Source organism: Pezoporus wallicus, unplaced genomic scaffold (genome assembly GCF_028554395.1).
Source record: "Pezoporus wallicus isolate ANWC-B61680 ecotype Strahan unplaced genomic scaffold, APGP_CSIRO_Pwel_v1 contig_420, whole genome shotgun sequence".
NCBI classification, from domain to species: domain Eukaryota; kingdom Metazoa; phylum Chordata; class Aves; order Psittaciformes; family Psittacidae; genus Pezoporus; species Pezoporus wallicus.
The window spans coordinates 583,681-872,038 of NW_026636658.1; the positions used below are offsets into that span (position 1 = coordinate 583,681).

General features: G+C 40.5%; 1 protein-coding gene and 1 long non-coding RNA gene across 2 annotated transcripts; one reads left to right on the plus strand and one right to left on the minus strand.

Moving 5' to 3' along the window:
* Positions 1-205,033: 205,033 nt before the first annotated feature.
* On the minus strand, positions 205,034-209,121 carry LOC130594904 (uncharacterized). Its single transcript, XR_008971189.1, has 3 exons — positions 208,969-209,121; positions 206,078-206,161; positions 205,034-205,940 (listed from the first exon to the last, which is right to left on the minus strand). It is a non-coding gene; the product is annotated as an uncharacterized LOC130594904 (long non-coding RNA).
* A 470-nt stretch (positions 209,122-209,591) lies between these two features.
* Positions 209,592-221,804, plus strand: MAF (MAF bZIP transcription factor). Its single transcript, XM_057401166.1, has 2 exons — positions 209,592-211,562; positions 221,736-221,804. Exons 1-2 carry the CDS (start codon positions 210,490-210,492, stop codon positions 221,767-221,769), a joined length of 1,107 nt encoding a protein of 368 aa, XP_057257149.1. The 5' UTR covers positions 209,592-210,489; the 3' UTR covers positions 221,770-221,804.
* The last annotated feature ends 66,554 nt before the right edge of the window (positions 221,805-288,358 follow it).

The window sequence follows — 288,358 nt, forward strand, 5'->3', positions numbered from 1 at the left end:
TTTGTGTTTGCAGCAGGAGGGCTGGTTGCCAATGTGCCGTTCTAAAGTCACATTTTCACTTGCATTCTGGGCAATACCTCCCACGTTTTGGACTCTGCAGTACTCAGTGTAAATGGTTCCTTAGAGCTACTTTGGCAGCCAGAAAGAGCAATATTGTATTAAATTTCTGGCACTGCCACTTGCTGAATTGTCGACACAGCTGTAGCAGACCTCCAGGTCTGGATGTGTCTGGCTAAGGCAGAAGATCACTGCATTTCCTGATTGGACCCCATGTAATCCATGTCACTCAAGATCTGATCTGGGGCAGCCAAGCAGAAATGTAGTTCCTTTCTGCCAAAGGCATTTCGGCAATAAAGTCAACATTGCTCTGGAGGAAAGGGGGGACAGAGGTGAGTTTCTGGAGAAATTAGTCTTTGTAAGGCATGAGGTCTTCTTCCAGTAGGGTCTACCAGGAAGAGCTGCTGTGTTAAAGCCAAAGCTGTATTTTTTTACACCACCATCTGCAGCTCTTGAGATACAAAACCATCCCTGCCCCAAGCAACACATTTCTGCTCCCCCCCTTGAGGCAGACACTAGTATTCACGTGCTGGGTAGTGTGATATATCAGGGGACTGATGTGGTTGAGATCTAATTTTGGAGTTTTTAATAATTTTTTTTTTTTAACAGAGCACAGAGGTAGTGGTGTGAACATGTTGGAGGCCTGGGAACCACTTGTTTCAGCAGCAGTAACCTTTACTCACCTTGACTTGGATCATATCCCTACCACAACATTAATAACCTAGCACACTCATAGAAAGAAAGAAAGTAATATGGAAAAGTACAAGGCATGTTTGCTGTCAAGCTTTGATTTTTGTTTTCCTGTTTGCCACTATGGTAGTAGGTCTGATTTGTGTCTGTAATGAGCATTTGAGAATTCATCTTCCAAGCAAAAAAGGCCACAGCTTTCAAGAGCATTTTCTGTCCCTAGAAGCCATCCAGGATAATTTATGCTGTTCCTCAGTAAATTCAGCCAGACAAAAGAAATCCCTTGAACACTGGTATCTCCAGGAAGAATGTCTCCCTTGCCTTAGCTTGGCATGGATGGTGGCAGGCGCTGTAATATACTGATGCTGACACTGACAAAAGTTCCTTAGAAGTCTGCTTTAAACTACAGTGCAGCACATGCAAGGGAATTGTTGCTAGTTTAAAAAGTACTTCACTATTGGCAGTGGAAAAATGTGTCCAAATGAGCTAAACTCCATCGTCTTGCTATGACAAAGGAAGAAGATGGACCTCCATTCCATGCTGACCACATCCAAATGCCTCTAATTTCCCAGAGTGAAGTCTCTGGCAGGGTAAAGTATGAATCATGGTCAAGCCAAGCTATCATGGGAAGGTGTTGGTCAGGTGGCAATTGCAGAGGCCACCATAGCATGGTGATTTGGGAAGACAATGCTACTGGAGCTGAAGTATGATCTGCATAGGGCCATCTATCTGACATCGAAGAGGAAGAAGCTGGTTGAAAGATTTCAGCATGCCAGCTTGCAGTTACTGGAGGTTATTTTTCCCTTTGGACCAAACTGCAGTGTATTAATGTTTCTCTTTACTGTTCAAGAAGTGACAACGACACTGGCTGTAAATTGCACTGCAGAACACCCTTGGCCTCATGAATCATCTGCTGTAATGCTTCAGGAATGGACAAGTGAGAGAGGTACTGCAAGATACGGGCATTTCTTGTGTTGTTCCCATACATCCCAGCATACTCTGCCATGTGAATCTGCCCTCCCTAAATCCATAAAACCCACAAGCAGGCTCTCAAACATTTAATTTTGAAAGATCTCTGTTTAAATCGTTTTTGGCTTGTGCCAGGGCAAGCCTGTCCTCCAGTTAATTATGTTCTAAGCACACAAAGAGGGCTAGTGAAAACAGTCACTTCATAACCATTTTCTTTTTGTAAACTCAGAGTACTTAGATCTGCATCATTTAATCATAATAGAGCCATATGCATGCAGCTTAACTTTTCTGGAAACCAAAATTAGCTAGAAGACATTTTGGCCTATTTCTGAAATGCTTGTGTATGGGGAAAAGTGCTTTGAGCACTCCAAATGGGGAAGAGCTCCCAGACCTTGTAGGAGTGGAGAGAAGTTCATGTCAGGAATGCTCACCACCTCTGCACTGGCTGCACTGCAACATATACAACTTCAATGCAATTTTAAAACACAATTGACTGCCTAGTGGCATTGTTGGCGAGCATAAAGAAGCAAAAAGAGGGACTGAACAGCTGGATGTAGGGCAAAGATTAATCTCGTCTGGGGGTAGTTTTTGGGGTGTGAATACCTGGTCTACAGAAAGTTATTTTAGTTGTTTCGACGGGACTCTAAAATAGAGGAGAGGAATGTTTCTTTTTATTATTCACATGTTTTGAAGATATTTTAAAGAAAAAAACATAATAATGAAATTCAAACCTGTTTGCCTGACTAGGCAGTGCTTTAATTTGCTTTTTGGTTTAGCTATATCTCTGTGTACCTTGAAAACTCTGGATAAGGCACATGCTCGACTCATTACCTTAGGAATGATTACTGAACAGCCACAGAAATTATTACATTCATAGGAAATCTCTGTAGCACACCCAGCAGAAGCTCTAGAGCTTGGTGCTGAGCTTGCAGTTGTGCTTTGCCAACAGGACTTTGCAGCAGTCACAGCAGCTTTATTCCAGTGGGAGCAGTATCTGAGTCAATCCAGCATCTTCTGGTGCTCTTTGATACCCAGCTGTGCTTCTCTTCCAAAACCCCAGATGATGCAGAGAGAGGATGGTGAAACCATGAGGCATTCCAAAAAATAGCTGAAAAGCTTTGGATAAGCTTCAGGAAACAGTGCCAGGTTGTATAGAGTCTTGGGCAACATGGTCTACTGTGAGGAATCCCTGCCCATGGCAGGGGGGTTGAAAACAGATGATCTTAAGGTCCTTTCCAATCCTAACTATTCTATGATTCTATGATAATAATCTCTTGATATGTATCTTGCTACTACCCCACTTTCCTGTATTAAAGCTGTCAAAATCTGCTGGGAAAAATTCCATGAGAATTGACCAATATGGCTTTAGTTTCCAAATACTCATTACTAAAAGGGCAAATACATGGATGAAACTATTAATTAAAGGTCATTTACAGAACTCTCTGTGGCACGGAATTGCAACACAATTTTGCAGAGGAAATAAGCATTAAAGGCTTCAGCCCATCTTGCAGCCAGCTACTGGCTACCAGCTGAATAAAATCCTGTGTAGGAATCATGTGGAACATACCTTGGTAAGATTGAAAAGCATATTTTCTGGATCCTCTCATTTGGGTGGGATTCTACTAATTTTTGCAGTAATTCTTTGTCCAGCTCTCGGCTCAAGAGACTTAATAAATATTCCTTCAGCCACAGTGTCTTTTTGTAATCCAAAAAGACTGCAGCTGCTAGGGTGATCTGGTACTGCCAGAAGCAAGGATTCCTGTATGGTGCCGGTCACGCACAGCTCTGGCACATGGGATCTGTGACAACCGAGGCTCCTTTAAATGAAGAAAGGAAAAGAAGTGAGGGGAGGACAGGAGAATGATGAGGGAGAAGGTGAGAGAGTAAAGAGCAGTAATGCTGGACAAGTGAAGTTGATTGCAAATGCATTTATCCCTTCTCAGGAAGTTCATTCTAGGAGCAGCCCCAGAAGGTAGTGATGGTAACTGATGCTACCTGGTCTAGGTCTAACTTGCTGTCATGCTGACACGTATCAGGAAATTAAACCCGCTTTCTCTTGCCAGTGCTCCTGAATATTGATTCCTAATTCCACAACCTGGCCATTATTTGAAACTAAAGCTTGCCTCAGAGGAGAGTGTTAAAACACAGGTCAAGGACAAACTTGTCCTCCATGCCTGCAGCAACTTACCAAGTGCTTTGTGAAAGCCATTTTGCCATGAATGGATGAGGGCGGAGGGGGAATAAAGCATATTCAGCATGAATAAAACATGACAGTGATGTGCTAGCAAACTGTGATCTATTTTGACTGTGATAACAGGGGAAACCTCAATGGGTGAGGACAAGATCACAGTGCACTGAAACCATGAAGTCAGCTTAACGTGACCACGGTCCACTCCAACTCCTCTGTCACTCCTGCCAGTTCCCTGCAATGTGCTGTGACTGTGATATGCATCCAGTGAGAATGAAGTGACACATGAGCATGGCGTGACAGCAATGCCAGAACAGATTTGGTGCTTTCTGTTTGTGGCGAGTTAGCCATGTGAATGCAAAATGTATGGGGCAGCTTGTAAAGAGCTGGTAGTAATCATTTGTGTGAATGGTTCTGGCTGAAGAGCATTTGGGTTTGAATGCATGATACAGATTCCTCCTGATCCCCCATGCTCCTCCTGAGCAGGCCTCAATAAACATTCAGTTGCCACAGATGTTGGCTGGAAGATTCACCTTATTTAAAGTTCTTTGTGATATTTGATGCTGTTCTTTTTTGTCTTTGCTTAATATGATGCAGCCGTGACAAATTATTAACTGAGATACATATGAAGATCAATATAATGTGAAGATGAACATGTCCTTGAGTTTAGTGCACATAATTTTATAGGGAAGTGTTTTTTCCCCTCTCCATTTGGCTTGATTATTCAAGAGTTCTTTAACCACTACAACAGAATGCTTTTCAGAAGAAGAGCATTTTTCTTTCACCCTAGTTGCTATGAGAACATGAATCATCTCTTTAGCACAATAGCAACAACTGTAGTGCTTAAGTGCATCCACTGATTTTTTACTGTTTGTTCTTTGCTCTCAACAAGATAAGCTGTTGTTATTTCTTTCTTCTTGAACAAGCATAACATGATTGCTGAAGTAGTAGGAATAATTGGACCAAATAGTGAGGCGGTTAATGTAAACAGAAAGAATTTATCTCTTTCAAGTACAGTAAATTGTCCTCCAAAAATATGGAAATCTTGTCTATTTCTTGTTGTGCCCTAGAGCAAATTTTGTTGAGTTTGTTGTCACATCATTATTTTCGGACTCTGTGAAATTGCAAATGAGGAACAGGCTGCTTTCATTGGAATAGCTGTATGTGTTTAAGGCTGTGATGAGATGCATGTAGACCAGGGCTAAATCACTGGCAAAGGAAAGGTTAATCTTCTGCTTGAATTAAACATCTACCCCAGGTGTCAGTTACCACCAAAACTGTTGCCAGGGAGTGTGGTTGTGGGAGGATGGTGCTGGCTTCAGCTGCAGTGAACTGAGAAAGGGTATAAACCATGTAATGTGGAGTGTGACTTTCCTTTTGGTAGCTGCGATGGGAGTGAGTTCTGCAGTGGAGGAAGATGATATCAAGAACTATTTTGCTTGATCATTGAGACGCTGAGCTGTTGCTCTAGATGACCTGCTTTTGGGAATTGTAAGCATGTTTTTGAATTTCTTAAATAGTCAGTAAAATTAAGTGTTCTCTCTGAGCAAGGAAGGTGTTTTGGGTGTGTTTTGTATATTCATTTTTCAGGCTACTCTTTGTTTGTTCTGTACCCACTGTTAAAGGAGTAAAATGGCTTCTCTGGAGAAGGTTCCTTGAAAATCAAAGGCTGGTGGACTTATTTTGACAGTCTCTAGTGTTTTCTAACTAGTGCCTACTTTCTTAAAGCCTTCCTTCAAACCTTAAGTCCAAAGATATTTGTGGAAATCGATGTTTGTAAATGAGAAAGATGGGTATCTATCTGTGTCAAGTGGAAATGAAATGTGTTCTAGATGGGATGAGACAAGAGCCTGTGAGAAGTTTGTGAAAGCACTTAAATGATTTGAGGCTAGTGGCTCTTGCTAGGACTTATGTGCCTGAGTTAAGAAAGACGCTTCCATTCCATCCTTGTTTGACACCTGTGGTTCATATAATCTATGGCCCCTTTTTAAGATGGGAATAAATGCTATGCAAATATGTCTAGACAGGTGAGATATGGCTGATGATCAGTTGAGGCAATTTTCCTAACAGCCCTCTTAGGTTTTAATTATTTATAGATCTGTAAGTACATGCTATGCGCTTCTGAAGCACAGGTGAATTAGAATGGAAGGGGGGGGAAAAAAAAAAAGCAAGTTTATTTTCTACCAGTGTTTTCAATAATATCAAATTACTATGCCAATAAAACATGATCTCTTCAAGATCAAACAGGCATTTGATGTGCTGATTCTGTTTTGGAGAAAAAGCTCGAGTGATTGTTATCTGACATTGTAGCTTTGAAAAGATAAAAGCAATAGCCCAGACCTTGGCTAAAGTAAATTAATACAACTCCATTGACTTCAGGGAAGCAATGTGGATTTATACCAAGTGATGGATCTGTTCTTACTGCTTGATAAAAATCCAGAGGTTAGGCTTCATCAATTTTTGTCTAAGAACTAGAGAAGGGAAAGAGAATGGGGCAAGTAAGGGTATGATTCAGTATTATACTGATCTTAAACTTCCAACCTCAGGGGAAAGAAGTCTAAATACTTGGCATGGATCAACCATAAGTTTGATAAACTGCTTTACCATTGTATTTAATTGTTTGCAGCTAGTATTATACTGAACTAAGCTAAGATCTTATGCAATTAAGCAAAATAAGAGTATTGCATTGACTGTTGTTTAGAGTGTCTCATTAATTTGTATTAGGTTGTTAATGTAGGGAAATCAACCAACGTTATTTAAGTATAAAAATACTTAGGTAACCTGGCAGACCACACTAAGCTTCTAGTTACTCATTCTGGATACTTCCTGAGAATAACTAGGGCCTGGTTATGCTACTTTTATGCCATGTTTTTCTATCAGAAAAAAAAGAAAAATAATCTTGAGGATCCTATTGCCTCAAAAGCAAGAAGAGAGCAGAAGCTCCAATGCAGAGGCAAGCAGTGATATTAATAGAAATAAAACCTTGAAGATATATACAAAGAAATAATCCATGTGTTGTAGTAAAACCGATTTCTTCGTTTTAACTACATTCACAAATTCATAATTTGTGAAAATTGACCTCAAATAAGTATGAAATTATAATGAAATTTATCAATAATCTGGTGAAATCTGATTCTGTTACTCTGGTATGATTATGAATCATAATTTGTCAGTTACGTGTTTTTTTTCTTGGATTTAATGAAAACTAAGTTTTGGGAACCAAGTATATTGATTTGTATGTGGGCCTTGACATGTTCTTATCAAACTGAACAGTAGAACTCCAGCTAGTTTCCAAAGAAGTGGGAGTGATTTGGATTGTCCTCTTTGCAGGCAAATTCCTAGCGGCCGGTCTCATTTTTTGCAGTTATATTGAAATGCATATTGGTAACTTGTAGCCAAAGGTTGTTTCACAAAGTGACCTTTCCTTACAGCAAATGAAGATCTGTTATTGACTGCTAAAAAACATTTTAGGAAAATTGTGATATCCTGCAACCAATTTGTTTTATAAATACATAGTGTCTCCCATAATTTAACATCTATTTCAAAAAAAAAAGAAAAAAAGACCCAAGCCCACCACTATTTAAATTAGCCATTAAAAATGTCATTTCAGGTTTAAACCTTATCTGAGTGCATATTAACCTCCAATGATGACCAACATTTCAAGCATTATGTTTTAAATTATGGACATATGACATCTCTAATGTGTATTTTATATATATATATATATATATATATATATATATATATATATATATATGTGGATCATTAGTAAAATGAGTATCTTTATGCTTGTTTGGAATACTACATGAAATCAAAAAATACTGTTATTTAAGCTGCTTTTCTGTTAATATTATCTCCTTATATTTGAATGCTATTACCCATTATTATTACTCTTCATCAGGGACTGTAAAGATAGGATAAGGGGTAATGGGTTCAGACTTAAAGAGGGGAAGTCCAGGTTAGCTATAAGGAAAAAGTTCTTCACTGTGAGGGTGGTGAGGCCCTGGCAGAGGCTGCCCAAAGAAGTGGTAAATGCTTCATCCTGGGCAGTGTTCAAGGCCAGGTTGAACAGAGCCTTGTTTGATATGGTCTAGTGTGAGGTACCACTGCCCATGGCAGGGTCCTCTAAGGTCCTTTCTAACCCTAACCATTCTATGATTCTGTGGTTAGATTGTTCCTGAAGTCTGAAAAGGCCTTCAATTTGAGGAGTCACTTCAACAGTAGTAGGTCTTGGACTGAAACATGGTTATTTCTAGGTCCTTGCTATCTCCTGTGCAAATTGATGCGAAATGCACCACTGTCACAGGTAGCAGGGCTGTTGAAGGCCTTCAGGACATAGGTTGAAGCTCCAGGATACGTGGTTTGAACCTGATTTTTGTTGAGAGGCTGACTTGTTTTTTTTAAATACTTTGCATGAGAGCAAAAGGGGGGGAATGGTATCTCTTCACTTCCTGACTCTGCAGTGCTCTTCCCAGTGGGTGCAACTGCTTGACTCCCAGAGCACAGCACTCCAGCAGCTTGAGATTGCAGAGGCATCTTCTCCAGATTCCTACTCCCATTGGGTTCATTGCACACGGTGCTTATGTGGTATCACTAAGCCAGAGAGATATAAACTGTCTTAAAGTCTCCAACTGTTACAAAAATAAATCTTGCTGATTCTGATTCAAGTGAAACATAAACATTAACATAAATTCGCTATCAGCAGGATCTTAATTTGATTTTTCTTTTTTTTTTTTTTTTTCCTTCAAATCTTTTAAAGATATGCTCATCCTTAAAATCCCCACATAATAGAGAACTGGTTTTCCCACCCCTTGTACACAGCATCATCAAGACATAAAGTATGTTTCTGGCCATCTGAGTATAATAATGACGCAGCTGTACAGCTCACTTTGGTTGTTTATACCTATTTGGGCTCAGACCTGTTGCAGTGTCCTCTGGATGAACCTTTCTCATCTCAGACCCTGCAATTTGATGTCTGCTCCAAGCATTGGTTAAAGACCAAGTTTCAGCAGTTCATTTACTCTGTGTGAAATTTAGTGGATTTAAATCATCACCTTTCTGGTGAAATGTGCCAGTTTGAGGCTTGGAGATCTTGTGGCTTTGTTTTATATAATGTCTGGGGCTGGGCTTCAGCCTTTAGCTCTGAAACATGTCAGTATGTTGCATAGACCTGCAAAGTAAATCAGTTCAATTTATGTTTCCATAAACCACTGCACATGGGATTTTTTGAAAGAACTGAGAATTCCATATGTATATATATATATATATACATAGTGTATGTATATACATGCAAGCACAATGAGATGAAGCCTCTCTAATTGTTTAAATTGTTTGGTACTAGCTTATTTAAATGGCTTTCATGAATACATCAGCTAGTTGTTTTATTTTAGTTTAGCTGTCAGTACTTCCATTTCCAGAACACGGAAGGGGATTTTGTCCTGCTCCAGATCTCATGCTGGTGTGTTTCTGAGTCTGCATCCTGTGCAATAACTTCAACTGTAATGAATTAATGGATGTTCATGTAGCTATTTTTATTTATTTTTTTTTTTTCTGTGAAACTGATCCCTACTGAACTGTCTTTAAATCTTATGTGAGGCTCCTTTTCCTCTTAAAACTGAAAGTCACCTTCATCCAGCATGGAAACTGGTCTAGGCACTCAGCCCTTTTGTCTTTTCTCTTTTCCAGTGTTTCTGTTTTGAGACGGTCAGATTTGCCCCTCTCTTGGATTGCTGTCAGCCCCCGCGACAATCAGGGAGTCCTGCTGGAGAAACATTTTGAGGTGTGTGAAACTACTATCAGAGGCTTGTCCCATGGCAGTGACAGTGACCATGTCAGTTTGTATGCAACATAACCAGCAAAAGTATGATGAAATAACAGAACTTACAGGATGCTATCCTGGGATAACTACGGCTTTACTGTGATACAATCTGGCTTGTAAATTTTTATCCTGCATACAAGCCCCCATATACATGCATAACCCATAACTCAATCCATGTTATCACTACTACACAAGCTAGTGCTGTGAAAATGCAACCGAAGCTAAATTTAAATACATGTGTAAGTGCAAAGCACTCAGCTTCTGTAACAAAGGTAAAATTGGGTTCCTGTGATAGATATATGTCCTTAATTTAGCCTGAGAAATCACCAAGCTCATTGTGTTGATGGTATGACCTAAACTAATCTTCTGTCCAGATTTTTGAAGGTGAAAAAAATGCAGAAAACTAATCTAGTGCAATACTGATAGCATATGATGGTTGAGAGGTTGTAACATTATTTTAAAATATTATAATGTAGCTGATGTGGGATTTTTTGTAATGCAACATCAGTCGTCTGTTATTTGCTTCAGACTAAATTTACATGGGAGAATAAGACTCAAAAAAAGCACCTCAGCGGGTCTGTAAATACTCAAGGTACAGGTTATCATAAATGCCGGTAATGTTTTTCTATTCCTGGTGTTGTTTTTTTTTTCCTGTTATTACAGGGTTTTATGAAATATATAAGATATGTGCAACATGAAACATAATGTAACCTGTTTTTTTTCTTTTCTGATGCTGCTTTTCATTTCTCTAAATCAAATGGGAATGCTACAAGGTGTCCAGGTGTCTTTAATACTCTGTTATACATAGTAGTCTACATAAATAAACGCTGGTGTACACCATACTTTCCATCTACACAAGGTAGTGATTTTACTCATAAAGCAAATTAGACACAAAAAAAATCTGGATCAAGAACACTGGGATGGAATCCTGTTATGGTGGTAAAGATGCTGTGCTTGGTTTAAATTGGTTAAAATCTCTGTTCACTGGTTCTAAAAGCATTCATTTTTTTTATGGAGGGTTTTTGTGTCTGAAGCCCTTCCTATGCTCAAGAGCTGCTTCTGCTTGTCTCATGGCTGAGGAAGGCATTTGCTACTGAGGAACAGTCTGAGAAACTTTTGGCTGGAGGGGCTGAAACCATCCTGCCTTGATGCTGGAAAAACTTTGATGTATTGACAATATGGACAAGAAGGTTTTTTTTACTTGAGTATAATTTTTCTTTCTTTGGGAAACCTAGACTGACTCCTCTTTTCAAAAGATTTTAAAGACTGTTTTTTGTGTAGAGGACTTTTGGTTTATTATAAGTATCTGCCTAGTAACTCTGGCCAAATATTTACAGCTCCCCGTGAATGTGCTGTATACAGAAGTGGCAAAGACAGTTGTTTCAGCCCTGGGAATCTTATGATACAGATATAACAAGATAACGAGCCAGATAAGTGTGGTGGTAGGAGAATGAGAGAATAAAATGGCAGTAGAAGTCATACACAACTGGAGTGAAAACACAGATTTCTTTCTCAGTCCCTGCCTATAGGATATCTTGGACAGATTTCCAGTACTGAAGTCTCTACTATCATCCAAAACCTGGCCACAATTGGTTGCTGTAGCTTCCAAACTCATCCTGCATCCATCATGAGAAACCAAACTACAAAGTTACTTTAAAATAATAGTATAGCATTTGCAAGATTCTTAATTTTGCCAAATAGCATCTTGGTTGAACCGCAAGAGATGCTTCTTACAGGACCACAGTCTGCTCCAGCAAACCTGGAGAAACTCCACTGACTTAAATGGAAAATTCAAAGGATCCAGAAACTTTGAATCTTTTCTCACTTTTAAACGTATGGACTGCTTTATTAAAATGGTAAAGGATTAGAAAAATATTTCTAGTTAGTGTGTAGTTTGAGAATATGTTAGAGAGATGGAAGACTGAAAACCAAGTCATACCCTGTTTTGCAAGCAGAGTATTTAGTAGCAGATACTTAAGCTGTACAAAAAAGCAGTCATTCAGCAATGGTTACCACAGTATCAACAATTAAAGTACCACAGCTGGTATAGGAAATATAATAACTAGTTGTCACAAGAGATTCAGGGTAGGAAATAAGTGTGCTATCTCCAAGGATGGTCTTTTAAATGCCTTTATTTATAGGCAAGGTTCATCTTTGTACTGTTACTAACTCCAGATGTTGCTCCCAGCAGGCCATAGCAAAGCAGAATTCAATGGGGAAAGAAGGGAGATGAATTATAATATAGAGCACTTTTCAAACTGATTTATTCTGGAACAAGATAAGCATAAGATGGAGTCTGTTATTGCAGTCCTTAACTCAAGCTTGGATATCTTTAAAAATAGTTGTGTTCCCATATTTTCAGGCTGTAATCTTCCTAATTCAATATTCTTAATGATCTTTCAGACCTCGGATCGTTACCCCCTCCTGGTTGGGTGGGTTTTGTGTTGACTGTGTATCATACAAAAGTTCCTTAATAAATCTGTATGTAGGAGCTTGATCTAGTCATGTTTGTAATGACTCTACATGCTCAGTGAATTAAGTCTCAGTCCAACAGAACAGTGAAGTTATCTGACAATGTTCTCCATCTTTGTATCAATTTAACATACTCCTTGTGATAAATGCTTACTTGCCTTTTCACAGATCAAATTAGTAGAATTATTCCAAACAGAAGGAAGTTAATTTAACTTCCTTTCTCTTGTCACCAACTTTTACTCCCAGTAACTAAAAACCCAACAACAAAAAACAATCAAAAGAACCCCCAAACCCCACCACCACTAGTTTGAGACTGTTGATTTTGGATCTTCAAAACAGCTGGAATAAGGGTACTCTACACACACTATTATGACAGTGGAGTAGAAAAGTAGCATTTTCAGAAAGCCTGCCCAAATTGAGAAGAAAAGATTTCTATTCTGTGCTGAGTTTCAAGGATCCTTTTTATTTAGATCCTTTGTAGTTTTGTTTCCTTCTGAGAAGGAAGAAGTACAATTGCTTGTTCCCCCAACTTTGTTCCAAGATACTGGCAAGCCGAAAGACTTTAATATAACAAATGGACCACTGCAGCTAGGATTTAACCACCTATGTTACACCGTAACAAAATCTAATACAAACCAATTGTTGTCTAGTGTCTAATTTCCACGGCTGTAAAGATTCAAAGGGGTGACACCTGGATTGCACCAATGAGAGGTCAAAATCCCCTTCTCAGGGCTGCTACAATAATTAGATCCAGTCTTTTTTCCTGTGGTTGAAAGGAGGCTTCAGTCTTTCTAGCTTCATGTTCTGTTGTAAGGCTTCTAACAAATTTTTACCCTAAAAGTATGTTCGATGTTAAAATTCTCAACAATACTCACAAAATATGGCTCCTATGCTGAGCTTAATTGAATCTGGTTATTTATTATGCAACATAAAACATTTATTATATTGGATGTGTTCAAGAACGTCTCCATTTACCATATGTTTTCAAAAGTGCTTTACACAGTGCAAATGGAAAAGATAAATCTGAGGAGTGAAACCACCAAGGGTCAAGTAGTCCAACCTGAATCTTCAGAGCCAACCATGGACTAATCCCTCCTGAGATGCCTTGGATGCCTACAGCTTACATTGGGCTGTTGTTTTTCTTTCTCCAGAATTGTTTGTGTCCCTTCTGCATTTTTTGTTTATCTGGTTTTCAGAGTTTGTCAAGTAAAACCACCCAGATTCTGTTCAGTTGCACGTAGTTTTCCATTTTTTCTCTCTCCTTTTTTCTTAGTTCTCTATTATGAAATGTTATGGTCAATGCTGTCCTGGCATAGCCCAACTGTGTAGAAGGCACTATCCAATCACTGTCCATTTATTTTGTTGACAGCATGTGAACAGCAGGAGAACTTGTGTGTGGCATACTGTTGGCTGAAACTAGTGTCTAGGAAGCACAGGAAAATGGTTTTACTGTTGTTTCAGATTCTGCAAAGCTATTTACTGTTCTGTGTAATTTTGCAATTCCTGGCAAGTCACCATAAATGTATGGTCTCACTCAGTTATGAATCCGAGACCATAAGTATTAACATTTCTTTAAATACTTGTTTTTCTTGCTTTTCCTTTATCTTTCTTAACACTAGCTGGGATGAATTTTTGAGTGAAGGGGAAGGAGGTGGTAATTGTGTTTTGCTCTTTTGCAAGAAGCTGTGCTTATAAAATCATACCAGTTAGATCGTAGAGCTTCTTTTAAATGTCTGGCCTTTATATTGTCCTATGATGGATCACAGAATTCAAACTTCTCAGAGCCATTCTCTTTTAAGGACATTCTAAACTTTTTCTGACGTATTTGCTCTTAGATGTAAATCAGAAACTCTTCCATATTTATTTAGCAAATCTTTTCTTGTAAACACAAATAATCTGTCTTGTTAATTATATCTGGGCTCATATAAATGAACACATGACCTACTTATTTCAACAGTGCTAGAAAGGACACTGGGTGGACAGGGGAGGAAATATTATTCAAGGTTTGTTTTCCTTCACAGATTAAGGCTGGTCAGCTCCTACCGAAGTAAATAAGAATGGGAAGATGCATATCCCTGAGCAGAATGTAACACTACAGATGACAGAACCCTTCGCAGACATTGGCACATCTGTTTAGATTAGCATAGTTAAATTTGAGGACTACACCTCGCTGAAATTTTTCTAGTAAATTTTTATTTATGCCTGTACCAGAGTCATTTGGGTTAAAAGATGTTTGCTACACTGGTATAGAGCTAAAAAAAAAAAAAATCTTTGAATTTCTGAGATAAATCCTGATGGAAATAAATTCAGGTGACTTTTGTAACTGAAAATGATCTGTTTCTCTGACCTGAAGAATCTTTTAGCTGTAGTAGCTACTTCTGGTAAGTTCGATTAATAATGGCTATTAAATCATGGGGAGCTTGTGCTTCTTAAAGACCAAAATGTTGGTTCCTGAAGGTTGATTCTCATGTTTCCTAGGGTAATATTAATGGAATGACTGCTCACTACAACTTCAGTTGGGCTGCTGACCTCATACAGTTATCAGATGAACTTCAGATGGTGAAATCCATGTTTAATTTGTCCTGTTTATTTCCCAGCCGCATGGCAACATTTCATTGACACGGTGATAGTAGTTAACTCACAGCTACCATGGTGGGGTTCTGGCCTCTGCATACTGTGATGAGCCTCTTCCAGTTTTTGCTCAGAAAATAATTGTGCATCAAGGTAAAAAGGTCAGTTTTGGCTCTATGACCCAAATGGGAGAGGCATATGGCTCTGTGCCATGCTGTACTGCTAAGCAGACATTTAGTCAGCTTTGCCATGAGGTTTCTAATATCAGGAGAGTAGCTCACTGTAGAAAACGTTCACATGTTCAATTTATAGAAAATTTATAGGAAACTTAAAAACTGTATTCAGTAATGTACTTGTTCCATAAAACTTACATTGAATCAAGCCAAAACTAAAATATACTGCTGTTTAAAGAGAAACAGGAATAAGTATCCCACACTAGGTTAATTTAATATTACATTCAGATGTTCTGGAATTGAGCGATGGAGCAGATGGGACAGTGATGACCAAATCCTAATAAAATAAAAAGACAGATGATACATTTTAGCTTATTTATTCTTAAGAGGAATGGCTATGGATAATAGAAAAAGTCCATTTTTCCTCTGATTCTTCTAAGAGTTGGGATTATACTTGTTCATATGTCATCCCCTCCTCCCTGTAATAACATCTCTGCTTACAGTACTCAAGTATCCACATTAATTTAACTCACTGCTAATAAAAGTAATACTCTGCATTTTCTGATAGGTTTAAGGGAGTAGCATAGCTCTAGTCTATAGTAAGATTCTGTGGACTGTGCTTTTTCGGTACCCAGAGGACAAACTTGTTTGGCAACAGGGCAAGACATATATAAAGGCTGCATCAGCTATTAGGAAAGCTTGGTAAATACACCAGTATTTATTGATCAAATACGTTATTTAAAATGTCTGTAATTGTTGAAGATGGAATTACCCATACCCCAGGTGTCCCTCACCTTTGCACTTCTCAGTTTTATCACTGTGTAGTCTGTAGGTGACCAAACATTCTCTTTGTTTCTTAGATTTCCCAGGCTAACAAACTATTGTGGTGCAGCCATGTCTGCAGTCCTATTTAATCATGGAATTGATGGTGAGAATATCAGAGGCAAATCAACAAAAAGCCATCATTAGGAAAGCCACTGGTGGTCAACCATGGTTGAAATAAGCCTGGTTTTTAGGCATATGCTGGTATTTCAGCATCACCATGCCAATGACTAGCTCTCTTGCTGAAGGCTACCTTTAAATGGAAAAGCATGGAGACACTTTGTAATGCAAACCAGAATAATAATGATTTAACAGAAGACAAAACAGCACCCGGGAAAGTTGGATTACAAGAAAAAAATTCCCTACCTGGAAGGAAGGGAAACAAAACAGAAGCTTTTCCATGTAAAGTGACAATGGAGAATAAAGATCAGAAAATAAAGATAAATCTGGTTTAATGTTCCTCTGGGGAAAGGATGGAAAAGCAAGCAAAATGATGTTGACATGAATAATGCCTTAAACACTGGAGTAGCCGATGAATGCTTAATTTCTGTGAACTTGAACAGAATGAAATTGTTAAGTATGTGTCTTTCCTAACCTAAACCCAAGATGTCAAAGGAGGAATAGATGTTCATAGTGCACAGCATTGGTGTGGGGGCTTGGGAACTGTAAATATGGTCTCATATTTACAAAGCCATTTTTGACATGAAGTTTCTTAGTAAAGAGCTTTAGCTAGAGACCAAGTGTGTCAGTGAAGAAACCTTCAGCACGTTTCCACCAGGGAAGGTTGGTAATCAGATAGCTGGTTTTTCACTGTGCTCTTAGTTCACTAATGGACTGTGGGACCAGGAACAACCTTATCTGAATAGTGCTGACAAACTGCAAAAATACAAGTGTTATGCCATTTTGTGTCTGCTCCCTGCTAGGTTAGGGACTGTCAGCAGATAAATCTGTGAATCAAGAAGTAGTATTACTTGGATCATGTCTGGTTGACAGGCTGAAGTACCACTGATTGTTGTGCAATCTGAAAATCTTTGTGTTGCTAATACATTAAAGTAAAGGTTAAAATATCAGAACATTTCTGAAGGATTGACATTTCAAGAAGGTTAGTTTTGGGTATCTAATATAGATATGTATGTAACTGTTGACGTTTTTCTATGCCAGATGTTCTCTGCCTAGGCAAGCAGAGGCATATGAACTGTAACCAGACACTTAAACACTTCAATTAGGTAGTGAAAATATGCACCTGGGACATGGTTTTGTGTTTGAATGTCTGTACAGTAGAATAAAGTGACCATCTGTGATGATTTTGAGTTGTTTTTTTAAATGGAAAATTCATTTATGCTGAGTATAGACCAATTAAAGCTGAAAAGAGGCAAGATACTCAGGCACTGGGTAGCCTGTGAAGGTTTCTAGCCATCCCATAAGACTGCAATACATGGTTAACCTAAACTGTAATTTCAGTTTTGGTGATAGACCACCTCTCATTCATGTATTTTATCTGCATGAAGTTGTTCAGAGAAAGGATGGAGTAACTTACATGGGCCAATAGAGAGGAGCAGAGGAGAGCTGCAAAGGCTGGTGAAAAGTAAATACTTGTGCTGGAAGGGTTGCTACTTTAAGCACCTTTGTTAACAGCTCTCTTAAAAGACAGGTAGCTATGGAGACACTACATTGCCTTGTGTTGTTACCCCATAGAGACAGAACAGAATTGTATTTGAGTCTTTATTTTGAAGGATATATGTGTATTCTGCTTGAAACAGTTCCTAATTTGAAAGAAATGAGAGTTATGTAGTTCTTCAATAACCCAAATTCTCTTCAAAAAAATAGATTCCTTTTCCTCTTGCTTCTATCCTCATAACTAAATGAAAAGCTAAGTCATTAGTACACTCTGCTGGTCTTCAATACTTTTTCTACAAAGTTATGGGGAAAGTAATCAATAAACATTTTTGTTTCTTTTAGTCTGTTGGCTGTAGTGTGATTGCAGTGAAACTGAGAGCAGGGATATGTCTTTAAGGGAGCTTTTCTTCCCAATAGAGCTTATGAGCCAATGCACATTGTTTACTCAAGGGGCCATATGCAGCTAATATTTATGGAAATAAAGGATGAAAATATTCATATCTGGTAACATTTAGCTAAACTTGTTTTGCCTATCTAAGTAGGGCAGGTAAACACATCCCTGATACACAGAAAATTACTTGTTTGAAGGATTTGATTATTTTCCCTATTTTTTTCTGCATGTCTTGAACTAAAAAAAAATAAATCCATAAAAAGAATACATTAACCTAATATAGGTGCATTGAATATCTGCTGCTACTTTCTGCACTGTATAATTCTCATCTGATTTACTTCAAAACATTGTGATCCCAGCTGTAGAACAGCAACAAATGCAAGCTAAAAATACTTAGAATTACTGAGTAAAAAAGCTGTCTCTTTTTAATAGCTTAAAATCGGCTGGGACCAGAAGGTGTAGCAGGAGAGGAATTGATAGTTTCTAAATTCACCTTTTCAAAACTGATTCTGCAAAGGCCAGAGATATAGGTAAGATTGAAGAGTTCAGGCAAGCAAGGACCAGTAAAGCTCAGTCACCACACAGAGCAGTAAATAATGTGTGACTTTGGGGTATGGAATCCTATATAGTTCCTCCTGCCATGAGCACCATCCAAAAAGGAAAAGGTGAATATGTTCTAGTGCTAGGGGACTTCCTGCATGTGAGCTAAAAAAATAAGTGCTATTTCTGGAAGGAATGACCAAATATTTATTTGCAGATTCAATGGTGACACTTTTTCAGGCTTGGTGTCAATAAATAGTAGGGATGTTCTGAAGGAACTACTTTATAATAAAAAAGTTTGGACTAGATGATCACAAAGATTTACTTGAATTTAAAAGGAAAAATGTGTAAGGGAAAGTCTCTAAAGTACTAGATTTCCAGTGGACAGGCACTGGTACATTAATGAAAACAATGAAGTCTGTTGGAGCTGAAAGTGGAGAAAACAGAAAAAATTTGTTACAAAATCTGTCCGGACCTTGTGTCCCAAAATCATATGAAGGTGGGCTGAGCTCTCCCTGGAGCTATGACCTGCTTTAGACTTTCCTGCTTAGTGACTTTCCATGCTCTCTTCACTCTAATGTGCTTTTTGTAGGTAAGGCAAATACTTTTTAAAAGCCTGAATAGAGCAAGCCAAATGTCTGCAAGGAAAATTCAGGGTAAAGCAGAAAAAGCCCCAAAGCAAATGGCTGAAAAGACAACTGTGACTTAGAGGTAAAGTTACAAACAAACCAGGAGAAGGTGAGCTTCACCTTCTTCACAGAGGACCTCTAGAAAAGCCCTTCTTTGCCTCTTTGCTGCTTCATTGTGCTTTTTAGACAACACAGCTGCCCAGTAGGATGCCTTTCTTTCCCTCCTGCTGCTCTCCTTTGTGCCTGGGTGCATGCTCCAATCACCTCTCCCAGGCCAGCAACAGCATGGATTGATCTGGTTAGCCCATCAGTAATAGTAAGGATTAGTTTGCAGCTGAATTCTTTCTCTACCATTGCTCACCCTGAAGCCATCAAATGCCCATGGGGATGAGGAGAGGAAACCTGGGCCCAAATGAAGGGGTGGCTCTTCAAAAGGAGCCATGTGCTAATGATGGTGGAAAGTGTTCATTGACCCATCCCTTAGGGTTTTTCAACTGCTCTGTAGGTGTTTGCTCTGAAAGGGTGGCAAGAAAATAACTTCTCTGCCAAGCTAACTGGGGAGATGACAAGTTTGAGATGTGCAGCTCCACTTGTTCTACCCTGGCACAATTATTCCACATCTGATCCAGGCTCTTCAGAGTGAAGTTATTCACTTGCAAATGACTGTACTAACAGAAAGGAACAAAATTAAGTTTAGCTGAGTAATGAGAAGGGTGGAGAGAATCCTGCCTGTGACTCCATGGAAGACGGTCTTTTTTGCCTTTATCAGATGGATGACTGAAATGCATGCTAATCTATCAGAAGGGTAGGAAATAGGTAAATGGTTTTAAGACCTCATTTGGTTAATGAATTAAAATACAGGGGAAAAAAATAATCCATGTAGATATACCCACTTGGTCATTTTTCATTGCAAGCACTCCTAACAACTATGCCAAAAAGGCTTCAGGTTATTCACTAATAGCCATAGGCAAATGAAATTAGCATACTGGTGAATAAATTAATCCTAGTCCAGGAGGAAACTTATGTATCCATATGAAGGGCTGAAGTACAGTGCAGAAGTATTATGTTGATATTTTTTCCCCCCCCCAGGGTGTGAGTAACACACCAGAAGTAAAATGACTGTAAAGAACAAGTAGAATGTTAGGTGACACCTTAGGCTAAGAAATGGGAACCTGGCAGGGGGATATTGGGTTGGAAGATGCTCAACAACATTCCTTTTACTGTGCTCAGCAAATGTTTGGATCTAACACATAAGAAAAGTACATAACAGTAGCAAAAAATCCCCCCTCAAACCCAACACAAAAATGCATTTCACCTTAGATGTAGAAACCAGGGAATGGAGAATTCCAGAAGATGCCTGTTTCTTCATGTCTTTCTTGCTGGTAGCATTTGAGACCTGGTTTTCAGCTGTAGATAAAAAGTTACTTCCGATGTTTGAGAGGGATTGTGGGCAAGGAACGACTCTGTTAAAGTTGGTTTTACTGGGATTTCTGAGAAGCAGTCTCAAAAGTCTTAGCAATCCCAGGCACAGCTACAGGTTGGGCAGAGAAGAGATTCAGAGCAGCCCTGCGGAGAAGGACTTGGGGGTGTTGGTTGATGAGAAAATGAACATGAGCCGGCTTCAGTGTGCGCTCGCAGCCCAGAAAGCAACCGTATCCTGGGCTGCATCAAAAGGAGCGTGACCAGCAGGTCGAAGGAGGTGATCCTGCCCCTCGGCTCTGCTCTTGTGAGACCTCACCTGGAGCATTGTGTGCAGTTCTGGTGTCCTCAACATAAAAAGGACATGGAACTGTTGGAACAAGTCCAGAGGAGGCCACGAGGATGATCAGGGGACTGGAGCACCTCCCGTATGAAGACAGGCTGAGAAAGTTGGGTCTGTTCAGCCTGGAGAAGAGAAGGCTGCGTGGAGACCTCATAGCGGCCTTCCAGTATCTGAAGGGGACCTGTAGGGATGCTGTGGAGGGACTCTTCGTTAGGGACTGTAGTGATAGGATAAGGGGTAATGGGTTAAAACTTAAACAGGGGAAGTTTAGATTGGATATAAGGAGGAAATTCCTTCCTGTTAGGGTGGTGAGGCACTGGAATGGGTTGCCCAGGGAGGCTGTGAATGCTCCATCCCTGGCAGTGTTCAAGGCCAGGCTGGACGAGGCCTTGGGTGATATGATTTAGCGTAAGGTGTCCCTGCCCATGGCAGGGGGGTTGGAACTTGATGATCTTAAGGTCCTTTCCAACCCTAATGATTATGATTCTATGATTCTAAGAAAGAGTATGTTGAGTATGTTGTGTAATATCACTATAGTTTCCTATTATAATGCCCGAATTGTAATGAGGGTAAAAAAGATGGTGACATGCCTCACTGACAGGTCTGATGTAACACTGTGTCTAATGAGTAAAAGATGAGGAAGAGAGGAAGAAGAGGGATAGCAATGAGATGATGCAGTTAGCCTTTGAAAATACCTCTCTAAGACAGTATTATTCAGAAATTATTCTCCTGTTATGAACATTTGTTGACTTAATTATTTATTATTTTCTTTTTAGGGAAAAAAGATGACCACAGCCTGTCTGTTGGGAAGCTTTAGATGTTTGTTTGCTATCAAGTGAGGTGAAATAAGGTAACGTATGACAGCTGTAATTCTTCAAATAGTCACGGTGGCATTAGTCTGCCCACGCGTGGTATTCCCTTGACTTCAAAGACACTTCTTGTTACTCATTAGCACCAGTCCTTGCCTTGCTGGCACATACGTTGCAGGGAAAAAGACTAAAAGGAATAGATGTAAGGGATAGGTATCCTCTTTTTACTAGATACTGATCCAAGAGAATGGATAAAGCCTGTCTAATGAGCTTCTTGTTTCCTTCTTAATTGGCAGAACTATGCATTTGACTGTTAATTTTTTCATTTACTAATTAAAAGATAGAGGAATACCAGCCAAAGACTATTAGATTGGATCACTATGGTACAATTTTATATACAACATTTTTTTGTCTAGTGTCTTGGCTTGTTGAGGCTACCAGATATCCATAAATATACTGCTATGTTCACTTAATATACCATGAAAAATTGCTTTGCTATTACAGTAAAGATCTCAGTACCAAAAGGGGCTGGTGTAGCACTTGTGGTGTGGGGGAAATTGCCTGCAGTGTATGGGGCCCTGAGAAAATTTGACCTAGCATTTCTATATGAAAACTGAGATAATAGAACATTGGCGCTTACTTTAGCCCCACAGTGTATTTTTACTGGTCTTCCTCCCTCCCCATCACCCCCTGAAATCACTTCTAATTGGGGATATCTTGAATTTTCATTTTGCTGGGCCTGTGGTGACAGCTCAGCTGGAAAAAATAAACATTCCCTGTGCAGCATAGTCCATCACTGTAAGCCACTCAGCACTGTTGTTGCAGTGATATAAATGGATCTCCATGCAATGAGATAGTGATTAATAGCAGGTAGACCACAGTGCGCAAAGACATGGTACTGTATTCTTCACCCCCCCAGCAGTTGTCATTTAATGTACTCGTATCAGGAGCAGTTTTATATAATGGACGTGGGAGGATCCATAAAAGTAACATCTGAGACTGCAGTAGGGCAAGTATTGATTTATTTGTTACAATAAAATTTTTGTCATTACTATGCAATTGCTCTATCTCTGGGAGAATTGATATATGTTGTTGGAAGCTACAACCCACTGTGCAAAACTTCTCTCTTTTTTCCCTCTTCCATAATTCCCTGTAACTCTTCTAAAGAATCATTATTCCTTATTACATAGGCCTGGCATGCCACCTATTTAGATAAATGCCTGAACAAGTATGCAGTAAATATTCACAGCAGCTCATGTTTCAACTATATATGCCACTAATTAGATAATTTAGTGGCTCACATAAATAAACACAAAAATAGAAGCAGACCTTAAAAAACAGTGGAGTAAAATGTATTGTCACCATCATTCTGTGGACCGGGATACCAACTTTTAGTCTGTATCAAGCAGTTCTAATATACATTAGATATGAGAAAGAAGGAAAAATCATGAAAGTAGAAAGAAAACCCTAGCTTACACTCAATTCCCCAGGTACAATAACAAATGATCAGGGTATAGTCAAAATATTGACTCCCCTACATCAGATTTATTTATCCATATGTTTTTAGCACCTTTCTTGCCAAAAGCTCAGGGATTGTGTCAAGTTGAGTGTACCCAGGATTTCAGTATCTGGAGTCCTTTGTCTATAGATCTCAAAGTGCTTGTCAAGGCAAAGAAACATCATTGTCTGTCATTTGACAGAGGAAAAATAGCATGCGGCTCACCCAAGGTCATGGCAGAAAGCTCCCATGCAAAGAAGCTGCTAGGTTTTTCTGTATGTATTTGAGTTTTGAGGTAGATAATGCAGTACTTAAAAATGCTGTCAGGAGTCATGGCCTCACTGTGATAGGGACTCACACATGCTAACTCGAATGATGTAGAATTGGTGTAAGAAACACAGCAAATGCTTTTTCCACATCAGAGACCTTTTATGTGGAACCCTGACCTATTGACAGGTTTACAGTTTTCATTATGATTTCCGTGCAATTTCATTTATCAGCCCTGGGGAATCTTTAGATTAGATTCTCCTTAGATTAAGCCCATAGATCCTGAAACTTAAGCCATTGAATTAAGCAGGATGGAGACAACAGATGGAAGTTTTGGCTGGAATACCAGCAGGAATGATCAGGTCAACAGTGACAGTACCTGTGTTGAAGGCACCTGAGACTCTCAGGTTGTCCCAGTTCAGTCTTGTTCCTTATTTGATTGCTGTCTGATGTGGAAAATGTATTATTATTCATATACTACCTGTCGTTTCATTGCTATTCCTGATCCTTGTAAGGTCCATTTTTGCTCTTACAAATTTTTGGAAGTGAGTGTTGGGCAGGAAGGAATGGTGGATTTTACAAACTGTTTTATTTTTAATTTCCCTTACCTCAGTAATTGGCAGCAAACATCCTAATTTGCTGTTTTCTTCTTGATTGTAGTTTTTGACAAAAATAGCTAGCAATTCCGTTGGTCCTAGAGTGCCTTCTGGCTAGACTAGATTTCCTTGTTTTCTTTCCTCAAAACTTACCCAGCACTCTAAAAAGAGTGTATGATGTTTTTTCCCAAAGACCTCACTTCAAAAGTTAGGTGTGTGGTTGGCATCTGGGCCAGTGGCTGCAACATTCAGTGACGGATAGATCATCTGATTAATAGTGATGCAGTACACTCCCTGTTAACAGTTAGGACAAAAATCGTCTATTCTAACATATTTTACAAATCTCCAAGCTTCTCTTTCAGGTAACCCCATTATTCAGTGCAGAGAGTTCAGGTGCTGCGCTATCCGTCTGATACTCACTGAATATTTTGATGGTAAAAGCAGTATTCAGCCTTCAAATATCTGAAGGGGGCCTACAAGGACACTTGAGAGGGACTTTTCATCAGAGACTGCAGTGAAAGGAAAAGGGGTGATGGGTTCAAACTAAATGGGAAGTTCAGGTTAGATATAAGGAAGAAGTTCTTTACTGTGAGGGTGGTAAGGCATTGGAAGAGGTTGCCCAAAGAACTGGTAAATGCTCCATCCATGGGAGTGTTCAAGGCTGGGTTGGACAGAACCTTGTGTGACATGGTCTAGTATGAGGCATCCCTGCCCATGGCAGGAGGGCTGGAACTGGGTGATCTTAAGGTCCTTTCTAACCCAAACCGTTCTGTGATTCTATGATTCACAGAGCTCAGTTTAAGCACTGGGATGAGGAGGACATTTACTCTGTGGTCAGCGGATGAGCTTGCCTAGGGGTTGGCTGAGAGCATGGGAGTTAAACTGGAAGAAGCCTGGGTGGAGAGTGCCTATAATATACCTGGTAAGGGATGCAGAGTTGGCTGTGATGCTGTGCGAGCAGATCTTGCCATGTGATGTTCTCTGCTAAGACAGTTGCTGTTCTTGGAAGATCCTTGCATCGAGCTAGTAAAAATGGGGTACTTTAAGGACAGTGTTCCAGGCTTGACTCTGGATTTTATCATCTTAAGGGTTTTAAGGTGGTTTCAACATTGATTTTCATGTCTGAGTTTTTCCATGCTGGATTTTCATTATTGCTCAGATAACACAAACTACAAATATTTGTGGTTACCAATCAGCTGATGGAAATATATGGATTGTGTAACTTGGTAGTCAGTTCTATCTGAGGCTATTTGGTATCAGCTAAGGTTAGTATAAAACAGCAGCCAAATGAATGTTCAATGGAGGTCAATATACTGCAAACGTGATCTCTTCTAGATTATTGTTTTTCTAACATCAAGCTGTTTGAAATGAACTTTTCCTCACATCTTACACAAAAAGGCTTGCTACCTCTTCATTGTCAACTGATCAAAACTGAATCACTTAATAGTCTATAATGTTCATTCTTGTGCTGCTTGACATAAAACCACAAAAATATGTGATAAATAAAAGATACTATTTTGGCTTTAATTCTCAGCATCTAAGGAATATGCTGCTTTTCAGTAGTGAGATAATTTCCAGCTATTCAGAGCTAAGCAGAAATATCATACCACATCACTAAACATCCGTGGTTTATATAAAAATATAGATTTCCTTTAAGTGCTTTACTTAAGTCTTTGGTAAGTCGTATTTATGTTATTATTGTTTATGTTCCGAGAAGTCAGTAGAAGGACAGCATTGTTGCAGTTTATGTGGTTTCATGATTCACACTTGGTGAGGTTACTATGAAATGAGTGAAGAGAAACCACTGACAAGTTTATAGCCATGCTGTACTGTAGGACACATGGCAAGAACACAATAGTGCTGGCAAGTCACTGTGGTTTCAGAATCAGTATTTTATTACCCAAACATGTTTTTGTTTTGATCTGCTAAGGTCGGCCCACCCAGAAAGGCATCATTCGTACCTGAAGCTTGATTTTGCCATGCCTTGAATATCTTCATCTGGTTGAACATCACCACATTGCAGCTAGTAACACTTGGGATTTTCAAGATTCAGAGTTTTGAGAGACTTCAGTTGAATCCTCAGCAGAGTTCAACCAGTCCTAAATTACAGTGCAAATGGAAGGGGACCATAACAAGTAATGATGGTGAATGGCGGAAGAGGCGAGTGTTTGATTCTGGTGATGATGTAATTGGGCAGATCCAGATTTCCAAGGCTTTGACTCTGACCTTCCTGATGTAGATTTTTTTAGGTGGAGGTTTGTCCAAATTTCAAGAAAGTACTTAGGAATCTCAAAGGGGGACAAATAAAAGCAATGCAGTGGATACAGACAAAATAGGCAGATGACACTGACAGCAGCAATCCTTATGTGCAACAATTTCTTTTGGATTAAAATTGTTTTTGTCAATTTGAAATACTTTTATTTATGGTACCTGTCTGTTAAAGGTAATTTGACTACAGAAAAGGACGGTTACCCTGTTTAAGGCACCAGTTTGGATATCTGGGTCCTATTTTGGGGTTTATGTTGACCTGTGTGTCAATGTTAAGATAAGAGTTGTGTGTTTGTTTCTCTGTCTGCCGAAGGTTAATATGAACCAACTGTGCTGGTGGATGAAGGATGTAGTAGATGATGATTTTCATGGGTATGGCTGCAGTAGATTTCTTGTGGTGAATCTTTCATTTACCTTGTTGTTAAGCATAATCTGATGATGTTTCTCACCCTTTTTTGATGTCTTGATTTGGAAGTGCTGGGCTAGAGAGGAAACTTGTGGCATGTCCGGTTGTATGTGGATGCTCCACGGAATATTTGCTGGTTTGTATCATTTCACAAACTCACTTGTGAGATTTTTTTAGCCTTTGAAGGGGTCTCTGGCACTCAAATCTTATGCTGGAAAACTCGATTCAGATTAAGCTGTAAATTCTTATTCAGATACAAGTACTGTTCTGAGTGTCTCTGGGGAGGATGGGGATAGTTTCTTAAAAATTCTTCTAAAAATGTATGTAGGTGTTTTTGTGACATTTCACAAGGCTGATAACCAAAGCAAAGGTACCAGGAACTTTTATTCACATAAAACCCAAAGTGCTCTGAAGGTTTTCTACCAGCTTTACTGAGGTTTGGATCAAACTACATTAGAAATCCTCAGCAGCTCAGAGAAAAGCATGCAGAACTGCTGATAGATGGAGCTGCGGCTTGTTTCTGAACCAGTAAACAATCAGGAAAGTCCATTGCAGAAAGAATATCCCTTTGTCCTTGCTTCCATGAACTAGAAAAGACAAGAAATTAGTATTGGGATGACCTAAGAAAATTAGGGCTCGATCATGCAGTGCTCCACTTTTGTCTGTCCAGCTCTAGGCTTTTAGATAACACACACCAACAGGGGAGACAGGGTGGTTATGAAATGCTAGCCAGAGGTTAGGCTTACACTGAGCTGTGGGAGGGGGAAGAAGAGCATTTGCTTGTCTGGCTTACGTTGTAACGTTTGAGACAGACAGGCAGGGTCATTCCGCCCTCTTTTGCTAGACCAAAAATTGAACGGATATGAAAGCAAGCCAGTTCTTGAAAACATCTTCCTTTTGGCTTTTTCCAACAAGATTCTTCAATGTGTTTATTATTGTTGGGATGCTTTGGGATCACTGGGTATGGAGTTTTATCTTAGTTTGAGTTCACAGGGCTTGGACTTTGCTCTTCGAAGCTGGTGTCAGAAGCACTGTGCAGAGCTGAAGTAAGCCATGATCATTTCAATATCCTCCAGCTTTCCTATTTGATATCTCCCTTGTTTTCAAGTGTTTTTTTTTTCTTCACTCCATATAGAGAAAAACTTAAATACATATTTTTGTAAGAGATCACTGTCTAAATTTTCCTTAAGTTAAACCATATGTTTTGTTGGAAACTTCAGATGTTTATCTGTTTTTCTGAGTTTTTTCTTTCCCTTTTATACTTTTACCCTCTCCCTAGGGAGCAACAAAGCAAAACACCAATGTCTCTTCCAGACAATGTTAGAAGGAGCAGAGATAAAGCAGGGTTATATTTGCTCTTCAGAAAAGTTTAAGGCTCCTGCATGCAAAGCACTTGGTGTGGTTGAAGAGCACATCAGCTCCATGGGAACCCCTGCAGTGAAGCTCCTCTTTCTTGCCCTTCTAGGGAATGTGGACAAACACTATGTAGACAGAAGCAGAAGTATTTTCTATCTGTAAAAGGATTAGAGCTCTTAAAATCTGCTTTACCAAATGCTTGCTTTTCTGCCACTGAAAATAAAGGGCCCTATTCATGTTCTTGGTAGCTGCGAACTTGGCACTTTCCAAGAGTACTATGTAACTTCTATTTTTAATATCCGTGTGCATTATTAGAACAAAGAGGAATATATAGTATGAAACAGACCAAAGATAGAGAAACAGATGATATTTTCAGATTTAATTTCCCATTTCCAGGCACAAAATATCTGGGAGTTGCCATGAGCATAATCTGCATAGCTGGAGGAAAGTGCCAGGTCTCTACTAGGGGAGAGCATCTCTCCTACCCGAAGCGTATTTATGAATTGGAAACGAAATCCACTCTGTGTCAGGAGGAAGTCAGCAATTGTAAACCACTCCTGTCTCAGCCTGTTTCCTGTCATCTCAAGTTTCTTATACTCTAAAAGCATCACTGCAGTCCTATGAATTCTTTTTTTTTATCCTAAGACTCGTCCATGAATCCTAAATCATTGTAGGTGATAAACGTAAAAAAAAGTCTGCATAATTGAGTGACTGTTTAATTTTTCTTCTCATACTTCAAGATTAAACAGCCCTCCTTCTCCACCAAGACAAGCACTATATTCTTGGCTTCTGAGAAAAATGTTACTTCATGAAAACTCATTTTTTTTCACCTGTGTATCCACTCAGCCAGTGGGTAAGCTCTATCTGCGCAGCTCTCATAAGAAGGTACCTGTGGATTTCCAGAACAAAACAGCCAGAATACGGCAGTGACAATATCATGACAATACAGAACAAGACCTAAATTTAGACCCCGGTTAAACAAGTGATACTCATCTTAATAGCACAGTTTGTGTTGCGTTGGAATATTAAAAGTTCACATATGAGAAACATGTAGCTTGCTAGTGGTATAGCTTAGGGGATTGTTAGGGAGCATATTAATTTAAGTAGCTCAGGACTTAATCCAGGGAGGTAACTTAAAAGGGGTTGGGAACAGAGCAAGCAGGAGCCTAGCACTGCAGGAGAAAATGAAGAAATAGCTGGAGAACAGGGTCAGCCTCATATTTATTGTGCACAGTGGAGAATGGCATCAGGAATAAGTCAGGCAATAGTCTTATGTTCAGCCTGTGGGATGTATTTCCTACTCCTGAAACCTGTGTTGTGATTGTCACTGAAAGGGTGGTTCTTGTACAACTAATAATCCCATGGTTTGAGTGGCAGAGACTCATTCTTCTTTGGAACATAGAAACAGAGTGAAACTGAACTTTACTGCAAAAAATAAAGGACTTAGGGAGGGAGAGGGGATAAATTAGTCTCACTTGAGTGAAGCAAGATATGCTACAGAGCTTTACACTATCTGAGGCATGGGCTTGTTTAGGGATAAAATCATGGGAGTATTATCATTCTGCCTTAAACTGCTGTAAAAGGAAGATTTTGTTTGTTGGAGATCTATGGTGGCAAAGAGGAGTGTTTATATGAACAACAGAAAGCAAAAACGCATTTTGTAATGTCCTGACCATGTGTGCGTGCTAGGCTTAGCTTAATTTACCTGTGCTGAATTTTAATTTCAGTCTATTCCCCCTCCAAATATCTGTCTTATTGTTCCTCATTTCTGCTTGTTGCTGTGTTAAAAATGTTGTGATGAATTGTGAGCAATGCCTTTTTAACTTGTCTGTCTGCAAAGGACCATGTCCAAAAGAGCAGTGCAAGTGGTGTGTAGAGCATAAAAAACACTGTGAAGACTGATGAACTGTATATACACCAATGCAGACAGGCACATGTATTAAGATGAAAAAGAAAGTAGTGCAGACAGTTTTGAACTTTGGTCAGTGATGAGAACTGACCCATTATGCTTTTTGAAGCTCTTTGTATCTGTATCTTTGATTTGGTGTAATGAGTCATGCACTTTTAACAGGTTATTTCATCTCCCAGTGGACAGTCTGACCTTTCTCACCTCTTCTTATCATAGATGTAAGTAGCCATAGGGGAAGCAAATTATGTTTTCCCCTTCCTCAAACAGCGTATGTAGGGATGGAGCTTAACAGACTGCAAGAAGTCCTGCAAAGCTAATTCACTGTCAAGGGTTTAATCTCAGTTGCATGGCTGTGGATGCTGCACCTTGCATGAGCTGGGAAGAGAAGGGTGGCTGGAGGCTTCACCAGTCCCCGCAGGGTGAAGCATGGCAGTGTTACCTAACTTTTAATGTACTAGATTAAACTTGACCCATAGGTACTTTACTGAAATGTATACACATTTATTACTAAATCTTATGTATAGTTTATGCCTCTTTTCCCCTTCATTTAAATGTCTTGATGAATATTTATTACATCCAATTAAATTTCAGTAACATATTTGATTGTCTGAAATAAAATCTTTATTATTTACATATTCTTTGTGATTTACATATTGTTATTTACATATGCAGCTTTATTATTAATGCACACATGCAACTTTTAAAGTAATGACAAACTTTGACTAGAAGGGTGCATAAATGCAAGTGTTTATGCTGCTAATATCTGCTAGAGAAAGTATAGAAGAGAAGCTTATGTCTATAAACTGGCATGTTCAGGAAAATAGATATTTCTAATGTCCTACTGCTATTCTTTTTTCCTCATGATGGTTTTAAAATATAGAAGGTTGGCATGTGGAAAAAAAAAAAGTGAATTTATGCATCTGATCTGGATCTATGTGATGAATATCTAAGAAGCAAGCAATTTGTCAGGAGTTTTCTGACTAAAGTTCCTATGGCACATGGCTTATAAGGAACAGTGATTTACAATTCCCTGTGAAAGCTTTTCTGGGCTGAAAAGCTAATAGTTGATGTTGCTATTTAAGTGCTAAGAGAATGTTTTCAGCCCTCAAAGGTTAGGATCAAATAGAAAGTTGTGTTCTCTGGGACACATGAGAGAGGTTATATCCTGAAATGATGTATCACTGTTATTTATCTGTTTGAATTCATTGAAAAGTAAATGTTTTCACCAGGGAAATATTTTATTTTAGTATGAAGAGCCATTGAACACATACGTCTGCCTTGGAACCAAATTAGCTGTGATATTAAACTCATGTTCAAAGCTGTATTGGCAAACGTTCATGTGGAGTCCAAAAACACTCATTACTCTTATTTGATTCTACAAAGCTGACATAGGTTTTCCACATTAATGCCCACACAACTACCTGGTCAATGAGAGATGGATTTAATATCTTAGAGGTGTGACAATTCCTTGAGGACTTTTGGACCTTGTCTTTATATGGGGGTCTTAAACACAGTTTATGAATTCTGGTGGAAGTTATGAAGTTGTTATGAAAAAAGGTAGCATTTGGATTGCTGCAGATAGTGAATTCATTTGCTCTCAAGGTCTGTAATGTACTCCAGTATGACCACAGAGAGCCACTCATCTTAATGACTGGGTTCTGAATGACGACAAGTCAGGAGAATGGATTTTCTCCTGTAACATCCGGAGGGAGAAATATTGTGTCCAAATATGTGGACAAAATATTGTGTCCAAATATGTCCAAAAAAATTATGTCCAGTTCTTGGACAGAAGCAAGGGGATGAAACATTAGTTGAAAAAGAAGTCATGGAGGAAAAAGAAACATGGAAATAGCCCTGGGGAAGGAAAAGATCTTCTTTTAAGAGAAAACCCCAACCTGATGGCAGGACACAGAATATGCAAGGGATAGTTGGCAAGTTGGGCTGAAAAACTATTTCTGAAAAGAAGCCATGAAACAGCAGAAAAAAATCCTCATCAGCTAATAAGCTCAGATTCCTGTCCAAGGAATTCTCCAAAGTGCTGAGGAACCCAAGAGAAGGAAATATAATCATTGTTATTTTGTTTATGTATCTGTTGACTTCATGATAAGTGACAGGGATATTTTGTACTTGGACACACATGCAGATATATGAAGGATCCTTATGTTTACAGTTTGCAACTTCTAATAGTAAAATCCTCTGGCTGGAGAGGATCTTCCTGATTTATAACCACCTGTAGATGACACTTTACTTGCTCTCCCAGCAGCAAGTTTTTGTTCTTTTTTTTTTCACTGTTAAAGATGACCACTTTTTGCCTGTGTTTTTTGCTTCTGCTCAGTCAGTTCCCACTTTGCTCCTTAGCCTTGTGGTCCAGATGGTAATGTTCAGACTGAATTTATATTCTCTAAGGTAATAAACGGCAGGCCCTCCATTCCTGCATAGGCATATAAGTAAAATCTTTTTATACCAGCATAGGGTGTAAAACACAATTCCTGCCACTTCATTTCTTTTCAGCAGCAGTATAATGGAAAGCAGAGCTGAACACACAATGCAGAGTCACTTCTTCCTGTCTCTGCAAGATACCACTTTAAAATTAGGTGAGATGTATTGATTTGAGAAAGCCAGGAGCTTGTGGCAAAGAAGGTAGAAGAGGAGATGCTACTTGCTCTCTTACAGAGCTATTTACTGACCAGCTATTTTCATCTTTTGTATTACTGAGAAATTCATATGTTGTATTTGCCTTCTGTATACAGCCCTCAACAAGTATCTCTTTGTCAGCCTTACAAAGGGCAATAAACTGTGTTGCAAATAAGCCTCAGTAACTGCTGGACATTATGACTAATTGTAATGCAGCATATATCCTTGAGGACTATAAACCTATATTAAAAGACAATGGTTGAGAGAAAAGCTATTGAATTCAGATAGTACTCATGTAACCCCATGGGGGCTCAACAGACAACAAGGAGGCCATTGATACAAGCTTTAATACAAAAAGCCACATAGACAGAGAGTCATCCAAACCAGTATGGTGTGTGGATGACCACATAGTTCAGTTTAATGCTGCTTTTGTTTTGTTCTCACTTAGAGGCAGACAACACACACTAGAACATCAGAATTAGTTCTGTTTAGATTGCTGCAGAGGGAACAAACGGGAAAATTAATGGAGCAGTGCCCCCCTCACCTTCTCTTCTTGTGTACTAACGCGTCTGAAATCTGTCCCAGTCCCGGGGTGAATTCTGTAATGCAAGTGAAAGAAAGCAGATTGACTCTATTTTTTGTTTTCTTAAAAGACTGAGCAATGTTGAAGGTTCTTTTGCTATTTCTTTCCCTGTCTCTTTGGGGTTTTTCCTCAAGTCTTAAATGAGTTCAGGTCTGATAGTATAACTGATCTTCTGGATCCACCAGCTGAGTTTTCAGCTAGGGTGCTAAAATATAAGCAGTCAATATTTAAAATGCATTCCCACTGAAGGCAGAATAGGGATCAATTTTGGGTTGAGAAACCCTAGTCTTGAGTGGTTATATCTTTGTATCCCAATATAGTGTTAGTTGCTGAATGAGTTGCACTAAAAATTGCTTCCATCTCTGGAGTTACATATTATTTTTTTCTCTCTGTATGCCTATAATTGAGTTGTTACCTGTGTGTTTGTATGCACAAAACCAGTTTTTCCACAGACATAAAGCTGATTTTTAGTTGTATTTATCTCTGCCTCTGCTCCAATATAAAGAATAAAGCACGTTCCTGTTAACTTTAAATGACCAAACCTCTTGTTACAACCTACTTGATATAGTAATTAATGATAAACTCTACACAGCAGAATCACAATCTATTGCTTTGCTAGCTTTTTCAGGAAAGCCACGGAAAGACTCGTGAACATCTGACCTTATGCAGGAAAAGAGCAAAGAACTACTTTCCTTTCGTCTTCCATTTTTGTAATTGCAAATATTGCGTTTGCTAAATATTTAGTTTATTTTGTTTTCCTAGGTCTCATCTCTGAATCACTCAGAAACCCTTTTAAATTCCATGTAATCTTCCCTTTTCCAAGGCCACCACCTGAGCCTGTCCTTGGGATGTATGTTTTCTCTCTTCATGTACTATATGTACTTTTCCCGACCTCAATAGCTGATGAAGTTTGGTTGCATGCATGGCTGGAGATCTGTGCTTTGTTTAAATATTTACGACTTCTCCAGTAAGTCTCCTATCTCTGAACTCTGTTTATGGATATACGTGTCAGTGGCATCTTCTATAGCTTCATTTAGAAATAGAGAATTAGCTGCACTGAGAATGAAATACCACTTTTGCTAAATGGGACCCATTAAAATCAATAAGGCTGGGTCTACAGTAGTACATGAAGCATGCTGAAACTAGTGGTACCTGTTTTTAAAACATCCTGTGTGCAGAACCCACGGCACTGAAAGCCATTTTCAAAAGTTTAATTTTCATTTGATTTCAGACATGGGATGGGGATTGTTCTCATTGTTGGTGACTTACACCTAGCTACTATCTGTTAATGCATTTCAAGCAGGTGAGTTACAGATGTGCTCCTTTACCTTGGTAGTACTGCTACATTGGATTTTGCCCCCAAAAGGGAGCTCACAGTGAGGAACTGACTGTGATAGAAATGAAACACTGCAAGTGTCATTTACAAATACACCAGTAACTGGTTTTCAGCATGTCACGCACTCGTGCTCTGGAGTATTGGGTGGAACAGAGGAGAATTCAGCAGCTTGTAGTGCTTGTTCAGGAACATTTCCTCCCATGGCCTGTGTGCAAAAGAAAACAACCACCTTTTAGTGCTTGTTTCTGAGAACAGACAGTTTCGCTCAAAGCTTGATAATGGGATTCAAGAGGTTTTGAGCAGGGTGCATGGCAGGGCTGTATACTTGTTCTCTGGGCAGACCATTTCCACTCAGCCGTGTCCAAAATGCTGCTCAGTGTAGCAGGTCAGACAGAGCTGCAGCCCTGTGGCATGGGCTCTGCTGCCTGCCTATCTCCCCTCTGGCCCGGGCAAGGCAGCCATGCATGTCCAGCTTTCCTTCTTTCCTCCTCCTCTCCTCCTGTCTGTTCCTGGCTGTGATGGGGTATAGGGCCAGCTGGCACGATGGAGATCAGTGAGATCCAGTGCTTGAACCCATTTCCTGGCCCAGAGTTGGAGGTGGCTGTGGCCTACCCTCAGTTTGTAACATGGGCAAGGTCATAGTTCTTTTTCCTCACTTTTTGTTGTCTTGCCTATTTAGATTTAGAATTTCAGAGCCATTATAAGTACAGCTGTCATCACAATGGGTGGCTACCCACTGCCCCAGGACGGAAAAATACACTTTTTCAAATAGGCTTCCTCAAGTCTCATGGACCCTGTTTTCCTCACTCTTTTGTACCTTTCTTCTATCTCCAGATGCCTCTTGGACTTTTCTGCACTGTTCTTTTTAACTTCCCCAAATGTGATTTCATCTTTCTTTCATATGATGATTTTACCTTGATCTCTGTTTCTCAACAGTGTTTGCCTGGCACCCAAATCTGTCCTGTGGAGGAGTCAGCTCCAAAGAAACACCCTACGTGGGAGTTATACTTTTATTGGAGCCAATATTTTACCCAGTGAATTAGTCCCTGTTGAATGAATGAGACTATTTGCATGCTTAACATACACACGCCGAAGTCCTTCACTAAATCAGGTCTAATGTGTGCACTGAACTTCTCCTGACTTAGTAGAAATTCTGCAGTCCAATAAACCTGCAATTTAGAGTCAGCATGCAAAAAACATGGGTTTGTGGTGGTCAGAGCCAAAGCTGTCTGCAATGTCCATGGAACTAGGATGTCACCTCAGCTGTAAAGACCTCAGACAAATAGCCCAGGAACACAAAACCTGCAGTCAGAAGTCTTCCAGCGAATGAGCCGTCTTGTGTCAAAGAATTTGTCATCGTAAGAGTTAACCTAAAACTTTAAACGCAATAATTCTGTAATAATCTCACTGCATACTTTTCTGTTTGAATAAATTTGTTCCTTTTTAAACTGACTTCAAGAAAAAGTAAAAAAAAATCCTCCTGTTTGTTAAATTAGCCTAAAGCAAACAAACTAAAACTTCTCGATGTCGTCCATTATAATTCATTATGCTGGTGCAGTACTCGTTTTCTTTTCTTTTTTTTTTTTTTTTCATCCTTTCCATTGCCTGAATAATGTTCTTTGAAGACTACATCATCAATAAACCACTCTGGTGAGGTTTAGAGGGCCTAGAATAATGAATAACAATTAGGGGCATTTAAAAGGTAATATTTTTTCCTGCAATTTGGGAATTGATTTATGAAGTTGGGGGTCCTCCAATTTCATCAAATAAATGGTTTCTTAAACCAATTCTTCTTACCGTCATGGTAACACCTTTAGATCTGGCACAGTTATCAGGCTTTCTTGCCAACTTATTGCTTTTGATGCAAATGAGGCATCTCTCAACTTGTACAATTAACACAATTCTTGTCTAAAAATGTTGTAAGTTTTCTACCATCCAGTTAAACTAGTGCAATATCAACTTTACAGTGGGAGCCAGTCAGTTGAGTTTCATCTCTGTGATGTTACATTTATTTTTAAGATCAAAGCCATGGATATTCTTCTTCATAATGCTTCTCAGAAATGTGTTGGAATTCAGAGGCCTGATGAACCCACCTCATGAACGGAGCTGTGTCATTAGCTTAGATAAGTGAGTAAAAGGTCAAAGTCCTGCTTAGCAGCTTAAAGGAACAGATCCTAATGCCAAAACCAGTCAGTGAACTCAATAAGATGTGTAAAACTCATGGAACAAACTAGAGTATTTGGTGTAAGGGGTAGGATTTTCATAATCACCCCAGTGACGAAGTGTCCATATCCTTAAAAATATCTGTTGTGAAGCCCAACCTGTATGGTCACCAAATCTCATCTCATGATGTTTAACTGACCTCTATCTCCAGCTCAGTGCCAGCAAGCTTTCTGACTCACCTCTAAACAACCAGCCCCTGGGACATTTCCAGTATCTTGTTGGTGGGACTCTTAATGGAATTAAACTATAATACCTTGCACTTTGCTAGGGATGAACGTATGGATAAAAAGATGCTGAGGCAATAGGCTTTTTCACAGATTCTTAACCCTCTTTAGAAATAGAAGCCAGAGTAGTAACTTTCTGGAGGCTCTACATAGAGCAATAGCCCAAGGCAGACTGTAAAATTTGAAAAGTATAAAACAATATCCTGGTCACCTTCAAAAAGGGTGAACAATACAACTTATAGCAAAAAAAGAAAAACACATTTAATTTAGCCAAAAATATTGCTAACAGTACATTACCAATAATATTTGAAAAATGGGAATTAACTAGCAAATAAGATCTATTCCTTCTACAGGCTTCCCCCTCTTGTGTTGGGTGATATATTGAACAGAAACACTTGTATTTAACATCACACCTCTAATGTTCTTCCAGAGGTGATTTCTAAACCTAGGTATGGTATCTGTAGTGCAGAGGAGTGAGGAAGAGGAAAGGTGATCCTGGTATTTCTCTGAATTCAAGAGCAAGGGCAGCATCTCCCAAAATCCTTTTAGCAAACACAAGCTCAGGGTTCACCTCGTGTGGTGTTGGTCCAACCCTTGGGGTAATGACTGCCTGCTCCTTCTATCTAATGTAGAAGAGCATGAAAAGCATCATGTCTAAATGTCTGCAGGGCTCTGAGTGGGGATGTCTATGTCTTTTCTCTATAAAGCAGACTCATGCAAAGATTTATAAGACTACTTGTGCTTCCTTTCTTGGTTTTTTTGTTTGTTTGTTTGCTTTATTTTGTATGCTTTTTTTGTTTGATTTATTTTTGCTTTGTTTTTTGATTAGAAGAAAATGTCGGCTTAAAGTTAGGTATTCAAAGTTAAGTATTTAAATTTTGTTTTGATGTGCCCTAACTCCACCCCAATCTTTCTTTAGGTTCATGAAAACATGGGGAAGTAAGTTCTGGGGTTTTGTGATCATTTCTGGACCCTTTGGAATGTTTCAACTCCTACACGCTACAGCTCATTTTAAGATACCAATTGCGGTATCTGCAGCAGGTTAAGGAAGCCAGCACTAATTCATTTTGCAGGCTGTATTTGGTGGCAATTTGATAGACACTGCAAGAATCCTTTGAATCATCCCAGTTGTGGGTGTAGAGTAGATAGCTGGTCAGACATAGGCAGGGGTTCTGCCTTACCTTTTTGAGGATTTCAGTACACCTAGGGCAGGCTGAACTGAAGGGGGTGGCCCCCAGGTTTCTGCTCCCAGAAATTTGATGGTGAGCGCAAAAGGAATAGAAAATAGAAGTAGTTTGTACTCAGTCAGGACTCGGTGTGTCTTGGAGAAAGCCAGGCAAAAATTTTGGAGGCGCCCAGTAGGAAGAGACACGCAGAACTGTTACATCAAATTTTTCAGTGTGGCACTAGATAGGTAGTCTGGAGAGTAACTTTACACTGATTCAGACTGTTTTCACACGTTCAAGCATGTGTTTTCAGAAAGAGGTGACAAACTAGCTTAAAACAGTTCCTTCAATTTAGGAGGTATTTCCAAATGCTGTCACATGCAGAAATGGTATAGGTATCACGTATTTAATGAATCAACAGCTTTCATGGAGCTTAAACATGAAAAGCAATTTATTTTTGCTACTTCTACAGCGTACAGTTTGAAAAGCAAAAAGTTTGTTTTCCTCACTGCAATTCTATAGACTGAATATCTGTCACTCCTTTCATGTGATCAGCCTGGAGCTACTAAAGCCTAATTCCCTCAACACACAGCAGCCACAGTGCCAGGGAGGGATTGCCTGGGCTGGGGCTTCCAGAAACATGTGAATCACCCCAGCACTGTGCAGCTTTTTGTGCTTCTCTTGCAATTTCAGCAGGAAAATAAAAGTAATTAGAAATAGAAAGCTCCATTTGGCACCAATGCTGCACCAAGTCTGAAAGTGACCTACCAAGCTGCAAGCCATTCCTCTCCCCCCCCTCCTCGCCTCTCCCTTCTTCTCCACGCCACTCGCAATCTAAATCTGAAATCTGGTCATCTCTAACATTGTGCTGTTTGGAACTAAGCTGCTGCAGTTCGTGCACATTCCTGTTATGTTTAGAAACTGTTGATAAAAGATCTTGAAATATTTATGTTGGACATCTCTATGTGTGTCAATACTACCATGTCCTCACTGTTGCCAAATTCTGTCTCTTTTTATTATTTTGATATATGGTGGGTTATTGTAGAGCACTTGCTTCTGTACTCCTTCAAATGCTTGAGTTATTCCATAGTTCCTCTCTGAAAGTCATTTACTGCAGCTGTGACATTACTCATGGTCATCCCTTAACCTAATTAGTTTGGTTTATTTACTCTGGGAGAAGGAAGCCCAGGATGGAGAATGTACTGTGATACAGCCCACACTGCAAGCTCTGCAGCAGAGGTGGGCCAGAAGAGTGTTCATGAATCTGATTTTAGAGGTCTTTGCTGTTAGGAGGGGCAGTGTTTTAGTTGCTGCCCTTTAGAGGGTTGTCCAACATCTAGTTGATATAAATAGAGCCACTGGGAGAGTCAGAAAAAGATGAAATAGCTGACTCAATGTTTGACTGATTGGCCAACATAATGAAAGTTTTGCAATCCTTTGTAAGCAAGAGTAATACAATAGCAAAGGAACACTAGGGGATCCATTAGATTTGCATACTAATAATCCATCATAGTGATGAAATTAATTCAGTTGCATCTTACTGCATACTCTGTATGATACAAGTGGTAAAAAATTAATCTAAAATATGGATTCCTCAACGTTTTTGAAGAAATTATATGTAGCAGGTCTCCAAAACAGTGAAATATAGAACTGATTGTTTAAACAGTAAAAATTGGAATGACGCCTTTCCTAAATGCAGTTATAGTTTGATTTAATGCTGTCTGTTCAAAACAACAGATTTTAAACATAAAGATTGGAAGTCATCTAAATATCCATTTAGAGGACCTACATATTGATTTAGATATCCAAATGTACCCAGCTCCTCCAGTCAAACTTTGGTTGATGAGAATGATGTAAATTTTTTCCAGCTATAATTACAATATTTGTTTATTTTGAGGTAGATTTAATGTGCCATATAATTAACTGGTGCAGAGAATTAAGCTATAAAGCATACTATTATCTCTCAGGCTTTTTTCAGGGCTATATGAGATTGTCACATATGGCACTGGTTGTTGATAACTAACCTAATGAAATGATACCATCACACAGGCTGTTTCTCAGTATCCGTTCCTACTGATAAGAAGTTATCTGTCTGGATATTGATTTGACATCTATCTGCTCCGTATGTGACTTTGGAAACTAATGACTGAGGTTGTACTGAATATTCAGAGATAAATTTTCAGATGAACAGAGGGCCAGCCTTCCTATTTCTCAGAAGCCTTTTTTCCTTCCTGACTGCTAATGAACCGTGGGTGCAGGCATTAGCTCTGAGACAGCTTTTTATGATTGAAGATCAGATCAGCTAAGGGCTAATATTTGTGCCTGTAATGCATTGCATGGGGGAAAAGCAAGAGTGTAAGTATTGATGGTATTCTGGCAAGACGAAGGGCAACTTTCTCACAGTGTCAGACTCAAAGTACTACTCCTTTCCTTAAATTACAGCTTAATTTCAGCTGAGCTGAAAATTATGAGAGAAGTGTATTGCTGTCATTGGCTACCCCATTAGGGATTTGGAGCATTTGGAAAGGAAAGAACCGGTCTGATTTTGCAGGGCTAGCATGTATGTGTACATGCCAAAACAGCAGCGGAAGGAAACAGAACGTCTAGGTCCATGTTTGGTTGTGAATGGGACTGGTATAGGGGAAAATGTCATTTGGTGGACTTGATGTCCTTGCCATTTTTGCTAGCATGATGATACCTGCTGTAGAAGTAGGGACAGGGGAACTATGCTGGGGCACAGCAGTATGCCTGACCTGCCTCTCCCTGCTGGCTGTGCTCTGGCCAAGGGACAATGGTGTGGGGATTTCTGTTGTGAATTCATTGCACAGAGAAGAATTCATTTTTTATGATAGCCCTGTGGGCTGGGTAGGAATTTGGTTGCGTTATTTCCCCTGCGTTTGCCCAAAGTGGCTTCAGGGAGCATCAGGGGGTGACAGCTGATACTTTTGCTCCTTACATGCAGTTATATCTGTCAAACAGTCCAGGACATCTTTGATTCGGGGCTGGCATGTGTCAGGACTGTGGGTTCTCCCATAAGCCAAAGCTTTAAGAAAAACAGCAGTAATGTGAAACCCCCTAAGTCAGTCAACATGATTTTATCACACTTATTTATGCTGCCTAACAGCAGGCACTGAAAGAGAATGAGAGTGGAAAAAAAACCTACCGAGGGCAGAACAGAGTGACCAGCATTCCTATTTAGGTGAATTGTCCTTTTCAGAAGCCTAAATAAAAGCCCTGGTAGAGCAGCTTCCAGCCTGGGGTACTTACAGGAGTATGTCCGTGCCAGCAAGGGTACTTGGTGAGGTAGGAGCAAAACACTTTGTGCTAAGTACCCGCTGTCCACAGGGCTAATTAGTGAGGATTTCAGTTTGTATTGCCACTAATCTGAGCCCAAGAGCTCGTTAGTGATTGTAACACTTCAGGTGCATCCCTGGAGTATGTCCTCTGGTTTCTAAAGGGGTTTGTATTGCTCCAAGACCTCCCACATGAGCCAAAGCATGGTAGGTGAGGACAATTGGGAGAAGGACTTCAAAAGTTCTCCCCTGATGCAAGCTAAACTACTAATGAGGGCATGTTGTTCAGTGCTGGACAATGGGGATGGGAGTACTTTCCTTCGGGTTCAGATGCAGTGTCAATGGAATCCCGAGGGGTGAATAGGTGACGAATGTTTGCAACAGATTCCGTGGAGCTGGTGCCACATTAGAAAGCTCTGTTCTTCAGTGCTCTTGTTAGCTATTTAACCTTTCTGAACTGCTTGTGCCCAGCCTGCTGCATGCTGCATTCTTTTCTCAGTCCATTGCATTTTGTTTCTGTATTACACCATTTTTTAGTGTTTCCATATTTATGAATTCATCCATCTACAATAACAATTACAGTTGGAATGTTTACTTTTCCTGATAACATTTACAGTTCATCTACTGGGCAAATACTTGTTATTCTTTGCTTATTTTTTTTTTTAATATATATTATTAGAAGAGCTTTTGTAAAATTTGATTCATTCCTCCCAAATATGTTTCATTTCACACAATTGACAGGAACAGAAAAACAAATCAGAGCAAAACAAAGCAGCCCCATTTTCCCAAATAAAAAAACTAAATAAAAAGTAGTTGAGAAAGCACATTGAAAAGATAAAACCAAGGTTTAGCATTTAATTTTAAGGATTTTTTTCCTGGTAGTTTTACAGCATAGGATGTGATTATGCGTGACTTAAGACCCCATTTTGGTTTATGTGAAAAAGCACAGGTTCCCCCAAGTGCTAAATCAAGAGCTTCATGCTCATGGGTTCTTCAGCAATAATGTTCCTGATCCCTGATGTGAATTACAGCAGTTTCAGAGAGGCTTTTCTATAATGACATGTAGGTGTTTGGACAGCTAGGCTCAGTGAAGCCAACAGCTACTGCTGGTCCCATGCTGGAAGAGGAGAGGGGTGGGCACTTACTGCTGGTGCCCATGGAGGTGTCCCATCTTCAGCCACTGCAGTAAATGTTGCTGGGATTCCTCAGAGCTGTACAATGGCTTCTCCAACACCTGCCCATCTGTGGTTAACCCAACCCATACAGTGCTATCTCCCAAAGGGCCGAACAAAGACCACGCTGTTGCAGAGCAGAGTACAGGCATTTCAGTGACTGTGGAGGGACAGGACGTATGGAGGACTTCTCCAGCAGCAGACCAGCTCCACAGAGCAGGGCATGCCTTCCCTGTCCACCTGTGTGCGTTAAAGTGGTTAATGCTCTATGCAGTGGATGGAAGTTAATTCAGAGCAGATAGCTGAGAGACTTGGTTTTAATGTGCACTGGAAGGATGTTGGCACACATTTTTGGACTGCATGTTGCTTTCTGCCTTGACGAACTAAGCAGATACTGCACCATGAAAGGGAAGAGGAAGCTGAAACTTGGAATAATGTCCCTGTTTGTCTCACAGCATGCTGCTGCTCATGATGTTGAGTTGGCGACAGTCCTGCTCTGCTTGGAGAACACAGCCGTAGCCTCTGGTTGTGGGAGGATGAGCCCGTTGTTATCTGGCAGGGCTGGTGAGAAAGGAAAGGAAGGTTGATTCTGGCCAGATGGGAGATACTGTCTGAGTGTGAGAAAAGGGTGTGTGGAAGCAGATTATGCTCTGACAAAAGAAGCAAGGGAGAGCTCTACAGTAGGTGTCACAGGCAGGACAATAGGTATTGTCAGGAAACACCTGGCTCCAAAAGGAAGCTGGGGAGACCTTTCGATGAATGAAAGTGCTCGTCGTAAAATGTGAACATTGACAGGTTCCGCACATGTAGCAGGCAAACAGAATCCAACCCTTTGTGAGGAGGCAGGAAAGTCCTTCAGCTGAACTGTGGTTTCATGTATGTATTCTCTGGGTTAGATCAATTAAGATACTTTCCATGTGTTAAGACTGAATATTTGGGGGAACAAGCTCACGGGGAGGAGCCCAAGGCCAGTACATTTGAACACTGGAAGGAGTCTGCTCGATACCACGAAAGTGCAGTTTTGGTAGCAAGAGAAAACAAGACTTGAATGTTCATTTCCCCTGAAATGTTATTGCCCTTACGAGCAGACAGGTAGTAACAGGTGAGTAACTTAGTTAATATAGGCTCAGAAGTTCTAAATTAAACTTCTAGAGAATAGCAATAGAAGTGAGGAAAACTCCTTAAATACAAAGACATAAAATAATGCAGATAGAGTGTAAAAATACGGTAGGTAAAAGCGGAGAACAAATGGGAAGATTGCCCAAAACGTTAAAATTAATAGTAAAGCCTTCCAAGTACACACAGAACCAAAAGGTCAGCAGAGAAGCCATCAGTGCTCTGACAGCTACTGAGCAAAGCAGTTTGCTGATGGGGCTAATGCGTACCACTGTGGGTGCTGCATGGATGCAGACCCTCAACAGTGTGTTACCAGGGGAATCCATCCCAGATTTGGCAAACTTCTGTTATTTCTTTTGCTAAAATCTGTCCATGCCATTGTAAATGACAGAAATTATCCCAGATGCCTAAAAGTAGGTATCTGAAAATGTTATAAGTGATAATAAATTACAGATCAGTCATGGACATGGTTCAGAGCAGGGCAACATTGGTGTTGTGAGAGCAAACCCAAACCTGAGACAGGGTGTTTGTTGTGCCACGCTTGGGTCTGCATGAATTCGGTGCTGTTGTTTGCAGATCTGAACTCTGCCCTGTCTGATCTCTGCACTATCCTTCACTGGGCTCTTGGAGACATGACCTGGAGAGGACAATATCAGGTCAGCGAAAGTCAGTTTAACCACATTACTCTTGTGCTCTGGTGGATTAAATGAGGAAGAAATAAACCACATGGAGAAAAAAAGCAAAGAAAAAGGAAGATGTGAAACAGGAGAAGGGTGAGTGGAGGTCACAGAGAACAGGCTGAGGGGGTTAAGCACAGATTGAATATGAAGTGTGGAGAAGGTGAGGAGACTGGAAAAGAGAGGGTTAGTGAAACAACTGGGTGGCATGGGCACAGAAACTGCAGGGCTGACTGTACAAATGTCTGCAAGTTCAAAGTGCCTGGAGTCAGCTTTAAGGTTGGGACATTAGGTACAAAAACTGTCTGTGACCCCTTCTTTTCCTCTTTAGAATCATGGACTAAAGTTTCCATTGCCCCATTTTTATATCTCCCTTCCTCTCCATTGCTGTTGCAATTTCTGGCATTTTATATTTGCACTGCTTTTATGTGAAAATATATAAGGAAACAAAATGGGAACCAATTTTCATTTCCTATTGCATTTTCACAGGACAGTGAGGAGGTGAGGAATCGACTGCCTCCTCATCTGGGTCATGATTTTTCTTTCAAACTGAAAGAACTCTTCCTACATCTCTATTTAGAAGTATAATCCAGAATCAATTCGTCTGAAGATCATAGACAATGCAAATCACCTCCATCCTATCCTAGATTGAATAAAGTCAATTTTCCTGCTCTGCCTGCACTATCAGAGCTATATTGGTGGGCATTGCCACAACATGCAAGGTTTTCATCACCTTTGAGAAGTTAAATCCACCATGTCTTTACCATGCCAAATAATAAGAAGAAATCAAGCTTTAAATATACACCTGTGTAAGCTATTTTTATGAGACAAAAAGGCTTCCTGGTCCCTTCTGGGATCATTTATATGATGGAAATAAGAAATATGGTATTGTTTGGCTGGGAGGGTATAATTTCTTAATTACCTGAGGCATGTCTGAGTTATTTTTGAAAGGTTATGAACAGCATGGTGTCAGCTCTGTGACTGTAAATAATATAAGACCCAATTTGTTATGGCAAATAACAACCTGGGCCAAAGATGTTGGGGAGGAGGGGGAGTAAATTGAAGAATTTACCCAGTGGCAAAGTACCTGGATTTTCTTTCTGAAAATACAGTTTTAGCAGTTGATGCTGAGGTGCTGGAGGTAAGAAATTGGGAGAAAAAACAATGGGGGTAAATGAAGTGGTTGTACAGATGGTGGTAGCGCTGGCTGTGGGCAGCAAGAGGATTTCTAGGGCCCATGTGGTTTTTGCACCTTCCATGCTTGCTGGTGGTTGAGTTCTTGACAAAGGTGTGTTAGGGAGAGCTTGGCTGTTCTGTCTTTTGCTGGTAGCAGGGCGACAAGCAGCTTTGCCCTTCCTACCTCTCATTATTTCATATTTCTTTCTATGAGCTCATTCTAAGACAAACCTTGCTTGTCTGTGCAACAACTTCACCATCACCATGATGTTTTGTGCAGAAAAACAGTGAAAAATAAAATCACCTTTGGTCAAAATATGATTGTTTTCTAATGGGACTTCAAAATGAGGTTTCAAAATCATGGTGGAGGACTGCGGGCAGAGAGTTTGTTTCAAGTGTTTCCAGTGATAGTATGACTGAATACATATGATTTATTTCATTTTTTTTTTTAAGAATTACAAAACCATGAATTTCTGATGAAAGGCATGATGGCTTTATGAATAAGTGCTAGTTGATGCTATTTAAGTAGGATTCAATTAAATCTTCATAAAACGAGCAGAGTGAAAAGGCTTGACATGAACTGGGGCCCAGGAAGGCAAATTGCCATGTATGAACTATTTCATAGAAATCAGATTACTTTTCAGAGCTGCAAAAATGTGCTTAGCTTAAACATATTGGGCCAAATTCTGTTCTCATTTATGCATGTGTAATATTGAACTAAGTGCAATATTTGGGTAAATCTATTTCATATAATTAGTTGATAGGCTTGGAGGGGAAAGAAACCGTTGCTAATTTAAATATTGGCGTATTCTATTTTTCAAACAGATGTTCAGACTCTTATATTTTGGCATCCCAAGATGAAAAGATAGTGGAGTTGCACAAGAGGGTTTTTATGGAGACTGTCAAAGGAAATGAGAAAACTCTTGGGCCAAAATTCAAACAAGTTCTATACATAGTTTCCCACAAATTTCTGATCCTGAGAGCTGTGGGGAATCCCACTGACTTTAGAAATTCCCTTCTCCATCACACAGTTTGCAGGATTGGGGCCCTACAAAACACAGCACAGTTGTCCTGGCTCTGTGGAGGTAGATGGCAAAATGCCTTTGGGATAAACAGAGTCAGGCTTTTCACTATTATCTTCTTCCGAGGCTGAATTAAACCTACCTCCCCTCCTCTATTTTACTTCCCCCCCCACACCCCGACTATCTCAATCCCTTGCTGTTTTACCAAGGTTCAAATTTGAAACCTAAAGTAACTTTTTACCTTGTTATGCTTCTGTAGCTTTCAGAGGTACAGTAAAATAGAGTAGACGCGTTATTGCCATAATGTGGATCCATGGTATCTTATTTGCTTAAAAACAAAACTAAAATCTTACCCACTGATTAAAAAAAAAAAAGAATAAATAAAAGCATCTTTGTTCTGCATTTATTCCAACGCTTTTTAATACAAAGACTGAGAGTATTAAAATTACGTCACTCTTTTGAATTTGCTTGTAAAACTGTATTGATATTTAGTAGAAAAACAATTTGCCTGATTGCTTTCAGAGTTTCTAACTTTGTTATTTTTTCCCCTTTACAAAAATCCTTAGTGTTAGGAAAACATTAAGCCAGCTTCGTGGGAAGCTGAGATAGAGTAATGCCAAATGATTTGCTCTAATTATAGTGCCAAAAGTCTGTGGCAGAATGGGGTGTAGAGTTGCTGTCTTGTACTCTCAGTCCAGCCTCATAGGCCATCTTCCCCTTTCCAGCTGTAATTCCCCTTTAACCCAAGTTATATGGTGATACAACAATACTGACATCAGCAAAGTCTCTTGATTTACTACAAAGTAGGAGAGAAGACCTACAGATTTAATAAAAAAATAAAAATCTGTATGTATCAGTTAAAGATATTTACACTATCAAGCACATTACCAGCATGTAGTAATGATGGAAAATGAAATCTCGCCACTATCCTGTCTCCCTGTGGAAATTCATATTCAAATCCCTATTTATACAATGTCTTGTCTTAAGATATCACCAGCCTTTGCTTTCTCTGCAGCCTGCCAATGAACATGTTTTTCTCCAAGTATGGTGTAATCATAAATTAATATAATAAGGTAGGGGATGCACAGGATCAAATTGCCTGACTTCAGCTTGCCTGGTCAAACTTCCATTTGCTTCAACTGTTCCTCAGAATTCTGTGGTTTACCCTCTGGGTTAAAAATGGCCTGTGAACAGCCCCAAATGGTTCAGAGAGTCTGAGGGCTCAAAACATATTCAACCAATTTTTGTCACCTTGGCTTTTATCATACCATCCACCTGTATATGTAGATTAGAAGCTGTACATCTCTGCTTTTGGTCTTTCTCTGTATACTTTTGTCTTCAATACCTGAATTGCCTCCTTTTTCATGCTACAATATTTGACATTTCTTCTCAAATAGTGAATATATCCTTTACTAGCTGTTCTTAACTTCTGTATTTCCAAAGTATGTTATGGATTGTGGTAAGGTTTGGGGTCATATAAAATGTCTGGTTTGTTCACCTCTAATCAATGTAGTTAAGATAAAGTCAAGGTATGTGGCTTTCAGTCTTTCATTGAGTTTTTGGAGTATGTAGTCCTGCTGGTGCCAGATTTTCAGAGGATTCTGCATTTCAAAGCTCTTCATTTGGGCTGAATTTTTCCTTAATTCCCACATACAAGCCATGCAAAAGTCTTGTTCAGAAGATCTTAAACCAGATGTCGAAAAAAATCACTTGATCTTCTGAGGTGAATGAGCTATACAAGGTTTGGATTCTCACTGCTAATTCTGCCAAGTTTACCTGGGGCAATGGACAACACAGAAGAGTGGACAACTGGTGATTAATAGAAGTCTGAGGAGGGGTTTATCTCCTATAAGAAAAGCTGGTCCCTGCTAAATGGCCAAATCCATTTTAGTAGTAACTAAGAATGAAAACAATGCCAGTTTGGCAGCCCAGCATTGTGCCAGCTAATTCATGTTGATTTCCTTGAATTACCTGTGTCAAATCAAAATTTAAAAGCTAGGAAACACAGTATTTAATTTCAGCATTCTCAGCTGAAAGGACTTTTTCTGCAATTTTTACATGAAGCCTAATCCAAAAATTTTTTTGTTCAGATTATTTTTTTTTCCCTCAGCCAACCAAAAATCCCCTAAAACACTCACCAAAGAAAAAAACCCAAACTCTTAGCTACTTTTGCATATTTACAGCTGGATTCTTGGATTTGCAAGCTCCATAGTGCTGACCCTAACAGCATTTGGAGTAGGTCAGGTGCTGGGTGCCAGCCACGCAGTGGTTTAGCAGAGCGCTCTGGTGTGCTTGATGTCCTTCCTCTGCAATTGATGTGTAAGAAGAGATTCCAATGATTCAAAGCAGTTGGACACTTCTTCATTGGGGGAATTCTCAAACATGCACTTGTGGCCATCTTCCATCCCTTTCACATGACTCAGCCAGTGTAAAAGGGCAGCTAACTGGGAAAAAAAAATCTGGCTTAGGTTTTATTTGGAGAAGAGCTCTTGAGAGTAGATGCTTATATGAAATTAATCTGAACCATCCTCATTTCTTGGACCTATAAATCTGGGCAGTAAATTGTTCAAGAGCAGGTTTCTTTATAAGATCTCCACGACTTACTACTTCTCAGTGGGATGGAAATTGTGTGAAAAAAAAACCCAACCCTGCTTTGTTTAGGTATTTTGGCACTCCTCCATCTTGTTTTAGAAAATAGAATGGGTAGAATTTAATGGGATTTTTCTGATCTGCAGTGTGTTCTGAATTCCTTTTATGATTTGGGCAGTGGCTTGGGAAAGTAGTATTTGCTTCTGAACAGTTTTCACACCCCCATGCTTCTTTTCTTTCTGCAAAGGTTGTAAGTGTGGAGCAGATTCATAAATGGGCATTTGATAGGCTAGATGTACAGTTCTAGCGCTTCCAAATGCTTCTGTTATTCAGTAACAGAGAAGTCTCTGCTGTTTAGGATCCAACTGGTCCATGGCAAGGTTTTAGTGGCCTTTGACAGGGATACATTATAATAATGCTGAAGACCTCAGCCCTGATAGTGCAGAAGCTGTATCAAGGCAAGAAGAAAGTGTTCAAAGAGCTTTTTTGCTCCTCTGTAGAAAACATCCTATTTCACTCTCTCCTATGGACTATCTGGCTACTGTGGTCCATCCAGGTCTGTGCCATTGCCAGATCTCTGCTTCCCTATCTTCAGCGAGTGACAAGTCAGTGATTTGCTGTCTCTGCAGCTTAGGACCCCATGAATTCTTGGGTGCCCAGTGCCTAATACTCAGAACTAAGTAACTTATTGGCACAACAGAATCTCTTGTGCTGTTTCGTCACCTGCCAACTTTTCCCTAGCAGAAACAAATTCTCTCTCTCCTTCCATTAATGCACAAAACAAGACTTTTAAAAGCTGCCAAGAGTCCCTTATAGGACTGAAGGACTTGGAAGTTGCACAGCGTCCTCTCTGGCTGCCTGAGATCAGCAGTAACCTTACTGTATTTCCCCACCTTGATGAAAGGCAGCTCACAAGATTAAAATAACAGACTGTAAAAGCAAATGCAGAATTATACCACATTAATCCTCTGACACAACGTTCATCTAAATGCCACAGTGGCTGTGATACTCCCATACAGGCATGTGATTCATTCACCATTATTTGCCATAATTATCTTCCCCAGAATTAGAAAGGATTAAGTGAAACTTGGTGGTCCATGCAGTTAAGCAATGTAAAAGAATTTTAAAATAAGTGGTCCTAATCACCTTTGTTAAGCATTTTTCCTTAATCTCTGTTTCTAACAACAATTTATTGCAGTAAATGTTTGTTAGTAGCCATTTGTCATCAAACATTAAACACGCCTTTGATTTTCCTGTGATTTATCGTGATGTTTTGAAAGAGTGGCCATGTGGTTAGTTGTGTACTACAAATTATGATGGTTATAAAAATTGTAAATTACCTCCCTCTGTGATGTAAGTTGCTGTTCAATGGAACTAATGGAGCTTGGTCATAATGGAGATGTTTAGACCAAGTACTGATCACTATTGGTTTTGGTGTAATCCTGAAGTGGTCTCACTAAACTCAAGAATTCAAGCTAGTCCACTTTTGGTTTAGCTAAAAAAATAAAATAAAAAAAAAATCTGCTGTGCATCTTCCTCAGAACTTTTGCTGTTTCTTTTCTGATTCACATTTGAAAAATACTTTTTCTACCTGACATTACATTTAGAGACCAAGATTTGAGATGAATATTGTGTATTTGTTTAAGAACTGGGTAGATCAGAGGATTTAAACAAAATAATTCTTAAGTTTATATACACAGTGATTATGGCAGTAATAAAAGTGAAATAGATGTTCAAATGTGGAGATTAAAATGTGTTAGGACCTGACTTCTCATTTTGCTTATTAGTTTTGTATTAGAGATACAAGTTTCTGAAGTACAGCTGTGCAGAGACTTGGGGACCACTTCTGAATCTGTAGTCATGTACTAATAATATCTCTGAGCCACTTTTCACAATTAAAATATGGTCTGCAATCTCCACTCTGTGTAAAACAGATATAGACATATTATATTTGGGAGAAAAAATAAAATCAGTTGTGGTCAGAAGGGGAATATAGAATCTGATCTACTTCCCATCTTTCCTGTGGTGAGGAAAGGTGACAACTGCAGCATCACAGGACCCTTTCTGTAGCACCTCTTGAACTGTAGTGGTCATTGCAGTGAAAGACAGGAATAGTCTTATTCTCCACTCTTATTTCTAAGAAGTCACTTGCACCTAGGCTAAATACCCCATGACATTAAGAAAGAAATTACCCAAGCAGAAATGAGCACTGCAAACTTCCTGCATTACATACTTTCAGAACTTCATGCTACAGATTTGGTGATGTAGTTTGAAAACTTATTTTAAATTTATTTATGGTGATCTTGCCAGCCCTCTGCATGAAGAGTACTCCAGAAGTACCTTGCCTGTCTTAGGGATGCTAATAGTGGAACAAGGCATCAAAATCTGGCCCTAAGTTAGCTGTACTAGGGAACTGATTCAGTATTTTTGAGTGCAGACCAGGGCAATCTGGGCTCCTCTGAACTTTGCAAACTAGGAGAGCACAGCACTGGTGCTGGTACTACAGAAGTACTGCTGGGAGGACCAGAGGAATCTTTGGGGATCAGAGGTTTGTGAATTTGCCTTCTCAGAAAGCAGGCGAAGCTGCACCACCTTGAGAAAGTGGTGCCTTGCATGGAGACCACAAAGATTTCATGCAAATAATTATATTTCTGAACTAATTAAAATACTGTCTGGATTGTGCAGCCTGCATTAGGGCAATAAGCTAAGTGGAACTTACATATCGTTGGGATCCCTCAGGTGAATAAATGCTTCAGCAACATGCATAGATGTTGCACATTTTATATGATAATTAATATGCCTTTTGTTTCTCAATTCTGGTATCTTTGTACTGTTTTATGAATCAGACTCTATTGATTAAGAAAAAGAAGACTTAGAAGAGGAACAAAGAAGCACTGTAAATTTGGAAGCCAGGCATAATTAGTTTGCACAGGTTTTGTTGTTAGAGTTTCAGGTATCAAATCAATACAGTAACATTAATAATTGAGGACTTGGATAAATATACCAAGTCCTAGATTAGAGCTTTGAGCTTTAAAATGCTCACATAAAAGGTTTTCCTTAGGCTGTAAATGTTCTAAAGTGCTATAATTTGACTTATCAGCTACAGACACTGTTAAGAAATACTAGGTTACTGAACCAGAGAGAGATTTGTATATCTCTAGGTTGGAGAGTACCTACTGTATGTGAAGGGAAAGAGCTGATGTTACTTTTGAATGGTTTGTCTTTCCTGGGCTGTAACTTGGAAGGGGAGGGAAGTAAATAAATAATAGCTGACAACAGGAATGTTCATAAATCAGGTCAAAGTAGGGAATGTAGTGGTTTTTAATTCTGATACTTTTTCCTTGTGAAATTACCCTAAGTATGGCAGGACATCAGAAGGCCATGTAGACTCCGAAAGATCCCTGAGGGATAAAGATGAGGCTGATACTTCTGGCATACCCAAACATGCAGATGTCATTCTACTTCTTGCATGGAACAGGTCAGGGAGAGCTCCTTCTTTTTCCTAATTCAATATGAAGGAACTGGACTCCTTCCTTTGCTGAGTTTCCTCTTTGTATGGCATATGAAGGCACAAATAAAATTTAAAAAGGTATTAGTTTTCTGTCATGGCAGTGTGTAAGTCAGGAATAATGTTAATACTTCCTCTCCAAGTGGTTTGCTTTTCACCATACTATTTTTTCGCAGATAATCTAAACCAGATGTTTTGGTACTGGTGTAATTTAGCAGCTTTTGGGATAAGCTGACTCACTTCAGATTATCAAAACATGCATATCTCTTACTACTTCTTTAATCTGTTCGGTTAAGACTTCCATTTGGAAGCACATGCAAACCACTTTTGAGTAACTTACTTTAATTATTAATTTCGCATACTGACATGAACTATCCAAAAAGCTGTGCTGTAGAGAGGCTAATAACACACTGACTGGAATATTTTCCATTGGCATCATTTACACAAAGAGTGCAGAGAATTTTCTGTAGGACTCACCTGGAAGGAAGATAATATTTCTAATTGCTATAATAGGTACTAAGTAAGTAGGAAGAAGATGAGTAGGAAAAACACAAGATATGTGTGGTATGAAGATCTGCACAGCTATACTGACATGATAATATACGGATAAGAAAGAAAACAGAATATTTTCCTTCTAGAAATGCAAGAAATAAATTTAGGCTAGACTACAGACCCTGCTAGGGGAAATGGAAAGGTCTGTATGGCTGTTGTCCTGTCCGTGTCAATGCAACATCAGTCCAATTTTGACTGACTTTTCAAAGACAGTCAAATATCTGACTATGCATTGAAGCAGACAGTGAAGACTTCTTTGCTTCCCCATGCTGGATGGGCTGCAGGATGTTAACCTCTGTCGTATGAGCAGTCTTCTGGCTTCTGCAGCTGGAACTGGAAAAGATCACTGGTTTGTAACTGGAATTATAAGTGTGCTGCTTAGACTGGAAACATGGAACCAAACTACCACCAATACCTCCAATGGCTATTTACTCTGCTAAATACACAATAACTGATTTAAAAATATAGTGAGGTTAATGTAGGAATGCATTTAAACAACTTTACAAAGGTGCCTAGGCATACTTCTAATTCAGAACTAAAAGGTTGGTGTACCTTTCCTGCGTAGGGGTCATTTTTTAAATGACATTGTTTAATTTTTGCATTAATTAGAATATTATTTCTCATTTACCAGTATAAATGGTCTTTAATTTGTACAAAATAATTTTACTGTCTTTGAAAGAGTAAGAGAGGTCAAATTACTGATGTTGTTATTCTGAAGTTATTCACTCTGGTTTTGTTCATTATGAAAATCGCAAGGAATTTGTTTGTCCCTGTGTGCCTATTTGGAAGTCATCTGTTGCAGGCATAGAGTTACTGGAGGAAGTTTTTGGAGGTTTGCATCACTCCTAGTAGCTCTCTCATTCCCATGCATGCAGTGGCACTGGATCCTTTATATTGCAGCCTAGATTGTAGGGAGCTCCAAGAGCTCTGCAGCAGCTGCCAATGTGGCCAAGACACTGGCAAAAGTTCCCAATTCAAGGTCTGTAATATGGCTGGGAAAGATGTTCCAGAAGCTGTTTTCCACTGGACTGTGGTGCAAGTGAACTAATTAACCATATGATTCCACCAGATTCTTGAGGAGACTTTACTAATTACTTGCATTGTGGTTACAAATGGAAAATGTTTCAATAGAATTTTGTGTGATTGCAATCTCTTGAAAGGTTGACTGGAAGCCAAGAGATATGTCTGCAGGACGACCTCCTTATTAAAATTGTGTAAATCTGCACAAAGTACCCAATGTGAGTAGGCTGTGAGGGTTTAAATGGTAGCAGTTTTTCATTCTGTGATCACAAAAAACTCCCAGATTAGGGTAGGAATCCTACTACTCAGCCTAATGAGCAAATACTCTTTCTTCTCTCCGTTGCTCATGGCCTTCCATCTCATGGAAAACAGTAAGAAGGTATTCCTTTCATTAAATGGATAAACCAAAACTAGTGGGAGCAAAACCTGGTGCTCTATGTAGAGTTCCGTCTTCTTGACTTGCATAAGTAATATATACACGTTTGCTTCTACACTGTAATATGTAGATGTCACGGTGCAGTGTGCATATATTCCACTTAGTTATCCATGTCCACATGAAGAGTTAGATGGAAATGCCAGTTCCTAATCACTTTTATGGGAACTCCCCTATGAAGCGTAGCACTAAGCCAGGAGGTCAGAAGCTGTGAAGAAGGTAGGCGTTGTTGTAGCCCATTCTCTCCATATTTTCAGTGGCATTTTCTTAAACCTTCAAGCAGAATATGTCTTCTCTTTATCATCTTGGCAGCAGAATCTGCAAATCCTTCACTGAGGCCACCCAAGCTCAGGGTTTTGAGCAAAGCAAACCAAATATTTAAAAAAGGCTGTGCAAAGACTGCAAAGGGATTGCAAAAAAACCCTTCTGTCAGACTTCCAAGCTACATGGCAAGTCCAGCAAAACAGTAGCTGTTATCTAGAGTTGGGGCAGCACAAGATAGCAGCTGTGAATGCCTGTGCAAGAATGGATTTCTTCATGTCAAAGACTGCTTTTTACATGCATCTTTATTTCTCATCTGAATGTGGTAAAGTTGGAACTAATAAAACATAATGGCTAGTTTAATTAAAACAATTTAGTGGAGACTCCTAGATGCCTTCTGATAAAAAAGATACAATTTAAACAAAACACAAGAAGCTGGTCATTACTATCCCATCTTAAATTTAGAAGAGACTGTGGATATTCAGTGGATTTAGGTTCAGCCAGTACACACTGGAAATTTCCATTCCAAGCCTTTATTAATTACGATTATACAATTTACTTTCATTACCCATATTTTTTGACATGAGATTCTTTCACGTATTTGTACTGTGTGTTTTTATTGTGGATTGTTGGCATGTTAATTCCATATATTATCCCAGTCTATAATTTTGGCTTGAATTAGTGTTTTATATACTGTATTTTAATGGCAAAACTTAATCACAAATCCACAGTGGACAGAACTGGCACTCTCAGCCTGCTTCTATCTTCAGCTCTGTACTTTACATTAAAGACAACGAGCCAAATCCTTGATGGCATACAATTGTAGCCTGTGTGTGAGGTTGCGGTGGGATCAGGAGACCTGGTTATTAGTCCCTGATGCTGGCCTATTTGTCTCGGATCTGCCAAACCCAATGAGGAGGAGAACAGTGTGAGCAGTGGTCAGCGAGAAGGCAGGGACACAACATCCTCTGTCTGTACCTACCACACTTTACCATGGTCCCAAAAGACGAGAGGGGTAAAGGAGTGCTGCTGGAGTTTGTTGTATTGGCCCTGTGCTGGCTGGAGACTCCTCTGTACAGCAGAACAACAAAAAGAAGAAAGGGTAAAAACAGAAATAGACAATTTTTCTTTTTTTTTTTCTTTTTTTTTCTTGGAGAGAATAGACACATACAAAATTGATTTTCCTCTCTTTTTTGTTTTTATGTTGCTGGCTGTTATGCCATTGGCTTCCATAGAGTTACTGCTGATTCATGTTGGTTTAAAGGGAGGATTTGGCCTATGATGTAGTGAACTTAAGGGCCAGAAGCACTTGCAAATCATGCTTCTGAGGTCCCCTATTCATCCACAGAAGAGGTACTGATGGGCAGCAGCGGTGCAGGCAGCCTTGCCTGACCTAACCCTAACGTTGCCACATCAGTTTAGGCTAGGAAAGAAACCCTGCTGTATGCAGTCATTCCTTGACTTCTGAGATGAGCCTTAATTCCTTATGACTTCTTAACTTCCATTGTTTAAGTTATTTCATATACTTTTTTTACAAATCCTCTTTGACAAATATAACCATTTTGGCAAAAAACACTCAGATTTTCCTTGCAGCATTGGTCTAAAGCAGTTCAGTATAGCTACTTGAGTAAGGAAAGGGGCTTTGACAGCTTTGTATTGTTTATTTGAGTAAGCAATACATTCTAAATGAAATAATGTGTGGTAACCTGTTTAAGATGATGTATGTGTAATTAACCCCTAGTTGATAGCTCCTGGTGCAAAGCAACCTCTTTTTAACAGTGCTGTCTATAGTTTACAAGAACAAAAGTCTGTTTTCTTGCAGAAGCATAGTTGTTTGAATATTGGAAATGAACCGCTTGTCCCCAATAACCCAGTACTTCTCAGAATCTTAGCAAGATAATAAAAAATAACTTTGGATGATTGCTTTGGCTATATTCAGAATCCTTCCTGGAGCTTGTTGCTGCAGTATCAATGTATCAGATGAATTGATTCTGTCGGTACTATAATTTTAGGCAGAAGACAAAACCACTTCAAAGAGTATAATGACTTGAGAGTTTGTCAATAAGATGTCTTAATGTTTTTGACAACACCCATTTTGTTGACACAGTGGGTGAGGAAGCCTGACATCATTTATTGTGTCAAGTGAACAGATTTAGCTGCTGGTGAACCACATGGTAAATTACACTTTTCCCCCTTCCTGTTTGTTTGAGCTATCAATCCTATTTTCCTTTTGGAAGCTGGTGATTTTTTTTTTTTTTTTTCTCCCATCAACTAAAAGACAATTTCATTATTTCTCAGGAAAGAAAAGGAGTGTAATCTATGAATCCCTCTGGAAGAGGTCCCTGAAGTGTCATTAATTCGTACTTAGCAAACTAGTTGAATAAGATATCCCATCCCATTGCTAAAAGAAAAAAGTGAGATAGCTGTATTTATAAGCATGGATCTTTTATAAGCTAAAATCTGTTTTACCATGCATGGCAAGTTCCCAGCTAATTTAAAACATTTAAAGTTATGCAAAACCACTTAAAGAGTTGAAAAATATGTAAAGATATGTAAAGACAGTAAGTATCTTGTTCACTACTATAATAACAGGAAAATCAAGACCATGTTTTGACTTGGGATTTTATCTTTAGAGCTCTTTGCAGAGAGGCTTTTTTTTATACCTGTGTGTGGGTTTAGTTTCTTCGAATGTTTTTCTTCTTCTTGTCTACTTAATCCTTATAAACTTTGATAGTCTTTCATAATGATTAATATTATTCATACAGGGAAGCCCATAAATATTGTTGTTCATCAGTATTTGTCTTCAAACTTTGAAGTCTGCTAATTGCACGAAGATAGATACATTAAACAATTATCTAAATACTCAAAAGAGAAAGAACAAAGGAAATAAGGAATGATGTAATCCCTGAGGGAATTGTGTTTCTTTCTCCAGGAGGAAGCTGTTGTCTTAAAGTTGGCACAACTATTGGGATGCTCAGCTGTCACTTTCTTCTCACATTTATTCTGAATGAACACAATCCATCCATCAGTGCTTAAGGAGTTTTCTAACAGTACATTGACCTTGAATGCGGCACATTGATTTTCAGTAACGCATCACAAATAGGGTCGTTACTGAGTCATCCAGCAGTGGATGTGATTGGGAACAGATTTCTGAAATTCCAATACTGTGCCACCTGCCTCTGATGATGGATCATTCCACTGCTCCCCATCAATCCTCACTTCCCTCTAAAAAGTGTTATCCTGTATGAAATTTATCATCATATACAACACAAGGCAAAAACAAACTGTTACAGTGGGGGCTTTTCAACAGCCTCCACACCTCTTGTAAGGATGGTTTACAGTGCCATTTATTTAGAGAGTTGCTTCTCGTAAAAGACCCGGGTGGCAATGGTGACAGAGATGTAAGCACTATAGGGAATTAATGCTGCAACTGGAACTGAGCAATAGAAAAAAAAACTCTGGATCTTAAGCTGTTAGAGGTTAACACTAGATCAATTAGGGTGATTGTTCTCTAGATTGTAATGGACAAACATGCGTATACAGAAAGGGCATTAGTGAAATTGGGGAGGAAGAACAAATAGAAATTAACTGATGTTAAAGGGAAAATCAAAGTGGGAAAGATTTTTGTGTTCTAAAATGCCTGGCAGGCTCACTGAGACTGGGAAAGGGATCCTTCAAAATGATTCTCTAAAAGTACAAGTGAAAGAAAGATGCTTGCGTTTCTTTTGGAGTTTGGAAGGGTCAAGGAAACTAATGACATTTTCCCCACTTTATGCATATAAATGGAAGGGTAAGAACAAAGACCAGAATTTTCAGAGGTTTTCAGGTCCCTGATGTCCACTGAGATCAAGAAGGATTTGGACTCCCTGTTGATTTCAGGTTTATGACTTCTGAAGAAGTAAAGGAGGAACAATTGTTCCTTTCCTTGAAATTGACTGTTTTTTGGGGGTACAGTTGTTCTGTAACCAAGCTGATGCATCAGTGTGTTTTTTTTTTTTTCATTTTAAATGGTTAAGAATTAACTACTGTGTTGAGCAGGCTGGGAGAATAAATGGTTTGGTGGCAAATTTTACATTCCTCCTTATTTCACTCATTGAAGCTGATGCTAAGAATCTTGAAAAGAGCACAATTAACTAGGCTGTTAATTTATTCTTTCTCTGCCTGTGGGTAATTTTACAGTGATTTTATTAAAAATATGTATAGTATGTACTCCATAAAGGAGAATAAAACCTAATACTAGAACACGAAATAACCATCTGAAAATGAAATCAAATTGATAGTATTTCTTCACTAGTTGCTTACCTTTAATGTCTAATTCCTACTTAAATCAAAAGGGCTTTATTGGACAAAATACAATACAGTCAAGCTATTATAGGCTACTTCAGCATCTACTTTTCAGCTGCTTTAGAGCAAAATATGTCTTGCTCCTTTTTAATACCAGCTTCAGCCTGTATGATGGCCACTGCAGTGGCACTAGATATTTGAGCAAGTTCTCAGTATCTTTTGCATTTACTTCAGACTTGTCCAACCTTCTTTGAGTGCCTGTGGTCATCTTACGGTGGACAGTCATCACTGGGCAAAATAAGCCTAAGCATGCATCCAGAGGCTGTTGTTCAATGAGTGTGGACCCTGGAGTACTGGAGTCAGATGCTGTTTGCAAGACACACGTGTTACCATGAGTAACATCCTGTTTGACAATGATGGATTGTTTCATGAGTGGACCCTGAGCACCATCGTCATGTAAATGGAGATGATAAGAGAGGTTCTCGTTTATTCAAAGGATAGTAGCTTTTAAGCCAGATGTGAACAAGATTTTCTTAACATTGCTACATGCCCTGATGATGTGGAAATGCTATATGTATATTTAAAAACTTTGTAAGGTCACCTTTGCTTTTTCCAGACTACTGAAGTTGCCCTCTTTCCCCCTTTTTTTTCTGAAAAAAAAAAAAAGTTACAGTTATTTGGCAGACAACTGTGTACTTCAATTAAGTATTAGGCAAGTTATCTAGCATCTCTAGCATCCTTAGGTACCATATGGCATATAGCTCCAAAGTATGCCTCTTCTAGCAACACTGCAATCTCTAAGTAAACAGGTAAACTGAGCTTTGCTCCTTGCTGAATCTCTCAGTAATTATTTTAAGCACAAGAGAACACAAAGAGAAAACACAGTCCTGCTGGTAGAGGAGAAGAGGACCCTATGAATGACTTGGTCTGCTCCCACGTCCTATATACATCACATACAGCCTTGAACATCTCACTTCATGTCGTATCTCAGATTTCTCATTGGTAGAACTGGCATCATAAAATGTGCTATTATCAAACAGGTCAATTGAGGTTTAACACAGAGCAGTGCATCAATGATTAAGCACAGCAGGGAAAGCAGACATCACCTAAGTGGAGCCCAAGACACAGAAATCTGATCTGGATTTTAGAAATCATCTAGGGGGAAGAGAGAATATTCAGAAGTCAAGCTTCGCTTCTCGGTTTTGGACTTATGAAACCTCTCATGTATACAGCCATTTTCTGTGTAATGGCTGCTGGAACCTCACCTACTTGGGCAGAGGGAGGCTGCAAGGAGGGATCCAGAGCAAAGTTCAGATCCATACCTTGAGTTTTTCAAAGTGTGAGGGTTCTGGATGCTCGCTTCTGGGTTTGGGCTCACCTGCACTTCAATATAGGTTAGTGCTTGTGCACCTCACTGTAGCGATTACTAAAGATATTATTACCTTCATCTAATTATATATGAATTGCCTGAGAGAACTCACTTTGACTGATCTGAGTATTAAAATTTATGGTTTATTGAAATAAAACCCCAAAGTATGTGCTGATGTCAGGGTCAGCTGTCTGTAGACTACAGTGGAGGATGATAACTTGGTGAGAGTTAAAGGACTCCCTATACCACATTAATGATGTTATATTTCAGGTCTGTACTAATTAGAAAGCCAACTGAAGTAAATGCCTTTAAGCCCTAAAACCACCTCAGACCTTCTCTCATCTTCAGTAAAACAAACTACCATCTTTGAAAAGGGGTGAATGTTTTTGGTGGTGATATTTATTGCATGTACTTGATTCACTCTCACAGGTTAGGCCCTATGCAGATGTGGCAGGAGCATGGCTTGTGTATGGTCCTATACACAGGCTGGGCAGCCAGTGAGTTGGGGTGGCCAAGGGATGCCTCTTCTGATATTCTGGGAAAAGGGGCAGGAAAGGAGCCAGCATCTGTCCTTAACTGTTGTCACTAAAGCCACTGAGCCTTTGTGTCTCAGCAGAGGCAGAGGAAAAAAGCTATGACTATGGAGTGAAGATAGAGCTAAGTTGCATGAGGTTATTTTGAGCTAAGTATTTAACTTGTCTGTGTCCAACTACTGTAAAAACCATATTTAGAATCTTAAGTAGATTGTAATCATGCTTTCTATTCATGTGGGATGTTGCGAGTTTCATTTTTTTTTGTGTTAAAGAGTACTTTGACCTCCTCGGATAAGTGTTGCTATTAATCTAAAAGATATAGATCATCAGAAAAGCTCGTGCAAGATGTTTTATTTGAGGTAGTTTGAATATACTACTGCATATATTTTATAAAGACATGCGTTTCTTTTAACTCTGGGTATCTGAATTATGTGAAAACAAATATAGTTGATGTACTAATATAAACCTGGTTTAGTTTTTCAAAAAACAGTTAATTGTCTTTATTTTTCCCAGAGACATTTTGCATATATCTCTGATCAGTCTAAACAAACAGTGGACTTTTCTCCCAGTAAAAGCCATTAATACTAGAAGAATTAAAATGATATTTGAATAATAAATCTGATTTTTCAGGGCTGTGTAAGTCAAGCTGTTGAGCTCCCTCAGGTCTGAAAGACCGTGTCAACACAAGAAAATGCAAGAGTTAAATTTAAAAAATTAAATTTTATTTTATATTCAGTTCTAGAACTTATACTGTTACCTCAGTGATGTCAAAGAAAGTGCTCACAGTTTACTCCTCTAACTGGAAATGAGTGTTTCTTGTGCTGTCAATATGTCTAAAGATTCTGATAGAATATAATATACTTTAATACCCCAAGTATTGCAGATTGTGATGCAATTTTCTTTCCTTGGGAGCTTCTTCCCCAAATTTCTCAGCACTCCAGAAGTGAGCATATGGTCCTGAACACATGTTGCATCTTTGTGAGTGCTGTTTCTTGGCTAGGTCTTGATGGAGAGCACCAGCACTGGAGTGGTGGTCTTGCAAAGCCCCTCTTTTGCACAGACCTTCTGTTTGCAGTAGAGCAGCCGCAACACAGAAATAGTTACCAAATCTCTGCATTACTCATCTTCAGCTGTTCAGAAGGAATGTGTCTGAGTGGGAGCAGAAAATCATGCTGGATGTCAGAAGGGCGTGAGGTGGGAAGGGGGATAAATGCCCTTAGAAAGCCCTGGACACCATCTCTCCTTACTGGGGCAATAGAGAGAAACTACTGTTCTCATACGTAGATATGTCAATGCTACTGTAGAAGCAATGCTGTTTGCTGTTCTAAAAGGTTTCTTGCTTGGGTTTGGCTATTTTAAGCTCAGTGCATCTTTCCTGCCATGCCCCTCCACTCTTGCAGTAAATAAATTCTTGCTACAATGCCACTGGTGCAAACAAAGCTCCTCCTCATTGATATTATTGTGAGAGGGCAATCCAGCCTGGGTCTTACTTAAGTTGGTGGGGAGTTTGAATGAACCCACCATACAGGCTGCTTACATATTACTCTGAGGCATCTGAAGCTGATGCTGCTGGAGATAGGACACTGCAGAACATGAACTTCAGTGTATTTGGTAGGCTGTTTTGCTCCTGTGGTCACACAGAATGGCTCTCAGTCTAAGTGTCCATGGCTGGACCTATTTTCCCCTTCCTCTGTGTGTGTGTATTCAATAAATGGCAACTTATTTGTTCCATGAGTAAGCCTTTCATTTAAATCAATCTCATAGTTGGAAAAAATCAATTAAAATTTTGCCATTTACATGTTACAAGGTGATGTTCACTGCCAAGCAGACTGAGATCTTACCGTATGCCTTACTTGATCCACGTTGGCAATTGGGCCATCAATCTAGAGAATTAACTTCAGCAAGACGTTAGTCATTCTTGGAAATTATAGTGCTCATTTCTCTCTCTTTCTCTCTTTTGTATTTAAATGGTAGGGTTTTCAAGCATATTTTTATGGACCTAATTAATGCATGTGACAGGCTTCTGATGTAAGGTGGAAGAAATGACAATTAAACGTCTTGGAATAAGCACATTCCAGAGACTGCACAAGCAAGTCTTTATGCTGGGTTCTGTGGGAGAAAGTGCTCAGCAACAAAGCAGCGATGTGTTTTCATTTGAAAAAAAACAGGATTGGGGCAAAAACAAACAAACAAAAAAAAAAAACCCACAAAACAATTCATTAGCATTTATGAGGAAAGCTTGCAATAACTATCAATGTTTTGTAATCCTGTGATTTTGTAGTCGTCTACAGGGTAAATTTTGTGCTATAAAAAAACCTTTATTTTAAGTTCCTGCTTTGGACTCTGGAGATCAGGATGAGGTTAATGGCAGTGACACTGGTTAGCCACTGGTTTTGTGTCTGAAGAGGTGCTGCATTGCTAACACATGGAATTCAAGGTGGACTTGAGTTTTTTCCCTATTCAAGTTTAAACTCTTTTTCCGTCTACTGCTGATGTACAGTAGTGGCTGTATTCTCTCTAGCTCTCTTGGCGTAACCAGTTTACCTTGCTGTGAAGGGCTCTGCTCAAAAAGAAAACTGTAAATGAAAACCAGAGCTAACTTTAATGGAAGTGTTCCTATTTCCAGACATGTCATCTCTGGAGGCTAACACTTGGCAAAAAGATGATAACAAAGTACATTACAGACTATGACAGATTATGCCCACTTAGTCCTAGATTGTTCTCCAATAATAAAATTATAAATGGGAACAATATATGATGTTTTAATAAAACAGCCACCTGAATTACAGAACTCTGTTATGTTATATTGTGACATAAAAAAGTAGCCAGGTATTCCCTTGCATATTTTGACTACCCAGATATACTGTCTATACAGGGCTTTTCCTTTTTTCAGATTAAGAGGATTGCTGGATGCCATGGGATTATTGTGGGACTGCTAGGAATAAACTAATAGTTTTCTTTTTGTGATATATGTTAGGAAAACAAATTCAGGCTGTCTTAAGAGGTGATATCCTTCTCTCTTGAAGGCAGAGGGAACATCTCCACTGACTCAGCCCAGCTGATATCCACAGTTTAACTTAGTCCAGCTGAGGTGAAATATCATAGAATCATGGAATCAACTATGTTGAAAAAGACGTTTAAGATCATCAAGTCCAACCGTTACTCCAGGACTGCCAAGACCACCACTAAACCATGTCACTGAGGGCCTCATCTCAAGGTGCCACAGGCTGATAGAAGCCAAATCCAGGAAATGGGTTTGTCATCCTTCTGTCTCACTGCAACCTTCCTTGTATCTTTTCAGCAATGAAGTTGGAACAGACAGTGGTTAAACTGCATTATCTCCTTATGATCAGGCAACCGCAGTACTCCAAATCTGTTTACACTGGGAGATAATTAATGGATTTAAACACAGGGAGCTCTGTGATACACGTGCTTCCTGGCCAAAGCCCAAAAGCAGGCTGGTTCTAGTCTGGGTTCAAAGTACCCACCCTGCGCAGGAGGACTCAGGCATCCTGTGAACATGGCCTGGGATCCCCAAGACACTGGGGTGCTGGTGAGGGGCTGGGGCCCTATTGATACTCATTATCTTCCCCTTGCTACATTGCACTGGAGGTGCTGGTCCTCATGCAAGGGGTTTTGCTTGCTGCCAAGGTACATCTAATTCCTAGCAATAATGGGCTCCATCTAGGATGAGGGCCCTAGAGCTCTGGCTAAGTGATTTTTTAGGTTACTGTATTTAAAGCTTACATCAGCAAAGTACAAGAAAACAAAAGTAGCTTTTCATGGGGCTGTAAGACAATTCTACATCTTGTTTAGTGTCTGTATGGAGATGCAAGTAACAATAACTTTAACTTCTACTACATGTATATACACACACCAAGTTTTCACTTTCTTGGGATAAGATTGAGCCTATAAAATGATTAGTGTTCTACTGATTGTTTTAAAATAACTCAAGCGGCATCTGAATTTATTTACATACATGATATTGCCTTTCATAAACACAGCTGTATGCAGAATGCCAATTCAAGGATATTTATGGAAGTTCATCCAACAGTTCAGCTCGGATAAAAGCAACTCACTTACCTAATCTCATTTTCTCTCCAAAGGGCTATGGATGTAGTAAGTAGCCACCACCCTGTTGTTTCTGTGCCCTGAACACCTAAAGATGTGAAGGGGCTTGGGATGATTGACTGAGCTCTTACACTTGCTGCTGCAAAGATGTTGGAGGATCTGATGGGAGGAAGCCAACCCATGCTGAGTGTTAGCCACTATCCAGCACTGCTTAGCCCTTTTCCATGTATCAGTCAGAGCCAACGAGCTCAGGTATCTAGGGATTGTGGTAGGAGAGTAGGCAATGGGGTCATATGTGTACTCCCTCCTTGAGTCCCGCTGCTCCAGGCAGCTTCCTGCTTTGCTCACGCCCTGCTCATCTGGTGTTTTTTTGCTGTGAGAGCTGGCGCTGAGTGACAGCAAAATTATGGATATAGGTCAAATTCCATTAAGACCACACCTTTAGCAGCACACATTCACCCTCTGGAATTTAATATTGCATTTCGTTTAGCGATTTCCTTCTCCCCAGTTGTTTGCTTTTGAATTTAGGATAATATAAGTCATTATTTGAAGTAGGCTATTTAGAAAGGCCTGCACTGTTATTATTTAGTAAGCCAGAGTTACATTATCACTGGCTTCAATCTATGTTTGATGAAAAGATTTTTCCTATTTAAGAGGCAGAAAAAAAAAGTAAAAGTCTTTAATGGTTTTTGTACCTATTCCAAGATCATCAACATGCAGTATAATTAGAAAGTTCTTGTCTCGTTTAAAATCTTTTTTCTGTCTCATGGGACTTCAGCATTAAAAATGCAAGATTTATGTATATCATATAATTATTTATTTGTAGTACAGCAGCACTTAGAGGTATCATTCAATCTTGGGGCCCCATTTATGTGAAACTCTATATTAGCAATAGCACTATTGAGTCAGACTAAGAAATCCCAAGCTGAAATTGTGCTAAGTATTGTACAAATATATTGCAGTGATCGCTGGCTGGAAGAATTTATATTATAAGAAGTTCAGATGGACAAATGGTTAAGATAGATAGGAGAGAGGAAGGATTACTTGCCCAGATACATCAGATGAGAAACTGAAGTGTATCATGATCCAAGACCAGATTTAGGTATGTAGAAAGTTGAGTTAGGAACCTGAAGGTCTTCGTTGGTCTGGTCCTTGTGAGGATTTACCTACCTTGCACGTGTAGCCTTGCTCAGGGTGCTGGTAGTGAAGGTAGAATTTCTTAGAGCCTACTGCAGAGCTTCCAACCAGAAAACCATGGGTCAGATTTTTTGATGTTTGCTTTTGTGTTAGCTGTGACTTCTGTAGGTCTGTGGTCTGGCTCCCTAAAAACAGACAATGATTTCCTCATTAATCAAACTTGTATTAAACCTAGAAGGAACCCATGTCACCAGGCAGCCTTCCAGACCATTTTGAAAGCTGAATACTAACAAGATATATTATGCCACTTTGCTTCATTCTCTTTCTTGAAGTACTGAATGTAGCATTTAACTTTGTTTGATTATTCAGGCTATTTGCTCTTCATATTTTACATTTCTGAGTTAGGGTAATTCTCAAAAGACAGAAAAGACCACTATGCAAAAGGCAGCTTTTTTGAACCATTGCTAGTAATACAAAGGAATTAGTAAGTAGGAAAGGTTATTTTTCTGACTAATCGCCGAAATCAAGTCCAAAGGTTTGTCTGTTTAAGATCTTCCCAAACAGCTAGTAACTGACTAAGAGTCTGTGGACAGCTGCCTTCAGTTAGGTGCAGGATTTGGCCTAGTGGGTCCATGCACACAACAGAGTAAGTTTAACTGGTCAGCAGGGAAAGGGAAATCCTCACCAGCTTGGTTGAAAGCTCCTGGAGCTATATATAGTCTGTGTTCATATGAAAGTAAGTACTTCTTCATGAAAAATCAACTCTAAAAAGGGAGGTGAGGACAAATCTAACCAAATGTAGTTTACAAATCTCATTTAAGGGTTTTGGACTGGGTTTGTCACTTGAAGGCTTTATTTTAACAACATCCCAAAAGCCATAGAAGTAAATAGCAAATTGGTCGCTTTTCTTCTCATTCGTGTAGGGCTTTTGGAATTCAGAAGCAGATGTCTAAATGAATATATGTATGTGTTCCTTGTATTAACAATCCCATTAAACTGTGCTGCCCTTCCCACCCACCCCCTTTTCCAGAAATATATCCTATCATTAGCTGCTATCTGGAATTGACAGCGGAGTAATTTGAACTCTGGCTCCCAGGGGCCTCCTCCTTTACTTCCTGCTCTAGGAATAAGGTGTGTATTGATTAGATATCAGACTGTAATTGGGCTCCAATCTCTCTGCCTCAAGATATATGATGGAGATGACAGGAAACAGATACTCTGTTGCTACTTGTAAATAGTCTGGTTGAACAAAATGGTTTGTAACCACTTCAGTGCCATAGTCTGTTATTACCAGAATGGGGTTGCTTTATCGCTTGTTTTGATGGCTTTTCAAAGGGAAATAATATCCTTCTTTCCAAAGGAGCTACGATAATTTTAAACAAATTGAATCCCCTTTTTGAGGACCAAAAATAATTATCTAATAGTGCACAGCTTGGTGTAATTACACAGTGAGCATGTCACAGACATGAAACTAATTAAGTCCACAAAACCAATCTGGCATCCATTGACTAATTTACAAGAGAAAAAAAATATGGTGTTCAGAATGAGGATGACAAAGGAAGGTAGTCGAAGATCTGGAAGTATTTATGGCTATCTGTATAGGACAAAATATCTTGGAACAGCAAACTATACCATGCTAAATATGAATCTATTGAAAACAAAAGTGCAGAGTAGTGCAAATGTCTTGCTTTGGTAGGTCACAAAAGCAAGTTCATAAATACTGGTTTAAGGGAAGGTGTACACAGTCCATGTAAACTTCAAATGAAACTCAAACTTGTAATCTTAAAAGTATATTCTGATTGTTGGGTGACTGTCCCACAACTTGAGGGAAATGCAGTTTCTATTATTCATACTGAAGGCTCGGAAAAAAGATAAATCCAAAATACATAGACTGAGGGTGAAAACTCATGGCCTTTTGAGAAGTAACAGACTTGGGTTTGTTTTCTGAGCTTATCTTTTGAGCTTTTTTTAAATCCCACAAAAGACAATCCAGAATAGACCATCAGTTTATCCCGATCTGTGATTTATCTGTGGGATTCCTGAGGCCTTGTGTGAAGGTTTCAAAGATGCGGACCAAAGTAACTAATGTGTTGCAATAATATATTTAGTGCATGATTAGGCAAACCACAGAGAAAAATAGAGGGAAGTGGGGGAAAAAAAAAGCACATTCCCTGGCTGAGAAGTTATTGAATGTTTAAAGCTTGGGAACAGATAGTTTAGGGAGAAGTAGATTTCAATGACTTCCACACTGTAAATAAATTGCAAAATCTAATGCTCTAGTACTTCATTTCTGTATTTCAAGCATATTTTGGATGGCATTTGTATCACATTTATACCCCAAACATAGTTTGATTTTGCATACAAGACATTTATATTCTGCTGCTCCTCAGAGTGACCTTAATGTGATTTATTGACAAAGGGAGGTAGAGCTATTCTATTTTTTGAGCAATAGCAGAAGGGAGAAGAAAATATCTGTAGTTTTTAATAAGATCTACCATGCATACATATGTTATCTATAATGCATATTTCATGCATCTCTGTTGTTATTGAAGGTGTAATTTCCAGTTTCCTTTCTTCTAATGTCTGATTTTCTTCTTAATTGCCCCAGTATTGTAGCAGTGGCACTCCACATGCTTCATCTGACTTCTTATTAACTTTAACAGTGCAGAGATGTGGAGGTTTTGTCCCTTCCCTCTCCCACGTGCATATCTTTGCTACTGACACATTACAATTAAATCATATAAGCCTCCTAACCAAACCCCCGAAAGTCCAAGTTCTTTGGCTGTCAGTCAAAAAAGAAGCAAGAAATAACTTTCACAGTGACTGATCTATAGTGGTGTTAGCCCTGTTTATGAAAAGTCAGAGAGCAGTCCTATGAGTTCAGCGTTCTGCTTTTAGACTTGAGGAGTTAGAATAAGAAAATCAATATGAGCAACACTGAAGCAGGAAGTAATGAATGGAAGGGAAAGCTTTTAACAGTAATCTGCTTGGATCTCAAAACAAGGTGTCTAACCACAGCAAGGTAGCAAGTCTGCAGAGCTTGACACACGTGGACATGCTGAGCAGATGCTGTCACCTAGCAGCTTTTGACATCCTCCTACTTTGTCCCAGATGGACCACTCTGAGTTGAAATCCAGTGAAGGTGTGTTAGACTGTCCTTTTAGATGAATTGAGCACCCTGACTCCTATTTGCAGCCTTCCAGTGTCTGAAGGGGGCCTACAGGGATGCTGGAGAGGGACTCATCATTAGAGACTGTAGTGACAGGCCAAGGGGTAATGGGTTAAAACTTAAACAGGGGAAGTTTAGATTGGATATAAGGAAGAAATTCTTTCCTGTGAGGGTGGTGAGGCACTGGAATGGGTTGCCCAGGGAGGTTGTGAATGCTCCATCCCTGGCAGTGTTCAAGGCCAGGTTGGAAGAAGCCTTGGGTGGCATGGTTTAGTGTAAGGTGTCCCTGCCCATGGCAGGGGGGTTGGAACTAGATGATCTTAAGGTCCTTTCCAACCCTAACTATTCTATGATTCTATGATTCTATGAACTGGTGAAGATGCTTGATCAAGTAATTCCTGCCCTCTGTGTTTCTATCCACCCTGATGCTTTCCTGGAAGTTGCTGCCTAAGTGCAATGTGTAATGAACAAATAACTTTCTAGTTTCAATCATCAGGGTTTCAGACCTGTGCATTTCAACCCTGTAGTCTGTGCCCTGGTCTCCCTCCCTCTGCTGCTCCCCACAAAAATTCCAGCAGAAATCCATCAGAGAAGGTTTGGCTGGGGCACTACTTTAATTTTGTGTGTTTATAGCACTGTCAAACAAAAATGAAGCAGGATGAGATCCACTTCATCACATAGCTAACCATAAAAGGTTAACATTTCATACTCACTCATGCTGTACTTGTGTGCCTGAAAAGGGGACCAGGGAGTGAACCATCTTGTGGGCTCATATGGCCTCGATGACTTTCCTCCTAACCATTCTTCAGGATTGATTTGTGATAATGTTTTTTTACTTAATAAGACTAAGTAGAAGGGGCAGTGCAACTGTATTAAACACACACATGCACGCAAACAGATCCAAGCAAGAACTGACACATATATTCCTCAGAGAAAGCAGAAAGAAGACATTGTACTTTATCAAACTGCTGGTGTCAGCACAGTATCTTCAAAATCCTCTTTGGACCACAGAAAGGGTAGGGCAGAAGATCTATGGAAAGAAAATATTAGGAAACTTGGAACATGGGAATTTATGGATGTCAAGGTTAATTTCCAGGGTTATAAATTATGGAAATTGTGGCAAATACAACTTTGTTTAAAAGTCCTTAATTTCTGGTTTGAGTTGTGGAATTTGACATTCTCGCTTGCTCCTCTGCCTGATGCTAACAGCATTTCTAGATGGCAGTAGAAGCTGTGTTGCATTTTATTAGTATAATTACTCTTAAAGTAATTTGTCCCATTTCATTTCTTTGTCTCCAGGCAATTCGAGACAGTCAGCAGGCCAGTCAATTAGAGACCAGTAGAATACACATTTTATTATGAAGGATCAACTAAACACTGTCAATATGGGATGTGCTTACCCTTTAGAACATGTCTACAAAGTCGGGTGCTGTCACAGGCTAGCTTCAAGCCACTGGGGCGTGAGCCAGCTTTGGTCAGGAAGCCATTTAGACGCATTAGAGTGTGAATGTGTCTACAGTAAAAATTTTGCCTTTCAGATGGATTTATCAACATCTTCACATAGCATGTGCCTTCCAGACTAGAGATGAGTGAGGCTTTGGTGATTCGGAGTCTGGGCAGTTCTTAATGTGTGCCTGTTTATGTGTGGCTGTAGGCAAACTGTAATTCTTCTCTTGCAAACTGTTCTCCAAGAGTAGGTCTGTTGGCTTGATCTCTTCTTGTCATGCAAATCAAGCTGAAATCAGCAGAATTAGGTAAATGTAGATGAGATGAGTAAGCCAGCACTCCTAATCCATTAGGACTGCTCACTTGAGTTAGGACGATAGATATGAGAAAAGATTTGCAAGATAAGGCCTTTAATCATTAGAAATCCACATGGAAAAATCTGCTTAATCTGGAAGTCTCCCAGAGAACTGGCTGAATAACCAGTGATTCTAAATAGCTTTGATTCTTAATAGGGACAGTGATTCTGTTTAATGGGCATATCTTCAGATGATTTAATATTGCTTTGGGCATTTTATGTATCTTGGTCTTATGGTGGTCTTGTTTGTTTGCTTTTCTACCAGGAGCATTTGATGGTTTTAATGCTATGATATATGCAGGAGGGGCATGTGGTGTGGCACCCCTGCCAGTTCCTAGCTGTTGGCTAGCTCCTTTCATACCAATTACACATGTTGGGTTGCCTTAATAGCAACTTTGCTGCACTTAGTGGCTTTGGAATGCAGAAGTCTGCATTTTTGCATCTGCGGAGAAAGTGGCTTCACCTAACTGCATCACCCCCAGGGCATCACCAGTGAAAGCATTGTGGAGTGGGTGCTTTCTCATCATGGGAAGATGCACAGCTCTGTGTCAGGTGTTTTGCCGTGTCAAACATTGTTGATAAATCAACAAAAGGGAAGTAAAATGGTGTTTGGATGAGGACACACTGGGTATCCCTAAGGAAATGGTCTTTTCCACAACATATCACAGGTATTGTGCTGTGTGAATCTGTCAAAAGCCAGCTGTGTCAGAATAGATCAGAAGAAAATAGACCAGTGCAAAGAGAAGCAAGCAGTCCAGGTAAGTATGAAACTCAGTAGACTTACTGTCTTAGAAAATCACATTTGGTTCCCACCACCACTGCTCTGAAGATGAGCTTTCTGTGTGAGATTTGGCTGTGAATTTGCAGATGCCTCAGCCTTTCTTAAATACTGGGTGAAACAAAAATCCTGGAGATACTTTGATTTTGCAGATGCTCTGATATATTGTGAAGCACAAAGCTCAACTTCCCCCTCTGTCACCAAATTTCCATAGTTTACCATCTTCTAGTACAAGCGCTACATTTGCTAATGAAAGTAAAATGCAACTGAAGGAGAAAAAAAAGTTTATTGCCATTCATCCTTTCTCTGCTGTCAATTTCTTAATTTAAGAACTAGTGCTTGTGTCCATTATTGCACTCTATTTCTTCAGGATGTAACGATGGGAGGGAAGAGCCTAAAGGATAGGACAGTTTGATAAAGTTCCTCTGTTGGATGCCAGGTTTTGGCTGGGATTCTTGGAAAACTTTGGTCTATTAACTGATGTGTAATTCAGAGCTGGGAGATATTGTGTGCTGGTTTCTGACCTTTGCAAATACTAAATCATGAAAATATCTGATTTATTAAATTTCTCCTCCCTTCCCAAAATCTTGCCAAATTGGTCATGACCACAGTAAGTGAACTGAAGTGACTTTGGTATTTGTATCATATATAAAATGTTTATTTTGGGACATAGTTTGTGAAAATATTAATGCAGGATAGTTTTGGCCAGAATGAAGCTTATAAAGAAATAACATTTAATCATTAGAGACTAAACTGCACTCGGGCTGAACAGTGGTGTTCAAGATGACTTCTTGAATCAATTTATTCTATTTCTGTATTAAGCTTCAACCTGGCAGAGTCCTAGAGTTGTCCATAATTCTGTAGATGGTACTGTGTCAGTGTGCTCCTAAGTGCTGTCTGCAGCATTGGATTTATTAGAATGTTACTATCCTTAAAAAAGTAAGGATTTTTTTTTTCTCTCTTGGCTTGAATAGGCAATAGCATATTTTAGAAGAATGATACAGGTCTTTCTGTTCTGCACCAGACCATTAGCTCATTTTTTCAATGCCATATACCTATGAAGATGGCAGAAACTTGAATTAGAATATTATGAATTAACCTCTCCGTGGAGTAAAGTCCATCTGAGTCTTCACCATATATACTTTGGCCTTATAAGACATGAACTATTCTGGTGACAGCTAGACCTATATATAAAATGTACTTAGTTTTAAACATATGTACAATTCTGCTAACAAACCCGTTGTGCCAGAGACTGTCATATGGACTTAACACATGAATTTGATCTTCCTCTTCAAAAGAAAATATATACTGAAATTGTAATCTGATTTCTTCTTTATGTACATGTGTAGATAGACATGCAAAGCATGCAGAGAGCTCAGAACCCTAATAAATGAAATGTTAGCACTATTCATACATTTTCTTCTCTTTTGCTATCAAATGAATTCCAAAGGAGAATTTAGAGCAGTTTGTTTGGGTTTCAATTTAATTTTGAAAGTTTTGCCTCTGAAGTTGTTCATTTATGTAGTCCCCCCTAACACGTACATCTTCCCTGTGATGTATTTGCATGTTTGTGCTGTTCTACAGCAAGAGCAGTGTTTTCTGCTGGGTCATTCAGAACAGGAGGAGACTGGACCAAATAATCAGTGAGTGGTGCTGCAGGCTGGCACCCAACCCTATCAAGAACCTTGACAAGTTGCTTTGAGTACCATGGAATAGGAATTGTCATCTTATGTGTTCAGGGAAGTTTTGGATTTGGTAAATGGAAATTGAAGAGGGAAGGTAGTATCTGTTTATAGGTCAGGTAAGGTTATGCATTGCCTGGAGTGACTTTGTTTTGCACAAGCCTTGGATCATCCATATTCTGAGGCTTAGCTCTTCTTTTTTACCCTAAAAAACCTCTCTCGGTTAGCCCTTTGGAAAATGATAACGTCAGTGAGGTCATTGCGGAATTAGATGTTAGGCAAACCACTGGATATTTTGTTAAATAAAATGGTCCTTGCCAATATTTTGCAATCAGTACTTTAAGTTTAAACCACATTTTGAAGTTAAAATGTGTCTGTATCTATGGATGGATAGATAAACTTGTGTATGTATACAGTAAGGCCTAAACCCTTCATTAATTATAGTTCTTTTTTTTCATTGCAGAGATCTTTAAAATAGATAAACAGAAGTTCTGAAATCTGAACTGGAGGGTGAAACACTTGTAATGGTTTTAAGATACTTAGAAGGAGACATATACAAGGAGCTGGCTATTTTTTAGCAAGAAAAATGCCTTTGAAAATCTTTCCATAGTCCAGGTATCATCTTCAAAACCACATCTGATACAGATCTAATCTCCATATTCAATAACTTCATCATTAAACATTAACACATCACAAGATGCTTGTCATTTTAACATTACTTCTCAGGATCAGGTTTAAATCATGGTCTGTAAAAACAGCATAGGTCCTGTTCTTTGTCTTTTTTATGTTTTTTAAGAAAGATGTGGTTTTTTCCTATAAAATGAGTATTTAATAGGAAGTGAAAAGATCAATTTCAAATGGTCTTTGTTGGCTTTAACACTTAGCAGTGATGTATCTGATAGGAGAAAAAAGCTGCATGATTAAGGGACAAACAAAAGAGATGCACAGTTAACAGCAATCTGAAATAAAGATGACACTACATTTCATACAAGTTGTTACTTATTGTGGGAGAGAAAAGGGCTTTGGTTCACAAATGCTCTGCATGTGGCATATATTTTTCTCCTTTTCTGATCACAATAAGCCATATTAAAGCTTGCATCCAAGCAGGCCTGTATGCAACTTCTGTGACTTCCCCAATTCTTGGATTTAAAATGAGAGCTTTAAATTTCTAGAAAATAAGAAAAATAGTTCATCAAGAAGTTTTTAAAACACTTAAAAAAAAATTCCTTCAATTTAATTCTTCAGCTGCTGATTTTAATTATTTATTTATAGAAGCTTGCAGGTAATTTTTCAGTCTCAGTTCAGCTGCTCCTTGTAATGCAACTGTTTGCTGCGACTGCCCCAAATGCAGGGCTGCAGAGCCTGCAGTGTTTTCACCTCCTTATTCTTGATCTGTGTGTTGGCTATGTAATGGATTATAAAGGTAAACACAAAATTTCACAGCATTTGTAGTAATTAAACTCTCTGAATTCACCTATAGAAGCTGACATAAATACACAGCTGTACAGGGTTCTGTTCAGGTTTGCACCCATTCCACATAGCTTGTCCCTGCATGGTCTCAGGCAGATCTCCAATCTGAGAGGGTTTCAAGGTCTTTGCTTCCTCTGAAAAAACTAAATGTCCTTCTGTGAGTACCAGCCCTTAAAAACATGTTTCAAAATGAGGCTTCAAAAATAATGATTAATTTCTGGCTGTTTTGGTCACACATTTCTTCATTTAGACAAAGGAAACCCTTCTGAAGAAGTTCTGAGGATCATCAAGGTCCGGGCAAGTGAGGTCTTGTCCAACTTTTATAAACAAATGTTCTTAAAATTGAATAGCTTGTTTAGTGGCAAGAACCATTATTTCTTTATCTCTGCTTGTTCCTTTCTTTCTTTACTAAGATACTACTTTCCTGTGTCCTGTTAAATTCCTCATCCTGTTAAGGGGGGGGGAAAGGAGAGAAATATTGTACTGAACTGCACAGACATATTGTCATTGTGGTTTCCTATTAACTTTTTGCTGATTCCTGCTAACTTATCATGTGCTTTAATGTTCTGTTACACTTTCCAGCAGCAGTGTGTCTCTAGTGTTTTGTCTCTGAAGCACTAAAACTTGCTGTTTGCTGTTTTGCTGTTGTCTTCATGTAAAATAGCCTCCTTAGGATCACAAGAACAACGGGGCCAGTTATCTTTATCAAATGATGTTTTTCAGGATCTGGAAAGGTTGCAATATCAGCCTCTGCTCTGACCCCTAAAACAAAATCACTTCCATTCACATTATCTTTGGTGTGTGGGAAACAGCCAGAGTCTGAATATTCTTTTTATCCTCACTCCATATTTTTTTCTTTTCTTTTTTTCACATTTGCTCGGTTCCTGTTGAAAATGCATCTAACCTATAAACGAACAGCCTCCTCTGTGTTCCTTCCCCAGCATTCTCCAAATATTCACATTCTTAAAATGCCACCTTCTTCCTTATTTTCTCAATTCTGTATTTGTTTATACTCAAAAGCTTCTTTGTAGCTGCCTACACTGAGCTGGGAAAACATATAGTCTAGTCTCCTTTATTTAAATGTACAGTAGATTGTTAATGTCTTTGTTACCAGATACTGGCAAGCTTTATTGAAGACAAATCCATATGCCAGTGAAATCATACATGAATGTTCCCAAATGCATGTGATGTTCTTCAGATTAATTAGATTCCATGGAACATATTCCCATCACAATGAGCAAAGGATTTAAACGTATAACTCCCATTAATGTTAATTTAAGCAAAAATGCTTAGATCCCAGCATTTCTAGACAGGAATAGCATTGCTTTAAATGAAACCAGTGTCCACCTTACTGTAAATTATTACATATTATGACTACAGTTTTCTCTTATGGATAGGAAGGGAACATGTGCTACCAAATCACCTATTTAAAACACTTTGTATTGCTAACATTGCTGGACGAGTAACCTACACTTAACTGCCTCAATCACTTGCTACTGGAAATTTTGCTGTGTCACATTAAAAAAGTAGTCCAGCAATTGGCCTTAAAGAAATAGAAATGAGTATAAAGCAGCATTCTCTTCAGCAGAAGGAAAGAATCATCATCTTTCTTGGTGGCACATATGCTGTTTTCGTGAGTTTGAAATTATATGTGTACGTAACTGGAACATCCACTCACCAGTAAGAAACCTATTGCTTCTCAACATGGCCTGTTTAATTGCATTTTTCCTATACCAGAATAATACTTTTGTTGGCAGTTTTGTTTCCAGGTATTATTAATAGTAGTTAGTAATACAGTTTTTTTCACAGTGCTGGAAAGGCAGCAGTTGTACAATTATCCAAATGAACAAAATCACTTACTATGGACCATAAATAGATAAGTAGAGAAATTGCACTCTGGGATTGTTAAGGAAGTTTTGGATTCCTTTATGTCAGCCTTCTCAAATTTATTAGTTAGCAGCTGCGTGTTTATCAGAGTAGACTAGTCATTAAGGGAAAAAGTAACAATTTCTTCCGAGATACAGTGCAAGTAGGGTAGACTAGTGGTTTAGGTGAACATCTTTGTGTCTTCCTGGATTCTGCATGAGGAAAGTGTTCAAACCAGGGTTTGTTCTAATGTGACTTGTGCCCATGAGCAGCTGTGCCTTTGAAATCTTGCTATGGAGTAGGGAGACCAGATTTCTGACATCACACAGATTCCCATAGAAACTGATTTTTTAGTCTCCAGGGCAGGATTATGTTTTGCTTGCAACAGGATGCAAGGATGGCCTTGGAAGTAGAAACCGTTTACATAGCAAGAAGCAAATGTAACTGCTAATGAAAATGACAGCTTGTTTCTCTATTCCTCACTTGCTCCTGCATGAAAATACATCTGTAATGTTATGTAATCTTAGGATAGGTTTTATATTCCTAAACCAGCAAAGCCACAAACAGAAGGGACAGAAAGGGGATAATTCTGTGTAACATAATTACATATGGCAGTGAGCCAAATTGATTCTCTACTGGTAAAATCCCAAATCCTGTGTATGAAAGATTACTGTGGGAAGGAAAAGCAACGTTGTTGCTTGGTTTACATGGCATAACGTGTTGGAGAGGCTGAGGAGCAGAGTACAGAATGCATCTGGTGTTCTCAAAAATGTCCTTGATTGTTCAGAAGAAACACTCACCCCCCTAATTCTTTCTTCAGTCAAATGTATAGGGACAAATGGTTTATCTAATACACCCATGAGCTGGGGTTGTTGAGCAGGCAATCTAAGGGAGGAAGCCTTTAATCCTGAAAAATATTTCATCTGATTGTCCAAATTTGAGTCTTTTTCGTTAGTAATGAACTTTTTCCAACTACTCTATTTCATCCTCCAACATCATAGTTTTTGGTCCATTCCTCCAGTGCTGTCAGTCCCTTCTTCCACAGAACAACGCCATTCAGAGAAGTAGTAGGTCTGCTGGTTTGTACAATCATAAGTACAGAGAAGCATTCAGAGGTTGGGAGATGGCTATCACTGATCACATGTCAACATCTTCAAAACTCATCTAGGTATGAGCAAACTGTTGCTCAAATAAAGTGCAGTTCCTTCCTGATTATTCAGTGCTTTTCTTATTATACTAATTTGCAAGCTTTCTGTCTGCAGCATCATCTCTTATGGCTTCCTTACAATCTTCTGATTCATTTGCATCCCAAAACACCCATTCCTGTTGCTTGAGTATCTGAGAAGCTAATTTAACCTCAACAATTGTGGAAACCGGAGGTATTACATAGTATTCGTCTTTCTCCTCCCATTCCATCAGACATTTTACTTATTTCTGCTTCTACTACTTCCATGCTTGGAAAAGGTGGAAACTTTTTTTTTCCTCCCCCATCTTTTCTCATGATGTCACTGCATCTTATCGCTGATTGATTTGCATTGCATGAGTCATAGCAAAAATGGAATGCCTCATCTCCTAAACCAACTGGAATGCCTCATCTCCTAAACCAACCACTTCCACCTCCACTTTCTGTCCTGTCTCCCAGTCCTGCCATGTGAGTTGTCCTACTTGATTCATCTCTCTTATTTGTGTTACTTCATCACACAAATGGTCAAAAGTCCTGCTGAAACATTTATGTTGACTCATGATTAAGTTGGTAGATAAAGGGTTCACTGGTACTTTCCATTAGGTTAGACTGTTCCAAGAACTAAATCCTTCAGTATCCAACAGATAGTATATCTAGCTAGTGATAAACTGGAAAGAGATTAATTGGGCTGGTTTGAATGATTTACCGGGGGGCTGGGAGGGACACTGCACAGGGCCATATTGTGCCAGAGTGTTGAGTGGAAGCAAAGGCACCAAATTATTTTTCTTCCCTTCACTGGTTTGACATACAGTCACTCAGAATGAGTGTGTCCTTGTAGTCCAGCCAGATAGAGAAATTGTTCCCTCTGAGCATCCTTCTGCAGACTGCAAGCAAAGATATCAGGAAGAGCAGGGGTGGACTTCTGGTGGCTATGTAGGTAGAGTTCTCAGCAGTGGAGTTAGTACTTCTGGATATTTTAAGGTAATGTACTAGTCTAATTTATCAGTTGTGTGTACAGCTGGAGTCTAAAATGAAAGGAGAGATGTGAGCATCAACCAGCCTTCAGTGAGCAAAACCTGGACAAAAAAGGCTGTGTTCTTGGTCATAGCTTGTTAAAGAATTTTATTCTTATTCTGATTGTCACTAACCAACACTCCTACTCACCTAATTTAAAAAAGCATAAGAAAATGCATTTCCAACTTAGTGGAAGTAAGTTCAGTAAGAAGATTGGTTTATTACAAAAGCTTTGTAAAACGTTTGTTTGGCCAAGATGGGCTGGGCAGCATATCCTGTGGGATTTTACATCACTCTTAACTGCAAAGTGGCATTCTCTTTTCTGATTTGCTCAAGGTAGACAACTCAGTGCAAGACACTTGAAATCGCAACAGGCAGGCTGAGAAGGAAGTCCCCAACCTAAATGTCGTGGTTGGATTTGCACAGTCATAAGAGCAGAATCCACCTCACCACTATGTAAGTATCTGTTGAGTCCTGCTGATTCCTACATGCTTCCCAGCTCTTAGGAGAGGCCCAAGGCCCATTGGTTTTGGTTACTGAGACAGCAGAGCATGGGACATGCACTGAGGAGTGCTGCAGGAGTGTGGAAGGAGGCTGGTCAGCAGGTGATACAGAGGATTTACTGGGAGAGGGAAGGGGATAAACAGCATGCTGCCTTTTTGTGAGACATACAGAGGGATAGAGCAGGGGTATAACTTTCTCCTGGCTTATTGTTTATTCTATTCTTCTCATTTGATTCCCTTATTGATAAAAAACATTAAATAATTATAAAATTGATATTATTGATAAAGGCATTATATAAATATAAAATTGATATTATTGATAAAGGCATTATATAAATATAAAATTACGTGGGAAAGCTGTGAAACATTTGACTAAGGTATTCAGATCTAAGCATCCCTTTGTATGTGGGTAAAACACTTTAATGTGACAGTGGAGCAAGGCAGAGGATTGATGATCTTTATTTGGTCTGGCTCTTTAACACTTTCTTTGGACTTTCACAATCCCTCAGATAACACTGCTGGAAAACCTATTTAAGGAGAAATGTTGACCATCATACTGAGGGATACGTCATCTTTATTCCTTCTAATCTGTTGTTGTCTGGGTGCCTTTCACTGTATTACAGCTCCCATTGCTCGTCATTATACTTGGGAAAAGTGCTTGCTTGTTTAAAGAGAGGGGAAGAAAGAGAGGTGGAGAAAAAAAGGCCTTGTGAGCCTATGGGGAACTTAATTAACACTACTGGAGGGACAGCAATAAAGTACTTAACAGGGCTATAGTAAACCTCACAAGATGTGAATGAGTCAAAATATTATTGACGTTTTCAATTATTTGCAGTTGTGGGGGTTTCGTTTTCTCTGATGACTCCTCAAAATAATAAAGCACTTAAAAGTTCCGCTCTCACTTGGCTGACCTGGCGCTCCTGCAGCAGCACAGCGTGTTACCCCGGGAGGGAGCTGAGCCAGAGCCAGTGTGGGGCAAGGAGCGCTGAGAAAGCAGTACATGCAGTCCCTCAGGGGGGGAGCAGCTCACATTCATCTCTAGGGGCTCTTCCTGCCTGCCCTGTATTATTTATTTTACTATTATTAGCATTTCTGAGACACCAATCGCTATGGTAACTGGGTGCCTGTAATAACTTTGCATTTATGTAATTCTTTTCACCAACAGTTTCTCTGTACTTCACAGTTACTAATTACTTTCACCCTGCACACATGGCCCATTGCACTTTCTAGGTTATTAAACCTGAAGATATCTTATAGATGGGAAGACTGAGGTGCAGAGGGTTTAAGGGCTAAGTGTTGATGGGTCTCCTCACTCCTGGACCCGCCTCTCCTGCATTTCAGCTTCCTTCCTTGGCTTCCTAGACGAGTGTTGCAACAGGGACTTTAAACCAACAACCCTATAGATTTCATCTTTGAATTGTACCCATTGCTTTCCTTCTGCTTGCTGAGCCTTTGAGACCTAGTGATGGGAACCAGGGAAGGCTTGGGCTGAATGAAATTGATGCAAATATTCCTCACAACAATTCAAGTGTGCATTTTGGATACAGCCTTTTGCAGACATAGTGAGCATCATGACCCCAAGGCAAGTGTAAAGGACTATGGGAAGACCTCAGCGATTGCACAGCTCAGCTGTGCCCCCTGTCAGCTTCAGAGATGCAGCCACATAGTACTCAGCATCAGAGACATTTGCTGGGGGATGACTGCTATGATGCACTCAAACCTGCTGGCGGATTAGCTTGGTACACCTCAGAGGAGAGATCCCACACAGTGGGATTGCAGGGCAGCAACCTCATCCCTGCATTTTGCCTCAGTTTTCATCAGCAGTTGGGACTCTGTGGTTGCAGTCACCCACTGGCTCAGTAGTGTCATTTTTAATCCTTTTAATATTTCTCTTTTTAAGATCAACTTAGCTCAGGGGCCACATGGAGACTGAATGGCAGGAAGCCTGTAAACTCTGGGGTTGCACAGGGGAAAGGCACAGTCTGCAGCAGTACCACTATGCACATCACGGGAAGAATTATGGTTGATTTTCACATATATCTATAACATCTGTGTGGCTAATAAAATTGACAGAGTTTGTCATAATCAGCCTGTACTCTCCAGTGAGAGAATTATGTCTGAGCATTTGGAAATCTCATGCACAGGCAGTTACTGAGGGAATATGCTGTGAAGATTAAGTTGTTTCTGCATGGCAATGGATGTTCACACAGAAACACAGTGCCACTTCTGCCCCCACAGCAGGTCTCTCAGAAAGAGGATATTGTTAAATGGGACACAGGTATTAGCTGAAAAAACATATGTATGTGCAGGCACCCACTGTAATAAGTGTATGTTTACATGCACAGTGATGCACTAGAGTAGCGTATTTCCAGTGCATCCAAAACTCATCCCAGAAATGTTGCACTGAACAGCCCAGTCCCTTAGTCTGGGTGGCAAAGGGAAAGCCCCCAGGAAGAACATCATTAAAGATATTGCTCTGATTTCCTACCAAACCCTCACCTGCTGGCATGCCTCATATTGCCTGTGCCTCAGGTTTGGCCCCCATTAGATGTAAACCCTGGGCTGGCTCTGTGTTGGGGTGCTGTGCTGGGCTGTCTGGTCACTTCCACATTGGTGCTTTCTGAAGTCCAGCACAGAAAAATAACAGGGGTTGGTAAAATCCATGTTCTGTTGCTGGATTAAATGTAAAATCAACTGATAGATGTCAGGTTCCCAGGAAAAAATGGACAAATAATGCTGCGAAGACAAATTCTGATCACATTCATTTTGTAAGCATTGATAGTTGAAAAACAGTACTCCAGAGAGATTCATACATTCTGTATTTATTTACTGCATTTTGTTGGCTATAGGCTTAAACAAAATTGGTTTTGCATCCAAAATATAACACCATGAGCACAAGAAGGCGATGACCACAAGTCATTTGGGCACCCAGTTCCTTTGCCTGTGCATGTAACCACTTCTTAAAATATCAGGGTGGGAGACATTTAGGAGTTTCCTAAAAATGCAGACTCTGATTTGTCAAGATGATGACTGCATTTGGTACAAGTCTGGAAATCGTTTATTTTTGACTGTGCCAGTTCTGTGTGTCCCGCCTCTTCCTAGCCCTCTCAGTGCTGTGACTTGAAAGGCCTCCTGGAGCAGCATGTGGTATTGCTCATTTAAGTTCAGAAAGAATTTAACTAAGGGAACCTCTTCTGTAACGACCCTGTCTTTCTGGAATAGATATAGCCATTCCTGCTCCACCTTTTGAGAGAGTCTTGGGGCCTGACCCAGAACACAAGTTTCTGAGGATGTCGGATCAAGCCCACATTGCTGTAAGAAGCGAGCACAGAGCTGCCATTTAAAAGTGAGTTCAAGTCTTTTATCGGTTTAGATCCAATGGCGATAAAGACAAATGCATTGGCTTAATAATGCTTCTACCTTGAAATTTAATTTAAAATCCCTTGTAATGTAATCACATATGGGTGTGCCATTACCCAGATGGAGAGAAATCTGTTTTGTTGAGAAATTACTTTAGCATAAGAATGACTTGAGTTTATTAACAGGGAGAAAACATGACTCCCCTCCCCAACCACTCCCCGTGCATTCCAAAAATAAGAAACTCATTTCAACATGAACATTACTGGTTAAAAAATAATTACACATAATGAAATGTCATATTTCACACATACTCCCTGCAAACCACGCTTCTTAGTCTTCCCCAAAACACTGCAGGGTGTAATCAGCTCTTTCTTCCTCCGTCATGAAAAGAATATTTCACAATGGAATTGTGCGATGACAAAAAAAAAGAAGAAAAAAAAATTATGCTGGAAGAGCATCACTACCCAGAGTGACATAAGGAATTGCCACAGGCCACTGCATGTAATCCCACACAATATTAAGTAGTCATTGTATCCCTTTCCAAGGCTTCATTCTTCTTTTGTGACCTACAGCCTCAGTGAGAGTTTTTACAGAAATAGTGCACTATGGAATAGCAAATTTGGGAACCCTGTCATTTGATACAAAGTTTGGCTTAGAATGTTGTTTTATTTTAAATGTATCTCTCAGCTGCTGTCATTAAAATTGTTAAATAGCATTAGAAACGTGTTTTGTCAATTACCTTGGGGACAAGTATAAAAGACCTGTCTGCTAAGTGTGTGCCACAGAAAATAAGGCTGCCCAATGCTAACACTGCATGAAGAACTACTTTAGGTTGGTGTTTGCAGGGCCGGATGAGAGTCAGCACACCTCACCCTCCTTATGGAACATTTCCCTGTGGGGACAACTCTGATTAATTGTGATTAGATATTCACAGACCAAGAACATGCTTTCCATAAGTGTTTGTTTGCATTTAAAAGCAGATTTCTGCAAAGATTCTGATGCTGACAGTTTCAGTCCAGGAGCAGTTGCAAAGCACAGATGCAATACCCACATGTGCACAATGTGTGCAACCTATGGTGTTCATTGAGTCTCCTTTATCAGCTAAGTTTTGGGTTGTTTCTTCAAGTAGGACTTTGGTGGCACTGGTATCTATTTTGTTAAATAAATTTAGAATGTGAAAAAACATATACATTTTTCTGCATAAAACTGACTTGCACAAATTTTGTGCCGGAGAGCAAGAGTATTCAACATATACATTAATGCTAACTAATTTCTAATCATGTATTTATTAATATGGGCAATACTGCTTATTTCTGGAGACACGTATTGCAGTTCTGTGAGGTTAGGTTTGGGTGGATAAAATTATATTGTTCCTACAATATTCTCTTTTAAAGGAATATATAAAAATAAGCTTGCAACATTACTAGGGGAAGAGACTGTTAAAGATTATCTATGATTATCGTAACTTCTGTAGACTGGGATAATGGTGCTGAGTTAAAGTTCCTGTTGCAAGATTTTCGCATACTCCAGGATGGCAAGTGGGAAACCAAAGATACTTGTTTTCTTTATTCCTTAGTGCTCCACCCTGAACTAAAATAGGTAGAAATATTGCAAGAAATGAAAGAAACAAAGCAGGCAAGTGAGGAACTGATTGAAAATCACAAGAACAACATAAAGATAGGGAAAGAAATTTATCAAAGCTTTGTTATTTTTTAATTTTTCTCCTTGAATGAAACAGTTAAGTGAGGGGAAAGAATACTCATTTAAAAAAATGAATTTTAAATATCCTCTGAATGTAATGCCCATCCTTGTCCTCCCTATAATTAGAAGCACCCAACGGTAGCACTTATTTACCCTGGTAACATTTTGTTTAAAGAAATATTTTGTAAAATTGCAGTCTGGTGTTTATTGCTGTGCTTTGCTGGATGTCTGGGAGAGGTTATACAGCCACCCATAACCCACTCCATCCTCAATTCCAAGTGTGCTTTAAATTCAGAGCTTTGGAAACCAGCTAAATTTACACCCAGCTTGCTCTGGAAATAAATCTGCTCATTTAGATGAGGTCTCATTTGAAATGGCTTAGCCCAATAATTAATCATTTCATTCTCTTTATATATTTGTGGGTATTTGAAAGAAGTTTGATTAGTTACCAGTGATTACACTTCCTAACACCCTGCAGAGGAAATAATAAAATAAAACCCATCAGGCTTTTGGAAAGGATTGCTTGGGCTGAATTTGGGCTGAATTTAATAGTGACTTACTAACTGGCAATTATTTGTCTGCCTTTAACAGGAACTCTCTAATGAAAGAGATTATCATCCAGGAGTTATACCAAGTTTCTTTTTAAACCCTGTGATGGGAAGATAGGAACAAAGCAGTGATGGCTTTTCAGTTTCTCCCCAGGCAGGGATGGCACAAGGTGCTGTTTCGGATCACACAAGCACAGGTACCCACCAACCCTCTGCCTGGCCCCATGGGACTCTCAGCCTCCTCCTGCTCAATCATTTCAGCTAGTTCAAGATATGCAAGAAAACAGGCAAGCTTCCAGTTGCTGATCTGTTGTTTCTAAAGACACAAAATTGCTTTAAGGACTCTTGAGATTCAGGTTATAGATGTTTGCCTAATCCCATGGTGTTTTGCTTATAAGGAGCCACAGAGGGGAAAGATCGTGTCAGTCTGGGTAGGTATTACACATCTAATACTGCCTGTCATTTCTTATCTATATTGTGGCCACAGTGGATGAATGTCAGAGTTCAACATACCCATGCTGTTTAACCTGGTGCTATTATCACAATGACCTTAACCAGCTAGGCAGTTCACAGAGCAGGCACTAAACAGAGCATGAGATGAATTTAATGGATTACTAGGGAGTATGTTATTGCAAGGAGAAGCACCTGTGGAGCAACATATTTACCTCAGTTCCACTGAATGAGCATGTTGAAAGTGAATTGGCACAGCTTTCTGCTTTATGAAAGGAAGTATATTGTCATTCTTCATGCTTTCATTAACAGGATTTAAGGCAGAGGATGCTGAAATGGTTCTGTGTTGGCACCAAAAAAAAAATCACAGATTAATAAGTGAAGCTTGAAAATAGTAAAGCATCTGATTTTTGCTTTTTCATCAACAAGCTTAATAAACCAGGATGAAACTATTAACATACAAATAGACAACCTTCTGATTAAAACAGCAACAGCCAGCCCAGCCTGAAAAAGACCTCTTCACACAGAAAGCAATTATGATGGCGAAGGTTGCCTGATTCACTTCCATTTACAACAAACCTAGAAAATCAAAATGTAACTAATCATAATTTTGCAGAAAACACTGGTTTTATTTAAAAGTCAAGATGCTCTTGATTTTTATGCTCATGATTGGCATTTTAAAAGCCTCCAAATCTACTACAAGATTTTATTTCTTTGAATTTCTACTGTAGATGTATGCTAGAAAGAAAAGTAAGCCTTTGAGATAAAGTATTGTGGGAAAGCTCCCCAGAGTAAAGGCAGAAATTATCCTAGATTGTACTACTATAGTATGTTTACTTTCCTTTCCTGCATCTCCCCTAAGATGATTTTCTGTGGGACAAATCTACTTTCTGGCTAACCATCACTTAACAATCTACCTCCTGATGATGACAATCTAGTGGAAAGAAGTTTCCTGATTTTAAAGTCAAGACATGACAACTGATACCACTGAACTATTTCAGCTTTTGCATAAAAGATATTTTGATTTGTGATGAAATAAATGACTGGCACAGGAGAATTTTTCCTTGTGACAAAGCAAACCCAGTTTCCTGTTTACGTGGACTGAGCACAAACCATCGTGAAAGCCTGTCCAGAAATATGCTTGCTCCTTTGAGTAGGGAGGCTTTCCAGAATGCTGTGCTGCCTAATTCCAGTTTATGTAAGTGGAGCATAAGTGGTACCAAGCCCTACTGAATTTCCTCTTGCCCCCATTCCAAAAGGGTGTAAATACATGCCTAAACCCCTCCTCATTCAGGATAGCGCAGAGGCTCATCTATAGCTTAAAGCATGTATTTAAGTCTATGCGTTTTGCAAGGTGAACACATGCATATGTTGAGATATATTTTTAACATATCTTGAACCTCAATGTACCCTGCTCCTTCTGGAGGAAAGAGTCAAGATGAATTTTTCCAGATGGAAATAGGAGTGCCTATAGAATTATCTGAGGAATCCACTTCATTCCACCTGAGAGAAGCAGTTCTCTTCGATATTTTAAAAAGAAGTCTTAACATGGTTAGCTCTGAAATGCTGACACTTTTTGGTATCTGCCCTATGTTTGATATTGAGGCAAGTATGCATTTAATGTGTCAATGAGTTTACCATCCAGTTTCCTTTTAATTTCATAAAACTTATTTTGAATATTCTTTTTGAGCAGGACATAAAGCTGCTTATATCTCACTTATTTAGGTGGTCAGAAACCAGATCGTGCATTATAAAAGATTGCAGGGTTGGAGCATGGTGGTATATGATTTCTGTACCAGACAGAGTTAGAAACCTAATTAGACAGCTAAAGTAGCCTCCAAATGTGCAGACGCTCTTTTACACTCCAAAATAGTTGCATCAGCTGTCAAACAAGTGGACAAATGATGCAGACAAGCAACTGAGGGTTTTCATTTGTGAGTAATATTAATTGTGGGTGTAAAATGAAAGATACAGTAAGTGATGAAAGTACCACTCGGTAGCTGAATGAAACGCTTTCTAAAGGGGGAGTTACAAATGGGACACTTTTATAAACAAAATTTCAGCTCTGCACTGACCCTTTTATGTTCTTGAAAAAATATATACCAGTGCCCACTGATTCTTGTTCTCCTTGATTTTGGTTTTCTAGCAGTGTATTCTGGCCCAGTGTTCATTAGTCTGGAATAATTGGGCTGGAAGAACAGTGTTCAGACCTCAGTTCAATATGCAAGGCAAATAAATTATGCAATTATCTGATACAGAGTCACAGAGTAGCATCAAATGGAAAGTAATGGTGCCAAATCAAGACCACATGTTTTTAAGAGGATTATGAACTTAAGTGATATGCAGCTAAATGTCATCTATTCCCAAAGAATTGAGGAATTTGAAAAAAATCCTTTTGAAGATTCTAGTGAATATAGTAATTGTAAAAACACTTGCCAGGATTTTTCTGAGGTCAGTGTCAAGAAGTCTGAAATTCAGACAGAAATTACTCTGTTCCTGATAATCCTTTCTGAATGGGTCTCCTGATTGCCCTTCTCTAGGGTCTGATCATTTCCCCAAGGAAGAGTGGACATCTGAACCAAAGATTTCAAGCAGTGATTGACTTCAAAAGTTTTCAGAAGTTTAAGTTTTTATAAAACGGACCATTCTTCATTTACAAGGATTTAAAATCTAAAGATCTAATGAGATGCTTTCTGCTTCCTTTTTTTTTTTTAATAGTGCATTTATAGCACTTAATGCCTTAAGTTTGCAGTGCCTTGACAAAAGACCTTTATATTTTCCCTATCTAGATACTGAGCTCTTCACCTCATGTCTGTCACTGAGGTCTACATGCGATTGCTAAGCCTTCTCTATCACATACAAGGGTGGAGACAGGGTAGCAGTTTTCCCTGGAAAAGAGACAGATAATCATGCCAAATTGCATAGAAGTATTGGCAATAGCTTTCCTGGGGAGAGATTGAGACAGATTTTGACAGGAGCCAACACCCATTTTCAGATGAGAAGCGTTCATCCCACCATCTAACTCCTTAGACTCTTCTGCAGCAGATATGTCTCTGGGAAAACACCCACTGCTGCATGTCTGAGGCCGGTGGAGATCCTGTGACTTGCTCTGCTGTTCCTAAATCTGATATACCTACTCTGCCTGTGCTCACGCTCTCTACTGCATTTTTGCCTGCATAAAATACTATGAACAACTGATTTGCTACTTTTAAATGTAAGAATGTGTGCGAAAGTGGTTTATCCCTGCTTGTCGTCTTGTTTCTAGAGACTTTATAGTGCTATCTTGTCTTGTTTGTCCTAGTATCAGTCTGGTCCTCATGTTATATAGTCTGGCAGTTTGGGGTTTAGAGTGTCCTACTTGCAGGTAGTAAGGAGTCTAATGTGGCTAACATCTCGGGTTGATGTAGGAGAGATGAGAAGGAGCCCACGGTTGGTATATACACTGCTGGTTCAGTCAAAATTGACTCTGCATACATGAATGATGTAATTTTGGATACATTCAGGCACCAAAGAATCACTGGTTCTTTCTCAGGTTTTTATTTTTAGAATAGCTGCAGTTTGGATACTAGTTTACATAAGCCCCATTCTCTGAATGGTCTGGGGTTTGGTGTTAAGACAGGGTCATATAAACCTGTTTATTCAGCTAACACTAACAGCTGAATTCAAAATGATTTGGACAGGTCTGCTATAAAGACCTGAAACACGTAGCCAAGAGGACGTAACTCCCAAATAATCTAAAATCTCATTGACAAATGCAAACCAGTAAATAGTCAATTTTAAAGCTTTTGCATAGAAGACACTAAAGACCTTTAAAACTAAGTCATTAAAATATAAGTGTGAAAAGGATGAGAGAGTATTCCCGAATGTACATTTCAAAATAGACATTACACAATAGCCAGAAATTTTTGGAAATTAAGCAGATAGTAGTATCTCCCATTCAGATAACTCAGCAGGCAAAAAGTGCTGCAAGCTTTGGAAAGCCCGTGGAACACAGGGATGAGGATCAGAATGTAGAGGTAAGGGAAGGGCACTTTGTGGGCTTTACTGTGTCCCAAGATTCTGCATCCTATTTGCTACAGTAAAGGAACACACAGTGTTGGTTTTCTGCAATAAGCAGGATATGGGTTAGATCTTTTACAGCACAGTATTATCAAGGTTGTGTTTTTTTGTTGTTTTATTTTTAATTGAGAGTAACAGCAAAGTTCAGAGTACCATATGCAGATGTTACAGGGACACGAAAGTACAAGATAAGGTGCTTCCTACCACAGGAAGGCTATTTTAACAGCTGGGTTTTAAGCTGATATTTATGAAGGAAGGAAAGTCAAAGGCGACAATAATTAATGTCATCATAATGGTCCAGATTTTCAAAGAAACATTCCATTAGGAGCTCAGTTGCTTCAGCTTTTCAGAAGACTTTAACACACGATTAGGCAGCATTCAAAAGACAATGAGGGTTTTCTTTTTTCCTAATTTTTTATATAAGGAATCTGTATGTGTTGAAGTATATGGATTACAGATGGGAAAGTGTGTTAACAGAAGAGAAGGTAAATTTGCAGGCCTCACCAACTTCCCTCATTAATGGTTTCCAGCAGAACATGCTGAGCTTTGTGACTTTTTATTTATCATTAAAACAATTTTTTTTATATTTGCTGAATGGTTAAAATTTCTTTTCCTGATAATTTGGGGAGGTAGCTGTTTATCATATGGAATGATAAACAAAAGCCACAAAAGTATTTTCAAATGGGTTAGTTTGCAGCCTTATAAAGCTATGTTTCATAAGTTTATTTGCATCGTCAGTAGAATCTAAAGTAATTTAATTCGTGGTAGGGAGTGCATGTTAATGACTGCACTGGGTGGTTAAAGGTACCACCTTCTTACTCAGTGGTTCTGATCTACAAGCTGGTCAATAGATCAAAACCACATGCTATCTCATGGGTGCTAAGGACCCTGTGTGAAATGAATTCACGTTGACCATGTCATTCTCTGTGGATACTTCTATACATCACAAAAAGTTCTACTGTGGTTTGCTACCATACCAAACAGTCCAAAGGCTGAATTAGGTGTAGAAATTAGCTATATTCCTACTAGAAGGATGAGGTGTTTCTTGCCAATGGGAAAGGAAGGGAGTGAGCTCTGTCGTCAGCAAATAGCATTTATGCTTTCCCAATTTCCTTCCTTGCAGGCTTGTTCTGACTTCAAGAACTCTCTGGCCTTCACAAGCTTGAAAAACTGTATAAAGGAAGCAAAAGAAAAGGTATTTCAAAGAACAAAATTAAGAATTGTAAAGACCTTTGAATAACTAGTGTTTTCAAACTGGGTTAAAGCAGACTTAGAGTAATCTGACATGATGTAATCCTAGTGAAGTTGCAGGAAAGCAGAAATTAAGTATTTATTTGGGGTATTACGGTGTCTAGTGTAAGATATTGTTAAGTACTGTCAGTAACTCATTATATATTTATTTCAAAAAATAAGAACTTAAAAGAAAAAAAGAAATTTCAGATTAGAATGCAGTTGCTGTACATGCATTATACATGCTTCTCCTTCTGTTCCACTAATGGATCCTGACTGCCAGAACAGCGAAACGAACCATTGAAATTAGCGGAACTAAAACCCAGATCTATTAAAAATTTTCATTTGCCTCTAATGTAGAATTTCTGACAGATCCCTGATTTCTATGAAGCATTTCCAAAGTATCAGAACTACGCTGTGAAATGAGCTTTCTGTCAAAGGGAACGAGCTTGTTGGTGGTAGAAGCCATTGAAACTTCTGCTTCCAAATGGCCAGGCTGAAAAGACATGAAAAACAAAGGATGAAGTATCTCTAGTGGCATATCATTAATGCTGGTGGTAAGTTGAGGAACTACTGGGGAAAGAAACATCAATAGTGGAGGAGGCTGAGATGAATGAAGCAGTAGTCATCAGAATGGAAATGCCACCTTAATTATTCTGAGTTCTAAAAAGACCTAAATCAAGGCAGATATATTGTACCAAAAGCTGAAACTAGAGCCACAAGCCATCCATTTAGGCTTCACTCCCCAATCTCATCAGAGGTGTATCACCAGTCACCACTGGAAAATAATATCTCTTACTTTTCAGTCCTTGGTGATCTTCCACTGCTTAAAGAGTCACTAATCCAAAGAGTTTCAAATTCTGAGCAAAAATCAGAGAAGAAATACTATTGCAGTTGCAGTTAAAAACTTATTTATAGGTCACCTAACAAATAAAACGTGAAATGGAATTTATTGGCTAAATCAGTTACCTGCTTCAGAAATACTGGTGAAAATAACATAATATACTGCAGAATTATCAACAGTCAGATCTCCAGTACAGAGCACTTATCAGGAAACCTTTTAGTATTAAGTTATGCATCATTTTTAAAGCTGCCCAAGCATGCTTTGCTTTTGCCAAAATAATGGAAGTCTGAGCCTTTACTGGGAATTTCCATACTTCTGTGGCTTTAAGTTATATCCTTTAATTTTTTAATTTTTTGGGTTTGTTTTGTTTTTTCTTTTGGTAATGGGAAATTTTAGCGTCTGGAAAATTTGAGATGCTCAAGGAACCCCCCAAAAATGTATATGTAGAGGGGGTTTGGGTTTCCTCCGAATCCTGGTCAGAATCTGGAAAACAGAACCAAACCTCAGAACCAAAAATTCCCTCATGACTTTTCAACATTTCTGCTAATGTCGAGTTCCAGGGTCTGGTTTACATTGGGAAACCCTGACTCCTGGCTCCAAAGGGTTCAATTAGTCAAAATGGTTGGCAGATGGAAAAAATAATTAAGTTCCAGCTAGTGTTGTGTACAATAAAAATAGATTCAAGACACAATGGCCCTACCTTGAACTTTGCAGGCCAGCGTCACATAATGATAAAGAGGGAGTCAGCTTTTAAAACCTGGATTATCTACCAGCACATGGACAGAGTGCCAAGATGGGCTGCAAAGGGAAGAGAATCCAGCAGCCTGAGCGCGTGATTATTAACATGATCATTTTTAGTCCAGATTGAAGATGCAAATTCTGTCAAGGAGAAATAACTTGACATGGATATTATAAGATTACCAAAACCTTGCATGGTAGTAATAACAATAATCATCTGCTATTTGAAGAGACGCTGAAATCCATGGAAATTTTAAAATATAATTCTTAGAAATCTGTTTCCTTAATGCTTTGTCTTTCCTGAAAATGGCTGAAAAGCAGAGAGATAACACTTTTGACAAACAAATAGTTTTTATTTTATACTTAAAGACAGACTTAGATGCCCAACTTTAAGAATGAGATTTTGGAAATACAATTAGGGAGCAGAAACATAAGCCGTACCCTAATTTGACATCAAAATTGGTTTTAATCCAAATATCCCATAAGATAGGTGGGTCAGATAATTATGCCTGACATTACACAACTCATCATTCTGAGTAATGAACATATTCACAAAAAAAAGGAGAGGCAGATGATAGGGAAAATTTGCAAATTGGGAAGTGTGGCATTACACACATGATTTATTACAAAATAAGCTGTAGTGAAAATATAATGGCCAAGCCAGTGATTCAGGTAATAAATGATATAATACAGACAATAAAAAGTGGACAAATTCACCATTGTCAATGACAGCACCTGAACATACAGGGCACGCAGACTTGTTATCTCAAAGTATAGCATGAAATTCCTACCTGGGAATTACTAGCACACAGTTGAGGTTCTAGACTGTAAAAGTAATAAAGTTTTCCAGAAAGTTTAATAGCTCCACGTATCCACACTTGTACATTTACAGTTTTACATCTGCTCTTGGCTGTCACTCAGTGTTGGATGCAACTGGATACTTAACATCTAAAGAGATGGAGAAATAAATTGCATTGCTCTCAGTGCAAGTCTGATCAAGCTCTGAAAGGTGAGGTAAGACTGCTTCCTATTGCTCACGTCCTTCCTTCTCTTCCCTAAACCTCTACCAGGTCCAACTGCTGTCTCTTTCACCATCTCTTTCTCTCTCCCATATCACTCCTCTAAGGCTATCCTTTCCCACCAGGACTGCAGCCCCATTGCCCCCATCCATTTTTTCCATGGCAGCAGAGCTTTGATATGCATTTGAGCGGCATTTCTGATGCAGGGTGAGGACAAGCTTATGTGGGGTGGCTCCCGACATGATATCATGAAGTGTTTTGGCAGCGCTCGTGTGGTTGAACCACGTGACTGGTGCTGCAATGCCAGCATTTTAAAGCAGTGATGTTCACATGCTTGTGATCGCTCTGATGGTTTGGACTGCTCTGAGTATACAGCAGATGGCCCCCACCTTTATCTTCAGGGAGTGTCTTGTGTTTATATGTGGTGGGAGTCCAGAAGAGCCACTGAATCTATCCCAGATCGAATGGTATTTAGAGGGATAAAGATGTTCAACTAAGCCTGGGAATCATTAGGTGGCTGCTTTGGAGCCAAGCACCCTTGGATGTGGCTCAGTTTCACAGCTGGCAGAGAAGGAGGAGAATCTTTTTCTCCTTCAGGTGCCAACAGTGGCAGCATCAAGTTTGGTGAACCGCGTTATGGTTCTTGGGAGTTTGTTGGATGCTGGAGTGCATGGTCTGTTCAGTGATGTCTCAGGACATCTCTTTGGTACATGGTTGTCATGGGGTGTCTAAGTTTGGAACTTGCTGCCTGTTGTTTCACGGTTTGGGTCAGAGCATTGGATGTGTCTGATAGTCTCCTAGGGATAACAGTGGTGGATCCTGGTATTTAAATTAGGAGGTGGCAAGGGTGGAGGGTCTCAAGGCAGAATTTTTCTCTTGAATCATAATAAAAATTCACTCCACCTGAAGCCCCAAGTGAACATTCAGAGCCCTGATTTCTCTAATCTCTCAAAGGCCAGGCTCCTGGATTCAGCCTGTCCCAAAGCACATGCTTCTGACTTGACACAGCTGTCTTAGAGGCCAGGAAAAATCAATGTATACCGTTGTGTTAAACCCAGTGAGGATTAGCAGAGGGGATGTGCTAATGAATTCCACGTGAATATGCTGCAGTAGACCAGTCCTACAAGGAACAGAAATAATTCAGCAGAAAACCTGCCTAGTTTGCTCTCCACCTTGGACTGATCACTGGGCAGGCTATTACTCAGAGTAAGGGCTATTCCCTGTGATGCTGCTAACATCACCAGGGTGGTGTGAGGTGTGGTACCTTGCCCTGTGAAGGCAGAGCTGGCGCTGCGCAGATCAGAGCAGGCAGCACATCTTGATGTCTACTGCAACTCATAAGGTTAAGGCTTTGATGTATGTCCAGGACCTGGCCACTATGATGCAAGATGCACTGCAAAACCTGCTTTTCAGGCAGCACATCTGTAACCATAGGATCTTTGCAAACAAAGTCTTGTCCATCAGGAAGCCTGTATCAGTGATTGATCCTTGGGAGTTCCTGAAGAGGAGTTCCTTGTCCTAGATTTGATGCTAGCATCCTCCACCTCCTGGAAGCCCAGGCATATCTCATGCTGTTACATGAATAACCTAAGCAAAGGCTTTAGGTGTTGCTTCCAGCTCAAAAGCACTTAAATTCCAGCATCAGTACTCCCATAGAAAATACTAAAATGCCTTTTTGTGTGATGTTTTATAACTGAATTTAGTTGTAATACCTCACGAATACACTGCACTGAAAGCCTCTAGGTTTTCACTAGCAGAGCAGCTATGCCAGATGACTAACAGAAACTGTAGTGATAATTTTTCTTACTTTTCTCACCCACTTCCCTATAACTCACTATCCCCAGATTTACTTCTTTTCACTAGCCTGGCTCCAGCTCTTCTCATTGGCAATCCTGCTGGTTGCTCCCTCATGCCCATGTGCCTGCATGCACACACACAGGCTCAGGCAGATGCTCGTAACCTGACTTCACAATTCACCCCTCTCCCTTGCTAATTGGGAAAAAAAACAAAAGGAAGAAGACTGAAAACAAAAGTGTTACACAGAAGAACAGAGGAATAAGGCAAAAATACAAATCCAAGGATATGGTGGTTGTAAGGGATGCCCAGAAATTTCCTTCTGGAGTCTCAAGTCTCTTTTAATCATCTCTCATACTTTGCTTCACTGCTCTCCTTTCAGCTGTTCAGGCCAGGTTGCTTGGTAGACTTGTACTGCCAAATGTTATTATAACCAAGCTGCTCTGATCTTTAGCCAAATCTTAGGAAAGAAGTGGGTGTGCTGAAGCGCTGGTGAGCCAGTGAGGGAACTCTTTACCATGGCTGGAATGGCAAACATGACTGTACAGATGAGAGCTGCTGGAGTAGGGCTATAACGCTACCGTGGGGTCTGATTTCAGCTGGTACATGCAGGAAAGAGCAGTCCTGAATGTCTAGGATTTGTTTTGACTACAACCTCCCTGATATTAGCACACGACATGAGCACCATCTTTTTAAGGTATTGGATACCAACCGTCTGGGCTTTGCTGACGTGTCCCTCAGCTGTGCTGACTAAGTGCAGATCCCTGGTAGGAATAACTGAGACTGCACTGAAACTCATGCCTACGCTGTCCTGGAGAGGAATCATCAAGCAGGTGAAAGGGCTCCTGTTGGGCTGTCAGGGCTATTTTTCCCCTCCTCAGAGGCTCAGGGTGGGCTTCATGGCTGTGCCTGTCCAGCTTTGGGCAAGGAGAGTTGGAAATGTGTGGCTGGAGAGTGACAGGCAGAGCTAGAAGCACAGAGGTTGTAGACGTTCATCCTGTAACAGCATGTTAAGGAAGGGCTAAAACACCACTTAAACATATTGATTTCTGCAAGACCATGCTCCATTCTAATTCATAAAAGAAATATCTGAACCAAAGAACAGAAAACTGCAAACATGCTATTCACAAATGCAATGAGCTTGCTGGTTTCCAGATCCTACACTGACTCTGCCATACATCTGTAATAAGAGTGGCTCTATTTGCTTAGCAGATGCAGTGGAGTCATGCAGAGTTCAAATTTACTGTACCCACCAAGACACAAATCCCAAATTTCGCTTAGCATTGTCCCGTTGGTAAGGATGTTATGTGCAGGTCGGGATTCTGTCTCCCCCCCCAAGCCTTTTAAATGTGTTTATTCATTTTGTTTATTTTCATTTCCCAGTTTCCACATGTCACTCAGTCAGATTTTCTGTTAGCAAGACTGAGAGACGAATAACATATGTTACCCCACAACTGACCTTGAAGGAGAACTGAAGAAACCATCTTCCCTAGGGCTGAGATGTAATTCAGACACAAGCTGGTTCCGTAGAGGTCCTTTTCTGAAAAGGCACTGCTAACCACATTGCAAACCCTGGAAATATTTCTGCCTACATCGATAGCAAAGTGTAAAGTATGTACCAGGGGGACGCTGAGGATTTAGCCTTCTGTGCCATCCCTCCCTCGGCTCTCATATGCAAAGCAAACAAATTCTTTGTGTCTTAGAAGAATTGGATAATTCAGCCAACTCAAGTTGTTTTCTCTCAGTCCTGGCTTTTCACCTGGGGGAGTAGGTTTGCTGATCCTGCCCAGGTTAAAACGACTGAAAATCAATGTGGTTTGACAGCTGAGGGGGGAAAAAAAATAAATAAATGGATGTTCAAGTGGTTGAGCAACAAAGGCTCTTCAAGCAGATACAAAATGAGGCACAAAAAGAAACTGATGTCTGTGATCTTCCTACAGGCTCTTGATTCATGGCAGTCTGGCCAGTCCCAGCCCCATCTGATAGGGTCAGTCTGCCTCTTCCTCATCCCTTTATGCTTCTTTGCACACTCCACTTAGGAAAAAGAGACACAGACTCTTCTCCCCTTTCCTTGTGTGGCTGAGGTGTGTCAAACAGAGGATGGGCATGTCTGTGTTGCTTTAGCCTGATGTTGCAGTCTGATTTGGTGATAACCCCTTCCCCACTGATGATCTCAGTCTTTGAAACAGAAAAATGTGGAAGCCCTCATCCACGGAGCTCAGCTCCTGAGGACATCTGTAGGGGGGTGTTATGGGTGGCACTGTGCAATGGAGGTTGTGTGAGAGCCTGTGCAGAACTGGAGCATAGCACCAAGGCTGCTGGTTAGACCCACTCACCTTTATCACTTAGACCAGTGGTCCAGAACAAGGTCTGGAGAACCAAGTCTAGGTTTAACTCGGAGTCAGTTAGCTTGTCGCATCTCTCCCATAGGCCAGCTGGATGCTCAAAAGTTGCCAAATTGAGAGTCTTCCATGCTGAAGGCTCCACCTTTGCCAGTCCACCCCCATAGACATCAGCTTTTGTGGTCCTGCCACCCTGAATGAACCCCAGGAACTCATAGAACTTTCCCCCTTTTCTTCCAGTGTCTCCAGGTTGTGGTCACTCTTCATCCATGGTTTACTTCTTTACCAGGGGAACATGATTGCTCTGTTTCCTATGATAGCTCAGAACTGAATTATATCTTTGCCCCAAGGACAGTGCAGTTTGGGAAGGGCAGTCCATGAACAGCATTCCTTGCTAGCTTGGTGTCACCCTCCTGCAAAATTTCAGATTGACGCTGCATTGCAGCGCAGAGAGGAGATATATGTTGCATTCAGCATGACTTGCCAGTTTTGACACATAGAAACACTAAGCATGTACCCAGACAAAATCCCAAAGTCACGCAAATTTGAATCCAAAAACGCGTCTCCCCACTTATTGCTTAGTAACAACTTTATATAATTTTTCCTGTGTAATTAAAATGTCTTTCCCGAGCCAAAAATGAAATTTTCTTTACAGCAGGCAAGTCTTACATAAAACTGGTTTTGTCTTTGTTTTCCGCCAGTTGAATGTAATCTCTCTGGCTGTACTTGGAGAAATCCATTTTGGGAGGTAGCACATTTTTTACCCTGGTACTTTAGGGTAGTGAGAAAGGAGAAAAGTAAACTGTGTACTTAAATTTCATGTGGGCCTGGCTGCATTGCTAGATTTGGTGGATGTTTTCACAGCTTTATTATGGATACCACCTGTGGCTGGCATTGAATATAGGCTGACTATCGCTAATGAAGCCTTTAGAAATATCTGTTAATGTTCATGGCAACCCAATAATGCCTCCTGTTATGACATGTATTTTAGGGAGAGGTGAGCGGGGTCACGTACACATTTTCTTCATATTTTTATACTGTGGGTGCTGATCTTGGCTGCTTTCACTTCTTTCAGGGTCACCCGTGCCTCGTGCTCTCCGGTAGCGCTCACTCAGCAGCTTCTGGGAGACCTGGAGCATCACCTTCTGCCAGTTTGGTGTTTAGAAATCTTCCCCTTATTCCTTTCCCCCTTCACCTCCTCCTCAAATAGCTGTATTTCAGTTTAGTAGACACTTTGGAGACGTGGGTTCTTGTGATCTCTTGAATGTGCCAATGGGCTCACTGGCATTACAGGTCAAGATTTCTGTCACCACCCTGAAAATGGCCTTATTGGCAAAGGAACAAAGCTCAGAAAATAACGTTTTGAACCTGTCAAGTCTGATTTACAGAAAGCTTCCATGATCTAGAAAAGCAGCAACAAGCAGTGATTGCTTTCTGCTCCACCCTAATTTTAATTAGAAAAAATGCTAGTATAGTTTTCCAGTTGACATCTCCGTAAAGGAAATAAGTAGAGTTGGAGTAAATCTTCCAAATAAACATATTTCTCGCACATAAACGTGGTAAATCTTTTCTTTTGAAAAAGATACAAAGAATGGTTAACTTAAAATATGCATATAATAACATCTTACCCACAGCTTCTCATGTTTAAAAAGATTCCATATGCTGGGAAAACCCATAAAATAAAACCTAAGAAATGCTGCATCCTCTTTCTATTAATTTGAAACAGTCACTTAATGGGAAAAAGAAAAAGAAAGGGAAAAAAGGAAAAAGAAAACTGGTGGAACAGAATTATTTTATTTTTTCTTAGAAAATCACAAATCAGTAACTCTAACATTCCAATCTTTTCATCCTGTTTTTAGTGGTGTATTAATATGTAAATTCAATACTTGTGTTGAAAAATAGCTTTGGGTAAGGAAAAATGGTAGCAAATTCCAGGGTGGCCTTGCTAGCATTTTTGATTGAAAAAGCTTGGAAAAATGTTGTTGTTTTAGGATGATGAGAAGTGCTGCCATCTTTTGTGGTTTACCCAGGATTGTCCCAAGTTTGACTGTTGTATCTGGTTTGGTTTAAAACCTAAAAAGGGGCCAGTAACCGTGGCTCCCTCTCTCCCCTATTCTTGCCCTCTATTTAAATGAGTAATTGGCTTTAAAATAGTCTCACTGAAGAAGCTTTCTGCTCAAGTGCCATGGATAAAACGGTCTGCTTTTCCAATTTTTTTTTTTATTTTTTTGTTTTCAGAGGAGTTTTTATCTCCAAAAAGGTCTATTCCATATAGATGCTGCATAGTTCGCATGGTATCAGCTGGTGAATAAGACTGAGACTCAGTGGATTTGAGCTCTGAGCTAGTTTTGCTCTTGACTTGGTTTATGAATTGGAGCAAATCACCATATTTCACTTGACATAATTTGTGATTCCCCCTATTTTGTCTGACTTTATCACACTGGGAAACTTGATGTGCAGATGCTGGTCACTCCCTGGAAGGGCCATGCAAAATGTTCCTCTAAGGAATGGATCAGAGTATGAGACTTTCAGGAACATAACATGGAAATCACTACCATCCTGCTATATAGAATCATAGAATGGTTTGGGTTGGAGGGAACCTTCAAAGCTCATCTCATCCCATCCCCCTGCAACAAGCAGGGACATCTTCAACTAGATCAGCTTGCCCAGAACTACATCCAGCCTGGCCTTGAATGCCTCTAGAGATGGTGCATCTCCAACCTCTCTGGGCAGCCTGAGCCAGTATTTTACCGCCCTTCCTCAGAGACCTATTTTCAACCATCCACCTTCAGTTTTGGGTATTTCCAGTTCTCATCTATCCTGTGAATGGGGGTAAGGGGGTAAGGCTCCCACCCAGCTGCAAATTCAAACTTCATCGTGCCCCAGGGTGGCCTTGAGCAGAGCTGGGGACACAGTTGAGCTAGGCAACCTGAAGCTCTGCCCCAGGAGAAGCAGTGTGCACGCACACCCCATGCTCAGCAGCCCCTATTGAACAGGAGGGTGTTTGACCAGTCTGAGGCAGCCAAGCAGGTGCTTTCCCAATCCAAGCATCCCAGCTCCCTCTCCATGCCTCTGGATGGGGCTCGCTGTGGGCTGCTGCAATGGAGGGGGTTAAAGCAGACTGAGACGAGGGCTCCCAGCTGCGTGCACTGGCTGCCTGCACTGTGTGGGGAGCTGGGCTGCACCAGATGCACAGAATTAAGTAATTCCCCCCAGTCAGCTAGAAAAGGGCTGTGTCTCTAGCACTGGGATTAGCACTGGGGGAAGTTAGGTTTTTATGGTAGGGAAGGAGTTGGAAGAAAGCTGCATTCGACTGATTCCTTGCTTGCACAGTGTCTAGGGAGGGTTTGAGCTGTGTGAAAGCTGTCCTGAGAGGAGCTCTCTTGGCAGCAGGGTTAAGAGAAGCCTGACCCGCTGACTTCTTCATTTAGCATCTAGGCTGGGGAGAGATGCTCGTTTAGCCCAAAAGCTTGGGTGAGGCAGTCAGCTGGAGTTCAAGATCCAGGGACTTAATGTCCCATGACTGAGTGTAGCTTGTTTGACCTGTAGATCTTGAGAGTAAGGAGCAGAAGTATTTTTATGGTATGTGCTGAGCCTGCTCTCCCTGACTCAAACACCTCCTGGAAAAATGAATAATTGAACCTACATGTGACTGTGTATAGCCCCTTCTTCAAACACAACCTGAAATAGGGCAGAATATCTTCTAACTTCATAGGCTTTTTCTCTAGCTAACTGTATAGGACTGGCTGTAAACTCCGTAGGGGCTGAGTAAACTCTGTATAGGAGGGAGCAGTCTTTTTAAGCCCATGCTTTTGAGCAGCAGCCTTCAATTCTGATTTTTTTAAGCTAAGCAGCGTGGTGAATTTCTGCCTTCTGACTGAGCTTGAGAAGAAGGAAAAAACAAATCAATACTGATTCTTTTATTTTTTATTTGCCAAACCACACTGCTCCCTCCTAAAATCAAGAGATGTTACTATTGACACAGTGGGTTTAGACTCACTTCTGGTTTTGCATGTTTAAATAATGAAGAAACTGACTGAATGAGATTGTCTATTAGTTGCATTAGATCAGCAGTTTTTTCTTTGAGGTGATGCAACAGATTGTTTGCCGAATAATACAGTAAGAATAGACTCAGTGTGCAAAGCCCTATAAACCGTCTGAAGAAAAAACTGTGTCCTTTTCCCCCCGTGACTGATTCCAAGCCACTAGCTGCTTCTAATATTCCTGTATCCAGCACAAGCCCAGTGTTGTGCATAATACACATCTAGTAGTAGTTTGTTAGGAGAAAGGGATGTTGAGAAAAGCTGACAGAAACAATACAGGGGGGTTAGTAGTGTGAGGAGCTCCCTAGGCTGTGTTTTGGGGCAGCTTCATTCGGTCCATGGCTCTTATACATCATTCTCACGTGATCTTGGGAAAGTCTCTTAATCTCTTGTGTCAGTTCCACAGATGTGTAATAAGAGGCACCATCTTGTCTCTAAGATGTAGTAAGTATTGAGTAAATGTCTATACTATGTATTAAATACATGCATTTAGCATGTACTAAGGTGGTAAAGGAAGAACCAATTCTGTAAAGACATGTGTAATGCCCAGGACACAGGGTCCTGATTTCACAGTGCATCAATTGTGATGTAAAATCCAAATTAATTCTGTCCTAATTCTTGATGGTGTTCATTATCTCAGTGCAAAGTTTGGGTAGATGCTTATTTTTAGCTTGTGCAAGGGAATGAAAGGGGAGGATCTCCCACACCAAGCATTTTGGTTTCTGTATAAATACCTGTCTCATAATGTTGCAGACAAGTAAAGGGTTCTTACCACACATAAGGTGTTACGGTAATCCTTCAAGGACTCCTTTTAATGAATAAACCAGAGATGCTTCATAAGTCGTTTATAAGTTGTTTATTAAGGGTTAATGATGTATCTTTTCTCTTTGGCATCATTCCCAGCCTAAATCAAGCCTGCTTCATCTCATATGGATATGAAAGACAAACTGTACAGATTGAAAACATCTGTATACTGAGTGAATGAACCACATGGCAGCAGTGTCATGCAGAGATTTACTTAAAACTGTCCCCTTTTGTTTGACTTTGGAGGAACAGCACAAATAAATACAGTAGGTTCTGTTTAAACAAAGAGGACTCTGATCAATAGAGGTTTGTATAGCTTACGACCTTCAACTATAAACAAAAAATTGGGGTAAACCCCACATGTCTCAGGTCAATTGCCGTCTTATTTACTTTATTACGCCACTAATGTTCTAATCTGTCTTGCATATAAAATGCTTTTTACAAGCTGTCTTGCTTTGCTTCTCCGTTTTCGCCAGAGATAAAAGGGAAGGTTGCGTTTGTTATTCAGAACAACCTGTGAGCATGGGTATGAGTGTGCTGTGAATTTTGAGTGTCCGTGTAAGCAGAGAACTCACACCAACCAGTTCAGGCAAATTTCAAACTCCAGTAAATTTTGCTTGAGGTCTCTGATAACTTTCTGTGCTTTTTAAGGGGGTTCAAGCATCCAGAAAGAAACTCAGAATGGTTTGTGGCTCATCCTAAAAAGACCTGTGCACAAGATACAGGACAGAGGCAGTGCTGGATAGAAAGTGGTTGCTTTGTTCTGGCTGCAAGCTGGGGTTATCCTTTCTGCACTGAGGCTTGAAAACATTCACAAATATCTGGTAAGGACTGACCCTAGCTGTGAGGTTTTATTATTATTATTTTTGTTACTGTCTCCCAGCAAGATTAAGTAATTCCAAATACTGAAGGGATGACACTCCTAAATGTATTCTGCCCTCATATCTCCAATAACTAACTTAAATCGTAATTACTTTTCCTAGGACTTTTTCTCATTTTCTAGAAGCGAGAGGGTGTTACCATAACCTGTTTCTGTTCGTCTTTATCTACCCTGTCTAACTTTTAATCCTTTTCACCAATTTTAACAAAGACAAAAGAGAAAATGCCACAGGAAAAATGTGCCTATACAGGTTTATGAAAATAGACAGCAAGGTAGAGGAGAAAGACCAGTCACACCTTTCCCAATGGATGAAATTACAGTAGGAGCCCTCATAAGAGAGTAGAGGAGTCAGTCAAGACACACAAAGCCATGAGATGCCAAATTTATTAGCCCTGCTGCTCAGTTATTCAGATGTTTTTCTTTACTGGGGCATTCCTGTTCCCATTTACTCCATGATTTTCAGCTTCAGTAGTATCTCAGAAATACTCCACTTTTGCTTCAAGTGCATTTTCTTGTGGAATTCAAATACTTTGGTGGGTAACAGAATAGTAAATCCCACTGGACACATGTCTTTCCTCAGAGCTTTGAAAGACATGGAGGGATATTTTTGGGGGTTGTTTGGTTTTGAATTTATGTAATTTTTTCAGTTAAAAAGGAAAGAACACCCAGGCTGCTTGCCTATCTGCATTCTCATTCCATTAGCTAGATGACTTTTGATCCATCAAGCAGCTTCTCGGCTGCATACCTCACTGGAAGAAAATCCTACAGACATTTAGGTTTTGCAACTGAACAGTTGTGTGCTTGTCTTGCTTCCAGCATTTCTTCACCGTCCCCATTTAGGCCCAGAAGCTAGAGCTGCAAGTTCTAGTCTCAGCATAATGTCTCCCCTGTCATTAAATTATTGAGTTAGTCCTGCAATCTCCAGCCCAGCAGTCGGAGACACTACCTCATAGCTGGTGGGTCGCTGGCAGCAGGTTTGACAAAACCCTTCAGGAATGGCTAGTGGAGGATCTTTCCTGGCAGGTCCCAGCTTGGTTTGTTAGGTCAGTGGGGAGACAGACTGGGCTAACCACGCCGTGCCCGTGCCAAGCCACGCTGGCCAAGATTGGTTACGTTTGGCTGTATCTTCCGGCACAGCATTAGAAGTACTGAAGAAGAGGCTGTGGTCCTTTGACTGAATAAGGGAAGAAAATTTAGGTATTGGAGTCCTCAGGAGATGCTGTTTTGCTGCCCTCTAGGCAAAGATTAAAGCTTAAAACACGGAAACTGCAGAAAATACTGTCCTGAGCACACTGAAGCAAAGGAAAGCACTGGGGAGGTTGAAAGACTTTTTGTGGAACTTCTTGAAGGTGTGACTATAAAATCACTAAAAAGATCTCTGAGCTCAGATAAGGAAGATCCAGTGGTGTACAACAAAGAATTATCAGTAAAGGCATCATAATTACAAAGTACTTTTATATTAAAATGATGTCATGTAATAGGTTGAAGAACAAGAAATAAATAAGCCGTGCAGATCTCCTTTATCTAAATAATTGTTTCTTATGTGTTCAGCTACAAACTTCTCATGTAATTCCTGTCCTTTAATTGTAAAAATAAAATTAAGTAAAGACAATAAAACTGTTTTAGCATTTCAGTATTATGCTTCATTTTCAGGATCCTGAAGTACATCACTGAAACGGAGATCCGAGGGAATTGTAGAAATAGAGAATAGGATGTAGAATGAAGGCTTAATACAGAGTGTGTCATCACAGGACTCTATGGCAAACATGTGACCTCATTTTAAAGTATATGAACTACTGTATGGAAATTCAAGTATTTTTATAGAAAATATATAACTGTATGACTTTGACAGTTGAATATTCTCTTGTAGGTCTTTTTTCCTGATGTCTGTTCACTGAGGATAAATCTACATTTCTCCCATTTGAGGAATTATGCTGAGATCTGCCCATGGAAAATTACATTCTAGGAGCAAGAATCACAAAGGACCTTTGCTTTTAGACTTTCCTTTAAGAGGTACACAACATAACGAGCAAAATGGAATGAAGTGTATTAACCTTTGGAAGATGAAAGGTAATCAGGTCTGAACCAATGCTCCCCGTGGTTAGACCACAAGCTTTTATGAAAGCTTTTTGATCGGTCTGTGTATCTCAACATTTCCTAGGAGGGCATTCTCATAGGTCATATGTTATTGGGGGAAGGATATCAAAACAAAAAAACACACCAAAACTAAACAGATAAGAACGATAGTTGATCCAGAGGTGTTTAAGTCTCATCTCCTAAACCAAAACAGATACAATGACTTTAGAAGCAATTGGCTTTTGACTTCTACTACAAATACAGAGAATGTTAAGGAGGTGGAAAATGAGCTCACATTCCTATTATTTGTGAATCCACACATTATTGTATTGTGAATGCTTGCTCCTTTTTCATCTTTGTAGGCAAAAGATCAAATTATCTTCTCAGGTTGTCAGGATAGGAGAATGTTCTGGAGGTAATTTGGAGAATATAGTAATCTTTTCAGCATGGCTTCGGTGGTTTCTTTGCCAGTCTGTGGCACTGAGACAGCTTTCCTGCGAACTGCAGGAGAGCTGAGAGCTTGGTGACCTTCCTCTGTTCACTCAGTAGGGGCATGTCTCTGCGCTGTTGCTGGATCTTTTTATCTGCTTATGCTACTGGTGACCATGATCTCTTTCTTTCTCATCTGGTCTTGAGATTAACCTGCTTGACTCCTGAGCTGCATTTGACTCATTGTGTTTCTTTGGCTGCCAGGACTAGGAATCCTGCTTACCTTAAGCAGCTGCCAGTGAGCAGTTGTCTTTTCTCATGTAGTGTTGTCTACCTATAAGGGGCATCTGTGTCAGTTTTGGTATCTGCAAGTTTTTCAGAGCTTTCAGTTTGTGTATAATCTTGGAACTTACTTCTCATACCCTGCAGATTCTGAAAACAGGATATTAGAAGGTGCTGTTTGTAGGTGTCTGCTGTATTATGAATGGATTCAAATGTACTTACATTTAATTTGTCCTGTGGTTTGGTCACTTTGTTTCAATGGGCGATATAGATGTGTGAGGGTGGTCTTGTGAACCAGAAGTGTATTTCCAGAGCAGGAGGAGGTTAGGAATATGTGCTGTTCTTCATTAAAGAAAGGATGGATATTTAAAGAATGCACATTTGTAAAAGAACTTGTATAGCAAGAGCGTTAACCTGCTTTTTTTTATTGTCTGGGAGGATGTAGGTGGCTTGTAGGGAGAGAATGCAGGAGAGGCCTCTGAGATGCTGTAATGAAATAGTATTTCTCTAGAGTTTCCTTCTAGACTAAATTTTCCTATAAACTGTGGTTTGAAGGTATTAATTCCCAAGGGAAGAATGGAAATAAACACAAAGAAAAGTGTCCAGGGAGAGCTGCTGGAAACACAGAAGAGTAAGTAGTCACTCACTCTTCTCACAGCTCCATAGTCTCCATTCAAAAAATGTCTCCTCAAGCAACAAAGCCTCTGTGTTTTAATAGCTGTGCTACCAGAAAACAAGCAGTTCTTGTGAGCCAAAACTTGCTGCCACAGCCATAGTTTATAATCAGGAGCATCTCTGTACAGACATAGAGAGAACATAGAATATTTCCTTGGGGCACAAGTGTTGAGACTGTACCCTTGGAGGATGAATTCTCTCCACTTGCAGAGGTGACTGTCCCCAAACACACAGGGACAGCTTGGTCTTCTTGCAATACCAAAGCCTTGCTGCACTGTGCTCTACATCAGCATCCAGGGTATTTCCATTATCACCAGATTTAAGATGTGCGAGAAATTTCTCCCTTATCCTTACATCAGACTCTTGGGCTGATATCATTAATAATGATCTCAGAGTGATTAGATGTTGAATGCTGGGGAGGCTGAGTTAAGGGAAGGAGGAGATTAAGAAAATTAAAGAGAAACAGAAAATTTTATATCTCTCAAGAGCAATGGACTCCTTGCCACTAGCAGGTAAAGGCAATGGCACACATTGCTTGCTTTGGCTCCTCTTGTTGATTTAAAATTTCAGCAAGGGAGACAGTTCAGTTCAAATTGCTGTCATCCTGGCAAAAAGCTGTTTACCTGTTCAGAAGAGGAGTACTCATTAGTACTGAATAGGTTTCATATACCTGGTCTCACGATCTCTTTCCCTCAGCTGCTGGAACACGAAACCTTCCAGCTGCCTCTCACCACACTTTGCTCAGAGAAGAGAAAATATCACAAACGAATTTTACTAAATCCCTCATCAGTGAACTGAGGGCCAAAGCCTGAAGTAAGACTCCTGATAAATATGGGGATCCAAATCTGGCCTTTGGAGAGCTATCATCTATTACGCTCTAGCGAAGGAGCGACTTGATGTTAGGATCTGACTGCTCATTGCAAAGCTTATTTTGTTACATCAGCAGGCCACAAGGTTCAATAAACTATGTGGCCTTTATCTGTTCCATATGTACTGGCTGCCTCCTGTAGTTCCTATGTATTTACACTGTACATGAGCTTTAAGGCAATCTGATGCCTTTAGACAGTAGAAACGCAGATAACTCTTTGGTTTGTAAAACCCAGTTTAAGTTTGATTCTGCATCAAAAAAATAATGCCAGTAACTGCGATTTTTGTTTTCAAGATACAGGCTTCCAGAGGGGCTTATGACTCAGAGGATTTTATAGGCATTGAAATTTGATGGATTAATTGTTAATAAAAGTTAGATTGGGTAAGTGAATACAAACATCATACTGAGTTTAATGTTTAGATTGGCCTCCAAACATTTTAAAGGGCAGTTTTGGATTGGGATGCCTGACAGATTTTTTAAATTCTTTGCTAGAAATTTATTTAACTGGAGAAAAATGCACACCATCAGAAACAGCATCTTCTTCTGTTTTATTTGTCTTGCATTGTGTTATCACTGTCTCCTATCAGGATCTCACTGTACAATAGTGACCTCTGATGTAAAGGAATCAGGAATGCCACTTGCAAACCCTACCATACAGCCTTACTGAGCAATTGTAAGCCTATTCATCAACAGCCAAACAGCTCAGAAAGGAAGGGACGTGTATGCATACACACACGTACACATACAGACAGCTGAAAGACCGGTGATAAAATAAAATTGAAGAGCACAACACTGAAAGATCCGGAGCCATTAATTTTTATAGCTGATACAGATACTAATATTTTATGAGGTTTTGAACTATCAGTATAAAAATGTAATATCTAGCCTTACCATTTTTGTTTTAATTCAAAGGTAAAGCTATCACTCAAATAGAGCAGCATTATAGTTAATAGACCTTCTCTTTATGAACAGACCTGTTTTCCTGTTTCCTTTTGTCAATATTTATAAAAGCAGAAGGATATTTGTGCCTAATTCTGTCCAAAATCCATGGGCTGGTTTCTTTAAAGAAGCACCACCCCTGCTTACTCGTTTCTTAAGGTATATTTTAGTTAAATAGCAGAGCTGGGCTGATCCTAGCCAGCTGTTATATGTTGTAGTTTGTGAAATGGCTCCTTTTAAAAGCAAACTCTGAAGTGGCACCAGGACATTGGATAAGACACCACTGCAGAATTTGCATGATGATGAACATCGGAACTCTTTAAAAGTGCTGTCCCCTTCCTCTAGGGACGCAGGCGGGTGTCTCATTTGAGTGCTCTCCATCGTTATTTCAGACAGTTACAGCTGCCCCAAAGATATCACTGGTGGGCGAGGTAGGTGATTTTGCAGAGGCTATACGATAGTCCTTGATGTCAGGGGAATGAATTGCAACAGGATGGAACAGAAACCAGGGAGAACCCTGGCCCCTGGTCATGCGATATGTCTAAGACCATGACCCTTTAGAATAAATAATAAATGTGACACCTTAGGGAAAATAACACAAACATTTATTTCCAGCTCACATCAACAAACAATGCCAAAGACATAATTTTTTGGAGAAACGGGGTATTCAAAGAAATGTGATATTATATTGGATGCAACTTTAAAAAAGATCTTAGTATAACAAAAGTCTCTCAATAAGATGTGGTTTTATTTGTGTAGAGCAAGGGTGATCTCAGAGGCAGGATGCTGAACTGGTACTCAGGTGATCCACCTTCTGCTGTCACACAACCACAGACTTCCTCTGTGACCTTATTTACCCCTTACTACAGTTTGACAGCCTTTGAAAGTACGAAAAACTTCTTGGCGCTCCGTAGGAAAGTTATACTACAAGACACACAATTTGCGAAGTTTTCAGCTATTCAAGTGCTGAAAGTATAGGTAGCTCAGATTCCTGGAAAATGCCGCCAGTTCTGAGTTTGCTGTTATTCGCTAGGCAAAAATATAGTAAGCAGGAGGACACAATAAAACCTAAGATCTGAATTGTCCTTCTGTGAGCTTATTCTTTGTTTTATTGCAAGATTTTATTAAAACTGCTAAAAGACTGAGAAAAAAAAAAAAAAGAAAATAAAACAAAAAAAACAAAGAAGTACTATGAAACAACTATGCCTTCAAAAACTTTCAGTAGAGTGATCCCTATTTTCCAGCTCCTGGGAAAGGAAAGACAGAGTTTTCCAAAGTCATTGCAACATAAACGTTTTGGAAAAACACATATGTTTAGGAAGTGTTTTGATGATATGTAAGGTTGAGTGGATTCTTCAGTATATTGAAAGATGTGTATACTTTGTAATCTGAGTCCTGGCTGGGCATCAAGCTTTCCGTAAGGCATTCTGTCCTAGCAGCAGCCAAGAGACCTGATACCAATAATGCTCCAAGAATTCAAGGTGTTTGTTAATATTTAGCTATAATGAATGCAGCGTGTGTCTTTGAATAAACTACATGCTTGAATGAGGACCTCTCATTCAAGAAGGTGAGGTGCATAGTATTGTGATTAGACTAAGCAAAAAGCTGTTGTTTTGTACAGGTGACACCAGGCAGCTAATTGTCATTGCTAACAGCACGGCTCCTCCAACATCACTCATAGAGTCAAGAGGCTGAGCTGCTCTGTTGTCCCAAACTGCACCACAGTGGTAAATCTTAAGGGAGTGCAGTGGCAGAGAAGTCCCTGAAGGTTGGCACAAATCTGCTTTTTGTTAGAGCACAGTTGTTTCAAGCTTGATATATGTTCGGCTGAATACTCAGCCTTTCTCACTCTGTTTGATTTGTTAAAATTTTACTCTCTTCCAGTAAACTGAAAATGGCTTTGCTTTCTAGAAACCATTTGTTTGAGCTTTGGAGGTGAATGAGTTTCAGCTACACCAGATCAGCCCAGTAACTGCTAGCAATGCAGAAGTTTGAACTTGTTACGGAAGGGGAGAGGAGGGCTGGAATAGAACCTAAGCATTTATCCTTATGAGACCTGAAATTCCACCAACCTTAGAAGAGGTCTTCAAAGCAAGCAGTATCTGTCCTCCAGTAATCACTTAGGTCCAGTTTGCGGGAAATATTTCAAGTGGTGAACATGCAAGGGAGGTGTTTTCATCCTGATATGTGCAGGTTTGGGGCAAAAACATCTTCTCAGTTGCATAATGGGGTATTAGGGTGGAGGCCTTCATTTCCATACTGTTTAAGAGATGATCTTCATACAGGGAAGTGAGATGTTCTAATACCCTTATCTTACCTTACATAACTCCAGATGTTAATCATAAAAAAAAAAAAATCCAGCCCTTTTTAATATTAGAGAATGAAATGATAAGGCTTGATTTAATTTTTTAGCTTTCTCCTGATAAACCTTAACTTTGAGATGCCACAGGAGGTGGATTCAGTAGACTTCTCAGTAAATTTCTGATGTAATTACATCAGCCTAAGCATATATGTTCATCTTTTGTTCTTGTAGAATATTTTTGCAAAAAGTTTAGCGTAGTAATTCTTAAAGAATTAACTGGAAGAAAGTATTTAATACTCTCTTTAAGAGTAAGAAGGTAATATTAAAAGCAATCTGGAAGTATAATCAAAATACATTCATAGCATTAAGCAAAACTTTAATCAGTTTTCAGTGTTTCCATTTCCAGTCAACCAACTCCATCAGCCACCAATACTCCTAAAAAGCAATTTAAAGTGATTATTTGCTTTGATACTGCTCCTCATTAAATGTAGACTGAATGTTTCTGAAACCAGTGTGGAGGGGGGGTTCAAAGTGAAACCATGTTTTTTTAACGTATGACTGCATATCTGTATAAAGTTGCTTATGGTTACACTTTCCACACCCTATAAATAATAATAATAATTGAAAATAACGAAAGCTTCCCACTCAGACCAATTTACTGCAATTTTTCTTTCACCATCTTATTCAGTTTATTTAATCTTTACGCTACCTCTGATTGCCTCTAGATTTCAGACACATGAATGTGGATAATTAACATAGATGTAGATACTGCACAAGATGCTCAGGTTTATAAGATACAGGCATTTCTAAATTGTTGGTCCTTTACAGTTCCTTTTTAGTTTCCCACTCTCTAATAACAGTAAATTTTTTTCAGAGGGCATACTCCTGACCTCCCATCTCCAACCAAAGTGAGAATATCTCACAAGATGGGATTTAAATGCAGAATGAGCTCTTAAGGAAAGGCTCCAATCTGCATGCCACACCTCTGCCCCTTCTTGTATACAATGGAAAGCCAGTCAATGTTATTGTAAATCATGATGGCTAAGTCCAGAAAAACCATATTTTGCACCTCATCTGGTCTAAATATTGAGTTTACGAGTGAATGTTGCTTTGCATTATGTGTTATAGATGCTTTATGTTTATTTAAGAACTCAGTTTGCAGGAATGTTTTCCAGACATGCGGTTTACCGCAATAGACAGTTGTTGATATTCTGATCCCAAGAGCATTAGAATATGTTTAGAAATTGCGACACTTTTAAAACCAGATGTTCTACATAAGCTACACAAAAAAAAGGGGGTGGGGGAACAAATAGAACTGTCATTTGGCATGAAAACAGTCTGTGTTAAAGCAAAGGCAAACACATACCAAGTGAAATAAACGTGGTGAACTGCCCTCAACCCTTTCCTTCTTTTCTAAGTAACTATTTTAACAAAAGATGGAAAATCCCAGCTCACACATGGTGTGGGAATGGAGAAGGAAGGCTTTCAGGTCCAAATTCACATATGAAGGAAGCTGCTGGATCTTGTTCCTGGGATGGATCAAACCAGAATGACAGAGCTAGGCAACTTCAGGCAAGGAAAGAATGTAAATCTGGATTCAAAGCTCAGGACAGAGATTCATTTTCTGTTGTTTCTAAAGGTAAAGTATCATCAATGGGGAGGCAAACAACATTATTCCTCGCATGGTGAATCACCATGAAGAGGTTCCTGCCAGCAGCTGAAGGAAGGTGGCACATGCTGCGTTGTCCTCCAGGATGATTTTTTGGAGATGCTTCTGTAAACAGGTTAGGGGATCATCCTGCACGAGGCAGTTTCAGAGACTATCTCAAAATACCTCTGCTGTGGGTCTCTGGTGTGAAAGCATGGTTGGGCAGCACAGTAATTGGGATTCACAGCTGTCTCCAGTTGATGATAAACTGTCTCTTTCCATTCAGTCCGTTACCATTTTTGTTTCTAGCTTTAAATTCTTTACCTTGTTTATTATAAAGCAGAAGTCAAAAGAGTTTCACTCACACCAACCTCAAGGAAGTTGGCCTGGATCTTGCTACTCTGAATTATTATTTTCCTCCTAACACAAGTTAACATGTATTAGTAATCAGTGATAACACTGTAGGTCCCAACCAAAAAAAAATAAGACCAACTGGCAGCCAAAAGAAGAGAAAACAAAGGCACTCCTGTTTTCCTTTACATCAGCATCCCATGGTGATGGAAACATGTTACCAGCAAGTCTGGAGTAATTAGCAAAAAACATAGTGGCTTAAGTAACTAAAACGATGCATACATTTGCCAAAAAGTTGAAAATGTTGTATTTGTAATATGAAAGTATTATAAAGTCTGACAAACAGCATTGTTTGAAAGCAGTTCAAGGAATGCTGTGAAGAAAAGCGCTGTGTAACATGCTGTCACCAGCAGGTCTCCTGAGCATTAAGAATCAGGCCTGTAGGGTACAGGACCCTCCTGTATTTCTTCTGGGCAGTAGCAAAGTTCCTCTGCACATTGATGCTGTATTTTTGCAGTCTGCTTGACTGCATAGGAATAAGCTTATTTATAAGTTTGTGGTTTCATGGGAAGGCAATTTTACTTATGTTAGTAAAAGGACCAAGCTGTCCTACTAGCTTAGTCACTCTGCCTTCATTGAACAGAAGACTTCTACTAACTTCAGTGGATGTTGGACCAGTTTGTTAGTCCAGCTTCAAAGAATTAACGCAGTAGTAGGATCTGCCCACTGACTCACTCTGCTCCTCATGAGTACCTGAAAAGCCAGCTCTGAAACTCTTACTAGGTCTGCCTCACCAAAGACAATTTATGGCGGAAGTTCATGTACATATTTATTTTGTTGCTAAAGAGTTTGCTGGCATACTTCAAAGTGTGGGCTATTACCTGTTCAGGTTTATTGCCTGCTCGAGTGAATTATTACCTACCTGAACAAGCCTGCTGAGCAATAGTTCAAATTAAAACGTGTCATTTATCATGTTCACACCAATCCAAAATGACCACAAAACCCAAGGTGTAATTATTGCCAGGCTCTGAGAGCAGAGCTATCACAGCAAGCTTTCAACCAGTGGGGGAATACTGGCTCATCTCTTTGACGGAAATCTTCTTTCTTCGTATCAGTATGACGTTACCATTAACAGTAATATTGTTTCAACTGCTGATATTCACCACAGAAACCAACTTTTAAACATGGTGGAAGAATGTGACATGGATCCCACCCAAGATCAGTTTTTCTGCAAACTGCAATTTTAGACCAAAGGTTTTTCATTAAAATTTCTTCTAAAAACAAATCTTGTACTTACCAGTATTCAGAAAGTAGGTTGTTACATGGCCTGGAATGATGATGCAATTTTTATTCCTATTATTATTATTATTACTTACTATTATTATATAACCCCACTTTCAGAAAATAAGTGGAAGCAGGATCTCAGTACCAGCATGGGCTGTGGACCATCTAATGTGCCTACAGCTGTAGTAAACCAAGCCTATACACCTGTGTTCTGCTCCATCCTCTTCTATCCCTGTTGCTTGCTGTGTCATCTTTTCGTATTCTTTGATGTATTCTACAGTTTGTGTACTGTTTTACCCTAAGCCTTTTAGGGCTGCAGGTGCCTATGATATGTATATGAAAGTAGGGAAGAGCAGAAATACATACAGTGTGCTGTTCCCTCACATCCCTCCCCAGCCCCTCCTGGCTCATTTAGGGCTCTTGAGCTTTTTTTGGATAATCTAAAGCTCCTGAAGTAAGAGAGAAATAAACCTGTCTGTATACGTCTTAACAGAAGCATAGTAAATATATACTGTAACACTTTATTTTATTTTATTTTATATATTTTTATTTTATTTTATTATTTTATTTATATATTTTATTGTTGTAGGATCTGAAAAGTAAGGGAATAATCAAACAGAACCAAAATAGAAAACAGAAGTCAGAAGTATGTGCTTCAATGAAATAGTTTTGTGACAGGTATGGTTTTTGTCTGTGCAAACAAGTAGGTAGTAAGTACAGGGAAAGAAGGGGGGAGGAACGACACCCAAATGGGTCTTTAGGCTGATCAGAAAACTTCTCTGGGGTGCAATTGCTTGTGCACAGGGATTGAAGATGGACCAGAACTACAATGTGTGATCAGGCTGTCCATAATTCATGTGCAGACCTGGTTTTGAGCATCCTGATTCCTGTCTCACTTCTCCGTGAACCAGACCAGGTCTCTGCAGTTAAACACTTCCCAAATTATGGAGTTTGCATCCTGATCTGAATTTTGCAACTCAAGCCTACCTGTGGTTGTACAGTCAGACAGAAAAGCCAACAAGCCAAGAGCAACGCCTAGTCACTGACTTTGATCTAGAAATAGTTATTATCCAGCTATCTCCATTACAAAACATCCAGTTTGCTAAACCTAGGTTATCTACTGATTTGGCTTAATTTGATAGACAAGAGCAGGTCTACCATGGGAGAGCTTCACATCCTGAAATGATGCATCTTTCAAAAAACTGATAAGTGATAAATCTTGCAAAACCTGTAAGTAGGAAATGACATTTCTGTCCATCTCCCAACTCTGTCTCTAGAGTTAATCCTAAATAGCACTACTGGCAGCCTTTGCAGATGAGATGGAAAAGTGAGTGAATTAGTGCCTCACCCTGCAGAGCTGAGACTCGCTAGTGGGCAGCGACAGGAAACATATACTTGTAATGATAAGTACATCAGTGCGGTTATGGAGAGGATTTCAGTTTCTCAAGCTATAAGCTTATGCAGATTTTTCATGAGGGTAAATTACTTATTTTCAAGAAGTTTCTTTGAATTTCTTTTTCTTGGAAGTGTCGTGGGAAGTTACTTAAAAAGGAAATCACTTTGAATTCTCTTCTTTTCGCTCCAGATTAGAAGAAACTCTTGTTTCTCTGAAGAGTGAATTTGGGTCACAGTGCAGTAGCGTTCAGTCCTCATGCTGAATTACTTGCTGAACATGTGGTAGTGTTTTGTGACATGGTCTGTGAACTGGGAAGTAAGCTGAGCTCACCCAACCCATTTCATTTATGGCTTTACACAAGTAAATAAGTATGTTTTCAGACACTCAACACAAGAATGGCTTGCAAATTGCAACCACCATTGCCTGGCAGGTTAAAGGTTAAGCTTTTCAACAGGTCAGACTACAGTGCTAATTCACCTCAGTAGTGAGTCCCAGGCAGTCTGTAATGCATATTTGTGGTGGTTGTGTTTGTATAGCATGCATATAAAATGAAAACCGTATGACAGAGGTTAGTCCTCTTAAATGGTTGTCACATTGGCTTGGGTAACTTTTGTACAGTTATCCATATGCTAGCCAAGTTTCTGGTGGTATTTTCGTATAAATTTTATTGACATGGTGAACTAAATTGAGTAATTTCATAGCTATTATAATCAGCCAGTGGCCCAAGCAATGCACTGCTGTATTTATCATGAAAATGTTGCTAACTGGTCTGACCAGGTTCAGCTTCCAGTGGTGGCCATCTTCCAAATGTAGAAAACCCTTTTTTTTCTGACATAGAGGGTTCAGACAGATAATCCTTGTGTGCTCGATCCACAAAAGCACCGATGCTGTGGGCTGAGGGCTCAGCTGCTGTCGCCAGATGTATCTCCTGAATGTTAACACAAATAAGGAGGTTGCGGGGGCTTCTAGAGTTCAGTTCATAACTGCCAAAGCTTGGTCTAAGGCCTGGATTAAATAAAATGTCTAAATTAGGAGCCTTAATTAGGCACATAACTCTATTATGTATTCAGTCAGGAGAGATAGGAGCTCTCAGAGATAGCTCAGGGAAGTGTATTTGTCTCCTGTGTGTGCCTGTCCATTCATTGGCTCCAAAAGGAGCCCAAGGTAACAGATAATCCTAATGCACATCTTAGTTGGGCTCTTGTAGTGCTAGGGATCTGGACCTAGATAGCAACATCAAGGCAAAAATTCACTTCAAATTGGTTCTTCAGGAGGCTTATATTCTTATATGACCTCATGTACTACTTGGTGGACAGCCATTAGATGCAGGCATAATCCTGTGGATAGTCCTGCCAATATTAGTTCAGTAAGTCAAACATCTGAATGACTAAAAGGAGTCATTTACTGTCTTTTGTTGGCAGAGAAGTATTAAAATTTCCTCCTGTACAAGGCAGGAAGAGCAGACACAGCCCTGGACTTCCTTTCCCAGATCCTTCCTGGCCAAGATGCCCTTCTCCAAGGGAGGAGCCATGACCTTCAAAGGCCATGTCTTGGCAGATCAGGATGTACTCATGTGCATAGCACACATCGGTTGCTGTCTTGCAAAACAGGTGAATTAAAAAACTTACTGTGTAAGCCAATTTTAAGACATTTCTGCTGGAAAGAGAAATACATGGCGAATTAAAGAGAAACCCGTAAGTGCATGTAACAGAGACAACTGAGCTGTTTGGGAAGCTCCCATTTCCAGCTCCCAGAGTTCCTCTACATCCCTGAGAAAAGAAGATGAGTGATCCCCGTCTTTGGTGAAATGCTTGATGGAGCTGGCGATATCACTCTGGTTTAACGCTGACTATAAAGGATGCTTAGATTTCAACAGCATTTTTTAATAATATTTTTTGTAAGTAAAAGCTAAAGGAGTTACTTTCCACTAGGGTCATGAAGAGTTCACTAAATGCTGATAGACTGTATTCTGTATTAATGGTGCTAAGCTAACTGCCTCACAGAACTGCCAGAGCCCTTTATTTAAAGAAATAGCACTGTATTTCACAAGAAAATATTTTTAAAGCCTTCTCTACTAATAATTTGTCTAAAGAGAGACAGGTCTAATTATTTATACTGAATCTGGAAGGCCCAGTATTGGATGTGTTCAGTAAGATACATGCTTTATTTGATTATATATTTAAAGCAGCATGCAACACGGATCATTAAAGCATTTTATATTCTTTTTATTTAACAGAATATCAGCAATTAGATTTTCCAGCTAATTACTGGATTCTACAACTGACTCTTCAAAAAGCTATGAGGTTTAAGTTGAGGCCTTTATACCAAGCTCTGGGTAAGGAGTTCCACATACGAAGAGGAGAATAACCATATTCAGTTCAGGTCACAGTTTCTTCACTTCAGCAAGGGAAAGGGATCTGCAGCTCATCTCTGGCTGTAGGTAAGATTCTTACTCCCTTGCATGGGTAATGCAAGTAAAAACTAGTCCTTGCTGATACTTGTGCAAATTCCTTGATGCTGGTGATTGGAAAATTGTGGTACTAGTTAGAAACCAGATCGTGTTACAGTCAAAAACATGATGACTTTAAAGCAAAATTACTATGAAAGTGACATAGACTAGATGACAAACTAATTACTAGGAATAACTTCTCCCTTCAGTGCAACCCACTGAAACCCACATGATTGCACTGAAAATTAATTCCTTGACTCCTCACTGGAGGGTGAATCTGTAAAGAACAATCTGCACACACTTCTCCCCCACCACGTCCCATTTCAAATCAATGCAATTGTAGTGAAGCAATTTCAAAGCAAAAACCCCAAAACAATACAAAAGAGCTTCTGCTTTCCAGAAGTCTTGTGCCTGCCGATGCTGGACCAATTTATGAAGCTGACAAAACTTGCCATTAAAATGTGAAGACCATGAAAGTATTTTGTGTAACACTCAGCTAGACAAAATGACTCTTTTAGCTCCAACTATTTGGTTTAACAGCTATAGCAAGAGTGTACACAAATGTTCAGAAATATTCTCACTGTATATGCCTCTCTGCAAAGGGCTGGTAATGCAACCCCTACCCCAGCAGCACCAAGGTGACTTCCAGAAACTGTGGTATCTTGAGAGCTGCAAGTTCAGCTTCTTATGTGACAAACTGTCCATAAACGTAGAGATAGAAATTGAGGGTCATATTTAATGGGGAAACAATTCCTCAGACTCTAATCTATTGGCTTCCCAGTGTGTGACACTGATTCCAGTGTACTGTTTTAGGGAACCTGTGTTCTTGTGTATCTGTGTAAAATGGCATCAAGTGACCTCAAAGAAACTTGAGTAAAGAGCACAGGGAGAGAATTAATCAGTTGTCAGCTTATCACTTAAGCATAACCTTAATGCTAAGCATGCAACTAATTTTGTTAACTTGAATTCAGTAGTATTATTTGTATGTTTAAAGTTAAGCACTGAACTTATCTATTATACTACATCAGGGCCTAATAGCTTGCACACTTACTTGCAAATTGAAGATGCTTGATATGTTTATACTGGATCTTCCTGTTGTTGCACATCAGAAATTGTTGCCCAGCCAAGCAGGGTAACACGCATACAGCAGTGCAGCCCATCTCTTTCTAAGCCAGGGACAGAGGGATGGTAAGGAGCTGAATATGGACAAGGAAAATGTATAAAGCAGGTCTTCCACAGCTCTCAAGCAGCAGATCAGGTTTTCCAGAGCCCTCAAGTAAATGTCAGTAGTTTGGCCTTAGCCAGGGCAGCAGGGTTACGCCACTGCTGAAGGCTTTTGAAAGTTTTTGCTCACTGGATTGGGAACAATAAGAGGGACATTGTGGTTTACATGCAGCTGTCGGAGACGGAAGAGCTGAGCTCTGGTCTTGCTCACTCATAGGTGCACTGCATTTGTGCAAGTACATCACTGCATCGCTGCTCTGGGGACAGCTATATTTTGCTGTCATGACTCATTTTTGCATGTCACTCCATGTGTGCAAAGATGATGGACCCCAAGACATGAAACCTCCCTGTCAGAGTGCCATGTGAACTGGGCCTCTCCACCGGTCTCCGTCTTGATGTGTATAGAAGGAAGGTCTGGGGAGATTTAGGCAATAAAGTGATATTCTCACCCACTAATGACCAAACAATAAATGTTCTGAGTGATGTGGACAGAGCCTTGGGTGACATGGTCTAGTGTGAGGCGTACCTGCCCATGGCAGGGGGGTTGGAACTTAAGGTCCTTTCCAGCCCAAACCATTCTATGATTCTATATACTCAGCACCTTCTATTCTCACTGAAGTAAATAGTTCCTTTGGGACTACTTTCATGTGTCTTTAGGGGATATAACCAAATTGCACCACATGAGAGCTGGTAATTTTAATGTTATGCTGTAAGGGAAAAAGCTATAAACATAACAGGAAAGACTGGATGCTTTCCATTCATATTTTTAGAAAGGTTGCTTCTCATCTGTACACATTAGTTTTTCTACATCTCTGGCAAGCTTTTAATGGATTATTTAACTGGAATTGAAAAGCAAATCTTGGTTTTAAATTAAGGCAATAAAAGCTGTTGTATATTTCTTTCTTTTTTTTTCTTTTATTCTTAGAATATTATCATAGAAGATAAAAATCAAAACCAGATCCAAGAGGCAATAAGGCTAACAAAACACCCAACCTCTAACTGCATGGGCAGGAGATACATCGTTCTAGAGAAATGACTGGCTATGATCAGAAGTTTGATTAGTAGAGACTGTTGAATCCATGAGGTTTTAATTGGAAGGCTTTTGACATTGTGTCAGTCTTTCGTGATGGGGAGCACAGGGCGTGTGGTGCAGGGCCATGTGAACAAACCGCTGCTGCAAGAACCAGGCCAAGTTTTGCGCGGAACTTGGTGGAAAGCTGAGAATGGGTCTTGTATAAACAGACTGGCTTGAAATTTCCCGTCTCCTTGGATGAGGCATGGGTGGGATCTACTTGCTGAAAAAGGCAGTCGTCTGAATTGTAGAGCAGGAGAGGTTCTGTGCCCACCTCCCAGAACAACTCTCACCAGTATTTCCATCCTTCCCCTTTGGCCATTAAGACAAGATTGTCTCCTGCAACTGAACAGTAAATGTTACTTGAACAGTTCCTCCCTCTGCAAGCAGACCTTGAAAATTGATTATTTCTTGTTTGTTTCTTTTAGTCTCCAAATGTTTCTGCCATTATAAGGCAGGCAGTTATTTTGCTAGGAAGGAATGTGAAGAATTAGAAAAGTTGAAAGCGATTAGGATTCTGTTTTTTTAAGACAGAGCCATTCACAAAGCCTGGCTGGCATTCAGCCTGCTCAGAGCGAGCATCATAAGACACCCTGAAGCCTTGAAATCCCTCAGTTTTGAACCCCATGGGGTAGCTTTTGCATTATCAGGAAAGTAATGATGTTGTGGAGGCTATTTTCTTCATATTTTTAAGGCCTGTGAGTTAATATTGGTTCTAAGTAGATATTTATTTTTGGATACTTTTATTGTTTCTAGGAAGGCCACAAAGGGTTCAGTGTTGTGGAGAAATGGTTACTTTGTATTTATGGTTAAAGAAAAAAGTAGAAGAAAAAAAAAGAAAGTGCCAAACAATCCTGCCCCAGTTCTTTATTTAAGGAGACAATGTACTTTCCACCCATGCACAGGCAGTGCTTTACAGGCTGTATAATAAAACGCTGTTCCAGATATTGTCTAAATAGAAACAGATTTAACCCTGCTGTTGTGACTTGGATTGCTGGGTAATGAAAGCTTTCAATCTGTTTTTACTTTGTTTTATGCTCGCTGGAGAACTGCACATCCACAAAACCCTGCCTTATGCACAGAGACCTGTTGTTGCAATGCCATCTGTTTGTGTATATAAGGTGAATATCCCCATAAAGACAACAAAAAAGAAACCTATTTGGATTTGGTCTTTTCTGATAGGTAACGAACCCTAATTCAACCCTCAAGTGATACTTCCTGCAAAGACCGCAGGTTATAGAACAGGACCCAGTGGTTTCAAGTGAGACTTTAAGGCTCTCCTGACAATAGGTGGTGGTTCCTATTGCTTTATTTTGACCCCAAAGGTCTGAAACTCAAGAATTTCTAACCCTAAAACTCTGTGACAGTGAGTCAAATCATTTTACTATGCAGTCATCCACTAATGGCATACTCAAAACTGCTGAAAAAACTCTTTAAGTTGGCTTTGAAAATTACCCATTGCTGTGTTACCTAAAGCAACCTCCAAGTGTTTCTCCGTAGGGGAAAAAAAAACTGTGATAAGAGACAGTCCCTGAAGATCCGAGAACAAAAGATGGGCTTCAGAATATGCATATCAGGAAAAGGTCCATTACTCATTAATTGCTCCATTTCCGTGCACCAATGGGGGTCACCCTGTCACTGAGGACCAGAGAGATTATAACAATAATATAAATACTGCTTTATTTACAATTTTACAAGAAAACAACTTTCCATGGTTATTATGTAGAGACTGTTGTGGTTTTCTTTAAGTTTCCACAAATAACGCACTCTCAGAGGACAGTAGGAAGTTTGTAATTTGAAGCATTTTGCAGTGGGACTAAAGGCGTATTTCCATATGTCACAGAGTCACATCCAGCGGCTGGGGCATAAACTAACAAACTAGGAGGAACTAGATTCTCCTCCTAGCTCCCCTACAGATTTCCTGTATGACCTTGAACATGTTACTGAGTTTCATTGCCTGTGTGTGTACAGGCAGTACTGTATTATACTTCCTTTTATACCCCACGACACTCTCTTTTGTACCCTTAAGTATTTCATATTCATAAAAGTCACCTTTGTTCGGGTTCCCTTAGCTCTCGTGCCAGCTACCTGCTGATGGTGGCCTATGCAGTTACCTGCTCCAAAGCAGCTCAGTGCCTAAAGCTGGTGCTGGAGGAGGATGAAGGGAGGGTGCCAGGGCTAAAGTGCTGGCAGCCTGTGCCCTGCCTGCCTGGGGCTGCCTGGGACTTGCTGGACCTGGGGTTATTGTGGTTTTCCCATCTGCAGATCATAAGTAACAGGATTCACCTACTGCATGAGAAACTATGTGTGGGTAAATACAAGTGACACCAAGGATAGGCATTATTATCATAATGTGTGTCTTACAAGCGTTTGAGGTAGTCACTATAACAACATCGCCTAAAATTTGTGTCCACTTGAGCTGCTCTGTCTCTGTAATCGCAGAGCAAGAATGGGCAGGTATGACTCTGATTCTTATCATCTAGGATTAAAACACAGCAATCACCCCAGCCCACCTCTTAGTATTCATTTTACTTATTAAAGCTTCCCAACAAGTCTCTGCAGTGATGTTATCTGCTAAATTGTGTGAGGTTTCTGATCATTAAGTGGATTGGTCTTCAAAGAGCTAAATGAAAATGAGCAATAAATATCAGTGTTACTTAGGTCATACAGTGCAAAATGACAAGGAGACCGAAAGACCTTCTGGCAATTGTAGAACAAATATGAAATAGATTCACTAAAGCTTCTTGTGGGTTTTTATAAAGTGTCTTAATATTTTTAATTATTTTTAAAAACAAGTTAAAATGAAGAAGCAGACTTGGTCTTAAGAAACTCCTAAAAATCCTGGCTTTTTTCTTCCATTGCTGTATCCTGAAGTTATGTACTTTTACTCCTGCACTTTTTTCTCTGCATAAGGGACATTGCAATATTTATGTATGCGCTGGAGAAGGTTTCATTATTATAGCAATTTCTACAGTGCTTTGCACATAGACAGATTTATTTAAGAAGGTGAGCCTCCCGCTGGTGGGTGTAAACATGATCTTGAAGTTTTGCACCTGCAATTCTATTTCCTGTATAAAACTTGAGCACTTGTACGGGTAGCAACCTGACTGCAGAGGTAAATGAGGGAGCAGTGGTTGCAATAACTTCTGTTCGTGTCTGTGTTTGCATTCACTTAGAAAAATAACCAGCCACAACGGTTGCCAGGGCAGATTGTATCCTCAACCAAATGTTATGAAAATCTTCCACTGAGAGTAATATGAAATGATTGCTTGATTTCTTAGATATTATTTTAAGGACTTATTTTTACTCAGTGAAAAAAGTAATTAAAAAATAAAAATAAAAATTCTGCAACTTCTTATGTCTTGATTACTCATTTTAGTCCCTTTCCCATAGTGTAAAATTACGAGAGCAGCCATTGTGACTGGTAACTTTCTCCTTATATAAGCTGTCTAACCCTGCCAGTATTGCTCTGGTGATGAAGCCACATAGTCCTCCTTTGTAGCATGGCAAGCGAGCAGCTTTCATAGCAAGAGCTCTGAGAACCTGAGATGTCCACACATGCTGCAGCAAACCAGTAACAAACTCCTTACTCCACTATGAGCCCACTCACCCTGTTGTCAAAGGCCATAGTTTTGCTCTAGCCAGGAGAAAGATTTTCCTTGTCCCTTCACCAGCTTTTCTTCTTGCTGAGAAAGAGTGTTTGAGAGGGGTTTGATAGAGAGACTCTATTGTAATAAAAACACCAAAACAGGACTGTACTTATTCTTTTGGTGCCTTTAAGGTGTTAGCTGTTGGCATCTCTCTCATGGTGGCTGAAACACTCTTGAGGTAGAAGTGGGACCAAAAAGTAAGAGGTAATCCAGTTCAAATGGAGTTGAAAGATGGAGGCAGAGAGAGATGGAAGGCAGGTCAGCTTTAGAAAGAGGAGAGAAAGAAAGCTATAACCTAAAACCCCACAAGCCTGAAGGTAACAGTCATTTCCTATTTCTGTGAAGACTGCTGGGTTTTTCTAAAGGAAGTGGGGGGTGGGGAGAGGACAGTTCCTGGTATTTTCCTCAGCTTAGAAAGCAGAGAAAAGTCATCGGGCTTCTTACGTGACTAAAAAGAAGTCTTACGGAAAGCTTGAACTCTACTGTAATACCATTGAATTCTGTATGGTAAGGGCCAAGGTACCATGATGTTGGCTGTCAAGCAGACAAGAAATCTTGACTCATATTTGACCACACACAGCTGTTCCCTGTGTATAAGGGGAAAAATTCTAGTTGAATGCTGACATGATTCTGGGAAGGGTTAGAAGTGCCTTGACTCCATTCTTGCTGCTGCTTAATACTACTTGATCCCCTTACACCTAGGGAGTGTGCAGTCTTCTGCAGCAGGACACCTTCCAAACGCATATGGATGATGGGCTACATTTGCCATGCAGTGACTTAGACAAACACACCCAAAAGCTTTCTCCACCTCAGTGAACTGTTTATTCACAAAGGGTCACAGAAACAAAAAAATCAGTATGAGATCGCTGGAGAACACGCATTAATTGGTTTCAGAAGATTTTCAAATAGGACTCATGAACAAATCAAAGCAGTGTAAGGTAACTAAAATGTACAGGTCAAAAGTAAATTATGCAGTACTTGTTAAATATAATATATTAAAATTCTGTGGAAACATCATCAGGCTTTTAAATTATAACTGAGATAATGCATGATGTGAAAGACAATAGCTCCTGTTCTTCAGATAGGTAAATCAGGCACAACACAGAGTGGTGAAGGCTTTAATGTGTTTCCTAGGTACAGACATAAGGACACACATCACCTATGCTCTCTGGTGTCTGTCTCCTGTCTTCCCTTCCCTGGTGCATCTAGAGACTATCCATCTGTACAGCAACAGGAAGAGAGCCAACTACAGAGGTTTTGGTTGCTCTTACAGGATCAAATCTCTAGTGACTTGGGTAAGGATATGGTACTAAGTAGTAGTGTTATAAGATGAATGCCAATGATTTCTGCTCCCATTTTCCAGTTAATAGATATTCTGCTGAGGAGGGCAGTTCTGTACAGGGGAAAATTCATTGTATATATATGTACTGAGGAGAAGCAACCCAAAGGAAGATTAGAAGGAAGAAAATTCTGGTCTAAGATCTCAGCTCCTGAAGTGTGAGATTCTAAAGCTGAAATGGTTTGACTTGTGCTGAGGCCTGCTGTGCAGGGCCCATGTTTTTAAAGATGCCATTTTGCATTTGTTGCATCAGTTAGGATTTGCATAGCCTTCTATAAAATCTGGGCCATAAATGTTGATTTTAAACAAAGACATTTCCATAGGATCTTTATTGTCTGTGTAGTGGTAAAGTGCTATGAATAATTTTTCCCAGGTGCTTAAACAGGTGGTGTCTTCAAGGGAAGCAGGGCTTCTTTCATGTTGCCTGTAATTTTTACTGTCTTAACCCTTCATTGTCAATGTCTTTGGTGAACGTTTACAGCTGTTTGAAATGTGCCTTCCCCACAAAGATGCTGGATACCCAGCTCCATGACTGGAACGTGAGTGTTACAGATATTTATTTACAGGGTAGGAAGTAACACAGTGCCTCTATTTGCTGGTCCTAAATTTATTTTCTCATCTTTTTTGCAGTGTAAAAATGTTAGTCATCTCCAACGGTCCTTGGAAATAAGCTTTCCAAATATATTCTCATACTCTATATAGATGCACTGATGACACTCCAGCAGTTCAGCAAGAGGAAATCTGAAAGAGTGTCACTAAATGACAGGGGAAAAAAAAAGAATCACGTGGGAGAAAACTCTCCATAAAAGTCTGAGGATTATTATGGAGCATTGGGAAATGTTGCCAGTGCTGGACTGCATCCTCACTGAGCCCTCATTTCTCAGACATCATTGATTAAAGGTGGATGGAAAAGTACCGTACAAAAGAGCAGACTCACGAGCTTCAGCTTGTTTCCATCTGCTTTTAGGCTGCGAGTTCAAACCAGTCTTACAAAATTGGGATTTTTAATCTTGTATTTTGGGCCCAAGCAAAAATGGCTGGACTGAGAAGGGGCTGGACTACCACCATTGACACACAATGCTCATAAAACTGTGCCACCTTCATTAGGAGCTTATGTTCAGAAATGGGCAGCAAGCTGTGGTAGCCAGGTTTGAAAATGGGGATTGATATGACTGCAAGATGCCATTTCATCATTCAGGTTTTTTAAAAAGCCATAATACTTCCCTTCCTAAGAAACGTGTCATGAACTTGGATTTATCATTTTTAAAAGCAATGTATATGTATGCTTGCTGAGATCAATCAATTAGGAGGGCATACATAAGCTGCATAAACATTTCCCTGTGGTTTTGGGGTCTCCCTCAGTGATGTCCTATGTCCATCCTGTCCACACTCATTTGTTCTGACACTCAGAGAATCCTCCATGACTGATGACACTGCAAAAGTAAGTGATAAACCTTTCCCTGGTGAATTTGTGCAGAGATTATTCATCTGCACAGATAAAGGAATGGGGGGATGGCACACAGATTTAAGGGGGATGCTTGAAGAAGTTAATACTATAACAGTTCAAGACACTGGCTGTTCAGCCATAGGCCTCAAAGAAATAAGCAGTAGAAACACGGTAGTATATGAAAATATCACCTCTGCTTCTCCAGCCACATGTAGATCATCCCTAGTATAATACAGATAGATATAAATAGAAAATGTATTTATTTATGTCTGTATATATGTGTATGTAAATCTTTTTCCATTAAAGAAGAAAACCTGTGATTAGGGCATGGAAGCTGAAGTGATTAGGGCATGGAAGCTGAAGCAAACTACTGAGTATCTATTTTGTTAAAAAACTCTGAAATAATTTTTTCTTCTTCCTCATCATCATTTTTCCAGCCATATGGATTTGCCAGTTCACTGCATCGTTGCATGTTTATAACACAGCATTTCTTCAGCTGCTGTCACTATCTCATATTGCCATAGTACATCTTGCGTGCTGAATTACAGGCAACAATATGATAGAAAACAGCTTACAGTTAAAGAAATAAAGACCCTCTCTTGACATCCATTTGAGTGCTGGATATGGACTTAAGAGAAGGCAGAGAAGGCAAAGTTCCAGCTTTGTGTCTGGGCTGCTAATTCACCACCACTCCTTGACATTTAGCACAATACAGTTTAGGGTATGTTTACCAGGGGCATGGTTATTCCATCACTTTGCTAATGGGTGACACACAAGTTGTGTGGAGCTACCCCAGCTGAAAACCTGCCTGTATTGGCTGTATTTGATGCAGATGTTCAGGCTGTGGCACTTTCTCAGAAGTTTGGTGGGTGTGACTTTCAGCTTGTGCTTATCATTTGACCATCACCAGAACAGGAAGAAAGGTTTGGCACTCCCCCCCTGCCCCCCTTTTCTTTTTCCTAATGAATATTATGACATGATAGCTTGAATTGTCAAAGTATCTTATAACACGTAACATCCCTTCATAGAAAATAAAGCACCTGGTATTTAGATTGAGTGTGATTAGATAGCACTGGATTGCAGGTTGGTGTTGCTAGCTCTTCTCACGTGAGTTTGTGTGATGAGATTTTACAAAAAAGCAAACACAACCAGGAAATATTTCTTCTTGTAGCCAGTCATTAGCAGAGAAAGAGCAATTGTACAGTACTAAGATTATCCAGCAGTAAAAAGAGCACCCTAATCCCAGACATGAGAGACAGGATGTCCATTAGGAATGGTAGCCACTGATCAATAGTCTAATTTAGCATAGAGAGGTTTTATTGCTTTGGGAGCTGGAAGGAGAAGAGGGAGGTATTGCAGTGTCTTCAGTTCTAGTCCTGCCTCTGCCGCTGACGCACCCCAAAGAAACACTGGCTGACTCCACTGCTTTTCCACAGCCATAGGACCAAGCAATAATTTTAAACTAGCAGAGCATTATGTATTCTGAATGTGCATTTGATTATGTATGGGGCAGCACAAAGGAAGAAAATCCATTTCTGACAATGTCAGGAGTAAGCTGACATTTGTCTGCAGTTCATTTCAGATCAAATCCAGAAAATTTCTAGGCCATCAGCAAAGAAAATAATTATGGAGGTCTTTTTTTAGACATTTGGTGTCTTTTTTTATATATATAAAAAATTTGGATATAAAAAGCAGAACTTTATTTATTTTTTTTTTTCTACAAATACGCAGATGTTTTCTACAGGGTATTTTCAATGTTTTTAGAACACCTCTGTCCCCCTCTCCCTTCCCGTGCTTCTCAGAAATGAGATTTGAAACTGTGAGCTAGTAAAGTGCATCACCTTCAATGGGGAACTCGGCTGCCAAAGGTTTTCTAACTGGGTAAAGGGGTAAAAGTTGCTATTATTACATGAACTAGGCAATTAAAGGTAAGCATTACCAGTAAAAACTGTGCTGGAATTTATATAAGGGTCAGGTAAACACATGAGTAGGAGGTGGCAGGCGGTATGGCTCTCTCTCCTGCTTTGCTTCCTCTCAGGAGCTGCTCCTGGTTTAAAGCTTGGGGAGGGCATGTCTAACTTAGCGCAGGGAAAGTGATAAAATGGTGGTAGCAGAGCCTAATGGGTTTTCAAGGAGATTGAGCAGGAGCCACAGAAGGTAGCAGTGAGGCATTGAAAGCAAAAGTACAACAGGCCTCATTTAATTATCCTTTTCACACTGCATTAATCATCACAAAAACAGGATTATGCCTATTTTTACATCAGTGTTGGAGGGTAATACAAATGTCATTTTGTGAACTGTCTGTCATTAGCAACTGTTAAATTAAAGGTTCGAAAAGCAAAATAATGAAGGCAAGCTGCTCCCTTGACCTATTTTTTCACCAACAACTTTTTCCCCTTTGACCTCTGAATCTGAATTTCCCTTATCAAATAATCATCTGATTTCCTATGACTGTTGTCACTTTCCCCAGCCCCCACAGCCACCCTGGTATTTGTTGTTCCCATGACCTCTCTCTTCAGCTGTCTTATTTTATGTGCTGGTTTGACAGCCAGTCATTTTTCTTTTCTTCCTACAGCATACATAGCTCCTTGCTTTCCATAATCTTCCTTCTCAACCAGTGAACTCTTCTTCTAGCAGCTTCACTTCTTCCTCCATTCCTACTTTTCCCTCTGAATTCCTCACTCTCCTCCAGTGTCCCTATTTCCTCCTTTTTGCCTCTTCTTTGAAATAATTTAAATAACTCAATTTTTTGCTGTGGTCTCCATCCAGATGTGGCCATGATGTTCCAAAAAGAAGGACATAAATTTGGTTAGCTATATGATTAGACTCTGGTTTAATGATGTGGGACCCTTTCTCACCCCCACAAGGGCAATAAATGAGTTATGCAGTCAAACATACATGTTACTATGCTTGCATAATTATTCTTCCTACGCTCAGGGAGGTAGAGGTTCAGTATTCAATTTTATTGTAGCAGTTGTCTCTATGATGGCTCAGGCTGGCTGCTGCAGCTAAACATGCAGTTTTCAGTGTTCTTATATGACCAACCTTGCATTTCACCAAGAATTCCCTTGGTCTGAATTTATGAGATAGGGCTGAACAAAGTAGGTGCATGATGTCTTCTCAGGTGGAATTTATCCTAGTCTTTTCAACTGCATATACTCCCGTATCAGTATAAATACTGACATATAGCTCATGTTTTTTCCTGCACACACCTTTGATTGCTGTATATTATCTCTGGCTTGGAGGTATGGAGGTGTGAGTATTGCAAAGTTACGCAAAATTCCAGGCTGGTGTATGTATAAGATGCTCCTTTTTTCATGAGTTAAAATGGTTGGACGTAAGTCTGAAATCCAGACTATGACAATTTCCAGTGATTTAAGGATGTGAGATGAATCAGATCAGTCACAGCTCTGATTTCGGAGGAAAGCGTAGGAATATATCTTCTCACATTAACATCCCCTGACTGTGATCAGTCTTTATCACCCATACCTCAACCTGAACAAAGGACAATCGACTGCATCTGTTTCTACTTTACTAATTTGATCTACCCAAGGAAACTACTCTTGCAGGGACTTTAAAGATGAAAAATAGCACCAATTATATTCTCTAATACAACTGATTTCTAAGTACCAATGTATATATTTCTGATTCTGTACAATTCCACTGTCAACCCCATAAGAAGGGAAAAATTCTTTCTCAAGACTGCATAAATACACTGCAAAGCCATATATATAGGCAGATACTCCAGAACTGTTGGTAAGAATAGATAAGATTAACTATACAGAGATCCAAAATATTACCCATTTGTACAACAATGGGTCAAATAAATATAGCCAAACTTCTTTTTGGTTCTTATCTTTTCCATTTTTGTGTGTACCATGCGCAACCTTGGTTGTACTTAGGGAAATATGCTCTTTTGCTACTGCACCTATAGCAAAAACATTAAAACATAGTTGAGATCCCTCATGGAAAAAAAAAGGTTGTGTTCTGATGTTATTTAATTATACAGTATAAAAACCAGCACATTTTAAAATTAACCAAAGCAGATATCTTTTGATACCATTGAAAAGTCACCTCTGGAACCCACTGTCACATTAGTATAGCCTTAGTTGGCAATAGTTAAATGGGTTTGCATTATAATAATGATAAAGCTTAAAATTCAAGGTTTTAAAAAGGACATAAACTTTGCTTTTTCATTCAGGAAGCCAGTATCTGGTCAGGCTCTGAAGAAATGCCTGTAACAAGTAGATTATTTCATCAGCTTGGTGCAGCAGGTATTTTTCACCTTGCTCCAGAGAAGGGTGGGAGGATCTAGTAACTGATGAAGACAGGATACCAGACAAGATGGAGTGTTGGCTTGATTCCATATGATAATTTCAGTGTAATTGTTTTGCCTTTAGGCTGCTGTATCTGATTAGACCAGTCTTCAGCTGATCCAAGGTTAAGAGAATGCAAAACCACTGTAGTGTTGTGCTAAACATGGTGCAGCCAGACCAAATAATCTGGGTCAGTTATCCATGCAGATCGGCAGATACAGGAACGCATGCAGTTTTGCATGAAGAACACAACATACAGTAGCTCCAAATTTGGAAAAAGAATTAATAATTTGCTGAGATAAAAGTTGTGGCCTCTACAGTAGGCTGGGTAACCATAAATAAATTTAAAAGCCTGATTTAGAGCAGTGTTCTTTTAATACTAATTGGATGCAAAAATCTTATCACATTAGTAACCTTCATACCTTTATAATAAGTCTTTTATTGTATTAGCAAGCTTGGTTTTCACTAATATGATACGAAAGACTTGCTAATATATTAGGAAAGTCACTAACACTATTAATTTACTAGATAAATTACTTCTCTATCTTAGAACTTTAAACGAAATGGAATTCACTAATCCTAATTGGTTTGCCTTCTACCAGAATTATTTCCCATTAGTTCAGCATGTTTTCTTTTTTCATACTTGAACAGAAGAGATTTCTTAAACTCAAAGCCTTGGGGTACAGTATATGGGTTTATTAATTATCAGGTATTCATTCAAGGGGGTTAATTAAGCAATAACTTTCCATTGACTGGAATATACAAAGGAATAAAAGGCTTGACTTGTCCTGCTGATTAAAGCACTGAGGCCTTTGTGTCATCATTTTGCTCCATTTGGTTGTGGGGGAATAAAGATTTTTCCACTATTTAACATAATTGGTCAAGAGCTCAGAGACCCCATTCCTTACGTATAGCAACTTTGGTTTGTTGATTTTTATCCCTTTTTTTTCCCCTTGTCTCTGCCTGAAGGTAAGTGCTATGACCTTTCCTTGTAGTTGTGGAACTTGGTGCTGTTATCCATGGGTTTGTCACCTGAAGACTTGAGAATTGCAATGCAGTAAAGGGAGCTAAATCCCCTGGGAAATGAGGAACTGGTGCTGAAGGCAAGCATCCTGCTAAGTAAGCAGGGTATCTCGTTGTAGGTACATGACACCAATGCTGAGGAATCGGTACTTGGCTGCATATTGGCTTCCAGGCAAAGTTTATGGTGTTGGGTTTGACATTTGGGCCTAATTCAAACCTCTTTGGAATCAGTGGAAAGATTCACCATGTACTTCAATTGATTTTGAATTAGACCCAGCAGTCTTGGAATAGCTTGTCTATATGAGAGACACCCTCTCCTCTCAGGGGATGTTGCCTCATGGTTTGAGAGGAGCAGCATGTCAGCTAAAGCATCTTTTTTTTTGTGAGAGAGTGAGCCACCCTCAAGTGAGGACTTAAGACTCTTGCAAGGGATACTTTGGTCTAGGGCTCGTCCTGCAGGGACTTGAATCTGTTGGCTTTTAGGGCATACCTTTGAGTAATGGATCTGTTGAGGGCATAAATTAATACATTAGAATAGGTGGAAGAGAAAGGGGTTTTTCCTAGAGCTTCCCTAGGTCCAACTGAACTCCGTTTCATGCAACAGCCTCCCCGGGGCTGCGGCAATCTGTTTTAATTAGAGCAGCCTCTGAGCATCTCTCGATTATGCTGAGGAATGGGACTTCACTGAGAATTTAGCTGACCCAAGCTGTGGGAGCACAAAGGCCATCGTTGCGCAGGCCTCCCACGTACCCTCATTTGCACTGTGTGAGTCTTCAGCCCGAGCCAGCTCTCTGCCGTCCAGGCTCTGGAATCCATTTATAAAAGAAGCCTGTGGTTGTGTCTGTTTGTTGGTAAATGCATATTATGCACTAGCTGGAGCTGGCTGGCTGGCTGAAACTGCCGCTCGCAATCAGCCGTGCATCACTGAATCAGCACATCCCAAAACCTGAGCACATCTCTGCCCAGGGGAAGCAGGGCTGGGTCCCCACCACGCCCGGGAAGGTGGGGCCTCCGGGTACCAGCGCAGGAGCCCACTCGTCCCAGGCAAAGAAGGAGAAGGAGGTGGAGCTGCAAGCTGGAATAGTGTGTGATGTTAGAGTGACTGCTGAGTTTATTCTCCAACAAGCATTAGCATGCTTTTCTTGCTTGATTGTTTTGGTGATTGTGGTAAAGTGCAGATGTTATGCAATGGTAGGACTGGTAACACTGGCCACTGCCAACTATAGTGCCAGGAATCATTTATAAGCTTCCCAGCAACGAGCTCTGTCAGCACATGCTTCACCTCCCGCTACCATTGCAGGCACCGCCGCTGAGCCAAGCCATGTTGTGACTGAGACACCCATTCCATCACGGAGGACTGTACCAGTCTTCTGAGAGAAGGGCTTCTTGCCCCCATGAAACCACTGCACTGTGCCCACACCATCCTCTGTTAACTTGCAAAATAGCTTTGCAGCTCAGCCAGTGAAGATTAAATCCCTGCATTGCCTTACCAAGAGGAACCTTTTGGTAAAATGAAAAGATTTCGAAATCTCAGCAAGAAAGGCTGTAAGATTGCCTTGAGTGTTTGAAATAATATATGTATGCATATATCTAGGTATACCTGCATAGCTACATGAGCCAAATGACTTGCTTTGGCTTGCTTATCATTCTAAGACATAAAACAGGTAATCTAGCTTTATTTGACACGTACAATAATCATCCAAGAAAATGAGAGGCTCTTTAATGGAGGTCTATAAACAGGTCTTGCAGGTCATTCACACAAGCTGGCTCTGCACGCCAGGGTGCTATGGAAACATGGCTATAAACACCCTGTTGGATCAAGAGCTTCTCTACTGACAGAAAAGACGAACACTAAAGCTGTACAAAACTGAGTAAGTCTCAGAAAATGATTCACTCTCTTAATTAATTTTCCATTTTGGTTGGTGGAATGCCCTTAGGTGGCTGAAGTGGGCTCAGATTTCTTCTTTCTGGGCAGAGTTCACCTTTGCACCAAGACTGGGAAACTCTTCTCTCCCACCTTCCATGCACTGAGGAGCCCAGGCAGGATTCTTTAAGGGAATATTTGCCTCTACCCAAATCATTCTGAATCACAGTATTTTCTTAGAGCACAGTCACACGTGGCTCAGAGGCTTATTTAATTGCCAGCACCGTGGTATGCTGGGAAGCCTGTAGCCTTGCTTTGTTTAGCAATGCCCCATTCCCATCTCATGGAAAGTATCCCCAAGTGCACCACTGCAGTTTTCTGTCACGACAGCCCACAGTAAAAGCAACCGTACGCATGAGCAGCCCATCTTGCAAAGGGTGCAGCATTCTCCCAGTTAATTTCCCAATTGCCTTCATGCTAGGAGGACTGAATCAAGCACTTGTAAAATAAGGCAGAACCAGTGAGCAGTCAGGTATGCATTTCCTAACCGTGCAGGATTCAAATGCCCATAGTCTGCCATCTTATACTAGTACAGCTGGAGCAAACTCATGCTGAAGCGTGAATGTTCACACACTGTTTTTATGTCTAACTTGTGTGGTCATTAAAGTTCAGTAGAAACAGTTTGCTTGCTTTCTTTCAAAAGCGATTGAAGGCTCTGCTCCAGCTTTTTCTTCCGTGATTTACGATGACATCCTTGGGCACAGTTTTCTCACTGAAATCCTTCACTATTATCAGGAGACAGGACGAAAGGAGTGGAAAGAGCCCCTGTGTCATGCTCCAGGACATCCTAGGGAGGGGATAGGCAATCCTGTGCCTTATCTCTCCCAGTTCTCCCCCTCTGATATACTTGGGGAAGTGACTAAGCTGGGGAGAGGAGCTGGAGCAACACGAAGTAGGTGCGTAGGAGGTTGCCAGTGGGGTTGTTCCAGCTTATGCTGGGAGTCACCTTGACCCAGCACTACAAAGAAAATGTAAATCTAAATTTCTTCTTTCCATTCCTGCCCCACAAACTGCACAGCATAAAATGTATCACTTTCTGATTTTCAAATAGCATTTCTGTATGCATTATTAATGCAACTAAAACCCGAACCTTCAATTTATCGCTCCCTGGATGCTCGCACTTAGAGATGTGTGTTATATCATTGTCTGTTTAGAGGTGGTGTTAAGTTCTAGCTAGAAAAAAAAAGGTGTGGTGTTGGGAACTGTAACTTCCCCAGAAGGAGCACCAAACTCTATTTGGACAGCAGCGTGTCAGGGTGTCCCCTGGTCTGGGTATAGGGGAGCAATAGGGTAATGAGAGGGCATGGTCCATTTTATTCTACCCTATCACGCAGAACCTCTCTGCTTCTGCCACTGTGCCTGCATTAATCAGTGATTTCACTGTTTTCCCCTTTCCAGTATTTTCCTGATAAACATCAGTTTAAAACCCCAAAGGTAGCCCACAAATAAATCATGGTTATTTTGTTTCATAAAGCTTTTATCTGGTTAAGCCTTAAATTTCCACTGCCCTTAGGAAGACTTAGATTAAGGTGCTCAATACGGTGCCAGAGATGGAAGAAGGTTTATGTAACTGGGAGGTTTTAGCCAACCATCAGAAGCTTTAAGGTTTCACATTACTCCTGAGTGAAATTGCCAGCAGAAGATTAGGTTGTCATAGTCAGATTGGCAGAAAACATACTGACACCCCTAAGAAGCCAGGTAGGAACTGCAGTTTTGGCCTAGTGAGATTTTTAAAGTCAATATTCCTATGAAAGCTGCATGAAGTCAATGAAGATATTTCAAAAGGCTCTAAGGTATTATCCCATAGAGTAGAAATCACACTCTTCAAAACCTGAGTTAGGTGTATTTGAGCAGTAGGTCTGTGCTAAAGGGGAAGGGGTCATCCACTTGCTTTCTCTCTGAGGAAGAGAGAAGGTGCAGAATATGCAAGTGTTTGCTTATCCACAATGCGATGTGGCCCCAGAGCAGCCACTGCTCATGGCAGGGAGCTACAAGGGATGTGCTACTCATCCAGCCATTGTCCCTCATGAGCCCTCACCCAGACTTTCCCACTGCGCTGCAGTGGAATTACCAATGGTTTGGAGCCTATCATCACGATCTGTGCAATGTCAGAATGAAAGGCACAGCTTCTTGGGTCTGCCAGATGGGAATATAGCTCTTCTGTGGAAGGCTGAAGGATGGGAGCCGACCAGCATTAGCACGCACACCTTGTGGAGGCCTATGCCTTCAGGCAGGAATTAGACAAGGTAGCTGAGTTGAAACTGGAAGAAACTGCTCCTGAAGCATTTCTATAATGGAGTGTAAGGTTTCATTTCTAATGATGTCTAGAACCTGAACTCAAATGTGTTTGAGAGAAGCTGGCTGTTTAAATCTGGGTACTGTCAGCAGGGCCAGGATTTCAGCTCCCATAGTTAGCAGCTAACGTCAGGACTTCAGTGTGCCAGGCGGCAAAGGGGTCCCTTCTCCAAACATCTGCCCCCAGCACCCCACTAGGAGGAGAAAAATATGAGCACAGGAAATTAAAGTGACAGCCCCTGCGATCTGGCATATGTCACTGCCTCTGAGGCTGATTTAACTGGGCAGCAGGTAGAAAGACAAATATTCACTAGAGGAGCTGGAGAAAATGGAGGCAAGGCAGAATGAGATAAAACCTATTAGAGAGAGTGTTTTACAGTGTGATTCCTTGGGGGGCTGGGAAGGAAGGAGAAAGCTCACCATAAATGGAAAAAGGCTTGAACTATAATTAATTTACCTTGTCTGAGCTTTTTACCACATTTATACTGTATTTCCATGCACAAGAAAAAAAAAAAAACCACACCAAATTCACATGTTCTGTATTTTTTAAGTACACAACAGATAACTGTCTCACAACAGATTAACATGGTAGCATATTTGCTCAGTGTATGTGCAGGCTTGTAATGGTCTTGTACTTCAGCTTCAGATGAAATAATCAACCCAGACTGAAAGGCAGTGGAAGAAAGATGCTGCTGCTGTCTGAACTGTCTGACTCTTGCAAATTAACTATGTAAAGGAGAGGTTCTTTTGGAAATCTGGAGGGAAGCAACTAAACTCCACTGCTTGGACTTAGGCAAACGGGTATCATCAGGAGTGCTGAAGGCAGCTCCCCTCCCAAATCTGCTGGTCATTCATAGTCAGTCTGAGGTTGTGACCACCAACCCAGGTTCTCTCTGGTTCATACCTTGACAAAAAGAAGCTGGGAAATCAGACTATATTTAATATTTCTAGCACCAGCTTTAGTAGATTCTAGTGCAGTTACCTGTGTGGGTTCTGCAGGTAGATGTAAGTCTGTACCCAATATGATTTGTGCCTCTCACAGTGATATCAGCAGCAGAAGAGACATTGAAATGTTTGATCAGCCTGAAGCCAGAACTCACATAGTTATTTTTGCTATATAGAACTAAAGACAGTAAAAATGACAGGATTCCAGGGAAGGTCTGAATTGTCTCCAGCTTCAAAGATTCTTGGGTCAGGGGCTGGAGTCCACTAGGAAATTGAGGCTAAAATTTTCACTTTTCCCTTTGTAGTGTTGACTCTACAGAAAAAAATAAATATATGGGAGGAAGCAAAGTATATATATACTTCTGCAGCCTAAAAGCTAGTTTCAGTACTGCATACTTTTATGTAGAACTCAATAAAATGCATTTGCAAACATAATTACAGATGCAGCAATGTTCTCTAATAATGGATTATATAAAGCACGTTATGAAATGCATTCATATCAAGTTCTTGGCAAATTCTACTATCTACTGTAACGAGGTGTTATAAAACCAATTATGGGTATATAGGAATTACAGACACAATGTGTGTACCCCTTGAATACAGTACAATTTCAGGTGGTTGTAAAACATTCTGTAGAGGGTGGTGGAATTGTTTTGAACATGCTGGAGCCAGCAGCACAAGAGGGAATCCGTTCTTGGAGGAAGCATGTTGATAAATGGTGCTTCAATGCGTATTGGCTGACTCTTGGCTCAAGGCATTCAGGTTGATCTGGCTGTCCTCATGTGCCGCAATATTTTGTCCTGTTTTGTAGTCCTGTAAATTCCCATCAAAGTATGTAGCACTTTGATCACCTAGGTAATGAATGAAAAATTATTAAGACCCTAGTCCTAAATTAGTATCAAGCATTTATGATGTTGCTTAAGTTTGCTGGCTTCCCACATGAAGGCTTTATCCAAAGCTTTTTCAGTTGAGTGGAAATTTACTATGAAATTGGGCAATTTCTAGATAAAGTCTTGGTTTAATTTTGTCAGATTATTTCTTTAGGGCAGAAGGGATATTATTCTGAGTTATTAGGTTGTATATTTTGCTGTGTCATGAGAAAAACAAATTAATTTCTTATATTCTACTTCCTCATTACTAAAAACAACTTCTAGTAAAAGATAAGCAGAACCGGTACAGATAAAAAAGGAAGACCCTTTTCTCCCTGCAGTGAACCTTTACTTAAACGCCTTTTTTTGTATGGTTCCTGTTGTTGTTCATGCATTTCCTAGCTCTGCCTAGGACAGGGAGCACAGTCACAACCACACAAGTTCCCATCATCTTGTTTCTTTGCTGTTGAGAAAAATCTTCCCCAGCCTGGTTTTTGTTAACAACGGATGTTTGGGTAGTTTGAGAAAGCAAATAGTGCATGGACCAGCAAGCTTCCACATCAGCAAACTGCAGTTTCAGCTTAAGAGTGCAGCTGCAAAAACATATACCTCAATATATCAGCTAAAAATTTTTGAGAATGAAATTCACCATATGGCATGCCCAAAGCCCAACTGGCTGGATCAAGGGGCCTGGTTGCAATTGAGTGAGATGCCCTTTCATGCCGTTTTCCTGCATATTTTCCCTATGGGGTCTGGTGTATAATCACTCGTATGCAGGTTTGAGATTGGGATGAAACTGGGACAAATGCTTAAACACAGAAACTTAGATTTATTTCTGTAAAAGCAGCTATGCTGATAATTCGCAGTACTTCTTTTCTCCAAGGACCTCGAAGTACTTCACAAATATTGTTGGAGGTTCAGAATGTTCTTGCACTTGGGTAAACTTGGTCTTAGAGAGGTTAAGTGATTTACTTAAGGTCTCCCAGTAAATCAGAGGTAGAGGTAGGAAGTGAAACGGGATCATGACTGCAGATGACATCCTTTACCCTTTAGAGGTGCTACTGTGTGCAAATAAAAGCCTGACCCTGCTAGCCTCCCTCATGTGAGCAGTGTCTCTGAAATTAATAGAATGACTGATGTGAGAAAAGGGCTGTAATATTGGCCTCTTCAGGCCTTTCTCTGTGAAGTATTTAAGATTTCCCAAGAGGTGTTGTTTGGCTTCACCTCGTACCAATGTGTCTTATAGCAACAACAACAGCAACAGAAATCTCAATTTAATTTTTTTCCTCTAGTGCATAAAAGCCAAGATCCAATGAGAGAGCTCTCTTTGGGTAGGCGCTAAGCCATGGGGACCTGAAGACAGTTGGTGTTTCTTGGAAATGGGCTCTGACTCCTCTACTTTTCTGCTTCACAGGGAAAGAAGATATTTTGGGTCACAATACAGACCTACACTTTTCTCAGCTGGTAAAAAAACGTAGTCCATATTTCTTCCTAGCAAAAGTCTGGCTCTACCTCAACTTCAGCAGTCACAAAGACTAATATGTAACAAGGATTGCATTAAAAATGTAACGTAAAAATATGTCTTTAGTAAAAGGAAATGGGAATTGCACAATTTTTTTCTTATTTCTCTGGAGAAAAAAAAGGTTTCTAGATACAAGCCGCTTTTTGCTTATTTCAGTCTCTGTGCTTCTTATTCCACTGCTTTAGCAGGCTTGTAATGAACGAAGAGATAGAATATGGGAAAGTGACATAGGTAGTAAATTGTGTAAGTTATATAAACGCGTGGCAATAGCAAGCAGATTTCAATGCTAATGCAGACAGCAGAGATTTCTACAGTTAAGGAAGAAAGGAGGGAACCTGCAGCATCTGAAGAGAGATCGGCTGACTGAACTCCAGCGCCTGCTCCAGCCTGTAGATGGGAGACAGCCACAGATGGGGAAGTGGAAGCAACTCTTGAAACCTGCAGAAGTGACAATTAGCTGAAGCTTGAGCTTTGGTAATAAAGGGAAAGAGATCATTAACCATAAGAGATGAGAGTTTGTGGAGGACCGAAGAAAAAAGAAAGGGGAAAAAAAAAACCCAAAACTCTTTAACTCTGGAGTTTTTAAAAGTGCCCTTGTTTGTTTTCTTGGCAGAGAAGCAGAGCATTTGGCACCCATCCTTGGAAGGTGTCCCAGCTGTAAAAATGCTGGGGTTGGCCCTTTCCATGCTGTTGCTAAGCGGATGGCCCAATAGCCAGCAGGGCCCTCCAAACCCCACCCCGCGCTCCGGCCGGATCCAGGCTTCAGCCCACTTGTATTAAAAGCCTCTCTTCTCCCACTTGCTAATAATAATAATTAAAAAAAAAAAAAAAAGGAAAAAAAAGCCAAAGAAGTGCCGAGTTTACGCAACCAAACCCGACTCAGCTTATGCCAAGAGCTCAGCAGAGAGGAGCTGGGGAGCACCAGCCCGTGCCCAGCTCCCGCTGGGGATGGATGGGGCTCTGCACTGGGCTCCTGTCTGACTTGTTCTGCTCCCCCTCTCGCTCTGCTCCCACAGCCTCAAGGTATAGGGCAGAAGCAAAAGGGTTTTTTTTCTTCCCCCCCCCTTCTTTTTTTAATAACTTTATCAGCTCCAAACCCAGGATGATTTGTGCGTTTCATACTCTCTGTGTTTTTACTCTCAGTTAGAATTTGGATCCTTTCCATTTCTCAGTTAAAAACTTTTTTTTCTATTTTTTTTTTCTTTTTTTTTTTTTTTTTTTTCTTTTTTTTTTTTTTTTATTCCCCCAGTTGTTTGTGGTTTTGCACGGAAGGGCATTGTTAACTCTTTCACTGCCCTTTTAGAAAGGATTGTCTTGGCTCACTTGTTATAGGAATTTCTGTAAGAGCAGAATAAAGTGCTGGGTTTTGAAACTGGAAGAAAGAACAGTAATGATGGAAAAAGTTTACACTGAAACTGCTACTGTAGGAAAACCTGCTCTAGAAAAGGAGAATGCCTATTATTTATTTACAAGAGCCCTGACCACTTCTGCAAGGCACTAGATGAGGTCTTTACAAGCTGGTGACAAAAGCATCAGTATGAGGGGAAAGAGGGGATCAGGTTTGGTAAAAGCATGTCTCAGCTGCCTTGCATGGACAAGGGATCCAGGCTACCTTGTGCTGCTGTGAGGGTGGCAAAATGGGGAATGCTGTGCTTTTTTGTTATCTAACAATAAACCAAGTAAAAGGTGTGTTAAATGTAGCATCACACTTGTAAACGAAAGGTCCTCGAAATACCAGGGATACACATAAAGTGTGGGAAGAGCTGGGGAATATTTCACTGGAAGTTGTAAAAAGTGGAGGATTCATTTTCCCTGTTGTCCATAGGAATGAGAAAGGGGAAAGCTGGCATCTGTAATTTAAACCTTTCTTATTCCTCTTTATCAACAGTTGCAGCTGCAGAAAGTGGGTATCATCTCACCCCCGTAGGGAGACTGACCTGGGTGCGCATGTCTGCGCTTGCACTGCTCACAAGAGCTTTCCCAGCTGAAGTCCTTGACTTTGAGTGAATGCTAGAAACAGAGATGACTTAAATATTTGGCAGCAGCTAGTATAAGTTATATTTTTCTTTTAAAAAATAACATGTTATGCAAGCAGATTTTATTATATTTATGGGTGTTTATTATTTCTACTTGTACATGGTAAAATAATCTTGTTGGAACCAATAGGAATGTAAATTTAACATGTCATGCTGTATGTGAGTAAATGACACAACATTTCTTGTGTAAGTTTTAAAAGCACATAAAAAAAGGCCCTTCCTATATTTGCACATCCCACGGTAATTAATACATGAATATTTTCCATTTTTAGTCTTTGAAAAAATAAAACAACTTTTACAGTGGTTAAAACAAGTGTATATATTTCCAGCATCCTCCCCAGTATGATTGCTGTTCTTAAATATTTGTATGCACATTTGTATGCATGTTTATTGTGCCTGTTAGTTCAGCTTTATAGAACAAATGGAGAAAATGAAAATATAGATTTTTAACCACAACAAGATTCCCTGCAGACAGGACTTTTGTTTTACTGCTATAGAAATGCAGCAACTCGAAGGAAGAGCACAGCACGTAAGTCTATATACATCACAGATCTTTTTTATTACTCTTACCACACCAGCTGAATGGAGAATTACAAAAACTATGTGCCTGATTCTGTAAAGATTTTTAAAAGAGGCTTAACTTTAGGTGTGCAGGTAACTTCAAAGGGAATTAAATGAAAATAGAAGATGTGAGTAGTCCATGACAGATGAATGCATTATAGAGAATGATCTACACAAAACTTGATCCAGAAGTTCTGGAATTACGTTAATTGACCTTGGTGGGCTAAACAAAAGCTCACTGGAAATTATGTTCAGAAGTTAAACCCAAGACTGTTACAAAATAAACCCCAGTGTAATGGATATTCATAATATTGAATATCCATTGACTTTTCTAGAGGTAAGGGGTAAAATCCCAGCACTGCAGAAGGGAGTGGGAGTATTGCCATTGGTTTTACTGATGCCAGAATTTTGCCTAAAACACTTACATTTCCTCTGGCTCTCAGTTTTTTTTTATTAGCTCTGGCATTGTTTTCTGCATCTGTGCTGTCACATTGCATGGGGTGTAAAAGCATTTTAAAATTAACAATAGACTTCAGCTGCAGAGCACGGCTCATTGACCAAACCTCTGCATCCATCTCCACAAAATCTGATTAGATGTTTGATTCAAGCCTACTGTATAGACACATCTCTCTGTACATTCACCATTTTCTTGGCACACCTGTTGTGGTCTGGTTGGGATATTTTGTGCATGTAGCAAATCCTGGTCTAGCGGGTAAACTAAGCATCAATTTTGTTTCACCACATAGGAACAAGCTGTGTCAACTACTGCACATCACTTTGTGATCAGGCTAAAGCCACTCCGACAAAAAGCTACCTCAGCAAGCTGTCATTTTAATGTTTTATCCATTTTCTTTTTGTGTACGTTTGCTCCACATTTCAGTGAAGCCTCATCTTTCCTGCCCGTGGCCATAGGCTACGAGTCTGCAGCAAAACTCAGTCTCAAACATGTCACATATAATGAAATGGGAAAATTCCACCCAAAACATTCTGATCACTGGTTTTCATACTGAAATCCCCTCCAGGTCAGGAAGAGAAGAGGACAAACAAGGCAGTGGTAAGTGGCACCTGCATAGGGACAATACTAGACCTCTTGTAGCCAAGAGCATTATCCTGGTTGTTTGCTGTGGGATGTGGGACACTGTCACTGTGCGGTGGCTGCAGTGGGAAACCCTACCTGCCTTATGACTGCAGCCACTCATGGGATGCCCATGTCCATTTATCACTTTGAACTAAAGAGCTATATTTTAATACTGCAAATTAGAGGCCTTCTAGAGCATAATTTTAAAGCACTTAAGCTTGTGTTATCTTTTAGCTCTTTATTCATCTAACTAGTTAAGATTTTGAAGACCTAATCTAGTTCCCATTAAGACAAAGACAAGAATTCCTTTCTCTGTGAATTGTTGTACCTCAGGAAGCCAAAACCTTTTGTGTCTGCCTAGTTTGTATCTACAGGCATTAACAGCTCAACCTATAGATTTTTCTCCATCAGTTGGGGAAGTTTTATTCTTATCCCCATTTTATAGGGTGAAGTCTCTTATTCAGTGAAGTATGTGAGCATGTGCCAGTTTCAACAGAGCTGGTGGAATCTCTCCAGGATAGACTTAAGTTTGCCAGAAGTGCAATTTGAAGTGGAAAAACTATTCGTAATTTCAAGTTAAATGTAATGAAGAGGTTTGTCAGAAAGAAAATCAGGGAAATTTCTTTTCCCAGGAAAGTTTAAATGCTTCATTTCAGTATTTTCAAAACAAACTGTCATTTTGACCTTTCTTAAACCACTTACTTTACAAAGATAACCTTTTCTGTTCATTATTATTTGGAAAGTAATATGACAAATATAATATTGGGCTTTTCAGTAAGAGAGTGAATTGTCATCGCTTTAGATTTCATTTTGATGTTTTGAAATAAGGGAGTTTTTCAGCTGGAACTGTTTGTTGTTTAAATTTTGGGTTAAAAACAGTAAGAAAACTTCCATTCTTGATCAACCAAAACAGCCTTAGTTGATCCAAAATGAACCTTTTGGGGGGCTTTTAAGTCTGTTCCACCGACACATTGTGTGTTTCAGGTTCAACCTGACCTGAATCTTGTTTTCAGTTTGCTGCTTAGCCACCAGACTGAAGGAAACACGTTTGTACAGCTCCGACTCCAACAGCTTAACAGCCCTATTGTTTTCAGTTGACTCCTGTGAAACTACCTGTGCTGGGAGTCAGCCACGTGGCTTTGAGTCTCCCTGAACTGATGCCTAAACAAACTATGAGAAGTCAAACAGGGTGACGGGCAAAGCCCCAGTGTCCTGGCTGGCCCCTTTGGTGCTCTGCATTCAACACTCTTTTCCTCCACCAAGTTTGCCGAGCTCTCTAGAATGCAGGAATTATTTTCTTTGTGTCTTTCAATGCTTATGACCCAAGTTGGGACAGCAAAGGAAAGAAGTGTCTGCGTGAACGTGAAACTGAGATATCGGCAAAAATGTTCAGTGACTCTTATGTTAACGGAGAATGTTCTTCTCTCTCTCATGAACTTAACTTCCTTTAAATACCCATATAGCTTCCATTAGTTCCCAGCAGCTTTCCCATCTTCTGTTAATAGCTTCTTCTAATAATGCAAAGTAAGTAATAATATAAAAATCAGTTGGAATAATTTTGCAAAGCAACTTTAACCAATTAGTCTCTTCAGGGAACAGAGGGAACAACAAAGACACAAATTTAAGTGTATACCTCTAAATAACATAACATAATAACCTCTTGAGTTTCAAAGTGTGCACATGAAAAAAAAACAATCCTACCAGCCAAGAGAGAAGGAAACATGATCCAAAGGATGCTTACTACACACCAAAATATTTTCCACCAAACTAAGTTTTATTAACTTCCCAATGCCATGTGATATATATCTGCAGCTCACTCATACTGCCTTAATTTGTTGCTCTGTGTGACAAGTTGTAGTCTGATCTAGCCTGACATGCCATGGTATGCACAGCACACATATATCATGATAAGCCAGCTGAAAACCAAGCAGCTCCAAAGAGAGAGTTAAATAGCGTGATCCAGCAGGGGCCTGCATCAGTCAGGGGGAGAGTATTTGAAATGGCACACCTTCCACTTGCAAGTAAATAAATACTGATTGCATGCTGTAGCTGGGAGGGAACAAGATAATTCAATCCAGTGCTTCCACGGACAACTTTGTTTCTTTTCCTCCCAGTATATTAGTTAACAGTCTTCATAACGACATCTTTTTTTTATCAATGTGTAGTGAAAAACAGGGTGTCTTGGACCTGTGAGCCACACTGAAATGAGAAGGGTGGAATCACTTGCTGCCTGCTGGAGAAAGAGATGAACCCAGCTGCTGCTATTGTAGCACAATGCTCCGTGAATGAGGATCTGCTCTTTATTATGTTGGTAAAAGCACCAGCAATTCAACTAGCTTCATTTCTGGTCAGCTTTGGGTTCCCCTTCTAAGGACACAAAAATATTTCAGGGCTATAACTAAAGGATTTTCATTGTCCAGGATTCCTCTGGTGAAGTGGATGAGCTCTTCAATGTCTGCAGGTTCAGGGAGAAGCTACAGCCTGGTTGAAGCAATGTTGCATTCACATTACTAAAAGAAGTGGTAGGAAACAGGTGACTGTCATTTAGTGAATGAAAGCTTTGGTAATTAGGGCAATGAACTCATGTTGAAGGGATCATTATAAAACACCACAACACACATAAAACACATCTGTTTTGCTCCTTATGTCTCAGGTATCGTATCTGAGGTGTTTCTGGGGTCTTGTGATCCAGAGATTGGGGCATTACACAGATCTGATTTGCATACCTAGAAAACTGATATGCTCTAACACAGTGCTTTTCATCACCTATATTTTGACCACAAAAGAATATAAAAATCCAGGTAAACAGGGCAGTAATTTTTAATGAATTTTTCAGTGCTTAATTTTTATAAAGACTCTGGTTGTTTAAGCAAGTGGAATCTGCCTTCATGGAGGTCCCTTTGGGCTCAGGGTTTTGAGGGTTTAGCTGGGAAACTGAGAATTTCAGTGCTTATTCAAGTTTATTTCTTAATGTGTTCTCAAAGCTGTGTCTGTAGTGTTGTAGTGCCTTGCTCTGAGTAGCTGGGATGATGAACTGGGCATATGCTGCATCTGGTTAGTGTTTCTACAGACTGCACAGGATGATCACTCATCTGGAAAGGAGCGCTTTCCACTCTACGTGAGCACCAGTGGAAATGTTGAGAGTGTTCAGCCCGATCTCTTTTTATCATAGAAAAGTGACATTCTCTATGGACCTGCTCCAAAGCCTGATCGTGTCAATGAAAGGACTCCTATTGCTTTCAGTGTGACTTGGACTGGTTCCTAAAAATGGGAACAAAGCAACAGACTTCATAAATCTTCTGATGTGGTCCTTAAAGCAAGAATTCAGACCCCATGGGGCAAAGGTTTGTGATTAGAAAGATGATTTGGCCTTCAGTTCTTCCTGAACTGAACCATTCAGGTCTTACTGAATATTCATTCTTTGAGAAAAATCATAGGGATAGTTAGTCTGCTAAATGCTACATTATGCCTTTTTCTTTCTGTTATGGTGTGAGGGTTGATTAAGGCAGTCAATGATTCTCTGCCTAGGAACAGAATGTAAAAAAAAAAAATAGCCAATGGAGACAGGGGCTAAAATACATTGCTGAGAAGTGAAACAATTGAAGGTGTGGAGGACAGAAGAATTATCACTGTGCTGTTGGCACTGAATCAGTATTGAGAGTCTTTAAACTACCATAAAACATATGCTGGCACTATTTCATCCTACACCTTTACCATAATGCAGACCTTCTTTGTGTAGGAGATCTTCCTTGCATGAGAGAAAAGGTGCACACCGATGCCCCCACTCCAAAATCACAGGTGATGCTCACCAGTAGATGCTGCTCTCTGCAATCCATTGCATGATTGTGGCTACTTTCCTAGACTTGTCATAAGGAGTTTTTTAAAGGTACTTAGGAAATTAACAGGAGTCAAATCACTATGTCTCTCTACATCATTGACAGAAACAGTTTTGTTTCCTTTCCTTTCCTAGCTGATGTTACCTTTCCTTCTCTCCCTTTAGACTTGCTGCAAGACCTCCATAACTTAATGCTGTGCAAGACTACCTTAAAGCACTTTGGGAAGGGAAAGGCTGCTCACTATACAAGTTTGTCACGACTCTTTCAGCATTTGACTCACAAGTATAATTTGACTTTATCACTCCTAAGTGCACTGTAGATGCCTGATTTGCAAGGCACATAATGCAAACCTTCATGTTACCGTGTGGAACCTCTTTTCCACACTGCTCTATATATGTCATTCAACCTTTTAATTTGTTTAGGAGTTAATTTGCATGGTACTGTATGTATTCTTTTACTGGAATATATATGTACTATGAAATGTATGATGTAAGTTAATCCAAAGCTAAAGAGGCCAATAAAAGCTAGTTCCTTAAGGAGGAAGAAAAAAGAGCACAGCTCAATGGAAGAAAAGCTTGGTAGGAGTCCAGAGTCCTGACTCATTGTTAGCCTCAAGAGCGTCCTGACTAGCATCAACGTGTTCTGAAAGCAATGTGATTTTCCTACTGTATTAATGAAAAAATAGTAAAATGTAATGCTAAAACAATAGGACAGACCAGAAAATTTCCACAAAGGAATGGGGCTCTGTAACAAGTCCATGTCAGAATGATTTCCATCCTGTTCACATAATCTGAGCACATGCCAGAGTGACATGACTTTATGCCCATGGTGGAAAAGTGAGCAGTTCCTTTAGGGGTATAGACTTCTCTACCAAGTGCTTCAGAAAGCTGGGAGACTGAGTATGAAATATATTTGTGTTCATGGGAGCGACCCAGTCAAGGGGGAGCACCAGGAATGTACTGTGTAGCTGCAGAGAAGCATTAAGCCTTCATGGAAATACGAAAAATGCCTCAATGGCTTTGTACCCATGTCTCTCCATAACTATAATCCCAAAAATACATATAATTTTGAAGTGACGGCGTCCTGGAAGCTTGGCTAGTGTGAGCTCACAGTTATCTTTTACTTGATCCTGCGAAATAAATTATATGCAGCAAATCCCAACTGCAGATAAATTCTTCTCCATCTGTTTTCCTATAAGAGAAAAAAATGTAGAATTACTTTCATGCAACAATTGCACAAGCATGTCATAAGCTTAAAGATGAAGGAGAAGAAAGTTAGAATGTTTTCTGGTTTAATGCCAAAGATTTTTAAGATAGAAAATTCTCTGAAAGTAACTGCAATAAACCAATGACCGTTAAGCTTAAACAAACCTCGAGTTAAGTTAAACTCAATTTCATTTAAATATTTCTTAGGAGAAAAAGAAAACATAAATGCAGGAAAACAAAATCTTTATGTTTTTCCCACAATGTCTCCTAAGCTGAAATGAGGTCATTTGGACTTTAGTAACAATTCCAAGTACAATGCAAAATATATTTCAAGGCAGAACTAGAGTTCACATCTCAAAAGCAGAGTTAATAAAAATACAAAAGAGCAAGAGAGAGAAAGCACTCAATGCCTAGGGAGGTATAGTTTCACCTGTCAGGAACAAAAAAGTTGGTCTGTATCCATTGCATAGACATAAACTAATCTCAGCAAGGGTTGCATAGGAACAAACAGTTGAAGCCTGATCAAATAAAGTCTAAACTTAGCAGAAAAGTTCCCAAATCAGAGTTGTTCTTTCTTTTTGAGGAAAATTTTGCTGCATTTAAAAATAAACCAAGTACAATCTTGTAATTGTATGAATCAATGTATGTTTGTAGTAAAAGTGACAGAATGTGCTTATACAGTTATAATTATAGTTTGCAGGTCAATTAAATGCCTTGCATGGACAGTCCATAAAAAGAATATGACTGGGTGCTATGAATAATAGCCTGAATAAATAAGGAAGTTGTAGAAATGAGGCTAATGAAAAATAAACATTCTTTTTGGGAAATAGAGAATGACAGTAAGAATTAAAGTGACCCAGTGTTTCAGGTATACAAGTGACTGAACATATAGTGCAAATATTTTATATGAATATCTGAGAAATCTGCAAGAGGTCTAAAACGAAATAATTGTTTGATGGTAACGTCTGCCTCTCTTTAATCACAGCGTGTCTGTTTAGGACTTTGTAAGCAGTGAAGACATTCTCCTCTTTCATTTTTGTTGTGTTTTTCAGTCTCTGTTAAACGTCTATCAGAAGTGCTCTAATCCCACTCAAAACCCCAACCCCAAAAATGCATAAAGGAGAAACTCTGAGCAGTTAGTCAATCCATCTGAATGAAAGCAATCAAGCCACATCCTTCTCTTTCCTCTCTGGAGGCTCACATATATCTAATAATAACCCACCATGAACACTTTAAGGGACGGGAAGAGATGAAGGGCTGTGAGTTTTGACCCTGTTCTAGCAAACAAATCTCCAGGCATGTTGGTGTAACTGTATCAGTTTTTTTACAGCCAATGTAAAAGTGTAAAGCTGGAGCATATAGTGCTGCTTGCAATGTGTGTGAGCATCTCTGAAGGTTCTAGCAGCCTCACTTGGCTGTCCTATAAGCATGTCTTCTGAGCGGGCTCACACACAGGGCAGTACTGGAAAAGCCATGAAATAAAACAGATGAGGTTTTCTTCTGATAAGACAGACAAGATATCCTGCTGTTTGTGTCTCTTGGGCACTAGGTCTCTAACTGCCCTTGCCAGTGCCATCCTATCCAGCAGCAAGGGATGGTAATAGCACCCATCTAACTTACCTGCAGCTGTATCTAATTGTGTTTGCAGAAGGTACTTAGGTGACGGTTTGGGGGTAAACACTTAGTTTTGTGTTGACAATCTTGCACCAAGGACACTGGAAAGCATTTCCCAGATTTAACTGGTGTGGTGGCCATGGAGCCAGGAGCTGTGCACAGTCTGGGGACTACATCTGGCAAACACTTTGTGAAGGCGAATAATCCCAATGGGTTGACCAGGCCTCCTTTTATGTGTGAAGTTAAATATATGCCTGTTTGCAGGATGAGGGGAATTATGTATTTATACCTTGTGTCCTAGAAAATCTAACTTTCATGTGTAAGTACTTTATTAATGTGGTTTTTGCGTGTGCTTTCCTGTGTGTGAATGTATTAGAATCTACCTGAAATTGTCTTTTGCAAATGTGTCAGTTTCAGTCTGTAAGAAAGTTGTTCCTGTGTATACTCTTAGGGATTTCTTTTGTTCATGTTCTTTTGTCAGAAGCTGACAGTACACTGGCTGCAGTTTTCATGTGATCATTCTTGAAATTGATTAGTGCTTGGAGAAATGTGTAGGTGTTCTTTCTGTGTAATTTCTTTAAATAGTAAGTGAAAACCATACTATCGGGATAAAAGAATAAACTGCCATATTCTGTCCTTTTTTGCCATTTTCATCTTCCATTCATCTAATGAGCTTATTTTTACTCCCTGTCTTTCATCCCCCACTCAATATTAACAAGTTCTTCCTTGATTTCATTGATTCGCCTTCCCCACAGTGGCCTTTTTTAATAATTTATTCAATATGTTTATTCTTCTGAAAGTACAGGCTGCCAAGAGAGGTTGTGGAATTGTCATCATTGGCTCACCTAGACACCCATCTAATAGGGATTATTTAAGGATAAGGAAATCAATCCTTCTGTGATTCAAGGGGAGGAGGGGATGGATTAAAAATGACCTGGTAGAATAGTCCCCTCTAATTCAAATTATTTTGTTTTTTTTTTTTGTTGTTGTTATTGTTGTTCTAAATTCTTTTTGATCTCAATTTCCTAATTTTGTTAGATAATGTTCTCTTGTGTTCGCGTTCTTTGAAAGTACGGAGAATTTGCATGAACCAATTTTTATTAGTTCCCTTGAGAATGTTAAAAACTTCAATTAGGTCACAGTGAAGTCTCTTTTCCAGAATGAAATTCCTTAATCTTCCTTAATAACTTAAATCTTTGAGAAGTGATGTTGTTCTGCAATGCATTTTCCTCAAAAGTAATTATATACCAGCTAAGTTGCTACATAATAGTCAGTGCTGTGTTGTGCTCTGAACATAATCAGTCCATGGGTTTTGTAGAGCCTATTAGCCCGGATGTACTGAAAACACATGACTGTCAGTATGGAGTTGCAGGCTGCAGTTGCAGGGGAGATAGGAATTTCCAGTTTCCAAGAAGCCGTCATTTTCTATTTGCACAGGAACCTCTCACAGTGTAAACTATTATTCTGGCTGTATTTCTTAGTAGGTCTGCTCAGTTGTAATTTTAGGATTATTTTAACAATGGTGGACAATGAAATTCATGAGGCAAATATGAGTTAACAGGCTGAGGAATGATGCAAGCTCTGCCTTTCGCTTTGTGCATATATTATCATCTTTGTCCAGTGTTTGCTATGTTTTCCAGTAGAATGCACCAAGCTGTTTAATACTGTAAGTAATCAAAAGCTGAAATCCTAGTATTGATCCTGGTGCAGTAGGAAGCCAGCTTCTCTCAAGCCTGGCAGATCTTCCCTTTTGTGGCTATTCTTGTGCTGTTTCTTCCTTCACTTATGTCAACTTTGGGGTCATTACATAACCACTCTGAAACACTTCTGCTTTCTGGAATTAAGTTAAAAGAGCCATCCGAATCCTCTTAAGAAGCTCTGAAGGTACTGCTGTGTTGGGTGCAGCAGTGAGTGCACTGTTACTGCATTGCCAGGAGCAAGAGCAGCTCTGCTCTGTTTCGTTTACCTCTGTTTTCTGGCCATGAACAGTAAGTGTTCCTATGTCAGCCTCCCAGGTGGTAAAAAGAGACATATTAGGCTAAAACAAAAAGTAAATTTAATGCCAAAACTGGTTGTTCCTTGAAGAGCTCTGATGTAGAAGATAAAAACCAGTTTTATCTCATCTGGAAATACATGCTGAAAGTTACATAGCACTCCATAGTCCATATAGAGTAAAAGTTCCGTACCAGCGCTGTTGTAAAGATCAGGATAATCTCATTGGGAATCCAGGAAAAAATGAGAATTGAAGATGCTGGGAAGAGAAGTGAGGTGCAGGGAGCAGTGTGTGATCTAGTTTTCCCTTGCTTGTCTCATGCACACCGTATTGCTCTTTCTGTTCTACATGATCTTAAAAAATATGGAATTGAGGCAAAATCTTATGGCCCAGCCTAAAAGACTGCCATTGAATAGTTTCTCTTGTTTTTTAATCCTTCTGTTTTATGAGTTCGTTTACCCCCTGGGTGTCTTCAAAATGTGTACCCATTTGGTGGACAATGAGATGCTCACGTTTTGCAATTAATAGTATAGATATCCTCCTCAAGCAATAAGGGTTTAGAATATCTTTCCATCTTAGCTTTGTTGATCTTCATGGGCACAAGGAGATTCAGGCTGAAGTTACCATGTTGATTGGCTCTGTCTTCATTCCACATTGAGTAGAGTGGGTTTGTTTGAAAAAAACAACCAGAAGTTTGGTTACTTTCCTTAACCACTTCCACTTGAAGAGAAAATCAAATGCATTTTGTATAACAGCAAAAAAAAAACTACTTTATGCACCCACCCTTTTGCTGTCACACTTCCTTCCCCTGCTCTGCTTTCTCCTGAATGTTTTTGCCCCTTCTGGAGTATTGTTTCTGTTAATAGAGGCAGTTTTATAACCCAGATTTCCATGAAGTCATGGTGAGAAGCCCTGCTCTTCCAGTCCTGCTTTTTTCTCAAGTAGTGATTCTTTAATCATTTTGTAATAATTTCAGTAGTGTTTTTCTCTTGGTCCTGTAGGCATTATGCTGAGAGTAAGGCACTGGTGTTGCACAGACATTATGGATGTGTGTGATATTGGCAAGAAAAAAAAACTTCAAATATTTCTCTTCTCCATTTCTTGCAAATCTCCATACATCTTAGTTCTACTTTGTAATCCCAGATCACATTCTTTTGCAAGCATTTGGTTACAACATCTTGAATCTGGCAAAATCAGAACTCAATCCTCAGCAGGGAATCCCTGTTTCTATCCTCTGACACAGACACACAAATGACACACCTTAGCTTTCTGTTCCACTTGGTCCCTCAAGAAGAAAAAAGACATTGAGGGAGAGGATGGGACCAGAAGGTCTCAAACACACCATTTCTACAGCACAGCAACTGGTAATGGTGCTGGGATGGGACTTTTCTCGGGGATGAAGCCATCTCCTGCACCAGCAGTTTCCTGTCCAAGTGTGGCTGGGGTCACCCTCCCATGAAACACACTCTTGTCAAGTACTGGAAATCAAATTCAGAGCTGATGCAAGGAATGGCTTCAGGACAGCGTCTTCAGAATTTGTTTTGTATCATATCAGGATTCAAGTATTATATAGTGTTGCCATGCCAGGATATTTTTAGTGTCCTAGAGACTGGAAACAAAAAAATATTTTGTGTCTTGGCTGGAGGATTTGCCCATATTTGTTCCAGTCTAATTTAACTGCAGTGGAATTCAGTGCATCCAATTTCTAGGCTTAGCTTAAGTTTGGGACATACACATATTCTGCTATATCTATTTACTTCAAATATCATGCTTTAGCAAAACGGTCCCTGCTTGTAATAACTGAATAGCTGCTTTCTTACAACACCCACTGAAAGGCATGTGAGAAAAAGAGGTCAGATTCACAGGGCATTTATTTCTTTTTTGCCAGGTTAAAAAATAGTAATAATAAAGAATGTGAGTTTCAAAAGTTTACATTGCAATCTTTATAAAAGTTAACAGTAACAAAGTTTGAAGCAGAAATAGAAGTCCAATGGCACGCAATACTATAAGGAAATGAAAGAGACTTAAGAGGCCTGTTGTACAGCAATGTATTAAAGTTCTTAGTAGGAGTCTTAGGGGTCAAGTTTCTGGCACTATTAGTCATGTTATTTATATATATGTGAACACATATTTATGTGTATGTATTGCATGTGCGCACACACACATGCATGTACCCCAGCCATTACTCAGCCCTTAGCACAGAGTCGTGCTGCAGGGAATGCTAATTGGAAATCCTGCCTAAAAAGATCATGAGTTTTGATTTGCAGGCAAATTGTAAGGAGTAGGGAAGCAGAGTGTCACTACTCACAGGGCTTGTGCTACTTACAAGGTGCTTCTCTTCCTGTCTTGCTATTGAGAGGTAAATAAACTGGGAGATGGAGGTGTATAAAGAATGGATCTTTCCCATAGATATATTGCTGGATTTTGAGTTTCAAGGTTATGATCCTTGCATGAAGCTCTTTCAGTCGAGAAGAGAGAGACTCCTAAAGCTGATAGCATTTTCAGACAATTAAAACAATTCTCTTTAGGCAGGAATAGATGTCCACTATTGTAACACAAAAAGGGATAAATATGTCAGCATGTAAATCTGCTTTTTTTCCAAATAACAAAATGCCGTCACTGGGGATTGCCGACACTTGTTCTCCTGAAGAGAGACCACATGCATTCCAACACCCACAAAGATTTCAGACATACCTTGTGATGAGCTACTGAGGTACACTGAATAGGATAATAGAAACTAATTACAATGGGTAATGTGGAAATAATGAAATTGCTACAGGTTCAAGTTTAGCCCTGTTGTTTGAGGTTGAAATTACTCTCATATTTTCCTTGATATCTAGGATGTGGCACACAGAATAAAAGCGCTGAACTCAGACTCACAGGTTTCACAGGAGATAGTTTTGACTCACCAACGTCAATACAAGCTTTGATTTGGAACAGGGGGAGGTCTACAAATACATGAGGTGCCAGCTGGCCCCTAGAGAAGACCTTGTGACTGAGATCAAATGGGATTTCGTGTGTGACCCTTAGTGTGCCTGTGCTTTATAGGGTGGCTCTGTAGTTGTCCTTTATGCAAACCTGCTATGACTAGGTTTTGGTGCCTTCTGATATGATACTGAATGATCATGTCTCTGCTGTGGAGCAACATGTTACAGATTGGCTGTAATAATCTTCGGGAAAAGAAAAAAGATGGTTCTTCATTGTATCAGTATTCCTCATAATGTGTTACATACGGGAGCTATTTAATCAAAACCATTAACAGCCTACATCTTTCAATGCTGTAGAAAGCCAGTCAGTATCATGATTCTTATTTTGCAATATTTACGATTCAAATGCTATGGGACACAAGTTGATGTCCCAAACCAAGTTTGTTGAATGGCTATTTGTGGTGGACAACCGTATCAGCATGTGCGCTCACACTGAGCACAAGCATTTCAGCTCCTCCCGGCAAACAATGCACATGCTGAACTCCAAGTGACCCAGTTGTCTTTGCTAATCACTTGCTGATTACTAGCTAATCAGTGCCTTGTTTAGAGCAACTAAGCCAAAACCACTTTCTGCTATGCTGCACTTGGAAAGTGGGATGCATTTTTTAGTCATCATCATCACTGTGCTATGATTGTAGTAGGGGTGGAAGATGAAACGCAGACTTGTCCTATGAAGAGCCCCTCACCTGTAGGCAGCTCAGTGATATCTGACTTACCCAGTCCATTTCTCTGTAGTGCCATGCAATGAAGAAAACAGCTTATGGTCGTTTGTGAGTGAGTGTGCTAGAGTTAACATCATCTCACAGCTGTATAGGAAATGAGGCTGGAGAGTGGGACAGAAAAGTGCCCTCTGGAGCCAGTATGATAAATTTTACTCTCTAACAGGCATTGGTTCAGTGGATCCTGACTGAAGGTTGTGGTCTTGGTTCACCCTTATGATGGAGTTGAATTCAGCATAGGGCCAAGGGGGAAAGAGAGCATAGAGGCAAGGAATCTACTATCAAATAAGTCACCTAGTGGATGTTTGAAAGAAAGAACACTGTTTAAATGTGAACTTATCTTTTGTTACTGGATTTTTGTGCAGGCAAGAGATGGGAGTTATAAACCTTCCTGTGATAGCTGCTCCAAGCAAAGGATCCCTTTAGGCAGCATGCTGCATGCATCAGCAAACAAAATTAACGTCTTTAAAGCTAACATTATCCTTGTCCTTGGCCAGAAGAGTGAAGACAATGTCTTGGCCTCTTTGCCAGCATGTTTGTTGAATGGTTAATCAGCCCTACGAGTTAAAGTTCACCCAAGGCATTTTTAGTATAGACTTTCTGGTCAAACTTATCTTTCTGCCAGACAAGTACCTATAGTTTTAAAATAGGAAAGTGAGACTTTTTTGTCTGTTTTACAACTTTTCCTATGATGACAGACACGCTCATGACATGAGCTATCCCGCAGAGCCTTGTGGTCTAAGAAGCACTTCATTGACAGCAAGAACCAATGAGTTAGTGCAAAACTAACAGTTTCTACTTTTGAAATCTTGAGACTTTTTTTTGCTGCAGATGCGTTATGCTCTAATGGGTATTTTTTAATGAGCATGAAATGTGTTTTTCATGTTGTGGGGTTTTCTTTGTATTTTCCCTTCAATTGTTAATTTGCTAATGCAGCCACAAGAATAGTCTGCACTGAAAAGCAGAATGTTTTGTTCTCTAATACGGCAGGCTAGCTAATGTGTCATACATCCATTAACTTTTAACTTCTTTCAGTCTATGTAGAAAAGCTTCTGATCACAGGTGAAAATTGGTTTAATGTATCACTTTATTAAAAACACTATACCTTCTGATCTTACTGGTAGTTTCTGTTCATTTTAGGTGCCAGAAAGGAATAGCAAGATAAGAAATGGACTTATTAGCAGAGCTATTGTGTATGAATAAAGCTATCAACCTTCAATTTATTCTCCCTCACTAGTAAGCATTAAAGTGAGATGGTTTTTATGGGTGTGTATCAGTGTAAACCACCTATACCTGATGGTTTGAAATACAATTAACTCTGAAAGGGACCATGGTCTCTTTATTATCTTGAGATCTATAGACTGTGGATTTCCATGGACCATGGGGAGCAAAAAGTGGAGCTTACCCCCAAAATCTGCAGATTTGTAAATTGGCTGACATTCTGATGGGGCTGTCAGCTATAAACTTGGATAAATGTCCATTCACATGTATCAAAGAAAGAGTATAAATAGCAGGGCTGAGCTTTGTTTAAGAAACTTGCTATTAGAAATATCCCAGGACTTTACAATAAAAGGCAAAATGTATAGAAATTTATGGGGTTTAAAATTTCCTCACAAAGTTTAAAGTAGGCTTGTGTTTGCTTTTTTGCCTGACCCTACTCACCTTTGCCAGTGAGAAGGAGCCAATTCATGAAGGAAGTTGGCTTTTCCTAAAGGCAGATTTGAAATTTCGTGCATGATGTTAGAATTTCCTAGCATTTCTGCATGCCAAGAAGAACTCTTTCCACTAAGTTTCCCAGAAAAAACACAGCATTCAAGGTACATAGCCTTCAAAATGTTGAGATAATTCAGCTACAAATATTTGCAACATTCAGCCCTACTTGTTAAAATAAACATTGCTCAGGGAATGGACGTTTGCTCGGGACTAGGAAGACCAGGATATCCAAGTCCCTCATTTTTCTTTCTGATCATCCTCTGGCATCCTGGAGAAATCTGCACCTCTATTTTCCCATTGCTTTTCTCAAAGTGAAAGATCAGGGACTGCATTTTGCTCTGTTTATTTTTGCCTTGCATATTATAGGCCCAAACACCACTATATTATGTATTTATTTTCATGCTATTCAAGATATATCCGGCAATTATACTGAACAGAAAACTGGACTTAAGGGCAATGTATAATGCTTTTTTTTCCTAAATTTGCTCATGGTTTGATTTTATTCCTTGTACTTTCCTGTACAAGAAGGCTACTTGCAGTCCACTTTTAATCCTTTCTTATTGGTAGATGAACCTCTTTCCTCCTTTGGTGCTAGAAAGACTTTTTGGTCATGAGAATTCATCTCTTTGTTTCATCTTAAATCTCTTGCACCGTGGAGCAGATTGTTTGATAGTGCAGGGTGGCACATGTGCTTTTTTAAACAACCGTTGTCTTTATTCTTCTGGCAGCAAATGCCACTGCTGTCAAATAAAGTAAAATTGACTCCCACAGGAAAGCTTAAAGAGTCAGATATGCCACTGCAAATTCTGGCATAGACTGTTTGGAAACCTTTTTCTTCTTGTTTGGCAGGACACGTGCTCAGTCCCTGAACACACTGCTCAGAAGCTGTTACAAAATATAGAAGACAATAAATACTAAGCAAGTTAAAATTTTATCTGTTTTGAGAGATAGGAGTCTGAATGTCTAAGACACTAGAATTCATTTGAAAAGAACAAGAGATCTCATAGCAGTCTTGTAAATGAAAAGCTGTTAGGCAGGCAGTACCTTCCCCAGTGTCATGTTTTTCTTAGAACTGGGGCATACATTACACACAAATTTGAGATTATCTCTAACAATTATCTAAAATTAACTGTGGTTTTCTAATGAAAAACATTAAGAGGAGGATCTGATAAGAAGTGGGACTATTTATAATACTTGCTACGAGAAACAAAGGTCTGTTACTCTGAGTGAAACCAAAACGCACCGTGTGTCAGAATATAAAAGAACATTGGCTTCCTTTCCTTTACTTGCCAGTAGCGGCACTGGGATTTTATCACATCCATTGGTGGTTAACTGAAAAGAGCCAACTTGAAGTAGAAGTGTTCCCATTTCTGTGTTTGTTTCAGTATTGTGTTAGTTGCTCTCTGAACCCCCCTGCTCTTACAGAGCTTGTACACATCAGCAGTGTCACACACTGCAACTCTTGAGCCTTCTTGCAGCTTTCTTAGTACAGTGCATGTCAGAAAGGGGCACTGGCTTGGACAATTCAAGCATGTTCCCACCTGTTGGCGCTGCACCAGAGCAAACCCCATATGCATCTCTAGCTTGATTAATATAAGGCTGCCCTGGTGGTGCCAAGTGGGCGTCACATGGGAGTATCCTTGTACAACCATCATTATCTCTGTTCATGCAGCAAGCCTGAGACAATGGAGCTTAGAAGCTAAAAATATGAGTTGCTGAAGAGCCAAGAGGCCAAGTTCTTCTGTAACACCGTATTTATTGGGGCATGACTTGACCAGGGGAGCCAGTGATTGATTCAAAAGACTCCAAAAGAAGCATGATGTCCGCTTGGATATGATGTCTATCTATTCCCAGTTATTGAAGGCTGTTTCAGAGCAATTGCTGTACATGCAGGGTCCATGTGAGATACCAGCAACACAGGTTACAGACTCTTCAGATTACTCCCTCTGAATCTTTCCAGCACAGAATGACAGAGCAGAAGCAAACACTGTCATTACATAAAGTGTGTTTCCTTAGTCCAGGCACTGGATGGGAACCCAGTCACTGTGTTTAGGGACTTCTCCATGCTATGCAGAACACAAATTATGGGGAGGGTTTTGTCGGCAGGGAGGATCAGTGCAGAGGCTCGTTTTTTCCAAGGCACACTGTAATACAGGCCAGAGAATGAGTCTCCAAAGGGATGCTGTGGTTTCCCTTTTGGATTTTTGCACAACTTGGACTGCACAGAGCTGGGTTCAGGGACCAGATTCAAAAACAAGGGAGTTACAGTGAGCAATATTTGAAAGCTCTGATTTCTAAACCCATCTGAAGTTCAGCAGTTTCACACCATGCACACCGACACACCTAAGTTCTTGTCTTCCTTTCACGTGAGTTTGAAAGAACCCAAAGACAGTGAGTAAGACTCACAAAAATCATATGTCACCTAAACTTCACAGGTTGAACAAATTCACATGCTGGTTAAACAAAAGCTGCAAGTCATTCCACTCATCCAAAAGGCTGATGGATCTTGACAAACCCTTCAATGAACCTATCATGGCTTCTCATATGTAGAAGACACAGAAACCAGGCGGATTTTGTTGCGAGACGTTTTCCATAGTTCTGCTTATCAGTCATGTGAGCATGGGTAATTATTTTCACCTCATGTTTGCTAGTGCTGATTTACTTTGCATTTGACTTGTCTTTAAAATCTTTAATCTAAACCAAACAACCCTTAATGCAACCAAATGTTTGGATGAAGAAAGGGCAAATATCTGTGTGTTTGTGAAAGCAGCACCAATAAAAATAACACAGACATCTTCTAGTATTGTAGTGCCACCAGGCAGTGCAGAATAACTAAAAGAGGCAGGCATAACTTTGCAAGGCTGAAAGAGGTTGCACCGTCTCTTCAGGATACTGCCATTAACTGGTGAAGAGGTTTTCAAACTTCAGATACAATTTCTCCAAAGGGTTTGCAAGCTGACTGCTGCTTTTGTTTGTTTTCCATTTTTACAGAACAACTTTTAACTTTCAGAAGTTTCCACATGAGGAATGTTTTCTCAGCTGCTAAAGCTAATTAGGAGACACAAGGATCACTTTTGTTATATTTTCTTCTGAATAGGAGTGAAGTTATTTCATGCAATTTTTTACACAGCTCTGCTGTGTGATGGGCTGCATACAGAGTGGTTTATTTATACCGCTTTATCTAACACCTGTTTGGATACTGGCTGCTTTATGGTATTTAAACATACTATTTCTTGCCAATTGCTTTATCTCCACAGTTCCTGCTTTTGCTGCAAATGTTTCTTATTAACTGTAAAAGAAACATCAATTGCTCCCTGAGCATTATTAGTGAGGACAAAAATAACATAATTGTTAGTTACTTCCAACGTTATCACTGCAGACCTATAAAGCAGACATTCTTTCAAAATACTGTAGGGGCTCTTTTACTCTGTTGAAACTAAATAATACATGTTTTAAGGAATTGTTATTTCACTGGAATTTTGGTTTTCAAATGGAAAAAGAAAAAGATCAAATAAAATCACCAAGTTTCACTGCTGTTGCAGTGAGCCATGTTTTTATGCCATGTCTGAGCACACCTTTCTAAGTGCCAGAACCCAAATGTGTCAGGCAAAGACCCACAATGGGGGCACACAAGATTATTCATACAGGAAATGCATAATCCCACTGGAATCCCTTCCTTGATACGAATATTTCTCCCTGTAGTGTTAGTGTTGGAGGTCTGAAGCTAGCAATTTTGAAGCCTTCCTACTGAAAGTTCTATAAGGTTCTGCAATGTTCAGAGCCCTCAGGGTTACTAAGGGATTTTTAGTCACCAGAACTCCTCTGAGGAGGAGCTGCAATGTCCAGTCTGCAGTCAGGTGAAGCGATCTACCTGGATTTAGGTAGGTAGATATTTTTGTCAAGGAGGCTATGTGCATGCTTGTATTTCTTATCCCATCACCTCGTCACATCAGTACCAAAACCATAAGCTGAGCAAGCTAGGGCAATGGTCCTGTATTCACCCTGTCCTTTAAGCAGCATGTCCTGGCACCACTGTTCCGCTGGCAGAGACTACTTACAGGTTGTACAGGCTTCTAACAGCTCAGCCTGGGTTGGAGTTGAACATTCAACCTCTATTAATTGCCTATAACCCCATACTGTATTGTTACATTAATGGCCAGATAGATATCAGCCAAAGGGAAAACGATTGCTGAAGTGTTTGTCCATGGCTGCAAAGGTTTGGATATTTACCTCAGGATTTGCCTGTCTAATGCAAATCCTTATTTCATTACAGTTGTCAGGCAAATATGCCTCGATCACAGATGGGACACAACAGGATTGCCTGGAGAGAGGAGTTCACTTTCAAAGCAAACTGCTTCAACCGGGATGCCTCACTTCATGCCTGGTTTCTGAAGTAGGTTCTTTTATCCACAGCCAGAGCACACACCACCCTCCATCCTTCTTCCCTGGGTGGTGTTTTTACTGGAGGCATTGCTGGATCTGAGCTTTATATTATTCTGCCTTACTGCTACTGCTTAAAAACCTGTCCAACTTGAACACACGTGTCAATTCTACGTTTGGAACTCCAGCTTATCATCTCTTGTTTCTATATAACCAAAATAACATTATTTTAAACAAGCTAAACACCTGGCTATAATTGGAGCCCTGCAAGAGCTCTTCAGAGGGAAGCTTGCCTTATCAATCTGGGACTCTTACTACAAAATCAGAATTTCCAAAGGGCAGAATTCCTAACCTGAACTTGCCTTGGGTGATCCTCAAGGGCTGGAGTTTACCTCTGAAACCACAAAATAAATAGGGTTGTTTGTTGGCTGGGTATTTTTGTCATTTCCTTTAGGCTTTGCTGTACCAACATGAAACTCAAAAAGCCCAATTTGCATTTACACTCAGGTGCCTTTGCACTCCCCTTTGTTAAAACAAATAAACAAACAAACAAACAGGCAAACCAGTTTTTCAAAGCTCATTCCCTAGAAGCCTAATGAGAAGTTTCTTCCACTGAAACATCTGGGTTTAGTCACTGCTGGTTGGAGAATACTGACAGTTCCTCTGGTCTCAAAATGCAGGGAAAGTGGTGTTAATCCTGGGCCTGGGGAACTACCATGAGCCCAGCCAAAATAGCTCTCGTGACTATAATCGTTCATTGCTCTTAGATCTTTTATGGTGCATCAGAAAATTGTTCCTATTTATATAAGCATTTCTTAAACTAACAGTGAAACTTTTGTGTAAGTGAGAAGCAGCCTCCAAACCTGTGCAAATTAAACAGAGATGTGTGAGTGTTGAATCACACATGAACCAACAGTGCCTGATTTCATTAGCTTTATTAATTTCTGTAATACACACCATGTAATAGGGGCTTCATCTTCGAGGAAACGTTTTTAAATATTTGCAGAGCAGAAAATAAAACTTAACTTGGTCTGAATGAAAAATGTACTGAGCTACCTGCACAGCACAGCACAGCATGGTATGGCGTCTCTGCTCAAAAATGCTGTAAAAAGGTTCTCTCGTGCACGGTGTGCTGTGTGCTGCTATTTGTAAGAGCAGACCTGTAAATCACACTTTGGTCATGAACGTTTTCCAAGTACTTTCCAGCAATATATCACATTGCTCAGCAACTTAAGACTGTCTGATAGAAGACCATGTATACTAGTAGCAAGTTAAGTAGGCACAGGCTGGTGATACAGACCCATCATCTTTCCATGGTTCAAGTTTAAATCTGCTTTTTCACACTTTCATAACGTTTTAACATATTTTATTTCCCTGAATTTGTTACCATTAGGGAAGAATGAGCTAAGCTAGATTTGAAATGTGAACTCTGGAGGGTTTTTTTTGTTCCAAGTAATTTTCAAGCCCGGAGGACCATTTGTGTATGCTATACATGTAATCTCAGGAAAGCTGTGATTCTTAGAAGGTTTTGGCCAAAAGAATTTGAAATTCCTTGAGAATACTCTGCAGTTGAACACAACCCTTGTCTTAATTAAGTCTCTCAACTGAACCTCAAACCCCAGACTAAGCCTAAATTGAATCAATCTCCTGGCATAAATATTTTTCTCACTGCTCCGTGTCTTACGCTGCATTTATTTTTGACGCTGGTTAAAAGCAGTCTTGCTCCTTTGGTATGGACAAACTTCTTTGATTCTCAGATGTGCACAGGTTGTTTACTGATGGTTTAGAAGTGTTGTTCAGCACAGCAAACAGTATATACACTCAGGGAAAGAATTTTCAGTGTAAAAGAGTTTGTATAGTCTTTACTGTCACACTGAAGATATAAATCCTGCCTTAGTATTTTCATCATTCTACACAGTTGCTGCAATTATTTATCTATAGCCAGAACTATAGCTCTTGTTTTACTGTTTAATGCTTAAAAATCCTTAACAAATGTCAAAGCAGAAACAAATAATGTTTTATCTATTTCAGTGCTTGTAATTAAATTGCTTTTTCCCACAGTAAGACAAAACCAGAAAGAAAACGAAGCATCTATCACAGATGCTCACCAATTGCATATTTCCATCAGTGTGCTGCAGAAACCAAAAGCAGTTAATACAAACCTGGGTATAATTATTTACCAGGCAGTATGCAGAACATCCATACCCACTCTTTTGTAAACTGGCCAACATTTTGACTCACTTAGGAGATGCATGTAAAATGCTGGATATCTCTGTCATAGGAAAGCTTCAGTGTAAATAAATAAATAAAACTACGTAGGATGTCTCCCACAGTTTACTCAACATCATAACTCATCTTGCACAAGACATCTGTAGGCACAGCAGAGATACCAGCATACCATCCACACCTTCATCATCCCTTTATCACAAGGATGGTTAGTCCTCTCCTGTTTGTAGATGTGTACCAAAGCCAATATAAAGTTGTCCATCCAGCCTAAGAACGGAGCAGACACACATCATGTATAAATCACCCTCCTCTTCAGCAGGGCTGACAAAAGCTCAAACATAACTGCTGTCCTGCCAGCCACATCAGGTTTACAACCCCATAACTCAACTAGCCCTGTGCTTTGTGCTTCGCTGTGCTCTGCACAGAGGGAATGGTGAATTCCTGCAGCACCTCCCTCAGAAAGTCATCTCTTTGGAGAGCAGATGGAGAGAAGAGGCCCCCGGCTTGTAAGGGAGATGCTGTCTCTATGAGTACCTCAAGGAGCAATGAAAACCAGCTACTAAGCCCCTGGTGATGTTGCTACCAAACATGGCCATTGAGGAGCCCTGTCCATAGTGATGTATCCAAACAATCACTTACCCATGAACACCATACTGCCTAAATACTCAGCTCTTGTGCACCAATGCCTTGTCCAGGGCCAGGGCTGCTCAGAGCTGAATATTTTGATTCTCATTTTGGAAAGGGTATAAGGGCCTGATTCAAAAGCCATTTGAGTCAAAGGTGTGAATTGCTGCTGGCCATTGCTGCTCAGGGACACTGGTAAGAAAAGGCTCCCTCCTTTCCAAAATGCTTTGGCTCACGTTTTGTATGTAATGTTTCAAAAGCTTTACACAGTTTTAGAGCATGTTCTCAAGTTTGGAAGGTAAGTTGCTGAGAAGTTGTTTCTAATGTAGGTAATTTAAACCAACTATTCAAACCTGGGATCTTTTAAAATACTGGACAATTCTGACATATTTCAGATCTCCGATAAGACTGTATTTAAAAAAAAAAATAACAAGCTAAGAAAATACCTCCTTCTGTTTCTGTTTATAAACTCAGGTTGAGGGGAAAAAACTTGTCTACTTGCTTCGTTTGGTAACAAACCAGTTTTGGTCTGTAAAGGAAAACAGACTTGAAATAAATTCATGATCTTTTAGTTTTTGAAAAGGGGATTCCTTTGGGAATAAATTTTTTCTAGAAGCCTTCTACAGATAATACATGTGCTTTATCTCTTTAACAATGGCTGTTGTGATGCTCATAGAAAAGCAATTGCAAGCTGCCCTGCGGCTTCAGAAAGTTGTACTTTAACCAATGACTATTAATGAAACACCTGGAAAAAGATTTACAAAACCAGGGCATCTCTTCAATTATTAGCTGTGCATTTTTCATTCAGTAATTTTCTCCATGACCTCACTGATATTTGGGTAAATCAGTTCATTCTATTGAAGTCTGTGGAGCTACATTGATTTACATAGACTGTAAGAAAAAATTTCTTCAGGAAAAAAAGAAGATAAAAATGAAACTTAAAAGCACACTTATTAGAAGAGCTTCATCTCCATTAAAGTCTACTTTTTTGGTCCTTTATGGTTTTCAAGTCCTTACTAAGAACCAGATTCTAAAGTAAGATTAGAGCAGTGCATCAATTTCTAATTGATTGCCTTACAGATGTTTAAAAGGAAGTACGTTATCAATAGAGATTATTATCTCAATCAAAATATTCAGTGAATTCTAATGTTATTCTTTTCTCATTTAAATACAAAGATCAAGCCAAGACCCTGCTTGCTTGAAGTGAAAAAACTCCACTATCAGTTGAACAACCTACTCCACTAGTATTTTTAATAGCTATATTTGCTTAATTTTTCATCTGGAAATCAGACAGAACCTCATGCCCTCTTCTCAGATCAGTACTTGGAATGAAATGATTGCAGTCACTCATACATCCAGGCCTGAAAAACTACAAGATCCGGAAAGACACCAGATTGATTTAAAATGATTTTTCTTGACATCTTTTAATGAAAAAAGAAACCTCCAACAACCTTTTTTATTAACAAAATATTTTGAGCCCAGAAATCCACTATCCCAAAGCAGCTGAGAGGGAGATTGGTAAATAACAATGTATTTTAAAAAATAGATTAAGAAAATGCTTCTGAAATAAAAATATTAGTGTTTGGTTACTAATATTTTAAATCACACAAATTTCAGTTACATTTAAATTGCATAGCTGCCAGCTATGCCTGGTGGCAGCCACAAACAATAATCAGAAAGCAGCTACTGAAGATATTTGCCATCTTTTCTTATTTTTGCCACAATTTCACTGACTGTATTTTGTGGTGCTTTTCAGGCCACCAGTGGTCAATAGATCAGATTCGATTAACACTACTTTAGGAGGTAAAAGTCTAAATAACAAAACTTAGTTGAATTCATCACATATCTTACTTGTCTTTGGAAAAAGTTAGCAGGGGCTTATTTCTCTGTTACTTGTGAGTTGTCCAGACCCTTTTTCTAACAACTGCTTCAAAACTGAGCTGTCACTCCTGCTTTGAAGGGAAAAATAACAAGGTGTAGAAATCTTCAGAAAGGAATAGATTTAGTGCACTGTTGATGGACCAAATCATAAACATCTCATTAACCCCTCAGAGTTTTGTTTCTGCAACCTTGCATAGAGGGCAATGTCCTAGGAAAATACAGCCCTAGAGCACAAACAGGGAGAGACAAGACCAGTGCGAAACAAATAACCAGAATGCCATATGCCAAATATAAAAGCAACCTTGACCTGGTATGTCCTTCATGATCTGCTTAGCATTTGAGGCAAAAAGAGGAGAGAAGCTCTCAGATAATGGCATGTGGTCCTTACAGACCCAGGAGTGGGCAAAAGGCATCACTCATTATTCTGTCAAGGACTCCACATGCCAGTCTATGCAATCTGATTTGCAATCAATTGCAAGTGATTACACATTGTTTATCATCGATTGGCACAAGGAATCCTTGAGAGAATAATGAGCTGCAGCTGATGACAATCAGAGACTACTGTCTCGTTGCAAGTTTGATTGCACATCCTTCCACTGCTGCAATCGAGCACCCACCACCACCACAAAGCACCAGAGCAAATAAATAACGGGTTGCACCAGAAAGCGAAATGTTAAAAGCTCTTTTGAAAAATGAAGGCTGAATGGATGTTCTTCAGTGTAATATTAGCAAGGTTGACATCACTAGAATGCTTTGGATTAGAAATGAGATGAAAAGGTTTCAGTAGATCTTGCAGCTTATCTTTTGGCAAAATAAAATCTGGACAGCAGGCAATCATTTCTTTAAATGAGCAGGAGAAATGTTGGACCGAGGCATCTAAAGGAAATCTATTATTGTAAAGCAAAGCATGCAGCCAAATTTGAATCTTAGAAAGGAAAAAGGATATTTCAGATGATCTTCTAATACATCCTCGTTACTAGAAATTCACCTGTTTTTCATAACGTGGTCTGGCTTTCTATCAACAAATGCACAGACAGCAAAGGTAAATAATTATATCATGTTGAAGCTGTGGGCATTATCAATTCAATGGACAGCTCTTTCTAAGTGAGGTACTCAGGCCTAAATGTTCCAGAAAGCAGCAGTTCATGGCTAAGACTATCAGATAGGGAAGTCCATCCCTGACTTTGTACTGTAAGTAAAGCATGGGGGCATTAAGGATGGTGTATCTGTTGTGTGTCCAGAGTGTGTACACAATAATCAATGCCTAAGACAGATCCTGGAGTTACAGATTTGCTTGAAAAGTAGCAGCAAATGCAACTATGTGTTGTACCTGGCTCACTACCAACGGAAATGTGATGAAAAATATACAGATTTCTTCACTAGGGATTTAATTTTTTGGAAGTTTACTTTCAAGTTAGGTCTTAAACTTTTTTGCAGTCCCAGTGGTGTCAGTGGGAACTTTGCCATTGCCTTTGCTGGAACTGAGATCTTTGCCTTCTGATCTGGAAATCAGCTCCATGCAAATGAAACAAAATCTTTTTTTTTTTTTTTTTTTTTTTTTGAGATCTTGTGTTTCATATGGTTGTCACATTATTCTCACGGCCTCCCTGGTGGTGAGCTGTCCACCACCAACATCATGGGATTATTCCCCATGTTCCCATATGTTCTGCAGGATCTGAGACTCCTATTTTTAGCATTTCAGACAACATGGATTCCAGTTGGGTTATCTCACTTTAGATGATTATTCAGAGAGGCTCAATATATCCCTCACACAAGACTTTTTAGAGTAACTGAATCAGGTACCAGGAGATCTTGATAAGGCTGTGAAAGACAGGAGATTAAAATTGTGTCTTCATATGCCAGAGAAGCATCCAGGTGATCAGGTTTCATTTAGACCATTTTTCTCGTGGGTCTCCCTATACCAGACTCCTTCAGAAACCCTGCTTGCAGCACTATGGGCTCTAAATATAAACCTGACACTTTCTTCTAATTTAATCATTGCCCACTTGCCCAGGCAGAACAGACCTGTATCTACAGGCTCCCCATTTCATAGCCTAATGTTAAAATACACCCACAAAACTCAGTGCTTTCTAACAAATGCCACCAAGCATGACTTAGCTATGTCCTTCATTGAAAAATGTTGAGTAGAGTTGTACTGCCTTGTTAGCACAGAATACAGCGTGCTTCATCTCAAACTGTAAATCAATATGTGTATTTGAGAGGTGACATTTCAACAACTGTGGAGTGCTGGAGCCTGTTAGGATCTCTTTTTAAGTGTCAGATTATAAACTGCATAAATAAATGGTGAGCACACCTCTTACAACACCATGTGTGTTTGTGTGTGCCTGTGTCAGCACCTTTCTGAATGTAAGCACAGTGACCCTGGAAGAATAGTCTCTACAGGTTTATACACTTACCCTGTGCTGTAAAGTTCTAATTAAGCATTGACATACCCTGAGCTGTTTAAATACTATCAGATACTGAAGAGGTGAGAAAAAACACACAAACATAAGGATGGAAGAGATCTGAAGGGGTCACCTGGTCCATCCCCTTGCCCCAAGGCAAGGCCAGACATACTTAGGAAATCCCTAGCCCATCTTTGTTGAATTTATCCCTTAAAACCACCCTATGTGGAGCCTCCACCACCTCCTCAGGCAATCTGCTTCTGTGCTTCCACTGTCTGAACGTTTGAAGAGGATTTTCCTGATATTTAACCAGAATTTTCCTTCCTCCAATTTAAAACATACAGAAAAAAAATAACCAAACAGAGCAAGGAAAGTGGTGTGGAAGGGGATTTCTATTGAAAAGGGGGAGCTGAGCAAAGAAAAGGAAGATGCTTAACTAGAAAATTGACTTTAAAGGAAGTGAATGTAGGAAAGAAGGGCTATGCAGAGGAGGACATGTTCCCTGCACAGGGTAGAGACTGTAAATAAACTTTTTTGGGGGGGAAGTGAAGTAATGGGGCAAAGAGTCTCTGAGAGTAAGAATTTTCCTTTCAACAATTTTCCCTTTCCCATTTTATCCTCTTTATAACTTCTTTCTCCTACTCCTCTCCATGCTGCTCAGCATTCCCCCTTCCCATTGTGCTATAGTTTTTTCCCTATAGTTATAGATTTTTTTTCTTCTGTAGGTTTCATTCACCAAACAATGTACTGAATTGCTAGGGTGCAGTATGCCTAGGGAATTTCTGAGGCCAAACAGGCAATGAGCATCAGTGACTGTAGCTGAATGCATACTCCAGTGCAGAAAATTTTCAGAGCTCTTTCTCTCTTTGAGCATATTAATGCTTACTTAGTGATGAAGTGTAAAAAGCAAAATGTTTAACTAATCTTACATATTTTACATAAAAACTGGCTCTTGAAAGGTTTTTAAGTGCCAGTTTATGAGCCCTCCCAACACCTCCCTGGAGCATTGGCAATCCTACTTTACATGAAACGATAAGCAAACCAAGTGGATAAAAAATGAAAAAAATAAGAAATAAAATCAAATCAAAAATGAAACACTGCTAAGAAAATATGTTTATTATTGTTAGGCTTCTGTAGAAGATAAAAATAAAGTCTGCTTATTGCTTTGACCTCTCAGATGTTGCAACAAAATTTTAATTTAATCATAAGCTAATAATTTACCAGTTTTCCACTTCAGAGTAAACAGAAAGCCATTGTGAGAACAAGTCAGTTTTCAACCCTAATTACGTCTTCATCACACCTAAAAACCCTCTTATTTCAAAAGACCACAAGAAATCTGCTGAGGTAATCACACACAATAGGAAGGTTGAAGTTATCAATAGAGTAATTTGCAATAATTGTGCTTGCAAATTGAACACTATTACAACAACAATAAGTATACAATCCCAAAAAAGATACTTGATGCTCTTGAGTAATTACATGCAATTAATTTGTATCTAATTCCAGACTCTGGCATGCTCTGTTGTAGCCTTTCTCAGAAATATTTGCTGGCAATAAAAAAATAAGATGCTGCCCAGGCTACCTCTGCTGGGAAAGCTTTATGTTGTGCAAGAAGGGTTTGGATTTGGCAAAGGGAAATGGTTAGTCTGTGGGGAAATGTCTGAAGGATCACAGTTTGTCCCATGTACATGTGATAGTCATATTTATGCTGTTATTCCAGTTCAGGTCTTCAGCTCCACCTCCTTGCATTGCTTCTGCTCTCTCATGCTGAACTGTGCCCCTATAGACAGTATGGACATAACTGTTTTGCACTGGTCAAACCAAGACAGGGAAGAGGAGACCTTCACCTATCTTAGCTAATGTTTTCCTTTCCCATGCTGGTGACTGAGGAGAATTTGAACCTCATCTTCCCAAATGGCTGAATATTTGTCTCCAAGTAGTTTATATTCCCATAGCTTAACTTAAGAAAGAAACTGAGGACCCTACATCATTTCTGGACCATAATTTTTCTATGGCTAGTTGTAGGAAGGTTTATGAGTATCTTCAAAGACAAAACTAAAAAAGCAAAATCAGAACAAACAAACAAAAACAAACAGAGGGAGGAAGGAAGAGAATATAGAGAACACAAAATTTTTAAAGTCAAAAAGTAAAAATGCCTCAAAATGCAAGGCCTTGATTTCATAAGCATATATTTTAGAGAAATCAATATTATTCAATGTGTCTTGGCACAAAGTTCTGTGTTATAGATCACTATTGATATTGATTTTCATCTACTCTTTAATCCAGCTTTTAAAAGAAGAAAGGGGTTGAAGCAGAGAATAGGGAAATTAGAAAGATGGTAACAGACATTTCTTTTGCTTTACTTCTTGATACACTGACCTAGTCATGGGTAAGACGATTGAAATCATACATTAGTGTACATTGATTTTTTTTTTTTTAAAGTCAGCCACTATTGGATACAAGGAAAAGCTGTATGTCTTTATGAGCAGATAAACATTCCAGGTGCACAAGTGGACTGGTTGGGCTGGTTTTGGGAATGTATGATGTATTGTACACAAATGCACCAAGTGGTACACTGGATGTGGAGAACAGTTTGATCTTAGCCTACCAGAAACGACGTCTTGCAGATAGGATTCACCAGAAAGCTTCTAGCAAGCATCTTGAATTATCTAGCACAGTACAGCTGTCTTGGAAGGTAGTGGTGGTCAGCATTAAGGCATCCACCACCTCAAGTCATTACCTGTGCAAGAAGGCGCAATAAAGATCTGAACTGACATACAGGGATGTTGGATGAGGTGGGCTTCTGCCTTAAACTACTGCTAGGAGAAAATGGGATCCCCCTGGGGCAGAAGCAATGGCATCTATGCAGGCAGCAGTGCAGCAACTGGGACTGGCTGGGTGAGGCACTACACTGGCAGCAGCCTGTCTGCCCCACATGTGGATTTCAATATGAAAGGCACATAGACATGTGTGTGCTGCAAGGTCCAAAATCACAAGCATCATTTGTTGTTTGCTGTTATTATAAGCAGCCCTGTACTGCTTTTTCTCTTGGGTAAGAGTGCGTGTGTGTATCTGTGTATGTACATATATATATAAATACATATATGTATAGGTATGCATATCATAGAAATGAAACCAGTACAATCTACAATCTTGGCTTTGATGTTAACACAGTAAACCAACACATTTTATTTGAAATAGCTTGTGAATAAATATTGTTTCAGGCATCATATAACAAGAGAACTCGAAACTGCTACGCACTGTTGCATTGAGGCTCTGTATAATTAAGTCAGTGATATAGCTAAAGGGAGGAGGAGTCAGTTCCTAACAATGCAAAATACTAAAGTTTTGAATTATAAAGCTTTTATATGGGGTAACTGAGAGCTACCTCCATCTGGTTTCAACGGAGATCTGTTCAATGTATAAATTGTTTCTGAAGGAAGCTCTATGTGACAAAACAATGATTTGCCATCATTTGCTTGCTTGGAGTAAACTCTAAAAGTAATCCAGATGAAGAAATGACTGCCCGAGTGGAAGAAATGGTGGGTAGAGAATAAGTGTCCCTGAAGCAGGGAAGGTAGTTTGCAGCAGATCTTCAGCTTTCAAGTTTTTACTCCTTTGCATATGCATCAGATGCTCCCGGGAAGGCTGACACTCAGAAACGGAGTTGTAATTATTTGTTTTGGAAATTAAGTTATGTGTTAAAGAGCACATGCACCTCAGGACTTTTAGCTCTAACAGCTACTTGGGTTTCAGTAAACCAAGCGGATAAATGAACTAAGTGAAACTGAGAAGAAAACTTTTGACTCACATCCTCTCTCTCCTGACTGTAATAAGAAATGTCTTGAAAGCAAAATGTACCATTTTATTTTATCAATAAACTCCCCATAGAGTTTATGATAGAGTTATTTACCTCCGTCTGAACACTAAGGAGGGGTCAGGGACAGAAAAACACACTATTTTTTGAGGTATTTCGCAAATTTGGTTGTAGTGAAGCTCAGAGTGAAACTGCACTCAAATAAAACAAAGTATAACCTGAGAGACCATAATTGGTAGCTGAGTGACTAGGGAACTAATTTGGCAGGTTGGAGACCCAGACAGAAATCCCCAAACTACCTGCAAAACCTTTGTCTCAAAATTCATACCTTTGGGCCAAAAGTTGTGATTTTGACAAGGTAGATTTTTTTCAGCAAGGGTATTTTAACCAGCTCACCAGCATGCTAAATCCACCTCTTCTCATTCTCCACTTGACTTCCTCCAGTGTTTTGGGTTGCAATGCCAGAACAGCAGTAATCAATAGCCCAGAAAATTGTAGTATTACATGTCACTATAATGACTCAAATGCTAGTATCTGTGTTAGCTTCTTATCCATCTGTGTTGACGCCTACCGACTGGAAAAGAGGGACACTTGCAGCAGAGCTCCTCTGAAATTATCCTCCCAATGTGTGCACAAGGCAGCTGGGAACCCTGCGGTAACAAGCAAGCCAATATTCACTTTCTCATTGTCTGTTCAATCTGACCTGCCCAGAGGTGACTTGGTAGAGAAGCTGTCCTGCATTTGGCTCTGGGAAAGGTGGTAAGAGAGATTGGTTCTTATTCTGTTTTGGGAAACAAGTTCTCCACACTGGTGGAGGGATTTTAGATCCTATCTGTTTATTCAGCGAGATGGAAAATATTGAAGTGTGATTACAAAGAAATCAGAAATGTGAACATACATTGACTGTGGATTTTGTTTTCCTGGTTGGTCTTGCAGTGGATTCTATACTGCAGTTTTGCCTCTGAGTAAGAGCTCTCCATGTATTTCCTTATCTTCTGAACTACTGTATTCCCTGGTTTTCAGTTCTGTAATATCCAAAAAGTGCTGTAAAGGCTGCTCCTAAGCTCACAGATCTTAGATAGCATATGCCTCTTGTGCACGTGCTGCAGCACATTGGTGTGTGAAATGAGCTGGAGCTATGTGAACGCATCTTGGCAGCTCCCCTGGTGCCTGTAAGTGGGCTGCTTGTCTTGGAAGAGCAGCTGGCTCCCGGTGGGCTGTAACAACACACAATGTTGGGGATCAGCCCAAGGGCCCAGCTCCCACCCTAGACACGCTGCAGCAGGGCTCAGCTCAAGGGGAGCAAGGAGGATTGCATTCATGGAGGTTGCATTTCAGAAGTGAAACAGAGAACTTCATGTGGCAAGGAGAGCAGGTGGGTTTTGGCTGTAGTGCCAAACCTATGTGTACATACAAAGAGCAACAAATATGCAAGAGAAGGTTATTTAGGAGATTCTTGGTGGAGTAGAGTAATGGTGCGTATTACCATGGGCTTGCAGGGGGCAAAACCAGCCTGCTAGTGAAAAGAGCATCTGTCATTCAAGTGAGTCTTTGTTCTTCCTCTGTTCTTGTTTCTCTTTAATGGGAGGTGAGAAGGCTTTCTTAATCAATTTCTTAATAGGAAGAGAGACAGAAACCTGATTTCTTTGCTTTCTATACTGCTTTGAGAAGCTGTTTACAGTGATTGAATTGGTTAAATGGTAGAAGACCTAACAGTTACTGTCCTCTGCCAAGTACTTTCCAAAGGTTTGGAAAAGCTGGTGCCAATAAGGAGCTCTGTTTCTCTGTCTCTGATGATTTTCTGGAGCAGAGGGTGGTAATCAATGTAAACCCAGGTTCTGTGCTCCCTTTAGTAGCAGAGGTGGAAGATGCGTTTGTTTTTCCTGGTCACTCCTTCGAAACGTGTGCATTATCACATCCCAAGCTAATGCCAAGTCTCTTCTAGAGTTTACAACAGATGCCTGTGGGCTGAGGACATGATGCAAAGTGGCAACCTTGCTAGGGCTAGAATGAAATTCTGGTGAGATCAGATTAAATCATATGCCCTGTTTTCAATAAAGCACTTTTTCTTTGCCCCAAGTTTGTCTCTGGAGATGACAATGAATTCTTGATACAAACAAAGGAAGATGGAGCAACTTCTGCTAAACAGTTTCATAGTAGCTGTTGTCCCTTTTCTTTTTCTTTTTTATCTGCAAATAGCCCCCCACTTCCCCCCCTCCCCAATGTATGCTGCACTCATTATAGACAGAGCTCTTCACTGAGCATAGTCAAGACACAGCATTTTAAAGCATAGAACTCTTGTTTCTTCTCTTCAAGAGGGTGTTAAGAGAAGGTTGCAATTACACATGCATTTTAATATGTAACTCTCTAATGTAAACTGTTCACTCTTAATATGTCTGGCTTTTGTTTGCTGTAAAGTTATACATTATGTTTGGGTTAATGGTTCACTTGGCTGTATAGTAATTTCTCTGTAGAGGTACAATCTCACTCCAGTCATCCTAGATTATTTTTTAATGTAATCTAATTTAAATAAGAAAACCTCCTCCCTGTTTATAAAAATATTATTTGTTCCTGGCTTTCATACATATATTTGGAGGGAAGAAATGAGTGATACTGAATAATGGCTAGCGCTCACTCTCTCAAACCACAAATTATTTGAAATTTATTCTAAATGTTCATTGTTTCTGGGTTGGATTTTTTAAACAATTTCTCTTTGTGTATTCTCTCACCTTGCTGTGATTCACATTCATAACTTCCCTGAATCCATACGCAGAAACACAAGTACTCGAGCTGGACAATGGAATGTGAGCTCCTGTAAAGTCACAAGGGGCAACCAGGCACTTGTGTGGTTGCTGTGAGATTGGGTTTAGGCTCATAAACTAGTAGGTGGAGAAAGACAAAGACCAACTATTGCACCACTCCAGCACAACTTAGTCGATACAGGAAATGGGGGTGTGAGAGTATCTGCTGTTTGTATTGGAGCAAAACAGAAATAGGGAGGAATTGTTCCTGTGCTGCCCTAGGATGGAATAGCTTCCTCCCTCTTCTCTGGTGGGGTATGTCCTTGAGATATGATCTAGCTCAGTGAGGGAGAACACATAGTCTTGCTTATATATAACAAATATTCCTGTAACATAAATGCAAACAACTATCTGAATATGATCCCTCTTATGATAAATGTATTATGCAGCAATGCAGGAGAGGAATCTGTGGGTGGAAATGCAGCAAAATACTGCTCTTCCCATTGGAGGTAAGCTTTTGCTCAAAAATGCTCTATATGCCTTATTGGGGTAATGGCAGCCAAGGACTCCAGGGGTTATCCCACTCAACACATGCTGTATGTGTTTCCTCAATGTTTAGGAATACTATAAAGAATACTCTCAGCATCACCATAAAAGCAGTAAAGAAATGGGGTTAAACCATCTCTGACTGTGGTACCCCACCATTTTTGCTATTGGTGAAAGTGAAATGGGAGAATAGTATTAAAATAGTTGAGGTGCCTTGCTGAGGATGCAGAGACAGGAGTTTAGGCCACAGGAATAGTTTTTTGTTTGCTTAGGTAGGGAAGTATATTTTTGCAATCCATAGGTTTGGTGGGGGGTTTTATGTAGATAGAAATAAAGGTGCCTTAATCATAGAATTGTTAAGGTTGGAAAGGACCTTAAGACCATCTAGTTCCAATCCCCCTGCAATGGATAGGGACACCTCCCACTAAACCATGTCACCCAAGGCTTTGTCCAACCTGGCCTTGAACACAACCAGGGATGGAGCATTCACAACCTCCCTGGGCAACCCATTCCAGTGCCTCACCACCCTTACTGTAAATTTCCTCCTTATATCCAATCTAAACTTCCCCTGTTTAAGTTTTCACCTGTTACCCCTTGTCCTATCACTACAGTCCCTAATGAAGAGCCCCTCTCCAGCATCCTTGTAGGCCTCCTTCAGATACTGGATATGACAGCTTACTTGACGTCCCTGTGTTGGATTTAGGTGATCTTGAATAACTTCATGTTCATGTGTCTACATTCATGGCTTCTTGATCATGGTGTAACTGCTCCAGAGAAGCTATGAGCTAGGTGCCAGGAACGGAAGCAGCACCAGACAAAATCCTGTTTCCACTGATATGAAGGGCAGCATTCCTCAGATAACATCTCCCACTAGTCCAAAACTCCTCCTACCCTCTCCCACCACAAGTAACATTGTGAACTATGAAATGAATCAGTTCTGCTTAACGGCATTCTCTGATCAACCATAAATCTAATATCTGTAGAACCAGGGACCCTGAATGCCAATGTTTAATCTGTTACAAAGAGGAAAACGCAGCTCTGTCTTTTCAGACAACACAAAAGTCCAATTTTTTCAATGTCTCATGTTAATTTCCTATGTAGAGGTTCTGCATAAGTATTAATTAACATTAATAAACACTTCATATATGGTTACTCATCTATTTTCTGTTCCTTTTAAGCAAGATAAATAATACTTACCAATTCTAGCCTTTTGGAAGTTTGTAGGTCCAGTCTAATATTATGAAATGGAGAGAACTGTCTCTATTTTTACCCAGAAATAATGTATAGCATACTGAAGTCCAACGCCAAGTTAGCTGATGGTGTGGAAATGGTAGGGAATACATTTCATTAATGGTCACCACTGGCTCCAGAGTTAAGCAATTCTAACATGGAAAGACTCCAGGCAGCTCTGAAAACCAAATGAGGAGTTTTTTGGCTTGGGAAATACAGGCATAAGAGTTTATGGTACTGAGATGACCTTTCATATGAGCACAACATGGTTAAGAGATGAGTGTGCAGGATCTGACTTGACTTAATCTTACATCTGCCTTCTCTGCTGAGGAACACCAAGCTACCGTACTAACGTAAGCCCTGGCCTGATATTCCCATGGCTCAAGCTATGAAGCCAAGGTTTCAGATAATTTGTGACTCTCATATGTGGATGAGAGGCATGTTAAGACACTATTTAAAGTTCAAAAGCCAGGAAAATGAGCCCATATAGCTAAAGGCCTTCAGTTCATGGGCAGTAGAGCTGAATGCATGCAGGTGTGCTCAAGCAGGAGATATGTATATGGGGAAACATAATGCAGGATTAATGACTTCAAGGAGACTGAGGGTAGAAAGGTGGCTACAACACACACAGAGTAACATGGAAAGAAATGGTGGATGTAGCTTCCTTGTGTGCTAAACTAAGAGAGTTTCCTTCCCTCTTGAGAGTTTTCAAAATTAGTGAAAGTTTCCTGCACTAAAGGAAAGGAAAGTAGAAAAGAAAAGAAAAGAAAGAAAAAAAATTAAAACCAAATTAAGAGCTTTGTTCTTTTAACATATTAATATGCCAGCTACCTTAAAAGTAAACTTTTCAGAATTTATTGTCACTGAAAAAATAAGTTCATTGTGTGTGGCTGTGATTGATAGAGAGTGAGAAACCAGCAGCACTAACCCCGTCCCTTCCCTTGTCAGGCTGGTTCAGTGAAAGCAACATAGTGTTTTGCATTTTGGAAAGTGGAGCCACTTATTTGGGAGGGTTGAATAAACCAGTTTATTCAACCCTCCCAAGGTACAAGTGTCTGTGCCTTGAGTTCTTCCGTTTAAGGCCCGTGCTTACACTACTTTTCGTAGCCCCAGCCGACACAATGGACTGCAATTACACCTCAAAGAGGTTACTTTCTTCTAGTGGATACTGTTAGGCAGCAGGCTCTAGCAGCCTGACTCCTTGCCATGTTACTCCAGTATTACACTTTATTATAATCACTTGGACCAGTGGTCTTGGGAGTTGGAGTAGTGTAACAATTATTTCATCATTGGATATGAAATTCCTTTAACTCCTTTCTGTTGCAATCAGCTGAGTTGTTACCTCTGAACAAGCATATTTTCAAGTCTAGTTGTTTTCATTTTTTAAGACATCAAAAAATCCTCTGAATTTTATTTGTTTTCAGACATATTTCTTGAAATTGAGAACATGTCAAGATTATCTCCTGAGGTGGGAACCCTAAAGTGCTAATTCCTGAACAGCTCAGCTTTGCTAATCACAGTCATACTAGGCAATGTAAAAGGTCCCCTCTGTAACAGCCTTCTCAGAAATCTAACTTCCCATGTCCTACAATAATATTGTCTTCATGGTGGCTATTTTCATGGTGTCTACTGACTTTCCTCCTGCCTTCAAGGGCTTCATCCAAAGTCCAGTGAGAGATTTTCCACTGCCTTCAAAAAGAGTAAGATAAGGCACTTGAAAAGATCATTCATTTAAGGAAAATATGTTCTCTCTGCAAGTACTTACATGCATCTTTGCTAAAGGGATTGCAGGCTCTATAGTGCATGTGAGTCATGCTGGTGAATCAGAGTTTTCCCTGGGTTTCAAACTGTGGTTTTCTTTGTAATAAAGCATACATTGTATTTTCACAGCCAAAGCTCTACCATCACTACCCATTCACAGGCACACATACTAAAGGGAGAAGCTATCCATGGGGCTTAAGTATCTCATGCAAATAAAAGGGGCAGTACTAGGATGATACATTTTTGTTTGCTTCCAAAATAGATCTTTTTAAAGGTGCAAGGTGAGTTTCTTGCAATAGTTTCAAAATACAAGGTCAGTTAAGCTGCTAGGTAGTTTCAGCAGGAGTCAGGCATTTTTATCAACTAAGTTACCTTCTAGAAATCTAACCTTTATAAGGAAAAGATGCACCAATTTTCCCTGGGAGTAACTCACTGATACTCTGTGGTGGATGTCGGGTTTAACAAAAAGCATGTGATGTAGTGCATGGTGCTAATTATCTGGTACTTTGCTGTTCTGTCTTCATCCCTCTCTACAATATTAATCCTCTAGGCATTTCTGTTGTGGAAATAGTCTTGAAACCATAAAAACAAATGTCATTTAAGATGTTGGTCTTAGACTCCTGGTTAGCATAAATCAGCCCTGACTGGGGTATATTTATATTGCTATCTATCCCCTGAAAATACAGGCTGTTACCATCTTCCTTGTCCTTTCACAAGATGATCTGGGACCTGCTCCTAGAGAAAATGTGCGGCCCCCCCATGCATTTCCTACAATAGTGCCCCCTCAACAATTCATGCATTGATGGGTGGTGACCTAGATGTACCTCTAGGTCCTGTCATTGATAGACATTATGATATGTCAAGTTGTTTGCAACACAAAATTAGTTCATACTAGATTAAAAAAAAAAAAAAAAAAAAAAAAAGCAGCCAATTGCCTTAATCATTAGCAAGAAAATGAGAACAGAAATAGAGGAGAGAAAGATCTGAAAAGATTTTGGAACAACAGTTTTTAGGGTGTTTGATTTACTATTCAAGTGTGCACAGCTGCTGCTTCGGGGAGAAAAGGCACCATGCCAAGAAGGAGAGACAAGGGTAGAACAGCAACGAGAGAGGAGAAGATTGTTTGCAGACTGGGCTATTAAACGGGCTTGGAAAAAGGTTCCCTCATTCCTCCCTTCTTACAAAAGCTGTATGCTTCAGAGTCCCACCAGCTCCCAGGTACGCCATCAGGGATGGCAGGACCAGAATCCACCCTCCATTCCTCTAGTCTGGTTTTCCTCAGAGGTAGCCTTATCTGCATTAAAAGCTCCCTTATTGGTAGGATCTCTGCTGCATGCTCCATCTCACTTCTTTCAAACAATCAGCTCAAGTGGGAGATATGTAATCATTCATTTTAGTGAAACAACAGCAGTCAACACTGACTGTCGGCAGCAATTCAGGCTCTCAGCATGGCAGTAACACCATTACATAGGAAGGCATAAAGCTTCAGGACATGATACCTGATGGGAAGGGTCCATGTATGGATCAGAAACGCTTGCCAAAACTGATCACAGCAGCTGCTTCCCTACTTTTCAACAAGGTGAAGGATATCTCCCTTTGGACCCAGAGGTTTGTCATCATTCAAGCATCACTATACTTGTACAGACACAGATTGACTCAGTCTTAATAGCATTGATCAGCTCACTCTGGTGACAGTCCTATAATGCAGCCATTTATTCTGCTGCTCCCACCACTGGGCAGCTAGCATTTTATTCTGCTTCCTTTGATGGTATTTTTCTTGTTTCAGTCTCCTTGGCTTTGCTCATGTCTTGCGCTGATGGAAGGTTTCAGCAGCACTTGCTCCGAGATACAAGGCCAAGGGCTGATCCTTGGGCAATGGGGCCAGGTGCCTTTCTATCAGTGAAGGTCTGTTTGACTCAGATTTTCCTGTGCTCCATACTTGTCAGTGCTCAGTGAGGGAGAGGAACTGGGTTTGTGTTACTGGTCTGGATTACTCTGTAAGAATCTCACTTTTGGTGGTTAATGACTGCAGGTTATACAAGAGCGGCTTTGAATCTCTCTTTGAAACATGGCTCTAGAAATACTGCCAGATGATATTTCTTCCCAGGTGAATGACTCCTTGTCTGTGGAAAATGGGAATGCTTTTTCAATTGCAGAAAACCTTAATATGGTACAACATGTCATCTTATTTACAAACACAGGTTCTTTATTCCAGTAGGAGGTGAATAGGCTGTTCAACATTGGACTGTTCAAACTTACCATAAACTAAGCTAGCGTTGCCTTCCCAAGTGACCAGTTCAAACCATTAGTCCAACTAGCTATTGAATTTCACAATGAAGGGCCTAGACAAAACCTCTGCTTTTGCTTAGGCTCTGCTAGTCACAGCTTTCTGATCTTCCAGCACTCACATGGGAACAGGCTTTGGATAAGCTGGAACTACTTCAGTCTAATTTAACAAGCTGCTTTTTTTTTTTTTTTAATCCCAGTGGTTTAGTGACAATTCCTCTTATTTTTTAGGAAATATAATGTCTTAAGGAGGCATTTATTTAATTACTATTCTTACTGGATTTTTGAGATTTGATTTCTCATGCTCAGTGATCACGACAAACACAGTAACACCAAGTGCGAGAAGAATTATTTGAATGCAGATTGACATGAAGGAAAATTTTCAGAGGAGCTTATGTGACTAAGGTGTACAAATCCCATTGACTTTGAAGTTTTTACCTAATATCTTTCTAATGATCTTAAGAGTCCAGTTGTCTGGTTTACTAATTATGAATCCAATCTTCAAAAGCATCTGTCAGACTTTTGCAAACGAGACTTAAATTCTTAAATCATTAAAGAACTGCTGCACTGTATGTTAGTGGGAGCCTTAGTTTTCGTTGGACTTAAAAATACATCAGTGTGACTAACAGGTAAACTGAGGAACTGTGTGTTAGGACCTTGATTTCCTCCAGTTGTCTGCTCAGACTGTGGCTGTGGGCACACAATCCAAACTAAAGGACATACAACCTACTTTCATCCAAACCAGTTTACTATAGTCTCATTTTATTCTTTCTCGTGATTTGTTTGTTTAATTTGATGTGTACTATTTAAACTCAATTTCTTGTCTATGATAATGTAACCATATTAACATTTTGCTAGGAACCTCCCTCAGAACTCTAAGATTTTATCATCATGCTAATGGAAGAAGCTCTTGAGCTTTTGTTCTATTCAGTTTCAAAAGCCCCAGATCTCATTTTGAAGGCCATTTTTCAGTGTAATACTGGTTGCCATTTAGAAATTTTACAAATTTTAATCCAGAATATTTTTTACTTAATTTCAGTCTCTCCCTTGCTTTGCTTGTTTGACTCCCTTTTCTCCAAAGTCATGTAAGTTAAAATCCCACTCTGTCATTTGCTGAGTGTATCAGTGTCAACGGTTAAAGATGTCCTTGGAATCAAATCTCCTGGGACCTTTACCCACTAGTGCTGTTCCTGCATAGATCACTCAAATTTGTTGAAGTACTCATACCAATGCTACATTAGATGCAGTTATCATCTGACACTTTCGCCTGTGGCAAAATATCCCTACAATTGCTCCAAATTGCTTCTCAATGTAACAGTTTGGAGGAAGTTTGACACCAGATATTTTAAAGCAAGATAGCTTTATTTTCCCTGTTTAAAAAAATGTATATGTGTGTATGCATCTGCCTTGCAATCAGTTTGTGGTCATTTGGTTTTTTATCCTTTACAACAGAGCAATTCAGTTGGTCTGACTGAACCAGCATTTATCAAAGGGCAAGCCTCTTTGTGAGGCTGTGATTTTTCTATTTGAGATTTAGGAAAGAAGGGGTCTTCTTACTATAAATTGTGGCCTTGGACTTCTTTTTCCTTCCCTTCCCAGTGCTACACGTTTTTTCTTTTTTCAAATTTCTGTAAATAATACAACAGAATTAATGCAAATTTTGATCCACATTTTACTGTTTCAAACAAAACTACAGGCTGCTGATCATTATGTATATAATTCTGCATATCCTCCTCCCTGCCCACCCCCTTCTCTGCTCCCCCACATAAGACAAGTTTCTGGTGATTTTCTATGGTCACAATCGGCTTCCTGAGAAGTTAACGTCTTTTTTATATGCTTTCAGGTGATTACAGAGAACAGTCCTCTGTAAATTCACTGCATTCTGGGAAATGAGCTGATCATCAGTATAGCTGCTTGCTTTTCTGTAGAATTGATATCAAATTCATCAGAACAATCCAAACACTGATTAAGACAAAGTATTAGTTGATTTTGGTTGAGTCATCTTTTGTTTTTATCCTTTTCCTATCTGGTATCTCAATCCCTTAATTATCTTTGAATGTCACACATGGTACCGCAACTGAAACACTGTTTAAAATAAAACATGACCAATTATTTGCTTATTTGCTACTAAATGAACATTGTCAAATTAAAACATTATCTTATTTTCCAGATGTAGTGAAGCTGAAGGGAAAGAAAAGTAAGGGAAATGGTCCAAACTCTTTTCCTACAGGGCTTTCTGCAAAGAAATCATTGCAAATTACTTGAAATATGCATTTGTTCCAAAGAAAGACACAAGTACATCCTATGAGGTAGGGAGGATTTTGAAGACAGCAGGGTGTATGCAGTGTTAGAGCTTAGCATATCCTTTCAACTGTGATTTCTCACTGGTTTACCAAATCTTTGGTTTGGATCTAGCTTGCCCCCTTGATCTTCACATTCAAAGCTCTTCTGCAAATACTTGGATTTCTGCAGGCTTTGGAGTAGCCCCACAATAACCCAGTTCTTTGTGCCAAGCATGTGAGAAATACTTGGACTAACTTGGTTTACTGGTTCATCACAAAGTGAAATAGAATTGCTGAAATCTAGGTATCTCCCTGCAATCTTGGATATCACTGCAACTTAAAAACAAGAAAACACCTATCTGTCTTGCAAGACATCAGAATCACAGTCATGCAGATCCATGCTGGGAACTATGAGGAGGCACAACCAGTGTGATCTGCACTGGATTCAGACAAACTTCCCAAATAAACATAGTCCCAAGGGATCACCTTTTAAGGACGCAATTGTAAAAATGCTTTTTAGCTACCCAGATTAAGTGAGCAAGCCTGGTGAGACAAGACAGGCAAAATTGCAGTAGGGCTTCCTGGTGTGGTTCAATGCATCTCAGCTCACCAACAGCCCTTCGTTTAGGGAATGTGAGGCTATTAAGGGAAGTTTAAAGCATAGAAGTAAACCCTACATTAAACCAGCTAGCAGCCACATACGCCTACTTCATTGCAACTCGGCTGCACAACCTTCCCTATATAATGGGCACCGTTCTCCGTGTAGGAAAACCCTTCCCATAAATGCTGTTAATCTCATTCTAACCATACTTTCGTAAATACAATGACATGGTCAATGGTCCCACTGAGACCACATTTCCCAATAATGAGGGAAATGGTATTTACAGGAAGGCCTTAAATATTTCTTTTGTACTGGAGCATGCATTTTTGCATGTAGTATATGAACCCCCTAATACAACTATGACTAATATACCAATCTAATTAAATTTTTACAGCATTCCAGCATGTCAATGTCAAATGTTTGCCTCCAGTTACCCTCCTCATAACACTGTCAAATAAACTTCTGCTTTTTATATTTAGTGTCTGCATCTCTCCTTCCACACCAAGTGAAATTGAGGCATCATCATTGTCTTCACAAAGACAGGAAAACTGCCTCCTGCTTCCTCTTGTCCCAGCAGTGACCCTTCAGCTTTTAACTTTCCATTTCAGATCTGCTGTTCTGCAGGAGGATCCCATGTACGGGTTATTCAACACAAGGATTAGAATTTTTAGTTAGAAGATGATATGTGTATGAAAATAAAAGAAGGTGTATATGTATATGATCATACATAAAATTTAATTTAGTTCATTTGTAATTTTCCCTTCAGAGAAATAAGGCTTTGCCACTAGCCAAATAGCTGCTTGGAAACAGTTTGGGGAAAGATAAAACAGGAAAACAAGATTAAGGCTAGCAACTGTTAGGACATCAAAGCCAGGTGAAAAGGTCCATAAGGCACCTCTAAGTTATATTCCTCTAAATAACAAAAAGGTTTATGTTTGGGGTTAAAGTGGAATTACCCCCCCAAATCTGGCTTCACTGGGAAAATAAAGACATTGTTTAGTTCAGTGTGTTTAATCTTCCCTTTACAACACAGGCAGATCATCATGTAAACTCCCCGAATCCCTAGGTAAGCACTAAGTTGTTGCCTTTAATTAGTCTGCAAGTTATAGTTTAAATGCAGTGGTCTGACATCTCAATTAAGTATGTAAGATAAGATCCCAATAAATGATTTCTCAAGTCTAACATTCTACGCTGGGACCTTCTGGAGTACAGACACAATGGGTATTCTTCTTACCATGCAGGAGATGCAAACAGGGTCATTCAAAGTGTGCCGCTGTAAAAGAGCACTGCATACTGCCTTAATCCCTTAGTTTAAATGCTTGTTATTTGAATAGGTTCTAGAAAGTAACCCTTCATTAATGTCATTAGGAGTAGACTGGGGCCAGCCCTATTAGATGCCTGGTAGCTGTAGGTATGATTGAATCCTCATGACAATAAAAAGTTTGTTTTCAGTTTGTTATCAATCAATTGCCAATGAGCATTTGAAGTTGAAAAGTTTCTCCAGCAGCAGATTTTCTCCAATGAGTAAACACAGATGAAAGCGAGGACTTTTGGTGGTGCCAGTTCCCTCCTCCTCCTGTGGGGAGGATGGGAAACATCACAGGCAGGGTTTGGTACAAACCTGAGCTCTGCACCTCAGGGTTTGCGTTTTGTTTTTAGAGATCTGGGGACATTCATTTTTTAAACGGTTGAGCCTTTGGCACTTAACACCAAAAAATGTCAAAAGCACTTGTAAGCATGATGGGGCTTTTCATAGAAGAAAATTCGCAAAATATAATCCAAGAAACTATTACTAACAAGTCAGGCTTGTTCTAAGAAGGCTGAAGACTTTTTCATTTGGACCACAAAACAAGGTTTAGGTTATGTCAAAAGAAATTAAGAGGCACTAATGCAGCTCCTAAATGCAGGGTGATTAATAATCCTGAATTTGTTGCTTTAAGTTGCTAGTGAAAGTGTGTGCAGATTGCTAAGTGTCCAGAAATGGGATTCATATAGGTGAGGACAGTCAGCAGGGGACTGCCTAGGCCGTCTTATGGGAAATGCCAAGGGAAGGTGAGGACATTTTAAGGAGTTGGGTGTCTTCATCTGGACCCATACAGAGCTTTCCTGATTTAAAAAAATTCATGATCCTGGGTCTCCCATGGACATTCAAACCCCGACTCCTTCCCCTAGACGAGGAGAAAGTAAAGCTCTTCTCTGCCCGGTAACGGAGCTGGAGGGAAAGGTGGGACCAGCCTGGGAGAGGCAGGGTGCTGAGAGCACGGCTTCCCTCCTGTCCTCCGCCTGAAGGCATTCAAACCCACATCTCTTACCTCACCCTGCTGGGCTGCCTTCCTACATGACTGTAGGACTTGTCATTTACTGCCCTCCCCACGGAAAATGCTTCCCTACATACCGAGCACTGCAGACTGCAGAGAGGAGGCAACCAGTGCCAGAACCCCAGCAGATTTTAGGTTGCTCCAAGATCGGGAGGGGGATGCACAGAGGCTCTAAACTAGCGCATGAAAAAAAAAAACAAACGCTAAATTTCACATTTGGTGATTAAGTCCTTCGGAGAGAGTACTCAAATTGCCGTGTCAGTGGTTAAGCAGTAAGCTGGTTCAAACAAACAAGTGCTTTTCAGCAGGGGCTTACTCATAAAAATTTTCATATCTCATTAACCAGTTGATTCTGCAAACCTCCCCCACCCGTTATTTTTTTTTCCCCATCTCTTTCCCTTGGCATGCTTTCTATTTCTCACAGCAGCAGCTGCACACAGTTGAATAGTAAATCAACACCCTAAAAACTGTTGTTTTAATACAATGTCTAAGATTTCCCAATTCTCTTTCTCCCACTTATTTTACTTGATAACCATTCTGGCTCATCTTTGTCTGGTAGGAAAATAACTAAATCTGGTAGCAAAAGCTGACCTGTATTTTTATTTTTTTTGGTAGAAATTAGTGGGTAGGTTAGTAAATGAAAAGCAAGTAATCCACAAGCAGTTTAGATAAGTGGATATTAGAGACTTATGTTGTTAAGTAGTATTAAATACATTTTTTAAATTACATTTTGGTAGCAAAATGACTTTTCTCATCAGACTCTCTTGTGACAGAGCTATTTCTTTCTTCGTCATGGTTATAAGTCTTTGGAGAAATCAGTGTTTGCATCCCCCGCAGCCTTCATTTCATCCTCGCCCTGGGTCGTGCCATCTGGCAGTGTCATCTATCTTTAAGTCTTCAGGTGCCTCTGTTGGACTGAAAAGCCTCCTGAAAGAAGGTTGAGTTCCCCACGTCTGAATAGGCATCCTCTCTAGGATGAAAGCACCCTCATGGGTTCCCAAATGTGCTTGGAGGCTTCCCAGTCCACAGTGCAGCATCAGAGGTGGCTTTCTGGCTCGAGAAAGGGTGAATGAAACCCCACTGGCAGGGCTGCAGTGCTTTGAAGCAGATAGTTTGCAGCAATCAAGAGCTCAATCTGCTGAAGAAGTTATTGAACTTCTGTTATCTCTGTACGACTTGGCTTGTCTAGTGTGGGATGCGCAACTTCTGGGTTAAGCGTTCACATCCCTGATCACACACAGCACTAGGGTTTTTCTGTTTTGCTTTTAATCTGGCCTGTGCAGTGGAACCAGCCAAAGGTAAACCCATCTCAGTGAAATGTCATCTGTTATTATTTAGGAAGAAAACTGTTTTGATTATGCTTGCAAAGTGCAAAAAGCAAGTGCAGTGCCAGTGAGACTCTACCAGTGTAGTGAAACTGCACGAGGGGGAAAACGTCCTTCCCTTCAAGAACAGCCTTTTTGTTCCCTTCTCCTGCGAGAGGGGAACTGGGAACTTTGCCGAAGACAGAGGTGTACATGCAGCAATTGCTCATCACTTTCTGCAAGCAGCTTTTTCGAAGCCTCCAAGAGCAGCAGCAAAATCTCCGTGTTGCTATCAGCACAGCTGGGTGAATAACATCGCCTGTGTGACATGATCACTGACAAAAGCCAGGAAATTCAAAGATAAGGCCAAGACCACATCCTTGACTCCAGCCATTCTGAGAAAAAAAAAAACCTGACAAGACTGAGAGAGGAAACACAAATGTTAAGCTGTGGATCCTCACAAATCCCACTGACATCCCTCAGAGCTGGACAGAGAGGTGAAAGCAATGGCCATGGCCATGTCTATGAGGAATGCAGCTCTGCTGCCATTACTTGTTTGCTTGCTCCTGTAAGGTGGCTCTGGTGGGGATGGAAAGAGGTCCCCAGTACTCACTGGAAGCCAAAATCTTTTGCACGGGTTTTTTGAGTCCATGTTGCAATTCTGTATCCCCATGTTGAAGGTGGGAGCTGGAGAGGCTCTGGGAACTGAGAGATGTTGAAAGTTAACATAACCTCTTGGCTGGCCAATTCTATCTTTTTGTAGAAAGACACCACTGCTCTTTATGCTCCTGCTCTCTTCTTGTGGGACATCATGCTTTCTGTGGCTTTTGGTCTTTTGAAGCTAAGTTTGTTATACAGCCTTGGTGAGTGCTTTGTGGCTTGTGGCACTGTGTAGGTGAAGAGAAAGGACAGGGCTGTGCTAAGGCAGTTTGGTCTCTGTTGGTAGAACCAGATGTTAAAAATCAAAGCCAGTTTCCTAAATCATCTCTAAAAACCACTCCAGCAAGCTCTGCTCCCTGCTGCTTGATGCCCCAGTCTTCTCAAAGCCACACTACCCATGCTTGTTTTGGCAGATCTCTCACTGTCCTCTTTCTTTGCCTGCTGAAGTCATAATTCCAAAGCCTCCACCCATAGTCCCATGCCTTGCACTGCTTTTGGCTGGTCTGGCAGCATGGCCAGCAAAAGAATAGGGTTGGGAAAGATCTGCAGACTTTTCTGGGCTAAATATCTATTGTGTGGGACTGTACTGACTGACCAGCCCCGAAGTACATGTGTTAACAGCATACAGTACTGCGGCCAACATTGATGATTTGTGGACACACTGTAGAATTTCAACTAACCATATTAATACCTCATCTGATACACAAACTCTGTGTAACAGCACAAGTTGCACGCTGTCCCCAGAAGACCATAACAACCGCTCTAGAGCCATTACTATCTAACTAGCAAATAAATACTTGGGCACACAGGGTCATTTGGAAATGTGGGTTATTTCCTGCAGTGGCTCCTGTAGGTAAACACTAGCTCAGGGCACTCTCTAAAGCAGATATCTGACCTGGTGGACCTTGTCTTGCGGGCTGGGCTTCACTGGCAGGACAGCAAGCCCCAGGCTGGGAGTAATGTCTTGTTTCATCAAATAACATATCTTCCGCTTCCCACCCTGCTCCTCACATACTTTCCATTTCTCTTCAGAGGAGACAAAGGTACTTTTCCAAACAAGGAAATAAAAAATTATAAGTATCTTTAAAGTGTAAACATACAAACAAAAAAAAGACAACCAAAAAATCCAAAATTTTATGAGTTCAAAATTAGAGTTTTTCGAATGAAGCTTTAAGAAACACCATATTAGGGCTCCTTTTCCAGGGATGTTAAATTTCGCTTTTGCATTTAAGGGTTGTGTTTTAGCAGGCAACTAACTGCTCCCCTCACAGGACACCTCCAAACTGACTCTTAAAGGCTCTTTCTCTGCGTTCTGATTTTGTTTCAGTCGAGTTTCTCCAAAGCACATTTCCAAGACTGAGGGAAAAGTTCCAGAAATAAGTTAAGCATTATGCTCCCATTAAAAAGATTGATTTGGTATTGAAGTTAGGGAACCAGATAAGCTCAGAGGAATACTAGCAAGATATGGAGCTCTGCCTCCCTTAGCGGTTGTCTCCCTCAGTTAGGGCTTTGGTGACTCGTACCCTAATCCCTGTCTGGTGACTACACTGACATCAGCTGGCTTCAATCCATGGCACTGGGTGGTGTCCGTATTTATTGTATTGTATTGTATTGTATTGTATTGTATTGTATTGTATTGTACAGTTCTCCACCAAAGCTTTCTGCTGAAATACCCCTTTAAGCTGAGATCAGAGCCACTGGCAAATGGCTAAGCACTGTCCTTGTTCCTACCTTCATGTCAAAAGCACAAAAGGAAAATGTAACCCCAAAATCTGAAGTCGGGTTTGTTGAGACCAGTGATATTCAGAGATGCTGAATAGTTTGCTCTGTCAGCACAAACTGGATTTGCAGTTCTGTAAATCAAGGCACTTGATATGTGTTACTGAACACTGAGATTTAGGGCTTCTCTTCAAAAAGAGGTTTCAAAGATAGATCCCTAGAAAAGCACAAGCATATTTTAGGTGATACTAAGCCCTAACTGGTCTTCTGTGGTTTTGAAAATCTTTCCCACTCTCCCCTAAATTTGAAAACATTGTCTTCAAGCGCTGTCAAGCTAGAGCTCCTCAGTAATGCTAAAATTCACTTGAAAGAATGTATTTAAAAATGAATACACTAAAAGATTATGCGCAAATTCATATGCATGGATTCAAAGACATTGTCTCATATACAACAACTGCAGCATATTGAATCTCATATTGAGGAATCATTTCACAGTGCTTTACTGTGTGTTTTAGTCCTATCTCTTTGCATCTTTATCAGAAGCCCATATATGTCATCATTCATCTCTCTCCTAGAAACAACAGGATTACAGAATTTGCTTGCTGAAAAGCACTGAGGTAAACTTTTTCTTTTCTCCCCCTAAGTAATCCCTCTGCCTCTAAAAGAAGGGACCTGTTTGGGGATTTGCCCTTTAAGGAAGGTTGAAGGGTGCAGCTAAAGTTCAAAACCATCTGAGCTTGGGCTTTATCTTGCTTTCTCCGGGCCTAGGAAGGCACAAGATATCTGGTGAATTAATCTGCTATGGAGGGGGACGCTTTGCCACAGACACCAGATACACAATTGTGCTCAGGATGTTTTTTATTATGAGAACTTGCACTCTGCAGGGAAGGGGAAATGGGGGGAGGAGGGCTTCAAGCAGAGATGCGCACCAATCTCCATCAAAAAAATGAAGTATCTGTTAATATCCCCTGCACCCCCACATGGAAAAGGGTTCTTGGGGAGACTGTTAAAAAATCAACAGCAAGAGTCTCTTCTCCCCAGCAGTATTTCTTGATGATGACAGAGACCCCTTTCCCTTCCCCCTTTGCTATCAGCTGGCTAATCTGCCTGCACATTCTGACACACAGCTGCGAGAGATGAAAACTGTACTGTTGATAGATGAAACTTTGGATAAGATTACATGGTTTTGAATATCTTGATGACATATTTGTCTGAAAAGTCTTTTAGAGGACAGCCTAATATAAATGCACGGAAATGTTTCTAATGACTAGCATTTGTCTACGTACTTGGTTTGGAAGATTAACATTCACGTGTTCTTCGACTGTCATTTGCATTTGTATGTGGAGGCAAACTTTTCAATAATCACTTCTTCATGCCGAGAAGAGTTAACAATTTATTCAAAATACACAAGGCCAAATTAGTCCCTTCTGTAAGGCTGGAAGCCTTGGTGGAGTTGCACCCGTGGTGGATTTGTCTTCGCTGAGCTCTGCAGCAGCCACAGATACATGCCCAGGAGACGGCATGCGCTGACCTTTGCCTGTGGCAATGACAAAAATCCCCCCTTTAGAAAGACAGAGCACACCACAGAGCAGAAGGGAGGGGCAAGAAACCCAACCACCAAAGGTCAGGACAATTGCATCTTTCATCTGTTTTGCTGTGCTGAACCCTGGGTTGGTTTCTATTTCACACTGATAAATGGATGCAGTAAGGCATACTATAGTGGGTTATGCTTATTTTTGCTACACCCAGTAATGTGGTTGGACCTCCAGAGTCCCATTTTTCAGCTAGGGGGAGGGCAGAGACCACCTTATTTTGACGAGTGTTGCCACTGCCAATTAAAGTGTGGCATCCAGATGCTTTTGAATCCTGCCCTGGCCTAAAGACTCCTGAATTTTAGGATTTTAGCTGCCTTGGTCACTTTAGACAATTGACCTTCAAAAACTTGAAAAAAAAAAAGCTTCTATTCCTAAAAAACAAAAGTGCTTCTGGAAACTGGCCCCATTTGGGTCACAGAAAAGATGTATCTGTGTTCACTCACCTCAGTTTTGCCTTGATGCAACAAATATTGATGGAGGAACCTCCTTACTGAGGGTCAGAAAGGCTTTGGTGGACTACCCATTAACCTTTACATTGTCCACTAGTCATGAAAAGAATAATTAGAATTTATCTGTGCTTTAGTAATGTGAAGACTCTGTCCTCCTCCTTCTTGCAGGCAGCATAAAATGAAGATACCCTCAAATCTGGCCCCTAAATGATACATTCCAGATGTCTGGGCTAAAAAACCTTATGTCAACGCTATAGAGCTGCACTTCTGAAATGGTGGGGTGTCCTTTCTAAGGGCATGGAAGAAAGGGAGCTATGAGGAGCTACTCATCCACAACAGTTGGATGAGGAGTTACAAGGCTGAATATTTTATGAAACATGGTTAGGGTGAGGAAAGATGAATGCTTGCAGAGACTAGTGGAGCTGTGCATCCCTGAGGGCTTTGGCCAGTTGCTTAAACATGAATGAACCTTTTGATCTGCCTTTGGTGAGCTCAAACCAACTCCATGAAATCAGCAGGTACCACCATGCGCCACAAGCATTATTTGTGTACTGATGTTGTGGCATATGTGGTCCTTTCTAACAGAAGACTCTCGCCTTGGTGTTGCTGGCTGCTGTTCTGAGCAGCCCACAGGTTGTGCAAGTCCTTAAGAAAGATGCTACACCCTCCACTGACCAGGAAAAAGCAGGAAGAAAACCTCTCAAGACATTTCTCTGCATGAGGAAAGTGGTTAGGAGGAGAGCAGTGCACTTCCCAATAGGCTGTTTATCTGTCCTCTTATTTAACACACACTACTATATAATTTTCCAATCACCTATTCTTGCTGCTGTGAGACTTCTGATTACAGATGAGGCATTTTAGCACAGAAGAGTTATTTAGAGCTAAAGTTTCCTTAGTACTTGAAAATATCACAATTACCTGGTTGCTTCCTCTTGAATACTGCACATGCTTCTTAAAAGGCTTCTGGGATGAGCATGTCTTTGTCTGGCAGTGATGTACAATCACAGATACAATTTCATGTTTTCTTCCACTTCACATACCACTGTGTCTCTGTAGACTTGCACTGACACTCTTTCCCCTTTCGGAATATGTTGACATCTTGATGTCTTCTCCATAGACTCACACTGACACAGTGTTAGGGACTTTGTGATGACACTACAGCCCACGTTGGTGAATGGTGAAATAGCCCTGTCACAAACTATACTATGAAATATTGAAACTGTTTAAAAATGTAGTTTAAAAAAAAAACAACAAAAAAAACAAACAAAAAAAACAAACCAGGAAAAAGATCCTGAGGGCCTTGAGATTACCTTAAGGACTGATCTACTCAGTTATATACAGATATGGATGCTTAAGTAGAGCATTTTAACCTATGACAAATGTAAAGAAGGGATTAATGCTTATACATTATCAAAATTCACAGCAGGTAGGAATTATGTCCTTGACTTGTGGACATGTTTTATGATATTTTTCCAATGCAGGTACTTTGAAACTCTGGTTGGACTATTTGATACTAAATGTGGGTTTGTTTTGCTTTGGTTTTTTTTGTTTATATGAAATATAATGACCAAATTTGAACTGGCCAAAATCGTGGGGTTTTGGGTTTATTTTTCAGCTCTGAATACTCTTTATGACAAATACAGAATCAAGTTTTCTTCCTTTCAGAAATGGTGGCATAAATTACTCCAGTGCACCCAGTTAATTTCTTCTGAAAATGACTCTCGTACACATTATTAATTTCTGCTGAAAATGACTTTGATGCTTGACAGGGTTTTGTCAGAGTTTATTAACGAAGGCCTTACTATGTATAGCAACAGTTGGTTTCTCTGTTTCTTTTGACAGTCATGAGAATCTAAAATAGGTCAGGTGAAGATGGGCGAGATTGCCCAGGCTCTTTGCTGCTTTTTTTAACCATTAAAGACTGCAACCAGTACAACACAAGACTGAAGAGAATAATAGCCTTAAAAGAGGTGCAGCTGTTACAGAGAATTTTCCCTGTTAGTATTCAGGACAGTCATTAGATCTGGGATGAGATAACTTGGACAAATCAACAAGTTAAGACAAATAGTTTTGATTTCTTTGTTTGTTTATGGAAAAAAAAAAACCAACACATTTGCTTAAGAATGTTGGAGAGGTGATTTTTGACTTCTAATCCAAAAAGTGATTAATAGTAGGGCAGGCAGACATGCAGTTGGAATTTGACCACACAGGACAGAGTTCATGAGACAAATTCAACCCTAGTTTAAATGCTACATGGTCTAATAAACCTCAGTATCTAGTTATTTTCTTAAATGTCTGCCTTGCAGACACCTCAGATCTGGAATCACAAAATCCAGCTGTTCTCTTGCTGCTTTTCACAACACAGTGTAATTAGAACGTGCTGATAACTCTGTTGATGCATGAGAGATAAAAATCCATTCTGCCTCATGCTGGTGGTAAAAACGTGGTTTCATCAGGAAAGAGAGCAGATATGGATTAAAAACACACTGAAGACGACAGTATCACCAACACATTTCTCTGACATCACCAACATCTGCATGTGCTGTACACTGCTACTTTATCTTTTGCATGGTATTGATCTCAGTCACGAGTCAAGACTCCATGGTGCTAGGCACTGCAGTCCTGGAAACCCTCATGTCAAGAAACTGCCTACCCAGTGCCTCCTGCAACAGATCCCCTCATGAAGAGCTAGCTCCTGCTGCTCTGGAGTCAAGCCTCCAATGGAGCTGATTTTTCTTGGGCATCCTGGGACAAGCTTGTCACAAAACTTTTTTATGAGTAGGGGACATGATGTTTAGTCAAGTTTTCCATGCTAAGAATTTCATGTTACATATTGTTAAAAATGACTGAAATAGGTTATGTACACACCAAAATAAGTGAACTTTTACCTTTCCTATTGCAAGTTACCCGTGACATCCTTGGAAATCATTGACTTCTCAGCTATTGACATTGTCGGAGGAAGGGGAAAAAGGTTCATCTTGCAAGAAATGCTGACTCAGAGTTTACTCAAGAAAATCTACTTTCTTAGCTGAAGAAGAAAGATTCATTATTTGCTCATCTTTGTGAAATCTAATTGTGATATTTATATTCTGTATTAATTTGATTCAGTAAAGATTTCCAACTCAGGCAGAGAAGCCAATCGTAATAATTTGTTCTGAAGCTTTTATTACTATTGTGTTTTGAATGCAGGTATTAAAACAGCAGTGGAGCAGCAGATGCTATTCCTTGCATATTGCTAAAGATGCTACCTATGCAATTCCTAAATGCATGAGCCCTTCTAATGGGAGGAAGCAGCAAACCCCCCATTGACTTCAGCTGGGTGTAGATTTCATGTAGTAAATATGGGGTGGCGTTACTTGCTGAGGAACAAAGTCATTTGCAAGGAACAGTATACTGTAGTTTGGACTTCTCCTTTGTACTTTGTACTTCATAAAACAGAGTTGCAGTGCATATAGAAAAGTGACTGCTTTACATTAAAAACAAGTTTTCTTTTTAAGTTGAACAAACCTGCTTAAGAGTAGACAGTTGATACCAGTAGCTGTGACTTACTGTATATTTCCTCAGTATTTTCAAATACTCATTACAATTCCTACTTATTTTATAGCAATATTACACAATAAACATTTCTTTTCTGATTAAGGGATTGAAGGAGAACTGAATTATAAACAGTCTTAATATAAGAGGGAATTTCTATCCTGTGCTCTGTAGGCCTGAGTTTATATGACCTTAAACAATCAGTCTGAAGAAGTGACATAGGCTGCTGTACACATTCCACATTACTGAGGAATTAAATTAAGCAGCTTTAATATCTGTGAAATGGCACAGGCCTGAAAGAGAATCGTTCCAATTTATGGACTTTGTATTTGATTTACTAGTGCATGTCTAGCAATTTCAGCACCACCAATTGCTTTAAGACCACCTCCAAAATGTTTTTATCACTTACAGTAAATGTGCTAACATAATGTTTTAATTAAACATTTAAAGTGCATCAAACAAATTTATTGATGCTGCCAGAAAAAGAAGGAAAAAAAAAAGAGAAATTCTGCTATTTGCAAAATTACCTGATCTACGTACCATGTTGTGACCCTCATAAGATTGCTTTTAAACATTTCAGCTAACGTCTATAAATTAACAAAAAGCTTCCCCTCCCTTCCAGTTCCCTCATTTTCCATTCCCAACCTCCAAATCATGCTTTGTGCATAAAAACATGGTAAGAGCTTGTTGAAAGCTATTCAGCTATAATATCAAATGGTTGTGAACACTGCATTTATTTTTTCTTCTTGAACACAAGCCTGATATTGAAATGATATAAAAGTCCCAGCAGCACTTTATATTGATGTTGGCATTAAAAATGCTTTTTCCGTTAGTGAGAGAGGAGTTTCCCCTTAAAAAAATAAAAGCCAATACCAGACCTATCAAAACTTTATCATTCTGTTACCACTTGGGCACTGTATTAAATATACACAACTGAAGCTGGTTTTCATTAAAAATCCTTTTCCCTTCTGCACTGGGGATCACAGACCTGACATAGATCCAGAATTCCTTTAACCCTTTGAAAAAGAGAAAAGCAAGCATTACATTGACATCACCTGAAAAATAACAAGCCCACAAAAACCTGTGTTCACATTTCATCCCAGTTGATTCCCAGTTTCATGCTTGCAGAAATGATGTGGGGTGGCAGGGCCAAAGATTGGCCCTAGAAGCCCTGCAGTTCTTACCACCTCCTCCAGTTCTGCTCATCCTTTTCCAAGAAGGTGGACCTCAGGGAACGTGCCACAGGAGTTCAATGCAGAGAGGCTATTTGCAGAGGGCTAAACTATGATTTATGCTTTATGGCACCAAAACTACAGGCATGTTATTTGTGTACATAATATAGCTTAGGTTTTCCTAGATAGGAGAAGAGCATTTTGTCTTCCTGAGTAAGCATTCATTTAGAGGCTGATAATCATGGCAGGTTTGCTTTCCTACATATCTTTTCTTACATATATCTGTCATTGTGTGTGAGGGAACATCTAAACACAGTGGGTCCTAATATGAATGGAAAGCATATTTCCATACCAAAGAGACCTACAGATGCTGATGCCTGGAGATGGGCTTCTAAGCAATTCTTGTTAAGGTCAGTACTGCCTGCTAAGAAGCTGATATACAAATGTAAAGTGCATTATAATTATATTATACATATTGTATTATTTTATATTGTAGTATATTATATTGTATGTTTTATATTGTATTCTGTTGTATATATTATGTTGTATATGATATGATATGATATGATATTAATTCCACAATCCAGTTTGCTCAATTTTTTCAAATCGAATAACTATAAACATCACATGGTTGGAAAGGAAACAAGTGAGGAACCCAATAGTGGTTGGATCTGCCAGGAAATGATAGGCAAGGCAAAATGCTGTGGCAAACCTGAGAACTGGCTATTCCTGGGAGAGCAGTCTTATCTTTGTTAAGGGAAAAAAGACAGAAATAAGAAGAAGGACCAGTAATTTCATAATTAGGGATTGGAACTCTCATTTTTGCATGTCATTCAATCACAGGTTACATGAAAGCTGCTGTGTTGTCTAACACAAGGCAGGATAATTATTTTAATGGTGGTAATTCAGTGATGTGAGAGCCACCACTAACTTTTGATCCTTTGTCATCTCCTGTCGTGTACTGACTCACCCAGCTCTGCCTAACGGTGCCTTGGAAGGTAAATCTACTGCAAAGTGTTACTGTGGCTCATGGTTACCTTGCAGTCCACATCTATTTTTGTATCTGTTGTCTCCTGCTTTATATTTAGCTCTTTGGGCATTCTAGAATTTAGCATAATGGTGCCAATCAATGATGTGAGCCACTGAGCAGTAACGCAGTGTGAATATGAAGAAATAATAATTGTGGCTTTCAGCATGAAGGTGGAGACATTTTTCTAGAGAAAAGAAATAAAGACCTCAGAAGAAGGGTGCAGCATTTCTCTTCATATCACTTCATCGTGCATGATTTACCATTGTGTTCTAGGGGACTGATTTTCAAAAAGAATGAATTTTGCATTAAATTCTGAGTATGGTTGCTGCAGAAGATAAGATATTTGCCTATTCAGATGATGAGCTGGATGCATAAGTGATCACATCAATGGGTAATATGCACATTCAGTCATGAGAAAAAATTTGCATGCCCTATAAAGACCTAAAAGTTGAACATCTGGCCTTTTCTGTGGCACCTCAATTTTGTATCAATGTCTTCTCTTCTTTGAAAGGTTTATTCCTAAAACCGTCAGATCATCACAGTCTTGACACAACATTCACTGCACACTGTTCATAAATGAGCCAAGCTCAGCTGTTGTGGGAATGACTTTAATTGTTCTGCATTACAGATGTTGTGTTTGCCACAAAGTGTTTGAACTGCACATGACTGGACATGCATGAAAGGAAAGACGGTGCTGTTCCTCTGCCAGGCAGGAGGGTCTTAGGACAGTCTGTATTTTGTCCTAATGAAAAAGCTTTATTAAACTTCTATAGCATATGCTTTATGTAGGATTGATAGCCAAAAGGAATAAGATGACAACCCTTTCCCTCTAACTAGCTATTATATTTTCCAGAAATATACAGTTAATTGTCATGATGAACTGTGAGGTAAAATTAAGTGCATGGTACCATTTGTTCCCTGTTAGTTTTGTCCTGCAACCTGCTCTCTTAACTGATATCCCATCCGTGAACTTTCTGCTAAGTATTCTGACAAGACCAAGAGCTACACTAGTCCAAAATACTGCATATTGCAATATTATTTTTCTATCCCATTAATTTGGAAGCATGGTGATTAAAATTGCTCCTAACCAAACTGAGTACCAAGCACTTTTCTTGTGTCTATTTACTACTGCCTGTCTGCTGGTGCTAAAGAGCATTGATATGCTGCGAGTGTTTCCTCTTCAAAGCAAGTCGCCTCCATCTTATCTTCATTTTCGTAATTTTGCCCTTGTTCCAAATACTCCAAGCCTCTGAAGAAGTTTGGATCTGGGCTTTCACAGCTCTGTTCATGAGTCACAGCAATATTCTCACACATCCCAGTATATTAGTTAGGGGACTTGTGAAACAGAGGAAGGACAGAGACTTATTAGTTGAAATTCCCAAATGAAGGGCCAATCATTGAAAAACTTCTGCTGTTTTTATTTGGCTTCAGTTGCGGCAAATTCTTGTGTAGCATCAATAAATAGTTATCTGCTGATAAAAGATAGTTATCTGCTAAGTTCTAGTCATCAGACTTTCAGTCTGGGTGGCAGCATTAAGGGCTCTTGGCTTTTAGACTTCCAGCCTGGGTTTGCAGGACTGCCATTCAGGAAACTGAACCCCATTTTTATGTTTAAAATTACAAGAAAGCTCAAGCTGTTCATTGGAAACCAAGCTTCTAACCCTGCCAGCTGCCAAAGAGGAGGATGACTGCCTCCAAACCTGGGTTTTGTTAAGAGCAGGTGATAGGGAATATGACGGGGAGGGGGGGTTACGAGTCATTCCCACTTATTCAGACTCTACATGCTTGTTCTTCTGACCCCAAGATCAAGTTCCTGAAAGTGATGCATGTAAAGTTAAGTTATCTTTCAGAGAAGCCGCAAAAAGCCTAAAACTGACCTTTTTTTTTTTCCATGAGGAAATCCTGTAGCAGCCCTACTCTGCTACAGTAACCACAGCTTTGCAGCACCTTTGCTGCAAATAGGCATCATAGGAATTCACGCTGGGTTTCTGGCTAGCAGTCAGAATGAAATCTCTACACAGACAGAAAAAGCCTCACAAGATGGGTGCTCCAGGGAAATGAAAGGACAGACCCTCCCGAACTGTCACTCCACTGATTTAACAACAGTTTGCCCAGCTGAGACTTGGCATGAAGTGTTTACTTATGTGCCTTGGCTCTGGAAAATGAGAAGGAAGTTAAAAATTAATCTTTGCAGCCAGCAGCTACTGGGGTGAGGTGACACAGTGGTGTAAGTTTTATTCCAATACCAGGAACGTATGTAGCAGTGGAACGACCAGACATCAGGGTTCACGTGTGGTAGCTTGACCCATTCAACTCCAGGCACTACATGACCTTTGTGGCTTTAAGTATACCTTTTTGTACTGACCTGTTTAATTTTGTTATATGAAGGTGTTGGTATCCTAACTCTTCATTGTGACAATATCCATCCAGATACAGTCAGTCTTGTGCATTTGCAGAATAATGTGGCACAATGGTTATCTCTACTTTAAATTTGCAAGGCTAGATTTACTAATAGCAGGCTATTTGAGTTGTCTGGAAAACTATATGAACCTTATGATATATCTCCCCTCTTATTAGTGGCTCCTAGCGCTTGATTTTGGATCATCGCTTGCAAAAGGACACAGGTGAGTGCTGCTGGAATCAACTTTAGGCTGAACCTTGAATTTCAGGCAGATAGAAAAATAAATCCCTGTTAGAAGAGACTGCAGGGGATGGAATCTAAACCTGCTGGGGCTAAACTAACACCAGAAAGTGCTAGCCTGCCACTACACGAGGCCAGTCTCTAAGTAGTTCAGTAGTTACCTTAACAGCTATAAAAGGTGTAAATCTGTAGAGGGGACAGAAAGAATAAAGAGGGAAACTGCCCTACCTGTCTTCTGCTCCACGGGGAATAACACAAGCTACATTCTCAGTAGCTGATCCTAGTAAATGCTCTAAATGGAGAGAAAAAAAGCTGTGGCTGAAATCTCTGTACAAATTACAGGGAGGCAAGTCTGTATCTCCATTTCTCTCTCTCAGTCTAATTCCTGTGCTGTGCAAATAAGTAAGATCCACTACTGCTAAAGAACTTTCAGCCCCTTTATATGACATAGTAAATATGGAACTAAACAACTTCAGGTATGGAAATACCTCTCCAGCAGCACCATGAGGTTATTATTATTTCCCAGCGCAATAAATGCAGTAGAGTGTGATAGGTGTGTATTGTGTTAAAAAACAACTCAGGCTTTACATTAAGAAGAGGCAACAGACTACCTTCTTTTTGTTATGGATGCAAGTAATTGTAGAAATGTGCTCGCACCCTGTACAGATGGCTCCTGGGGCACCGGTAATAGTTTCTTGGTTTTTTTTTGAGCCATGCTGGTCTTGAGAGCAGAGGAGAACAAAGTGAAATTGGTAGTTACAGTTCAGATACTCGGAGCGTATCACGTGTGGCCATTTAGGGCAGGATTAAACAAACATAATTAGAGAAATTCCATCTGAAAGATGGTTCTGCAAAAGGATGCAAGTGCACACCTATTCTGCTCCCTGCTTGAAGTACTAATGCTGCTCTACCGCTAGAAGCAAATGCCTTTTGAAGGCAGTTCAGAGCCACCGTGCAGTCACTTAGCTTTATAGTTTGCTAGCTGCATGTCATCTTTGAAGGCTGGGAAATTGCAGAGGCAGTACCGTGATTCCCAGCCGAGTGAAGCAGACACTTGACACATTTCATCCCTTGCAATTAAGGGAGAAAAGCAGAACCGAGGGAAAATTCAAGCAGCATTTTAGCAATAGACCACTCCCTTACCAAGATGAAGTACAAGCATCACCCACAGATATATGCAGGACTGATGCTAAGCACAGACAGTAATAAATGCATGTGAACTTTGCATGAGGAAGCCTCACACTTAGAAGACTTCATTTATTGCTCTTAGTCATTTACACACATCCTTCAAAAGCGAGGAGGCTCAAACATAATCAAACCCTGTGTGCAAATTACCAAGTCAAATGCTGTTGTTCTGTTCTGTTCTCTTTTAATATCAGAGCGCAAACCTCCCAGTGCAAAAATACAATCTTGTGATAAAATGACTAATACATGACTAAAGCCATTTTCCATTGTGCAGGCATAGCTCTGGGGATCATTTGTTTTTCATGGTAGATCCCTCAGACAGTGAATTCCTCTGGTGGTTGGGATTATATTAATGACCAGGACTGTTAGTCACCTCAAGGGAGCTGAAATAGGATGCCACTCTGGTTGCCATTATTAATTCCAACTGCAGGTGTGAAAATTAATTTCATGGGTATTTTTATCATTTCCTTTTAGTTAAGGATTAGAGTTTCCGAATGACCCAGACTCCGGATGGAGACAAATCTGAACCGGGTCTGCCCAGCACTCCTGTAACAGGGAACTAATTCTTATGCAGTAGGAGGGGGGGAAAAAATGGGGTATAAGACTTTCCATCCCTTGCCTGGTGAAGACAGTTAATGACACTGAGAAATATCAGATGTCATCATGACTTATACTTCTTTGCACCAACACTCTGCATAGCAATCCAGTAAATTGCAGGTTGTTTTCATTTCTGTGGAAGAATAACACATTTGCCAATAGCGGGAGGGAAAAAAGGAGAAGTTAAATATATCAAACCAAATCAAATGTAGCTGATTAGAAAGCTACAGTTTCCATTTGCTGGCACTGGCACTGTTTTCACATAGATTTTCTGACAGATGCTGCTATATCTCCATAGTTAAGAAGACAGCTTGAGCAGCCAAGCTTCTGCCACAGAAATCAAACCTGGCATTGTTAACCACAGGTGAAGGTGGGCCATTGGATTTGGGGAATGGGAGGGGGAAGGCTGGGAGAGGAGCTAGCTCACATTAGTTAGAGAGGACATGAGATGTAATCAGCTAGATCCATTACGGAGGGGCAGGCTGGGAAGGGGGGAAGCCCCCTCTCCCAGTTTCTGCCCACAATAAAGCTTCAACTCCTGCCAGTTCAACTGGTGAAGGTGTTGGCTCCAAACCTGTCCCATATACATTGACACCTCCTCCTGCCAGAGCTTGGTGAGTAATGCTCAGAAGATAAGCAGGTTAGGCCAGATTCAGTCAGATAATTAAAGGTTGGAGGTAACGCAAGAACCTTATGTGCTCTTATATGCACAGCTCATCTGGGGTTTTGATTTATAATACGTTGTGCTCATAACCACCTTTCATCCTACAGCTCTCCTCATGTATAAGGCATCTCTGTTGTGTGTGCAAGCACTCTACGTACTCCAGAGATGGACAGAGTTACAGAACTCCTGCTCGGGGGGGTCCACGGTTCAGAGCTCCTTTTTCATCTGTGCCGCACTCATCAAGCTCTCCATCTGTCTTTATTTCTAAGTGTCTCTCCCTATTGCTGCCGCGCAAAGCTTTTTGACCTGATCTCTCTCCCCATGCACCTCCTGTAGCTGTTTCTATCGGCGCCACCCGAGTGCGGGAAACGCTGCCGCTTGGAATTGGCTTCACTTTACACCTCCCTCCCTGTGCTGAGAGTGACCCTCCCCGCGCAGAGAGCAGCAAGAGCTGGGGAGGGCTCGACGCCAGCCCTACTCTGTTATAATGAACCTTTTTAGGTCATGTAAGCCAAGAACCTTGTGTTGTTACAGACCCCATCAGTTACTTCAAGCAGTTATCGTGTTTTACTGTTTACAGTGAATAAGCCCAGAGCATGGCGCTCAGCCCATTGCACGCAGCGCAGTTTATCACCAAAAATTAATGAGTCTGTGCCATCTCGCACTTCAAGACATTAAATCACAGATTTGTTTAAAATTCACTGAAGTTCGTAACTTTTAATAAAGACCGTCTCAACCTTCACAGTTATACATCAAAACATCATATCAGAATCATGCCCTCCTCACCACTTACTGATGGGTGACTTTAAGGAGATAGCATATAAAATTCACTTATTTCTTCATGCTGCCACTGCAGCCATTCCTTACTGTTGAAATAACCTAATGCGGAACAGAAGGGAGAATAGCAGCATAGATTCTTATGAGCTAAAATAGATATAAATGGAGAGTGCATATTGCAGGACATTATCAGGACAGCTCAGGTACATAACATTAATGTAATTGTTTTACTCTCTTCCCTTAACTAATACTAGTTTTCTGCCTCTGTAGAGTTTTCAGATTAATTTCTGCACAAGTTTTTACCAGGTTCTCTGTTTACCCACTTCAGCTAATGTCAGAGCAAATACCACACTGTATAACTGAACGTGATCATCCAAGTTATAGATGATAAATTCCACCATAAAGTTTGATAAAAATCTTTATTGCAATTTCAGGTTTTATTTCTTTTAGATAAATAGATTTTTTTTAGCATCAAAATGTCTCCATTGATTTTTACATTTAGGCAAAGCCATTTATGAAAATTAGTAAACTAGGGCATGCATCATGAAACAAGCACAGTACAAATCTTGTGACACCAACCTTTAGACACATTAGAGTCACCTGCAGCTTTTCAGTCTCACCTCCGTGCTGTCTTCCCTTCAGACAGAAAAACAGTTTCTGGATCATGCAAAGTTAATTTGGACTATTTCTAGCATTTTACAAATGTTATAAGCAAGCAATGGAAATATTTTGATTGCTAAAAAGCCGTCACCTCATTTGGACTCAGGGTACACAGAGCAAACGCACGCACTCAGGTGTAACACCGATGCTGCATCTTCCATATAGTGACTGTCAGGCACTTCCAGGGGAATAAAATCGAAGCAGCTGCTAATACCTTGTAATTCCCAGAGATAAAACACAAGCCCTCTTGGATGTGACACAAAAGCAACCAAAATATGTGTTTAAGCCTGCCTTTTCAAGCTACTTTTGTTCTAATTTACCAACAGAAACTTTACAGTCAAATAGAAGCTGTACATTTAGAGTCTGTGCAGAATGGCAAAATAGGAGACTGTACAGGAAAAAAACGACTTTTTTTTTTTTTTTTCCCCTTCTCCTTCGCACAGTTTTGAAACAGGGCAGGTCTGGTGGTTTCAGTAACACTAATGCAAAACTGCAGAATGAAGGGAGAAGCAAGTTTTATTAACAGAGAGAATTCTACATAAAATATACTGGAGCTGATGGAGGAAAGGAAGAGACAGCCAAGATGTTCAGCTGCAAGTGGAGTCCAATTTGATGCTCAGCATGAGTTTAAAGGGAAGATTTTCTCAGCCTTAAAATAAAAGAGCAGTATCAGATGCGTGTGGGGCAGAAAACTGTCGTCACAAAAATGGATTGTACCAGGCTCGGAAAAAGCACGAGTGGCAAAAGTAGCTCATTTTACTGCACTACATTTATAGATGTGCTCATCTGAATGCTCCCAGGAGGACTGGCTTTATGCGTCCGGACAAAATACACAGGCATCCCAGCACGCAGATGGTAAAACCTGAGTGTAAAGATGACCCACCACAAGTGAATTTTGCCTTTGAATTTTGGGGCGCAGACCTGTATTCTTGCCACAAGATCTGCTGATGTCCTTCACTTCTTGTAGCCCTCTGACTTAAACAAATTGCTAACATCAAGGACCTGATCCTGCTTCCATTGCAATCAATACAAGTTTTGTCATTGGTTTCAATGGGATCACGGATTCAATCCTGCAGTTCTTGAAGTCAATAGAGTTGGGGTTGTCTCTGCATAAGTAAGGTTGTGTTAATACTGCAGAATGGGCCTAAATTATATTGATTATTTGGATTTAAAGCCAAGCATAGACACAGGATTAGGGGAAAGAGAGAAATGTTTGAGAAGGTGAGTTTAGAGCAGCATACGTTCATGGCGTGGACCAGGTCAGCAGGAATGAAGCTGGAGCAAAGGCTGCAGTGGCACAGTCTCAGCCAAGTCCATCGGGAAGTACTGGGGGAAAGAGAGGAAAGAAATTCACTGTGGAGATCCTTTTTCATCTGCTCCTTCTAAAGTAAACCTTTGAGTCACTCATTCTTTATTAAAAATAAACAAAACATTGACAGAAGGAATTATTGTCACATACATACACACAGTAATTGATTCTGCTTCTTTGCTGCAGCGTCTTTCCCCTCTTCTCTGATACAGGGTTGTTCTGTGTTTCTGTAACACCACTGGCAAATAAGAATTTATTGTACATATGTTTGTCTTCCACTTAGTAAAAAATACACCTATATTTTCAGATAAACTTAGTAATTCATGAGGTAAGTGACTATTCATGCTAATAAGGGAGAAATATATTCTAAAGCATAATGCATTACATAAATTTGAATGCAAAATGTTCAATTATGAAGTAAATACAGGTAATGCAAATACTAAATTACATCCAATAAAAATATATAAAGAATGTGTCTTCAAAGACAGAGGCTTTTATTTGCATCTGTAAATTGTTTAAAGAGAAAAGAATTAATAAATACTGAATTACTCTTACGATGATTTAGTTCATAATTCACCAATCCGTAATGACTCCCAGTAATCAGACTGTTGTTTCGTGCCCCCCGATGTAAGGCTGGACTGTTTCCTCAGCAATTTTATCCCTACTAGATTATCTCGTCTGATTCTATTAATTCTTTCCCATAAATCTGCTAACAGTGATATGTGATTTACTTACCCTGTTAACTGATCTGAAGACTGTTAAAAGGATTTATCTAGCCCTGCACCTAGGAGCAGTTTATGCCTTATCACTCTGTTACTCTTAAGAAGTCTTTCTGAAATCAATTTGGCTGGTTTCATAGTTAAATTCAGCGGACACTGTTTAGTTCTGCACCATAAAATAAGACACTAAATAAACAAAAGGAGCAGTAACTGTACTTAATGTGTTGGTCTTGATATGTGTTTAAGTTATAACAAATTACACTCTGAGTCCATATAACTCATAACCTGCATGTTCTCTTCTGCTAAATCTTCTGTGTGAGATACGCACGCAGGCTTCAGCGATGGAAGTTCCTGCACACACTGCTGGCATGCTCATCCCAGTGCAGGCCGACCAGAGTGTATTGGGAGTTAATGTTTCACATCCCCCTGCATGATTTGTCAGAACACTCTCCCACAATAAATATGTGTTAGTTTGAAGGCTTACGAACCAGGTCAGCAGCAAACAGGGAGCAAGCAGGGCTCCACATTGTGTCGTCGAACGGCGATGCTTAAAAACAAACGGGAGCAAGAGGCTGTGAAAGGGACGCTGGAGTTTTCCCTCTGTGCCTGGCTCAGGGCAGGATTGTTACAAACAGTGGTGGGAAAAGGGAGCAGTCTGGGGGAATTGGCCTGCGATAATTGTGGAAAAACTGGAGACTGAATAGCTCTAATTGAAATGAAAGTGTGTGATTGTTATGGAAGAAACACTGTTAATAGAGGACTGTAAATGTTTAGACACCCATTGTGAATAGCCAAATAATAAAGAAAAATACTACTAAAATGAGAATTATATAGCGTAGGGAGGAGCATGTTGCTTCTGAAGGTTATCCAAAAATTGCTAACAATCTTTTTTTCTCTGCTGCACTGAACAGTAGAGACATTTTGGTGCAGCAGTTCTGTGTAACAATCACACAAGAACAATAGTGTACAACTAATAATTTTACTCACTGTTCTGGTAGGTCAGAGCTTCAATTAATTTGCAGCTTACATTGGTATCAATTAAGGGATGGTCCCCATTAGCTCACACAATTTCATACTCTTTGTCTGGAGTTCAGAGTTTACTCAGGAAATTTACTCGTTTGCAAATGTAGCACTTTGAATCCTCACGTCCAAACAAACTATTTTATGGTTCTGGAGCCACACTTCCACAGCCATCTATCAAACGGGCAAGTGAAATACTATGACTGTACGCTCTGAAAAGCAATAACCTTTTCATTTAAAAATATTAGCACACATTTTATGTCTCTCATAGGTGCGCATGTTAAGTGATATACAGTATCACATTCATCTTGCTCGGGAAAAAAAACAAATATAGGGAATTAGACTGTCCTGGGGGGATTTATGCCGTGAGCCTGGAAGTTTTGTTGATTCCAACAATGCGAAGAAATAGGAAAGCCAGCCCGAGTAGTTAAGTTGTATTAACTTTGTCATGAATCGCAATCTGTAAGATAAAGCTAGCAGATGTCCACGGCTCTGTGTATGTGCATGTGTTTTGGGACCGTGCAGAACTCCATTTTAATTTTGCCAGTGATGCTGGTAGCGTTTTTTAGCTTTACAGAATTGCCTCTATGATCATTTCTAGATGTAGTTATCTTCCTAAATTTGCAGTATGCCCTACCTTTCTTAGCTGCCAGGAACAGTACATACTGTATGACTTTCAGATGTTAGTACTGGCACTCGTACTGATAATGGCATAGTCAGAAAATGTTATCCATTTGTAAATCCACTAGCCAAGCACTATTTTCTAAGCAGAGATTCTTTGGCTTTGCAAATGATGATTTTCACAGTCGGCGAAAAATCACCCAGAGACTTGCCCGCACCTACAAAGTAATACCCTGTGCGCAGTTATAAATAGCAAACTCCGAGGGGGAAGGGACCGGGCAAGGGGAGCAGGGAGGATTTGAAGTACAATGTTCAAGAAGCTGGTTTAATATATGACCAAGTGTCAGAAGTCAGGTTTCTGAGAATTACTTTTCAGATAAACAACTTTATAGCACTGCACTTAATCTTACTTACTAGAGACATCTCATTTATCACGGAATTACAAGTAACTTTAATTCTATCGATATTCCCATAAAGCCCTGCCGGAAAATCGAGCATGGCAGCCCCGGAGGCTGCGGCGTTCCCCGGCCCGCAGAGGGGGACCACGGTGCGGCCGGGCCGAACCGCGCCGCGACCGGGACCGGGCGGGGACAGCGGCCGCTGCGGCGGGGCCACCCCCCGACGGCGGGACGCGTCCCGGCCGCACCGCGGCCCCGCACCGGTCGGGGACCGTCTCGGCACTGACCTTTCGACGAGAGATGGCGCTGTCGAGGTTTAAACCGAGCCGATCCGCCGCTCCGCGTCCAGCCCGCTCGCCGCTTCCACGGCCCCCCCCGGCCTCGGCCCCATCCCCCTCCCGGAGGATGGGGGGGTGCGGGAGGGGAGGCTAAAGTAAATACAATTAGTTCTAAGTGTATTAAATTAATTAGTACGGGCCATCAGTCCAACTGCGGGGGGGGGGGGAAGCGCTTGCAAACTTGCAGGGCTTTCGCACCTCTTGGCAGGGAAAAGGGGAGAATTGCTGCCCCGTCCCCGTGAAAAAATCATCTCTATGTGACGGGGGAGCGGAGCGGAGCGAGTGGCCGGCGGCCGGCACGGGGGAAGGCAAGGACCGGCCCGCAGCAGGTACCCGCGCCTGGCACAGCGGACCCGGCGGCAGCGCCGCGTTCTCGGATCCCTGCAGGGTCCCCGCGCCCGGTGCTCCCCGGCGGAAGGAGCTCCCCGCCGCCCCGCATCGTTCGCCCGAGCGGGGGCAGCTCCCGGGCACCCCACCCCCGGGGCAGGGCGCTCGCCCGAAAGTGCGCAAGGAGCGCGGCTGCCGGGACCGACCCGGCGCGATAGCGAAGAGCAGCGGCCCCGTCCCGCACCCGCTTGCCCGGTGAGTGCGGCGGGCGGCTGCGGGTAGGAAGGGGTTAAGGCGCTCCCCAGCTGACAGTCAGCTGATGGGGCCCTGATTGACAGCTCAGAAAAGTTTCCTTGTTTCTATACTATTATGCTAATGAGGGCCGGGAAGCGGCAGCCCATTGGCCCGGCGGCCGAGCCAATTTCCCATTTGACGTCAGGAGCGCTATAAAACTCAGCAATGCTTTTAAACTCTCCTGCTGGATGAAACCTTTAAAATATTTTTCATCTTCTTGCTGTAGCTTTGGGGTCGAGTGTTTTTGCGTTGTTTCCCCCCTTTTTCTTCTTTTTAAACTGTTTTTGTTATTTTAGTTGCGATACCGACTTTGATTTTTTTGTGTTTCTTTTTTTTTTTGCCTTCGCTTCTCTTTTTCCCTCCTCCCTTCCCCGATGAACGTCTCTTCTCGCTCTGCACTTTGCATGAGAAAGCCCAGAGGAAAGGCACCATGAAGTGTTAAAAATAACAAAACAAACCAACAACAACAACAAATTTACTCGCAACACCACCAGCTAACACTTCCAGCTGCAGTTTGCAAGCTGCAAAAAGAGAGAGGAGGCAGAGAAGGGAGGGAGAGAGGAGGAAAAGGAGGAAAAAAAAAAAAAAAACCTTTATGCAAAAGGCGAATAGCAAGAGCCCCTCGCTCTGATGCATCAGCGGCAGCGGAGACTCTGCAAGGGATAACGCGGAGCGGGAGCGCCGGGGCGAATTGGAGCGGAGGCTGCGCGGGGCCGTGGCGAGAGGCAGAGGCAGGAGAGAGCGGAGCGGAGCTCGCCAAAAATCAAGCTGGCTCACCCGGTGGCAACTCAGAGCAGTCCCCTCGCTCCCGGAGCGCACCCTTTCTGGAGGACTCTCAGCAGCAAAAGGATGGCATCAGAACTGGCAATGAGCAGCTCCGACCTGCCCACCAGTCCCCTGGCCATGGAATATGTTAATGACTTCGATCTGATGAAGTTTGAAGTGAAAAAGGAGCCGGTGGAGACCGATCGCATTATCAGCCAGTGCGGCCGCTTGATCGCCGGGGGATCGCTCTCTTCCACCCCGATGAGCACGCCCTGCAGCTCGGTGCCCCCGTCCCCCAGCTTCTCGGCGCCCAGCCCCGGCTCCGGCACCGACCAGAAGACCCACCTTGAAGACTACTACTGGATGACGGGCTACCCGCAGCAGCTGAACCCGGAGGCGCTGGGCTTCAGCCCCGAGGACGCGGTGGAGGCGCTGATCAACAGCAGCCACCACCCGCTGCCCGGCGCCTTCGATGGCTATGCTAGAGGGCAGCAGCTGGCCGCGGCCGCCGGCGCCGGCGGCTCCGTGCCGGCCGAGGAGATGGGCTCGGCGGCCGCCGTGGTGTCGGCGGTGATCGCCGCGGCGGCGGCGCAGGGCGGCGCGCCCCACTACCACCACCACCACCACCACCCGCACCACGGCGGCGGCGGCGGCGGCGGCGGGCACCCCCACGCCGCGGCGCCGGGCAGCGCGCCGCCCTCCTCCGCCTCCTCGGCCGCTGGCTCCGGCGGCGGCGGCGGTGGCGGCGGCGGCGGCGCCGGGGGGCTGCACCACCCGCACCACGGCGGCGGCGGCGGCGGCCTCCACTTCGACGACCGCTTCTCCGACGAGCAGCTGGTGACCATGTCGGTGCGGGAGCTGAACCGGCAGCTGCGGGGCGTCAGCAAGGAAGAGGTGATCCGGCTGAAGCAGAAGAGGAGGACCCTCAAAAACAGGGGCTATGCCCAGTCCTGCCGCTTCAAGAGGGTCCAGCAGCGGCACGTCCTGGAGTCGGAGAAGAACCAGCTGCTGCAGCAAGTGGAGCACCTAAAGCAGGAGATCTCCAGGCTGGTCCGGGAGAGGGACGCCTACAAGGAAAAGTACGAGAAGCTGGTCAGCAATGGCTTCAGAGAAAACGGATCCAGCAGTGACAACCCTTCCTCTCCAGAGTTTTTCATGTGAGTGCCCACAGCCTTGCCACCTTAACTAAAAGTTCTCCGTGTGAGTTGTTGTTGGGGGCTTTGCTAGAGCGACAACCCGGCTTGCCACCTTGTATTACCTTTTTTAAAAAAACAAAACTCAAAACAATTTTAAAACAAAGTTGTGTTTTGGGGGGTTGGTTATTTTCTTTATTTTGTCTTTTCTTTCCCTTTTTTTTTTTTTTTTTTTTTCTTTTTAAGGTGGGCTGGCTCCGTGTTGGCCAACCAAGTTCTACATGAGTTTCTTTCCTGTTTATTATTTTTTTCATTTTTGTGGGGGCTTGCTGTTGTATTTCCTTTTTTTCTTCTTAAATTTAAAAGATCCAACTCGCCACCAACTCAGTTCTTCATATGAAGCTTGCTCTTCTTTGAAACCTGCCATCCACATTATATATATATATATTTTTAAGTTCATGAGGTTTTTTTCTTTTGAGCTTGCTGTGTCCAAAAAAAAGTCAGATTTCTCTTTTTTTTTTTGCCATCCTGAGTTCTTCATATGAGATTTGAGCTTTGCAAAAAGAAAAATAATATTAAAAGAAAAAAAAAACAAAAAAAAAAAAAAAAAAAAAACAAAAACAAAAAAAATACAAAAACAATGTGAAATTTTTAGACTCCAGCTTGCTGAGTTCCATCAGTTTTTAGCGTTGTTGTGCAAAACTAGAGATAAGCCTAGATCAACTTGCCAAAATCAAGCCTGCATCAACCTTCGGTGTGTTCATGTGAGTTTTGGCCTTAATCAGCCAAATGTGAGACTGTAGTCTGCCATTAGAATCCCATACTCATCTCATGCATTACGCTTGCTATTTTGTCTTAGCAACAATGAACTATAACTGTTTCAAAAGACTATGAAAAAGAGACATTATATAAATAAAAAACCCTGCATGCTGGTCATGTATGGTATAATTATTTTTTTTTTTTTTTCTTTTGCTTGGAAGTGGAATTTTGGAGACTATTATGGCATGGCATTCATCCTTTTGTTTTATTGCCTCATCACTTTTTTGGGTTGAAAGCAAAAAAGTGCAACCTTTGATCTTCCTCCTCCTCTTCCTCCCCATTAAAGTTTGCATCTGCTCTAAAACTGCTTTGAGTTACTCAAAACTTCAGACTTCCTTTTAAATGCACTGAAGCATTCCCTCTCAAAAAACCTGCCAGAATGGATTTTGATAACCTTAAGTGGCAAAAAAAAAAAAAAAAAAAAAAAAAAAAAAAAAAAAAATCACAAGAACTTTGTAAAGACGTTTGAACACAAAATTCACGTCTTGCTTGGGGGATTGATATTGAAACCATGCTGTTGACTAAAACAGTCTAAATATTAATTTTAGGTGATCTGCCCCATTTTTTTTTTCCTTTTGCATTTGGTCATTGTCAAATGTGGAATGCTCTGGGTTCCTAGTATATATAATTTAATTCTAGTTTCTGTCATCTGTTAGCCCAGTTAAAATGTATGCTACAGATAAAGGAATGTTATAGATAAATTCGAAAGAGTTAGGTCTGTTTAGATGTAGATTTTTTTTTTTTTTAAGATTGATGCACTAAATTGTTTACTGTCGTGATGTAAAGGGGGGTAGAATTTGCAACGGGACTGTTTTAAAAAGTAGTTTATGCAGCATGTGCTTGCAACTTAAATATAAGTTGGGTATATGTAGTCCTTGCTATACCACTGACTGTATTTGAAAACCAAAGTATTAAAAGGGGAAGGCACCTCTGTGTATATCTACAGAGGTATTTTACATTAAAAATGTATAGGTTGTTTTTGGTTTTTGTTTTGTTGTTTGTTGTTTTGTTGTTTTTCTTTTTTTTCAAAATTGAAGTATTGGGGACTGAATTGCACTAAGATATAATCTGCAAACATATAACACAAAAACAACAAAAAAAATTATGAACCTGTTTAGAACGCTAATACAGTTTATGCAGTTATAAAGATGGCATTACTGCACAGTTTTAAAATGATGCAGATTTTTTTACAGTTGTATTGTGGTGCAGAACTGGATTTTCTGTAACTTCAAAAAATTCCACAGTTTTAAAGGCAATAATCAGTAAATTTTATTTTCAGGGACTGATATCCTGTCTTTTAAAAAAAAAAAAAAGAAAATGGAAAGTAAATCTTACCACAATAAATATAAAAAAATCTTGTCAGTTACTTTTTCTTTTACATATTTTGCTGTGCAAAATTGTTTTATATCTTGAGTTACTAACTAACCACGTGTGATGTTCCTATGTGCTTTTCTTTCATTTTCGACTCTATGGTTATATCAAAAGAGAGAATAATCTACAATAATAAACTGCATTTTTTTGATTCCGTACTCAGTTTCTTAGTCTGTAGTTCAAAGTTCAATAACTCTGAGAGCAGTACTTCAGCGTACTGCCTGGCAAAGGGGTGATGCTGGCACAAGAGCTGGACTCAATAATATTCAGGAGGGGAGAAGGGAGAGGATAGCTTTGTGTGAAACGGAAAGCTGTCGCCCGCTAGAAATCAAGTTATCTTTCAGGTAGATGAAAAACATGAGTTTTCAGGTGCTGCTTCTGACTTCTCAGTATTGCAGTGAGCTCAGTTTCAGTGACTCAGATCATCCCACCAGGTTTTAGAAGATCTCAAAGGGGAGGTCTGCTTAAAAACCTGATGACATGATATGGCCCTGTATTTTGATTGTTTTATGATGGAGCAAAGTGAAAGGGAAGACTTCACATCCTCTTATCATCTGATCTAAGCATGCCTGTCTCTAGTAAGAGATGACACCGCATCAGGCTTGGCTTGTCACAGAGCCACTTAACGCTAGATCGAAAGATTTCTTGCCATTTGGGTCCATACTGCCTCCTTTTTTTTTTCCCTTTGCTTTCCCCCCACCTTCTTTCATTTGTCCTGTGGTTTTCTTTTCCCCCCAACCCCTTTTTTTCTTTGCTGCAGGCCTTATAAAGCCTAGAGAGAACTGAGAAGCAGAGAGGAAAAATAACCAAATTCAAAGGACTTCCTCCAACTTTTGAGAGTTATTTGTTCTAGACAATCAATCCCCAAAGGTTAATGTGCTAGAAACATTCAGGTCTCCCAGCCCCTCTTCACTGCACTTCTCCATGTCAAAGGGAATTTTGACTTCGAAAGGCTCCTCAAACCCTCAACCCAGTTCATTTAAAGCCACCTTCCCCAACAGCCTCCAGTGTCTGTTCACAGAGTCCTCTCCCACCCTTTGAATGGGTGTATCTGCCTGGTTCAAGAAGTGGAGGCCTCTCCAAAGGATGCTCCAGCCCTCCCAGGATCGGGGTTTTGTCTCCAGACCCAGGTTTATAAACACCAGCAGGTGTTTATTCCCTTATATCTCCCTTTCCCACTGTTGGTGCAGCTGTAAGATCGTCCCTCCTGGGCACTGATGGCAGTGGAAGGCGGGGACCTGTTGCTGTTCCTCTGCCGAGCCGGTCCAGCCCATGGCTTGGACCCCATCCTGCTCTGAGTGCTGAGGTTAGGATGCAGCCCCAAGTTCCCTGCGGTGCCTGCAGCGACAAGAGCCTGCATTCATGGGCACTGAGTGCTGCTGAAGGTCAGCATGCTCCTGCTCAGGTCCCTCTGGAAGGGGAAGGACACCCAACCCTGTCGTGGGTGACAGCCATGGTCCCCGATGCCGATGCGGCGCCTCACCCCTCCCCAGCACCGGGGCACCAACCTGCCCTTTGGCATCTGACCTGCTGTTGCACCAGGGTTTGAGTAATGGTTCAAGCTCCAGATTCTGGTTAATTCAAGTTCCATTTTCTGGTTAATGTGTAATCTGTGAGTAAACTGGTTGCTATTGGCCGAGCAGAGAATTATCTCCCCTCATAAAGACAGGGCTGCTTTTTATTTCTTCTTCCACCCCCAGTTCCCTGGCTGAGCCTTTACTGATGCCCATTTTTTTTCACAGGGGGTCACTTAGAGGTTTCGCCGTGGCCCTTGCCAAGAGCTCCTGAAGGAGCCCTAGGGAAGGGAAAGAACGAGGCCTCTCCTTGGGAAAGCCCCCACCGAGGGAGCGTGGAGCCCCAAGTACCCGAAGCAGGACCCAGTTCTGGTCCAGCCTCTTTCCTGCACTCCTCTGCTGCTCTGGGTTTCCTCTCAGGTGGAGTAAGGAGCAGGCACTAAGAATTAGTAGTAGCGCAGAGCGAGGGGAGCACTGCTGCCTCCCTGAAGTGTCTTCTTTCTCGGAGGGAAAAAAAAAATCCACCCTGTTTGAACAGCAGTAAGAGAAATCCTTCCTAGAAATAGACTGGGTGCAGAAGGGAGAATTCCCATCACACACCCAACCTGAAGGGAAAAAAGGCTCTCTCCCAGTTTGACATCGTTATGACACATTGCAATCTTGCTTTGCAAATAAGAGAATACAGCCTTCTTAGGGTGCACTTGAATTTGAGCCTGAAACACGATAACTGCCCAACTGAAGGGGGGTGGGGGTGGGAAATAGATGCACATTTTAATGTTCACTAAAGCAAAGGGAGTATTGGGGTTCTCTATATAAATCATGGCAGGGGAGCGCCCACCTTTGCCGAAGGACTGCTTGCTGGGGACTAATTGGAACCGCTCTGCTCTGAATAACCTACATTCATTAATCACCCCTTGCTTGACTCTGGCCTCAATCCTGCTCCCACTGAGCTCGGAGGTACAATCCCCAACGATTTCAAAGGGGAGCAGGATCCCGCTGCTCTCCTGCAGGTACCTCACCAGCTGAAGCAGGGGGAACGCCACCTGAGCTGGGCAATCATGTATCAAAAGGCATGTGTGGTCTTAATCTACCCATCACTAACAGCATCCTATTTTTCCCATAGTCCTGTAGTGCTTTCCCATTTATTAACTACATTACAAAGAACTTTCATGTGACCGATGCGGGAGATGCATGCATGGAGAGTGGCCCTTCCTTTGCTGGCTGGGAAATGGTATGTGCACTGCAGCTCAGGCTCCACTTTCCTCCCCATCCCACCTCACCTTAAGCCTTTTTTCATTCCTCCCCCTCACAAAATGAAACAGAACCCAATGCCAGACCTCCGAGCTTCTGCTGAGCAGAGTCCAGGAGTATTTTTGTGTTTGTGCTGCAGCATTTTCCCTGCCCGAGAACTGCTATCCTGGACCACATCCTAAAGAAAATAGGGTAGAAGGGAGGGAACTGTCCCTGTCACACCAGTGTGTATTTATTTCTTGGGCAGTTTCTCACCACCGCTGTGCAGGCACTGTGCGGGAAGTGCCCATTTGCAAACGGAGCGCCGAGACCTTCTATTTATTAGAAAGTCTTCTTCATCCTTTTAACACAAAACGGCTCGTGCTGCATCAAAATGCCACTTGAAAACTACCCCCACGCGAAACATGGCAGTAAATTTTCAGTTTAAAACATAAACTTTCCCAGCTCTTTTTTCTTTCCCCTTTCCCCCTTCTGAAAGCTTTTGCGCAGCTGTTTCCTCTCCCTCCCTCTGCATAGTGTGTAGGAAGTTCTCTATCTAGAATCATTCATAATTTTAATACCAATTTCTATTTGACATAATATACTAATATCAGATAGAGAGTGTAGCTGCTTCCTGGATTTAGGGAGGAAATGATGCATATATCAGAATTATCTGCTCAGATGCCAGAACTACATTGGTGTCATTTCAGCATATGCTGCATTGAAAGGAAATCCTCTATATTTATTACTGCGATCATCAGAGGAGCTAAATGGACCCACTGTTTCTGACACCTGTTCAGATGGCTGAATTTAAAATTTCACGCAGGGGAAAGAAAGAAAACAATCCTACATACTTCAGTGTTAGGAATTAAGATTTTTCAATAAACTTTATTCCCTTCCTCTTTCCAAATCACTGTGTTGTAAGCGGCTGCCACAGGGCTTGGGCATTCCAGGGGCAGCTATGGAGAATGGGATAGATTTTGTTTGCTCAGCCAGGACAGAGCCCGGTCCTGCTTGTACACACACACACACTCAAGCTGTCTGTAGTCAAATGCTTCACATATCTGTTTGAAGTGCAGGTCTCGGTATGAGTAACACGAGGTAGCACACCCCAGGACGTGGCAGAGGTGAGTGGCTGTGGAGAGAATTCATCTTTTCTGGGGGAGAGCCGAGCACTCAACCACTTCACACTTCTTATGGCTCCTCTAATGAATTTTTTTGGGGGCAGCAGATACAAATCAATAGATTAAAATACTGTACATTCTTGCTGCATCTAATTCTTGACTGCCTGAAATTGTGGGGGAGGACCGTGAATAACATTTGTCACTCTCTGAGGGCTGAGTGCATTCAGATTTGTGAGCTCAAAGCCAACACGATGCAAAAATAGTCCAGGATGTGACTTAACTTTTCAAGTGAGAAGCAAAAGGCCAGGGATCGGCGAGGCTGTAGCCGGGTATAATGGCAGATAGGCAGCTCCAGCCCCGGCTATCTACCACCGTATCAGGTTGACCAGGCACAGTGTGATAACATCTCAGTGCCCTTGATGCAAGCTGCCTGTGTCTAACTGCTCTCTGAAATGATAATTTTTTTTCACTGTTGCTGTACCCACTGTTCTTCCCACCGAAGTCTAGCTTTTACACCCGTGCCACTTCTGCAGCAACAAAGCATGCAGGCTTCTAGTTGTGGTGCAGTGGGTTTCAGGGATGGAGATTGCCCTGCCTCTTCCCTTGCTTGGTTTGAAGCCCTATGAACTTTGTGACATGCTTTCCTTTATTTTACTTTATTTTTATACTTTTTTTTAAAATTCATCTCTATAAGATACCTTGCAGGGAGGGAAGTCAAAACCAGAGCAGAAGTTTGCTAGAAGTGGTGCTTCTGCACCACACATTGAAAAAAACACCCAGCGACCAACAAAATCAAGCAGTGTCTCCAAGTTTCCAGCGGGGGTAGGGAATGGAGTGTCCCTGATAGCTGCTCTCAATTGTTAATTTATAAAGAAGCACAGTCCTGAAGAACGCTCTCAGCAGCCTGTCCCCCGTTAAGCAGAAATGTCAATGGCTGCGCACGGAGGCGTTAAGGCTCAACACCCTGTGTCAGCGGGAGCTCAGGCGTCTCCCTGCCCTTCGTCCCTTGGTTTTCGGTGTGGAAATCGGGTGTCCCCGACGGCTGCGGGGATCGGGGTGCGCGGGGACACACATTGGCCTCCCCTCCTTTTGCCGGTGCCGGGAGCGAAACGCACATTTTGGGAGAGTTCTGGCACGGATTTCAAACCCCTGCTTCCGGCAGCCTGGCAATAGCGCGGGTCGGGCAGGGGTCTAGAGCGGTGTAACCCCCCCGATCTTCCCCCGACGAGCAGCGCTCCGCGGGCAGCAGGGACAGCACCGGCGCCCGGGGCGGGGACGGGCGGGCACGGACCTTCCCCGACCCCAGCACAGCCCTGCAGGCGAAGGGGCTCACACGCACAAACACACACACACACACACACACACACACACACACGGTGAGACTGCCCCCGGCGTCCCACCGCGGCCAGGTACGGGAGGGAAGGACCGGGACCCGGACCAGGACCCTGACATGGACCCGGTCCCGGGCCAGGTCTGGGAAGGGGAAGGATGAGGGCAGCATCCTTTGTTTGATTGTTTGTTTGTTTGTTTGCTTGTTTGTTCGTTTCTAAATTCAATGCGTGGAACAAAAGGGGATTCTATGCGTAAGTAAAGGATCCGTCCCTGCATCCAAAGCTTAGCTCCGATGTGTCACCCAGGCGGCTTCAGCTGGCTGACCGTCCTCTAGGTATGTTCCTAGAGCACTTCCCTTTGGTTTTGTTCACACTCTCCTCTCTTCCTCTTTTCGTCTTTTTTCTCCCCTTTTTCTTTTCTCGTTTTTTTGTTTTTTTTGTTTTGTTTTTTTTTCCTGCTTTTTCCTTCACTTTTTCATTTCACCTGTGCTCACATGGAGACCGGTCTAAACCCCACCTCATTCAAAGGGAGCTTTTTAAATGACATTTTGCATCAGGCCCTGGGATCTCTGCAGGGAGCAAGATGAGGGGTGGGCAGGATTTACAATTCATGTCTTTTGAGGAATCTGAAGTATGGAGAGTGGCACTTTCTGAGGCTGTTTCCTGAGTCTGTGTGGATGTATCTCAGAATGTGTGTGTGATTAAGCTTAAAGCCATTTTCTATAAGAAGCCAGGCAGATTCACTTCCCTGCAGCCTGAACTTCTCCACTTCCCCAATTTTGAAACAGAAGTGCTTTCCAAGGCCTTGACAGTGAGCTCTCATGATGCTAAAGGGGATGGGGCCAGAATCAGTTATATTTGTGGTAGCAGCTTCTAAAGCCGTGGCTCTCTCCACTGCAAACAGCCCTTTTGCTCCCTCAAGCACTTGGAGCTTAGAGTACAAAAGTGAACCAAACAAGACCTGGTATTTTTTTCTCCTCTCCCCTCTGCCCAACTTAACTGCCTCCAAATTCCCTGATGAAAGCATTTCAGTATGTAGGAAGAGCTGCTGGAGCCTGCAATGCGATTCAGTATTTTGTGGTGTGGGATGAACAGATTTTCCTTTCCGTAGGATTTCCTCCTGCAAAGTCATTGTAGAGGAGGGAATACGGTAAGATTAAATCTGGTTAAAATACTATATTCATGTCACACCAGATACAGTCTCCAGACTGTGCACAGTCTTTCAGCTTCCTTTATTGTGAAATCCTTTTAAAATAGCACAGTATAGAGTAGAAAACTTACTCAAGTAAAACTCTTCTTGCACCAACTCTGTCAGATAAAATGAAGGAAAGTGATCAGCCTTCTTGAATTAATAAATCTGTTTAGTGTTTAATTAATAAATCTGGCTGCCTTTGTGCTGTCTTACTTTCTTTGACTCCGTTGTTAATGAACTGATAGTTAAATAAAGCTGCTAAATGAATCAATGTGCCTCTCTCATGAAAGTGGATTAAGGTCCTGCTTAAGGTCTCCTATGATGTATCTGAATGGTTGTGGTTTTAGAGCAGGGGTGGCCACAGCAAAGGCTGAGACTGCTAAAAGCAGGCTGACCACATCTCTTTCTAGATGCTCTTCAGGTGTGAGGCTTGAGTACCTATTCCTCTCAGCCCCATGCATTAATAACAGGATGGATTCACTGATTGGCATGAAAGCAGAGGCCGTCTTGAGGAAAATGACACTAAAGGTCTACAGGAGTCATTTGCTTTAAGAGAGCCCGGGCCGTGGGCCAAGTATTGCATTTAAGGAAGCACCATCCCCCTTTTTTTATTAAAAAAAAAAAAAAAGAAAAAAGAAAGAAGTGGAAAACAAAACAGAAAAGAAAAGGAACTGTTGCTTTCAGTGGCATGATGCAGGGACCATTTCAATGCGCCTGTCCCACCTTTGGGAGGGATGAGGGAAAGGGGTCATTCAACTGGTACCAAATGTGCAGTGGACTTCTGTTTTCAAAGCTGATTTGGAACCAGAATGCTGAAAAAGTGCCTATAGTTTGTCTTCTTTTTGTTTCTCAGATTCAAACTGATCAGACTTGGGGTTTATCCTTGCTCTGATTACACTGTATAGTTACAATGGATGGAGCTAAAGCATTCCTGCAGGCGGCTTCTAGAAAATATGTGTATGTGCTTGTGTATGCACACTCAGGGAGAGAAAGTTAACTAAAGGGGACACACAAAAATACCCATATTTAGGAAATGTGGATTGACTCATTGACTTATCTCACTTATTGTACAAGGATCCACTCTATGGTGATTCTTTTGGTCTAAATTAGATTTTAAATATGTGTTGACAGGATGAATTTGTACAGTGTGAGTAACTGCAGGGAGAAATGACAGTTCTGCTTTTGTTATTAAACTACTGTCTGGAAAATAATAGACTGTGTACAAAAATTGATTATTATTTTGCCAATTACATTAGTGCAGCTAATAAAAATCATTAAGAGAGAAATGCAGGAAGCTGCACGCTTTGAAGTCCTAGAAGCTGATATTCACTGGTGAGGCAAAAATATGTGTTTTTAAGGTAATTTGTCAGCAGGAATCTCCTGTTATTAATGTGAAGTAAAGACTAAATGTGTGAGCTAGAAATGTTTCCCTTCAAAATGTGTTAATTTTCCCTTCACTCACTCACAGCCAGTGAACAGTACACGAGACTTTCTAAATTTGATTTAGGATTTGCACGTAAAAAGTCCTATTCTGTACCATAGTGGCATGACAGTCATGTTTTACAATGTTAAAAATCCCTTCTAATGTTTTATTTTTAATCTATTTACTAAATTAGGTACCCGAGAGAATCGTCTACAACGGTGATGTGAAAATCCTGTTACCTGAGGTCAAAACAAAAAATAAAGGTATGTTTCCATTTTCATTAGCAGTTTGACATATTTCAGCAGGGGTGGTAATTTTTAACTGCTTTGTTTTCTGCTGCTAAGACAGTGCTTTTTGGTCCAGCCCCGGGGAGCTGGTGACAGTCGGTGGTGCAGTTTTCTGGGCTTTCAGATGAGGCTGACTTTCAGGTGCCTACAAGAACCATTTGTAATGATGGGGCTTTGTACTTTTGTCAGCCAGGCAGCTCTCCCGTGTCCCACAACTCATATATAATCCTTTGCAAATGTTTTCTTTCTTTTCCTTCAAATGCTAGCGTTCAGACATCAGCTACGGGGATTAAGGATGGGACTTCTGAAGATCTCCCTCAGATCTTGATGAAAATCATGAGTCTGTGTTAGGCACCTTCTGTACTTATAAATTGCAGTCAAGTTTAATTCACAGCACTGTGTTCCTCTGGAAATTCATGTTCATTCGGTCTGTCAACATTGACTAAAATATACTCCACTAATGAAAATGTGGGAATTTAAACTTTCAGTCCCTTCTGCTGCTAGACTCAAAACAGGCACTTTATTTTTCCCATGGAATCTGATTTTTATTGACCTTGACTATAAAAAATACTAAGTGGCTTAAATGAGTACCAAGGTTGTAATGACAGATTCCTGTGTGAGTTTTTTTTTTTTTTTAAACCTCCTATTTTTGTTAAGGACACAGGCTGCCCTACAGCCTACCACACTTTGATCAACAGTTACATGCTATTAGAAAGCAGTCGAATTTTATTAGCTGTTGGAATTAGGCTTGTTTTATTCTTTATTATTTGTTATTTCATGTTATATAAGTGAGGATGGGGAAGATGTAGTTGGTACTGTACACTCTACGTTATATAGCACCAAGAGGTGTTCTTGGTGTTTAGGCTGCAGGAATAGGTTTCTCAAGAAGCACCAAAAAAGGTTAATTTTAATCCTGATGCTCCTCTCACTCTCCTGAGGAACACCCAGATAGGATTTTGCCTGCCAAGCAGTTTTATCCCTGTGTTACACCACTGTAAATGAGAGGGAAACCAGACCACTTTTTTTTTTTTGTGAGACCTTAAAATGCAATATGCTTTTTTGCAAGAACAGAGCCAAGTCGTGATTCACCTGAAGAAAATGCATCAAGTACGTATCTTCATTGCAAAGGTGAAGCACGTGTTCCATCACATTTTTCCTAGTGTAACGGTTCTAATGTCAATAATCCCATAGGAAAACTTTTGTGGTTCCTGTAATTTATACATGTAACTGTTAGATTTGTATAAGTAAGTGATATACATTCTTCTTATCCATATAATAATTGTTATACATATATGTTATACATATATATATATATATATCCATATAAAAGCAAAAGCTTTTTCCATGATGGACACCTGTGATCTCAAGACTTGCTTAGCCTGCTGCTCCACGGGACAATTCCTTGTGCCTTCCCTACAATATTTTGTGGTTACACGTTCACATATTACAGAAAAAAGCAAAATCTGTTACTTTTAAGCAAATAGCTCTCAGGTCTCAGAAGAGTTAACGAACTTTTATGGCAAGTTCAGACAGTTCTGACCCCTATGGTAATATTTCATCTAAGGTTACTGTTGGGAGAGAAATCAAATTTCAGCTGTGAACATGATTGACAGGTGAAAGCAAGAGAGAGAAAGACGGCTGGTCAGATGGGGAATTTGGGAAGGAGAAGGACAATTCAGGAAAGTGTCTCTGTGATATTAGGAATAATAAGCTTAGATATGAAAACTCCAATTCTCCACGCTGTCGGGAGGCACGATTACTTGATATTCACGGAGGTGGTTCAGTTGGGGTAATTTAAGACTGTACATTTATAATAGTGGACAGTAGTCTCCATGGTTTAACTTACTAACTTGACTTTGAAGGAATTATGTTATTTCTGGCATACTTTTAGCATTTCAAGGCAATTCATTTTATGAGTGCGACTGGAATATTTGGTGGTCGCTGGTTAAGAGGTTCTCACCATAAGGTCTCTCATGGGTCAGACAGCAGCAGGGTTTGTGGGGGTCACTTGGTGGTGTTGCTCCATGTCCCCATGCCTGATGGGGTGCTGGGAGATTTCAAAGCAAGCACTGCAGGGTGAAATTTGTGTTTATGATATATGGTGTTAAGCAGATTGCAAACCTAGTTGCTATTCCATAAAATCCCACCAAGGGTACACTGTGGTATTTTACAAGACAACTGTTATTTTTCCATTCTTCTTAATTTTTTGCCTATTCCATCTCTCAGCAGCTTTGGGAAACGTCCCTTACAATACATACATAACCCCGACACGTTTTATCCTACTTCAGTGTATTTTGATTTCAGGAGAGGTTTTCCATCCTTCAACATCGTGGAACGAGCAGGAACAAAATATCTCTCTAATTATTTCCTGATCAGTGTGATGATGCTGGAATTAGAATTTTCTTCTAATATAAACAAAATTGTAGCCAGAATTTCTCTTGAAAATGAAGCGTGAGAAAAAGAAAAAATCTGTTGTTTTGTATCCGTGTGGGTAACACTTAATATTTCAGTTTTCAAAGAGGCTCTGAAGGACTTCTGTATTGCTCCAAGGGCAGGATGTGGCAGTGAGGGACCATGGGACCTAAACTGCATCCTACCTGCATTTCAGGTGAGAGGAAAGGTCCTGGATGGGCTCCTGGCCCCACTGCAGGCTTTGGTAAGATCCCTATTGAATTACTACACTTCCACCACAATGGGATTGTCTACAGGGCAGGTTGTACAACTAAAAAGCAAGATCTGAACTCATATCACAGTAGCTGTGCTGTGAATTCCCTGGATGGATGTGCTTATTCGGGTGTAAGGATGTATTCCCCCCCCCCCCCCCTTCAATATAGCCTAAGCTGCTTTCAAAATAAAATAAATTAACCAGAAAAATCCACTTTTACTCTAGAGAAGGAGTGTCCACAAAGGGAATGAATAGCACCGCAGTATAGTTTACTACCTAATTTCCCCATATGGATGAGCCCTAAAACTAAGGAGAGAATAAGGGGCAGTAAAGAACAGAAATATATTTTCTGTTCCTTTTCCAGTTTACCTCTAAGACCTTTCACACAGGGGAAATCATAGAACTCTTAAAGTATACATTTACTTACTTTTCACTGCTATTCCTGCATTCACACATGCATTTTTAAGAGAGATTTGTGTTTTGTGCAAGACCTTTTGCATCCTTACACTGTTCATGAGTATTTTTGATGTGCAGTCCAGTCAGACTGTTGTTCATGACATCATTTTTCTTTTCGTGGCCATAGCCTGTGATGTTAAACCATCTAACTTCACTGCAAACTAGACCTTATTGCCTTAGTTTTATCCCTAAACCATATATCTGATAAAATTGAAAAATAGATCTAAAAACTGTAAACCTAGTAAAATTTCTTTGCATATGAGTGACTTATTTTTAGCTTTCCATTGTTGAATTAGCACTCCCTGTAAAAATGTCTTTATTTTCCGAAGCTGATGCGAAGATAACTCCCATGAAATATTATTGGCAAATTTCCCTCTTCAGTCAAAGGGAGCCTTGTATGTATTTTTCAAGCAGATGTGCTATTTTAAGTCTGAACGAGTATCTTTTATTTCAAATGGGATGCAATATGTTATTCTTGGTTAAAAAATTGATAGTAACCTCTCTCCCTCCCTTTCCTCTCCCCAGGCATATTTTGTACAATTTACAGGTCATTTTACGTAGGTAGAAAAAATGTTCTCTAGTACTTAAAAAAAGCACAACTTCACTATGTCTCAAACTCCTCTCTAACTCAGTCTTATGAATTTGAAGTATGAAAATATCTTGAGTCTTTATGAGCAAAGAGAAAGTATATGCCTTATGTGACAGCTTTTACTCCCCTCAAATTCCCAGCATAGTCTATTTAAAAGTTTCCACTACATTTAGAATAAGCTCTAAATATTTTCCAGTGATGTGGCTTTTGCTGTTGTTTAGTTCTAATAGAGGATTTTAAATTAAGTGCTAAAGAAAAAAAAAGAAATATTTTTAACATCTCTTCTGGGTTTTCTAATTTGTGCCACTTAACCAAATGATTCGCACTGTACCAAAATACAGGAGATTGATGAGACAGGAGAAGTACTGATTTAACATCCCACATATAAAATTACTTCTCAGGCTTCCACATATAGTTCCGATGTTTAGAGAGTGAAGAAACAGGGAGTTGGGAGTTGCAGTCTGACTCACTTGTGAGACTTTGACCCAGTTATTTGATTCTAGATTCAGCAAAATACTGAAGCACTTTAAACTTGTTATCTGAGGTTTCTTCTAAAGGTCTGTTACTGTTGATCTCTTTATATCTCAGTTTACACAGTTATAAACCTAGATAATTAATTCTTACCTTCTAGGCTTTTGTGGGAGTTAAAAAAATAGCTGTAATGTTCCTTGAAGCCCTTTAATGAAAGCTGGTGTGTTGAAGTACTTGTCATTTACCTTATTTCATACCCTAGGAAGAAAAATCATTGGTGTTACCCAAGTCCCAAGCACCATTTCTGCCAGGATGAGCATTTAGCCCCCCCCCAGGCACACCAGGCACCCAGACTGGGTGCTTTGGGAGCCGGTAATTTTCTGAATTACACATAATTTAGCTTTACCCTGGTTTTGAATGAGTCAAATGTAAGCAAAACCATGGCTCAGTTATGTGCCCCCTCTCTCTCTTAAACACAATGCATCTTTAATACCTCTATGTACACACGCATATGTGGAATAACACCTGTGCACCTGCAAGACATGCAGAGGTCACACTGTCCTTGTAATTCCTCCCTTTTCTGCCATAACCTTTATTTCCCAAGGTTCAAGCCATTATCATTCAGCAGTTGTGCAGCGTTTCTTCTCTTCCACCCCCAAATTATTACTGTTTCCCTTCTACCTTCTACCCCTCCCAAGCCGTAACGGAGTCCTCAGCTGTAAATTTGCTAACCATAAAGATTTTTGCTCGAAATGTGTTGAAAATGCTCTCTGTGTGGGATAAAAAAAGAGCCTATGAACAACACGCTGTGCCATGCTTCAGCATTGCACTTCTACAGGAAAGATAATAAAGATATTAGCACTCATATAATTTCAGATAGGAAATGAAACCAGACATGAAAGAAACACTAGCTCCAGCTGTTGAGTGGGAATCAAACTAGCTATGGGAATTACAGGTACTGTCACCGGAGACAGCCTGACTTCTGAGAAATGACCTCAGGTGTAGGAGCTTGCTGTGGCCCCTTGCAGATATTAACACCTAATTAACAATCTGTGAGAGCATCCTACATCTTAATCACCAGTGAGGTGAGAATGACAATCACAAGGAGGAGAAGAAGGAAAATGGTAATTTTTCCTCTGCACACATCATCTAATAACCATGGTTATTCAGATGCGGCTATATGTGATTTCCTTTTAGTCATTTCTGTCTATTGGAAGGCACAGTAAGTTCATTTGCTAGCAGGTAGGCAGTGGAGGTGAGAATTGAATTGATCTGAGATACTCTGAAAAATTGACCCTGAGGTCATTCCTAGTTTAAATTGGGAAGTAAGGCTGAGTTTATGTCTTCTTTTTCTTCCCTCTCTCTACTCCCCCTCTTTTTGTGTTTCCAGGCATGTTAGTCTGTACTGTGTAATTATTTAACCATACTCCAATGATGGGGAAACTCGTTCCCTCAAAGTTAATCAAAATAAAGGGAGCTTTTGTTAGCAGTGATAGGTAATTAAATAGCTGGCTTCATGTTGTGCAGAGGCATTGTGCAGGGTTATTGACATCCCAGAGCTGGGCTCCCCAGCTCTTCTGCACGCAGCCCAAAGTCACCAAGACTAAGGTGCAGGCTAAGTTAGGGAAAGTGTGAAGGTGTGTGAATGATTAATGAGGCCAGGCTGTAAAGGAGAAGGGTGCTCTGTAGCGTAAGCAGTCTCCCAGAGGACAGGCTGCTTCCTTGGGGAGAGGTATGACTTTTAAAAGGATAAAATCACGCGTGGCATTTTTCCTTTATGCTTGTTATTTTCTGGTCGTGGTTTTAGCCTGGAACAGCTCTAAGTGTGCATAGGAACAACCCACTTACCTAATTCATAGACACATAGGGCCAAAATCTGCTCCCAGTTTCCTGGTGTGAATGCTCAGGAGTGTGAGGGAGTTGATGGGGAGGCTCTGAGCTTAGACCCGTACCAGAGGGCTCGTGTTAGTAAAAAGCAAGGAAGAAAGTAAAGCCAGGGCCAGGTTCACTCAGTCCCACCAAAGCCAATGCAGGAGTAGCTTCTCCAGGCACCATGATGTTGCTCCAGCTTGCCTCTGTATCACTTGGGCAGGATCTGAGAGAGTTTTAATGTAATGCCTTTTAATGGATGCTTTTATGTGCACTTCCAAACAGCTTTATGACAGAGTTAAAACGGCAGGCAGGCAGGGAGCAAGGAATACACACATATGTACATCTTGTAGACCTCATTCTTCATTGGCTCTACCCACAGCCGTGTTCAGTAACACTCGCTTTCCATATCACTTGGACCAAAGTTGCATTCTAATAAAGAGAGAATGGCAAAGCAAAGAGCCTTGAATTAACCACTCAGCTTCCTTGAAAACTCCCATCGTTCTTTCCCAAGACAAGAGATAATCTCTCTGTTTCCTGTTATGCTCACTTCTTCAACTCCATTAGCTTTGTTTCCATATGTTGGCCTTGCACTAAAAAATAGAACTTGACATCTTGTGTCTTCTCAGCTAAAAAGGTATCAATTCCTGGACTTAATGTCAGCTGTACCCAGATCAAAGGCAAGAAACATAAAAGTTGACATATATTATTTATTTCATGGTTTACATCAATGAAGTTTCTCTCTTCCCTTTTTTGTTATTATTGCTGATGTTTTGCCCATAATGTTGCTCTTGCTTCTCAAAAGTGTTTGTCCCCTACAGACAAATATTCATATTAATGTAATCCATCAGCAGTTAACAAATGTGAGCTCACGCCGGCATTTCCCGCACAGCCAAACATCCCATTGTTTTTGCACGCCTCTTTGGTTGTGAGAAGAATGCAGGATTGGGCCCGGGGAGGGTGAATTTCAGAGCTGGAGACTGTCTCTCCCAGACCCAGAAATGCACGGGGTTGGTTGGAGCGGCAGCCCGGGGTGCTGGCACTAGGAGTGGGAGATGCTGCATTCTCTCCCTGCATTGTGAGTTGCTGCAGAGGCGATGCGAATGCCAGGCTTTGAGGGGAGTAAAAGCACAAAAAAGACTGGATTTTTTAGTTGTTTGGGTTTCTTTTTTACCTCGCTTTCTGCATCTTTCTTGCCTGCCTTTGGAGTTCTGAGTGAGGAATACAGGGTCTGGCTTATAATTGTGGCTGGAAAATTACCTGAGATCAATCAGAAATGCTGCTCCAACCTATGCATCCCTCTGACCACTCAGTTTGGTGTGAAACTTTCAATTTTTTCCCTCTTTGTCAACAACTATCACAGGTTTTACTTCCTGAGTTACCGAATCAGCTGAAATGCTGACTCTGATTTTGCCCCTTACCCTCCCACGAGCAATTTTTTTTTTTCTGCAATGAAAATAATAATGCTTGAGAAAGTTCCTTGGGGTTTCTGGTTTGTTTTCTTTTGTTTAGTTTGGTTTTATTTTAAAGCTTGCTGACAATTGTCAAGTGTTCATTCTAGCAAAGAAGTCCTCAGAGGGTATAGCCGACAGGAGTCATTTGCAGTGCTCCTTAGAGCTCAGCTATTCAGCCAATGTGTGTCGCTTTACTATTTCTTTAAAATTGAATTGGTATCAGGCAATCAAGTGTCTCCAAATTTTTGCCTCTTCAAGGCTGCACTAAAGCCACTTATAATTTATAATCAAAGTTTGGTATCGTTAAACTCAACTGTAAAACTAACTTCGGGGTTTCAGTCGTAAAATACATATACGATAAATATTGCAATGGGGCTTGAGCAGCACAGCTAACAACAACACGGTGAATGCATCTATACACACACACACGTATAAATATTTTTGAGTGTGTGTGTATATGTTTAGTTCCAGAGGTAAGAAAGATCTAAATAATAGATAGACCACTGGCATGTATTGTTTCTTGGTAGAATTGAAACTAAGATAGATTTATAGCCCAAGTAGTTAATTTAAATGCAAAATGAAGTGTTAATTTATTAAAGTCATTTATGCATCTACATTATTTTTATGTCTTTATTTATATTTTCCTGTAATACGGAGCAGTGTAGTGTACATTCCGGGTTTTTCTGTCTGTTGACTGTAGCGCTCCTTTGCTTAGATTTTTTTCTAACAAGGCAGCTCATTTAGAAAGAAATGTTTATGTGAAGTGCTTGTCAGTTGGCATTTTTACTGGTGCGCTAACCCAAAGGTAAAATATAAAAGCACGTCTTTTCCTTGCTGGCTTGTTGCTACTAGAAGGGTTCCTCCCTTGTTAGCTTGATAAATAATTTTACTAGCGGGAATCTGCTGAATTTTTATGCTTGCTGTCTATTTTCTGCTTGCTGCAAATAAATTCCAGCACTCAGAGGGCACTAAAACTCCAAACACATGGTATTTTCCCATTTTGTTGCTGGTTGCCTAAAATATTTATTTCATCTTGTGTTTTTAATTAAATCTTATTAAAAAAAAAACAAACAAAAAAACCCAAAAAACTAAACCCCTGAATTTTGCAATTATTTCCAAATTAAGGACCAGATTGTACTTAATATAAAGTCTTTGAGTTTAGATACACATTATCACAGGCAAAATAAATGTGTAGTGTTAAATAAGTCAACCCTCCAACTACCTAATAGTTTTTAGACTAAGTACAAGGATTATTTATTGATTTATCATCCATTTAAGCATTTCCTATGATTTTTTTATATACTTTTAGTTTTCCCAGTTCACAATCAAGAAAGGTAACCTAATTTGTGAAATAAATGCTCTAGTTCAGTGAGAGAATGCACTGAAAATGTTTAGATTATGGGTATATATTGCCACAGTTTATATGGCAGAAAAAAGTTGTCAAGAAATAAAACTGGGGAGGCTAAAGTGGAAGAGACATTAGTTCACTTTTTTCACTTACACTTATTAAAAAAAATATATATATTATTTTTCTTTTTTTTTTTTGCAGTTACTGAAGCTTTATGCATTTTCAAATAGAATTTAATTCAAGCAAGAAAGAAAATCCCACCTCAGTGTCCCACATTCCTGGGGGACTTTTTAGAGTGGGCTTTGCAGACTTGCTTGGATTTAGGAGCTTGCTTTTGTAAGGCTTTTTCTTCAGTAGTGCCAGTGTTTGGATCTGCCTGGGGTCAATCCCTCCTGCAATGCTTGTGGTTGCTCGTGGCAGGGGAGCTGATTTTGTTGTGCTACCAACAGGATCCCTCCCTGCAGCTTCTATGGGGCAGTCACACATCTTCCCAACCAGCTGCAGGGGTGCAACCAGCACCACTTCCTTGCACATCTGCACAGTTCAGGGGTGAGCAGAGCACCTGAATGCAGGCTAGTTACACTGCTGCTCCATCCTATGCCCACCCTATCCCCACTCAGAAAAGCCTGTCTGGATGTAGGGGAGCTGAGCAGTGTGTCCCTTCAGACATTCCCTCAAAAAGCAAAAAGCCACATACCCTTGAAGATGCCAGGCAAAGCCACCCACAATTTTAGAATTATTTGCATATTTTTAGCACAATTCACCTCAAAGCAATGCTCAAGCTCTGGCCCAATTTTTTTACATTCTTACACCAACCACCCTCCCACTCTTTTACGTATTTCCATAAGAAGCAGGTGACTGATATGAGTGGTATAAGCCCATGCTGCAGCCCGGCTGCCCTACAGACACCAGCCTTTTCATTTCCGTGAGCACATCCCATATCAAGTAATTGTGTGGTGGGAAGAACTGATGTGCCAGCACTGAACAGATAAGGTAAAAGCTGGGGCAGTGGGGGAAATTACGCTTGGGGGCCCAGCCATATAGCATCATAAATGAAACAGGGTTACAAGAAATCTCAGGAGGCGATGTAATCCATCCCTGTGCTGCGAGGAAGGGTCAGACAGACTTACACTATCCCTGACAGATATTTGCATAACCTGTTGTTAAAGTCCCCTACGGAGAGTGTGACACCTCCCTGGAGCCTCCCTGGCAGACCTTCTCCACTATTCCTTCTCAAAAGCATTTCTCCTTGTCTAACCCATGGCATAGATCCCTTATGTCCTGGTTACCGCAAACACTGAGGACATCCCATTCCTTTCTTCTTTGTACTGACCCTTTGCATATTTAAAGGCTGCTGTGATGGCTTGCTGCAGCTTTCTTTTCCTTAGACTAAAAGACTCCACGTTTTTCAGTCTTTCTTCATAGGTTATGGTCATGACGTTATTATTTAATATCTCCTCTTCAGAGTCCACATACAGTAAACTCCCTGGAATTCAATTTACCTGTGTTGAAAAGGACTGTGAGGATGCTGCCTGGAGGCTTTCAGTGTCTGAAAGGGGAATAATTTAATTCTTACTCTGATAACTTTAATTCGGCAGGCTGGAGGGTAGGGAGCTTTTCTTTACCTGGGAGAGTTAACTGCAGCCTCCCCATCAATTTACACTGGTAACAGGAATATTGTAGTGCAACATACAGTCAGAGTTTACTGACAGGCTTTAGGAAGCATGTTTTAACATTTTATAACATTATATATACAAGTAAGAATGGGAGACAGGATGCAGACTCTGTGGTTGCAGGCAACACTTTGGGGTGTACCTTCGTGGTGTTACATGTGGATTTTGTCACATGAATTTCAATAGCAGCTGAGCAGCTACAGCCATCCACGCAGCACCTTCCCTTCACTGGTGTTGCTGCTTGTTTCCAGTGTTTCAAAAGCTTCCAGCTTCAGCGTAGGTTTGGGTACATCCAGCTTTTCCTTTGTGACAGAAGGAAGCTTTCTCCAAAATGCCACAGATGAAGGTGGACCAAGGAGAGTTTTTCAGCCATCTGCACAGACCTGGGCTTTGCTGTTGCTTGCAAGTTGATTTTTCAAAAGTTGGAAAAGACACTAGAGCTCCTTCAGTGAAGATGCACTTTGTTCCTTGGAAAAAAATGAGGGGAAACAGAGCCTGCTAATTCTGCTTTTCTTATTGTCTTCTAGTGTCTTGCCTGGTAGGAGGTTGGTGGGGAGATGTCCTGGAGCTAACCAAAAGAATTTACTTGCAAGAAATCATTCCTCAGGGACTTTTCTTGTTCCACATGCTGATACAAATTGCCTTGCAGTAGTATTGACCAGCACGGCTTCCTGATTGAAGTCTTAATCAAACTCTGTCTTGAAAGGTGCTATGAGGCATGCAATGGCACACAATGCCACCTCACCTACAGAGCAGGCACCAGTTCTGGAGATGAGATGTGACAGATTTTACTAGTAATGGATGAAGTTTATACCTGAAGGAGGATGGTGATTGGGGTATTCACACTCATAATACAACTTTGTGAGGGGAGTATAAAGATGTCTCTTTGTGATACAAATACCTGTGATACCATCTCTCTTGCTTCATCCGATGTTCCACCTCTTCTTTGCATTGCCTAGCATCCCCTTTCTTATTAAACCTTTTTGTCCATCTGTATCCCCTCTGATCCAACTCAAACAACTTAAAAAGTTGTCTCATCCAAAAGTGTAAACTTCCTGTATACAGAATCAGGAAAAGCATCTAATAAGTAAAGCAGACATTTTAGCCCAAGAATTTTCTAGTTCTAAAGGAAGATCTCTTTGAGAAATACTAGCACAGCTCGGTTATGTAGGAAGTTTAATGAGGGTGACTTTGCTGAGCCATCGGCTCAAGTTAGAGATGTATGAAAATATATGCTTCCATCTTTAAAAAATGGAGTTAGGGACCAGTTCTTACTACAGGGAAGAAGAGAGAGGAAAATGTATTGTCTTCCTTTCAGTAGTTCATTTTTCTTCACAAAGTGATTAATGCATTACTATAGTGAATTTATTGTATAGCCTGATTACCATTGCATAATAAATCTAAACAACTGTGACTGTCACGGTAATAAGGCTGGCATGATTTTGTCCCTCTTAAAAAAGGTTTATAAGTTAAGCTTAACTTTTAGCTTTCTGCGTTTCTGAGATAAAATTTATTTTGGCCATTACAGCTCTATCTGTTTGAAACTGCACCAAAAGGAAATAAGTTGTTCAAAAGGATGGTATATTGTTGGGAGAGTTTTACCTTCACTCAATTTGCAAAAGAAACTGAACATCAGCATTAAAATGGAAATGGAGTTCAGGAGAAAATAATAACTCAGTTGCTTAAAAAAAAAGTTGTAACATTTAAAAGGGACTTTTCAAATATCAAGGATGGACAACCCAATTAAATTAACTGCATTATATTCACAGCCGTTAACACCTCAGGCTCAGCTTTTCTCAGGCTTCCAGAATTTGCTGAGGGCTTGTCTAAGCTTGGATGAGAGAATTCCAAGGAGCTGCAGGAAGAAGTGCTTGTGACTAATTAGGGCCAGTTTCTCTGAATTGTGAGGAAACTGATACTCCAGCATTAGCCCTCTCATTGTGTGGAACCAGAGCCTGAGCAAGTGCTGGATTTGGGAAGTATCTTTTTGGCCATGTGAGGACTACCCAGTGCCCAGGCTCCACTTCTCCCCGACCTGTCACTTTAGATGTAGAGATCAGTTGTTTTCCTTTCACTTCCTTCTCCTCATGAACACACATGGAAGGGCATTGCACCTCTTTGTTCATCATTGATTTGTCTTCCTCCCAGTCTTCTGAGCACAGTTTGGGACCAAGGCAGAGAGCGTGACCAATTTAGTTTAGGTAGAAAACTCGGCTGACTCTCAAGCTGAGTAATAGCTGTAAGTTGTAAGTGGCAAATTGCTTGTAAAAAGGCGCAATTGAAATTTCTTGCATAGTTGTATGAATTTTTTAGTGTAAAGAAAGACCAGAAACAGATCATGAGTCACTCCAGACTTCAACTAAAGCCTGCTGCAGCCAAACTCTGGGAATAACACATTTGGATTAGAAGCTCCAGAGAAATTTTGCCTTTGGTAGTGTGGACATGTGAAGGTGATAAAGGTGACATTCTCTTCTCTAGCCTCTGAAAACCCTGCATTTTCTCTTTGTGAAGGAGATACCTCAATTTCCCATTTCTGAAGACCTCCTGCCTCACAGATTCCTTGTTTCTATGTATGTATTCTGGATGGTCACAGTGGGAAATAATCCCCCGTGGTGGTTGTGAGGTGATTGGAAGAGCTTTCTCCCTGCAGTACCCAGGTGACTCCATGCCCTTTCTCAAATGAAAGTGTTGCTTGATTTGGACTAGCAATACTAGTGTTTGGGTCTGGGAAACTGAATTCAGCCTCTCAAAACCATCAAGGCTTGCAACAAGGATTGGTACTAACTGGTAGCTTGTTTTTAAACAGTTGAGTGTCTTTGTCTGATTTTAAGTCCCTGTACCCTGGAAGAAAAAAATGAAACAATCTATGATTATTTATTATTATTATTAATATTAATATTAATTATTCTCATTATATTATTTCACTTTTTCTCAAATTACATTGTAGACTGTTATGAAACCAGTAAGGTTCAATGTGGTACAATGGTGGGGGGTACCTAAAGCTTTTGCACAGGCTTTCAAAGCTTCAAAGCTTCTTTTTTCCCTCAGTATGTTGAACATCTTGAAAATAAAACAGCATGTTTCAAAAGAGAAGATAGATGTGCCTGCTCAAATAGGCATTGCATTTGGAATTGGTGCCTCTGGTTGTTAAAGAGAATCCTTGTTTAATATCCTCATTAAGAACTGTGACTTGCCACCAGTTTTATGAAGATCAAGTAATTTACTTTTAAAGTAAATTAAAGCAAATTTCGCTGTGGTGACAAGTCAATAAAACAATGGAAGGCTGAAGTTTTTCAATCACCCAACATCTGTTCCTTGTTTTCCTCTAGATGTAAATGCCCTGCGTACAGCAATAGGTGAGCAGAGTGAGAGCCAATAGCTGTAATGTTTTGGTTTTAGTGGTGGTAGTGTGGTTAGGTTTAGTTGTTTGTTTGTTTATTTTTTCTCTGTCCATTTTTGGAAAGGGTAATTTTGTAGTTTCCTGTGGCAGCACTTTCCGAGCTCCACTGACACGGGAGTGGTGACAGTTGATAGTTCTGATGCTGTATTTTGTTGCTGGAAGCACAATATGCTGTTGCAGAGTAGTGTAAGTGGTGAGTGAGTCAGCGCAAAAGAGGTCCCCATCTTTTGTCCAAGCCACCCACACTACCAGCAAACACCTCGGAAGCAGAGGGTATTCGAATGTTCTCCAAGCCATGGTGGGAACTAGGCTGCAGAAAACCTCATTGAAACCACTTCCACGTTGTACCCACGCTCAACCTGTTTGTCTTGAAACGTCTCAGAGAGAAGTTAGCAGATGCAAAACAAGGTATTAGACCCATTTTATATTTCAACAAGTGCAGGATGCAAACTGCAGTGTGTTTGTTTTAAGTGTTCTGGGGGGTTTGGCATTTCATGGTGTGAGAATTGGCTCCCTGCTGTGTGAAGTATTCACATGTGGATTTGTGCTGCGTGGGAAATGCTGGCATAGTGGAAAAGAGAGGGGAAAGCTCTGCTGGGAAAGTAAGAGGGGGCTGGATATTATTCACTTGGGGCAGAAGTCTTTTCCTAATTCGTCTTAAGAGGGCAGTTTGTCTTGGACAGCGTAGCATTGACTTTTGGAGTGGTTGTGGAGGACGGGAAGTCATTACTGGATGCACATGAACATTAGAGAGCCCAGATAGTCTTAGAGATACAACAAAAAGCTCAGTGCAAGTCCTGAGGCCACTGTGGCTCAGGCTATCCCACCCTTTGAAATCTGCCTGCTCTCACACATATGGTTATGGATCCCTTCTTCCAAGGTGTAGGTATGCCCTTTGTCTCATGGTGTCTTCTTCTGGGTCCTCTGGTTCAGAAGAAGACACTGGTAGGGATTAGTTTACCCTCACTCAGATCTTCATGGGGCCAGGAAATGAGCTGCTTTACCTTATGGGAAATGAGTAATTGGGTCTCACCAAATTCAAGGTACCTGGCTCTGGGGAGCAGGCAACTTCTCCATTGCTGGTTCTTCTAGAAAAGGGCTGAGAAATTCCTAGCATTGTGTGGTGCTGCACTAGATTTTAATATGCAGAAGTACATATATTCATCGAGCAATTCTGAAATTTGTATCTTGTCCAAAGGATGAATGATGTAATCGTGTGTCATATTTAAAAAACCAAAACCAAAACTCTGAGATTTTGGATAACAACAGAAATAGTAGTGGTAAATCCACCTGGATTATTATTTTTTTTTTAACTGCTGCCTATTTGCAGCATGATAACTTATTATGGAAAGGTATAATTTTAAATATCTTTCTCTGCTTTTTTTGTTTTCTTCTCGACAAGGTGTTGTAACAACAGGACCTGCCAGGTTTGTACTCTATATGCCATTTTTATTATTACTGTTTTACTGATTTTGCAGGGACAGAGTTAGGGACATACATCCTCAACTCTGATCCTTGCATCTCCATGTCATATTCCTCTATATCTCTGAGCACTCCTTTCTTTCAGGGCTATTTGTGTATAAAGACCTCAGATTATAATGACCTCAGACCTCAGCTGTATAATGACCTGCATGATTTCTCCTTTGATCAGTCAGACTCTCATTAAACCCAGTGGAAAAGCTTCCTTTGACTTTGAGCTGTTACCAGAAGCATAGAAGAGGTGTGTTAAATCGCAAGTGAGTTTTCCTTAAAGGCAACTTCATTTTGTGAGTAGGTGAGCAACTCCTGCTGCATGAGAAGCACTCTCAATTTCTCTTGGGTTCAGTGGGAGCTTTGGTGCCCAGCTCCTCCTGAGTAATGCTCAGACTTGGACAGAATAGGACTTTTCTGTTTGAGGAACCGTTTGGGGAGCCAATGCTGACATATATTAATGTAACTGAATTCCCAGGTCATGGAGTTTGTCTAGAGATCTGCTCAGATACGTGAAATAATAATCCTTGCACTTCCTGGGTGCCTTTCGTTTTTCCAAATATTTATTAATTAGCCCTCAAAACACCCCTGTGAGGCAGATAAGAGATGGATGGATACGGCTCCTTTCATGCAGCAGTGGAACCAAGCAGCTGTCTGGCTGTATAAAACAGCACTGCCCACAGTTTGGGGCAGATTAGGAAGTAGATAACAAACCTGTATCTTGTTGCGGGTGCAGAGAGAATTTAGCTTGGCAGAATTTAATTACCTCTGCTGGAGCTTGGCCAGTAAATCAAGGCTCTCGCCTCCTTCCCTACATTGCATTCGCTGCAGAATCTGTAGCTCCATCAGGTTCTCATACCATTCAGAAGATGATTTTGCACCCTGGTGTGGCTGGAGTGGCTGTGGAGTTGGGACCAGAGAGCCCTTCCTGGGACTCTGAGCATCTCTTTTTTATCCCAGAGATTCTCTCTGCTGCCTTTTATCCTGGTAAGCAAAGTTCTATACCTAATGTGGAGATTCCCTCTCTGGTGTCCCCAGGGCAACTGGAGCTGTGCAACACAAATTCCCTTTTGTTTGCATTTGCAGCATGTAATTCTAGAGCATAAAAATGTTGAAGCCAGAACTCAAATTTTACCTATTTTGTGTTAATACTTTTTATTAAATCTCCAGGCTGTCTTTAAAGCTTCATAAACAGCAATTTATTGTAAAGCTACACTTACTGTATTTTATGTCCACTGTAATTGCTTGTTTCATCTAACTCAGATTATACTCATGTATAACGAAAACTAGCCCAAGATAGGAAGAGATGAATTATTAATCAAGAAAATTTTGGAATTAAGATTTTCAACATACATACCAGATATATGTGTGATATTTAGAAACAGATCTGAAAGGACTTAAGCAATGTGCTTTAATCAAATTTTGAAAAGAAAATGACCAATACATTAAATCTTGAAAAGGAGTTGACCAATAAATCAGATCTGGAGATGGAAGTGACGAGTAAATCAGGTCTAAAAAAGCAAACAACCAATATATCAAATGCACAGTGTGTTTATTTAAGTAGGGATTTGCTTATGTGTGACTGAATCTGCATACTACTACAATCATGCAATTAAATATTGAAATACTTAGATAACAAATTATATGTGCAGGTGCACATACACGTGCCTTTATATACGTACACAAAGTAAACACATGTTTTGGGTGTTTTGAGCCTCGCTAGCAGAATAAGGTATTTGCTGAAGTCTTCTAGGTGTACCTGGGATTTCAGTTTGAAATCTCTCCATTTCAATATTCACATGTTACTAGATCTGCTCTTTTTAAAATGGTGACTGTTAGTATAGCCCAGATTTTAAAAATTATAAATGTGCCTTGTTCTGAAAGCTTTCTGCTTTTGTTTTCTGATTCTTATTGTACACTAGCAGCAGCACAAACTCCTTTGGCTAATTGAAAAGGTTTTGATAGACAGCTTGGGCCCAAAGCATATTTTCAAGATCAAGACTATAAAAATCTCACTATGGAAAAATCATCATTTGCCTCACTGACTTTGATTTACATCTGTGTTACAGAGCCATGAAATTTAAAATAAGATGACCTAAATTGTCCTATAATAATGTGGGCATGAACGTATACTCCTGGTAGCAGAGTTTTTCTGTCACTATACCAAATGAAATCTAGGTTTTAATGCCAATCAGTTAGGCATCATTAACCCTTTAAGAATGTTATTAGCATTCTCACAAAGCTTTTCATCATGTAACAAATGTTTTCAGACTAAACTTGTCGAGGTCAAAGAATCCGAGTCAGTAAGATTTAGGACTTTCTGTCCTCTGCAATAATATGTATAAACTCTCCATCACACCAAATATACATTATTGGCAGTGGTTTTAAAAAGCCTGCAAAAATGTGGTATCTAAGCTAAAAAGCGGTCCTTCCTGAGCTGTCCCCAACTTTTGCTGGAAATACGTGTTCCCCCCACTCATCCCTTTTTTGCTGTATAGTAGAAAAAAATGCCACGTACGTGCATCCTCCAGGATCCAGGAATGAAAATTGCTTTGCATTTGCTATTACATTATGGTGCTTTCCATTCTGATTTTTTTTTTCTCAGTTCATGTTGTTCTTTTTGCAATAAGTGTATGTTTGAATTGAATTGAAGAGCAGCATATTAAAGAACTGGTTTTCATAGCTGTTTATGTCCTTTCATCCAAAGAAGTGTGAGAAAAGCAATCAAGGTTTCAGATTGACATGCTAAAGCAAGAGCTATCAGAGAAAGCATCTTACTGTTGGATGCCTATTTGCATACCTAGCTTGCTTGAATTAGTCCAGAGTAAACCTAGGTGTTTAGCTTCAGCCTGTGGTCAGCCTATAAAGAACAACTGATTTAGTTTCAGGTAAAGTAATTATTAATCCATTCCCTCCAGCTTTATGCCTCTGAGTATGTCAAAATGTAGCATCTATAACCCTGACTCAGTGTATTATTCAGACTTTCCATCACTCTGTTTTTCAACAGATGGCACCTAGGTGACTTGCGGTCTTACGAGTGGGATTGATGATGTGAAATAGAGGAGCTTAAAAAGTAATTGCAATGACAGGAGGAAAAATTAGAAATTAATATCACTGCAGGAAACAGAAAGCAGCCTCACATGGAAGTGAAATTCTCAATTGGTAGCTTTTAAATCAAAAGTGGTGTTTGATTTGTATTTATTGCAATATAAATAAAGTGGTGTAGGCAGTGGTATTGTGTTCAGTAATTTCTCTTGTAGGCATATGGGATGAGCTTCCCATGAAAGACGAGTGAGAAGCTGCATGCCTAGCTACTCCTCTGCTCACAGAGAGCACCACATCCTTCAGCTCCGATTTGGGAAAGATGCTGCTTGTGCAACCTAAGTAAAACATCCTGTGGGTTTTGGTTTTAAAAAGCTCACCTTAAAATTTTGCTGATGAATCAACGTGGCCCGTGAAACAACCTGTATTGCTCAGAGACACTCAATGTGAACATGTGTGAATTCAGGCTGGGTAAACAGCTTTAAGGGAAGGATGAGGATTTAGGAAATCAAGAGTATGATTTACATGATTGATGAATAATATATTCAAGTGCTATTGATGAATCTGAGCAGTTTTTATAATGGATGTATGTATGTATTACAAGTAAAGAGTGAATTTTCTCTGTGAAAGAGTCAGTGGAATTATAAGGGGTCAGCATCATGGGCTACATCATGGCCACTGCTTAAAATCAGCAGAAATAAGTTGCCACATTTTGGCTAGGGCAAATCCTTCTTAACTTAGCTCTGAGGTGCAGCATGAATCATGCACTGTCAGTGAACAGAGATTCATAGTCAACTCCAGGTAATCAGTGCTCAGAGTCCCACAAAAATTCCCATGGGTGTACATTCATCTGTGCTTGCTGGATATGTGTTAGCAGTGTGGTGCAGTGGTGGTTTTGAAAGAAAGCATGAATAGAGTGGGTGATTTCCTCTTTCCAGTGCTGCTTCTGTGAACCAAAATCCCCATGTAAATAAAAACAAGCTGATGTCCAGCCCTTATGATTTCAATGAGAGTCAACTATGTGCATCTAAGTATGAACTTAACACTTTAATGAATCATGATCTAAATTCCCAGATTAGTAAGACTGAAGCTCAAGAATGAAGAGGTTATTTGTCTGTCCTAGTGGAATCCTTTTTGGCAGAACATACTTTGCAGCTATACGTAAATTCACAGAGGTATATGAAATACTTTTCCCAATCATATAGTGTCTTTGTCACTACTTTCTCATAACCTTTATCTCAGTAGAAAAGAACATTTAGAAAAGCACACTTTAAAATGTGTGCTAACAACTTACTGCCTGAGAACACAGAAATTGTTTCAACTAAACCTTTTTGAGGCTTAAGGAACTTCAAAAAGAAATTGGGAATCTGAAAAATTCTGAAGGTATTTCTGTTTGGGCTTTTTTTTTTGTTGCTGTTTGAAAAATGAAAGTAATGGCTTTAAAATATGTGCACTGAAGGGATGAGGCTTTTGTTCTGACAGGTTGTACATCAAGTTTCAGTGTGATGGGGTTTGAAATGGTAAAAGTTAGAATTTGATAAAACAAGCTTTTGGGGGTCCATTCTCTAAAAGATTCCTTCATGCTGCATGAACTCAGGAAAAAATGTGTAAATTAAGTGTTTTTTTTAAACTGCATGCAGCTGTTAAGACAACAAAAGTGCAAAATGTACTTTGCGATATGGTGCAGAATATTGTGCAGGCCAGAATATTGCGGTAATATTGTCAGTGTTGAAATCAGCTTATTTGCTGTAGTTCTTTAGTATTTTGGCATAGGGAAACATGTAATTTCAACAGTTCCCCAGTGCAGCAAAGAATGCTTTTGAAGTTGATTAGTTTCTTGTTTTCTTCGGGTTTCCACTTTTGCACTCTTTCTGCATTTCTCAAACAGCGTGGCAATACCAGATAAAATGTAGAAGGCTTTTTAAGTGGATTTTAGAAGTTTTCTGTGATGCTTAATGTCACTGGGGTAAAATATATTGCCATCAGTAGATAGAACAGAAAGATACTTTTCCCATATTATATGTTACCATGAAGGCCCTGTGTCCCAGGTCTCAGGACAGAGGGTGCGCGGGGCTCTGGTGGCAGCTGGAGAAGAAGATATGATATACAGGATGTAAGTGGTTCCTTGGGAAAAGACAGTGCCTGAATGTGGCTGAGGGGAGTGTGCATGAGGTTAGAAAATTTAGGGCAGGTATTTTGAGAAGCGGAGCTGTGATGCTCAGCCAGAGCACGGGGCTGGAGGGGGACGGGGGCAACCCTGCTGTGAGCCAGGATAAATCACTTCTTCTCACTGGTCCTAATCACTTGGGTGGGACACAGTTCAGGGGACATCCCTGTCTTTAATCTCAGGTCAAGAAGAAAGTGGAAGGCAAATGAACCTGCTCTCCCATCCAGTTTGATGTTTTGGGTCTTCCTCAAAGAAGGGAAGAGCAGAGCCTGAATTTCGAGGAGGAGAGGGAAGGGGTTGGGGATGTTGAGGCGATATTCTTATTCCCCTCTTCTCAACGAGCTTAGCAAAACAAAATAGAGAAAGAAAAGCCTCCAGCAGCAGGGAGTGAACGGATGGAATTTCCTTAATATTAACTGAGCTTTAGGCAGCAAGCCTTAACGTGGAGAATTATTTTTAATTAATAGCATTTCCCCTACTTTGGATCTCAGCAGGAGGATCTTCTTTGCATTGCACAAGGAGGAGAGATAGGAGCAGTCCTGGTTTTGTAACTGATAACTATTTTAGGCCAAATGCATTGCCTGGAATAACTTTGTATTCAGAAACAAGAACAAAATGTTACATCAAAAGATACCTCCTTCTGGTTCTTGGATTTAAATCGCCTCTCTAGATAAACCCACAGCCTGGCCAGAAATGAGTTGATGGATTTTGAGGAGTCTCCTGGCCAAATTATTCTCTCTCACCTCTGTGTTATCAGCATGGCATTTGGCCCTGAGAGGAGACCTCTCAAGGATGATGAGCAGCCACAGCTCCTTGAGGGTCTGAGGGCATTTGGTTTGCGCCATGAGGTGGGGTCCTTTACCCAGAGCAGCCCAGATCCAGAAGGAGAAAGAGGCAGAAAGTTGTGAATTTGTATTACTTCAACACAATGGGTTTGTTCAGGGACAGTTTTCAGGCAATAAATGGCTCCATTGTGTTACTTCCCTCCCCGCGGTAGCTTTCGGAGCTGTATATGTGCATATCATTTTGCCTGTGTATTAACAAGCAGGAAGGCTCCCTAGCTTCAGGCTCCCTTCTTCTCCCCCTCTCCTTCTTCTCCCCATCAGTATACCCTTTGCCCCAGCGCACAATTCAAACCGAATTAGCAAAATAACTAATGAGTTTATGGGTGGAAAAAAAAAAATCCTTACTCTTTGCTTCTCTTATTCTGAGGACTGTAAGAGTCTGTAGTGCATCTTTTTATGAGCGGCTTCATGGGAGTCGGGACATTTGCTTGTTATACTGTGGCACTGTAAGAGGGTGATCGTCATGGACTATAAAGTAACGGGAAGTCTCCCAGCACCTCCAGCTCTGTAACACAGTAGCTTGCTCACACAAGAGAGAGGGATTTATAGCATTGCCTTGTATTTTTTAACATTTTTTTCTGCTTTTTATTTACAACCTAGTCCAACAGTTGTTGCTTTGTCCCCTGTCTCCCTCCTCTCCTAATTCTTCTTGCTCCTTTTTGTGTACTGGAGCCCCAGTAAGGTCCAAAGTATTGTCAGTTTAGGTGAAGGAGCAACATGGATAAAGATTGAGCTTTGAGGTGTTCACATCCCCTTTCAAGCACTTGCCTAATCAGAAGTAAGTGAGGAATAGACACCTGCTTTTGGAGGCTGTGGGGAAGGCAAGGAGAGGATGGAGCTGGGAAGGAAAGAGGACAAAAAAGTGTGTTCCTTGTTATCATAGAATCATATACTTCTTTCTGGGTTGGAAATGACCTTAAAGATCACCTAGTTCCGATCCCGCTGCCATGGGCAGGGACAACTTCCACAGACTTGTCAAGCTATTTTCCTTGTGAGCTTTTGTTAAAGCCCAATGTCATTCTCTTATTTAAATAAGTATAATCTCTAACGGAGTTTTGAGTTACAGCTTTTCAAAGCAGTGGGGTGTAGTTCCGTTTTATTAACTGTCATTGAAGATCTGATGCAGTCATGTTGGAGGCTGTAAATACCTTGATGCTGTCAAGCCAAAGCAGTTGCTAGCGAGGGTGGGTGCCTGCCTTCCCTGGCACTGCCTTCAAGTTGGAGTTTTCCAGCTGCTGGGGCTCACAAGCAGCATTTACCAGATTTTGGCTTTGATTTGGTGTCATTCATGAGGTGACTGTGCCCTGGTGTGGTTGAAGCATTAGTAAATGCAGAGTTAGTGCTTACCAGGTGAAGAGGAAAGATTGTGAGTGATGCAGGCATCGCCTTAATAATTAAGCAGCTTTTGGGAGACTGTCTCTCTGTTAGCAATGGAGTCTGGTTCCCAGCTCCCTTCCATTTGCGTTGATAAAGCACGGGATTGCATTGCTGGCCATGGCTTGGCTTTGGTATTATCTGCTCTCATTGAAACAACTCCTCCAGAAGCTGCATCAACAACTTAACCATCTGAGGTCAAGAAGAGGGCATTAAATATAATCAGCAACTCTCTTAATCTTAGGAGGAGAATCCTAGTTTACTTGAACGTGTGTGCTGATCAAAGTACGATAGGAGCTGGGATTCCATGCAGGAGCAGCTATTTCCCAGGAAGGTTGGGTTTGGTTTGTTGTTTTTTTTTTCACTCTTTTGAAGGGCAGAAAAGAAAAGCACTACGAATTTCAAATAATTGGAACTTTTCCTCTTGTGGTTCAACTAATGCAGTGTCTGGAATAAACTGCACCTGACCAGTGCTTATACATGTTAACTATCAGCTAACATAATCTGAAGCCCTAGGAAAATAGGTTGTAGCACAGATGTAAGACACTGAAGGAAGACAGTAATTTTTTCCTGTAGATGGGAAATGCATATGTTGCCTCACTCACTTGTCATTACTGAAACTATAGGTAGGGACAAAAATAGAAACTACTGACAGCTTGATTTCTTCATGCTGGCACTGAGCTACAGCAGAGCTCTACAAGACCCTATAAATATGCAAGCGAAGGGAAATCCTACACAAGTGCTATCATACTGCTATAGGACTGAATAGAATTAGCTTTATTGCAACCAAACAGTATGGACAGAGTCTGCTTTTCAAAGCTTCCCTATCTCGCGAACAATGTAAAATGTGAACCAAAGGCAGCTAATCTGGCCTGTTTACTGGGAACAGTTCCAAAATATATTGTTGGAAATGACTAGAAAAAGCTTTGCACTGCACAGCCCTTATGGTGCAGCCCTTTCTTCCTTTTAAAATGAAATGTCCTTGCAGAAATTAAACACTTTAAAAAAAAAAAAAAGGGGGGGGGGGGGGGGGAAGGAAAGGGATCACTGTGGCTTAAAGCATTTATTAAAATTTGTGGAGGATGCAGAGTGCATTGAAAATGCTCCCCCTCCCCCCAAGCCTAACCAACAAAAACAAGCCAACCCCATGAATAGCTCTTCTGAGCTTCCTGCACATTGAATATGTATGTTAAAGGACAAGGAGCCAAGATTTGCTCTGTTTTGCTTTGCTTGGAATATTTTTTGCTATGAAAATATTTCATATTTCATTTTCATATTGCTATTTTTGATATATGAAAGTCAGGGGCTATGCCAAGGAGAGGCTGGTGAGCTGGCCATCGCAGAGATTTCTGCAATGGTTCACAGTGGTGTGCAGAAGCAATATGTATCCCACTGTGTAAACGATGCTTCCTGCACCTACAAGCAGGGTTCAAAAGGTTTGCACGGCAAGAGGAGAAAAAACTGCTGCTAGGGGTGTGAGTGGAGTAGCTGTGGTGAAACAAGAATCAAGCAGAATTCAGGGAAAAGGGACCTCCCAAATTGGGAAGTACTTAAGTATGGACTCCTGGAAGTTTTCATCATTATTCTTTCACATTGTTCCTGACAGAAGATATTATTTGTGCCATCTTGTGAGCCCTGCCAAGTGTGCTTCTTCTCAAGAGGACTCTAATCCTCTTACTTTCATTCACATCTCTAAAGCGGCTACATCTCCCTCATTTTTATAAGCTGCTGTTGTAAGTTTGCTTCATGATTTAGCTGCTCTCTCTTCTTTTTTTCTTTCCAAAGGTGGCAGCTGATTGTGAGCTCTCTCTTCCTTGTTAGAAATGAGCAGTTTACACAGCTACAGAATAAACATTTCTATCTTGCTCCTGGTTCAAGCAAAAAGCCTTGACCCCTGTGCCGGTGGAAGTGAAACCTGTCCAAAACACACAGGCGACTGTGGAGATGTGACTGTGTTTAAAGCCCTCCAATTTAAACACAGTTATCCAGGAAACCATGACCAGCAGAACATGACTAGTCCCTGACAAAAGGTTTAACTCAGTAACAATTTGTTGGCTGACTTTTACATTATTGTTTTATTGTCTGTACCATGGAGCACTTACCTTTTAGTATGCGTGTTAATAAAAATCCCACAGAAGTTTAAATTAGAGTAAGGCTCAGGAATCAGGCTTAGCTGTGATCTGGGGTCATTGACTCATATCAAATCATGTCACTTTCATTAATAACTGAACCACTGACCCTGAAACTCAAGCAGCTTTCCCCTGGTTTCCCAAAATCTGGAGTTACTGTTCTGTGAACTACAAACTCTTAAGGAGCAGTGTGCTTCCCACTGGCCAAGGATTTGAACCTGTCCTTTTTGCTACTTCACGGCTTTTCTGCTCTAAGCTGGTTCTTGGCTTTTTCCACATTGGTGTATTCTACCTCAGACTGTGTTGTGTACTCAATGCAGTACAACCAGCATCATGTGAGGCTGAGCGAGGACAAGCACCGGAGCAGGGCTTCTGCCTGCCCGAGGGTGCAGGGTCCTCAATGAGGGGCTGTGCATTACACCTAGACCTTTGAAAGGCATGAAGGCAGCATTACCCCTATCTCTTTGGGGGTTATTTGAAGAGGTGATCTTTTCTTCTCTTTGAGAGAGCTGACCTTTCTAAATTGGTCTGTTTGCTGTCACTATTCATAGCAGAGTGAACAGAGATGGACCCATTATTTCATTGTGCTGTCCCACACACCAGACTTGCCTTCATGCTTCCCCCAAAATCTCTCCAGAGTTGCTAGAAGTGGAGAAAGCAAGGGTTTAATTTTCTATTGTCTTGCCAAGTTAGAATGGGATTAAATGCTCTCAAGGTCTCTGGGCTATCACTTTACCCAAAACATCCATCCCAAGCATTCAAAGAAGCGTAGAGACTCTGCATAGCTATTTATTTTAAATGCCTGATTAAAATTTCATGAAAACAGGAAGTCAGGGGAAAAGAATAGATTGCAAGAACTATGAAATCGAGGGCTTTATCATTTTTAACTCAACAACACACAACAATGAAGGAAAAAAAAACAACACCCAGCACGTTCAATTGTAAGCAAGGGATATTTTCACAATCGTACTGAGGCCACTAATAGCATATTTTGTCACTGGCAGTATAGTTCATGAAATAAGAATGAAACTGATTTTTTTTTGCTTAACTTTTTTTGCTTAACAGTTTTGATTCTGTTTATAAATTGTCACCTCAAGGTAACCTAGAACTGTTGTAGTTAAACCCTACAAAAATTAAGGAATTTTTTTTTTCTTGATGCTCCATTTTTTTTATTTTTTTTTTTCTATCTCAGCAGCAATAAATATTGCAAGACCACATCCTTTACAGTGCTGCAGCTCTTCTGTCCTGGTATCTTTCTGGCTTCTCCATTCTTAAGGACATCTAATCACCCAAAAAAGGGGGGACAGGGACAAAACACTGATTTTTCTGGATATCTATCATGTGCAAAGGATCTTCATGGTTCATCTGTCTTCTAGAAAGCTTTTTTCTTGTACATAGCTTCTGTCCTTCTTTTATGAGGAAATATCCTCCTTTCTAAAAGCATATGAATCAGAAGCAATGTTTAGACACGCTGCATTATGAAAGAAGTTAGAGTCCATTGGAGTCTTCTTGCCTTTTTAGGCTTCGGGCAGCAGGACCTCTATTAACAAGCTGCAGATGCCCCTCAGCTATTTTCCAGTGCCTCTGCCACCTTGGCTACCTACAGGTAGTCGTGGGACCCTTATGAAACAGCAGGGTCCCAATCTGTGCTCCTGTACCAATTCCATCAAAAATAGATGGATGTTAAAATTCTGTATTAGCCTCTTGCTGCAAAGACAGCATATGTAGGGTTCTCAGCTAGGGCATCTGTTGGCTCTGGACATGGTATAATTATGATAGCTTAATGACAAAATAAGTTTTCACTTGCCAGTGTCAAATTAATATTGTCAGTATGTACATCACTGTGAGTGCATTGCTCAGTGTACCCTTACAATATGCATAATACCATGTCTCCTTGCTTCTGCTCCACATCATGTGGTCCTCTTGGTGCAGATGCTGTTCAGGCCCTTAAAGAGCTGTAACACTACCAGGGGAAAGAAGAAGGAAAAAAAACCAAGTGTGACATAGTGAAACAAATATAATGAGCCTAAATCCTTGGAAATCATCCTTTGTGCAGCATTCTTGCTGCAAACAGTCACAGCCTTCTGGATTCCTCAATTTCAGGTGTAAAAATTACATAGAATTTTGATGGGAATTATTGTTGGAGTTAGTTAATTGGCTAGCTAGGTGTATATGTGAGTAGTGTTAGCAGGGAGCCCAGAAATGACCTTTTCCCTTGTTAGATTGGTTCCTGGCCAGCTGGACATTCGGTATCCTGAGGTGAAGAGTGTTTTAAATGATACTTCCACGCCACTTTACAGGGTGGCAAGTTCCCCATCTTAATTCATCATACTGAAAGGAACTAAAACCTCAGCTGCTGCGGAATGTCTATTATCTTTTAAGAAAGCACAGCAGTAATTGCTGGGAGACTTTTGCAAATCAAAATACCGTGTGGCTCGGTCCACGCCTGCACACTCCAGTCGTCCCTGCTCCGTGCCAACATGTCACAGGTGCACGCCACAAGGGACAATGCAGCAAATGTAATTGGGAGGCAGGTGGCAATGGCTTGGACTCTGTAACACATTCATCCCAAGGTGCACTTGTGCATCTGTTAGAAAGTGGAGTAATTTATTTATTTATATTTTTTTACATTCCGTTGGGCTACGAGAGATTTGAGCCACAGGAAAACATTTCCCATCTCCTAAATATGACGGGGAGAAAGTTACCAAAAGTACATGGAGACCAGGGGTGATGTGGGGTGGTGGCTGCTGAGCTCAGGGGTAAAACAAGGGGTTGTAGGTTTACATAGGAGTGGGTCAAGTGTTTTTAAGAGACTTGACAGGGCTTTTCCCCCCTTTGCTATCACTGTAATATCAAAGCAAGCTTTTCCTTTTTAGATATCAGCCTTTTGTAATCGCATTAGCAATGCGTGCTCTGGCTGGGCTTTTCACTCACGTGTGTTCAACCTGCCCTCTCTCTAAGAGCCAGAGCTGAGTGCCTCATTAGGGGAACCTTTGTATTTCTGCTCTGAGTCCCAACCAGTGGTGTTTATCCCCTCTCTAAAACAATGAAAGGACCCCAAATACTTGTACTTTGATAGGGAGCATGAAAGCAAATCTTCCAAAGCTGAGCTGCAGCGATCTCTGGGGTAGAGTATAATGGCTATAGCATAGCATGCACAATTTCTCTATAGGAGAGGGTGACTAGTGCCAATTCTGGGCAAAAAATGTGAGAAACGGTATTGAAATGATTGCACATGCAGTGTTGCTGACAGACAAAAATTAACAAGCACAGTACTGCGAATGTGCACGTAGGTTTTAGTAGCCTTTGGTGGACAAAATCCTGCTTTTATATGAAGGTTATGTAAACAAGACAGGCAACATAAAAAAATATATCACACGTTTTGAATGCCAAATACTTTACAATCCTTAGAGGAGGATTTTTCCCTGGCTGTTCCAGTTCCTACCCCTGCTATTCAACTCTCCTTTTAATCTGGAGTTGGGTCCTGCCATAATCCACAGCTATTTGGAGTGATTTGCATGTGAAACTGTTGGAAGGGACCCTTTTGCTCCCCTCGCAAGGTTCCCAGTGGCTTGCAGAGCTTCGTCCTCCCTCCTGTATCTCATAGCGACTCATTGGCTGGCAGCATGGCCAGGTGAGCTGCAAGTGTAAGGTTTTGATAACCCGCGGCAAATGTTTTCTGTCTCCCAGAAGAGCGTCACGTCGGGAAACAATTTGCAGGAGACAGAAGCAGAGATCTGGTTTCATTTTTGGTGCAGCTACTAGAGTTTCTAGCTGTAAACCGTTATCAGCAGAGTCCTTGTATAGCTGCTCATCAGCAGAGATCCTGCAGGCGAACGCAGTATTATTGCTTCATCCCATGTGGCTTTTTTTATCAGCACTGTTCTGACTTCTAAACCTTCTGGAGACACAGTAATTGGGTACTTTGAGTGGCTTGGCTTCTTTTATAGCGCGAGTTAAGTTTTTAAACCAGGCTTTGGAAGTAAAAGGAAATAAAGTAAAATATAAGAGAGTAAAAGAAAGTAATTTAAAGTAAAATAAAATTAAATGAAAAAAAGAAAAAGTATCAGTAGTTAGCAAAAAAGAAATAAAGTCCCTAATAAATAAATTCTACTTTTATTTCTTGAAGTGATTGAGGACAGCTGATGGAGATTGACACTCTAAGTTACATGAATGTTTTAAATGTGTAAAGAATCCTTTATAAGTTCAGCTCTGTTTGGTATGGTACACTTTCCAAATTAGGATACTGCGGAGCAGATTGTGAAGCGATGATTTACATGACTTGAGGATTTTGCTCCGTGTGATTAAACACAATAGCACTTCCTTGGGTTCCCTTTAGAATTCATTTTTATTAAATGTATTTAAATGCATGCAAAAAAATGTATTTAAAATACAGGTTTTTTCAACAAGAGTAAAAATATCGGGCAAAAAGTGCATTATTGAGTACTGTGTAAAATACAGCTAAGTAACTCTAGAACTGAAGCATTCTAAAGGTGGAAATAAATGTTAAAATTACAACTAAGAAAAATATTCGATATACCTTTTTTTTTTTCAATCTGGCAGGAAAGTGAAAACATGGAGTTTTGTTGGCTCATTCTTCCTTTTGCAAAGGATTTAGTGTTGAGCTTTTACCTTGCTACATGATATACTGCGGTGAAATGCACAGAAATTCAGGATTAGATATGAGTTGTAACATTGAGTAAATTTTATGTTGAGAAATTTAGAGCATGCCAAATGCCTAGCTACATGGACAAAAGACAACATGAATAGGTTAGAGAATTATTAGCCTCCAATAATAGACGATATATTATATACCAAGTAGCGACTACTTACTATCGTGCATTTATCTGTTACACAATGTCCTTTCTAATTACCTACCCTGCCGCCACAGAGGCTGGCAGCTGGTGCAAGAAACGCTGCAAAGCTTATGCCTTCTTCCATCGTAAAATGGAAATATACTCCCAGTCTGTGCCCTTGTTAGACATGGGTTTCCCAGGAAAAAAGCATCCAAAGCATGTCTTCTTTGCACAGCAGTTTTTAAGGAAGGTTATCTTACTGAAATCATTCTCAACACGCTTCGAGCTGGTGGAGAGCAAGACTCTGCCGATTGAACTCGACTGTGGCCTCTTCCCTTCAGATTTTAATTCCTTCTGCTGCTTGTCTAGGTGAGAAGCAGATAAAAATAGATTGTTAGATGAGGCTGTTGCTCTTAATTATGCTCATAATGAGCATTCACCATCCTTAATTCAATAGTGCAGTATAAAAGGGAGGAGGGCAGGGGTTTTTAACATCATTTCCTAAAGAAATGAGGCGTGTAGCGTCCCACCACCCACCCACCTGAACCCAGTTCTCTCCTAACAGTGTGCGAACACCTTGCAAGTGGGTTTGAAAGGGAAGGACACCTCAAGCATAACAAAGTCTTCAGGAAAATCAAAGTGAGTGAAAGAAAATGATCTATATTGGTGTCTGTGCCAGCTACCGGGTAAATTCAGTCTTTATCCATGCTGACAGCAGCCCATGGCCAGTCATATCTCCTGCTTGGTGGGGCAGAGCAGGATCAAAGGAACTGGGCACCAGGCTTGTTGCTGGAGCTGGGTTTGAAACAGGCAGCACAGCACATAACCAGAAGAAATCACTTCTCCTTCTTATATTTCTTTTTTGGTAAGAACATAAATTCTGTGAACCTAATTTTGTGTCAGTGCAGGCAGCCTCCTCATTTTGGTGAAATCGGGGCAGAACGAGGAGCTGTTGTGATTCCTGGGAGCAGAACAAAGCTCAGCTCAAAGTTTGCTGCCAGGGTTTTGGAGGTGCCGTGTTGCCAGGGTCTTTTCCTTTGCTGTGCCCTCAAAAGATCAGCTCTCCTCCGTTCTCCCCTCCTTCCACCTGCTCCCACACCGACTGCTCTCAGAGGTGGCAGTGCATTAATAGCAAAAGTAAGTTTTATGGGACAAAGTATATAAGGGAATTCATATATCATTCCTAAGACACACAGAAAGAAGGCAGAGAAAAATAACCATCCAATATTTTATATGAGGATATTTCCATGAGTCAGCTCATTTTCAGGTTTCTGGGCTTCCAGCTGCAAGCTCTGCTGTGTTGGCTTATCTTCTACTTGAGGCCTGGCATGTGCCAGAAGTAGCTTATAATTGTCTGTGTTTCCCCCTTTGTAAATGTTAATAATAGAGCCTTTATCAGCAGAGAATGGCTAAAAATTTGGATGTCTTTAATTTCATCACAACTTGTAATTTTTTCAGGCCTAATATTACATGAATAGATGTCAGCGCTCCTTGTTCTGTTGCAGAGCTGACAGCAGAGGGGATGATTTTTTTCGGTGGGATATTGAGCTGCCCTTCAAATGTTCCCTAAGCAATGGCCGTAGAGCTGAATTTATCCTTTAGCCGTTATAGCATGTGTTTCATTAACCTCTAGGCTTATAAGTTGCAGTTGTTCCTGCTTGACTTGGCTGAGAGAGGCTGATGCGTTTCTTGGAGCAGCTCTGGTATTTATTGCAGGGGAAAAATGCAAGGTATTTTCAATGTATTCTAATTCACTTGAGGTTTTCAATGAACTTACCTCAGCCTTCTATGCTCCTTCTGAGATTGCTTCCTGTGGATTTCAAGATGACTAAATTTAACTGATAAAAAAGAAGAAAGGCAGCTCATTCAGTATGATTTCTAAAGACAATGATGAAAGCTTTGTAGAAAATGAACTTGAAATTTGTACATGGTGGAAGAATGTGGTTGATCACAGGCATAGGAAGGATGCAGCAAGATTTATTTGGCCAGTCACAACTTGAATTTTGAATAAATCCTGTCAAGCTGTTAAAAAAAAAAAAAGTATGGAAATGCATCACTTGATGCATTCAAATCACAAATATGTTTGAGGGGAACTGCAATCTGTTCATAGATGTCCTGCGAATAGAAAAGATTTCACATGTGTTTAACATATTCATTTTGGGGAATTAATTGTCCACCAGCACTGACGAGCGTAGGGAATGGAGGAGTGGAATGGGAGTGATTTGCAGTTCTTAGTGGGAATTAGTGGCATGACTATATTATAACAATCATAATTAAGCTTTGTACTTGAACAGTGCCTTTCCTTGGGGAATCTCAAGGCACTCTGTCAAACTCATAAGGAAATACGGGGGAAATAAGTAATTTCCCTACAGATCTGCAGAAATCCAGTGGCAGAGCTGTGAGCAGACCCCAGGTCTCCAGGCTACTGGATGGTGGCTCTAGTTTGCAACAGGAGCTGCCTTATTCCTCTGTCTCAACCTGGGCAGGACTTGAGGGCTCTGAGCTTGCTGGTGCCATGTAATGTATCCCTGTGGGTACTGGGGCTGCTGTGCGTCACTGTAAAACCTTTGGGAAGTGCTGACTCCTCCAGGCCTCAGTTTACCCACATATACAGTACTACAACACTGCAGGGTACTGCAGGTGGAGATTTGGAAATGGATGTTTTATGGCAGCAAGAATGAAAAATTGGGGAATCTTATCTAGGAATATGGTGTATTTGCCATCAATTGAAATTTTTCATCAAGGTTGAAGTCCTTACCAGAAAAAAAAAATTCTACTTTATTTCGTAATTTAGGGTTCATGCAAGAAATACGCAAGAAAATTATTTCTTTGACATGAAGGAAGAGCTGATGAAATGGTCACAGGGATCTGTTCCATTAGAAGTCCCCAGGGTTAAAAACCTGTGCAATTTAACGTCTTTAACATTCTTTGAGACCTTCAGAAGCAAGGTCCCTTTGGACTCAATGGGATAAATTAGCCTCCTCGAATAAGCTGATTTGAACATTGTGCGTAAGACAAGAAACTATTTCATTAGGGGTTGGTTTGTTCTCTTGACTGGTTTCACCAGTTTGTGTAGCCTGGTGAAAAAACAAGTTCACTTGACTCCATAGACAGAGCAGAGCTGACAATAAGTTTTTCATCTAAGTGCCTGCAAAGGATGACAAAGTGTTTAAAAGACAACTGGACTTACATTATTGAGCACATTTAAAGTAAGCAGTAAAACCTTAAACATTGATTTGGTGTTTTACTGGAACCAATAGAGAAGTTTAAAAATAGTGGTTACATGCTGAAAAGCACAGCTCTGGTTAAAATCTCCATATTTGCACTGAGTAAATCCTCTCCCTCCTGGGAGCAAGCTGAGTTGGAGGGAAATGGAGTTATCAGCCTCTGTTGTTAGGTCCAGTCTGTGCATTTGATTTGATGATGATAGGCAAAAGGGTGGTTTTGGTTGTATGTGAAGGAATCTGACAAGAAGCAATGGCCAACACTCCTCTAGATGGGAGTACGTGGTATTTTAGAGGGAGCTGAGTTGTTGTTGCTGTGCAGAGAAATCCACCCTCTTTGCCCCAGGACCAGGGGTCCTGGTGGTGGCACTGGGGGGGGTGTCACTCTCCTGCAACACTGCTGGCATCTCCATGAGCCTCAGGGCATAAGCCAAGGGTATCCCACCAGAAATGGGACAGTTGGCAATCCTCATTCTTGTGCAGACTGTGTGAAATGCACAGCATTCCCTAGAGCTTACAGGCACAGTTACAAATGAAGCAAAGATGGCAGGAATGACATTCCCTTGCTAATTATAGTGTGGTCCCATCTGTATATTTGGTGTTATGTCACCAGCTCCAGCCTGCTTTTTTTTCTAGCAGGGAACTACTGCTGTAGGTCGAAGCACAGCACAAAAGGCTCCAGACCTCTAGTAATGTTATATTCACTTGTTTAATGGGGGCAAAACAGCCACCACTAAGGGCTACTGGTTGGAAATCTGAGGGTATGTTGGCTGAGGTGTTTTTTAGGTAACTCAGCAGTCCATATTTAAAAAGCACTTGGGTGTGGATAAATGTAACAAAGTACAGTGGCTGCACATCTCATTGAACCCCACTGGCTCCATTGGCGATTTGTGCATGGCAGCAAAGCTGTAAGCCTGGTTACATCCCTCCACATGGAGAAGGTGTGAGAGCAGTTAGCTCCCTGATCATCAATGCTTCTCTTATCTCTAGGCTTTTTGGTGCAGAAGATAGTTTGGGAAGAGTTTCGGCTGTAGGACATGTGCATCACCCTCCAGCAATACCCCCAGAAGATGTAAAGACAAAACCAGCTTTCTAGATCACCCCATGGAGTGTTTCCATTCAATATTCAGGACTCTCATGAATCCTCCTTGAAGCCCAGATAAAGTACTGAGTACATATCTCTGTTTCTGCTGATGGAATTTCCTGGCTCCTACCTATAAAATCAAGATATATGGCTGTGATTAAAAGACCTTAAATTTGCTTATGTAAGGTGCCATGAGACAGTACAGATGAGCCCATGGGGTGCTTTGTTTTGCATGATACACTTGTGATCTGTATTGGTGACCCTCATGCTAAATCATATAGGACTGAGGTTTTTTAATTAGGGTAGAGATGGTAGCCTCCAAATCTCATGTGACTAGAGAGTTCTTATAACTTTTACATTTATTATATATTCCAATTAGCATAGTTCTTACTTTAATGTCTGTATTGCCCTGTTCAGTGTTGGGATCCAAAAATAAGAGAACTTTGCTCACACTTGAAAGCCTTGAAGTGAAAATAGACCAGAAACACAAGTAAAAAGAAATGTTCCTAATTTAATTCACTGTTTTGGGTAAAAAAAACAATGGACAAAACATAGGCAAAACAAGGAAACACCACAAATAATGATAGGGAAACTAAAACCTCTAAACCATCCACCTTACTGGTTGTAACAGAGGTAAAAGGAATTAGAAAAAGAGTTGTGTAAGATTTTCAGCCGTCCCAAATGGAGGCATATATGAGGAGGTGCAGAAGCACCATGCAAGGTTTCATCTCTTGGGACCTGCACCTATCCCCTAAGCTTGACGCCCGTCTCTGCTCATAGTGTACTGATGCATGGCAAGGGTGTTCAGCAGAGCTCATGTGGCAGGAGGTGAAGCAGTTGTCAAACAGCTTTACGGGTGAGGAGCTGAAACACGAAGGCCACGGTGTCTCTTAAAGTCAAGGAGAATTTGTACTAGCAGAAATAGGCTTTGGTTTCTTGTCATGCAGGAAGCCGTTGGTGGAGTAGGATTTTAACAAGTTCACAACTTAACAAGTCCCAGCCTAGTGTCTGGACTACCAGAATAGATTTTTTTCTCAAATAACCCCAAACGCTCAATGCTTTTGTCAAATTCCTGTCTCTCTGTACCCGGTGTCAGCCTCAGCTTAACAATGAAGGTAGTCCCAGAAAACTCACAAATAAGCAGCTTATGCTTCCTGTTACGAAAGCAACCTCCTACTGTCTTGTATATTAATTCTGTGCCTGTAGAGCACCACAGAGGTTAAATTTTCTCTACCTGGTTTTGTAATTTTCATGGATTTCAGTTTTTGGGAATTTTCTCCAAGTTTCTTAAGGCTTAGCGTGAGCTATGAAGGCACCACCTCTTTCTTGGCCCTGTAACCCATGAGCAGTTCAGCTGAGGCTAGGGGATTTGTGTATAATGATTTAGAAAAGTTGTGAGTATAAATAGAAAGGAATTTGAGATGTTTTTCCCCCTCTGTAATTCAACACTCAATAGCTTCCCCTTCCACCCTGCACATAAGGTGCTGTACCAAAACCATGGAAAGAATTTGTGGAGCTTCAGATCAAGGAAGTTCATAAGCTAGCAGGCTTTTCTCTCACTTGCTCTTTTTTAATATCTGATAATATCATCTCCTCTGGGGAAGAGCATGGCCAGAGGATCTTATACATTTTCACCAGATGCTCTCAGCAGGGGCATTTGCCCCTGGACAGGGACAGTCAGGGCAGGCTCTGACTTGGACACAATGTGTAAAGGGCAGGAACCTGGAATAAATGTTTGACCTAGTCTTTTTCCTTTCTCTTTCCTCCTTTCTCTTCTTGGTAGCCCTTACTGCTAAGAGAACATGTTCAACCTGCTCTAAGTTCCAACCTTAGCCTTTTGTCACCTTCCACATCTTGTGGGTGTATGAGGGCATTGCACTGGGCTGCAGCAAATCTCAGACCAAGCTCTCTGAAGATGTGCCCATCAGCCGTGGGTCAAGCCCTGCAACTGGCATCCTGAGCTCTGAGGCTGCTGTTGCATGTGGCAACAGTGCTTAGATCTGGTCCCAGGCAGCTCAGTAGCGACAGGCTTGCTTTGAACTGACCCTCAGGTTCCTTTCTTCTCCATAGTCATCTTTGTCTTAATTTCTCCTGTGCTTTAAAACCCTGCACACAAACACGAAGTAAACCTCAAAAAGCCTCATTTATTCTAACAGAAATATCAGGTCTTAGCAGTGTCTGCACAAATTCTTCATAGCCCCCATGATTTCAGCACAGTGATGGCTCTCTGTTCTACACTTCATCCCCAAAGCTTGATTGAAAACTCCTTGTGCAACTGCAGTTACGCTTACTCAGGCACAGATGAAGGGTGATCGCAACATATATTCACATACATTCATTGCCAGGCATTTGATGTATGGTTTCATTTTTGAATCTCAACTTCATTTTGTACAATGGTATTTGGGCATGCAGATTTACAAATCAGGCTCTGTCAATATTGTGTAAAGAACCCTCAATGCTTTGGGTAAAAACCTGACTAAGTATTTGTTATATTTAGAGGCAATTCTGCCCATTGTCTGTTCATACTGAAGCTTTTCACTGACCTAGATTTTGCTATTCCATTTTCCATTTGCTGTCCCACGTTACATTTGTATGGAAGCAAAGTCTTTTGTTTTTTAGTGTTCTCTTGCACTTGCTATTTCATCCACCAGCCAAAAGTGCACTTGGTGCCCTGTGATGGTGTGAACAGCTTTGCTGGAAATGATTGTATCATTGAGGATTCTGGCTCCAAACTAGAAGTAAAAAGCTATTGTAGGTGAATTCTTAGGCTGAATAGACCTGGAGGACCAGCCACCAACAGAAGAGCATGCAAAGAGAAAAGGTTTATGTGTTTTCCAGCAGTTGCAATTTTTATAGAAAGAAAAGAAACATGGGACAGAATCAGAGCCTGCCTTCCTTTCAGCTGAATGGAGTAGTCCTCTCCCTGAATGTATATTACAACTATCACTAAAGACACAAAAAACTACATCTTGGTTCTGATTCTGCTCTCAGTTTTAACATGTCATTAAAGGGATACCTGTATTGACAGGAAGAGTTGTAATGCTTTTGAGGAGTTGTTATTATCGTATTACATGATGATGGTGTTTATTGCAGTAGTGCCTTAGGGCTGAATTTACAAACATTGTGGATGGATTACATGGGTATTATGCTGCGCATAAACATTTTGCTGTGTGTTCATGTTGAAATCTTCTGAACTGGACAACGTAAACAAATTAACATTATCAGGGAAAACCTGTTTTTTAAGTCAACTTTCCCTGCAGACTACACTTGGCTGAAGGATACTTGCAGTAACTCTCACATCCCCTGTGTCTCTACTGCGTTCAAAAATGTTTTTACTAGCACTTATTAACCAAAACCTCTTCCTCTTCAGAAAAAAAAAGCAGGCATGTTTAAAAATGCATTTGATCCAACTAGCTGGTGTATTTTTAAACATGACTGTGTTATGTTTAACAGCGTGTAAGCATATGTCAATTAGCTTGTTTCCGCAGAGTGCTGACAGAAGTGCCCCTGCCGCCGCCAGCCCTGAGGGGCCCCGGAGCTCAGCCGAGTCAGCAGAAGGGAGCATGTGCCCGCACCTTCAGCCCACTGAAATTCAGCACTGACTTCTCATGGGCAGTATTAGGATGCTGGACTTTGCTCTGGAATGGTGGACGTGAAAGCATGCCTCCTTCTGCTGGCTGCGGTCTAGGGGTAACCCACCCACCCATGGCATGGGGCACCCACCAAGGCTCGTCTGTCAGCACCCCAAACGATGTCTCCTATGAACACGCATGGGAGCTGAGAGGGTTTCACTGCACACAATGCCGTTCCAGACAGAATAAATAGAGACTTTTTCTCACACTGTCATGAAATTGCACTCCTTCCCTGTGCCAGATATAGACTACATGGAGGAGAAAAGGTGCACGTGCACATAGCTCGTAAAGCTCCACTGTGCCCATCCTGGGTAGTGAGCGTGGCTGTGCAGGGCTGGGGTACTTCATGTGCTGAGTCATGTCCACAGCCATGCAGTCTCCTCACCACTCTTCTGCTTCCAGATCATGCTGGCTGGTGCAAAGGGAACATTTTAATCTGTTGTAGGAAGTGGCAGTGAGCTTTTTCTCTAGGAGGCTGGCATGTGCTGCTGGATAGAGCCCTGGAAGTGTGTGAAATAACCAGTCTTTTCCTGGCATGACCTTCTTCTGCATCCTGGCTATGGAACAGTGTGTAATGAGAAGTAAGCAGGGTGAGAAGCACACAAGTCAGGTCTCAGTGGCAGCGTGCTGTGGGAATGCACATTGTTTTCCCACAAGGATGTGCAGGTGCTCATCTATGCATGGCAGCTGCAGAAGCCCAGGTGGGTGTTTGGTTGGGGTTCATCTGCTACTGCATGTGCAGAGGGTATGAGGACAGATATGCAGGTAAAAGCAGAGTAGGTTCTCAGGATGTGCCCTGCTGATGCGGGCTGCATGGCATACCTGTGTCCCAGCCATACCCTGTATGCGGGAGCAGCCCTGGGCAGATAGACCCACCTTTGCTCCTGTTCTTCATCCAGGGAATGTGGGTCATCTTCCTTTTTTGTTTCATGATTAATAAATGCATGAATGACTCCCATGTGTTCTGGGACAGTATTAAGAGTATCAGTAGAAATACCTAGCATAGACAGCATCCAAAAATAGGTCCCTTGTCCTGCCAACATCTTGCACATGTCCTTAACTTTCCTGCCTTGAGAAGCAAGCCCTGGCAGCCCACAGGGCAAGAGAGTTTTTCCATTTACTTCAGCGGGTGCGGGATTTCATTCTGCCTTATAGACCCATGGATTTTAAAGGGACTGTCCACTTGGTCCAGTTAAGCTCTTTGCAGGGTTGAAGTACTTTAAATATTTAGCATTGACATGATGATAATGAGGGAAAAGTGTATGTTTTTCCCCTGCTCATAGGGCATGGTCAGACGTGCTGCTCTGCTAGAGCTGCTCAGGGTCAAGTTGTTACTGGCCCTGGACCATTTCTTTTGGGTGCTGCACCTTCCTGCCGTGCAGCTTGGCTGCTGTAATTGGGGTTGTGAAGCTGACCCACACTGACTGAAAAAACGTTTTTGAAAGTGAGGTTTTATAAATAGACCATAGGGACAAAAGGTGTCTGTTCTGGAGTGGTTATGGGGCCAGGGAGAGGAGCTTGGGGCAGGGGAGGGAGCCCAACAGATCCTGGTGAACCAGCACAGCCCTCTATACAAAGCAGCAACTGCAATTCCTGCGGTGAGCCCTCCACAAAGGGAAGGACGGAGAGGCCATGACCTGGGGTGTGGGCGCTCAGCTATTTTCTCCCTGTGAGACTGGCTCCCAGACCTTTGCTCATGCAAACCCTGCCAGATCCTGTCCAAATGAGTAGTTGGAAATTATGTGCTCCCTCCCTGGTTTGGGCTGGGGCTGAATTTCACCTACTGGGCTTGGAGAGTAGGTTTTGCTACTGAACATAATTAAGAGCATCAGAACCTGGCGCTGTGGGATCTAGCCTATCCCTCATAGCCAGGGTGATTGACACTGGATCCTTTGATTTCTCCAGAGGCATCATAATATTTTAAACTTATTATTAATTACAAGTGTATTCATCTCTGAATAGTATTAGCAGTATTTCAAAATATAATTTTATCCTATCCAACCCACTGGGAAAAAGAAAATAGGTTTGGATGAACTGAACAACTTTATAGACAGTGTGCTTTATAACCAGATGGATTTTCCCTAGTTAGTTCCATTTCCATCTAATATTGGTGTAAAATTAAAGATACTGAATCAATGGCTGTAAAAGCTCACATTAAAAATTTGCAGCAAATGGGAAGAGAAAATTTCATTAGAGGCATAAATTGTAGCAATTGGGATGCAGGCAGCTTATTTTTAGTATTCTATTGACAGTCACCTTTGAAAGTCTTTTTTAAAAATGTTTTCTTTTCTCAGATTAAAAAAAAAAAGAAAAGAAGAAAATGACCTCTAATTTTTTGAAATATAGAACAGTTAATTACAGTAGGGAGTGATACTGATTCCACTGAAGTCAACTTTGGCATTCTTTATGACATTGCAGGATAGTGCCTCTATTAAGAAATAATAAGGAAATTAGATACTTTAAAGTGAGGGGTTTAAAATGAACTGGCTCTGTTGGCCTCTTTTGTAAAAATACCTTAGAGCCACTTTTATCAAGTCAAAAGGTTCATTGAAAAGAGAGAAATTAAAAGATACTGCTCATGGAGCCTGGCAAAACATGAAGTTCGCAATAAATATCTCTCCAATCCAATTATAACATTCAAACCAAAGAGCAAAAAAAATTATGAAATATAATGAAAGCTTTCTTTCTACTGAAAAAGTCTACTAGGAGGTGTCCAGATCCAAGGGAATTTCCAAGTCAGCATTATAGTGGGGAAAAAAATGTAATGTAAATGAGAGTGAAATAATCAAATTTTTCTGGTGGAAATAAGTGCAGTTGTTTGATGTAATTTTGACACACAGCATAATTTCAGCATCAACACTGAAGTTTAAAGGATCAGTGTGTCTTCGTTAGATTTCTGTGCAGAAAAGCCGTTCAACGGGAAAATCTAAATCAGACTTCGGTATGCACATTGGGCCCCTCTACGATGGAAAGCCTTGTATTATATTAGTTGCAAATAGAAAAATAGAGATGACCTGTTTTCAGTAATTTCTAAGCACCCTTTCCACTTGAAAATCCAGTGTGATTATGGCATATAAATCACAAGAAATGCAATGTGTGAATGTTTTCATGCTCACAAAATCAAACTTTGTTTTATGCCTCTGACGCCAGCATGGCCATTTAAAGATGCACACCGTTTTCAACAGTGAGTTACACTGGGCTCATGTTGCCATGTTTGTTTCAGATGTAACTTTTAATATCATGGGGATATATTCCAAACTATTAAAACAATTAAATCAGGGCATGTCTTTGGCATTTTACTCAATCTTGTAGGCTGTATGAAATATATTTGTAATTTTGGGTGCATTTCCAAATGGAGACAGATTCACACACCCGCACAGCCAAACTCAGCACAAGAACCAACAATTAAATGAAGCCTGAGATCCAGTCCAAAGGAGGCATATACTCAATTTAATTTTTAAATAGCTTAATTAATGGTCTCAGTTAAAGCAAAGAAGTGAAAATGGGTCAAACTATGTAAACATCGGTTAGAAAAACACACTGTCCAGCCAAAGCATTGTAGAAGTGCTCTTAAGAAGAATGGTCTTTAAACTTAATTTAAACATGGTTTTCTAACTTGGGTAAAAACTCAGTTCAGACAAGGCCCAAGCCACTTTTTTATGCCACAAAGAATTACAGAGGCATGCTGAGAGTTTATTTAGTCTTTGCTTGTTCTGAGGCTGTGTTTCACTCTGCAGTCATCGTTTGCTCCTTGCTGTCAGCATGTTGTTACCTCTCGGCAGCTCAGGATTCACTGAGAGCCTCAGTGTGTTTTGAAGCAGAGTTTAATCGCCAATGGGACCTGTACGAATGCTACAAAACATTGTTCACAAATATTTACTCGAATTTTGAAATGAATTGAGGTAGACTCTGCTATTGAACTCTTAGTGTTTGCTTCCTGCAAACATTCAGGTTCAAGTTCTTATTGACATGGCTGTGATGGATGGGATCCTTTACATAAGTCTCAAGGCCAGGAGGGTGCTTTTGCACCAGAGCAATCAGGAGTAAAAGAAACATCACGTGCCTTATCTGACCAGTCACCACTAAGTAGCAGCCGTCAAATGAGAAGATACAATTACTGATTTATTGGTAGTACCTGAGTTCCAGAGGAACAAAATTATAAAATTCAGAAAAATTCTCTCTCTGTTCCAGGGAAGGTCTCTGTATACAAAGAAAAATATGTTCTTTATTAAAAAAAAAAAAATTTCTGCAAAGTTTCTCTTTGTTTGTTATGTTTCAGCTTAAATAAAATAAGGATGAAATTATTTGAAGGTGGTTGAGAATGTGGTTTTTAAGAATCATTTTATTTAGTATGCAGTAACATTTGCATGACTTTGTCTGTTTGTATTTTAAAGTTTCTGCTTCAGTGAAGACAATGATTTATTTGCAGATTTGCTGATTTACCGTAAACTTCCAGGATCTTAACTTTTTGGTTAGAGTCACAGAAAGTTTTACATTTGTTTGGGGCTTTTTGTTTGGTCTTTTTAGTCTGATTAAGTTAAGAGAAAGGTGGAATAATGAAGAAAAATTATAGCTGATAGATATAAAAATTTGCTCAGTTTTGGCATTATGATATATTGCTTTAGGAGCCTGTTCCTGAAATCCCTTTTATCCACACTTCCTACTGGTGTGTTAAACTTTGGGAGTTTGAACCTAAATTTTGGCCAAATTCTATCACATGGAAGCATTCCCCAGATAACTCAATGTGTGCAGGGCAAGTCATGCAACTTAATCTCACCGTATCTGAAGGTATCGCTGCTGTATACCAGCTCTATGCTTGGGAGAGTGAAGTCAGATTTTGGGGGAGAAATCCACTGCCCGTGGCTTTTTGTGGAGTTCATGTCTGGCAACTGAGACTGATCATTGTTTTGGCTTTCCTGATCTGAACACCTCTGCTTCCATTGTAAAGGACGACATATTCTTCACAGTGGAATGAAAACCAGCTGGTTCTTCTGACCACCTGCAGAACCTCTGCAGAAGTAGGGAGACTTATCAAAGATCATCATAATGAGGAATGTTTTGTACTGATGATGTTCAAAATGCAAAACTACAATGGGAGAAAGCGTACTCTTCAAGGGAAACAAACAAACATTCTGGGTCGAAGAGCAGCCCAAATGAGCTGACTTTCTTCAGCTTGTCTATGAGGTTAAACATGTCAAAGGGTTCTCTGCTAAGCGAAGGAGAGAGTTTTATAAATGGCAGTTGGGCAATTAATGTTAACCATCAATATCAGAATGGCTTAGATTGCATGATTAACTAGTAAGAGTTTTGAGCTGGCTGGTAATTTTAGATTAAATAGCCAGGCAGCCAGTGACTTGAATATTGATGAATATCCTGTGTTTTATTAATATGCATTCTCTATAAATTAGAGGCTTAGTACACAATGAAGAAACCTAATGCTCTTGCTATTTTTCATTGCCACAGGTAGAGCTGAATAATTCATGGCAATTAATTTATTTCACTGATTTAGCCTTTTGGGGTGTGTTGGGGGGAAGGTGAGCACAAGTAGTCTGCAGGTATTTTTCTTTTTTTTCATGATTATTTATTATAAATAACTCACCAAACACATTTGAAGACTAATTCTTAGTTGAAGGGATTTTTTTGTATTCTTCAACTTCAGAAATTAGGAGGAATATGGGCAGAACTGCAAGTATCCCACTAGTCATTACAAGAGCCCAAATGAATTTTAAATTGCAAAAAAGCACAGCTACTTGCAAATACAATCCAGTTAGGATCAGACTCATGTTGATCTGTATTGATTGGTGCAATGCTGGTTACATTGCATGTTTCTGCTCCTCCTTTGATTAATTGTAGATCTTTAGGACCAAGATTTACTTACAAATATTTTTATGTGTGCAGAATTTGCTATCTGTACTTAGTCCCTAAAGTGTTTAAAATGGCATAGGTGAAATTCTGCCCCTTTTCAATCCAAGGGGAGATTTACCATTGATTTTGGAAGATCCAGGATTCCACCTACTGAAGGAAACATTCTTGAAAATCCTTTCTGTGCAAATAGAGCAATAACACATCCAGCACAGATGACATTTTGTATTTTAGCAAGGCTTCAGAGTATCCAAATATAGATTTTAAATTCTTTTTTAGGTAGGGGGAGACGGTGCAGCTTTAAGTACGAGATGAAATGTTGCAGCACTATGATCACTTGCCAGTTCTGCAGCTCAGGGTGGCTGCAGCTCCGTTTCAGTGTCATGCAGTCATATCCAGAGCAAATAGTATCCAGAAACACAAGAGGAGGAGGAGGCTGTATGATTACTGCCTCTCCCTTTTGCTGGTTCTTATAAAATGCTGCACAGCATTGAGAGTTGCATAGCATGCAGTAAATCATTGGCTCATTATGCTCCTTCTGTAGGTTTGTTTAGGGCACCTACTCTAGTACCAGCTCTGGAGGATCATCTGTTCTTCCCAGAAATTCCTCTCGGATATAAACTTCTGGTTTGATTTGCAGAGTTAAAAAAAAAAACAACTCCATGTCTTATTTTTACCATAATTTCTTCGTGTACACAACAATTTACATTACAGAACTACCTAAAAAAATAGTTCTGGCAACATCTGGAAAGTATTTTAATTTGTAGGTGAATGATTTTGTCAAGAGGAGGCAAGAGGTTAAAGAAGGTTTTTGTGTTTTTGTGACATGTCAACATGAAGTATTAGCAAATGAAACACAGGGTCTTCCTCCCCTCCTTTCTTCCTTCCTTCCTCTCTTCTTGCCTGCCCTCCTTTTTCCTTTCATTCTTCCCTTCTTTCTTTTTTTTTTTGTGTACAGAGAAGCTTCTGATCCCTTACCTAACCAGATTATGTTGAATTGTGTTTGGCTGTAAAAGAAACCTAAAGTACCTCATCAAAAAGTATTGTGAGGTTCTCATTCACTTTTTCCATGTGTCTTTAGCACAGCTGGTGCAGGAGGTCACCAGTCTGATTGATAGAATAAGGACTTTTGACACTTGGTTTTGATTTAAACAGACAAATCCTCTTAAGAAAATGTGTTCATTAGTTGGCCTAATTTACTAACGAGGAGAGGTATTCAGCATTGCTGATTTTAATAAAACAGTATTTATTTAACACTGCACAAAGCAAATGCTGGAATAACCTAGATTGTACCTGCAGTGAATTCGAATGCCTAGAGCTGAGACTTTAGAGAGCAGGTGGGTACACTGCAACACAGCTAGGTTTTGCTGCAGTGTGACAATGTGATCTAGGATCCAATCCAGACTTCTCGGAAATCAATGGAAATTCTACCCTTGACTTTACTGGGCTTTGGATCCAGCTCCAGTTGTGCCAGAGCAGTAATGAAATGACTCCAGCTTGAGGGAAGGATTTTCTGTCTTAGCAAATTCAGTGTTTTGTATTGATAAGTTTATTTATTTAAGGGGTCTTGATGTCAAGTTGGAATGGTTTTCACACATGCCTTTCTCTGACCCTCCCTCTTAATCACAGTTCCTTGAAATGCAATAAATTTCTGTTTTCTGACCACTAACATACATCTCAGCTGAACAATGAAATTTCATAGATGATTATGATGTGAAAATCAAATTAATTGTAAGCTTGCTTAAAATGTGACCTGCCTTTACTCAAAAACTCACTGAGCTTTCTGAACTCTTCAGCAAAATTGGTTGTGTTCAAAACCATGATGAAACATAAAACTAAGTCAGTTTTGTGTAATTTGGGGTTTCATTATGCGTACTTCTTCATCATTGTCTGAGAGTCCTCGATATAATTCTTATTTGATCCTAAATTCTTACAAGGAGCCCAGGAATAGAAGATGTGCTGAGGTCAGGACCAGAAAAGACTATTTCCAACATCTATTGCAACCTGAGTCCCCCATAAACATCTAGGACTCAGCGAGAATTGTACCCAGCTCTTTTTGATAGAAGTACAGTGGTGACCTTCTAGATTGATTAAAGATGTGACATTGATTGACTTTGAAGGGAGCCACATCCACCCTTCTTCTGCCAAAAAGGCAGTGGCTGCAATGTGAAGCCTCAAGAATGGGGCATTGCTCTTCCAAGTACATGGAAGGCATCCAAGGGTAACGGGATAATGCAGATAATGGGATAGGGTTTCTCCCCTCCGCTCCCTCAAATACCATATAGCTAGATTTTAGCTATATCTAGATTCAGGCCTTAGAAGACTTTTCTCTGATAGCTGTATAAAAGATGAAATAACTAAGGAAATGAGCTCTTTTTATAGGTTATGTAGGATGTTCAGTGGTTGAAAATGTCAAAAAGGACTGGTAATGTTGACTCTGCAGGGACCCTTAATGGTGATGGAAGATGATGCTGTGAGGACTACTGTGAACAGCACAGTAGAAAAGATGGTGTGGTGAGGAAAGAGCTTAATTCCTCTGGCAAACCCACCTCCGACGATTTTACATGCTGTCACTTTGGGGTATCTAGTTTGAAAGATGCTAGAATGCCCCAATTTTCCAGATACACAGTATCTTAGCAATATCTGGTCTCTTTAAGGCACCTTGAGTGGGTACTGACAAATATTGGTCTCTAAAATTACCACTTTTGAAAATCTAGGCCACTGAACCTGATATGAACTATCAGAAACCACAGACAAGGGAACATTTATGTTGGAGAACGCGTAGTGGCTTGAAAACTACAAATCAAAATAATTCACCCTTTTATGTGTAAATCTCCTTCTCTTTGATACAGGAATTGAAAAGCTGTCTGGTTTCCTTGTAGGTTCCATAAGCAAGCAGCGTGCGACTGTATCCTCTAGAATGCAATTTAAGTGCTATTTAAAGTGCAGACCTGTTAAGGTCAGTCAAGCTCATCTGTATGCTAAACTGAACCCACCAAACTTACACCTAAAATCAGCAAGCAAGGAGGTCTCGAGTTCCATAGTTCCCTTCTGACAAGGGTACAGCTTGACAAATGGTGAAGCACCAAAATATCAAAGTGCTTTTTCAGGAATAACAATAAAATAAGAGGCAGAAAGACACCAAGTCCTGATACAGGTGTCTGCTCTTCCAAAATAGTCTTTCTCACATATAACTCATTGCAAGGGGGCAGAGGCAGGAGCTGCAAACTGCAGCAATAGCATCATCAAATTTAGATCCTTCATGGTGCATTTCTGAGCTGGTAGAAAGGCTGAAGAGTCACTGCCAGAAGCTCATGAGGAAGAGATTACTGTAACTCGCTGGATTTACTGTAAGCATATTGAAAAGAAACTTTTCAATGCAGACATGGAAAGGCAGTGTGATGTGTTTGCTCATATTCCAGTTGCTTTCCTCTGTCCCGGTGCCTTAATACAGATCCTGTTGAAGTCAATAGCTGTCTTGCCTTTCAGAAGGATTATGCCCCTAAATAGCTACTTTAGGAAGTGTACTTTGCTTGGTGATAACACAAAGCAGAGGGTGGATGATTAACACCAATTAGGATTATTTACGAGAACCTAGAAAACAATAGGTCCATAAATCATTGTCTTATCAATTGTAGTTCCTCCTGAGTAATTTAGTCATCATTGGTCAACCTGTGTGTTTCACTGTTTGTTAAATAGAGATCTGATTGATGTTAACTGAAGTTTGTGGAAATGTTGAAGGGACAAAATGACTTAGTAAAACAGCAGAGTGTTTAAAAAAAAAACCAAAACCTGTTGGTTTTCAACATTTCTAATTTATAACTGTTTTTCCCCAGGTTATATTTAGTAAATTTAAGGTGACTACAATAGCGTTGTTTCTTTTGGGTTACACTTCAGCTCTACTCCCGTGTCTCGTTTGGAGCCTGGGGTGGTTTTGCAGTAAGCCCCTGATTGTCTCCATTTGCTGGTCACTTGTGCAACTGCAGAGTAGCTTCAGTGTGCACAGATTCCTTCCACAGAAGACCCAGTGTAGAGCTCTCTCCAAAAGCAAGCCAGGCCTTGGGGCATTCAGCTCTGATCCAAGGGGTCAGGCACACCCCGACAAAGTCCTTCAGGGTGTATGTAACCCTGCTTTGAAAGAGGATCGCTATCAAACTGCCCAGATTCCCATGCCAGCCTCAAGTGGAGTTGTGCTATAGAAAAGGTTAAATGCTTTATGTGACACCCTTTGTTCCTAGTGACTGGCAGCTCTTGTGACTCCTGCTCCATTTTCTTTCACCAAAACTTCTGGTTCATTATCCTTTCTGTTCATTAACTGCCCCATCTTCTGTGGCTGTTCCTCCATGCTGCTGTCATTTTCTTCTTCTACTTTCATCACTTTTTGTCATCCCTTTTCCAATTTCCAACCTTAGTCTCCCAGAAGACCTGGAGTGGTGACACCTGGATGCAGAGGAGATCACACTGCTTATAAATCTGAACCATAAGGAGGCCAAAAGTTTCTTCAGCAGCAGGAGGTAAGCCAGGACTGCTGGTGGGTGTGAGGAACAGAGAGCAATCCACATTCGTTTCAGAAGATGAAGGCAGCATTCCTGAGGATGGAGACTTTGGGGCAGTATCACGATCCTGTACAGAAAGCTTGAAGAGATGTTCAGTGGGGGAACACACCATCCAGCCAGCTGCTCTGTTTGGTTTGGTCTATGGACATTTGGGGTCTGCACACCAGAGACTGAAAACTCTTGACTTACCCTAAATTCCCTCTTTGTGGACTTCTGATGTGATAGGAACAGCACAAAAAGTACAGTATACCTGCTTTGCCATAACTTTTTTCAGCATGCTGACTTTCCCAGGACTACTTTCTGCTCAAATTACTGGAACTTAATTATATGAGGCTTAATTTCAGTTGCCTGGGCAGCTTTAAAAACCATATATTCAAATTTGAACCACAAAGGCAGAATTTTGGGAGCCTCTTTGTCCTCTTATTTTGTGTTAGTTTAAATGAAGAAACTGTGCCTGTGAATCTCTGCTTTATTACACCTATTCCAAGTCAGTCGCACTTTGGGAGAGACTTCCCAGACTCTCACCAGTTTAAGGGGAACACAGACTACACCTATGTTTTTAGTTTATGTTTCTGAAACTGTGCAAACAATAGATGTTTGTCTTCTGCTTATGCATTTTCTTGTAAATAAAATGTGTTGAGACCATAGATGGAGTTACACTGACTTTACACCGGATAAAAATTTGTATTGATATTTTACGCAGAACTGTTGTATTATCTGTACATTTTTCTCTTAGATATTGCAACATGTAATTGCAAAAAAAAAAAAAAAAGGGAGAACCAAGGGAGAAGTGTGGGGGAGAAAGAAGAGGAAAGGACACAGATGGGGAATGGTGGAGTTGGAGGATAAGCTATCAAAGCATTATCTGAGAATTCTTATGATTAGGACTTAATATCTTTCTGACCTCTCCATTTCATTATGATCTTCTGCTTAGGTGATAAGTAATAAATGGCCTCTAAATTTTATAGCATTTGATAACTTTCTTTTTGCATCGGTTTATTCCCCTCCATAAGGTCTTATCTGTGTTAAGGCACGAAGATTTAATGTTTCTGCTGGGGTTGACTTGTTCTGGTATATCTGTGTTGTTATTTAGCTAGCAAGTGTCCCACACCAATTCATCGAGTAACACTTCCATCTATCACATTGGGATGATCAAGAATACATCGCAGCCAGTGTGTAAGCACTGATGGGTATCTGGGGTTGGGCACCCACCTCCAAGTCAGCAGATAAAAAACTCTCCAAAGAGCCAGCAAAAGAAGGCTTTTTTTAAACATCCCAACCCACTAGTGGATTTATCCTTAATGCATTGGCAGCATTCCCCTTCCTTCCTCTGCAGGAATGTTCGCCTGGCTTTGCATCCCTGGGGATTTTTGTGTTATAGCATGCAGAAGAAATGAAGTGCAAGGCTGATTTGTAATAGTTCACGGCACTTCTTTCCTCTGCAGCTTGGGATCATCTTATTTACCTCCAAAGAGGCAAGTGCAGTGAGCAGCACCTCTTTTTCAGGAGTAATGTTGCCTCATCAGCATGGCCATGCAGAAGAGGGCTCCTTGCAGGGGCTGGCTGTTGTTTCTAGGAGCTCACTGACATACCTTCAAGGGCTGAGGGTTCAGCTTCTTCTGCGTGAGAGAGGAAAGGAAATGACCTTCACCCAACTGAGCAGGGAACAACAGGAAACCTTCACAGCCTGAAGCTCCTGCCATTTCCCACCCCCCATAATCCGGCATTCAGGGACCATTTTGACAAACTGTCAGGGGTTTTGTTGGGGTTTAGCTGCTGCAAATATATTAGCAAAGTATGTCGATGATTCATGGCAAAATGGTGTACACTGATTTAAGTGATGGACTAGTCATTCTGTAATGGATTTGAGAATTCCCAATCAGATTGTACTTAGTTTTATCAAGGAGGAAGCTGGCAGGCTATGTTTTAATCAACTGATAGCATCGCTTGGCAATTGGCATCCAGCTGGTGAACAGAGTATTTCTCAAAGACTAGCTCTCTAAGCTGCAAACAGCAACACCCACTGAGATGTTTCAGGTTTACCTCCTATTTCTGTTTAGCCTATTTCTTTCCCAAATGAAACTTTCGGCTGGAAGTTCAGAAAGATGCAGCACATCAGATCCTCTGCTGCTCTTTCTCCAGTGTTGAAGGGGAAATGGATGAGGCAGAATGCGTTTGCTCCATCCTCCAGGAAGCTATGTTGAAACAACCTCCTGGATATAGCAGAGAATCTCAGAACCCCGCAAATTCAAGGATTTGATGCTGGCACAAGTTTTTGAGTGTTCATATTGTGTAAGTGCGGTAAATCTAAAATGTGGGGCCATACTAGGCGAGACATGGCCTTTTCTCCTTTGAGTCAGGCTGTTTCATGACCCATTATCTACTTTATCATCAAAGATGTACCCTGTGTTCTGACCTGTGCCAATAGACAGCAAGAATGGTTTCCTTTTCTGATAAAACTCATCAGCCTCTTCATTACTTCTGGGAAAGAGTAATTGGCCTGGGAAAGCTCCCATTGAGTATCTTCACAGTGCAAATAGCTACTTAAATAATTTTCCTACTCAGGATTTATATTCTATCCCAATTATTGAGTGCGCAGCCATCTACACCCAAGTAACTACACTCAAGCACAGAGTCAAACCTGGGGAGCTCGTTTGTTGTGCCTAGCTCCTGTATAGTAGTTACTGTGCTTAGCAACCCACCTCCAATATAAATATATCTGCTACTCTGAAGAGCAGGCTTTGAAAAGCACCAGAAGGGATCACTCCCCCATAAGGGTTTTTTCCAACATTGCAGAGCCGTTAGGATTTTCAAGGAGAAATTTTTCTCCCAGTTAGGTTTCCCATCCAGTCAGGTCAAGATTTCACCCTGCGCTGACAAAGCTCTGGTGCAACTTGCTGCTATGGGTCACGAACCCCATCTAAAAACAGGTTCTGCCCAAACTGCTTTTGAGCCATGCAAGCGTGGAGGGAGATGGAGTGTAGATGTCCATGAAGATGGATTTAGGGAGCCATCCATGTTGTCTTTGCATAGGGGTCAGCCAAACTATATCATTCTGTTGGTTTAAAAGTGGTCAAATATTTGGGGCCCTTGGAAAAGACTGATGATTGAAAGGATATAAAATAATCATATTCCCCAAAATTAATAAAAATGAAAGTGAGGTATAAGGAACAAAACACTTCAGCAGACAATATCACCTGCTTCAAAAACCGACGTTAAAGTTTCTAATGTTAGAAGCACCAAAAGGACATGTGAAAGCAAAGCTGAAAAGAAGTCTTCTGCCTTCTTTCCCTGCAGCAGAGAGCATATAATTTCCAAGGGGTCATTTTCTGTGTAAAAATTCTTATTTGTATGTTTTACAGATTAAAATAAAAATGTATCTCGCAAATATATCCAATAACTTAATTTTAAAGCGAGTTAATTCACATATCCAAACTTTATCACAGAGTAAGTGGGAAAAATCCTCCAGCCAGATGTGAAGAGTCTAATCTTGACTTTCTTGCTTTTTGGGTTCATTTATTCCAGTGTTTGCTCACTTTTATGAAAACTTTGCTGATGGAATAATCTATTTTTAAGAACATCTCTAGGGACAGGAGGCCACATTACGTCATTCAGGCAGTCTCTCCCAGATCATAAACTCTATGGAAACAGAATAGCACTGGAATAGGAGATTCCTCCTCCTTTTCCTTTTTCTTAGCATATCTTTTCCAGCCCAGTGTACTCTTCCTCATACTATCTGAGCCCATGCAGGCAGGCTGCTCATCTCCATGTTGTAGAGAAGTAGACTGCGACATGCATCAGTCCTTGCTCTACCTGACTGGCTCATCCTGTCTCACATTAACTCACATACAGATTGGGATTTTCCCTTCTGTCTCTGGGCTTTCACTTGTATCACCTTGCTTTTCATGTTTTGTGTCTATAGATGCTACTATGTGAACTGATGAACTGGAGAAGAGAACTGATCCTGCTGAAAAAATACCTGAAAATAAAAGCCCAAGTTTCAGACTGATGGTTTCCCTTGTCTGAATCACTGCATTTCTGTCAAAAAATTGGCCATTGATCCATTCATGTCCACATAGACAGGGCTTCCATTTTTAAGATTCCTTGCCTTTTATCAAGGAAGTCTGCTAATTACCATAGAACCTTACTAGCAACTTGTTTGAGACACCAGTTTCAATGTAGTGAAGCACTTGCAACTTGCATAAATCTCAACATGCAAATCTGTGGGAGTCCTTTGAGTAAAAATAGGTTTTCTAGGATCCTGTTTCTTTAGCTATTATTTTAACATTCAAATCTAAGGCCAAGTCTTCAATCCCAGCTCGTCCGGTTGACCCCAAAGACCATAATAAATTTTATTTTGTATGGTAAATCCATTCCAGGTTACCACACCCACTGCATATTTCTTCATGTAGGAATTGTGAACCAAACTATCTGGTCTAACTAATACTAGGTTATTGTGCCTACTACTGCACTTACGACACAACTTTGCAACAGGAAAATAATCCTGGTCTTTTTAAACACTGAAGAGAGCAGGAAAAAGGACAACATCAGGTCTAAGCCTGCTCTGACAATTTCTCATTTCCATTTATTCAGAAAAAAATCATAATTGAGACTTAAGAAAGAAAGAAAAGCCCTCCATGACTTTAAGTGTAAAATCCATTTTAGTAGCAGGAAGCTGTTATATGGTTAGAGCAGTTATTTTTATTGTCTGTCTGGGTATAGTTTTTAACTGCAGGCACAGAATAAATCAATAGTGTCATAAAGCTACTCTCACCCTCTGCCCTTTCTAAAGGGACATTGTTCAGTGTCTGTGCTGGATGTGACACAGACTACTGCTTTGATGCACAGAATTACTCCACAACTAATGTGTAAGGGAGAGATGTGAGTGTGAACCATATTTACCTGTGTCTCTTTGTATCATCTCAGAATCGTCAGATTAAAAGCAAAATAAAACATGGATACACACAGAAAAATGTGCTAAAGTTCTTCATTGGAACAAAGGGTCATTCTGGTTATTCTCTTAGAAATTATATTTTCAATGAATTAGTCCATTCATAAATCTCCTCAAGTGACACATTTCCTAGACTATCCAAGAAGAGAAAGCATACAATGATTCATAGGAAAGTCCCCACAACTTCAACCTGGTTGCAATCTGCTCCTTAATACAGCAAGGAAGGACATGGCAGGATCTGAGTGTAGGAAGTTGAAGCAAGATAAAATTGCCCTGGAAGTGAGCCTTTTTAATAGCAAGAGTAGCTAACGGCTGGAACAGTTGGTTTAGGAATGTGACGGATTTAGTGTTGCTTTCAGTCTCCAAATCAAGAGTGTTTCTTTCTAAAGATATGTAATAGTTTCAGCAGAAGTTATGGCTTTGATGCTGAAATGAGTGGATGAAGTTCTTCAGCTGTGTTACATAGGAAACAAAACCAGATGATTATGATGGTCCTTCTCACCCTTTCTAATCCATTAAATCCTGGTTTGGGGCCTTTCACACGTTGGGGTTTAAAGCAGCTTCTAAGGTTTTCTGGATGGTTTCTGCAGGCAATACACGTTCCAGAGCTGGCTCTGACAAACCCATCTAAATGAGTGTCCAGAATTTACACACTTTATAATTTATATATAAATCACTGCCTCTGAATGCAGTTCCAGATCCATTTCTCTGTGTGGCTGAGTTCACTTTGTTCTATACAGTGGGGATTTTCTTTTGCAAAGCAGATATGCATCTGAGCCAAAATATATACCATGTGCCACTGGACACCCCGACAACAGTAATCCCTAACATGGACCACAGAGAAGTAAACCTTTATGGATCAAATTCTTAAAAGATTTATTGTCAGCAACGCACATTGTCAAGTTATTTCATCACACCTCTCCTTGCTTGTGCATTGCAACTTCCCCAGGTTGGCACTTCTGACAAAGGCATGAAAACTGTACTTGTGCTGCAAGTGGGAGGTGGAGACAGAGAAAATCTGTGCTCTGTCTGTAGGACTCTGTGCTGAGACAGCTCTATTTTCACATCTAGTCACAAACTGATCAGTATTACCTCTGTTATTTGTTTTGAGGATGGCTCTCAAGAAATGGAATTAGAGTTTGGATTCAGTAAGATTAAAGAAAGTAACCCATAAAATAATGCAAGTAGTTTCTGCAGGTGGTACCACTCGTGTAGCTTAGTGCTTAGTGGACAGAGACCACAGGATTTTGCATACCTCTTGGTGAGCATGGAAGCTGTTGACTGTGAATACCATTCATCTGGGTAACCTAATCTTTGTTTTCCTTCCCTCTGCAAAATGCTTAGTGCTGGATTTTGATGTCTATAAATACTGATTTGGATTTCCCTTCCTTTCCTCCCCACACTCTATTGAAAGCAAAGCCATCTCAACCCACCGCAAGTTGCTGACTCCTTCCCTCCAGCTCTTCCCCATTCCTGCCGTGCATGAGCTCGGTTGCGTGCGGCCCCTCAGCTTCCCCTCGGGACACTGGCACTTGGGAATGAGAATAACAAATGTTGGGGAACAAATGAGACCCCAGCGGGTATGAAAAACAGTTTGGAAATAAAAAACAACCCATGTGAACTTCCTGGATTCTCAAACTTTTTCATAAATAGCCAGTGGCCTCCTGTATAAGCAGCAAGCAGCAGCAACAATAATAAATTACAGTAAATATCATGCTGCCATAAGTGACAGCAAACGAAACCCACTGCTGTTCAGAAATGAACTGGAGGAGATATTTCTTAATCTCTTTTTGTATTATTCAGTCCTCTGTAATGATTTATAATACTCAAAAGAAGTCGCTATACAGGGCTGTTTCTTAATTATCTGTCTTAGCATCTTGCTATTATCTGCATGTGTCTGTGCTTTGGGGGGGGCTCCAGCACTGCTTGACGCAGTGGTTTCACCATCAGCTGCACTAACTCGATGCACGATGGCTGCGCATGGGCTGGGGTCGGGGCCATGTGTGCTCACCCTGGGAATAAACTGATTTAATGCAAGGGACCTCTCAGTCTTTCTCTGGGACCCTGTTGTCTTTAGGGACAAATCTGCTATTAGGAGGAGATGGTCTGAAATAAGAAAGTGAGGAAGGGTCAGCCCCATAGTTGTGCCTTGAATAAAGGTGTTGCCCCAGAAGCTGTCTGGTTTGAGCCCATTCAGCTGTAAATAATCTCATCCATCATACATGGGGTCTTCGGTGCTGGTGTGCATCAGATGGATGCCCTCCAGATGAGTCTGTCCCCCTGTGAGTCTGCGAGCACACTCGTTATCAGCACAGGAAAATAAAATGGTGGGGGATAAATTAAACTGGGAACATGGTATCAATCGCTGCTGTCTTTGTCAACTTATTACCAAAGATTTATACATGATGCAGTGCGGACTGCTCAGTGACACATTTTAATTTAATTAAATTTCCTGTTGGATTGATGTCTGATCAATCAATAATGTTAATGTTTTTGCAGTTTAGAGATTAAAGCTTGGTTGAGCGGATATTGAAATACTCTAACATCCAGCTGCCTGGGAATATCTTCTTCTGCTTCCATTTCTCAGAAAGACTCTTTTGGGTGAGGATGCATTGTGGGGCTTTCCATGTTCCTACACCAAGCCTGAAAGCTTTGTCCCATCCTGGCAGAGGGCAGGGGAGCTGTGAAGCAGTGTCACTCCTCAAAAAGACAGAATTGCATACAGCTAAGATCTGGGTTTGTGTAAAATCTGTACAGCTCTGTATATTTTCTCTCTGATGTTCAATACAGGAGAAGGTTTGAAGAACAGGCCATTGATGACCAAGGCCAAGTGACTTCTGTTTGCTATGTGCTCCATGGAAATCAGCAGTGTAGAGGTTGCACCTTGGGTTTTGAACCTAATTACCACCAAGGGTCTGTCCTTCACAGATCGTCCAGTCCCCTCCAGATCCCATTCACTCCTCTGGCCTCCACAGCCTCTTGTGACAATGAGTTCCCCAGTTTAACTGCTGCTTTCTAAGCTGCCATCCGAGGTTCAAAAGGATGCTGGTCTGGAGCTGAATTTAACACTTCTGGAAGCTCCTTGCTTGCCTAAATTTCTCACAGATGAGCTAATTGTACCCCACCCTCTTCAGGCTGTGAAGATAAACAGATGCTGTAGCATGTCCACAGAACTTTTTCTTACCTCTTATTGCCTTGTTTCATTTAGTGCCTCAAATATTTCAGCAGTGAGGTCAGAATAGGCTTTAACTTACTTGGGGAGTTATTCAGTGCTGACTTTTCTGTGAGGCCTTGGGGTCTTGCTTGGTCCTTTAAAGACTTATGACTCAAGATAAAATAACAATCCATGTTTTCAAACTTGTAAAACTGTGAACCCAAATTTCATCTTAGTTGCAGCTGTGGCCATAGTCTCAATAAGTCAAATTAATTTATCAGATCTTAACACCATCAAAACTCGGGTCTGCATGCTCAAGCATCCCTCTTTGGTCTCCAGGTGTGTACCATAGCTGGCTCTGTGCTATGCAGGGTGGTTATATTCTGCTTGTATTTAAGGGAGCATTAAAAGGGACAATTTCTTCCTAGCTTTACTTCAAAATCTGTAAAATCTTCCTATGTTCTTTCTCTTAAGGATGCTCTTGTGGCTGTCTGCGCTGTACCTGTCCCTCAGACAACTCCAAAGTAATGCACCGAGGGAGGAAGGGAGAGAGAAAGAAGGAAAGGGGGAGGGGGGTGGTGGTGAAGAAAGAGCAGCTCATTTTCCACTCTAGCACAGACACCTGAGGGGTAGAAGTCAGCATCTTTTTGACAGTACAAGAACTTGGTAATTTAAAACAGGAAGCAAAAGAAATGCTGTGACCAAATAACTTTGCCTTGACCTCCTCATAAGAAAGTCAATGTCTTTAAGGTAAACTGGAACTTCTTGCTGGAGTTTATTTGAATGCTAGTCGCTCCTTAACTCATTAGAAGAGCAGTACTTCAGCAATGTGAGAAAAGATTTAGTCAGGTTGTAGGATGCAGTGAAGCTAATTTTGGGGGAATAGCAGTTTGGTTTGCAAGAGTCTTTTTGTTTTTTGTTGTGAGCTTTACAGACTTGTGTCTCACTATTGAAATACACTTTACTGCAGAGTGTATTCCACTGAAATACCCCATATGTGTTGGGTTTTGTTTCTTGTTATGTTGTAAGCTCCACCAGACTAACGAGAGGTCAGACTGTCTAGGGTGCCCACCTATGGCGGAGGCGAGGATGGTTTGGAGGGGGTGTCAGTGCCTCTGTGTGTGTATGCACATGTGTGGGGAAGGCAGGGGAGAAAGGTATGTTTGTTCCTTTGAACAGACTGGGGAAAGTAACCTGCTGCTAAAATAATGATACTTATCATCAAACAACCTTTTTACACGTAAGCCCTGATATATAATACTCTCCAAGGCTGGTTTTCATAGGCAGGACTGCTGTAAGTTGGTCCCACTTGCTGAGAGATCATCTGAGAAATAAGTTTTATTCTTTTTTCCCCTTCTTCCTTCTCCCTTCCTCTATCTCCACCTTTCTTTTCCCCCCCTTTTCTCTGGGCTCCAGTGCCAGTATCGTCTGTGGTCCTGACCATTAGGGGTTTGCTGTGCCCTTCTCAGTACACTGAGGAAGAAGTACACTGCTGGATTTTGATGCACAGTGTCTGCAGCAGCTTGTGCTAGTAACACCATCTCCCAGCAACTGGATTTCAGCTCTGCTTGCTTATGTCTTTGCTGGTTTCAGCTATGCTGTTTCACAGTCAAAAAGCATGATAAGCACTGAGAAAATGGTGTCCCAGGGAGCAGCCCAAGCTTTTGCTCCATTTGATGGTTGAGTGTTTGTGATTTAGAATTCCCTTTCTTGCTCAGTCTGATGCTTTGCTCACTGGGGCATGCTGGATTAGACCCTGCTCAGTTTACTAATTTGGGGGGTTTAACCTGTAAGGAAGGTGGGAGTGCAGAACAAAACCACACTGCAAGTCCCACGATCCTCATCCTGCAATGAAATTCATTTAGACAGCGTCACCAGACTACTTTTTAGAGTTGTTCATCTTACCCTGAAGAGTAAATTTCTATAAGAAGGTAATTTATGATCTGGGAGGGCTGTTACTTACAAGCTTGTAAAATAACTTTAGCTGGACTTTTACTACTTTCAGCAGCAAGCATCCGTGCTGAAGCCAAGGAGGAGTATTTTCTTGCTCGCTGTGATACAGCATGATCTATATAACACAGCCACATGGGTTTTTGGCTTGCATTCATCTTGTTTCCATGCAGTGTGTTTAAAAAGAAATAAGTAATCTCTACTTGCAGTATTTACAGTCAAGTCACGTTGTTTCAGCAACTGCATGAGCTTTCTGTAATTTATGCATGGGTAGGATCAGGATGGTTCCTAGCATAACTTGGGCACCCTGCTTGATATGTGTTCCCCCAACTTTAGCTCTCCAGAAATTAGCTGTCTCCTCCATGCCAATAATCAAGGATCCCTCCATCCAGGTGGCATGAATCGCCCTTTCAAGATAGCTTGTTCTTATTGATGGCAAGTGAGGTTGGACTTGGTGCTTAATCTTTAGACCACTAAAAAAGGTAATCACAAGTGTACTGTATTATAACCCTCACAGTTATATCTGCACCCTTCACTGCAGAGGGACTCCTACCTGATTGTGCTTCACAAACTGAGTACTGTTGACTATTGGCTTTGGCATGGACATGGGTTACCTACAGGTGGTTGAGTCTAGCTCTCATCACACATTTTCCCCAAGTAATTAAAGCCAGAGAAGCACAGAAACACTGGGCCAAGCATTCTGTAAGAATAATGTAAATAAAAAAATGACTGAGGACCATGCTGGTGCCACTCTCATAGCAGAGCAGAATTGGGCCCATGTCATCCCTTGTAAAACATCCCTCAAGGATGCTGAGTGAGCCTTAGCTGCAATTTTCTTGGGTCTTTCATTGGGTCTTTCTAACCTTTAGACGAAGAAAGCTGCTTTACCCTTTACCATATTTAGCACAAGAGAAGATCTTCAGGGCAAATATTTGACAGTGTTCGAGTCAGCAAATTAAAATCCAGATTAATTCTTTTATACAATGACTTACGACCTCTCTTCCCGGCCACAATGTGTATGTGGGAGTGTACGCCAACAGTTAGCACTTTAATGCTAGCCACAAGTAGCCAAAGCCATTGGGTTTTGCGTTATGCATAGGTAAGGCAAATCAAAGCCCTTTGCACCCATCTAGCATGTCTGAAGGAAAAGCAAAATTTTTTAATGTTTGGGAGCTGCTGGTTGTGTCCTGAAATTCACTGCGTTTGTGATTATGCCCTCAAAAATAAAGTTTTTAGGAGCTACATGCCCTCCTGCTGCAAAAGCCCGCATTAGGCTGTGAGCATGTTTTGGTCGTTATGAATTCAAAAACTGGGAGAGATGAAAGCAAAAATGAATGTGTAGAGAAAGCCCCAGCAGAGTGGCCTTCAAATTCTGCTGAGAAGCGCTCAAAAAACCAAAGCTTCGTGTTAGGTTTAGACCAGGAGCCTCAGAAAGTGGAATGGATGATGGAGAAAAATGGCTGGTTTCTCTAAGGGAAAGATTTGCTCCAGTTTCTATTCTAGTGCAACAGTTCTGGACTTCCCAGGTGGAAGGGAAATAATGAAGAGTAGAGATATGTGGGTTGTACTTTCCATGTATATTTTTAATTATGGCACATCTATCATTCTTATCACTGCCTTGAGCAAAGAAAGATAAAATGGTAAAAGCAATAGCAAGATTTCCACACATGTAGCCAGTCTCAAAATAAATGGGAGTTTGGTATCTAAATACCTTTAAAAACCTGATCACTATTTCCCCGAGGCTCCCTGTGAATATCACAACTTTAAATCCTGGTGGATGTCCTGATGTTGCTCAGCCTGTGGAAGGCAGGTGGTGCAGTCAGGACAGCATTTGGTTTGTAACGTGAAGGGCTAAAAAAATGTTCCCTTTAAGGTTGGCCATCTTAAAGCTGCATACTCTTATTCTTCAGCATCTCACTGGTTACAGGTAGCTTTTAACTATTTACCAGCAGTCAATGAGAAGAATTTGGTGACTGTCCAGAAATGCATTTTAGTAAATGTTCAATACCCCTCACACATTTAACTATTCCATGGGAAAAATGCAAAAATTGACTAAGTCTTGGTAGGAGAGGAGGAACAAAAGGATGCTGTTTATATTTACTCTTTTGCATACAAATGGAACCAATAAATATTCAGATAAATTAAAAACCCAGTTCAGTTTCCACTGAACATGAGGGATTCTGCTGAGGTCTTGCCATGCGGTGGATGTGAATGAGGAATCTCACCGTGCCTCCCTTCCCATCCTGCCGAGGTGGCACTGCGGCACGTGCTTATCTTGCTGCTGCGCACAGGAGGCAGCTTGCCCAAGGTTAGGTTACACGAGTGACTTGCTTAGCCAAGGTGACTCCTCTCATCTGTTACATATCAGAGGGTTATAAATAACAAAGCAACCTCCGTTTGATCAGGCAGGGGAAGCTGACAGCCCCCTCCCTCCTTCGGGATGCTGAAACAATTACACACGGGAGGAAGCCTGCGAGTGCCTGTGTCTATACTGCAGACAGGGGATGGGTTGGTCTTTGCTCCTCTTTAATTGGAGTTTATTGGTAAAGCAATTCCATTTTTCTGTTCCTGGAAAATCTGGGCTGTCAAAGCCTAATTCCTTGGGTCTATCAAGTGTGAGATATGTTTACCAAGTCCCTCCAGGATTAGCTGAGTTGCTATCAAAACCAAGGAGTATATTTCTATCAATGAACAGCACTATGACAAGGTCTGTCCCCTGAGACAAACGGCCTGTTCCATGGAAGCTTTAAATAGGAGCAATAATGGTAGTGAGCAGCACTGAGTTGAATAATTAGATTGTTCTTCATAAATCCTCAAGTGAAGACTTCCAAGCAGGTCCATTATGTGTGTCGTATGTTAGCACTGAGCTTTATGTGGTGTGGACACTGCTCTGCGCCTGGCTGCAGTGATGGGTGAGTAAATCACCAAAGATTGGGACAGGAGGAGTACAGCTCTTTCCTCTCCTGCCTTTTTCCCCACAGAGATCATCTGCTTTGTACTGGAAATGCCCATATTATTTATTTTATTGCTCAAAGAGTTTTCAAGAGGACTAACTGGAGTAATCTCTGAATATTTATGTTTTGTTTGTTTATATTCAGAGACTGGAAAACACACATATTTTGTTCACGTCCCCAGACTGGTTCATTTGCTGATGCACTTAAAACATCCTTGCAGATCCATTGAGAGGTAACTTCTTCCTCAAAGGGATGCAGTCGTATAATAGCAGCTCAGTATTATCTCCACATATCCTTGGTGGGTTTTCCTCTTGCCAGCTGAGAACTTATTTCTTCCTACAAAAGAAACCCACAACTTTCTCCTTTCTCCCATTTCAATTATTCAGGTTTTCTCTCTTTCTTTCTCTCTGTCTCAGTTACAAAAAGAAATCTCAGATGAGCAAATGTCATCTAACCCTAACCCTGATGGGTAATTTTTAGACATTTTGGAGGCAATTCTGGAAGGCAGCAGTGTTTGCAGGCAGGGACTCACACCCACCCAATGCACGATGTGTGTGCATGTTCAGGCAAGCACTTCTGCTAGACCCAGATGCACTCCGTTCGCTTAGAAACACATTTGTCAGACCTGGTTAAATAATGCTGGTAAGAAGAACAAGAAATCATGTTATTCCTCTGAGAACAGTGTATACACCTAACTGTTTTGTCTGCCAGTAAGAATCTTGTGTCAGTGTAAGGTTTATAGGAGCTGACTGGCAAGGGAAGCCCTGATGATAAATAAAGAGTCCCTATGCCATGTCCCATGACTCTGCGTCTGAGCAACTGCAGTGCGCTTTCCAGATACCTCAGCTATGAAGATGTGACATCTACCTTTGGACCAGGCCCTTTGTTATAGGTACCTTTTGAGATCCCAGGAGGGGCATATCATGCAATAGGCCCAGGAACAAGCACCAGCCATGAGGCAGCTGCTGATAAAGCTCATGGCCTGCTGACAGGTTCTTCGTCTTGTGCACAAGTGTTAGGATGAGGTCTGGGACTGGTGTAATCTAGCAGCTCCACTGTGACATGGTACTGACAACCTCGCTGCTAGGTCATCCCTTAAAATTGTTCCTAATGGAAAAAACTCTCCAGTGTCAAAACACTGCCAGCATAAGCAGTGTTAAACATTTTACAAGACAATTCAGGTGATAAACATTAGGGTAATAGAAAAATATTATCCATATTTGTTTAAAGGTGTGCTGTGCTTTCCTTTATGATTAGCATAAGAAACTCCTTGCCAGGCTATAAAAATAAAGGGACTGTGAGAACTTTTAAAGGCACATTCCTCCTCACATCATAAGAGCCTGAATTCCAGGGATTTCCTATCCATAAGAAGTTTGCATTCCTGGGACTCCCTTGAACATAAAATTTCTTGGTGCTGCAGCAGAAGCCAGCCCTGCTCTTTTCTGCTGTGCAGCCTGATGGGGGTTGCAGAGTTTCTTAGTTTGACCCTGAGCTGCAAGTGCTGAGCACAGCCAAGAGTAAGGGCACATCCATCCAAAGGTGGATTTTGGTGTGATGCCTGGCAATTTATGTATGACCTTGTTTCCTAAGATCTCGCTTTCCTTTAGGCTTGTTCTGCTTTGAGCTGAGCTGCCCACAGGCAGGCAGGCTTTGTGACCATCAGGCAGAGCCAGCAGCAAGGATGTGTTCCAGTGAGTCTGTCTGTGTGGTCTGAGAAGGAACCAAGTGGCATTTAGCTCTTGGGCATAGTAGTAATTCAGGTGAATTCATTAGTTATCTCCCTCCCCTCAAAAAAAGCAATATGAGATATTTTAACATTGCAGGTTCTGACCTGGACGTTGGTTTAGGAGAGGACAGCTCTGGGCAGATCTGGGGACTCCTGTCTCACCAGAGGCAGTTCAGAACACATAGTAAAATCCATGAATCCTGCACTAAAAGCAACTTATATTCCATAAAAGCAGAATTAGGTCTTCTTAACAGGGTCCAGGCAGGTAAAACTGGTCCCAGTTTGGAGACAGGACTGAGTCATCAGCCCCACTCCTTGTTGCACCCTGTGCTTCTGACAGAGAGCTGCTGATCTGTAATGTAGCTGGACTGAGGCACCCAGGACACTCAAAGGAAATGGGAAATGTGTCTGCGGACATTAGATGATTCAGGGTTTGCTGGCAGCTGAACAGAAGTTTTCTGGATTTCAGTTTTTAACTCAGGCAGCTTTATTCCACCCTGTTCCCACGGTGGGCACCTCCATCCTCTTATGAGTCTGGCCTTAGTGCTACGTTAGCACATGGCATTAACGGCACTTGCTTGCCTTGGAGGCACACTGAGGAGTTGAACACACAGTCTCAGAATCAGAGCACTTCATAGTCACAGGACTATGTACAAGCCTTAGATACATTGATTTCATCTGCCTGAAGGTAAGGTTCAATTTTCAGAAGGCTCTAGGAGGTATCTTCCTGAGCCAAAAGCTGGTTCACCACCATCTGATTTCAGTTTTGTTACGTGCATTTGCTGGCTGGTCTGATGCCAGGCTCCTTCCCAGTACTGATATCCCTTATGAAAATAAAAGCAGTGGGGTTTTGCATGCATCAAAAAGCCTCTCATGATCATGAAATATTTGCTGTGAAAACACAAGGTGTTTTTTTCTCTCCAGAGATTTCTTTATAAGCCTAAATCACATTAGGCCCCAAAATGTTTGTAGATTGTCTGAATTTCCTAAAGCAGGTTTAATAAATAAAGACTCAAGACTGAAAACACTGTTTGCAGTAAGATTTCTCATTACATTTTATGCTTATTTCAGCTTTATGAAGATATGCTGGTTTAACTTCTTTATGATACTGTTTCTTAATATAACCAGATTTTCTAGATTAGTAAAGGTATATGAAATGAAAACCTGGAATTAGATTTGCAGAAAATCTGTTATTTATACTACGTAATAGACGTTAAGCCAAGACAAAAGAAATTCACTGTCATGATAACAAATCCATTTTTAAATCCATTTTCAAAGCAATCAAATCACTGCAGAAACCCAATGACAAATGTACAACGATAATGTATATTTATGTAGCAACTTTCACCCCAAAGAATCCAGAACCTTCAAAATGTCAGTGTAGGAGTGGCTCTGGGGTGAAGGCATCCCAGTGAGTGACTGGGGTTTCATAGCAGCACTGGAAAGGTCACTCTAACAAACTTGTCTTTGCTTAAAAGACCCCTGGCATTGCAGGAAATACGAGTTATGCTTCCAGGCAGACTGCTGTGCCCATGGACAGCATGCACGTGAATGAGAGATGAACTTTGCCTCTCTTTGCAAAGGGCCAAAAAACAACAACAAAAAAGGCAGTTTCCCCTTTTAAGGGCATAAACAGGATGAACGTGCTGCTTCAGCCCGGCGTTGTCCTGCTGCATGAGGCTGCTCTGCGCTCTGGGTGCACAAACACAGTAGTTTTGAAAAGGGACTCTCTTAAATGTCTTTTGAGACCAGTATTTTTATTAAATGTTAATGGAAGCTTGACTTGATGTCAGCTTGAGCTGCAGAACAGTGCTTATAGTAATGATTTATGTATTAAATACAGCTGATCTGTTATTTTTATTATCTTGATGTGGTTTTGATGTTTGGTTTTCGTAAGAACAGCAGCCAAGTGGCACTGAAACTGGCTTTGAACATGTGCATATGTGCATGCCTTAACAAACATGACTCATGTATGATGTTTTAGTCAGGGCTCTGAATAATCAGGTGTAAGTAATAAGCAGTGCTTCCTGGGATGTCATCACTCCATCAGTTTCGATATGACAGAGTCATCTGTAGCCAGAGTCATTGCTTCTGACGAGGTTTTGTGTATTATCTGCAGGATTTTTTTTTGTCTTTTTTGTCTTATCTGTGGAAAATTGATCCATACAGTCTCTTTAGAGACATCAAATATTAATTTTTCCTATTCATCCGATGTAATTAGCAGGTGTGATTAATCAATTAATCAATCTGTGATTCCTATCTGTGCCACAAACAGCTTACTGTGCTAGGCAGGGACACTGTGAGCAGCAATCCCACAAATACCTCTCGGTTCCCCATCGCAGGGGCTCTTCCTGTCCCCACATTGAGGTCTGTAGCCAGCGAGGTCTGGTGCCACCACTTTTGCTGCCCAAAGTGCCTGGAGGGCACAGCAACATCAGCAAAGCCTTTGGATGAGCTCCAGAAGTGGAGATGGATTGCATGGAGAGTTGGGAATCTGGATCACATTGCATGAGGGAATGAGCACCCTTGGGTGTTCCCATTCCCTGAAGTGCTTATTTGGGGGCAGCGGGAGGGATGTGACCACGGATATTACAGGCAAAGCAGGGAGACATATCCCTGTGCTAAATTGCAAGGTATGAGGCTCTGCATTTCCGGGTGGTAGGTGGTGAGGACCCAGCAGAGCAGTGTGACAGGACCTTGGGATTTGCTCTAGCCAGGGGCAGGAGCCTTCAAAGCAGGATGGTCCATTGTTTGTAGAGAAGGCCCAAAGATCTTCATAATGTCCAGACTTTGTAGAGGACATGCTGAGGGACATTACCACAGCCTTCAGCTTGCACAGGGTTTCTTCCAACACTGTGGTAACAGCTGCTCTGCATTTTAGTACAAGTGGCTTGACTGAGGTGGTGGGTTACACAACTGAAGTCTAAGTAAGTCCTCTGAATCACTGCCTCTCTTTTGGTGTCACATTTTGGGCCATCTCTATCCTACCCTGCTTTTTTTCTCTTCTTTACCCTTGCTATTGGATATCTTGAGCTTTGCCCATCATCACCCTGGAGAACCTGGACCAAACTTCACATCTGTCAAGATAAGGTATGAATGTAATCCAGGAGTAACCAGACTGATGCCGTGTACTGACAACCCTTGGGTCTGCCTTAAATCCTTTTCCTGTTCTACGATCTTCTAGTTCAGCAAACCCTACCACTGTAATATATATCCCTCTGGCCAGACTGACCTTACCCTGGCCTAGGGTGGGGTGCTTTTTTCTCATTTATTGGGCTCATTGGGCCTGATTTCATTCCTGTGCATTGTATGCTTTGCTGACCCTGGAAGATTTGATGTTCCACAAAGGCAAATGCCCCCCAGAAGATGAACTGATCTTGTTTTCGGTGTGATTTTTGTATTAGAACCACCAAGGATAGCAGTTCCCTCAGAATAGTTTTTCCATGGAATAAAAGGTATGAGTCTCCATCTGATGCCTTGAACTATCATCATAATAACCTCAAATATAGCTGTCTTCACCACATCACCGTCCTCCTCTCTGACCCATAAAGTTTTACCATTACAACCTGCCCTTAATCACCTAACCATTTCCTTAGTCTTTCAAGGACAATGGTTTTTATGCCATACTTGCTAACCTTATGTATTAGTCTACCATCCTGGGCTGCGTTTAAATGTCTTTTCTGAAATC

Coding starts and splice junctions, on each gene's coding strand:
- MAF (XM_057401166.1), top strand. CDS start 210,490: ATGGCATCAGAACTGGCAATGAGCAGCTCCGACCTGCCCACCAGTCCC. Junction 211,563..221,735: donor TCCTCTCCAGAGTTTTTCAT/GTGAGTGCCCAC, acceptor TTACTAAATTAG/GTACCCGAGAGAATCGTCTA.